This window comes from Dipodomys spectabilis, unplaced genomic scaffold (assembly GCF_019054845.1).
Source record: "Dipodomys spectabilis isolate Male_0828 unplaced genomic scaffold, ASM1905484v1 ptg000030l, whole genome shotgun sequence".
NCBI classification, from domain to species: Eukaryota; Metazoa; Chordata; class Mammalia; order Rodentia; family Heteromyidae; genus Dipodomys; species Dipodomys spectabilis.
The window spans coordinates 12,802,678-13,083,664 of NW_024870707.1; the positions used below are offsets into that span (position 1 = coordinate 12,802,678).

Below are 280,987 nucleotides of genomic sequence, written 5' to 3' on the forward strand. Positions count from 1 at the left end.
TTGAGCTGAAGAGCTGAGGGACAGCGCCCAGGCCCAGAGTACAGGCCCCACGACCAGACCCCCCCCCCAAAAAAAAAAAAAGAAAAAAAAAAGAAGTGTCTATGTAGTGCTGGGCATAGGGACTTTCATTGAACTCTTCTCTCTTCTGCCTACACTTGAAAAATATGTGTGTATGATTAAAAAAAAAACAGTGTAGGCAGATTGAAAAACATTCAACTACGAAAAGATTAGGTGGAAAGGGAGAAGGTGGTAACCCACTAAATCTAGAAGTTTCCAGAACCAGAGGTGCATCTGTGTCAGTCATTCCTTGCTTCTGGATTGGCTGACTTCACTTGGCCCATGGGTTGAGTTTAGACATCTCCTCCTCCAGGAAGACCTCCCTGACTTCTACCTTGACTATAGGAGCTCACCATAATTGGCCACATATGGGGTCTACTCTTTCTGGGCGAGGTGTTATGTCCTTGTATGTAATTACAGCACACATGTCTGGGGCCCGCCTGAGGCAGGGGTGGGAGAGCCTGAAACAGGACAGCAGTCCTTTGAGGATGAAAGAAGAGAAGGATGCAGGATCTGTAGGAGGCTAGTACCTCCTGGGTGGGACTTAGCCCGAGGCTTGACTTCTGACAAGTCCTCCTGGACCTGCCTCGGGCTCTTCCCCCTATCTGCTGCGATTCCTCCCTCTGTCATCCAGTTTCTGCCCCAACCTCTCTCCACCCCTCCCAGTCCTCAGCCTTTCTGTCCCTCTTCCTAATGTCACCCTGACTGTCTGTCCCCCAGTAACTGGGTGGCCTCAGGCAAAGCCTCTGGCTTCTGAGCAGCAGGATCAATTTGGGCCATCTGCCCTCCTCTACTGCCCCCGGTCCCCAGGCACTAGACGGTGGCTGAACTTCGCTGAGAAGACCTGGAAAAAAGCCAGACATGAAGCTGCGGCTCAGGTGGCAGAGTGCCAGTGGAAAAGCTCAGGGACAGCATCTAGGCTCTGAGTTCAAGCCCGAGGACGGGCCACACACACAGAGAGGTCAGAGACCCAAGGCTAGTACTTGGCATTCCAGTGCTCACTGGGCCTCGGTGACCTCATCTGCAAAATGGGGAGGAACCATTCTGAGCTTGGATGAACCGTTTCTAGCCACTGTCTTGGGGGACAGAGAGCCAGCACTCCCAGCTGTCCGCCAGTGGCGAGGCTCAGGCCAGCTGGGACCCCGGCAGAGGTCAGAGGGCGGGGTTCAGGGTGTGAATGCTGAACTTGGGAAGGTGCCACACTTGGCAGGTTCCGCCCAGCACCTAGACCCCTTCCCCAGGAGCCTGGACCGAGCGCGGCCGCGGGACCCGCCGCGGGGTCGCCCACCTCGCCTGCGTCCACCCCGGGGCCCGAGTCCTCCGGGTCCTGCGGGGTGAAGGTCCCCTCCCAGGCCGGCCCGGCCCCTTCCCGGCCTGTGACCTTGGTCACCTGCAGGGGGGGGCGATCCACGCGGGACGTCAGACCTGCCCCGGCCCCGCCGCACGGCTCTCGGGGCAGGTGACCCCTCTGCTCCGAGCGTCCCGGGGCCGTCGGGGGTCCCGAGCTCCGGGGGGGACGGGGGGGGGGGGGCGTTCGGCATTTTGGAAGAAGCTTCCAAAACAACAACAAAAAGAGGACGCTTCCTCCTGGCCCTCTCCGGCAGGCCGGGGGCGACACCCCAGGGGCATCCCCGAAGCGCCCCCTCGGTCTGACCCCGATTCCGCGGCAGCCACGATAACGCGAGCGGGCGAACGAGTGTAAAATTCACCCGTGGAGAATGCGGGCATCGATCCCGCTACCTCTCACATGCTAAGCGAGCGCTCTACCACTTGAGCTAATTCCCCAGCTCGAAAACGCTTCCGCCCCGCCGCGTAATGTGGCTCACGTCACCGCCGGTTCCCCCGCCGCCGGCGCCGCGCCGCCCGCCGCCTTCGCAGCGCCCCTATTGGTTTCCTGGCGGCCCGAGATCCCGGGCCGTGATTGGTTTGGCTCAGCTTAGTTTTAAAATGCATTGGCCACTCTAATTGGTGGTCCCAAGCGTCCATCAAGCAGGGACTCTGTTGTTGCTATGGCGTAGGGAGACCCAGCTAGCCTTCTCCCAGTTTCTGGTTTGTTTCTCAGACTCCGGGTCCTAAAGGTTCCGGATCAGTCAAGTCCCTGGGAAAAGAATGTCCTCCTCGCACTTGACTGACAAGGCCTGAGAGCCTATTGGAGTGGGGGCAAAGGAGTCGCTGGGAGATCCAATAGGTTGCGGGGGGCGGGGAAAAGAGGCCAATGAGCATTCGCTGGGAGGCGGGGACACGCCCGTGATTGGCTAAGAGGCGTCCAGAGGGAGGGCGGGGGGAGACTCAAGGCCTGCTTGATACGTCCGCCATTTTGGGCGCTTCGCTGATGGTGTCGGTGAGCGCGTTTCCCGCCTGAGCGCAGCTAGCGGTGGGTCGTGGGCACCTCCGGGTGGTGGGGCGGGGTGGGGGCGGCGGAGCGGGCCGCGGCGCGGGCTGCGCGGGCCCTCGCGGGCGGGCGGCGGGGCGGCGGGGCGCCGGCCGGGCCTGGGCGGCGCGGGAGGGAGCGTCCCAGCCCCTCTCCCCTCCCCCCCGGAATTCGCTCGCTGGGCGGCCGGGGAGGCGCGGCGGCGCCGAGTCCCCGCGGGCCGCGGCCGCCCGCTCCTGTCAGCCGGGCGGGTCGCCGGGGCCGCCGGCTCCGCGCTGCGGTGGCGTGCGCGGCCTGGCGCGGCGGGCGGCCGGGCTGCCGGCGGGACGGAGGCCGGGCGGGTGGCTGAGCGGGCGGGCGAGGCGCGCCCCGAACCGAGTCCGGCTCCCGGCCAGGCCGGGCGCACGTCGGTTCCGCTTCCCCCACGGCGCCGCCGCCCGCCGCTCGCCGCGGAGGGCCGCCCGGAGGACGCCCCACATTCCTCCTGGGGGGACCCCGGACGCGCGTCCCGCGGAGGCAGAAAGTGGCCTCAAGACTCGAGAAGACAGCGAGGGACTTGGTCCTCCCCGGAGCAAGTTCTGTGGGGTTCTGTTAGTGCGCCGCAGGCTCGTGGAAACGCACAAAAACCGGGTCCGGAGTCGCTCGGCAGCTTCGCCGCGGGCGGCCGTGGACCCCGGGGTCTCCGGGAGCCCGGGGGCGGGGGAAGTGTGGTCCTTTCCCCCGGGGCGGGGGCCGGTCAAGTTCCTCCCTCTTCTGGAAGCCCGGGGGTGGTTCGGTTCTGAGGTCTCCCTCGCTTTGGCCAGAACTTGGACTTTGAGTTGTAGGTGGACCGGGTGAGTCTTCCGATGTGTTTCTCTGCCCTGGCGGCTCAACCCTCTGACTTAAGCGTCGTTTTCCAGGGCTCCTTCCCGTTGGCGACTCTGGGGCTTTGTTTATGTTCTGCACTTGTGGAGGGGCCCGCGCGGTGGTGGTTTATCTCTCAATCCCAGGAGCACTTGTGTAGGTTGATATTGTTTCACTTGGTTAAGTGAAGTTTACTGTGGTGTTTTGTCCTCAAGGTCAAGCCGCTGATCAGCTGCAAGAAAGAAAGGGACTCAGATTTCCAGCCACTGAAATGCCCCTTAGGCAGCAAGCACGAAGATGCCCAGATAGTGGTGGTCCATTGAGCCTTCTTCTAGACTGTCTGGTATCAGATCTCTGCCTGTTCGTTTTCTAGCTTCTCGACCTTGGGCAAGTTACTCAACCTGTGCTTCCTTAATAATATGGGAATGTTGATAGTAATAGTGTCTGTTTCAAGAGCTTGTTCCCACAAATGGCCAAGTTATACAAGTAACAGTGAGTGAGTGAGCAGTGAATGTAAATGAGGTGGTGTAAGGAAAGTAGCCAGACAACATGCCTGGCACATGTAATCAGCTCAGGGATTAGCAATTAGTATTACTAATTGAAGTTTGTATTTCAAGTGTTTAGATACAATTAGGAAAGCTCTGTATTTCAGTTATTTAAATTTTTTTTCCATGGGAGGGATTCTTGAAAATCCATTAAGTTACTGCTTTACTGGAATTAAAGTGGTGGTACTTGAAAGTGTTTTGTTTAAAGCAATGCTTAAACTCAGAACAGCCTTCCCTCCAGAACTTAGGCAGGACTGTTCCTCTCCTGCAGAGTGGGTAGAATTCTGTGGGGTGTGACAGACCCCCCAGATCAGGAACTTCAGGGTTCTTAATATTCTCCTTCATTATGGATAAGCACAAGGCTCCTATATTGATATAGTCTTCAGCTAAGATACAAGTTGAATATCCCTAATCTGAAAATAAAAAATCAGCAAGTTATGCCTCAGAGTTTCAGATTTTGGACCATTTTGAAGTAGGGGTGCTTAATTGGCAGAGTCTGTAAATACTCCAGAATCTGGATAATAACTTATGGTGCCAAGCATTTTGGATAAGGAATGCTCAGTAGTTTGGGGATGGCTGTTGTCTGGATGAGCAGCTATTCTGCACCTCTGGGGGACTGCTCAGGGAGTCTGCAAGATTTAACCATAGGCAATGCACTGGGCCAGTTAGAATAACCTCTCAGTGACCTGCTCTGTGTGTCCTCCATGATACTGGAAACCAGTGCCTTTCTCTTGGCTAGTTACTTGGGTCTTGGCTTACTTGGTTACACTGGTGAATTTAGTAGACTAGTCTTCAGGGGAACATCTTGCTAGTCTAACTTACCTGAAGACAGGAAGAAGACTGTTTTGAGTTTAGAAGACTCTTATCCTCTGTAAAATAACAGCAAACCACACTCTTTCCCTCACCTTCCCCCAAAACATCATTCATAAAAACCAGCTTGCTAGTTTCAGGTGACTAATTGAGAGTTTGAGAATCAGCTGGACAGCAAGAGAATAGTTAAGAAATTAGACTTGATAGGGTGAGGTTTACTTAGCTTCTTCAAGATACATTTTTGCATCAGTTTGGTCCAGAAAATTATGTTTGTTACAAGTAAACTTCTCTTCCTTAAAACTATCTTTGTCAGGTGTTTGTTTTCTGCATTTTAAATATTTGAGGATTCTACAATTTTGTGAATATATGTTGGTTTAAGATGTTACATTTTACCTCAGAAGAGGTGTAGTATTGATAATTAAGATTTCTCAGAGCTCAGCTAAAAGTCAGCATGAGTTTATCTCATAAAAAGCACAAGTCTCATTGGATCCTCAAGATCTAAGCTGTTGAGTCAGTCCAGTGGAGGCCAAGTCATGTTAGCTAAAAAATATAACTAGCCTTTTGGCGTTAGCTTTCATATTTTTGTCTTTCCTCTTTTGGGGACTGGGGTGTGTTGTAAGGTTTGAACTCAGCTCTTTGTATTTACTACCATTGGAGCCAGGCTTCTAGCCCTTTTTCTTGAAGTTATTTTTCAGATAGAGTCTTGCACTTTGCCTGGTGGGCTTTCGATGATGATTCTCTGTCTCATCTTCCCAGTTGCTGGGATTACAGGCATGAGCTACCATGCCTAGCCTTTGTTCTTTCTTAAGACTTTAGGTAAATTTTTCTTTTTTAATTAACACACAACTATATGCATTATACTATGGGTCATAGTATTTCAATATTGCACAATGTGCTGATCAGGGTGATTAGTGTTTCCATTTGTCTTTTTGTACCTTTAAGGGTTTCTATTCTGAAATGATTGATTTGGGGGTTGGGGATATAGCTCAGCAGTAAAGTACAAAGCCCGATGTTCCATCCCCAGCACTGTAAAACAAAGGGAGAAATGAGAATAATAATTAGCTTTTTACTTACTTTTGGTCAGGGTTTCTTAACTGGGGGTAACTTATTTCCCCCAGGGGTCATTTTTGCCTGTCACACCTGTGGTATGCTTCTGGAGGGTAGAGTCCAAGACTAGGGCTAATCATCTCTAGTTCACTGTACAGCCACTCCCCAGCTAGATACCCAGCCCCAGGGATCACTGGTGTTGAGGATGAGAAACTTTCTGGAAGATCCTAGATGAGCCAGCATTAGAATCATTTTAAGACTGGATTCTGGGCTCCACCTTTACAAATTCATGGTGGTATTGAGAATCTTAGATATTTATTATTTATTTTTTGTCAGTTGTGGGACTTGATCTCTGGGCCTGGGTGCTGTCCTTGAGCTCTTCAGCTCAAGGTGAGCTTTCTACCACTTGAGCCACAGCACTACTTCTGGTTTTCTGGTGGTTAATTGGAGATGAGTCTCATGGACTTTCCTTGCCCAGGCTGGCTTTGAACCGTAGTCCTCAGATCTCACCCTCCTGAGTAGTTAGGATTACAGGTGTGAGCCATTGGCATTAGGCTTAGAATCTTTAATTTTAAAAGCTTCCCAAACCTTTTGACAGCTGGGCTTTGGAACTACTGCTTTAGACCTCAGATTTGAGGGACTGTTTGTGAGTTGCTGGGTTCTTTGGGGGAATCAATGAGTTTGGGCTTTGAAGTACCTACATCTTGCCCTGAAGGTTATTTCAGTAGTGTGAAGAATTGGTGTGCGTGCATCCTTTCTTAGTTTTAGGGGCTGGGAAAGTGGCTCAGTGGTAGAATGCTTGCCTTGCATGCATGAGGTCCTGGGTTCGATTCCTCAGCACCACATAAGCAGAAAAAGCTGGAAGTAGGGATGAGGCTCAAGTGGTAGAGCGCTAGTCTACAGCTGAAGAGCTGAGGGACAGGGCCCAGGCCCGGAGTTTAGGCCCCACGACCGACAAAAAAAAGAAAAGTGAGTTTTAAAATAAAATTAAAAGAGCCTCTTGCAGGTGGCTCAGGCCTGTAATTCTGAATACTCAGGAGACTGATATCTAAGGATCACAGTTCATAGGCAGCCAGGGCAGTAAAGTCCATGAGATGCTCTGGTTAACTACCCAACAAAAAGGCCAGAAGTGGAGCTGTGGCTCAAAAAAGGAAAAACATTATTTTTTTTCTGCAATGAACTGATTTAACAGAATAAATTTGAACGGCTTTCTCCTTTATCTCATGGAAGTAAATTACATTGTTCCTGACACTTTCCCGGAAACCCTATCCCCCATCCATTAGGGTTTTGCTCCTGTGGCAGCAGTACTACTGGTATTTTTTTTTTTTTTTTCCTGTTGGTCGTGGGGCTTGAACTCTGGGCCTGGGCGCTGTCCCTCAGCTCTTCAGCTCAAGGCTACGCTCTACCACTTAAGCCCACAGGGCCACTTCCAGTTTTCTGAGTGGTTTATTGAAGATAAAAGTCTCACGGAGTTTTCTGCCTGGGCTGGCTTTGAACCTCGATCCTCAGATCTCAGCTTCCTGAGTAGCTAGAATGACAGGTGTGAGCCACCGACACCCAGCTTACTACTGCTATTTCTTAAATTTTCTAACTTTTGCCATCAGCATGCCAGTCATTTGTCGGTTTTGGTTGTAGATTGTAGCTACCTTCAACTTCCCTCAGAATCCTGGATCAGTTTACTCATTCTGCCCTTTGAGGGCAAGGTAGAGGCATATGGTGTGCTGACTAGGCCTCTAGCAAAGGGAGTCAGTCCTCTGTGCCCTGGACTCTGACCCAGTGGAGGATGGCTGTCTTCCATTTAGGAGGAAATTCAGTTCTCTCTCTTGCTTGCTGAATGGAAGACTGCTAGCATGAAAACTAGCCAAGCTTTTGGCAACTGTGTGTTAATATCTGGACATATAAAAGGCGCAAAGTCATGGAGGCACTTTTCATTTTCATCCTGAAATTAAGCCTAGGATGTGTTGGGAACTGCAGGCAACCTGATCTACTTCTAATCTTCCCTTTTTTGATCAGCAGCTATGTTGTGTCCTTACTCTGCCAGGAATGGGATTCACTGCTGAACAAGCTGGTAAGGACTTGCGTTCTGGGGGCAGAGACTGGCAATTACAAAAACCAGTTAACAAAGCTTGTTAGGATTCAGTAGTCAGTCCTTTGTATTGTATCTATGGGTTCAACTAGCATGGATTGAAAATAGTTTTTAAAAAATTGCAGCAAGTTCCAAAAGGAATTTCCCCTGGGTACCAAGCACTGTACTGAATCCCTCTGAATTAAGTGGTATGTGGGTATACCATGCAACCAGCCATGTCCCAGGTCCTCAGACCCATGTCCTTGTGACTTAGTGCATTTACAGCTAGAGTGCTTACTAGTTGCATCTCTGCTGATCATGTATAGGTAATTTCCTTCCTTGTCATTACCTAAATGATAAAGCATAGCAACTCTTGAATAGCATTACTTTATGTTGGATAATTTAAGTAATCTAGAGAGGATTTAAAGTATACTGGAGGATGTGTGTAGGTTATATAAACACTTAGCATTTTATGGAATGGTTTTGAGCATCTTCAGATTTCAGCATCCACACTGGCAGTGGGAATGTCCTGGAACCAGTTTTCCCCATGAATACTAAGGGGTGAGAATCCTGCATATGGTTTAAGTGAAGAAGTTTTTGCTTTGTAGCCTAGGCTGGTTTCCAGATTGAGATTCTCTGCTCTCAGTCTCTCAAATTCTTGGAGATTTTTTTTGTTTTGGGGAGTGTGTGTACACACATATATATGCTTATGTTTTGGTGTTTTCTTTTTTGGTACTGGGGAATTGAAACCAGGACATTGCACTTGCTAGGTAAGTGCTTTGTCTATATCCCAACCCTCCTGCAGGTTTTTTGTTTTATTTTGTTTTGTTTTTGGTCGGTTGGTGGTAAGACTTAAACTCAGGAACCTGGGCTCTGTCCCTGAGCTTTTTTGCTCAAGGCTAGCACTTGAGCCACAGCTCCAGTTTCAGATTTTTGGTGGTTAATTGGAGATAAGAGCTTCCTGGACTTTCCTGTCCAGGCTGGCTTTGAACCATGATCCTCAGGCCTCTTCCTCCTGAATAGGATTATAGGTGTGAGCCATTGGTACCTTGGCTTTTAACTAAAGTTCTGAACATAAGATTCAGGGAGGTACTGATGTTCTACTTCTGAGTGACTTTGGAAAAGTAAGATATTATTCATTCCAAACAAATTGTTTATATCCCAAAGGTTGCTATGAAGTCTGGTGGCCCAAAGTAAAGATTAAATTTGGGGACATTAGAGAGTGGATCTAAAATGGCTGCTGAAATAAGGGTAGACCTGAGTACCAAGTCAGACTTGGGGTAAACTGTGTGGATTGTAGTTCTGGTTCCTTGAACTCAGTTTAAATCTGAGAAAGAGTACTGGTGGCAAAGATACACTGGAGGGAGGGCTGGGAATGTGACTTAGTGGTAGAGTGGTTGCTTAGCATGCATGAAGCTCTGAGTTCCATTCCTCAGTACCACATAAACAGAAAATGCTGGAAGTGGTACTGTGGCTCAAGTGATAGAGGTTAGCCTTGAACAAAAGAAACCCAGGGATAGTGCTCAGGCCCTGAGTTCAAGCCTAGGACTGGCAAAACACACACACACGTACACACACGTACGTACGTACTGGAGAAGAGTAGAGTAGAAAGGAGAGCTTGCCTGAGAGTGCAGCACTCTGGTACTCTGAGGCAGGTTAGCAAAGTAGATGAGCCTGCACCATGCTTTCCTTCCCCAGATGAGGACAGTGGCAAGCGCAGTGGTGACTTGATTGCCCTTTGGGGTTTTCTGTCATGAGAATCATGATTTTGACTGACATAGAACTTGAAAGGTCATTAATACTTAGAGTAAAATTTAGACCACATTGAAGGATGAACCTAGAGTTGAGGAATCTCAGCTTGTAGAGAATTCCTTATTATAGCAGCCTGGCTGAGCAACAGTGTTTGTTTTTGTCTGTCATGGGGCTTGAACTCCGGGCCTAGTCACTGTCCTTGAGCTCTTTTTTTTGGTTGGTTGTGGGGCTGAATTCTGGTCACTGCCCTCAGCTCTTTAGCTCAAGGCTTGCTACTTACGGCCTTTTCTGTTTATGTGGTGCTGAGGAATCGAACCCAGGGCCTCATGCATGCAAGGCAAGCACTCTACCACTGAACCACCTTAGCCCCTCCTTGAGCCTTTTGCTCAAGGCTAGCACTCTATCACTTTGAATCTACTGCTCCATTTTTGGTTTTCTGGCGGTTAATTGGAGATAAGAGTCTCACAGTTTCCTGCCCAGGCTGGCTTTGAACCCTGACTCTCACATTTTAGCCTCCTGAGTAGCTAGGATTACAGGTGCCAGCCTAGGCTATGGTTTTAAGTGTATTTGTTTCAAGAGGAAATCACAAATGGATCTCAGAATTAACAGTGAATGGTTAACTTTTGATGGGAGTAAATGGCAGTTTTCTGTCATGTAGTAGATGAGGAGACAGTGACTCTAGATTTTCTTTTTTTTTTTTTAATTTTAATTTTTTTTTTGGTCTGCCGTGGGGCTTGAACTCTGGGCCTGGGCGCTGTCCCTCAGCTCTTCAGCTCAAGGTGAGCGCTCTACCACTTGAGCTACAGCGCCACTTCCGGTTTTCTGGTGGTTTATTGGAGATAGGAGTTTCACGGTCTCTCCTGCCTGGGCTGGCTTTGAACCGCGATCCTCAGATCTCAGCCTCCTGAATAGCTAGGATTACAGGCGTGAGCCACCAGCGCCTGGCTAATTTTAATTTTTTTGTGACAGTACCATACAGAGGGGTTACAATTACATGGGCAAGGTAATGAGTGCATTTCTTAGGAAGCATTGTTGCCTCGTCCTTTGTTTCCCCGTCCTATCCCCCCCACCCCATGCCAAAGTTGTAAAAGTTAGTTTTTCGACATAATATCTTGTACATCTCATTGTTGCACCTGTATCCCTATTTAAACAATTTATTTTTTCCCTTCCCCTCCACAAATTATACCAACATCAAATACAGTGAAAACAGGGGCTATACCATGGGGGAGGGACATACAAAGCAACAAAGTAATATCTTATAAATATGTTAGAAACAATCCCAAGAAAGAAAAAAACATTTGAGTCCTTTTCTTGGGGTTCATTTCACTTAACATCAACTTATCTGACCATTTCTGCTTGTCTCAGACATACACTAGTTATTGCAAATAAGGGAAACCATGGGACCTATGTTTCTTTAGGCCTGGCTTACTTCACTTAATAGTTAATTTTTTCTAGATTTTCTTTTATGGACATGGAGCTTCACAGAGTTTCTCTGGTCTTAGAAGGGTGGGCAGGTCTTATGCAAATGAGAATCTTCCCCTTCAGATTTTCTCTCTCTCCCTCTCTCTTTCCCCCTCCTCCCTCCTCTCTGCCTTCCTTTCTTTCTCTCACTCTCCCTCTTCCTCCTTTCCTCCCTTTTTCCCTCCCTCTTTCCTTTCCTCCCTTCCATCCATCCATCCATCTGTCCATTCGTCCATCCCAGAGCTTGAACTCAGGGCTTGGGCACTGTTCCTTAGCTTCTTTTGCTCAATGCTGGTGCTCTGCCACTTGAGCCACAGTGCTACTTCCAGTTTTCTGGTGGTTTTTTATTGAAGAGTCTCAGGGATTTTCTGCCTGGGCTGGCTTTGAACTGCGACCCTCAGGTCTCAGCCTTCTAAGTAGCTAGGATTATAGGCATGAGCCACTAGTGCCGGACTGTTTTTAAATTTTTGATGATACCTGGGTTTGGACTCAGGGCCCACTCCATGCTCAGTTTCTTGCTTGCTTGGTGCTCTGCTGCTAGAGCCACACCTCTAAGCCTGGCTTTTGCTCCATGCCTGGGCTAGCTTCAAACTGATCTTCTAGATCTCAACTCTTGAGTAGCTGTAATTAAAGGGGTGAGTCAGTAGCTCCTGGTTGCACTGTGGGTTTCTGATCTTTGGTTCATGTTATGCATTCATCCTATCATGATCATAGTTGCTGATGTCTGTCCTCTACTGTGGTCAAGAAGTACACTCTTTGTATTTCAGGTTTTGATGAGCTCATATATATTCAAGGATATTAGATAGCATAGTGTGTACAGATGTTGTTAAAACTTGAAACCGACAATGCTAACACTTGTTAACCAGCTTAAGTAGAATTTTGTCATTACTTTTGGTTCCTTGTGGGATCCTTTCCAGATAACCTTCTACCTGAAGGTATTTTATTGCTTTATTTTTATGGTGTTGCCATCTATTTACATAATGTAACTTTCCTTTTGCATGCCATTAAACTGTGTAAATTGAATTATTTTGTTTTATAATTTCTCTTTCAACCTTGTTTGATATATTTATTCAGTGTTTGAGCACTTGCTATTTGTTAAGCACTGCTGTAGTATGGGTGTTAGCAGTGAGCAAAGCAGACTATCAAGTCCCAACCCTAGCGGAGCTTACATTTAGTGGGAGAAGTAAGTAAAAGGTCCCAGAAGTACTAGGTTTGGGAGGACATGCCTGTAATTCCACCTGCTTGAGAGACGTGTCTGACAAGGATTTAAAGGTCAAGGCTAACCTTGCTGCTTATAGCAGTAAGACCCTTTCCTGTTTTGTTTTGTTTTTTTGGTAGGTCATGGGGATTGAACTCTGGGCCTGGGCACTGTCCCTCAGCTTTTCAGCTCAAGGCTAGTGCTCTACCATTTGAGCCACAGCACCACTTCTGGTTTTCTGAGTGGTTTATTGGAGATAAGAGTCTCACAGACTTTCCTGCCCAGGCTGGCTGTGATCCTCAGATCTCAGCCTCCTGGGTAGCTAGGATTATAGGCATGAGCCACTGGTGCCTGGCCAGTAAGACCCTTTCTTAAACAAATACACAATGTTGGAGTGTTGCTTAAGTGGTAGACTGCTTGCCTAGTATACACAAGCTCCAGGGTTCAATCTCCAATTCTCACCCTCCCTCCAAAAAAAGAAAGTTAACATATCCTTATGGCAGCAGGAAAAATGGGTAGATGGGTCTGTTTGCAGGTTTCAGTGTATTGGTCAAGGTAGGTCTTCCTAAGTATGTCCCCTTCTACAGGTGAAGGGGCCATGGGTGAGACGAGCATTCTAGGCAGAGGGTCCAGTGTGCATGAAGTGCAGTATGTATGCCTGCTCTAGGAGGGCAGCGTGGCTGGAAAGAAGAGGGAAGTGGAAAAACAAGTCTGCTGGGCCATTGTTGAGATTTGTTTTTTTTCTGAGTCTTGTTTTGAGCAGGTGTGACATGATCTGGTTTCTAAAGGTCCTCTGAAGCCAGGTTAAGAATAGCTGTCCCTGTGCTCCTAGAAGGAGGCTAGGAGCTGTGGCAGAGAGCAGTCGTGGCAGCTTGAACTGCAGGGAACAGGGGTGGTAGGTGAGAAGTGGTTGGATTCTGGATTCATCTTGAAGAGAGAGCAGGCAGGATTTGCACAGATTGGATGTGGGTGTAAGAGAAGGGAAAGATGGGATGAGGGACTTTTGCTTGTGGTGGGAGGCACCATTTAAGAAGAAAGGGAAGTATCCAGGAAGAGCAGATTGTGATAACTAAATCAGGAGTTGGGCTTGGATCTGTCCAGTTAGGAAAACTAAGCGGATGGAAAGCTATGTAGGGGTAAGATACTTGGAGTTTACAGGAGAGGTCTGGGCTGCCTTGGGACTTGAGGTGGAACTGTAAGAGTTGTTTTTTTTTTTTTTTTTTTTTTTTGGGTCCGGTCGTGGGCCTGAACTCTGGGGCTGGGCGCTGTCCCTCAGCTCTTCGGCTCAAGGCTAGCACTCTACCATTTGAGCCACAGCACCACTTCTGGCTTTTTTCTTTTTGCTTATGTGGTGCTGAGGAATCGAACCCAGGGCCTCATGCATGCAAGGCAAGCGCTCTACCACTGAGCTACCTTCCCAGCCCCGGAACTGTGAGAGTTGTGAGGTTGAGCAAGAGCGCTGGACAAGAAGGACTAGCTCTGAGTCAAGAGCAACCAGGAGAGAGTGGCCAAGGTGAAACTGGACCAGAGGAGGGTGGGAACCTAGTGCTTCCATTCAAGGTCAGATGTGAAGAGCAGCCCCGACAAGGCACAAGGCAGTGTGAGCAGGCAATGTGTCGGGAAGAGAAGATCTCACACCATTAGAGTTCTGCTGAGATAGGAGGAACCACAGCATTATTGTCCTGTTGGTGGGAAATGATTTTGCAGAGGAGACACTTTCTAGAGCCCTAGTCTTGGGAAGAGATCAGGGACCAGGCAGAGGGCCTACTTGGAGATTAGCATTTGTGGGCCTTTTCTTGGTGAGAAGGGAGCAAGCAGATGAGGAGGTTGGATAGAGGAATTATGGGCATTTCTCTCTCTCTGTCTCCTTTTTCTCTTTCTCTCTCTCTTTTCCCCAGTGAGATGAGGGGAGTTGGTTTGGGCAGTGTGAGGAAAGGAGCAGGGAATGGGTGAAATAGGGAAAGATAAATGGTTAAGATGTGGGATGGCCTCTCTGAAGATCGCCTTTCCTGAATTGAAATATAGGCATCTTGATTCTGTTGTTTCACTGGAAGACAAATTGCCAGTGCTTCCTTTAACTGGTATTGTGGGTTTCCAAGCAAGAATGGAAGAAGGCAGCTGAGAACAGGGGTGTGTCTGTGTGTCTGTGTTTAGCAGGGCGGGCAATGGCATTAGAGCTGAGGAGGATGGCCGATGAAGGTCTCTGTCCATGCTGACATGTGTGCCTATAGTGTATTCCTTTTCACTGTATTTCAGAATGAATGAGTCTCATTTATTCTTTGTTCTATCACTGGAGAGCAGTTTTGGTTCCAGTAAGAAAGAAGCCTACTCTCAACAATTGTAAAAGCATTTTCCCAAAGTTTAGACTTTGGAAGGAATTTCAGGGTAGTGATTGTTTCCAGATGTCCAGGACCAGTTGGCCTTGGGATGGCAACTATATTGCTGTTTGGTAGGTGTGATCTTATACCTCAGGGTTTAAAAAAAAAGAACAACTTTATTGAGATATAATTTACATATTGTGTAGTTTACCTATTTAAAGTGTACAATTCAAAGAGTTTTAATATAGGATCATAAAATCATTACCATGATCTCATTAGAACGTTTTCACCATCTCCAAAACCTTGTACCTATTTGCCTGTTTTAGACATTTCATATAAAAAAGGCTTATTTGATTAGTTTTTTTCACTTAGCACATTTATAAGGATCCCCTATGTTTTTAGCATTTCTCTTGCCTTTTTCCTTCTCCTCCCCTCCCCTTTTACTAGCCTCCCCTTGCCTCTTTTCAGGGTTTGCTTATGCAGCACAGGATCATCTCAAACTCTACCTGCTCCATTCTCCTGAGTGTAGTATTATGGGTGTGTGTTACCATGTCTGCCTTTCTATACTTTTTAATATTTTTTGATTTTTCATCGTTCTATGTAATTTCTGGGTGTTTTCTTCAGTTCTGTCTTTGAGATGAACAATTGTCTCTTCGCTTTAGTAGTTTGAATCTTACTCACTGATTGACTTTAGTTTTATTCTTTTTTGAGGAATGCTGGAGATTGAATTTAGGAATTTAAGAATGCTAGGCAAACTCTACTACTGAGCTACACCCCAGCCTCTATCATATTTTCCAATTTTGATAACTTCTATTTAGTTCTTTACCAAGTCTGCTTGTCCTTTATTGGTAGTTTGTTCTTTATGCTTTCTACAATGTATTGTTTCAACAATATTAGCCATGTATTCAGTGGGTAATACCAGTGTTTGCATACTTACCTTTTTGTTTATAGAAGCTCATTTCCTCTTTTGTTTATTTTCAAGTATGTGTGACAATCATGCTGTAGTTTGACAAGAATGGCCCATGCGTATGTAGTCAGTGGTCAACAGATAGTTCATTTAGCTCCTACTGTTGTATAAGATACTCCGGGTGCTTGATATTATACCTTCATGGAGCTTTGCTTCTAGTGCAACCTTCTAAGGTACGGCTATGAGAATATTCTCACTTTTATCAACCAAGTTTTATATTTCAAGGAAAAATTTAGTATCTTGCCCAAGATTTTTAGGTATTCTTGGACTAAAGGGCTCCATATATTGACCAAGCAGAAGTGTTTAGTGTCTGAGGTTTAGGTTGCTGGTACTGTCAGTCTGGGTTACTCTTAAATGTTTTTTGTTTTTTTTTTTCTTTTGTTGGTCATGGGGCTTGAACTCTGGGCCTGACCGCTGTCCCTACGCTCTTCAGCTCAAGGCTAGCGCTCTACCACTTGAGCTGTAGCGCCACTTTCAGCCTTTTCTGCTTATGTGGTGCTGAGGAATTGAACCCAGGGCTTCATGCATGCAAGGCAAGCGCTCTATCACCGAGCCTCCTTCCCAGCCCCATGCTCTACTATTTAGAGCCACAAACCCACTTCCAGTTTTCTGGTGAAGATGAGTCTAACAGACTTTCCTGCTGGGCTGGCTTTGAATCTCGAGGCTCAGATCTCAGCCTCCTGAATAGCTATGATTACAGGCATGAAAAACTAGCATCTGCCTCTTTTTTTGGGGGGGGGGGGTCCAGTTGTGGGGCCTGAACTCTGGGCCTGGGCGCTGTCCCTCAGCTCTTCAGCTCAAGGCAAGCGCTCTACCACTTGAGCCACAGCGCCACTTCCGGCTTTTTTCTTTTTGCTTATGTGGTGCTGAGGAATCGAACCCAGGGCCTCAGGCATGCAAGGCCAGTGCTTTGGGAGGACTCTGAGCCACCTTCCCAGCCCCTCCAGCCTCATTTTTTTTGTGTGTTTTGTGTGTGTGTGTTTTAAGAGCTAAAATTTCCCTTTAACCTGGATTATTCTTTTGTCAGCAATTTCTTAGGTTTTCTACTTCTTCACATTAGTTGGTTCATTTCTATATCTAGACATGGGAAAATTTCAGCATAATAGTTTTTTTGAATTGGTCTCTTTTGATTGCTGGAAAACATTAATGTGATCTTGGTGTGTGTAATTCTAGTCAAGAACACTAAAAAGAGATCTCTGGAAAAATGTGTCAACACAGATTCTGAGGCAAACCCATCCTGAGAAGAGGAGAGACTGTATTACCTCTTTGAGGAACAACAACGTCATTGTGGGGGCCGAGGCTAGTGATGAAGTGGGGTTTGTTTTGTGATACAGTGGTAATAAGCCTTGTGAATTCTGAGCTGGCCCTGCCTCTCCTGCACCTCCTCTTGAGGAAGGCTAGGTACTGGGAGGTGTGGGGAGGAGCTACACTGCAGAAGACAGCAGTAATGTCTTACTGCCCTTGATCCTAGTTTAGTAATTCCCAGTGGAGCCAGAGTGTGGAGCACAGAGGCTGTGTAACTATCGTTTTCATCAAACTTCAGGAAGCAGCTTGATAACATTCCAGGATTGGGAAGAATGAGAAGAGGTTGTAGGGGGCATGGGTTAGAGCTCTAGCTCCTTTAGCAGAAGTGTTGTGAAGATTAAAAAGAAACATTACTGGCTGTGTTTGGGTGTATTCCTAGAAAAAAGTAGGAGTACCCATTCCTGCTGGCTACATTACCATTGGGGCTAACAAATCTCAGTTCCTGGCATCAGTGAGAGGAGGAGGAGGGGGGGTGGGGAAGGAGGGGCTGGTCCTGTGGCTTGAACTCAAGGCCCTCTTAGTTATAACTCAGTTATGTAGCTTGATAACTCATTTCCTTTTTTTTTTTTTGTTAGTTGTGGGGCCTGAACTCTGGGCTGAGGCACTGTCCCTCAGCTCTTCAGCTCAAGGCTAGCATTCTACCATTTGAGTCACAGCACTGCTTCTGGCTTTTTCTGCTTATGTGGTGCTGAGGAATGGAACCCAGGGCCCTATGCATGCATGGCAAGCACTCTACCACTGAGCCACCTTCCCAGCCCCAATAACTCACTTCCTTTTAGTATGGAATATAAGGGTCTATTGTCTAAATGTACCAGAATTTATTCAGTCGTCTACTGAAGGACATTGTGGTTCCTACCAAGTTTTGGCAGTTGTGGATAAAGATGCTATAAATATCTGTGTGCAAGGTTCCAAAGTGACTATCATTTTGTATTACTGCTAGCAAAGAATGAGAGAGAATTCCTGCTATTCCACATAAGAGTTTACTTTTGGGGTTGTGTTTTGTGTTTGGACATTTTTTGGTCAGTCCTAGGTCTTGAACTCAGGGCTTGGGTGCTATTCTAGAGCTTTTTTGCCTAAAGCTAGTGCTCCCCTCTTTGAGCTACAGCTCCATTTCCAGTTTTCTGGTGTTAATTGAAGATGAGTCTCATGGATGTTTCCTGCTCTAACAATGATCTTCAGATCTCAGCTTCCTGAATAGCTGGGATTACAGGTATGAGCCACCAGTGCCCAGCTTTTTATTATTTATTATTATTATTTTTTTTTTTGTTGGTCCTGGGGCTTGAACTCTGGGCTTGGGCGCTGTCCCTCAGCTCTTCATCTTAAGGCAAGTTCTCCATCACTTGCAACTTCCAGTTTTCTGGTGGTTAATTGGAAATGGCTGGCTTGGAATCGTGATCCTCAGATCTCAGCTTCCTGAGTAGCTAGGATTACAGGCGTGAGCCACTGGTCGTCCAGCTTAGTTTTTTGATATCTTTCATGATGGTTATCATCTTTCTCATATTGATCTTGTGCATATTTTCAAATATACTTTTATCATTATTATTAAGGTGTTATACAGAGGATTGCCGTTCTCTTCTGCATTTTATTTTTATTTTATACCACAGTATTTTATGGGAGAAATGCTAGTGTAAAGCCTGGCTGTGTGTATGTTTGTGTGCTGTGTGTTGGTATTAGGGCTTCGAGCCTGTGGACTGTCCTTTAGTGGTTTTTTTTTTTTTTTTTTGTTATCTTCAGGCTAGCACTCTTATCACTAGAACCATAGCTTTACTTCAAGCTTTTTGGTGGTTAATTGAGGATAAGAGTCTGAAGGATTGCTGGGCGCTGGTGGCTCATGCCTGTAATCCTAGCTTACTCTGGAGGCTGAGATCTGAGGATCACGGTTCAAAGCCAGCCTGGGCAGGAAAGTCTGTGAGACTCTTATCTCTAATAAACCACTAGAAAACAGGAAGTGGCTCTGTGGCTCAAAGCGCCCAGGCTCAGAGTTCAAGTCCCATGACCAACCAAAAAAGTTTCATGGGCTTTCCTATCTGGGCTGGCCTTGAAAACTCTGTCTTCAAATCTCAGCCTAGGATTAAAGGCAGGAGTCACCAGCACCTAAAGGCTAAAAATGGGGCCTTTTAACATTAGTACAACTATATTATATAACAGATATTTCTAATTTGTTATCTTCTTTGTTGTTAGCTCAGCAGTTTTCAGATGGTGTTTTGAATTTTGGTTTCTTCTTGAACACTGTTCTTGTTGGGCCATTACTGGGTTTTTCTATTATTGGCTCCCTCTGAACATGGCATTGTCCAAGTGTAAGAATGATCCTCTGGTGTTTTTTTTCTTTTTCTCTCCTTTTCCTTTTCTCCTTTTCTTTTTGGGCCATTACTGGGACTTGAACTCAGGGCCTGAATACTGTCCCTTACCTTTTTTTTTTTTCTGTGCCAGTTCTAAGGCTTGAACTCAGGCCCTCGGTACTGTCCCTGAACTTTGCCCAAGGCTAGCACTTTACCACTTGTCACAGCTCCGCTTCCAGCTTTTTTGGGTGATTAATTAGAGATAAGAATCTCCTAGACTTTTCTGCTTGGGCTGACTTTGAACTGTGATCCTCCGATCTTAACCTGAGTAGCAAGGATTACAGGTGTGAGCCAACAAGTGCCTGGCTGTTTCTTACTTTTTTGCTCAAGATTGATATTCTACACTTGAGTCACAGTTTCACTTTTTGCTTTTTTTTTGTGGTTAATTGGAGATGAGGGTCTCACAGACCCTTTTCTAGATAGCTTTAAACAATGATCCTCAGATCTCAGGTTCGTGAGTAGCTAGGATTACAGTCATAAGCCACTGGAGCCCACTTGTTTTCATTCTTTTGAGATAGTGTCTCTAACCATGTGCTATGTGTAATAGCTAATATACCTAAGTTGGTTATTACATTTGTAACTTATTTGCAAATAGGATATAAATGGTCATGTAAGTTATTAGGTTCAAATAAAAATGTGTAAATACATTATACATTGGTAAAACAAAGTACGGACGCTGAAGTCCTTAAAAAACAATCCTTGTTCAGTGTTTCCCTTTGCAAATCTAGAATGTATCACTATTTTGTATCAACTTTATTGAGATGTAACTCACATATCAGAGTTAACGCATTTAAAGCATACAGCTTGGTGTGTTTTAGTGTATTTATGGAACTTTTCAACTATCACACTCAATTAGAATATTTTCATTGTTCCACCGAGAAACCCAGTACTGTTTAGTACTTCCTATTTATCTCCCATTCCTCAGCCCTCAGCGACCACTAATTGTTTGTTTGTTTGTTTGTTTTTTGTCCTGGGGCTTGAACTATGGGCCTGGGCACTGTCCCTCAGCTGTTCAGCTCAAGGCTAGTGCTCTGCCACTTGAGCCACAGCACCACTTCAGCTTTTTCTGTTTATTTGGCACTGAGGAATCAAACCCAGGGCCTCATGCATGCGAGGCAAGCACTCAACCACTGAGCCACTTCCCTCTTTTCTTTGGTAGTCCTGGGGCTTGAACTCAGGGCCTTGGTACTGTCCCTGAGCTTCCTTGTGCTCAGGGCTAGTGCTCTACTACTTGAGCCGCAGCACCATTTCTGACTTTTTCTGAGTAGTCTATTGGAGATAGATAAGAGTCTGTTGCACTTTTCTGCCTGGACTGGCTTCAAACTGTGATCCTCAGATCTCAGCCTCCTGAGTAGTAGCTAAGATTACAGGCATGAGCCGCTGGTGCCTCACTAATATATTTTTGTAGAGTTGCCTGTTCTGGGTATTTCACTTACATAATGGAATTGTGTCATATGTGGTATTTTGTGATTAGTTTATTACTCTTAGGCATACTTTGAAGACTCATCTTTGTTGTAGCATGTATCATTTCATTTTGTTCTTTTGCCAAATAAAAGCCATTACATTCTTTTGTTTGTTCATTCATCAGTTGGTGACTATTTGGCCTATTGTAAATTTTAGTTCTTATAAATCTTGCTACAATGAACATTTGTGTATATTTGTCTTCTGTTGCCACAGGAATTGAGTGAAATTGTTGTGTCATATGGTAGTATGTTTAACCTTTTGAGAAACTGCTAGCCTTTCGTCCGAAGTGGCCTCACCATTTTCCATTCCCACCTGCAGCGCAGAAGATTCTTCTCCATCTATGTTCATTTGTGTCTGCTTGACTAGAGTAGGTGTGAAGTGGTGTCTTACTGTGGTTTTGGTTTGTATTTCTCTTAGGGCTGTGTGTTCACTTATGTTCTTATTGGCCATTTATTGTCTTTGGAGAAATGTCCTTTTGAATTATTGGCTCATTTTGCTTATCTTTTTATTTTTATTTTTGCAGTGCTAGGGATTGAACGCAGGGCATGCCAGGCAAGTGCTTCCGCACTGAGTTATGTTCCCAGCCCAGTATTCACCCAGTTTTTAGTTGAATTATCTTTGTTACTGACTGGTAAGAGTTTCTCTATATAAGTATTGATCAGCTGTGCAGTTAGTAAATACTTTCCCTCTCTGTGGCTTGCTGCCTTTTCTCTTCTTGATGTCATTGAGGTAAAAACAACTCTCGAGGAATCCAATTTATGATGGTTTTTTGGGGGGGCAGTATCTTTTTTTTTGGGGGGGTGCAGTCGTGGGGCCTGAACTCTGGGCCTGGGCGCTGTCCCTCAGCTCTTCAGCTCAAGGCTAGCGCTCTACCACTTGAGCCACAGCGCCACTTCTGCTTTTTTCTTTTTGCTTATGTGGTGCTGAGGAATCGAACCTAGGGCCTCATGCAAGGCAAGCGCTCTACCACTGAGCCACCTTCCCAGCCCCTGGGGGGCGGTATCTTGTATTTTGGTGTCATAACCTTCTTAAAGGCTTTGCCAAATCCAAACCATCAAGATTTTTTATTCATTGTTATTAAAAAGGTGATGTAGAGAGGGGTTATGGCTTCATAAGTCAGTAATGAGTACATTTCTTTTTGGACAATGTCTTCTCTTGCTCTCTCCTAGTTTTTCTCTCCCATCCCCATCCACAAGTTGTATAGTTCATATTTAATAGTGTCTTGAGTACCATTGCCGCATTTATTCACCCTTTGTCCCTCCGATTCTGTTTCTCCCCTTATACAAGCCATGTTTTCTTCTAAGAATTCCTTCCCCCCCCTCTCCCCCCCCCCCTTCCCCCTCTCCCTTCCCTCCTTTCCTTTTCTTCAGTACTGGAGATTGAACTCAGGGTCTTGTGCTTTCTAAGCAGACACTTTAGCCACTGGAGCCATACCTTGAGCCGTGTGTGTGTGTGTGTGTGTGTGTGTGTGTGTGTGTGTGTGTGTGTGTGTGTGTGTGTGTGTGTGTGTGTGTGTGTGTGTGTGTGTGTGTGTGTGTGTGTGTGTGTGTGTCAGGGCCTTGTGCTTTCTAAGCAGACACTTTAGCCACTGGAGCCATACCTTGAGCCGTGTGTGTGTGTGTCAGGGCCTTGTGCTTTCTAAGCAGACACTTTAGCCACTGGAGCCATACCTTGAGCCGTGTGTGTGTGTGCGCGCGCGCGCGCGCGCGCGTGCGCGCACTACTTCTGGAGTTTGAACTGAGGGCCTAGGAAGCACTGTCCCTGAGCTTTTTTCTCAAGACTAGCTCCACTTCTGCCTTTTGGTGGTAAATTGGCGATGAGAGTCTCATGGACTTCACTGTCCAAGCTCTCTTCAAATTGATCCTCAGATCTCAACCTTCTAAGTAATGACGATTACAGCCATGAGCCACCAATGCCTAGGTAAGCCCTGTTTTTTTTTTTTAAATTATTATTCTTCAGATAAATGAAGGACAAGTTCATACAAAGGCATTGTTATTTATTGAGTTTCAGCCTCAGAACTGTTAAAAAAAATCCTTAAGATAAACTTGAAGAGGTAATTATGTCAAGGCATATGCGGATTTTAATATCTTTGATAGCTATAACTAGAAAACTTATTCCAGTTGCAGTTTTTTACCAGGAGTTCCAGCCAGTTTCACATTAAATTTTAAGACCTTTTTTTTTTATTAGGAGAAATTTGAATATACATACACATAGGAGAATATAATGAAACTTCAATTACCCGTGCCAACAACTACATCCCCTAGGTCAGTTTCATTCTACTTTCTGACATTTCCCACTCCTTTTCTAGGCTAATATTTAAGAACTCTGTGGGAGTAGAAATATAGAAAAGTAGACATGTTCTAAATATGTCTTACAAGCTAAACCCACCTGTGTAATCTGTCTCCTAGATGTCCACCTGTGTTAATTTTCCCCTAGGGCACTCAGTATTTTGACCACAGCACTGGTGACTAGTACCCAGTTTTTCTTCTGTCATTAGAATCTTAGCACGTGTACTCTTATGTCTTGCTTCATTCCCATTGTTTATAAAGTTGTCTGTATTATATAATCCTTCTTTTTTTGGGTGGGGTCCGGTTGTGGGGCCTGAACTCTGGGCCTGGGCACTGTCCCTCAGCTCTTCAGCTCAAGGCTAGCACTCTACCACTTGAGCCACAGCGCCACTTCCGGCTTTTTTCTTTTTGCTTATATGGTGCTGAGGAATTGAACCCAGGGCCTCAGGCATGCAAGGCAAGGGCTCTACCACTGAGCCAACTTCCCAGCCCCTATATAATCCTTCTTGTTACTATATGCAGTTTCATTGTTGCTATATGCAGTTTCATTGTTGCTATATGCAGTTTCATTGTTTGAAGCTATTCTTTTGATAGAGTGATTATACCAAATTCACTCTGCCAGCAGTGTATGGGGTGTGTTTTCCCCTTGTATTCCCTTCTTCTCTCCATTTATCCTGCCCCATTGCCACGAACCCTTTCCCCTGCCTGAACCTTATTGTATGAAAAGGTGGAAATTATTACTACATGTATTCGTCACTTGAGTGTCCTTAAAAAAATTGTTTTTGAGGGGGATGCTGGTTCTGGGGTTTGAACTCAGGGCCTGGATGCTGTCCCTGAACTTTTTTTTTTTTGCCAGTCCTGGGGCATGAACTCAGGGCCCAGGCATTGTCCTTGAGCTTCTTATGCTCAAGGCTAGCACTCTACCACTTGAGCTACAGCGCCATTTCCATTTCTGTTTATGTGGTACTGAAGAATTGAACCCAGGACTTTATGCATGCTGGGCAAGTACTCTACCACTAAGCCACATTTCCAGCCTTCCCTGAACTTTTGTTTTTTGTTGTTGTTGGTGGTGGTTGTGGGGCTTGAACTCTGGGCCTGAACGCTGTCCCTCAGCTCTTCACCTCAAGGCTAGCGCTCTACCACTTGAGCTATAGCACCACTACTGGTTTTCTGGTGGTTTATTGGAGATAAAGAGTTTCATGGACTTTCCTGCCTGGGTTGGCTTTAAACCACGATCCTCAGATCTCAGCCTCCTGAGTAGCTAGGATGACAGGCATGAGCCACTAGTGCCCAACTTCCCTGAATTTTTTTTTGCTCAAGGCTAGCTAGCATTCAACCACTTAAGCCACAGCTCCACTTCTGGCCTTTTTTGTTTATGTGGTGCTGAGGAATCGAACCCAGTGCCTTATGCATGCAAGACAAACACTACCACTGAGCCACCTTCCCAGCCCCATGCTGTTTTTTTTTTTTTAATGAATTATGTGTTTTGTTGCATTAGATCTTTATTGGTGCATAGTAAATGATCCCCGAATGTGACCTATACTAGCAGTAACCACCTGTAGTTTCTCTGGATCAGGAATTTCAGAATGGCTTTGGTTTTGGTTTTGGTGTGGTCAGTCCTGGAAACTTTAGACAGCTGGTATAGAAGCTTCTTATCAAGGTGGCTCACTCACATGCTTGGCAGGTTGATTCTGGCTTTAGTGGGAGGTCTTTTTCACTTGAACCTTTGCCAGGGGTTTCTTAGTGTCTCAGGACATGGTGGCTGACTTGCTCCAAAGACTCAGGAGACAGAACAGCTGAAAGCTGTTATAATTATGACCTAGCCTCACAAGTGACATAGTATCTAATATTGCCATGTTCTGCTTGTTGGAAGAGCCACTCAAAGTTCAACTTACACTGGAGGGGAAGGGACTGTACTCCCTTGAAAGTAGTGGAAGTGTCAAAGAATTTGTGGGTGTATTTCACAACACAGCATTTGGTAGGAGTTTTTTATTCTAAATAGAGATCTTGTGGTAAATAAGCATATTGTGAATAGCTTTGCCCATTTATGTGGGGTTGTTACATCTTTTGAGGAAGACAAGTCCTCTAATCCCTTTTTTCTTCTTTGGCTAGCCCTGTCTATACTGTTTTGAGAAAAATCTCCAAATAGGTATTTTATACACTTCTTTTTTTTTTTTTTGCCGACCATGAGGCCTGAACTCTGGGTCTGGGCGCTGTCCCTTAGCTCTTCAGCTCAAGGCTAGTACTCTACCACTGGAGCCACAGCACCACTTCCGGCTTTTTCTGTTTATGTGGTGCTGAGGAATCGAACCCAGGGCCTCATGCTTGCAAGGCATGCACTCTACTGCTGATCTACCTTCCCAGCCCCTTTATACACTTCTTAAGATGAATATTTAAAATTTTGTTTTAATCATACAGTTACAAAACTATCATCTTTAAAAACAAAACAAAAAGTACACTCAGGTGCCTTCATACCTGTAATGGTAGTAGCTACTTGAAAGTCTAAGATTAGGAGAATTGTAATTCAAGTCCAACTCATCCAGGTGACACCCCTTCTCAACAGTTGAAGCTGGGCTTGGTGGTGTGCACCTGTCATCCCAGCTACTGCAGGAAGCATATAAAGTAGGTCAAGTCATGGGCAAGGTTAAAAAAAAAACTCTCAAAATAACAATTGCAAAGGAAGGAGGGAGGGGGAAAACATTGAATGCATGATTTTGTGGTAGAATATCTGCCTAGCAAATGTGAATTCAAACTTCCATATTTCTCCCCCTCCCCCAGCCCCAAATGCACACAATTGCTTGATACTACAGTGGTCTTAAGTACCGTAGTTTTCTTATTTTGGCAAATTAGGATCCAGATAGTTTACCCACATTTTAAGTATGTGGGTTCTTCATTCTTGCTCCCCTTTATCTAGTTGTGAGAGACATGACTTGTGTGTTTTCAAGGCCATATGACAGTGCATTTTCTCTTCTGTGGTGCTTGGTCATTTTGTGTGAACCACACCCTCCCTGGCAGTTGAAAGTGATTTGGCATGGAATCAGCCTGGTCCCAGGTCTTGATAACTAGACTGTCCCTGTCATCTGCTTTTCTCCTTTTACTGTGTACTAGCTTTCCTTCTCCTGTGGGTGTTTTTTGTTTTTTGTTGGTAGTGGGACTTGAACTCTGGGCCTGGATGCTGTCCCACAGCTCTTCAGCAAGGTGAGCGCTCTATCACTTGAGCCACAACGCCACTTACGGTTTTTTCAGTGGTTTATTGGAGGTTAAGAGTCTCATGGACTTTCCTGCCAGGACGGCTTGGAATCTCAATCCTCAGATCTCAGACTCCTGAGTAGCTGGGATTACAGCGCCAGGTGTGGATGTTTTTTGAGTTGTGATGGTCAATTTTTTTTAAGGGCTGATTACTGAAAAAAATTTTTTTTGTTTTTCAAATTTCACTGAGAACATTTTATTGGCCTTTGGATAGAAACAGGAATTTATTTGCCGGTAGGATAATCCCATGGTACTTTTGCTTGGCCTCCTCTTTACTGATTCTGTGTTTGACGCCAAGGTTGCCTGCCCTGCACTTCTTATCTGTGATGCTGAAACTTAGCCTACCCAGCATCACATAGAAGTCCAGGTTGTAGATACCAATGGTTGAGTCATATTTGATGCCCAGATTGATGTGTTCCTGGATCCCCAAACCAAAGTTTCCTGTATCTGAGAAGTTATTTTTTCTTAATTCATACTTACTCCCACTCCTTCAGATCTTTTCTAGCATTTCTTCTGCCTTAGCCCAGTGGACTGTGCAGTCGACAGCAATCTTCATTTCTTCTGATGCCAAAGGATCTGCCAATGTATCTAGTTTCGGGAAACTCTGGAGTCTGCTCTGTGAGCTATTCCAACACCTGAACTGCCTGGTCAGTCTGTCTCCACTCTCTAACACAGATGTTGAGGCAGAGCTTGTGGATTCGAAGCTCCTGCATGGGGTTCTCTTTTTCACCTTGATCCTGCACCATGATAGAGATAGGAAGCTGAAAATTCTTAAGTTCTTTTTCTTTAGTCTTTCTTGGTCTCTTTTTATTATAACAGAACCTTGTGTGGTAAAAAAATTAGAAACATTAGTGACAAGCTGATTAGCATAAACATTAAAAATCATGTACAGAGATCTAAGGGTTAAAATTTAAAAGCTGTCTTTATAATTCTAATTTTTGTGTGTGTTGGTCCTGGGGCTTGAACTCAGGGCCTGGGCACTGCTCCTTAGGTTTTTGTTCTACCACTTGAGCCACAGCTCCAATTAGAGCTTTTTGGTGGTCAATTAGATTTAAGAGTTTTAGTTGTTTCCTGCCCAGGCTGACTTCAAACAATCCTCAAATCTCAGCTTCCTGAGTAGCTACTAGGATTACAGGTATGAGCCACTAGCACTTCGCCCCTATTTCTAATTTTTAAGACTTCAGCTTCAGTAAAATTAAAATTTTCATGTTTTGTTTTGAGTGAATGTACATAAATGACACCGAGTTTTGGCCAGTAATTCAGCTGCCACATATCTGTACTAGGCCTCAGTACTTTCTGTTTTTATCATACATTGTTAAAGAAGAAAGATACAGTATTGGTACCCTCATTGAAGTGCTCAGCAGTGTCAGTAGAAATACAATGCAAGCCACTTATGTACTCTTATATCTTCCAAAAGCTGAAAAAAGTAGGGGAAAAATAGCAGAGTAAAATACATTTAGATTTTACATCTGTTTTATTTAACTCATCTAAAATAGCACAACATGTAATCAATGTAAACAGTTTTTTTCCCCCTTTATTTTTGTTTTTTTAGTGCCAGTACTGGGGTTTGAACTTAGTATCTTGTGCTCTGGTTAGCTTTTTCACTCATTGAGCCACAGCTCCATTTCTGGCTTATTGCTGGTTAATTGGAGATAAAGAGTTTTTTAGATTTGTCTACCTGGGCTGGCTTTGAATCTCAGTTCTCAGATCTCAGCCTCCTGAGTAGCTAGGGTTACAGGTGTGAGCCGCTGGTACTAGTCTATTTACTTCTTTTATTTATTTTTATTTTTGCTTTTTTTTGTGTTGTTTCTGGGGCTTGAACTCAAGAGTTTTGATTCTGTCCCTGAGCTTTTCCTTAAGGCTACTGCTCTATCACTTGAGTCACAGAGCCACTTCAGCTTTTTGGTGATTAATTGAAGATGAGTCTCATGGACTTTCCTGGCTGGGCTGGTTTCAGACTGTAGTCTTCAGATCTCAGTCTTCTAGTATAACAGGCATGAGCCACCAGTACCAGGCTATTCACTTCTATTTTTCCTATTTAGTCTTTGAATTCCACTGTACATTTCAAATTTTTAGCCCACTCAATTCAAGCTGACCCCATTTACATGCTCAGAATCCTCATGTGGCGTCCACAGTGGCCAGTGTAGATCAGAATTAGCACCATCCTTTCTACTCACAGAAGTAAAAGAAGACTGATGAAGAAACAGCCCTTGGAGAAAAGGGCAAGAGGACACCAGGAAGATTAACTGGGAAGCTGTGTCCATCTTCAGGCAGTGGCAGGAGATGGGAGAAAGTAGATATGAAGAACGTGAAATTGATAAAGTTTAGTGGCTTGGAGTGGAAGGGCCCTGAGGCGCCAGGGCTGGTCGTTCACCGCTAGTACATGTCTTTTATTGGATGGGGAAGACTTGGTGAAGGAAAGTTTTGGTTAGGTGGCCAGTGTGTGATGAAATCAAAGACTTTCAGTTTTGGTAGTAAGTAATGAATATATATGTTTATGAGGCAACCAAGGGAACACGTCTGCTAGATGGATACCTGTTTTGTTTCTTTTTTCTTTTTTGTTGGTCAGGGGGCTTGAACTTGGGGTTTCTGCTCTGTTCTGTCTCTTGTGCTCAAAACTAGCATACTATCACTTGAGCCACAGCTTTTTGCTGGTTAATTGGAGATAATAATTTCCAATTAAGTGGACTTCCTGCCCTGACTGGTCTTGAATGGTGATCTTTAGATCTCAGCCTCCTGAGTAGCTAGGATTACATGTGGTAGCCGCTAGTCCCAGCCTTGTCATTCTACTTTTTACATTTATTTTACTTATTTTACAATATTCCTCAAGTTGCTTTTTGTTTATTTCAATGTCCTGGTTTTATTTATATTTAACTTCTTAGTTTCATAGGAATGAAGAATTCTGGGATTATTGAGGAATTATTTAGGAATGTGAACTTTTTTTAGGTAGGTCATAGGGCTTGAACTCGAGGCCTGGATGCTGTCCCTGAGCTCTTTTGCTCAACGCTAGCACTCTACTACTTTGAGCCACAGCACCACTTCCAGCACAGCTTTCTGGTGGTTAATTGGAGATAAGAGTCTCACAAAAGTTTCCTACCTGGGCTGGCTTTGAACTGTAACCTTAGCTCTCAGCCTCCTAAAGTAGCTAGGATTACAGGTATGAGCTCCTGGTGTCTGGCCAATAGAAATTTTGATGTCTTTCTTACTGTTGTACTTGGGATTATGGATTTCAGCTTTTAGGTCAAGTAAAGCTTGAATGTATAATTCATTTGAGCTACCTGAGTATAGCTTGTTGAATGGAGTTTGTTCCATTGTGTTAATCTTTGCTCATGGTTCTCTTCTTAGCTTTACTTTGGATGCTAATTTTCTCATTTGTGACTTGGCTGTGTTTTTATAGAGATGGGCTTCTTGCATGCCCATGGTGATTTGAGTGCTCATTAGGTACATTGCTAGACAGTGATGTAATCCAATCGGGTGCCAGAGTTTTTACTTGCAGTACAGTACAGTACTTACACGATAGGCTTTTGAAAGTGTTAGTAGGGATTTACCCTGGATGTTTTGTACTTTATACTGTAGTCTTACATTCTTGGTATGATTTTTTTTTTTTTTTTTTTGCCAGTCATGGGGCCTGAACTCTGGGCCTGGGCACTGTCCCTCAGCTCTTCAGCTCAAGGCTAGCACTCTACCACTTGAGCCACAGCACCATTTCTGGCTTTTTCTGCTTATGTGGTGCTGAGGAATCGAACCCAGGGCCTCATGCATGCAAGGCAAGCACTCTACCACTGAGCCACCTTCCCAGCCCATGGTATGGTGATTTTTGATGAATGGTTTAGATGTCTTGGTATTCTTTCATTGGCTTGTGTTAAAATAATTTTCCTGAAATTACCTGATAGAATTATCTATATATTTTCATGGTATACATTTTTTAATGGTATCTCCAAAGACTACCAGATGCATATACTTAATATTGTACCTCATTAAGTAAAAAAATCTTATCAAGCATTGTAGCCTCCTCCTCTGTTTCCCCTTCCCATCCCTTTCCATTTTAAGTGTTTAAAAGGGAAAAAATAATATATTTTCTCAGATGGCTATCACTTGTTCCTTCACCATTCCCAAAGTCCCAGATTACTCCCTAACATCATCATCTCCTATCTGCAGCGTAGTCTCCTGGCATTTCTTCTAGAATAGGTTAGGTATGCTGTCTGTACATACCTTTTGCTTGTCTTCATTTGAAGGTATGTTTACTTTCATTCCTGAAGAGTATCTTCACTGGACATTGAATTCTAGGTTGACAGTTTTTTTATTCAGCAATTTAAAATACTATTTTAATATGAAGTTTTGACATACTCTCTTGACCTCTTTGGTTTGTGCTTAGAAATCCCCTGTATAATGTGTTGTCTACCACTAGCAGATTTCCAGATTTTTTTTTTTGTATGTTTTGTTTTTCTACTTTTTAATCATAATATATCTGACTTGTGGTTTTTATTGGTTTTGTTTTTGTTGTTAATGCTTGTTTGCTGAACTTCTTAAATCTGTCTTAAATTTATAGCTTCTTAAATTTATCTTTTATCAGTATAGCTATTTTAACAATATTTTCTGTTCCAATATTACATGTATTTAAAAAAATTGTTTCTACAAATTATGTGTGCACTCTTTTTTTCTTTCTTTCTTTTTTTTTTTTTTTTTTTTTTGCCAGTCCGGGGGCTTGAACTCATGGCCTGGACACTGTCCCTGAGCTGCTTTTGCTCAAGGCAAGCACTCTACCACTTGAGCCACAGTGCTACTTCAGGCTTCTTCTGTTTATGTGTCACTTCTGGCCTTTTCTGTAATAGTTGATTGCTTTGAACTGTGATCCTCATATGAACCACCTGCACTCTGCTCAATTTTTATTATTTTAGATTTAAAGCTGTGTAGATGATTTTTATTCACATCATCCACATAAAGGCAAATCAAGGCTAGGTCCTTTCTTATTATCCTTAACTGTAATATGAGGGTAGTAGTGAATAATAATAGGCAAACACAAAGGGTAGATACTCATTCTCTTCTTGATTTTTGTGATTAAGCAAAGGCACTTAGGTTGTTTAGTTTAGAAACTACTTTTTTTTAGCCTAAACTGGTTTGTTTTGTGCTAGGGATTAAACGCAGGGCTTTCAGCTTGCAAAAGTACACATTATATTACTAACTTTTTAATTAATATTTTTATGATTATGTGGTACATACATACCCTTTGTTAGTCTGGAGTACAGTAGTGGAGAACAGAGGATAAGCTTTGTCTGGAGTACAGTAGTGGAGAACAGAGGATAAGCTTTGTCATAGGGTTAGAGTACGTGGCTGTTGAGAAAAGTGGCTTTTGGTGGTGGTGGTGGTCATGGGGTTTGCCTGGGCACTGTGTCTGAGCTCTTCAGCTCAAGGCTAATGCTCTAGCACTTGAGCCACAGTGCCACTTCCAGCTTTCTCTGTTTATGTGGTGCTGAAGAATCGAACCCATGACCTCGTGCATGGGAGGCAAGCACTTTACCACTGAGCCACCTTCCCAGCCCCAACTGTGGCTTCTTTAAGGAACTATTGGCAACAATTTGGAGGGAGGGTATTATACAAAAAGAAATAAAAAGTATCAAAAGAAATATAAAGTATAAGCACCTTTCTCAGAGAAAACTACCACTTAAAACAGAAGAATTGCAAAGACAACATAGGACACAGGAACAAGATCTGATGCAGGAAAAAGACAAGAGACTTCCTGGCCTGGGAAGACCTGTGGCATCAGACAAGGCCAGCAGAAAGTCCTCATAAGAGTAGGAAAATAATTCTTCAGAAACACAAAGATAATAGATGAGTCAGTAAAAGCAAAAATTTAAAAAAATGATGTATTTGTAAGGAAAATAAAAATTTGCTTAGAAAGAGAAAATATAATTTACCATTTAGCAGCTGTAAATAGTATGTATGATACCTAGCTAAGCACTCTACTGCTGAGCTGCATTCCCAGCCCTTTCTTCACTCTTAATTGATAATTTGAGTATATATACTGCCAGGACTGAAAATTATTTCTCAGTTTGCACAGACTGAGTGTCTTAACAGAACTTGTATACAGTTTTGGAGTCTGAAAGTCAAGATTTGAGTTTTAGCTCATTTAGTTGCTGGTGAAGGCCCAGTCCTCACATGACTTTGCCTCAGCACAAGTGGGTTCTCTAGTGGTTCTTCTTCTCTTTTGGGGCGTTGGGGGAGAGGCAAGGACAGTACTGGAGTTGGTTTGAGCTCATGGCCTTGTACTGTTTAGGGCTCCACCACTTGAGCTGGGCATTTTTGTTTCTCCCTGGCTTGGCCTCATTCTGAGATCTTCCTACCTCTACCTCCAGATGCATTACAGGTGTTGACTACATCCGGCTTGTTGTTATTGTTGGTGGTGATGGGTTTTTTTGGTCAGTCATGGGGCTTGAACTCTGGGCCTGGGCACAGTCCCTCAGCTCTTCAGCTCAAGGCAAGCGCTCTACCACTTGAGCCACCGTGCCACTTCTGGTTTTCTGGTGGTTTATTGGAGATAGACGTCTCACGGACTTTCCTGCTCAGGCTGGCTTTGAACCCAGATCCTCAGATCTCAGCCTCTGGTCCCTGGCTTTGTTGTTGTTGTTGTTGTTGTTTTTTTTTTTGTCGGTCGTGGGGCTTGAACTCTGGGCCTGGGCGCTGTCCCTCAGCTCTTCAGCTCAAGGCTAGCGCTCTATCACTTGAGCTACAGCGCCACTTCCAGTTTTCTGGTGGTTTATTGGAGATAGGAGTCTCACGGTCTCTCTCTGCCCGGGCTGGCTTTGAACCGTGATCCTCAGATCTCAGCCTCCTGAGTAGCTAGGATTATAGGCGTGAGCCACCAGCGCCCGGCTTTGTTGTTGTTTTTGAGATTGGATCTCACTAACATTTTTCCTGGGCTGACTTCAACTCCATCTTTTGCTGCCTTCTCAGTAGCTAGGGTTATAGTGTCTCTTCTTATACTTTTGAATCCAGCCTTTTCCCACAACCTTACTTAACTGTGACTTAAATCTATAATAGAATGTAAGGACTCAACTGTGCATTTTAAGGGTTCTTCGGACCTACAACTTGAAACTCTTTACAATTCTTTGGATACTGCTTCATTTGTTTGCTTGGGTGTGTGTGTGTGTGTGTGTGTGTGTGTGTGTGTGTGTGTGTGTGTGTGTGTGTGTGTGTGTGTGTGTGTGTGTGTGTGTGTGTGTGTGTGTGTGTGTGTGTGTGTGTGTGTGTGTGTGTGTGTGTGTGTTTTAATTGTTGCTGTTGAGACAGTCTCCCTGTCCTTGTGTGTGTGTGTTTTAATTGTTGTTGCTGTTGAGACAGTCTCCCTGTGTAGGCCAAGCCTGCCTGCTTTAGCTTCTGAAGTACTGGGATTACATACAGGAGTACCACTTACTTAGCCTGGCTCCATTTTTTTTAATTGTGGTAAAATGAATGTAACATAAAATTTACCATCTTAACCTGTTTTTAAGTATATATTTCAGTCCATCTTTGTACCCTTTTCATCTTTCAAAACTGAAACTCCATATCCATTAAAAAATAGCTTTCTATTCCTTCTTGTCTGGCAGTTCCCATTCTCCTTCCTTATCTGTTAGGATATGTTCCAAGACTCCTTGAAATCTCAGGTAGTTCTGATTCCCATAGGTACTGTTTTTTACTTAATAATTCATTTATTTTTGTTGGTTATGGGGCTTGAACTCTGGGCTGTCCCTCAGCTGTCAGCTCAAGGCTAGCGCTCTACCACTTGAGCCACAGTGCCACTTCTAGTTTTTCTGGTGGTTAATTGGAGATAAGAGTCTCATGGACTTTACTGCCCAGGCTGGCTTTGAACTATGATTCTCAGATCTTAGCCTCCTGAGTAGCTAGGATTACAGGTATGAGCCACTGGCCCCCAGCTTAGTATTATTATTATTTACTATTCATAATAATTACTTTATTTTATAAATTGAAACGGTAAGAGATGTGCAACAGTAATGATAGAACAAGCACAATAGTATACTGTAATGAAAGTTACATACATGTGATTTCTCAAGACAATTGTATCACATCCTATAGTTACTCTTGTTGACTGTAGAAGTCACTGACTAAATTGGCCAAGACAGATTTTGTCAAAATACAGTTTCTCTTTATTTGTGGCTCATTTAACATGTCTTTTAAGGTTTGCCACACTGTAGTAGCATATGCCAGAATTTCTTTCCCTTTACATAGAAATGCCCCACATTTCACATGTCTGTTCTGCTTTTGATGGGTGCTTGGTTTACTCTGTGTTTTATCTATGGTGAATAATGCTGTTGTGGACACGAGTATACAAGTGTCTCTTCAGACCCAGCCTAGAGTTCTTTGGAGTAGGACCCCAAAGTACACTTGTTGGTCATATGGTAATTCTTATTTTTTGTTTCTTGTGGAGTTTTATGGTTTGGTATTCTAAATTTTTTGAGGAAACATCATATTTTCCCTTTTATCTGTGTGAGGTTCCTGGGGCTCAAACTCAGGGCCTAGGCACTGTCCTTGAGTTTTTTGCTCAAGGCTAATGCTCTACCACTTGAGCCACAGCCTCTCTTCTGGCTTTTTGGTAGTTTATTGGAAATAAAGAGTCTTATGGACTTTTCCGAGTCTTACGGACTTTCCTTCTCGGGCTGGCTTCAAACAACCACCTTCAGATCTCAGCCTCACGAGTAGCTAGAATTATAGGCACGAGGCACTGGCTCCCAGCTCCCTTTTCCTTCCCTTTCCTTTTCTCCCCCATTTGGTGGTGGGGGGTGGGGGAATATGTATGGTTCTGTTTCATTTTGTTGGAGATAGTCTTGCTGTGTAGTCTTACGTGGCCTTGAACTCATTTAAAGTATTTGTTGAGATCCCAGTATAGTAATGTTTTATTGAAGAAAGGACGATGAACAACATTTTATTTGTGGATGCCTTGTAGACAGCATTCATAGAGGATTTCTAATTAATAGAGCATACACAGTCTTTTTCCTGTAATACTTAGCTATCTGTGTCATGCTTTGGAAAGTTATCTGTATTTTATGGTCAGTATTTGTTTAATTGACAGGAATTTGTCTGCCCCAGGTACTTCTGTGATCTTAATATTCTACTCACAAATTATCATAAAAGTTATAAAAGATGATACCACAAGTAGTAAGATGTTACCTTTGAATTCTGTTGTAGTATTTTAAAGTATGATGTCTTTGTAGCCAACCTTGTAGTTGTTTCATAGAAACAAACAGAAGACTATGTATTTTTCTTCCCTCACTGACTGATTTTATGGCATGTATATTTATTTCTGTGTTAATTGTTTAGCAGGTAAAAGCCTGGTTAAAGGTGTGGCAGTGCTTTTTCCTCCCCTTTTTCACATAGAAAATGTCCTGTGGGGGCTGGGAAGGTGGCTCAGTGGTAGAGCGCTTGCCTTGCATGCCTGAGGCCCTGGGTTCGGTTCCTCAGCACCACATAAGCAAAAAGAAAAAAGCCGGAAGTGGCGCTGTGGCTCAAGTGGTAGAGCGCTAGCCTTGAGCTGAAGAGCTGAGGGACAGCGCCCAGGCCCAGAGTTCAGGCCCCACGACCAGACCCCCCCCCCCCCAAAAAAAAAAAATAAAAAAATAAAAAACACCAAGAAAATGTCCTGTGGGAATCAAGACTTGAACCAGTATCTTTTAATGAAACTATCATCACACCAACAAAGAAACATGTGTGATTATCTGCTTTCTCTCTTTCTCTTTTTAATAGGAGTGCTTCTGTTTCCGACAATACCATATTTTAGTCCGGCTAATCTTCTAATGCGGTAAAGTGGAAGACCGTTACCATCAGGATAACCTGTAATGGGCAAGGAGCCACAGAGAAGAAAACATTTGTTTTAATTTTTAACCTTGGTTTGAAAGGTAAGGTCAATTGAGTTTCCTAACAAGAACTATGTATCAAGAGAAGCAGTGCTCTGAGATACTAGAGCCCAGGGGAACCAGGTCTAGGGCATTCTCTTTGAGGTGGGTACAGTATGAAACTACTACTGTGTTTTTAGGAAGTAACCATTGTGGTAGCCTCTCTAGTCTCTGTGGTCTACTTTAGTATACCTAAGATTCTACAGAACTCAATGGACTCTAGTTTCCAAGAGAGGCTGAGCTGTGCACTGAAGGCTAAGCAGGCATAGCAGGCTGAAATAGCATGTAGAGTAAGAGTGCTAAAAGAGACCTGCAACCCAGGCCTCTGCTTGTGATTCATCTGGCTCTGTGCATATGTGAGATGTTTGTTTTATACTAGCTAAAGACTTGGCTTCCAGCCAGGTCTTGGTCTCCTTTGAGTTCTATTTGCTATCAGTTTGGAACTTTTTATTAAGCATCAGAAACTGACTTTGCAGATTTGACTTTTGTCCCAGTTGGCACCTAATAGAAAGTCACACAGAAGAGCCTTTGGGGCATGTCATACGAGCATAGTTAACATAGTTTCTTTTTCAATGAGGGTAGACAAATGATATCTTTTTGGACTGTTGCTAGCTTCACAACTTGGCATTTTTGGTTACTTTTTACTGTGCTACACTTGCCTTTAATTTCTGATAAGTCAGGTTCTGTCCATTCAGTGACTCTTAGAACTTTTTCTTTTCTACTTCTATTCCTGTGAGTTTAGATCAGGCTCTCTGTACTACTTAGAAGATCCTATCATTGTTTTGTTCTAATAAGTCACTTCTAATACCCAGGTGATCTTTCCTAGGCATCTAGAATACTATGTAGGGGTTGGAGGCATGGCTCAGTTGGCCATGCCTCCATGAATTAAAGCATCAGGTACTGAGTTTGAGCTCCTGTCTCAGACAAAAAACAACTGTGCATATGACCTTCCTAGTACTTCCGATATGGTCCTGAAAACCTTAGGAAGCTCAAATGTCCTCCCTCCCTCCCTCCTGTCTGTCTTGTCTTGTCTTTTCTCCCCCCCCCCCCCCCCCCCCCTTCTTTCTGTCTGTCCTGCGGCTAGGGGCCTGAGCACTATGACTGGGCTTCTTTTTGCTCAAGGCTAACACTCTACCACTTGAGCCACTGTGCCATTTCCAGCCTTTTCTGTTTATGTGGTACTAAGGAATTGAACCCAGGGCTTCATGCATGCTGGGCAAGCACTAAGCCACATTCCCAGCCCCTCAAATGTACTTATGGAGTGACACTCATAAACTCTTTACTCCATAGTCAGGTTCTTACATAAACTTTCTAATTTCTCTAGATGTATTTTGTTATTTTTTTTTCTTGAATCCATCCTTTATGACAATTCCCTCAACATAGTCATTCACCTTTTCTCCTAGTCTTACCTAGTTTCCTAATTCTGTTTATTTTTATTATTCTGTTTTTTAAAATTTTTATTTGTACTGAGATTTGAACTTGAGGCTTCATGCTTGCTTTAAAAAAAAAAAAAAAAAAAGCACTCTGCTGTTGAGCTACAGCTCCAGACCTTTTTTGTACTCTGGGCCTGGGCTCTGACCCTCAGCTCTTCAGCTCAGGACTAGCACTCTACCACTTGAGCCACAGTGCCACTTCAGGTTTTTTGGTGGTTTATTGGAGACAAGAGTCTCACAGACATTCCTGCCCAAGCTGGCTTTGAACCTCAGATCTCAGCCTCTTGCATAGCTAGGATTACAGTCGTGAGCCACTGGTGCCTGGCTCCAGATCTTTTTTGTGCTAGTTATTTTCTTTCTTCTTTTTTTTTGAGTAGTTGAATAAACAAGTTTTAATTCCATATGTTACATTATGATCATTGTCACACCTTCCACTGTTCTCCCCCATCCTTCAAGTTATATAGTTCAGTGTTTTTAGTGTACACTGAATCACTGAATATCATCCTCCCTCCATTCCTGTCCCCCTTTAATTGCCCTCTCTACCCCTTCCTCCCTATAACTCCCCCCCCCCCCCCCCCATCCTATTTCTGCTTCCTGGTATTCATTGTTAGACAGTTCATTAGTTGTTCGGAGGAGTTGTACCATTGGACTCCTCCCCTAAATATGCCATCTTTTAGTCAGCTTGTGTATATATGCATAAGCCCCTGTATTTGTTAATCATGTATGTTTGCAGTTTAGATTAACTTCCACATATGAGAGAGAACATGCACTATTCATCTCTGAGCCTAACTTCACTTAACATAATTTTATTTATTTTTGAGATAAGGTCTAGCTTCCCTGCCCAAGCACATGCCTGAACCATGATCTTCCTATTTTTCTCTTCCCACTTATAGCTGGGGTAGCAGGCTTGCATCATTGTGCCCAGCTATTGGTTGAGAAGGAGTCTCATCAATTTTTCTGCTTGGGCTGGCCTCAAATTGAGATCCTGTGACTTTCAGCCTTTCAAGTAGCTAAGATTACAGGTATGAGCTATCCACACCCAGCTCTACCCCTTGTGTCAAATTCTTTCTTGTTTAAATTTTCTGGATTGTTCAAGGACCTTTATGAAGTCTTAGTAGTTTCTTATTAAATATTCTAGGATTTGTTTCCTCTTTTACTAGATGTTAAGTATTTTGTGATCAGGGAGTTTTGAATCCTACTTTACATTGACAATACTTTCTAAATAATAGGAATCACTAATGGTTTGATGGTAGACTCTAAAAATTTAGAGACATTTTGCAAGGTAATTGAGACTTTCTACTTTTCTTCCTGCCTCAGTTTTATTTCTTTTCTGACAATGGTCCTTGGCTTTGTCAGTTTTTACTGTTTTTTCTTTTGTTCATTTCTACCCATCGTCAAGCTGTCACATTATTAGGGTGAGGGAACTAAAAAACATTACCCAAATATTTTCAGTAGTCCTTAAATAAGTACCCAGTGGTTAATGATTCCTAGAGTGGAACCATACTGGAGACTAAACTTACATTGCAAAGGCTCAGGTAGCAAATTATTTAGGTTTTGCAGACAAACAATGGATAGTAAGAAGTTATTTGTAGAATAGTCTCTTTTCAACTTCTTTACAAATATTCTACCTGTAGTTATTTCATGAAGTTTACTCAGAGCTAAAAAGTCACACAATATCCACAGGTTTGTAACATAAAATAACAGTCCTCTGTGCAGTCTCCATCCCTGACTGACTGGGCGGGTCTGGATCTGCCACCTTCATCTGTTACTCACTTTGACAATTCTAAGTAATAGGTCTTCCTCTACTCCACTGGTGAGGAAGAAAAAGAGGTTTTAGCTCCTTCTATCCTCAATATTTTGCCATACTTAAAACATAATTCTTAGGTAAACTCAGTATTAAAAGTTTGTATAATTTGGTTAATTATCTTTTTTTTTTGCATTTTTTTTGTTACTGTAAAAATACCATACAGAGGGGTCACAATTACATGGGCAAGATAGTGAGTACATTTCTTATCAAGCATTGTTGCCTCCTTTGTTTCCCCATACCATCCCCTCCCCTCTCTACCTCCCCACCCTCCTACCACCACCGCCCCCATCCCCCTAACCCCCACTCCCCACTCCGCCAAAGTTGTAAAGTTTGTTTTTTTGGACATAACGTCTTGCGCATCTCATTGTTGTAATGAGCCCACCTGTAACCCTATTTAAACGATTTGTTTTTTTCCCTTCCCCTCCACAAAGGTTAATTATCTTAAATACCTGACTTACTTGCAAATTTTTTCGGTGCAATCAGACAGCAGCTTCTGTCAGCTCGTGTGGCAAGGACCCTGGCTCATGCTCTGGCCCTCTCATAGCTGCTATGGTCCTTCCCTCTTCCTTTTGATGGCTGCTTTTGCTATTTATAGCCTTGGCTTCATCGATTTTTTTTTTTTTTTTTTTTTTGGCATTTAGTGAAAAACATTCTTAATAGTTTCCCAAGAAATGGGAATGAATTTTTGCAAATTTACTTTCCTGAAAATCGTCTTTTCTAGAATGGGTAAGCCCCTCTCTGGCTCTCACCTGTGCCCAAGAGGATCTTTTGTCTTTCTCACTGCCCTTTGGGATGGCAGGTCCTAAGGAGAGCCACACTGGCAAACTGGAAACATTCCTTTTTACCGCTATAGATTGACCATAAGGGTATGCTCTTCTAAACCATGTTGTGGTAATTCCTATTCTCTGTAATCCTAGCACTCTGGAGGCTGAAGCAGGAAGATGAGTTTAAGGCTAGCCTAATTTATGGAGCCAATAACAAACAACAACAAAACAATGTTACCTAGTGCCAGTGACTTAGGCCTGTAATCCTAACTACTCAGGAGGCAAAGATCCAGAGGGTTGTGGCTCAACACTACCCTGGGCAAAGAAGTCTGTGAGACTTATTTCCAAAATCACCAGCAAAAAGTCAGTCTGTGCAGAAATGGAGGGACAAAGTGTCAACAGCAGTGATACTCCCTAGACACTATGCTGAAAATGAGCTATACAATTTGTGGGTGGGGATGGGAGGGACAACTGTGAGAGAGCAAGGGAAGGCATGATACTGTCCAAAAAGAAGTTTATACTCTCTGCCTCACTGAAGTAATTGTAGCCTCTCTATACATCACCTTTTTTTTTTTATAATGGGGCTTGAACTCGGCCTGGGTGCTGTCCTTGAGCTCTTCATCAAGGCGAGTACGCTAGCACTTGAGCCACAGCGCCACTTCAGGTTTTCTGGTGGTTAATTGGAGATAAGAGTCTCACAGACTTTCCTGCCTGGGCTGGCTTTGAACCATGATCCTCAGATCTCACCCTTCTGGGTAGCTAGGATTATAGACGTGAGCCACCAGCACCCAGCTTATATATCATCTTTATAATAATATTTGAAAAAAAAAATTAAAGCCAAGGTAGAGATGTGGTTCAAGTGATAGAGCATCAACTGAGCAAGCAAACCAAGTAAGTATAAAGTCTCAACTTCAAATCCCAGAACTGCCAAGGAAAAGAAAAATGTGTGTGCTCGCACCAGTACTGGTGCCTATAGCTCAAGGCTGGTGTTCTGCCACTTGAGCTACAGGTCCACATTTGACTTTTTGTTGATCAGTTGGAGATGAAAAGAGTCTTGGGAACTTTTCTTCCCTGGTTGGCTTCTAACCTCGATCCTCAGGTCTGTCTCCTAAGTAGCTAGAATTACAAATGTGAGCCACTGGCACCTTGTCAGGAGCAGTGTTTCAAGGCAACCTGTTCTTCCCTGTGTTCTGTGTTTCTGTCTCTTGTAAAAATTATGTTGTTTCTATGGACACCAAGCTTTGTTATCAGGGGAAGAGTTTATCATTAACAACACTGTGAGGTAGCCTCCTTCACAGTAACTCTGTACTCTGCTATTTATACTTTCCTTCCTGTCCTCTTCGTAATGGTGTCACAGTCTGCACTCCACCAAACTCTCCTTGCGTTTCCCCATTTGCATTTTGTCAGACATTGTCCACTGTGTTTCTCGCATACATGAATCACCTGAGGAGCAGTTATAAGCTTGCAATTATCTCCACTGCTTGGACCAGTGAGAAGAACTCTTTGGAAGCTCAGTTTGCTCAACTCTTTGACAGCTCAGTGTGTCTGCTTGTGAACCACACCAGAGCTCTAGTGTAATTGTATATGCTACTCATGGAATGAGCAAGTTTTTTGGGATGTAAAGAGTACAAAAGAACTCAGGGTTTTCCAGGATCAGTCCTGAGTCCAGTTTTTCCCCCTCCTTTCACATTTAATTAGGTATCCTGTTTCCCAACCTGTTTGAATGAACTAAGTCTTTTTTATATTTGTTACACTTTTGAGTTACCATACAAAACAAAACAAATTCTCAGGATACCCCTATGGCCCTCCTGATTCAAGATAGAGCTTTTTTGTTGTTGGTCTTGGGGCTTGAACTCAGAGCATGAGCACTGTCCCTGAGTGTTTTTCTAAAGGTTAGTGCTCTACCACTTGAGCCATAGTTCCACTTCTGGCTTTTTGGTGCTTAATTGAAAATAAGAGTCTCAGGAACTTTCTTACACAGGCTGGCTTCAAAAACAGTCCTTAGATCTCAGCCTTCTGAGTAGCTAAGATTACAGCCACTGAGGTCTGGCTATTTTATTTTTTTGTGAGGCTGTTGTGCATAGAATTGCTTTTCTGATTTCTCAGCCTTTTTATTGTTGGTATATAGAAAAGCTACTGAGTTTTTTTTAGTGCTGATTTTGTATCTTGTCATCTTTATAAAACTGCTTATTGAATCTACAAGTTTTTTAGTGGAATCTTTGGGATCTTTTACATGTAGAATCAACTCTTATGCAAATAGGGATAATTTGATTTCTGCCTTCCCCTTTTGAATCTTGATAATTGCCATATTGCTTTGGTTAGGAATTAAGTACTGTATTTGTCTTATTTCTGACTTAAGGGGAAATTATTTCAATTTCTCCCTGTTTAATATGATGTTGACTATAAACTTGTTATATGTAGCCTTTATTATGTCCTAGTTTCTTCAGAGCTTTTATCATAAAAAGATGTTGATTTTTGTCAAAAGTCCTTTCTGTGTCAGTTGGAATGGTTATGGGACTTCTGTCCTTGCTTCTGTTATATTCTGCATTCCATTTAGTGGTTTCCATAAGTTGAGCCATCCTTGAATCCCTGGAATGAAACCAATTTAATCAGTGTATGATCTTTTTACTATGTTTAAGTACTTTATTGAGAATTGTTGCATCATGTTTCATCAAAGTGACTTGTTAGGTTCTTGGTTTGGGGATGGGTATAACACTAGCTTTGGATGAATTTGGTAGCGTTCCTTCTATCTAGTGGAAAAGTATGAGGAATATTGGTTTTGGGTCTTTAAAGTTCTGACAGCATCTAATGGTGAACTTACAGTATCTTTGTTTTTCTTGAGCTCCTTTTGGAGAGTAATATAGTATGCTGTGCTTATGTCTTGTTGGAAAGAAACTTAGTGTCCGTCCTGAGGGAGTTTCTGGAATAAAACAGTCACACATTTGTATTAGCATGTTTTTCATGGTTATATAATCATGTGAGTATGCTTAATGCAATTTGTGAAAACATTGACTTAAATGGTCATGTCCTCAATTGTTTCTTTGTGAATTATTTGCTCTATTACTTGAACCACACCTCCATTTCCAGCTTTTTCTTAAGAGACAGGAGTCTTTTACAGACTTTTCTTCTGATTGGCTTCAAAATAGATCCTCAGAACTTAGTCTTCTGCGTAGCTAATGCTTCAGGCATGAGCTACCAGTGCCTAGCTCTTTGTGAATTATGACCAAGCAGCAATGGTTTAAAACTTGTATCAGAAGCATGAGGAAATTTGTTAGCCATGCCGAATCTCAGGGCAAGGCTCTGTTTTGCTAAGTCAAAATCTCTGCCCCTGCTTCTTGATTGCTGGAGTTAAAGTTCAGTTAAAAGTATTTGCAGGGGCTGGGAAGGTGGCTCAGTGGTAGAGTGCTTGCCTTGCATGCATAAGGCCCTAGGTTTGATTCCTTAGCACCACATAAGCAGAAAAAGCTGGAAGTGGTGCTATGGCTCAAGTGGTAGAACCCTGGCCTTGAGCTGAAGAGCTGAGGGACAGTGCCCAGGTCCAGAGTTCAGGCCCCATGACTGACCAAAAAAAAAGTTATTTGCAAGTGAGTGCCTGCCTAGTAAACATAAAGACCTGAATTCAAATCCCCAGTTCCCAAAAAATAAGTTAATAAAGGTTCTTGACTATGTTGTCAGACATGTTTACTGCACAATAGTAGCTTCTGTTTGCTATGTGCCTATAGGTTCTGTTTACTCACCAAATGAGCACACAGCCAGTTAACTCAGAATACCGAGCCTAAAGGAATAGAGGAGTGGCATGACCTGTGCCAGGCCTCTCATGGTGTGCTAGTGATTGAGCTGGTGGTGGAATCCAGGTCTGTTGAGGGTTAGTAGTAATGTTCTGGGGAAAATGTTGTTTATTTGGTGAATGCAAGTGGTTGTAGGTAGTTTTTGTAGGTAGTTTTCAAAAACCACCTTTGGGCCTTGGTGCATGTGCTTGCATTCTCTGAGCAGTGTCTTGGCAGGTGACACAGGTAGACAGATGCTCTTGCAAGTTATTTACCCACATTCTGTGGAATTGTCAGACACTCAGTGCTTGAATGCTTTGAAGAAAGTGACCAGGCCTCAAGTTTCATTCCAGAAAGGTTTGTTATGAAAGTAGTAATAATTTCAATGAACCTTTAATTAAAACTTTGGTCTGAGATTTATTCAGCTGTTTGATACTGTACTTGTACATCCGCAGGAAAAGTTGAGAACAGCAGAGATTGTTTTCTCTGGCATCAAGTGACAGGTGACTCCCTAGGGACCTACGCATTTTAATGTCTAGCCCCTCTGGGGAAAAAAAATGCCACTTTTAAACTTCTTTAATCTTCTTTTGTAAAACAAGTCTTATTGATTATCACTCCTTGTTGATTAATTTATTGTAAGAAATTGTGCATTACTCCTAATTGCTATTTAACTATAGTTGGGAGTGAATTTTAAAGTATACTTACATTTACTAAATATGAATTGTTCTGATGCTAGTTTTTCTGCTAATCTGAGCAGTCAGTTTTTTTTTGTTGTTGTTGTTTTGTTTTGCTGGTTGTGGGGCCTGAACTCTGTCCCTCAGCTCTTCAGCTCAAGGCCAGTGCTCTACCATTTGAGCCACAGCACCACTGCTTATGTGGTGCTGAGGAATAGTACCCAAGACCTCATGCATGCAAGGCAAGCACTCTACCACTGAGCCATCTTCCCAGCCTAGTCAGTGTTTTTAACTACTGTTTTACCTCAGGCCTTGTGGTTTGACTTTGTAATTATTATTTCATATCTAGTTCTTTCTACTTCAAAGGGCACAAATAGAAACAAGGGTCAAGCCTAGTATAACCAATTTACCAGTGCCATGTGTTTCTAGTCAGTTTGTTGTTTGGCTATGAGACATAGTACATAATGTCTGCTTAAGTTTACTTTGCTTAAAGTTTGATTTTCGTTTGGAGGTATTCCCAGTATGAAAGAAATTCCCATGGAAATGTACATTTCAGTGTGTTCTGTTTTGGAGAAAAAATGCTGTTCTAACTTAGGATAGTAGAGAACAAAATGAATTAAAGTCATTTTTACAATACTTGCTAAAAAATTCCTTTTTTCCTGTTTAACTTGTGTTTTAAGTATAGCAAAAACCAGGATTATGAGCTGGGGAGTTGGAGGACCTGGGTCATTAGGGAGCCCACACTGCTGGATGACACAGCCCAATAGATGCTGACAGATTGCTTTGAGTTTATTCAAGCAGCCTGAGCCAGTGCTCTGATTTCTGGACAGTATTCCGCTATGTGGCAGTGTGAGGATGAATACCTTTGCTCTACCATTCTTTAGGGGCTTTGTGGTTCATGGCACATTGGAGATAATATAGGTATCTGGCCATACCTACCTACCTAGGCAGGTGGGAACCTTGACTGGGATGATGCCCAGGAAGGGAGAAGAGAGAACTAGGTGACTGCAAAGCTGCACCACGGCAGAGGATAGGGTTGACTGTAACAGTGGTAATAGAAGATGGCGGAAAGCAAGTGTTAGTGGGAATGTATTTCCTCTGGAGTAAGGGACATTACTTGAAAAAGAAGCAGCTATTAAGTGTTTATAGGCTTCTGGGCCACAGATGGTTACAAGTTCTTTCCTTTTCCTTTCCCCCCACTATCGTTATTATAAAGGCAGTATACAGAGGGGTTAGAGTTACATAAATCAGGTAATAAATACATTTCTTTTGGACAATGTCATTCTTTCCCTTGCTCTCTCCCAGTGTCTTAACCATTCTTGACAGATAAGCTGTGTGGGCTGAATTAGATGTTTGCCAACTTATTATAATTGATGATCAGTCTTTTATAAATCTTATATTTAATAAATTTCCTTTATAAGGCTGAGATCTTTGCAGTTTCTACTTGAAATAGGTGAATTCTAGCATGACTTTTCAATTCTGAGTTAAATTCTGATAGGCATTTTATTTCAGATTTGATTAGGTTTTGTTTTGAGACAGAGTCTCACGGAAGTGCAGGCTAGCTTTAAACTTAACGTTCTTCTGGCTCAGCCGCCTGAGTCCTGAGATTACAGACATGCGCCACCATACAGGCCAGGGTGTGTGTGTGATTTAATTCATAATTTTTTCATTATGTTTTGCTTCTTGTATAGGATTATGAGAAATAAAGGTTTGCTCCGACCTAGTATTTTTTTTTTAAAGGTTTTGTCCTGTATTTCTAACTATGTTCAATTTTCTTACTTCATGTAGAAGGAACATTAGTTTACCAGAAATTGGTTTTCAGACTGTTGCATACTGATGGAAAGGAAGGTCGCTAGGTATTGTGGGAAAGGTTTCTTTTCAGACTGTTACTTTGCTGACATATTTAAATAAATGAACTGAACTGCCAATCCTAACACGTGCTAGGAGCGGCATTTCCACGATCAGCTTTGAAGACAAGATGTACTGATTGAGGGTTTTGCTGTTTTAAATAAGAGCTGTTGTGCTTGTTTATAACCTTGAGGACTAGTACAGGTTAGTATTTACTTTGAATTCATAAACAAACCAGCTTTACATAGTCTCATGTTATAGAACACTACGCTACAACGGCTATTTTAGTTATCTTAAGCATGGGGAAGAATGATAAAAATACACTTTAAAAAGATAACAATTTTTTAAAAAGAATTTGCTAGTAAATAAGCAGCTGTGTTATTCCAGCAGCTATTTTGTGTCCCCTAGCATCATTTTATCTTTTTTCTGGAGGCCCAAATGGCATGGTGATGTTTTTTGGTTTGCCATTTCCCATAAACCTGTCAAGCATAAAATCATTTAGGTCTAAGGTTATTACCACTGACCTTCCCCATGAAATTGTTTTCTTCCTAGAAAGTACTAGCACAGTTGCTCCAGTTCTCACTCCAGTTGCTGCTTACCTCACTAGTAGAGAGGCCTTCAGGTTGTTTGCCAGGCAGGCCTGCAGAGTGCCCTCCTTTTCACCTTAGGCAGAGAGCTTGCCTGCTAGTGTGGCTATTGCTATTTGTGCCATGAGTTGTGTTTGCCTGGCATGTTCTATGATGTCATCTACACAAGATTAGAGGATGTAGCCGGGCACCAGTGGCTTACGCGTGTCATCCTAGCTACTCAGGAGGCTAAGGATCATGGTTCAAAGCCAGCCCCAAGCCAACCCCAACAGGAAAGTCCATGAGACTCTTATCTCCAATAAACCACTAGAAAACCGGAAGTGGTGCTGTGGGCTTAAGCAGTAGAGTGCTCACCTTGAGCTGAAGAGCTGAGGGACAGTGCCCAAGCCCAGAGCTCAAGCCCCACAACTGTCAAAAAAAAAAAAAAAAAATTAGGATGTCATCTACACAAAAAAAGAGGAAAGAGCCATGATTCCCACTATGCCTCCCACTATGAGCCTTGTACCATCCTACGGAACTTCCTATTGAGCAAGCCATCGTAAGTCTGGATTAGGTGAGCTGCAGCTGCTGCTTGGCCCCTTGCTGTAATGATTATAAACATATTGCCATGTTTCATTGAGAGCATTAAAATGTTCTCAAGCAGAAGTGGTTTATAATGTTTTTCACATTTCATAGTATTTTATTTGAAACTTACTAAGGAGCTTTTTTTCTTTTTCTTTTTTTTTTTTTTTATTGCTGGTTGTGGGGCCTGAACTCTAGGCCTGGGTGCTGTCCCTCAGCTCTTCAGCTCAAGGCTAGCGCTCTACCACTTGAGCCACAGCACCACTTCCGGCTTTTTTCTTTTCTTTTTTGCTAATGTGGTGCTGAGGAATCGAACCCAGGGCCTCATGCATGCAAGACAAGCACTCTGCCCCAAGGTTCTTTTTTGAGCTTCCTTAAAATGCTTTTCTTTTTTGTTGTGGGGCATGAACTCAGGGCCTGGGTGGTATCCCTGAGTTTTGTTGCTCAAGGCTAGTACTTTACTACTTTGAGCCACAGCACCACTTCTGGTTTTGTGGAGGTTAATTGCTTTGTTGCTTAAGGCTAGCTAGTGCTTTATCACTTTAAGCCACAACTGTCTTTGAGCCACAATCCTCAGATCTCAACCTCCTGAATAGCTAGGATTATAGGTGTGAGCTGCCCACGTCTGACTACTGCTGCTTTTTTAAATTATTAATCATGTGACTATCAGTATAAATAAAATTTGTCCTGTGTGATCTCTATTTTTTAAAAATTTTGAGGCAGGTTTAAGAGTACATTTCTAATATGGGTGGATTTAGCAAAACACATAGTAAAAACGTGTGCTTTATATAGGTTCCAATCTTCCTTCCTTTAAGCAGGGATTTAGTAAGTAGCATGTGCATGATAACAGTAAGGAGACACTGGGCTGACAGTGAAGCTGTCACTGAAGGAGAGTTTTGATTGGGCATGTCAAAGTATCACTATCTTACCACATTCTAGCTCAGGAATTCTGCAGCAAGCCTCTTTGACAGCTAGAATGACCTGATGGGTTCTGTTCCTACTGAGGACTTACACTTCATGCTGTCATCTTGTCACCATTGGTCAGAGATGGCCTTTGAGATACTCTCATTATGACAGCCTTTAGATGAAACAGTAGGCCTGCTATTCATGCTTATTTTCATTTGGAACATAACTATCTTCTATAGCTCTGTAACTTGTTGAAAGTGGGGAAGATAAAGTTGAGGAAAGAGCATGTATGTCACACTGGGGGGTGATTGCCTTAGATTTGACTGTCAAAATAACCAGGGAGAATATGTTTCTCTAAATTTCAGTGTTAGATTCCAGTTTATAAATACCTTTATTAAGAATGGGACAGGTTGGGCTGGGAAGGTGGCTCAGTGGTAGAGTGCTTGCCTTGCATGCATGAGGCCCTGGGTTCAATTCCTCAGCACCACATACACAAAAAAAAAAAAGCTGGAAGTGGCGCTGTGGCTCAAGTGGTAGAGTTCTAGCCTTGAGCTGAAGAGTTGAGGACAGCACCCAGGCCCAGAGTTCAAGCCCCATGACCGACAAAAAAAAAAAAAAAAAAAAGAATGGGACAGGCTTTACTATTGTATGGTATCAGGCTTTTGAGAATGAAAAACCTAAAAGAGCTAGTTTGAAGTGGCCATTCACTTCCTTCGTATTCCACAAAGAGTTCTAGATAGACCTTATTAGTTGCCAAAGACAGTAATTTTATGAAGAATATGTTCTGGGCCAGGCGTTGGTGGCTTACGCCTACAATCCTAGTTAGGAGGCTGAGATCTGAGGATCACAGTTCAAAGCCAGTCGGAGCAGGAAAGTCCATGAAACTCTTACCTCCAATAAACCACCAGAAAACCGGAAGTGGCGCGCTGTTGCTCTTGTGGTGGAGTGCTAGCCTTGAGCTGAAGAGCTGAGGGACAGCGCCCAGGCACAGAGTTCAAGCCCTATGACCGACCAAAAAAAAAAAAACAAAGAATATGTTCTGTACCCTTCAGAAAAGGGTTATTCTCTGCCTTTTTTTTTTTTCTTCCAGCAATTCTTCAACAAAGCATGGGTCAATTAATTTGGCAAGTTTAAATCATCCTTAATTTTAGCTTTGAACATTTTTGTGTTAACATTTTTTTAACCAATAAAGTATATTTTCTTACAAGTAAAAAATCATGCAATGTTAGTTATTAAAGAGTTTTTATAGGTTTAAGATGGAAGATATTTTACTTTTATGTGAGCCAAGTTGATTTACAATTTGAATTATGGGGAATTAATATGTAAAGTTGAAATTATATGAAATACTCTCTGCATTTTGTTTAGACCAGCATGTTTTGGAAATTTGATCTTCACTCATCATCCCACATAGACACACTTCTAGAAAGAGAAGATGTAACACTGAAGGAGTTAATGGATGAGGAAGATGTTTTACAGGAATGTAAAGCTCAGAACCGCAAACTTATAGAGTTTCTGTTAAAAGCAGAATGTCTCGAAGATTTAGTCTCATTCATTATAGAAGAACCACCTCAAGACATGGATGAAAAGATCAGATACAAGTAAGAAAATTCAATCTTCTCTTTAGGGTGGGGACTAAAGTTGGGATAGAGATAATCAGTCCTGACCAAGAATCCCCTAGAGCCACTGAAGCCATTGACAGAATGTTGAGATGATCAAGAGGGACAAATTTAGTGGGGCACACAGTTCATTCTAGAACTAAACCCATCAGCTCATAGGAATCTGAATTTCAGCCAGAAGATCTCATGGATGGACAGCTTGCTTAGTAAAGTAATGAGCGCTTTCTTAAAATAGCAAGACTACTCAAGTAAGGTAGAAGGCCAGTTGTTATGTGAGGGCCCCAGATTGCCAAGCAGGTCTGAGTTGGAGTGTGGATTGTAAAGAGAGCATTGCTGATACAAAAATAATCTGACCTTTTTTTTTTAACCTGAAAATTAGTGCACAAGTCTTAATGAAATTAGCAAAGCTATATTTAAACAGGAAACGCCACATTAACTAACTATAGTGGATTTTTCTGCTTATCATCAGTTTAACCTGCTTATAATAGAAAACAATGGTACAGTGAGGAGCTTTTATAACTATTGTTTATAACACCTTTTATGCATACCTTTGGAAAGCCTTAGTGAATATTAAGTATATATTATAAAATTTTTATTGTTATAAAGGTGATGTACAGAGGAGTTATTGTTTCATAAGTCAGGTAATGAGTACATTTCTTTTTGGATAATGTCACACTGATATTAGGTATATTTAAATGGAGGTATTAGTTATTTCTCTAAATCTAGCTCTTCAGTTATTTTCCCCATCTGGTCCTCCAGGATACAGCACCTTCAGGAAAACAATTGGTGCCCAAATCAACTTGATGGAGTAGAAAAACCATGGCCTTTCACTAATGCTTATTTCGCCCCTCCTTCCCAATTCTCACCCTCTTCCTTTTCCCAGGGAGCGATGCCTTAAGTTACTGGTAGTTTGGATGTTCAAGGATATCATATTTTTTCTTTGCCAACCATTACATTTTATATCTGCCATTAAGTGAAAGCCTCCACTCAGAGATCAAAAGAAAAACGAAAGCAGTCTGGCACTAGAAATAGTATGCCATTATTCCCTAAAAAGAGATGTACTTTGCTTCTTCCACAGTGAACTAGCATGTGTGGGTGCTGTCTGACCTGGGCACATCACCTGGGAGGTACTGAGCCCAGGAACGCAAGTCTGCAATCAGGCCCTCCTAGAAGTACTGTGGTGCTTCCTTTGCACATGCTCTGAGAACTAGTAGTTCCCTTCTTGGGTCAGATTCTTCACATAACAGATGAAGTTAGTAGTTCTTTACTACAAAGGGCATGTGAGGGGCATGTGAAGTGCTTACTTTATGAAAAGAAATTGTACTCTTCCACCCCATACTAGTTATGACACATGTGGGACCCAAAAACACAGCAATAATATTCCTTCTCTGACCATTTTGTGTTGCCTTTGGCTGTGGGAACAGAAGTCCTTTCTTAGATGCACAACCTCCTCTAGGATGTTGTGGATGGAACCATTTGAAGGAGCATGTCTTGAGCTGGAGGGAAGTACTCCATAGTCAGTCTGACCACTAGCAGTATGAAATGTACCTTGGGAGTTTCAAACACTTACAGTAGTCCAAGGACTTTTCTAGATAGTATGTGAACCTTTTGCTAAATTAATATGGACTATAGTCATCCCAGGAATTTACTAGCATTTTATGCTTTAAAAATGATGTAGTGATTACTGTATATGGGTAAACCAGTCTAAAAACCTGTATTTTGTCAGAGAAATCCTCTGGAGAAAAAACAGGATAAGAGAAGGACTGCTAAAAATGATGGGTACGGAGAAGAGAGTTCAGGGGAAGATCTCATTAAAAAGTGCCTTTGAGCTGAGCAATGATGGCTCACGCCTGTAGTAATAGCTACTTGAGAGGTTGAAACTGGGAGGATCAAGGTTTGAGGTCAGCCAGGACAGAAACATTTGTTAGAACCCTTGTCAACTCAAAGCTGGGTGCAAAGGTGTACACTTGTCATTCTAAACTACATGGGAGGCTGTGGTTGGGAGAATCAAGGCTCCAGGCCAGCCAGGGGAAGACTCATTCCCCACAGTGGGCAATTGAAAGTGGTGACATGTGCCTATTATTCCAGCAACTGCAAGAAGCCTAAAATAGGTGGCAGTGCACCTGTGTAGCAGACACCAGATCCTTGGTTCAAATTGTAATACCCCTTCCTCCTTCACTGAAGAGAGAAAAGTCACCTGTGATGAGAGCTGTTCAGTAATGAGAGGGTTGCTATGCGGAAGGCTTGGCAGGGAACAGCAAGTGCTGAAGCCCTTACATGCACCTGTGCTTGATGGACCCCAAGAGCAGCAGGGCAGCCAGGAAGGGGGACCCTCACAAGTAGAGATGCATGGGAAGAGGACACAGGATGAAGCCAGAGCAGCCCCAGAGGCAGGCCACAGGGGACTGGTGGGCTCTGCAGGACCTTTGCTTCACTTGGACTAAAACAAAAAGCCACCTAAGGGTTTGGGGCAGTAACGTGATGTTAGCTGACTTTGCTTTCTGTGTGCTCTCTGCCTGCTCTAGAGCTTTGAGGCCCTGAGGATAATAGAAAAGGAGTCAGGCACTGCTGGCTCACACTTGTAATCTTAGCTACTCAGGAGATCTGAGGATCACAGTTTGAAGCCAGACTGGGCAGGAAAGGATCTCCAGTTAACCAGCAGAAAACCAGAAATGGTGTTTTGCCTCAAAGTGGTAGAGTTCCAACCAAAAAAAAAATCAACGAAAAGGAAAGAATAGGGGGAAGGTCAGTCAGAAGGCTGCAGTCATCAGCAGAGAAAGAGAAGTTCTCAGTGACCAGACAGGGGAGAATGGTTAGATTCCAGAACTATTAGATGAAGTTAGAACGGAAAGGGCCTCCTGCTGAATGTGAGTGGGAGTGGAAGGGTTAAGGAGCTCTAAGTTTGGCCAGGCATTTAAGGAATGGCACTGAAGGTAGACATCAAGGGACGTTCAAGTGTGTAGCTTCAGTCAGGTTTGAGCTGCCTGTTGGCTCTGGGTGGAGACAAGGAGTGGTACCAGGTAGATGGGGGCCCTCTACTGGCTGAGATCAACTTTGGAGCTGAGGCAGATGAAGAAAGGCTCAGAGATTGGAGATGGAGGCTGGTGGCCGGACCAGTGTTTCATAGGGTACAATTAATGAACAGGCCCAAGAGGAGAGTCAGGAGAGAATGCAGCCTAAAAGCCACCAATGCCAGTCTCAGGAAGAAGAGAGGGATGATGGTCTGGGCTGTTGCCCACAAGAATGAGGGAACATGAATGTGATCAAGCTAACAAGGGCCACTCTACAGTGGAGCTGTTCTGGGGGCGGGGATGGGGGTGGGGAGACCAGCTTGAGAGAGCATGGGTGGCTAAAAGCAGATATGTGGATATTCTTATTTATTTGGTCTGTGAGTATGCCTGTGAGACAGCTGCAGTAGAAAGTGAGTGGCAGTGAAGATGCTACTAGTACTGCCATACAAGTCGCCAGCAGGCACAGGGTGGCCTCAGGCCAGGGTAGGCCATATCAAGTCAGCAGTATGGTTCCTCTGACCTCTGCGTCCTCTGTACAAATAAGTGGGGTCAGAGAGTGCAGGAGCTATTACCTAGGGTTGGAAAGGAGAACACCTTTGGGTGCTGTACAAACATTGAATATTAAAGAGAGGAAAAGAATAGTCCCACAATTCTCACTGTGCATTTCATTGACTAGATGAAGGGGCAGTTGTAAAGGGCCCCGCATCTTGATGTGGATGGAGGTTCTGCATGGAATTGAGTCCACCTGTGCATTTTGCTCACAGGGTTGAGTCTTAACGCTTTGTTGGTGGTGGTGGTCGTGGGGCTTGAACTCTGGGCCTGGGCGTTGTCCCTCAGCTCTTCAGCTCAAGGCAAGTGCTCTACCACTTGAGCCACAGTGCCACTTCCGGTTTTCTGGTGGTTAATTGGAGGTAAGAGTCTCATGTATTTTCCAGCCCAGGCTGGCTTTGAACCTCCATCGTCAGATCTCAGCCTCCTGAGTAACTAAGATGACAGGCATGAGCCACTAGTGCCCTAGCCTTAACTTTATTTACTGCTTTGTGTTGAAATGGTTGAAGCAGTGTGTCTGTTCATCCTCTCAACAGCAATATTTCTGCAGTTGATAGTAAAACAAAAAATAGTAAAGAATGCAGTATTCTTTAAACACAACTTTATCCCAAGTTGTTTTCTGAGCATTTTGAATGTATTACCTCCTGTAATAAGAATTGTTGCCTTAATATATATTAGAAACCTGGAAACAGAGGCACAGAGTGGTTAGGAAGTTGGTTAAGGATATACAGCTTGTAATTGGTGGAGGTAGATTTGAACCAATTAAGTATGAGTCCAGTAACTGCTGCTGTAACTACTACATAATCTTTTCCTTGGCATTACAACAAATGAGGAAGACTTTAATTGAGCCAGAATCCTCCAGAAGACAACTCTTTGATATTGTGATTCTCATGCTCACACCTCTGCCAGATCTCTTCTTGTTTTCCAGTCTTCCTCCTATAAAGGTTTTTTGTTTTTATAATCTAATACTACTCAGACTTCTGACCTAGCCCTAGACCCTCTTACTTAGTGCTGTGGCTTTCTCTGTTGCCAGTGCTGTCTAAGCCAGCTGTTTCCCTTCAGGCAGCCATCTGCTTAGTTTCCAGGTGTGTCACACATGCTAGCCCACAGTGCTGACCCCCTTCTCTTGTCATGCAGCCACTTTGGACTGTTTTATCTCCTTCCTGCTCTGGTCAGCATTTGAGCCACCCCTAATGACTAGCTGTGGCTAAGGTCTCAGGATGCCTGACAAGGAAGGGACTGTGGGATTCTTGGAGTCTTCACTGAGACTGTTGACGGAGAGCTAGTTTGTGGTAACAGGAGGAGTAGAGTATAAAGGATGGATCTGTTGGCTCTTTATCAGTGAATGGTCATTGGCAGTGGGGAGTAGTTGAGGGGCTGCAGGTATTTCTAAAGCTGTGGGATCCCTAAAAGACCAGAGAGCAGATGCTGCCCTGTCCTTGTATGTCTTAGAGTGAGATCACAGTGGTTTCGTGTCTTTACTAATCCCTGGAAGATCCAGGAGGCTGGCTTGGAAAGCACAGGGCTAGTGACCTGATCTCCCCCCTTCAGTATATTAAGAGTATATGTCCTCATGATAGAATACAGACTGTACACTTGATAACTTCATCAAAACAACGTTGTCATATCATTTGCAACCCATCTAAAAATAGCACTGACTGACCCAGGTATGTGCAACGTGCCTGAGTCATTTCTAGATGGGGTGTGTAGTGCAACTTCCTGGAACCCAGCAGCCTTTATATGTGGGGAGCGGGCTGCTGATGGCCATGTCCTCACAGCTTTTACCCTGATCTCTGCTCTCCGTGAGAACTGGGGAGGCCCCACCTCCTGCCATGCAACGGCTCATGGTGTGCTCTAGTTTTATTGGGGGAAATGCATTCTTACTAAAATTTAATTCAAAGATCCTTTTTCTTTAACAAAGTAGAACATTTATTTTAATTGAAAGGTTGGACAGATTGGATTTTCCCCTATAGATGTTACTGTTTTCACAAAATTAATAGGAAGCCTTCCTGATTTGTGTTTTACTTTGTGTAATTAATTTGCTGATGTAATATCCTGTTCTTCTAGGTATCCAAATATATCTTGTGAGTTGCTCACTTCTGATGTCTCCCAGATGAATGATAGACTGGGAGAAGATGAATCCTTGCTAATGAAATTATATAGCTTCCTCCTAAATGACTCCCCCTTGAACCCACTACTTGCCAGTTTCTTCAGCAAGGTGCTAAGTATTCTTATCAGCAGAAAACCAGAACAGGTAAATATGGTTTTCCAAAAGGTAAGTATTAGGACCAGTTGTCCCCAAGGTGATTTCCAGTAATGTTATCACTGTATTGTTCTCAGTTCATCCCATTGCTATAAAAAACGTATTTTAAGTTTTAAACATTCTATGCACTGACTGAACACTGATTTATACCTTAGTGTCATATTCTTTTAATAGCCTTAGAAGCTCACTTAATTTGTCAGCATACGTTGGTCTTTTTCTCTTGACAAGTGATTGGAAGCATGAGACTGTTGAGGACCTGTGTGTGTACCTCAATGGTTGAATATGTGGGAGGGGGGTCCCAGGACTGTGGGTGTTGCTATAGCTGCTTTGCTGGGTTTCCCCCAGTGCTTTTTCCCAAATGTAATTGATGATTGCTTTGTCTACTCAAATATCTTACTACTGTAGCTCTGCAGTTCCTGCTCAGCAATGCTAAACAGAAATTCATATCTCAGTGTTCTGGCACTAACCCCCCCCATTTCTGGCTTTTTGCTCCAAACACCATGTATAGGCGGCTGTTTCCCAAGCATCTCTCTCATTTGTGTAGTTCCCCAAGGTGTCCCTGGACCAGGTCACCTGGGAATTTGTTAGCATCGTAAGTTCTTAGTCCTTAGAACCAGAAACTCTAATGCATAATAAGATTGAGAGCCGCTGTTGTTTCTAGTGGTATCTGGTGGTGGGAAGAATTTGAGATTATGATCCGTTTATGAAAACAGTACAGAGTAGAACCTCAAATGCTCAAGTACAAACTGTGATGGACTCTGCAAAAGTGGAACAAGCATGGTACCAGTGAAAGTGGTCAGGCAAGTCAGACTGGCATTCTTCGTGTTGGAAAGTACTTTCCAGCGACTCAGCCTTGCTATCAGCTCACATGAAGGGACTGGAACTATTTTGGGCTCAGTATGTTCTGTCCTATGGCAAGGTGAAGTGGGTACATGTTTTATTTTAGAAAGACGATATTGTTCTTTCGACCTCATAATTTAAAAAAAAATGTAGGATAACTTTTCTAAGTGAATTGGGGAAAAGATTCCTTTCCTTTTTGTAATAATCTTAAATCATGGTAACTGCAACGCAGATTGTTTCTCATTTAAGTACTGCTGGCTAATTTAGGAGAGTGCAAGCCTTGGTGCTCCCCAGTCAGTTCTCAGATGTGATAGATGCTGTGTTTCAGCACAGTTTTCCTCCTCGGTTCTGTGCTATTAGATCCAAACCTACAGGCCATGATTTCCAGTTGCATCTGATGCAATGGGAGAGTATATGTATATGATACAACGGGAGAGTATATGTGTGTAAGACTTTCTGGACTCTGTGTTTTTGTTAGGCTTTGAACTTGATGTTTTATGTGTGGCTCTTCATGTGACAGTTGAACACTAGGAGAAAGTCCTGTCACTCTGTTACTCCTCACTCTTCTTCATCCAGGATGTTCTAGAGAATAGATTTCTCTTAGTTCAGAGCAGGGTAAAACTTGACACCTCTCTGTCTTTTGAGAGTTATGAGGATTTCATGTCTCACAAGAATATGAGATGCAGACAATGACCAAAAGTTGAGACTTGAGTGACTTTACTACTAAAGATAGTTTTTTTTTGTTTGTTTGTTTGTTTTTGGGGGGAGGCGGGGGATCCGGTTCTGGGGCCTGAACTCTGGGCCTGGGCGCTGTCCCTCAGCTCTTCAGCTCAAGGCTAGCGCTCTACCACCTGAGCCACAGCACCACTTCCGGCTTTTTTCTTTTTGCTTATGTGGTGCTGAGGAATCGAACCCAGGGCCTCATGCATGCAAGGCAAGCGCTCTACCACTGAGCCACCTTCCCAGCCCCCTAAAGATAGTTTTTAACTTAGAGAGAAGGGCATCCAGCTGCCAGGCAGGGTTGTCTGGTACCAGCTGTGGTCCCCTATTATACACAGCATTGCTGAGGTTTGTGTTTGTAGGCTCAAGATCCATTGTTTGTGCCAATAAGTTGTGGAGTGTTCTAGTCACATGGACCTTTTCCTCCTCTTTTATTATCCTTTCAGAAATTATGGGATTCTGTTGTGAGTGGAATAACAATACCATTTCTCAAAGGTTTATGTCAAAATATTTAGCCTTATGATCCAGGAAACAGTGTGTGATGATGGTTAGTCCTGTAATTGTATCTAATTATGTGGAGCAGTTCTGGTTTTCTGGCCGTTAGACATCTTCGTGCAGGTTGATGGAAGACCTCTGGCTTTTGCTGCAGCTAGCTCTGAGTTAAAATCTTGGAGTTAGCCATTCTTGAACTTACCTGAGCCTCGGTTTCAGGTCTGTAACATTGGATTATTCAGCCTTCCCTGCTAGGATGTGACAAGGTGCTGTGGCGGCAGCTGCTACAATAACCGTGTTGTTCTCAGGATACACAGTGGGTTTTGATCGATCATGGGCTCACACAAGCAGAAATCAGGAAAGGCACACAACATTGTAGCCACAAAGGTCAGAGTCCTCCTGCAGCTCTTCCTACTAGCCATCTACCAGTGTGAGGTGATCGCTGGAACAAAAGCCAACTCACCTCCGTGTATGTAGCAGGTGACTTCATTATTTAGAAGTAGAAATTTTTATGTTTTGCATTTTTTCTTTTATTTACTAGAGTATAATTAGGATTTTAAGTATTCTGCATTTTAGTGTTAAGTCTAGCAGAAGTATTTTATGTTTGTAAACTATAAGATAGTATATTCTCTTTGTGTATGTATGTGTTAAATCCTTGATTCCCATTCTTTAAAGTAACAACAAGCCAGATACCAGTGGCTCACCCGTAGCCTGTGATCCTAGCTACTCCGGAGGCTGAGATCTGAGGATCGCAGTTCAAAGCCAGCCCAGGCAGAAAAGTCCCTGTGAGACTCTTACTTCCAACTAACCACTCAAAAACCTAAAGTGGTACTGTGTCTCAAGTGGTAGAGCACTAGCCTTGAGCACAAAGAGAGGCTCAGGGACAGTGCCTAGGCCCTGAATTCCAGTCCCACAGCAGACAAAAAAGAATTAGCAACAAAAATGTATAGAAAGAAAAGACTCAATTTTTTTAAATATTTTTTTATTGTAAAAATACTGTACAGAAGGATTACAGTTACATGAGTAAGGTAATGAGTACATTTCCTATCAAGCATTGTTACGTCTTCCTTTGTTTTTCCCCTACCATCCTTTCCTCCTACCTCCACAACTACACTCTCCAAGCTCCCCCCCAAGACTCAATATTTTCATGTTAAGTGGTGTGTGCTAATTTAGGGTTTTTTGTTTTTTTTGTTTTTTTTTTTTGCTAAGTGGTTTTTGAGCAGGGAGCTTTTAGCTCAGCTCTTGGCTTTTGATCAGCTTAAAGTAGGGACAGGATTTTGGAATGGATAGTAGTCAGGATTTAAAGCATTCAAAAGTTTGTAATTCCCATGTTACATGTCATTCAGTTTGTATTTGTTCTCCTCTAGATTGTGGATTTCTTAAAGAAGAAACGTGATTTTGTAGACCTTATTATAAAGCACATAGGAACGTCTGCTATCATGGATTTGTTGCTCAGACTCCTGACATGTATTGAGCCTCCACAACCCAGGCAAGAAGTACTGAATGTAAGTAGAAATCTGACCTGCTGTTGACTGGGGTTGGAGGTGACAAAGCTGCTGTGTGCTGGGGACCATGTGGGATTATGGTTGGTTCCAGGGAGTTGTCTGGGGCACTTGGAGATAAGGTGAGAGCTTCCCCAATGCAAGAAAAGATTCCAGTTTTGTAGGACTACCTACAGGATGTTGAGAATGGTTCTTTGTCCTGTGCAGGTTGGTTTTTGTGGGGTGGCAAGGTAGACTGGATTGAGTGGGGGTGTACGACATGAGAATGGAAGATTGGAATCTCTTAAGTCTTCATCTGCATGTACATACCTCTGCATGTCAAAACAGAGTTGTACCTACAGGAGTGTAAGGACAATGGGAGTTCGTGGGAAAAGGCAGAGTTTAGGCGATGGTAATTTCAGAATTGATACAGTGAGGCTAGGGTCAAGGAAACTGTTTTTTTCCTGGGTTGTCATTGATGTCTTCCCTTCTTTTCTTCTCCACCCTCCTCTGTCTTCTGAAACCATTCCCTAGTCCATTTTATCTCTAATACTCACCCTAGACCTTAAAACTTCCTTAGTTTGGTGCTGGGAGTGTGGCTTAGTAGAAGAGTGCTTACCTGGCATACATGAAGCCCTGAGTTTGGTTCCTCAGTACTGCATAAACAGAAAAAGCCAGAAGTGGCACGATGGCTCAAGTGGTAGAGCTCTAGTCTTGAGAGCAAAAGAAGCTCAGGGGCAGTGCCCAGGCCCTGAGGTCAAGCCCCAGGACCCGCAAAACAAAACTTGCCTTAGTTGGATGTTGCGGTATACACCTGTAATCCCAGAACTCTACAGACAGGCAGTAGAAAATGAAGTAAGATTGTAGATCAAGGTCAGTCTAGGATACATAGCAATAGTTTGTCTCAGAAAAACAAGATAGGTAAAACCTGAATTCATTGAAAATGAGTTTTGTTGAAAATTTTAATTTTAAAGACCCAAAGGACCAAAGGATACAGGAAAGAACTATGAGAGGAAGAGCTTTGGTTATTGTATAGTGTACCAAGCACACTTTAGAGATGGGCAGGCGTGCATTTGTGGCATGGGATTAAGGCTGTCAAGATGACCCAGGCATTTCTGTGTGCCTGGCAGGTGTCCTGTGACTTACCTATGGCAGAACTGAATTGGGATACTAAGTTCCTTTTAGATGTCCGTGGATCTGGATCTTTGCTTACAAGAGGTTCAAGATTCTTGGAAAGACAAGAGGACAGAGGAGGAATGTCACTGTAATGATTGAGTTAGTGTAGGGGGAAGTTGGTTTATTTCTTTGGTCACTTCTGAGGTGAATTTTAGTGTCCATTTCCAAATAAATGTGCTTTGGAAGGGATAGGGGAGCAGAAAAGGAAGACTTGTAAAGGCACAAGTTGGAGGAAGGTTATTTGCAAATCTTTAGCAGTCTTACTTGATTTGAAGGCTAGTCCAGAACTGGGCTTGGAACATAGTGCTTGTGAATACTGTGGGCAAGGCAGTTTCTTAGCTTCTCCCGTGGTATCAGGAGCTCCCTTCCTTATGCATGGGCATTTATCATCTGTCTGCTCAAAGTGTGACCCCGTCATTTGCGGGTTTTTTAAAAACATCTTTAAAGGACTTATTGAATCAAATTCCACATTTAAGAATTCTGGGGCTGGGAAGGTGGCTCAGTGGTAGAGCGCTAGCCTTGAGCTGAAGAGCTGAGGGACAGCGCCCAGGCCCAGAGTTCAGGCCCCACAACCCGACCAAAAAAAAAAAACTCTGGGATATTTGAAAATATATAAAGTTGGGCCATTCCTTTTGTGATATCTACTTGGTAATTTTTATTTGCACATTTTCCTTTTAATTATTTCCCTTAAAAAGGCAGACCACCTTGGGGGTTCTTCTCTATGCCTTTAGCAAGTTGATTTTCCCCTCCTCCTCCCCTCAATCTTCTTTGATGTTTGTTTTGTTTTGGAGGGGTACTTAATTTTGTTACTATTTTTTTTATGTTCCTGGGACTTGAACTCAAGGCCTGGGCGTTGTCCCTGAGCCTGTTTTTGCTCAAGGCTAGTACTCTACCTACTTGAGCCACAGCACCACTTCTGGCTTATTGGAGAGAAGAGTCTCACAGACTTTTCTGCCCAGGTTGGCTTTGAACCATGATCCTCAGATCTCAGCCTCCTGAGTAGCTAGGATTACAGATGTGAGCCACTGGCACCTGACTTTCACTTAATTTTTTTAATACTATTTTATTATTATTAAGGTATTACACAAATGGGTTACCATTTCTCATGACTCAGGTAATGAGTGCATTTCTTTTTTTGGACAATGTCACTCATTCCTTCACTTTCACCTCATCTCACCTTCCCTGCCAATGATTTACATGGTTCATATTCCACATACTGAACAGCATGATTTTTTTTTAATGGTTCAAACTCAGGGCCTCACACTTGTTAGGCTTGTGCTAACATATGAGCCATGCTTTCCAACCTTTTTGCTGGAAGTAGCGTCTCAAGGACTTTTCTTTCCTTGTTCAAACCGCAATCCTCTAAATCTCATTCTCTTAAATAGAAGAGCATGATCCATAGGCATCAAGCATGGGGTTGTACATTTTTGTTTCTATTTTAGTCAGCTATTTATGGGTTGAAAGTTCTTTGCAGAACTAATATTAAGCCAGCTGGTTTTTTCCTTATTATCTGTCTTTTTTGTCAGTCATAGGGCTTGACCCTCAGGGCCTGGGCACTGACCTTGAGAGTTTTTGCTCAAAGCTAGCACACTATTACTAGTTTGAGCCACAGCGCCACTTACCATTTTGTGGTGATTCATTGGAGATAAGCATCTCACAGACTTTCCTGCCTGAGCTGGATTTGAACTGTGATCCTTAGATCTCAGCCTCCTGAGTAGCTGGGATTACAGGAGTGAGCCACCGGCGCCCAGCTTCCCTATCATGTTTTTATTCACCCTGTTTCAACAAAGGTTAAAAAAAGATTGCTGTGGTCATGACAGTAGCTCTTTAATATAGTTGTAAAATCTAAGTGTCTTTTTTTGTTCATCCTGTGTTTGCTATACCTAGAGGGTTATTTTTTTTTTTTTTTCTGTGCCAGCCCTGGGTCTTGAACTTAGGGCTTGAGTGCTGTCCCTGAGCTTCTTTTGTTCAAGGCTGGTGCTCTACCACTTGAGCCTCAGGTCCACTTCAGGCTTTGTTTTGGTTGTTTATTGGAGCTAAGAGTCTGCAGAGGCTGGCTTTAAACCACAATCTTCAGATCTCAGCTTCCTGATTAACTAGGATTATAGGCGTGAGCCAGTGGTGCCAGGTCAGAGGCTTGATTCTTAAGTACAGCTCTTAATTCTTTTGAGCTCAGGTGACATTCTCTTAGAGAAAAGGGGGGCCTTCTGCCCCCCTTACAGCCCCACCCCCGGAAGCCATAGTATAGACTCTTTCCAGGGCTGACTACCTGGGAGTTTCCTCATGGCTAAGGAACTGATAAGTAGAATTTTGGTATGTGGGCACTGGAATTTGGGGAGTTGTTGATTCTCTTAGTCACTGATAATATATTCATTGGTGTTTTCCTTGGGGGACTTTCAATTTTCTGTAGTGTTCAAAGTCCAGAGAAACCTGTAACATTCTACTTAAGTGTGATGGATATTTCCAAGTATGTTAATCTTCATTGGGGCTTGAACAAGAGCCACTCATTACTATGATTACTTCTACAATGTGTTTTACAGTGGTTAAATGAGGAGAAAATTATCCAGAGGCTTGTGGAAATAGTTCATCCATCGCAAGAAGAAGATGTAAGTTCTCTTGTATGATTCTAAGTTGGATTTTATTTTATTTTTTATTGTGAAAATACTGTACAGAGGGGTTACAATTACATAGGCAAGATAATGTATACATTTCTTATCAAGCATTGTAGCCTCCTCCTTTGTTTCCCCTTCCCATCCCTTCCCGTCCTTCCCCCCCGCCCCCACCCCCACCCCCACCCCCCTGAATTTTCTTTTAACTTTTTATTTGGGCACAGAACGTACCTGAACAGATATGGAGGTGCTAAGAGAAAACTACTGTTCTTCAGTTTGTAGTTTCTCAAACAATACTACATTTTCCTTACACCCAGATTTCTAGAAATGTGAGGTGGCATTATCTCCTTCCCAGAGCCAGGATTTCACGCTGAGCCTACCTTTGTCACAGATTTCCTCTGTGCAGTTGAATTTCTTTTATATGTATATTTATTACATGTGAAGTTGCCACATCTGCATAAGCTTTGTGGGCAGCACAACAGGCTCCTGGTCACCACAAAGCCCCTGTGGCCACTTAGCTGTTTCCTTCTTGGTCCTCACCTTTATGAATGGTGGTATTGAAGCTTGAGTTTATACATTGAGCCCTGTGCTGAGAGGCATTATTTGTCTCTCAGTCTATAGTTGTTACCACTTCAGGTATCAAGTCAAGCCACTTGAGATTTCCAGTAGCTAACTGTTATTGACAAACATTGCCTCATGTCCATAAAGGAGTTGATTTAAGGGTGTCAGGGTGTGACTATTGTTGGGCTTAAGTGCCTCTCCTTATGCTTCTAGATTGCAGTTTAAATTGGATAGCAGGTACCAGGTTTGAGCAGGACAAGGAAGAGGATAGCTAGCAATGTTCATTCTTCAAAAATGTATTTTTTGTGGAGAGGATTTAACCCCTTCTACCCTGTCTACTCTTTTCAAAAACTTAGTGCCTAGAGTAAAATCTAAAGCCGATTTTTAAAGGAGGCCATCACTTCCTCATTGCTCCCTTTGAGACAGAGCAGGAAGTGTTCCCTTGTAACATCTGCTATTGTTGCCAGAGTGTTTGTTTGCTGAGTGCTATGGAAGAAGCCTGGTCTAGAAGGAGCTCCCAAGCTTCTTGGATGGCTAGCCTTCTTGCTGTAGTTCCAAGAGCACTGTTTCCCTATGTGTGGCCAGTGCAGGCTTTGGAGAGCCATCCCTAAGTGGAGCCTGCCCCATGTACAGGGAGTAATTTCTGTGAACAAGCTCATTCTCGATTAAGTTTGTATTATTCAGAACTTGATTGCTATCAAGATAGCATACCCGTCTTTAAAAAGACACACGCACACTACACACACATGCGTGCACACACACAAGCTAATACTCACTGAGGCAGTGTTAAAGTTGGTAGGTGTGGGTTGCTGGCATGTAATGTTCCTGCTACTGGAGTAGAATTGTATCTTTATTAGGAACACTTTGCACTTTAGTGTGTCAGAGGTGAGGCTTTGGGGATTCCACTTCACCAGACTACTATATTTCTGACTCATTGCATCTCCACACACAGCTGTGTGTTGGAGCTTTGATCGCATCTTTACAACTGTGCTGTATGTAGTACAGAGTTGTCATATGCAGCCCTTGGTCTGACAGAGTGGAAGGCTCATGCCTCTCTTTCATTCACTTGTTCCCTGAAGACCATGGACAGTGTTAACTTGTATCATTTCTTAGCAATCCCCCATGCACTTTGCATTATGAGGCTAACATCTAACAAGTGTTACGGCTAAAATTGTTCCTTTTTCCTTTAGCGACATTCAAATGCTTCACAGTCACTTTGTGAAATTGTTCGCCTGAGCAGAGACCAGATGTTACAAGTTCAGAACAGTACAGAACCAGACCCCCTGCTTGCCACTCTAGAAAAGTATGTTTAAAATCAGTTCTTCTTTCTTTCATTGATGCTGTTTGGTGTGTTGCATTGTGACTGACCGGTAAGTTCCATGTTGGTGTGGGCATTGTGTCCTGGAACACTGTGGGTGGCTAGAGGTCAAAGGCAGAGACCTGCTGCTCACAGGATTTTTGTGACTCAGTGGGCACTGAAGGGGAAGAGGGTGAGCAAGTGACTTGTACGTTGGACTTTGAACTTCTCAGATACTCACAAAATAGGATTTTACAGAGCCATTCTAAGATTTGATAGTCACATCCCAAACTGGTCCCCACCTCCAAGGGTCGATGACCTATGAATTGGATCCATTTGAGCTGGCAAGTGTTTCAGATCTTCTGGGTTTGCTGTATCTTTGCAGCTGAACAGTTACCCTATGTTGAGGGGATGGGCTCCGGTGGGCTGCTACTTTTCTCCCAGAGTTGCACATTTCCAGGTTGAGTGTTCACTGTCAACATGGCATATGTTGGGCCTCCATCTGAATAGCTATTTATTTTAATATAGAAACCCCCGACATTCCCTCACGTTGGGTAAGTTTTGGAAGGAGACCGTGTGGGTGTCACTACGCACAAACAGCAGTCTTGCTTCAGTAAGATTTTCTTTTTTATGATTTTTTTTTCCTACTTGAGCCCTCCTATATATACTGAGGCTCTTTTGCTTATTTTGGCTTACTACCCGTAATTTCCTTTGTTGAACCACTGCTGTATGTGATTTCCTGCAAATTAAAGATGAGGTAGCTTGTGTGAAACTGTCTAGTGCAAAGTTATAACTACCATGTAGTTTGGCTACAAGAGATTACCAGCTGCTAAGTACCATTTTATCTCCCATTTCAGTAATTGGTGGTATAGCATAAACAAGATTGCCCACATGTGAATACCAGTTATGATATTAATTAGGTTGAACTTTGTAGAAAAACTTACCATTTAATTGGATTAAAAATATAAAATATCAGTAATATCATGTGGTTTTTACTGCAATTGATACATAATAAAAAGCTATATTTATCTTCAGATCTTGAAATTCAGAATGTGTCAAATTAGATGATGTATACTCTGGGTGTTGGTTGGTGGCCATTGCAGAATCAGACCTACACAACAGTATAAAAACTCTTGAGTTCTTCATGCCACCAAAGCGCTCCATCCAGCGAGCCCCCAGGGGACATGTATATATATACTCGCTCCTAAATGTGAAGCCTTAAGTCCCCTTCTGAAATGAAGATAAGAATATGCTCATTGATGTCATTAAACATTAGGGTACATTTCTTCTAATAAATACATGGGTCATCAATACCTTGATGCCATGAAGTACAGAATTACTCTATTGAATTTAGCAATGGGGAGGACTTCATCATAATAGTGAAACAGTCCTTTCAAGAATGAGGTTCAAGCCCTTATGTCTCTTGCCAGTGTCTGCTGATAAAGCGAATACAATGACAGTTTTCAATGATTTTAGAAGACTTTATTAACCATAGTTACAACTTTACATATTTGATCAATATATAGTCATATGTAATGCCTGTATAATTAGTCCACAGATTGGGCAATACTGTATACACAAGTACCACCTATGTAAAACTAAGTGTAAGTTAGTACCAAAGGAAGACTTTGCAGTGAACTGAGTTCATGGAGTAGTAGAGTCTAGTAGTGGTAAGTAGTTTTAGGATTTGATACTCTTATTTTCTTTTCTGGATACTAAGGAGCTCAGAACCTGTTGGGTTTTATTCCGTTTGAGCCCATTTTACAGAAGTGAGTCTTCCCCATAGCCACACAGAAAAAAGAAAAACCAGAATGAGCTATTGTCCCAAAGACATGAACAAAGACTGTAGATGGAACCTGGGTACCGGTGACTTACAGCTGTAAATCCTATTCAGGAGGCTGAGATCTGAGGATCTTCAAGGCCTGCCTGGTCAGAGAAGTTCTCAAGACTCCACATCTTTACAATCACAAAAAGCTGGGCTGGAGATATGGCTTAAGTTGTAGCACACTAGCCATGCCAGTAGGTGGAGCTAGTGTGAAGTCCTGAGTTCAAACCTTGGTACTGGCATATACAAATGGCTTCAATTCATAAGTAGCTTGTATCACCAGTTTATTGATGCTCATCTAATATCTCCTGGGCTGTTTTTTATTGTTGTTTTAGTAGAAAAGTGAATATTTTATCCAACCTGATGGGCTCTACTTGATTGGAGACCATGTCTGTGTTTGATAATAGGGTTGTATTTAAATAAGACTCAGAATATGACCCAGTTACTGTGCTGTTGAATGCTGATCAGGTTTTGCTGTTTAGTATCTCATTTTTCTCCTTGAGGGGGAGCAGGGAGCCTTTCAGATGGCAGACTTCCAATTTCACATATCCATGAAATGACTCAAGGGAGTTCACTGTTGCTTAAGGAGATTGTAGATTCATACAGGACCTCCTAGGGAAGGTAGATAAGTTACTGCTGGAAAAGTGTCCATTTCCCAGCTCTCAGTTTCACCCTACTGCTTATTCCATAGACGTTTTGGCTAGAGGTCTCACATGAAATTTAAGTGCTGGTTCTTTTAACTTGTCTTTTTAGTCTGTTTTAGATCTTTAGACACCATGCTAGTGCCTCCACACTGGTATATTACAGCTTCTATTTTGCCTTTGTGAACACTTCCCTCTGCGGGAGTGAAAGGGTCTAAGTCTTTATCAACCTCAGCTTTCACCATGGCCAAACCTTGGACTGCAAGCCCCAGTTGTTATGCTGAAAGGATGTAAGTTAGGAAGGTACATGTGTTATCTGAGCAGTCTGTTTTGTTTCTTTGTTTCCCTAGGCAAGAAATTATAGAGCAGCTTCTATCAAATATTTTCCACAAGGAGAAAAATGAATCTGCCATTGTCAGTGCAATCCAGATTTTACTGACTTTACTTGAGACTCGGAGACCAACGTAAGCTTTCATTTTATCTTAAAAATCCATATGGTTTTCCTTTCAGAACTAACAGTTAAGTATGTAAATAGCCAAATTTCTGAACCTAGTGGTACTCAGTTATTCTGCTATTTATGCTTCAAACCTCTTCCAGTTCTTTCTCTGGCCTAAAAATGTCAGGTGGTTCTGTAAGGCTTATGTGGATAGTTCGAGAAAGCATGCATTTTAAATTTTTTTTTTAAATTAGATTCAAATTTTAGCTTTATTTTCATAAAATGTCTGTATCTCAAGAATAAAGGGTGAAGGTCATTTTGTTTTGTTTCTTTTGCCCTCTTCCTCCTTCCTTCTTCCTCTTCTTTTTTTTTGGGGGGGGGGGGCATTGTCCCTGAGATTCTGTATTCATCCATGTGAACCACAGCTCCTTTTAAAACCCTGCCCAAGCTGGCTTTAAACCATGATACTCAGCACATGATTTCAAGGTGTGCTTTTTAATTTGAACTTCATAACTCCAGTTTGACGCTTTCCTTCTGAAGGTAGTGAAAATAGGTGAATTGAGGTTTGTACTGGCCACATGTAAATGTGAGACTTTATTTGAAAAATAAAAGCAAAAGGAGTATGGAACATGGCTCAAGTGATAGTGAACCCACCTGGCAAGAACAAGGCCCTGAGTTCAAACCCCGATAACACACACAAAGAAGTAATAAAAGGCTTTGCTGTACCCTATACTTCAAATGTGTTTTCCAGTATGTATGAGTATTTTGCTCTTTGAGTACATATATTGGATAAAGTTCCTTTGAGTCACCATGTGAATGAGGTTTCTATCCATTGTGAATTCTCTGGTGCTGAATAAGGAACAAGATTTGCTAAAAAGGAGTTGCTACATTTTTGGCATTTGTAGGGCTTTTCTCCAGTACAAATTCTTTCTATTGAGCAAGAAAGGTTTAAGCAAATGTGAGGGGGTGTGTCACATTCTGTGCATCTACAAGGGTGTTTCTCCAGTATGAATTCTCTGGTGTTGAGAATGTAATATAATGTAAAGTAATAATAATCCAGTATAGACCATCTGACTTTAAGATGTAAAGAACAGTTGGTTTTGTATATTCTTCATGTTTGTAAGATTTCTCACCAGTATGAATCTTCTGACATTGAGGATTCAACTTTGAGTAAATAGTCTGCCACATTATTTACTTTACAAAGTTTCTTTCCCATATGAATTCTCTGATGTTGGTGGAGATATGAAGAGCATTTAACAGCTTTGCTTTGCGTTTGTAGGGCTTCTCTCCGGTGTGAATTCGCCTATTGGTGAAGATGGGAAGAACAATGAAAGGCTTTGCCGCATGCTTAGCAATTGTACGGCTTCTCTCCCGTGTGAATTCTCTGATATTGATTCTAGTCTCCTTTTATCCATTCTCTCTGCTTACAGAAATGTTGATGTAGCCATTGTATAACTACATAATGATTAAGTATGTGCCTACATAGTGGATATGGAACATGACAGATGATTATTCAAATATTGTGATGACTTAGATTACCTTACTTTGTTTCCAGATTTGAAGGCCATATAGAGATCTGCCCACCAGGCATGAGTCATTCAGCTTGTTCAGTTAACAAGAGTGTTCTAGAAGCCATTAGAGGAAGACTTGGATCTTTTCATGAACTCCTACTTGAGCCACCCAAGGTAAGGAGCTGTCTGAAGCCTGTTGGCTAGCAGGCGTTTGATTGGTATTGTATGTGTATTTAAACAGGGGAGCCTTGGAGTAACAGAACTGGCTATGATCAATATGTGCCAGTGTGTTCAGAGGTTCACCCTTGTCTTTGATAGTTTTTAATTAGTTGCTTTTTGTTGCTGCTGTTGTTGCTGTTAGGTTTTTTGTTTTGTTTTTGGAACTTGTTTGGGGCTTTGAATTCAGGGCCTCTCAATTTGACTCATAACAGGCAGCCTCCCACTTGAGCCATGCCTCCTTTTCTAATTCCTTTTTGCTTGATTAGAGATGAGTCTCTCAGTTTTTTGTGCCCAGGCTAGCTTTGAATCACAATTCTTTGATCTCATCTTTCTGAGTAGCTAGCATTAACAGGTGTGAGCCACCAGTGCTTAGGTTGAGCTAGATTTTTATTGGCTTTTATCTGTACATATTGTCAAAATAAATGAATGAGGCTAAATTAGAGTTAATCAAAAAACCAGCTTAGGAAACTCAAACTTTTGTTTTTCTTAAAAATTTACTTATAAGTTCTTTTGTACTTATATGCCAGGAAAATAAGCTGCTTTTTGTAGCTTGGTTTCGGATGTGTATGTGTGGTACTAGAGTTTAAAGTCAGGACCTTGCACCTGTTAGACAGGTGTTCTTCTTCTGGAGCCATCCCTCCATCCCTTTCTTTCTTTCCCTCTCTCTCTCTCTCTCTCTTTTTTTTTTTTTAATTTTTTTTCCAGTCCTGGTGCTTGAACATGGCCTGATCACTGTCCCTGAGCTTCTCTTGCTCAAAGATAGTACTCTCCCACTTGAGCCACAGCGCCACTTCCAGCTTTTTCTGTTTATGTGGTGTACTGGGGAATCAAACCCAAGGCTTCATGTATGCTAGGCAAGCAGTCTACCACTAAGCCACATCCTCAGCTGTTTCTCTCATGTTTTGGAGATAGGGTCTCACTTTTTACTTAGGCCTATATATACTTGGGCAGTGATCTTCTATACTTTTGCATTTCTACAATTATGGCACTGATCACTGTCTCCCACTGCGGGGCTGACAGGTACATGTTACCACACCCACCTTCTTCTGTTGAGATGGAGTCTCCTGAACTCTTCTTTACCCAAGCTGGCCTAGAACTGACATCTTGATCTCAGCCTCCTGCGAGACTGGTACATACTGCTGCAAACCCAGCTGTTAGTTGAGGATAGTGTCTGGCTGTTGGTTGAGGCGGTATCTGGCTGTTGGTTGAGGTGGTTGCTTGGCTGACTTGGGCCCTATCCTTGATGATTATAGGTGTGAGCTATAATATCCAGCTTTTTCCTTCGTTTTTTTTGTTTTGTTTTGTCTTGTCTTTTTTTGGTACTGGGATTTGAACTTTGGGCCCGCTTCCATTTGTTTTTGCTTTAAATACTTTCCAGATAGAGTCTCGTGTCTTTCCTTAGGATGGCCTGGACCACAATCCTTTATTTCTTCGCCTGGACCACAATTCTTTTTTATTTTATTTTATTTGTGAACATACTGTACAGAGGAGTTACAATTACATGGGCAGGATAATGCATACATTTCTTACCAAGCATTGCAGCCTCCTCCTTTGTTTACCCTTCACAACCCTTCCCAGCCTCCCCCCTACCCCCCCACCCTGGACCACAATTCTTTATTTCTTCACCTAGCTAGGTTGACAGATGTGTACCACTACATCCCCTCCCTCCCTCCCTCCCTTTCTTTTTTAAGTCAGCTGTGGGGTTTGAACTCAGAGAATGTGCACTGTCCTCGAGCTCTTTTGCTCAAGGCTAGTACTCTACCACTTTGAGCCACAGCTCCACTTCTGGTTTTCTGATGGTTAAGAGTCTGATGGTTAAAATAAGAGTCTCAAATTTTCCCCCAGACTGGCTTTGAACTGTTCCTCAGATCTCAGCCTCCTAAGTAGCTAGGATTACAGGTGTGACCCACCAACACCCAGCTCCCATTTCTCTTTTTAGATCTTTACGGTAAAGTTAATCTCTCAGGGTCTGATCTTTGCAATTTCACTTTCTCATTGAGAAAGGATAGATTGAAGTTTTAGTTACAACCTGGAAAGGACATGATTCTGGGTGATGCTTTTCAGTGGAGGGGTCTGCACAATAGTACTGTGCACAGGATTTAGCAGTGTATGAACAGTGCCCCCCATCCTCCACACTGTCTCATGATACAGGGATTCAGATGAGCAGAAGGCAGGCTCAGGTGGAAGAGTCTGTCTGTGAGAATTTTCCTTCTCCCTGTGCTCTGTAGGGATGGAAATGTAGTATGCTACTTCTCGTTTTTATATTAGACATTTTCTGTTTAACTATTTGGAGCATGCCCGTGTCTAGGTTATCAAAGCTTTCACCACCTTCTTCTTCTTCCTTCTTCTTCCTTCTTCTTCTTCTTCCTCTTCTTCCTCTTCTTCCTCTTCTTCCTCTTCTTCCTCTTCTCCCTCTTCTTCCTCTTCTTCTTCCTCTTCTTCTTCTTCTTCTTTTTCCTCTTCTTCTTCTTCCTCTTCTTCTTCTTCTTCTTTCTTCTTTCTTCTGCCTGAACTCAAGGCTTAGTCACTGTCCATGAGTTTCTTTTTCTCGAGGTTATTTCTCTACCACTTGAGCCACAGCTCTACTGGCTTTTTCTTTCTTTTTTTTTAAAGTGGTTAATTGGAGATAAATGTCCCACAGACTTTCCTGTCTGGGCTGGCTTCAAACCATGTTCCTCAGACTTATCCTCTTGAATAGCTAGGATTACACGTCTGAGCCACCAGTGCCTAGTTCCCACAGAGCTTAGTAGGAAGTAAAACTGAGTCTTACAGTTCCTTGGTTCTCAAGAGAAGGGGAACCGGAAAGTGTGTGGGGCTGGTGTACATGGACCTTCAGGAAGAGCAACCCAACAAGTATGTTGTAATGTGTTTCTCTTTCCTATCAGACTGCTGAAATTCTGCAATGTTCTGCTTCTGTCTTTTGTGATTTCAAATGATAGAAAGTTTCCTGGCCGGGTGCCTGTGGCTCACTCCTGTAATCCTAGCTACTTAAGAGGCTGAGATCTGAAGATCATGGTTCAAAACCAGCCAGGGCAGGAAAGTCCATGAAACGCTTATCTCCAATAAACCACCAAAAAACCAAAAGTGGCACTATGGCTCAAAGTGGTAGAGCACTTGCCTTGAGCTAAAGAGCTGAGGGACAACGCCTAGGCCCAGAGTTCAAGCCCCATGACCAACCAGATAGATAGATAGATAGATAGATAGATAGATAGATAGATAGATAGATAGATAGATAGATAGATAGATAGATAGATAGATAGATAGATAGATAGATAGATAGATAGATAGATAGATAGATAGATAGATAGATAGATAGATAGATAGATAGATAGATAGATAGTTTCTTGTCAGACAGGGATGGGTTTATGCTATGTTATGGGATGTGATGGAGAGGCACATGAATTTGGCAATGACAAAGGACAGCTTCCTAGAACCATTTGTACTTCCATTTCATCTCTTAGGCTTCTAGTCAGAATTTAAGCTGAAGCAGGGTTTCTGTTTATTTTTATTTACCTCTGCCCCACCTGCTCATGGATCTGAGCAGCCTTTTGCTTTCCTAGGGCAGTTGGGAGTCTGCTTCAGTTGTGGGTGTGCTCTACGGTTGTTTCTTCATCTCTTCATGCCCGCCGTGGCAGCGTTGTAGCTGGGTGGCTAGTTCTGTGTCTCAACACTCACACCTTTTACTCATTTGCTCATTTAACTGAATTCAACCGGAATGCCTTTTCTTCCTCAGAAAAGTGTGATGAAGACAACATGGGGTGTACTAGATCCTCCTGTCGGGAACACCCGGTTGAATGTGATTCGGTTGATAGCCAGCCTGCTTCAAACCAACACCAGCAGTATAAACGGGGACCTGATGGAGCTGAACAGCATTGGAGTTATACTGGTGAGATTTTCCTCTTTGGATATTTAATTTGCCTCTGATATTTCATGAATGTGTAGCACAATCTTGCAAGTTTGCAGTAGGTGTTAATGACTTTCTAGTCCTGTCATCCTAGCCAAGCTTAGGAATGGTTCAGTGTACTGAGAAATGAGCCGATGCTTGTCCTGAGCAAGTCCCTCAGTGTTGCTAGCCTGGCATGAGAACAGCTATGAGCTCAGTCTGACCTGACTGCTCACTACTGCTCTCTATGTGTGATAGAGTGGTGCAGGCGTTGGATGATCTCCAGCACTAATGCCTGTTGGTGGCAGACCCAAGTTCAAATTCTGACAATAGTGGGAAAAGTATTTCCCCTTTACACCTCTGCAGCACCCAGCCACAAAGATTGGGAGTTAGGTAATGGATAGCAGGAAAGCGGAAAGGACCGGGACACAACCAAATGGGTCCAGATGCTGCCCACCACTGTCTACGGCCTCATCTGTTACATGTCACTTTGTTGTATGACCTTCCCTGAGCCTTCTGCACTCAGGGGTTTGTCAAAATGAGCGAGGCCTGAGTGAGGCTTAGCTTTAGCCTCCTTTAGATCCTATTTTTGTTCTTTCAAAGTCACTTGGTTTATGGTTTAAATATTGAAAGAAAAGTTTATCGGAAGCCTATTTGTTGAGGAAAAGGTAAATTTTCCTATATCTAGAAGTTATATAATGAAAATTAATGAATATTTACTCAACTTAGTATTTGCATTAGTTTGAAAACAAAGATTTTTTCCTTTCTCTAAGAAACTTAATTGTCTTTTTTAAATGGTTCTTATTGGTTTCTATTAGAGTCTGCAAATTCTGGCATGTTGAATGAAGAGGTATCATATGTTCTTTTCAAAGATTCAAATATGAAGTGGTGTTTCAAACTGTTTCATATTTTATTTTTTGCCAGTCCTGAGGCTTGAACTCAGGGCCTAGGCACTGTCCCTGAGCTTCTCTTACTCAAGGCTAGTGCTTTACCACTTGAACCACAGCTCCACTTCTGGCCTTTTCTGTTTATGTGGTACTCAGGAATCAAACCAAGGGCTTCATGCGTGCTAAGCAAGCACTCAACCACTAAGCCACATTCCCAGCCACTATTTCATATGCATGTGCACATACACACACATGCATGCCAGGGCTTGAACTCAGGGTCTGGGCTCTCTCAGCTTCTTTGTTCATCATTGGCACTCTCCCACTTGAGTCACACCTCTGCTTCCTAAATGAACACTTTACCTGCTTTAATAGTTGTGTTGAGCTGAGAACAAATGGTTTTTACTTTTTAAGTCACCATTTTGGGAAAGCATGAAAATAATGACTTGAATATGGAAGTACTGAGCAGAGAAATGACTTCTTCTTTTATAGGACATGTTCTTCAAGTATACGTGGAATAATTTTTTGCATACACAAGTGGAAATATGTATTGCACTGATTCTTGCTAGTCCTTTTGAGAACACAGAAAATGCTACAATTAGTGACCAGGATTCCGCTGGTGACAACTTCTTGTTGAAACACGTGAGCTTATTTGTCTTGTTTTTCTCATTCCTGCTTACAGTGAAGATTAGACTTCAGGGTCCTAATATTTAACTATTATGTAGATTCATTGTGTTTTGAACCAATGATTCTAGAAATCAAACCCCAGACAAAAAACTGAAATGTTACTAAAAAAAAAAAAGTAGGGAAAATGCCTGGAAAGGCCTGCTTCTTTTGGTAAAATTGTTTGAAAATATGTATAACTTGTGGAGCCTAAAGAAACATCAGATATTTACCAGAGATGATTTTAACAGTTCTATAGCATGTTAGAATTTAATTTCTGATGCTGAGTGCGTGACTGAAAGTTTGAAGCCATGGTCTTTTCTCCGTGTGAAGTCTCTGTTTTTGAGATGGGCAATGTCTCTGTATAGCTGTCCCTGGCTGCCCTGCAGCCGTCATTCTGTGCATCCACTGGGATTAACAGTGGGTGCCACCACACCTGAATTGGGGTCTCTTTTCAGTAAAAATCTGTTTTGTGGAAAAGAGATGATTTCACCAAGTCAGTGGGTTAGAAATTAAGCTTTTACCGAGTTTTTTAATCTTTATTCTGCTCTAATTTTGTTACCTTAGGTGAGTTGCTCACCGGCACTAATTGAAGCAGTGAGTGTCCAGTAGATGGTCTGCAAGGCTCAAGTCCTGACTGCAGTCTCTGTGGTGTCTATACCTACATACTGCTCAGACATTTGCACAGGACTACCCTGTTGAACTAGAGCTCTGTTGCAGTTGAAAGTCTGATGCGTTGACATTTCCGTAAATGTTAACTGATACATTTTTTTCTTACTCAGCTTTTTCAAAAATGTCAATTAATAGAACGAATACTTGAAGCCTGGGAAATGAATGAGAAGAAACAGTAAGTCATTTTTGACAAAAATTGAGTTTGATAAGGCTTGGTTCTTTGTCAACAGGCAGAGCAATTTGTCTGAATGTGAAGAGGGATTGTAGTTGGAAGGATTTGGCTTTGAATGGGGAAAAGGAAGAACTAAGTTTCTCATTCAGAGTGGTCTTATGTCAAGTGCAGGTTCACTGCTGTTCTTTTCTTGGCCAGGTTAAGAATTTCCCACCAATGGTATTTCTTAAGATCAGCTGGGTCTTCGTTTGAGAACTATCTTTGGCAGATAATTATCTCTGACTAAAACCTGGTATATTTTAGGAAGTCAGCAAGATTCTCACTTGTTTACTACAGTCTATATAAAAAGATACAAAAGGAGCCCCGGGCACTGGTGGCTCACGCCTGTAATCCTAGCTACCCTGGAGGCTGAGCTCTGAGGATCATGGTTCAACGCCAGCCTGGGCAGGAAGTCTGTGAGACTCTTATCTCCTATTAACCACCAGAAAACTGGAAGTGGCGCTGTGGCTTAAGTAGAGGTAGAGTGCTCACCTTGAGCTGAAGAGCTCAGGGACAGCGCCCAGGTTCAGAGTTCAAGCCCCACAACCAACAACAACAAAAAAAAGATACAAAGGAAAAGTAGTAACATCAGATATCAGTGAATGTTTAAAATACTGACAATTCATGATAAATTTTTGACATTAGAGTAAATGTGTCCTGTTAAATGAGGTTGCCAGATAATCTCTAAGCAAATCAGACTTTTTGCTCTACTGCTGAGTGATATTCTGGCATCATCTATTTTAGAACAGTTGCTTTAAAATCGACACTATTTACCAACTATCCATCCCATTGGGAATCTGAACATTTGTCCTTTCTCCTTACCAGGGCTGAGGGAGGCAGACGGCATGGGTACATGGGTCATCTCACTAGGATAGCCAACTGTATCGTGCACAGCACTGACAAGGGCCCCAACAGCGCATTGGTACAGCAGCTTATCAAAGGTGAGTTGTTCAAACAATGTTAATAACTTGGGTGTTTTGATGAGGGGATAGATGTGTTTAAGAGTTCTGTAGAGGTACTGGCATTATGCTCAGTCGCTGTTGGTAGAGATTCTTTATATTTTTCCTAGGGTCTAGAGGTCTCAATGCTGGTCTCTTCAGATTTCTGTATCCTTTTAGTAAACACTGGCCAGCTTCAGCATACTAGAGTTACCTGTTGTTATTGTTAAAGAACATTGCTTGCCAGGTACCAGTGCCTCATGCCTGTAATTCTAGCTACTTAAGAGACTGAGATCTGAGGATTGTGGTTTGAAGCCAGCTTGCATAGGAAAGCCTGTAAGATCATTGCTTGCTACAATTATTTTGATCTTGCACTATTTGTATGCTGGCAGTAGAAGAGCCACTATAGAACCAAGTAAAATTGTTTCTGCTTGCTTGCTTGCTTTCTCGCTTGTTTTCTCTTTCTTTCTTTTTCTTTCTCTCTTTCTCTTCTCTTCCTTCTCCTTCCCTCCTTCCTTCTTCCCTTCCCTTCCCTCTCTCCCTCTCCCTCCCCCCCCCCCCCCCTTCTTGCTTTTTCTAGTGCAACTCAGGGCCAGGCATCCACTGCCATTTGAGCATGCCTTTTGGTTTTAGTTAATTTTCAGGTACATCTTGGTTTTTCCCCTCCTAGTCTGGCCTCCGATCATGATTCTCCTGCCTATGCCATCTGTGTAGTTGGGATTAGAGCTGCCTACCACCATGCTCAGCTTGTTAGTTTACATGATTGAGGGGGGAGTGGAGGGTCTTGCTAATTTTTTGCCCAGGTTACCCTCAAACTACAGTTCTTCTACTCTTAATCCTGGGTTACAGGCCTGCACAAAAATACCCTCATTTTCTTATTGAGGAGAAATGGCTGTGTGATACAATTAAGATGGTCAGATCAGTCTTTGCTTCATGGTTGTTACTTGTAAGTGAGTGGGATCAGTCTGGCTGTGTGAACATTCCCACGTGTAGGTATTTAAGCTCAAATGTCAGATAAAAATCTTACAGTAGTTAACTCTCCAAAATTACAGCCATAGTTTTATCTCAGGAAACTAGTTTTCTCTAGCAGGTACTATTTTACTATTTCATGTGTAGAGCCCTGCAGATAGTTTGGAGTCATTATCTTAGAGCAGTTTGGGAAACGAGAGTTTCATGGGACACTGACTGGCCAGGTGCCCATAGGAGTATCTTTCAAAACCTCAGGAGCTGAATTCACAGTATTTCCTAAATTTGACCTTGGTGCCAAGACATTCCCACATTTATTTTCTAATGATACGTTGTTAGAGGCTTGATAAATTATGGCTCCTGGCCCAGTCAGGCAGGGCATGGCTGGCCCTGGTCTGGGCCTGTCCAAGGTTTTCTGATACCCTCCTCTGGCAGCACAGGCACTGGGCTGGTCATTGCCAGCTTCATGGTTAATGGGGCTCCTTTGCCTACCATGGATGGATGAGGTAGGACACTCTGCATCTGTCCTCATGGGCCACTGTGGTGATAATGCTTTTCTCCTCTTCTCACTCTAAAGATCTTCCCGATGAAGTCAGGGAGCGATGGGAGACATTCTGCACGAGCTCCTTAGGAGAGACGAACAAGAGGAACACGGTAGATCTAGTAGGTTTTACAGGTTGCATTTTATTTCTTCTTTCAGACTTCTTAGCCTTTGCCCATGTATTCAGAAACACGTGAAGGATTTTCCACTTGGCCAGTGGGTATAGGCCAAGGATACGCTAGCATCACTGCCTCAGAAGCCGTCACTGTTCATCCTGTGCTTCCCGGTTTATCCAGTCAGCTCCTGGTCACCTGCCTGGGAGTGGTACGAAAAGGCCACTAGTTTCCACTGTGCCTGTCCCACATCCATTTGCATTCCTGTCTGCTGCTTCCTTAGTACCTTAGCAGCCTCGGCCTCCTTCTGCAGCGTTTAGCACCAGCTTAGACCTCGGACAACCCCAAGACTTATTAGTTCTAGATATCCCTCTGGAGAATTTCTAATATCACTGAGTTGAGTTTACTCTCCTTTTATAATTCCCAGCATGAAAGGGGTTGTAGATGACTTTGAAATTTCAGCTATTAAATCCTAAAGAGCCAGGGAATAATGGCATTGATAATTTTTGAAGAATTATATTAGACTTTGGAATGTATTTTTTTTTAATGCATTAAGTTTTAAGGTAAGTATTGGTTTGTTTTTACTTTTTTAAATGAGAAAAGCATTTTATCTTAATAAGCATATAGCAGTTACAGTCATGGTGGTGGCTATAATTTAGTAGGGTTGTCTGGTGTTTAATTATTAGACATTCACTAGGTCTGGTATTGGACTTCTCACATATATTAATACCTTAGTTGTTAACATCAGTTATCTTATGGCCATCTCTGCTCAGAGCACCAGATGAAATGAACGAGAGAAGCAGGCTGCAAATTACACATCAGTCAGTAGACCATTTGGTGTCACCCTAAATAGCCTTCCTAGACCCCTGGGAGTTTGCTTTTCCCAGAGGCAGTGGTGTGAGAGGTCAGAATTTAGACAGACAAGACTATAAAAGGGGCTTTTTTGTTGCTGTTAAAATAGAGCCCTGTAGTTAAAATAAGTATAAAGATCCCACTGTTCATACAGTCCAACAAAGAAGCTGACATTTGTGTCAACAGTGCCAGGTCATCAAGAAAGGCTGAGTTGTTGGGATGAGTAATTAGACATTATATACAGTTCTTTTCAACTTGGTTAAAATAATTTAAGCTAGATTACTTAGCCAGAATATCATCTAATCTGAGTTTCGTAGCTTGAAACTGTCCTCTTCCCTCTCTTGAGATATGTCCATTAATCTTGGAGGCTCCTATATTAATTGCATGTTTAAAATGCTGGCAACTTGGTCTCCTTTAAGATTTTTTTTTTCTTTTCATGTATAAATGAATACTTACTTGGCAATATTCTGATTTTGTTTGGGAAATTAATAAATAACCTGTGATTGACTTTTAAAATTAAAAGGCAAAAATGTCCAATTACACTTTTAATAACTTTTACTCAGTTGGCTTAGCAGGTTTAGCATGGCTCATTTCAGGTATATTCATAGCTTAAGTTCATATGTTGGTATGTTGGCATGGCTTTTTTTTCCTGTCAGAGCAAGAGTACATTGACTTATCCACAGAATGCTTACTTGTCCTGGCTACTAGCTCAAGGACTGCCCACCTGAAGAGGCCAAGCTGTACCAGCTCTGTACTCACTTCTGCTGCAACATTTCAGTTATACTCAGATCTATGAAGCATTTTGACCCCATAATGCCAAAATATGTACATGGTAGATACACACACAACTGTTTCTATATAGAATAATCTTGGTGCTTTAACTACATACAAAACTTCTATGTTTTGACTAATCCTCCAAACCTGGGTAAGTTAGATCATGGGAGATATTTTGCAATAAGGAGACCTGAGTATGTTTCGTTCTCTGCTTTTTTCTCCACTGGAAAAAGTGCATGTTAAAAATCAATGTGAAATTATGTAATTACTTAATCACAATAAAAAAATTTTTCAAAAAATAAAAATCAATGGCCCATGGTTGGGAATTTGGCTTAGTGGTAGAGTGCTTGCCTATCATGCATGAAGCCCTGGGGACCTCAGTACCACATACATAGAAAAGGCCAGAAGTGGCTCTGTGGCTCAGGTGGTAGAGTGCTAGCCTTGAGCAAAAGCAGCTCAGGACAATGCCAGGGCCCTGAGTTCAAACCCCAGGACTGGCCAAAAACAAAAAACAGTGGTCCTTCTTCCTCATCACTGACAGTGCTGGAAGTAGTGTGGAGTAGCAGGGAAGTACGGAGGTAGTAAATCACGGGCTGCATCAATAGCCCTAGATTGGACACAGCTGTGAGCACAGTGGTAACTGGAGCTGGCTCCTGCTTCTAGCTAGTGGGCCCAGAATTTAGTTACAATGCACCTTGGTCTCCCAAGGTAGTGCAGTCACCCGTTTCTGTTCTTTCTACCAACAGTTTGCAAAGCTGAAGTTTTATTATAGAAGAAGGTAATTCCTCAGAAGCTTCTTTTTCACAGTAACATCAACAGTGTACTTTGCTTAAAGCCAGACATGGCAGTACATACCTGTAATTCTAGTGCTTGAGAGGCTGAGGCAGAAAAATCACGTTTGAGGCAACTATAGACTACATAGAAACAAAAGAATGTCTCAAAAAAAAAAATGTTTTTTTTGATGGGCGGGGAGGGGGTGATTCAGTTGTGGGCATTGAACTCAGGTTCTGAGCGCTGTTCTTGAGCTTTTTTGCTCAAGACTAGCACTTTACTACTTTGAGTCATAGCTCTACTTGTGGTTTTCTGATGGTTTAATTGTAGATAACAGTCGCTGGGATTTTCTTGCCCACGTTGGCTTTGAACTACAGTCCTCAGATCTTAGCCTCCCGAGTAGCTAGAATTAAGGTGTTACCTATTGGTACTCGGTGAAAAAGACTTTTTTTTTTTTTTGTCGGTTGTGGGGCTTGAACTCTGGGCCTGGGCGCTGTCCCTCAGCTCTTCAGCTCAAGGCGAGCGCTCTACCACTTGACCTACAGCGCCACTTCCGGTTTTCTGGTGGTTTATTGGTGATAGGAGTCTCATGGTCTCTCCTGCCCGGGCTGGCTTTGAACCGCGATCCTCATATCTCAGCCTCCTGAGTAGCTAGGATTACAGGCGTGAGCCACCAGCGCCCGGCAAGACTTTTTTTTTTTTTTGAAGTATGTTCTTAAAATACATCCATCCTCCGGCAAGACTTTTTTTTTTTTTGAAGTATGTTCTTAAAATACATCCATCCTGGCAAGAGCAGTTTACACTTATCAATTCTGAAGACATTAATTGTCTATGTGCCTGACACAAGGATAGTGGTACCAATGAGGATTGGCAAAAACCCTGGCTTGGTGAAGGTGGAGAGACAAATGAGTGGCACACTGCACAAGTGCATGTTTCAGGTGACAAGGGCAGAGGAGGGCGACAGGGAGCATTTTGGGTAGATAGTATAGCCCTTGGTGGTTCAATGAGGCAGTAGTGTAGACACATGGAGTATATACCACTGTACCGAGCCGGGTCTAATATGGCTATGTCAGCTAGCCAGGAGAAAGGGAGGAAGATGTGAGCCCAAGGCGGCACCGACAGCCTTGCAGTCAACAGTGAGGACCCTGGTTCTTCATCTTAGTGAAATACGAAAGCTCTGGAAAAAGTGACATAGTTTGATGTAGGTCTTGGAAGTGCACTACAGCTACTCACTTGGGAGCAGCTTAGAGGTGAACGGGAGTGAAGAGCAGCAGGAGCCTTCCCAAGCAGCCCTGCTGGCACTAACACAGCAGAGAGCAGGGGCAGCCTGCAACAGCTGGCTGCTCATAGACATGGTGCCAAGTGGTAGAGGAAAGGAAGGCTGGGCAGGTGTGGATGGGCAGAGAAACAGCATGACAGAGGTTTTACTAAAGAGTAAACATAGCACTTCCTCGCAGAGCTGCCTCAGCATAGATCTGGAATTTGTTTTGTACATCTGAATGACAGTGAATTTAGGATTCTGATGAGTATGTCCACCATGGCTTAAGTAATGTTTTAGGCTCATTTTATTAAGCTTTCAGATAGGAATGGAATAGAATCAGAATCACACCCATGGACACAACTGAGGAGATGTATTATTGTGTTGTTGTAGTATTAATAGTAACTAGTGCCAGGTACTGGTGGCTCAGGCCTGTAATCCTAACTACTCATGAGGCTAATATCTGAGGATTGTGGTTCAAAGCTAGCCAGGGCAGGAAGATCCATAAGACCCTAATCTTCAGTTAACTACTGAACAGCCAGAAGTGACACTGTAGCTCAAAGTGGTAGAACACTAGCTTTGAGCATAAATGCTTAGGGACAGTGTCCAGGACAGGCTGTCTACACATACACACAAATATATACATACACACACAACGTAATAATAGTAAAATGAGTATAATCTTTGAGACAGCATTGCTAGTGCCTCCTGGAATTACTTTGCTTGTGAAGAAACCTCCAGAAGCCTGGCATGAAGTTGTTCAACAGTTTCCTCTCAGTCTTAATGAGCTGATAACTCTTAATTCCTAGGAAAAAGTAATGTTATGAGGAACTTTTTTGTACTCACAACACTCCTAGGAGCAGCCAAGTCTCTCTTTAGATGTCTCTCGTTTAGTTCAGCTGGCTTGCTCTCTGAAGAACCCTGTTTGTTTACCTGTTCTAACAACACATGTGCTCACTTGGTGCCTTCTCCTCCACTTGCTGTCCAAACCCACTTGAATGAAGTTACCCATAAGATGCTGGTGCCACAGGCAAGCAGTGTTCCCCACCACAGGCTGGGCATCATCCTGGTGCCCTATTCCGTAGCTTTGATTCGAGCTGGTGCCCCTCATTGCTTACAAACTCCCAGGTTAAGTGATATGAGCGGTGTACCTTAGGTACAATGATGATGATTGTTCCTTAGGAAGGGAAAGGGGGAAGTAGCTTGAGACATTCCATTATTAAAGCTTTAATTTCACTTGGGCCTAGTGACAGATGGTGGGGCCAAGGAAAAAGATTCTCAGGCAGTGATCTGAGACTTTGAAAAGCTGTTTCGCATACAAACATATTTTTTTTTGTGTGTGTACGTGTATGGAGGTCCTGGGTCTTAAACTCGGGGGCCTGGGCACCATTCCTAAGCTTTTTTTTTATTTTTTATGTCGGTCGTGGGGCTTGAACTCTGGCCTGAATGCTGTCCCTCAGCTCTTCAGCTCAAGGAGAGCGCTCTACCACTTGAGCTACAGCGCCACTTCCGGTTTTCTGGTGGTGTATTGGAGATAGAGTCTCAAGGACGTTCCTGCCCGGGCTAGCTTTGAACCTTGATCCTCAGATCTCAGTCTCCTGAGTAGCTAGGATGACAGGCGTGAGCCACCAGTGCTGGCTTCCTAAGCTTTTATACTACTTACTACTTGAGCCACATCTCCACTTCTAGCTTTGAACTGTGTTCCTTAGATGTCAGCTTCCTGAGTAGCTAGGATTATAGGCACAAGCCACCAGCACATATAAACCTATTTTAATTGTACTCTGAACTTCTCAAAGCAGTATTGGGACAACTTCCAAATCAGAGCAGGCTACCATTGGGCACAGCCTCAAGTTGGCAGATGGCAGCTGCTTATGACTTACTCCAAAGATAGTGTCCTCTGCCCAAAACACTTGGATGAGAAGCACAGAATAAACAAATCAGAGAGCGTAGACTAAGTGACTCTCAGAAGTATGGTTATTGAGTTTTACAAGTGAGGCATATTACATACTCTGTAGTAGCTACTAGTGCTATATTTAATAATCAGTTGTACATCTTGATTTCTCGTTAACACATTTTCCTCTAATATTGCATGACATTTATGAATTAATAAAGTTAAACCATGAGTTGGTGAGCAGTTCATATTTGTGTTTTAATTATGGAGAATTGATCCTCAGTTCTGAGGAAGTAGGCCCTTTTCACAAGCAGAGGACTCTGAGCTCAAATCTTATTGAGTGCTGTTGGCAAGTGTTTTTAGTTGTTTTGATTTTTTTTTTTTTTTTAGTGTGGAAAGGAAAGGCAAAAAATGGCATGAAATAGTTCTGTTTAAACCTGACCACTACTGGCACAGTAGTAGCTGGGACTGTTTCTCCCTAGAGGCCTGGCACATGGCCATTTTTTTTTTCATCTAGGCAGTTCCTTTTGCGCCTCCCTCCTTGTCAGCATTTAATTGGTGATCATTGACAAAAATATTAACCTGATGACCTCCATGGAGGAATTACTTTATGATTTCTGAAGTTGCTAGGGCAGGGCAGGCCAGGGCAGGGCAGGCAGCAGATGTGGTGAGGTGTGTGCTCAGTGACTAACGGTGGCTTCTGGGTTTTCTGTTACACGTTGACAAAAAAGTTGAATGTGATTTTTTTTTTTTTCCAGAAAATGCTGATATAAAATGTCCACAACTTTACTATGTTAAATAGTTTTTTACATTTTTATGCATATAGGTTACAACCTGCCATATTCATTCATCCAGTGATGATGAAATTGACTTTAAAGAAACGGGTTTCTCGCAGGACTCCTCTTTGCAGCAAGTGAGTCATGCCTAAGCTTTGCTTTCTTTCTATTGTCAATGCGTAGTTTAGTTATCACTTGTGAATCCACCTTGCAGTCAGATGTTGTGTTAACACAATTTGCAGTTATGTACTAGTTTAGTACACTGGGGGGATTGGGCCCCTGGGAGCTAGGTTTATACTGCTTTCCCCCTAAGGAGTGTTTACGTGGGTTAACAGCGATAACTCAGGTATATCTAGAAGCTAGGTAAGCTGCGTGGGTTTGTGAAATAGAGGCCTGGTAGAAATAGAGAAATAAGACTTCAAAAAAAAATATTTTGGGCTGGGAATGTGGCTTAGTAGTAGAGTGCTTGCCTAGCGTGCATGAAGCCTTGAGTTCAATTCCTTTGTACCTCATAAACAAAAAAGGCCAGAAGTGGCTCTGTGGCCCAAGTGGTAGAGTGCTTGAGCACAGAGCGGCTCAGGGACAGTGCCCAGGCCCTGAGTTCAAGCCCCGGGACTGGCAGAAAAGAAAAAAAATTATATCTTAACCAAGAGGCTTATTAAAATGATCCTTCTATTAATGATGTGTTTCTAATAACTTTCAGTTCTGTTATGGAGATGTCTAAATTAAGTTGTAATTGGACTCCAGCCCTCTTGCCCCCAACTCACTTTGTAGCAGCTTTTAATCTTTGAGGCAAAAACAAACAAGCGAGATCTAAATAATAAGTGTGTAAGCCACCACTGGTAGTTCTAGAAAAAGTAACAAAATGCATGTCTACTGAGTAGCAAGTTTGGGAGTTAAGAGCAGGCACTGTTTTAGCAGGCCATCCACCATTAGCCATTCTGGTCGTGCCATGGCAACTTGGGTGTGACACAGGAATGGGTGAGATGCCTTCTCTGCCACCCTGGATGCTACTTGGCTTTTCTCTCCAACTTCAAACCTCATCCTCCACTGAGGACCCGGTGCTCATATTGGCCCTAGCTTCTGTCTTCCAGATTGCGTGGCTGTTAGATTCCAGACATGGGGAATGTGGAAGCTAGACAGTTTGATAAGTTTAGTATCCACCTTTCCCAGAGAAGTCTAAAGAGTTAAATTGCATCTGACTGGCCTCCTGGGATTGGAGACCGTGCCCTTTGGCAGCAGTTTCCTAAGGTTAGAGTTAGTAGCTGCCCCTCAAGGGTGCTGCTGAGGAACAGTGCCTTCTTGGAGAGTAGACCTTTTGCTCTTCAGGCAGCACTGACTACCCATGTGACCCAACATGGCTAATTGGGAACACTCACGCTGAAAACCCTTTCCCAGAAACCTTACTATCTTGCCCTAAGAAGCACTTAAGCAAACCTCCCCACTGAAGGCCAGCAGTGTTGAAATAAATAGTACAGCAGGCCTGAACCTGCCTAGTATGAAACTTGATAATATCAAATGCAGGAAGTGGTGCTGTGGCTCAAGTGTTAGAGTGCTTGCCTTGAGCTGAAGAGCTGAGGGACAGCACCCAGACCCAGAGTTCAAGACCCATGACCGACAAAAAAAAGTTACAAATGCAAATTATCACCACTGAAGTCTAATAAAGGAATAAAAGTCCTGAACAGTTGTTTGAAATATGCAAGTAAACTCAGAAAGTCCAACCTTTTTATTTCCAGTTAAGTAGATTGCAGCAGGGACTTTGCTCATGTTAGGCAAATGCTATGCCACTGGGCTACATCTCCAGCCCCAAACTCCATCTACTGATTTCATGTAAAATTGTTTAATTTTAGACATTTAGAAGGTAGAGTCCCTTATTTCCCACAGTACCTGATGTATATATATAAAATAATCCCAGTCACAAAATTGATTTACTAACAACCTTCTAATTCCTGAATACAGGAAGAATCATTATCGTACTGCCAGTAAGCTTTCCTTTGTATATTTAAACCATAAATCAAATAATTTAGGAGGAAGAAAACAAGATCCTAAGCATTTTCTTGAGGATACAAATCTAGTGAAAGAGTTTCACTATAGGTTCCATTGTAATCAGAATATTCACCTACAGGTGTTTGAAGCTGGGCTTCACTCAGGCCCTGCTTATTTTGACAAAGCCTCGGAGTGTGGAGAGCTCAGGGCAGGTCAAATAACAAGCTAACCATGTCACAGATGAGGCCAGACTCAGTGGTGCCCATTTCTCCAGATGTATAGAGGGGATGAGTCAGGAGAGTTCAAGTACAGACCACCAGCCCACCCATCTGCACAGATGCCTGCACTAACTCAAGCTGACAGGCAATCTGATCAGGTTGAGCTCACAGCTGACCCTGTGCCAGGGTAGTGATACTGCTAGTGGTTTGCTCAGTAAAGACATTGTCCCATTTCTCTGTGCCTTGAACTCTTCCTGATGTTGGTTGAAGTGACAGGACTGGAAAGTGTGCTTTCTTAATAATTACCACCATCATGTACTGCTTTCCAGATTTGGATTTTCCAAGTTCAAAGCATTTTCAATAAACTCTTAAGTGCTGAGCGCAGGAATAGTCTTCACTTGTGCTTGTTAGTAAATCAGTTTTACTGACAAAATTGCTTTGCTAATACGTATCTTTCCTAGAAGCTATAATAGACCTAGGACTATAGTTGAATCATTTTTCTTTGCATTATTGCATAAAGTTAATATTGTCTGTCAGTTAAATATTTTTGTGTAGATCACTATTAAGGTGCATGCCAACTTGTACACATGTGGGTGTAGGTATGTATATATGTACATGGATGGATGTGGTATATTTACTGTTTGTATTACTTAAAGCCTTAAATATTTTGGGGAACATTCCTTCCACTAACAGTAGGAAAAAAAAATTAAAAGAATCAAACTAAAGTGTCAAGGACCCTCCCCCCATCCCAAGTGGTCACCTTTCTAATTCAGCGCCACCTGTGCTTACCTGCTCAGCAGGACTGCAGGGCTGTTTCTTGCACATACAGACTTGCTTGTTCTAAGCGTCCCTTTTACTTCCTGAGAGATAAAGCTGCAATCCAGAAGAATTGGTTTTTTTCCCCCCTTTTTTGGTTTAAAGAATGGTAAAGGCTGTTTTTGTGTATTCCAAACCCAGCATTCTTCCCTACCCTTCTCTTTTGACCCAAATTCCTACCACTTCACCTTGGTTAGACTCTAGGCCTCACACAGTGTGGTCCCTTCTGCCAGTATATTGTGGATGGCAGACTCAGAAGGTGGCAGCGAGCAGAGGGTGGCAGGTGTGCCATTGTCTGTTTAAGAGGAAAGTGAGGTTCAGGTTCTCTGCATCAAGCCATACTAGATGAAGCTTTTTTTCAGACCTAAGCAATAGATACCTTCCAAAGCCAAATATAAGGTTTTATTTTTTAAATTACCTACAATTTGGATTATCCATGCCATATTCCCTTCCATCAGAATGGGTTGTCAGGACTAAGTTGTAGAGGTATCTTTGCAGCCAGTATCTACAGGGTGGGGTCTGTGGGCTGAAGACTCAGAACTGTCTTCCCAGCAAGTAAGGCAGGGCTGCTGCTGCCCTTATGGGGGGTCATCTGTAGAAAACAGTAGCTCTGTCTATGGGGAGTACCCACAAGGTCATGTGGTCCCATGTAATTTGCCAGGTGAAAAAAAGTAGAGGTGACACTTGTCTTCTTTGCTCTTTCCGATCAGTATGCCAGCTGCATACTCACCAGTTTACTGCTGGTTTAAAATTACACTGTCAGCATTTTTGTAGCGCACACTATACATTTCTTTTTCCTCTAAAGACCTGCCTGAGCCTGGTGCTCACAAGAGTAATAGAAGGGAGCAGAATGGCTCCTCCATGGGCCTCCTAGTGTTCTAGGCTTGTTCTATCCTCTCCTTCAGGTAGGTAGAACTGGAAGCATTCCTTGTGTCAAACACAAAGCCTCAAAGACTTAAGTTTTTTATCTGTAGGATCAGGATTGTGGTTCTAGTCATTCTCTGGAGCTGTCCTGCCGATAGATGGATTGGGGGTGGGGGGGTGACACAGGAGGGAGTGGAGTGGTTGGTGGTCTGGACTTGTTGGCTGTGTCTCAAGGTAACTGATATACCTAATAATTTCAGACTGTTGCATGTTTGTTTTTTTTATCACTTCTTAAATTAGGCTTAACCCAAACATCTCTCTAAAGATGATTTAAATAGTAGAAGACAGTGTGGTCACTTACCGTTTCTTTAACATGTGCATTAGAAAAATTTGTGGGCCAAATTGCAAGTATTTCCTCTTCTTTGACAAAAATGTGTCTGAAATTATTTGATTTTTAAAAGAGAAAAGAAAAACACAGCAACTTTCAAGCTGGGTGCTATGTGAATTAAGATGATTTCTGAGGCACAAATGGGCAAATGGTATGTAGAATGTCATTAGAATCATGATATCACTGTCACTGGTCCTGGGGTTGCCAGGCCTTTTCTGATTATCAGATGCAACAAATGACGTCCAATTTTATTGACCAGTTTGGCTTCAACGATGAGAAGTTTGCAGATCAAGATGACATTGGAAAGTAAGTATGTTTTCAACAATCGTTGAAATGTTTCTACAATGTCTCCTGTACTCCCACTCTTTGTGATTCTATTAGTCTTGGAGCTCTTTACCATTCCTGAGTTAGGAGGAACCTACTCTGCCAGTACTTAAAGCATCACACCCAGGAAAGAAGCACTATAGGCCTGACATTTTGCTTTCCAGTTTTGTTCTTGTTTGTTTCTCTGCTGGGGATTGAACTCAGAGACTTCCGCTCTTCCCCCTTCTAGGCTGGCCCTTCACCACTGGAGCCACACCTACAGTTTCAGCTTTTTGCTGGTAACTGGAGATTAGAATCTTTGACTTAACTGCCCTGTTGGGCTCTGAATGGTGGTTTTCAGAGTGCACCTTCCTGAGTAGGAGTACAGTAGAGTGAGTGAGCCACCAGTGCCCGGCTTGCAGTGACTGCTAATGAAGTAGGGACTCACCTTGTGCCTGGGACATCCTGGACTACTTGTCTTGCCAGGCATGCACCACACCATTGTGCTTCCCCATAGGCAGGTGTGTGCCAACATGCCCGTTCATCATATGAGGCCCAGGCTGGCCTCAAACCATAATCCTTCATCATTAACTCCCCTTAGGTAGGATTATAGGATTGAGCCACTGCACCTGGCTTAGTTTTTTAACCTATACTATTCCTTCTTTCTTCTTCCCTCCTTCCCCTATTGCTTCCCAGGTCTTAATGGTATCAAACTTAATTCAAGTAATCTTCTCAGAACAACTGAAACTATAGACATGTGCCACCATACCTGACATAGATTATTCTTTCCTGAGTAGTGTTAAGTAGCATTACTCAAATGAATCTCTATGTTATGGGCTGCCTGGGCTGAAAGCATGGTAGTTTTAGGAATGCACGATGATACTACATTTCATCAGATGACCAAGTTGGTAGAACATCTCTGCCTGCGTGTATTCTTAGTTCTAAAGAACTCATAGTGGGGGAGACGTGGGTTTTGTCAAGAGCCAAACAGTTGAGTGGAATGTGGAATTATGGATTCTGTACAGAGTTAGTGAATAGAACAGGTATAGGTGCTTTGCAGAAATGGAAACCAGTAGTCTAGCATTAGCCCTAGAGGAAATTGGAGCAGTTAATCTTGGGTGGACACCCCCCCCCCCCATGCTGAGAACACACAGCGTGCTATGCAGCCTTAGCAGCAGCAGTTTCTAGTAACGCCTTGAACTACAGCGAGTACAGGCTGCTGTTTTTAACTAATTTCAGTTTACCTGTATGAGAAGCTAAAATAGGTTTATGGCACACCCTGCCATAAACTGACACAGTGAGCAGCAGCACTGTCAGCTTCCTTAAGAATTAGCTCTTCTTAGTCCATAAAGAACAATACTCCATGGGGCTGGGAAGGAGGCTCAGTCAGTGGTAGAGCGCTTGCCTTGCATGCCTGAGGCCCTGGGTTCCATTCCTCAGCACCACATAAGCAAAAAGAAAAAAGTCAGAAGTGGCGCTGTGGCTCAAGTGGTAGAGCGCTAGCCTTGAGCTGAAGAGCTGAGGGACAGCGCCCAGGCCCAGAGTTCAGGCCCCACGACCAGACCAAAAAAAAAAGAACAATACTCCTATGGCATTCAAGTATCCAGGATTGGATTCCCCACCTCATGCCAACTCCTGCAGGGTCCACACTTGACACATCTCTGTGTCCTCCTGTCTAGATTCTTGTAAGTGTTACAAGCTAAGAATCTAGTCTCTTTAAAACAAGGTGCTAGCTGGGCACTGGTAGCACATGCCTGTAATCCTAGCTGCCCAGGAGATTGAGATCCAAAGATCATGATTCAAAATCAGGTTGTTAGGTAAGCCAAGCTCAGAGAGGCAAACAGTGTATGTTTTCTCTCATATGCAAAAGCTAGATCTAAAATACATTAGGACATGGTAAAATTTTTTTTTTTTTTTTTTTTTGGTCCAGTCATGGGGCCTGAACTCTGGGCCTGGGCACCGTCCCTCAGCTCTTCAGCTCAAGGCTAGCGCTCTACCACTTGAGCCACAGCGCCACTTTTGGCTTTTTTCTTTTTGCTTATGTGGTGCTGAGGAATCGAACCCAGGGCCTCTGGCATGCAAGGCATGCGCTCTACCACTGAGCCACCTTCCCAGCCCCTAGGACATGGTAAATTATATAGGACTCTAGGCCTTCACACACAGTGAGACCAAAGAAGGATATTGGATATTATTAGGAGAGGAATACAGAGCTGCAATGCCTATCTGCATCTAATGATATAAGATAATAGTTATTGAAATGAATTCCAGGAAATAAACAAGAAGTTATTTTTCTTAACAAGAAGTTATATTGCTCTTTTTGTTTTCTTTCTGTCTTGTTTGTTCATTTACCTATCTGTGGGAAGGCAAAGGTAGAGGTCACAGAAATGGAGAGACAAAAGGTGAACAAATGCAATAGTGGCACTCACTAGACATTATGTTGAAAAAGATAGTGGTTCAAAGCCAGTCCAGGAAGGAAAGACTGTGAGACTCTTAATGTCGAGGTATAACCATCAGAAAGCTGGAAGCAGAGCTGGAGCTCAAGTGGCAGAAAAGTATCCTTGAGTGAAAAAAGTCTAAGGGACAGTGCCTGAGTTCAAGCCCCAGACCCATCACAGAGAGAGGGATAGGAGGAACAAGAGGGAGAGAGAAAAAACTAGGTGCCTTGAATGATGGTCAACAGATCTTTTAAGAATTGCAATGTCTTAAGCAGAAGAACTGAGGGATAGTGCCTAGGCCATGAGTTCAAGCTCCACAAGCAACCAAAAACTAAAAAGAATTGTAACATAACCCCACCTACTCAAAGTTAGGTTTCATGGAGTATGCAAGTTAGAGCATAGTTTTAGGGATGCAGGTAAACTTTTTTCTGTTTTATCAGTACAGTCTGTGGAACCATAGTTGCTAACCCAAATGTAAATGTTGTAAATCCTCCATAGAAAGGCTTTCAGGGGAGTGTGTGTGTGTGTGTGTGTGTGTGTGTGTGTGTGTGTGTGTGTGTCTTTTGTACCAGTAGTGGAGGGGTGTGTGTGTGCTTTTGTGTGTGTCTTTTGTACCAGTAGTAGAGGGGTGTGTGTGTGCTTTTGTGTGTATGTGTGTCTTTTGTACCAGTAGTGGAGGGGTGTGTGTGTGCTTTTGTACCAGTAGTGTGTGTGTGTGTGTGTGTGTTTTGTACCAGTCCTAGGGCTTGAATTTAGAGTTGTGGGGAGGCCTGGGCACTGTTCCTGACCCTTTTTGCTCTAGGCTAGTGTTCTACTACTTGAGCCACAGAGCCACTTCTGGCTCTTTGGTGGTTAATTGGAGATTAAGAGTCTCACAGACTTACCTGCCTGGCCTGACTTTGAACTGTAATTCTCAGATCTCAGTAAATTGAGTAGCTAGGACTATAGACGTGAGCCACCCACCAACAACAACTACTAATGGAGATTTTAATGAACCGATAAACATTTTAAATTTAGGATGATTCATAACTACTGTTTCTGAGAGTCTGTGGGTTATTAACTTCTATTTTGTTTACAGTGTTTCTTTCGATCGGGTATCAGACATCAACTTTACTCTCAATACAAATGAAAGTGTAAGTATAAATGCTTCCTGTCATGACCTGTGTCATATTAGATGGGTAGGGGGAGCTGGGATGTGCTTGGAGTTGGGATGGGGTTTCCCTATACCCAAGGACCTCTGCATTGTGGGAATGGAGTCCCATATTGATGATGTATGGTGTCAGCCACTCAGTGCCTGACCGAGCACATGGCATGTGTTTGCAGCGTTGACTAGGCTCACAAAACCAGTGTTGTTTGTGATAGTACTCTGGATACTTGGCACAGAGGGAAATCTTCTATTCCCATGAGGGAAACTTTGGCTGGGTCATTCTCAGCCTTTGGACCTGGCTCCTCTGGCAACACTAAGACAATCATACCTTGATTGGGCACAAACTTAATGATTTTATGCTGATAAGCATGAGAGACCACTGGTTTCTTGCTGACCTGATAAGGTAGAAAGAATTTGTCATCTGGGAAGTTTGTCCTTGATTAGCTCAACTAGTATAGCAGAGGCATGGACTTCTAATTAGATCTAGACTGCTCTTCTGGGGAATAAGCTGACACCTTGATGGGCTAAAAGTGAATTCTCGAGAAGAATACAGTGCAGCCTCTTGTGTACTCATTGTAGCCTAGTTTGGGGTGGTTTGTTTTTGTTTTTTGGGTTTGTTTTGGTCATTGGTGGGGCTTGAACTCAGGCCCTAGGCACTGTCCCTGAGCTCTTTTGTTCAAGGCTAGCATTCTGTCACTTCCAGTCTTTTTAGGGGGACTTTGTGTTATTTACACAGAAGCTAATGTTCAGTGCTCCTTTTTTGATGTTGTTGATGTTGTTGTTGCTGCTGCCGGTATTGGGGTTTGAATTCAGGGCCTCACAATTGCTGTGCATTGGTCCTTACAAATTAAACTGTGCCTCCAACACTAGCCACTGTGATTCTTCAGATCTTAACCTCTCAAGTACTAGGATTGCAGACATAAATCCAGCTACATTGTATTTAGGCATGTGTCAAGCACCACTTTTTAAAGCAAATAGAAAAGGGAAATTAACATTAACAACTAGAGAAAATAACTTGACATTAAGTTTGTTCGGTTTTTCTGTAGGGAAATATTGCCCTCTTTGAAGCATGCTGTAAGGAACGAATACAGCAGTTTGATGATGGTGGCTCCGATGAGGAGGATATCTGGGAGGAAAAGCACATTGCATTTACGCCAGAATCTCAAAGAAGGTCCAGGTAAGAGAGAGATTGTTAAGATTATAAATAAATGTAAGCCTTGTTCAGGCAAGTGATGATCATGAGACATGGAGCTGTGTGTCATCACTAACATACACCTAACCCAGAGACCATGCTTTTGTTCCATCGGAAGACATGCCCTTCATCAATGAGAGAGTGACAGCACAGCATCTGCACGTGTTCAGACTTGTGACATGTGACTCAACATCTTCTCATTGGGAGACGATGCCGACAGATGAACCATACAGCACCTAGGCTAACTAGATGATTACAGATTGTCCCGATTCTTTATTTAGTGTCTTGTTTTTCCTCCTCATATTTCTAAGAGTTAGTCTATCTTGAAAAGTATAGTCTTACCAGTTGCTATCTCTGGGTCAGACCAGTCTATTTTTTTTCTCTTTTAATAAGTAATGCTATTATATGGCATGAAATTGAAAGGAAACGAACAAGTGGTATAAAATAAAGAGTTAAGAGCTGTCCAATCACTGGACTTCCTCAGAGCTGCCTGGTTCCTGCTAGTGCCTGCGCTTACATTGTGTCTCTTAAGATCCTGTCTTACTGCGAGGTACAAAAGATTCAGTAAGAAAAGGTGCATTTCCCATCATCAACAGCTGGTAATGCAATTTGATAAGATTATTAGACCCAGCTCCTTCCAGGCCTGCTCTGTTATCAATTACACAAGGTAGCTGTTGAAGCTCTAGGGCCAGACCACAGGAGACTGATGCCTTCATAGTGACTTTTTAAAAACATCTAGTTGGGCTTATTGTCAACACTTCTGTGACATTTTGCTCCTCAGGCTGAGTATGTTCACTAGATGGCCAAAGCCAGCTGCTATTTTTTCTGTGAAGTCAGACCAGCCTCACACATTATACAGAATTTCATATCCTGTGAAAGCACTTTGTATAGGAAGCACAAAGATTAAGTACGGGAGAAAAATTGTCCTGAGGGAGATAACACTTCCAGAAGGAGTATAGGAAACACATTTTATTTACATAACCCCTCTCCTGAGATATAATTGACTTAAAAGAAACTAAATTGTAGTATGTTAAGTTCTAGTATTTGATCCATGAAAACTATCATTCCACTTTTGATCATAAACTTACCTTTTATAGTCTTCCCTTTTCCTATCCCCCTATTTGCTCTTTTAGGTTAGGTTTTTTGTTTGTTTTTTTGTTTTTTAGCTTAGTTTTGTTGTTGTTGTTTGTTTTTTAGTTTGTTTTGTGCTGGTACTGGGACATGAACTCAGCCTATGACTGACTACATAAGCTAAAGTTTTACACAACATATCACATGTAGTGTCTAGCTATTTTTACTCAGTCTAATTAACTGTTAGAGCCATTGTGTTCTAGTTATGTCTTTTGATGATGGATGTATTATAATTTGGATAGTCATTTCCCTGTTGATGAACTGACTGGTGATTTCTGGTTCAAGGATTGCCTTGTCCCTTGGAAAATCAACTGGGATGGAGCTAAAGATTCTAAAGAGACCACTTAAGCAACAAGATCATCAAAGAACATTATCACAAAATAGGCCAAAAAGAAAATAATCATTTTTTAAAATCCGAATGAAGGGGCTGGGAAGGTGGCTCAGTGGTAGAGCGCTTGCCTTGCATGCGTGAGGCCCTGGGTTCCATTCCTCAGCTCCACATAAGCAAGAAAAGGCTGGAAGTGCTGTGGCTCAAGTGGTAGAGCGCTATCCTTGAGCTGAAGAGTTGAGGGACAGCACCCAGACCCAGAGTTCAGGCCCTACAACTGGCAAACAAACAAAACAAAACAAAATCCCAATGAAATTAGAAAGAACAGAGAGGGGGCAGCTGGGGAAAACAAAACTTACCAGAACTAAGCCTGTGCAGCTTGCTCAGTTAAAATACCATTCCAGATGCCCCCACTGTAGGTCAGAGGGGCTGGGATTGCACACAAAAGAGCACTTATTCAGACCTTGGGTTTAGCACCAAAAATATTAAGTAAAAGGCAGAGCTCATCAAACTGATAGCAAACAAGACCTAGTTTCATGTACTTAGAAGAAATATTTAAATGTATGGACAGAAGCAAGGTTCATAGGAAAAAGCTAAGCTAGAAGATGTGTATTAATATTGAAGTAGATTGCAAAGAAAAGAGATAAAGTGAAATGGTAATGAAGGATTGATTCAGTTCATTTAGAGAAGGTACTAGTCCTAACCATCTACATACTTGGTGACACAGCTTCAAAATACACAGAATAGGAACAATACAACTACCCTTTGGAGCAGCTTTTCTGCCCCTCACAGTAACTGCTGAAGCAGGCAGAGTTATGAAATCTCTCTGCTCAGTTTTTTTTTTTTTTTTAAAAAAAAGGACAGCTGGTGTGGTGGCACCTATCTATAATCCCAGCTGCGTGAGAAGTGGAGATGGGAAAATCACCAATCTGTGGCCATCAGCCTGGGTAAAATTAATGTGAGACCCTACCTGAAAAAGCAAAGGGGCTTGAGTGTTGCAAGATGTTGGCCAAAAAAGTAAAACACCCTGAACTCAATCCCTCGTATGGATAGTTGTTTGTTTATAGTGTAAGCTGCAAGATGACACATAAGTGTATAAGATGTGCAGTGACCTTGATCATTAGCCAAATGCAAATTTTATGCTGAGACTCACACACTATATTGTGGTCTGTACCTCCAGGCAGAGTCCAGTGGGCAGTGGGATGGTGCTGGTTTAGCCTGAGCCAAGCAGCAAATGCTGAACCATCTTTTCTGCATCTCATCCAGATATGGTAGAGTTGAAGTGCAGTGTGGTTTGTGTTATTGGATGGTCTTTAGCCTTCTGTATGTAGCTGGTGGCTGACGAGCAGCATCTTCTCACAGCTCAGGAAGTACGGACAGTGAAGAAAGCACAGATTCCGAAGAAGAAGATGGAGCAAAACAAGACTTGTTTGAGTCCAGTAGTGCTAATACAGAGGATAAAATGGAGGTGGACCTAAATGAGCGTAAGTTGACCCATCTGTGAGTACCGGTGTGCTAGCTGGAATTAAAAACAAGCCTGAGAGCAGCAAGTTGTTGTGTAGGCTTCGGAGGGGACAGGGGCGCTGACACACACACACACACACACACACACACACACACACACACACACACACACACACACACACACACACACACACACACACACACACACACACACACACACACACACACACACACACACACACACACACACACACACACACACACACACACACACGGCTTTGTGAATTACTCCTGTGTGATCCTTTCCAACACCAGGCCTTACGGAAAGAAGGAAGGGCACAGGGGCAGATGTGGATGTCTGTGAGTCTGGCTAAAAGTTCCAGAGGCCAAAGCTCCACCAGAAGGGGAAAAACAGAGATTGGAAAGAAGCCAGAATGGGCTGGTTCGTGAATGAGCACACCAGAGGAAGCAGCTTAAAGCCTAAGCACATTTAAATGGGTCCTTCATACTTTGCTGATGAATTTAAACCCTAAAACCTATACGGCTGTGGTTTGAGTATACCTGCTACTTGCTATTCTTCAGTTTTCTAGCTTTTTTTTTTTTTTTTTTTTGCTGGTCCTAAGGATTGAAATCAGTCTGGGCACTGTCCCTGAGCTCCTTTGGCTCAAGGCTAGCACTCTACCACTTGAACCACAGCACCACTTCCAGCTTTTTAATTGGAGAGAAGAGCCTCATAAACTTTCCTGCTTGGGCTGGCTTCAAACCATGATCCTCATATTTTTAGCTTCCTGAGTAGCGAGGATGATAGGTGTGAGTCCCTGGTGCCCAGCTCAGTTTTCTAGCCATTTAAAATTGTTGCTAGCTGGATGCTGTGGTTCATACCTGTAATCCCAATTACTAAGAAGGCTGAGAAGATTGTGGTCTGAGCCAACCTAGTACCCTGACTCAATAAAAGCTGGGTATGGTGTGAGCACCTGTCATTCCAGCTAAGTGGGATGTATAAATAGGAGGATCGTAGTTCAGGCTGGCCCAGACACAAATGCAAAATCCTATCACCAAAATAATTAAAGCAAAAAAGGCTAGGAGAGAGGGGGGTTAAGTATTAACAGTGCCTATCAAGCATAGGACCCTTGATATCAAATCCCAGTACCACAGCTGCCCCACCCCCCAAAAAAAAAATACTGCTAGCTTGTAAAAGTGCAGGAAGAAAAAGGTCATTTGAAAGAGCCCAATGCATTGATAGGGGACTACTGCCCTGTCTCCAGGAAGGCCTTTATTCCTTTTGTTCTTTGTGGGGCCTCAGCTAGAAAGACACTCAACAACCATTTGCCACAGCCCCACACAGTACACAAACGCCAGCTGGAGTCAGGGAAGAGAGGAATTGCCTTCTAGCTTGCCTCCTTTCCTAGCTCCCTTCCTTCAGGCAGAAAGGGCTGCCTTGCCAAGCCAGCATTCCTTTATCCAGTTATTCCTGTGTGCCAGGTGCCCAGGCATACAACAGTGTCTGTATGCAGGCACTCTTGTGAGCCTGCCACAGAAGTGGAGTGGTGGAAGGGGGCATGCAGTTCCACGGCACCCTGCCTAGGGGGAAATGGAAAGCACTTGCTTGGAGGCCCAGAGCTGTTGAATGTGACTCCAGAGCAGGATGAGACCAGGTAGGGGACAATAGCTAGAGGCCAGATCTAGACTTATATTTCGAAGATTATAAAGGCCCAAAGGGCCTGACAGACATGGCCACAATGGAAAGCTGGGAAGGAAAGCACATACTGGGGACAGGAAAACTGAAACCCTGTGGACACAGAAGACGGGCCCAGGGAGGAATAATAGGGACAGATGCACCTGACCTTCAGGCTCTGGCATCTGTGGGGTTCAGTTTTTCCTCTGAAGTACAGGTTAGTGGTCCCATTCATTCATTGGGATTGCAGTGGAATAGACCACTTAGACCTCCCCACTGTCCAGTGCGAGAATCTCTACCCACTGCAAAACTTGCCTACTGCCTCTGACACTACTTTGAACTCTGGGCCTCATGCTCACCAACCAGGTTCTCTTACACTCACTAGAGCCACACCTCCAGCCTTTTTTTGTGCATTATTTGAGATGAGTTCTCACATCCTGCCCAGGCAAATGAGCATGTGCCTAGGCTAAAATCTGCCTATTGAAGAGTTCCTGCCTTATTCAGCACCCTATTGAGAGAGCTCTTTTGAGCTTTTCTGCTTTGGGCTGGCCTTAATTAAACTGCAGTTCTCCCAATTTCAGGATCACAGGTAGGAGCTACCAGCACCCAGTTACTATCCCAATTTCTGATTATATGAATTTGGGTACTTGAGGTATTTCATGGAAGTAGAATCGTTCAGTATTTCTCATTTGTAACTGTCTTCACTCAACACAGTGTTTTCAAGGTTTACTTATATTGTGTCAGATACAAGGTATTTCACACGAGTGCACTGTAAAGGGACTGGGTGTGTATTACATAACTAGAAGGAAAAGCTCATCTCAGCTTCCTACATGCCACTGCCACTAGAAGTGGGCAGTGGGGATGGAGAGAGAAGGAAAATCCTGTGTGACAGTCAGCATTTATGGACTCCAGCATCAGATCCTAGGCACGGGGGCAGGGGGGAGCCCCTACTTGCCTCCCAGGTATTGGTGTCTGGGGAGTAGGAATGTCGAGAGCACTTCTTGTTTCACTCACTCTGGGGAGCGTATTTGGAAAAGGCTATCCAATTGTCATCACAGAGGAGAGAAGTCCCTTTTTGTAACTTGGTCCAGCTATAAAGTGGTCAGTCCAGTAGAATGGTTCCAAAACTCTGCTTATAATATATGTAAATTTGTACCCTGGTGTAGTTTCTGTGGAAAAAAAATTCTTAGAGCTGGGCACAGTGGCTTATACCTAAATCCTAGCTCCTGAGGAGGCGGCAATCTTGGAGGGTCATTTCTAGCCAAAACAAAAGATTTTTAAAAATTTGCAAGTTTTCCCCCCCCCCCCCCCCCATCTCAACTAATAAAACTCTGAGCACCTGTCCTCACAGCTAGGTGAGAAGCATAAACAGGATCTCATGGCACATGCTGATTGGCAGAAATGGAGACTGTTCAAAAAATAGCAATACCAAAAGGGTAGAATTGTGGCTCAAGTATTAGAGCACCTTCCTGGCAAGCACAAGGCCCTGAGTTCAAACTATAGTACCACACACACTTAGAAGTCATTTTACAATATATGGATGTTGTCACCTGGCCCTTCAAGTGACTTTCCCCCTTCCTTCCCTGGGTAGTATACAGTACTGATTGACTGGTTTGTCTGTTTTTATCATTGCTGGTATGTTCCTGAAAAGTTCCTCCCTCCCTGACTTCCTATTGTTCTTGGGGTCTTGTTGTCTTGCCCAGTCTGACGCTGAACTTATGGACTCACTCAGGTGATCCTCCTGCCTGCCTTAGCTTCCCAAGTAGCTATAACTATAGGGAGGGAGAAATCTTGTATCACGATCAACTTCTGGAATATCTCCAAATGAAATTCTTCCCTCACTCTAGCACCCACCTGGTCAGCCAACTTTGACGTCCCAATGGAGACCACCCATGGCGCTCCATTAGACTCTGTAGGGTCTGACGTCTGGAGCACGGAGGAGCCAGTGCCAACCAAAGAGACAGGCTGGGCTTCTTTTACGGAGTTCACATCCTCCCTGAGGTGAGCGAATGTGTGCAGTCCCTAAACTTCCCGTGGGAAAGCTGACTGGTGGGTGTGGCTGTAGGCATGTCCTTCACCTTCATTGACCTCTAGTTCACTGTTGTGCCTTAGCATAAACATCAACTTCAACCTGGGGCAGTGCCTACACAGCTATGCGGCACAGACAGCTCCGCATCAAGAGCAGAGCCATCTCCAGCTTCCTGAGCTCTACAGTCAAACTGGGATGGGAAAGATTTCCTTTTCTGTTCCCATCCTGGTCCCAGAGCATTTACCAGAAGGAAGTAGAGATGCTTCCCCGCTCCCTGGTTCTAGTCTGCTATGGTGGGTTTGAGAATAGGAATGAACTCCTGGTGAACAGGTCCTGATCCCTAGGTGATAGGAACTTGCAAGTAGACTGAGAGATCCAGTGCTCTGAACTAAGAGTGTGACAGCATTGCTGCTGGTCTTGATACCTATATGGCTCTTGATGACAGAGCCCTGCTGTTGCATAACTGTCCTGTGTAAGACTGTCAGCATCTGAGGTCAGGATCTCCTGTTTGATCCATCTGCCACCTGCGTGCAAAGTCACTCTCAGGCAGAAGACATGCCTGTAATCCTAGCTATTTGGAAGGCTGAGACTCAAGAGAATCGCAGTTCAAGGCCAACCTGGGCAGAAAAATGAGCCCTTCCCCCATCTTGACAGTAGCTGAGCCCAGTGGTAACAAGCCACAAAAGAGGCTAAAATCAGGAGAATCACAGTTTCAGACCATCTCGGGCAAAAAGTTCATAAGAACCTCCCCCCACCCCCACCATTTCAATAGAGAGAATTGGGTGTGGTGGTGTAGGCACATCATACCAGCTGTGGTGGTAAGCTTAAGTAGAAGCATTGTTACCAGGTCAACCCAGGCAAAAAAGGAGACCCTACTTCAAAAGTAACCAGAGCAAAGGATTAGAGGCCAGGCTTAAGCAGTAGAATACCTGTATAGCAAGCACCAAGCCCTGAGTTCAAACCCTAGTACTACCAAATAAAGCCTGAAAAAAATGTCGAAGAAGCTTTCTTCTTGAGTCCATGGCACAGGTCTCTGGGTTTATTGGGGGAGGGATTGTTAAAGAGAAAGTGCTTACCTTCAGTCAGTTGGTGTTTCTTACTATGTTTTCACAGCACCAGTAATGACTGTCATTTAGAGGAACAGTGCCTCCGAGCAGTTTGGCTCAGAGTATAGTGTTTTGTGGCTGAGTCCAACTGGATGCTGTGCCTGCCATGTAGGGCCTGGGCCAAGTGATAACAAGGTGCCTGGGAGTTGCAAGCCCAACATCTTGAAGCTTCCTAGACTCAGTCTCTGTCCTTACCCACTCAACAGAGCTGCTCACACTTGGATCCCTATGTCTCTCCCACACTTGGACTCCCCTGTCCCACAACATACATGGATTCCAATGTTAACATCAGGATATTTTCTTTTCTGAAGCGCAAAAGATTCCTTAAGGAGTAGCTCTCCAGTGGAGATGGAGACCAGCACGGAGCCTGTGGACCCTCTGACTCCCGGGGCAGCTGCACAGCCAGAGGGTGAGTGCTGGGTGGGCTGGTATGCCCTCAGGAGCCAGAGGAGCCAAGAACACAAGACTGTGACTTGCTCTGGTGTCCACAGCACACCTCAGAGCCATAGTGATTGGCGAAGAGGCCCGCCACTGTAGGAAAGGAGCCTGAGGCCCTGGAAGGAAGAAGAACTTAGCCTGCAGAGCTCAGGTGGATAGAACCAGGGCCAGATGCTGGGCCAGGGCTGCTTGTGTTTTCCTCACCTTTACGAACAGACAAAGTGTTCTGGGTGTCTTGAATTCCCGGATCGGTCTTCCTGGAATGTTCACGGGTCCCTGATGAGAGGTGCTTTTGGAGATAAGGGTGTGAGCAAAGGGGATGCCATGCAACTTGACCTGTGTGAGGCTCAGGGCATCAAGAGGAAGGCACAGCCCCAAGTCGTTCACACACACACACACACACAAAAAGTGCCACAAACAAGCTAAGAAAGGAATAAGGCCTGCAGCATGGTCAGGGTTAGTCACTCTCAAATAGGCAACCTCAGTTGGGCCCAGAGCAGTTCTGGCAGGACCTCATGGGCCTGTTTGAATGGTGAAGGGATTAGTGTGCACAAAAAAGAACAATAAAAAAGACTTGGACCCATGTGGATGGGAGGTGGGCTAGAGCTGTGGAATAGGACGAGGCTGAAGGTGAGGGGACACAGCTGGAAAGGTTAAGAGAGCCTGAGACACTTGGTCTCAAATGCACCTTAGTGGCATTTGTAAGAAACCAGTGCCCCTTAATAAAGAGTGTAGCCAGGCAGCAGTAGGCAAACTCTCTCTCTCTGGTCATTGTCCTCGAGCTGTAAGTGGGACTGACCCAGGCAGAGCATGTGTGTAAAGGGAGTGGTAGTTTGTCAGGTGTCAGCTGATGTGTTCTTTTCAGCATCGGGGAGCATGGCCATGGAAGCTGGCTCAGACGGGGAGGAGGATGCAGAAAGTACAGACAAGGTAACTGAGACCGTGATGAATGGCGGCATGAAGGAAACGCTCAGCCTCACTGTAGATGCCAAGACAGAGACTGCCGTCTTCAAAAGGTAACCAGGGCCACGGCCTCCTGCGGCTTCAGGTGAATGGGTACAGCGTGACTCAAAAGGGCCAGTCAGACGGCTTCATGAAGCACAGTCACCTGCACCAGGAGAGGGAGAACGTAGGCCCCTCATCCTGGCACACGTGTGCCAGAGTGAGATTGCACTCTGAATGTAGCAGATTGGCAGAATTAGGAGAATGGACATCTTCTCTCATGGTAGACTTATGTCACACTGTAGACCACTGTCTTCAGACATCCCTCAGTCAGTTTTAACTCACCAGCACCATGACAGTTAAAAACACCAAACTTAGGAAATGAGCAACCTCACTTCTAAACTCCGGGGCCACGAAAAGTATCACAACAGAAATTTGCACTGTCCTGTAATTCATGAAAGGCCTGCTCAGAGCCCCATCCGCCCGATGTCAGGATCCCATAGGAGAACTCTCCCCTCACAAGGAGGCTATCTCAAAACAAAACCATACAAGGATGACAGTGATTGAGGGCTAATATCTGTGGGGTTTGGAAAAGGTTATTGAAGTTTGACCTCAGAGGCTTGTATTTAACTACATAGGCATTCTTCCATTTAAGCCATGTCCAGCCCTTTTGCTTTAGTTATTTTTCTGATAAAGTCTGTTTTTGCCTGGGCTAGCCTAGACTGCCATCCCCTTATTTATGTAGCTGGAGTGGCAGGTATATGCTTCAATGCTCAGCTTATTGGTGGAAATGGAGGGTTCATTAACTTGTCCAGGCTAGCCTTGAACTGCTATCCTTCTGATCTCTACCTACTGAGGAACTGGAATTACAGGTATGAGTCACTATACTAGGATGCTACACTTGGTAAGAGCTAACACACCAAATCTAGCAATTTATTTTGTCATGATGTCAGTGTGAGGATTGATTTGAATGTGGTAATTCTTAACAGTGGGCCATTAGAAGTATTCCCTTTCAGATAAGAGCCAGGCAGGGGACATACAATTACACCCTTAGCAGAGGCTGCAGCATTAAAAATACAAAAGAGGGCTGGGAATGTGGCTTAGTGGTAGAGTGCTTGCCTAGCATGCATGAAGCCGAGGGTTCGATTCCTCAGAAAACACCAGAAGTGGTGGTGTGGCTCAAGTGGTAGAGCACTAGCCTTGAGCGAAAGAAGCTCAGGGGCAGTGCCCAGGCCGATTTCAAGCCCCAAGACTGGCTAAAAAAATAAAATATAGCGGTTGGGAAGTTAGCATAGTGGAAGAGCCCTTGCCTGCAAGTACAAGGCTCTTGAGTTCTGTCCTCAGCTTGGGGGGGGGGGGGGGGGTAATAGTTGAAATAAATAAAATGGTCATTTCTGAATAGGTAAGTTTAGACAGTTTGCTAGATTCATAGAAAGAAATCACTTTTCCTTATAAATCAACAAAGGTATCCCAGAAGTATGCCTCTTTAACAAAAGTACAAAAGCTTGTCTGTGGGAAAGAATGAATGCTGATTTTATTCATGGAAAGATAGCTTTGGCATTTCTCAGCAAATCAGCCTAAAAATTAATGAAATTCTCATCAAAGTAATCCCAGTAGTAAACTTCATGGAAGTTAATGGAAATGATGGCATACCTTTATAAAGAAGAGTCAAGATGATTTTGAAGAAACAAGGCGAGGGTGTCCCCCATCCAATGTTAGATCTCAAGGCTTGTAAGTAAAGCTTTATTACCACTTGATGGGGCATGGAGCTCTCACTAACTCGCCCAGGCTGGCCTCACACTGCAATCTGATTTCTACCTGGCAAAAGTCCACAGAGACTGCTCCGCTCCCTGAACTTGGCACCGGGTCTGTGAGGGAGAGTGGGCTAGTGAATATTGATTCCCACTTGGGCAAAGACTGAAACTGGATCTCTTAGAGCAGTGAAGTATAAAAGGAATAGCCATGTCAGGCTGAGAAGTCATAAGAGAACATTGTGACATTGTGAGGGGAACATAGTTTTAGCCATAGAAAACAAAAGCCATAGCAGGCACCGGTGGTTCACACCTGTAATCCTAGCTGCTCAGGAGCCTGAGAGCTGAGGATTGTGGTTCAAAGCCAATCTGGGCAGGAAAGTCCTTGAGACTCCTACTTCCTTCCAGTTAACTACCAAAAAGCCCAAAGTGGAGCTGTGGCTCAAGTGGTATTGTGCTATGAACACAAAAGCTCAGGGACAATACGCAGGCCTGTGTGTTCAAACCCCAGCACTGGCATACGCACACGCAAAGAGCCATAAAGGAAAATATTAGTAAGCTTGCTTAATTTTCTAGTATCAGAAATGACTCACTAAAACAAGCCACAACCACCAAAGAATCAGTAGCTAGGTTGTTTGAAGAGAGAGATCAATAAGATGACCTGCCTTATAAAGATGAACGAAAGATGCATGCAAGCACATTTCAGTCAAGAGCAAGAAGTGAACGAGTCCCAGGCAATGACGGAGGGAGTGGCTGCCACACTACTGGTCAGTGCGCACTCTCACGCCTATGAGTCTATTGGTGGCAGTCTCGAGGGCTAGCACAGAATAATAGAATCCTCATTCCAAAGCCAGACAAAAGGGTAACTCCAACAAACAATTAGCAGCCTACAAACAGAAGTCCATATGGTGTTTGCTAACTAGATTAAAGTGCTTGACAGTCAACTGGCATTAGTCCTGAAATGCAGTGCCCGCTGGCTCAGTCAGAAAACAGTGTTATCTCCATACACTAGACTGAAAGTCGCTTTTCAGTAAGATTTCCTAATTGTACGTAGTTAAAACTCGAAGCAAAAAAAGTACCAGTAATGACTTAGTAAAAAGTAAATACCCAAATATCACAGCAGAGCTTGAATAAGGAGGAAGTGTTAGATGACCCTTTGAGGTGAAGTTGGGGCAAGGCTGCCTGCCATCACTGCTAGAGGGAGCAGAGGCCAAGGCTGGGGAGAGTAGTGAACTGGTGGCCAGTACATCGGCCGCCACACAGTAGCTGCAAATGCTGTGATCACTTAAGGTTCCACAGATAATCTGAATATGGAGGCTAGCTTTCTTGCGTCACTACTGACAAGTAGATGGTATAAAAGCAGGTCTGTAGAGAAGGCCCCAGGACGACCTGGTGGAGGGCACAGGGAGCTGTGCAGCTGCTGTAAGACAGCATAATGCCCACACAGGCATTGTGGTTCAGTTCAGCCCTAATTAAAATGTGGTGGTGGGGGTCTTAGAAGGAACTCGATAGCCTATTTCAAAACTGGCAGAGAAATAAGACTTCCCACATTGCTAGACGTGCCGTCATGCTGCAGCAGTGCTGGTGTACAGTGGTGCTGGTGTGCACAGGGCAGTGGTCTGAGTGGGAGACCAGTGGGAGAACAGCAGGAGGAGGCTTGGTGCTGGACCACGGGCCTGGCTTCTGTCTACAGTACCTTTTTTCTTTTTTCTTTTTTTTGTCAGTTATGGGGCTTGAACTCTGGGCCTAGTGCTGTCCCTCAGCTCTTCAGCTCAAGGCAAGCGCTCTACCACTTGAGCTAGTTTTCTGAGTGTTTATTGGAGATAAGAGTTTCATGGACTTTCCTGCCCAGGCTGGCTTTGAACCAGGATCCTCAGATCTCAGCCTCCTGAGTAGGTAGGGTTACAGGCATGGGCCACTGGCGCCCTGCTAACAGCACCATTTTTTAAAAGAGATGTGCTAGCTCACATGAGAAGTCAACCCAAGTCCTCCCCTAGAGAGTACCCTAAGAAGAAACTGTAAGAACGAACGGGTGCAGTACCTCTGTATGCCCTATCCACACGCATTTACCCATGGGGAACCTTTCCAGCTGCAGAAACTGAGGCACTAATGTTAAGTGACATAGAATGTATTTCTAGCCTGTGGGAAGAAAAAGCCTTCATTTAAAAAAACAAAAAAACACTACCCTGCCCTGATGCTGTTGGCTCACTCCTATAATCCTTATCTCCAATTAACCACCCAAAATGCAGGAAGTAGAGCTGTGGCTAAAGTGATAGAGTGCTAGCCTTGAGCAACAATGCTCAAGGACAGCACCCAGGCCCTGAGTTGAAGCCCCAAGCCCAGCACCAAAAAGAAACAGATTGGAAAATCAGGGTTCAGTGCCACCCCAGGCAAATAGTTGCAAGACTTATCTAGAAGAAAGGAAGGAAGACAGAAGACAGGCATAGTGGTACATGTCTTAATCCTGAGTACTGGGCAGACAGAGGTGGGAGGCCCATGGCCCAACGCCTAAAAGTTAAAGACCTTACTTAGAGCTAAGTCAGAAATGTGTGGGTGTGGCTGAGTGGTATAGAGCTTGTATAGTAAGTGCAAGACCTTGAGTTATAGGTGAAATTTTCTGTTGGATGAAATACCAGACAAAATTAGGAAGGTAGTAGCCAATCAACATAAACATTTCATTTTCAGCAATGCCTAGAAGCCAATAAGACCAAAAAAAGCCTAAATCAGAAAATGGGTAGAAGATGGCAGTTCCAGACAAGAAACCAAAAGCAGTGTTCCATCTCTAATTATCAGACAAGCATGAGACATTCCTTGTCACTAGACTTACAGAAATTTGAAGAGGGCTTGTGTGCCACAGGGTTTCCAGAGTTCCCTGGGCCTATGAGTGGGAAAGCATAGTGGGTACTCACAGTAGGAAAGAGGGTAGATAAAAATATGGCCCAGATGGGCTGGGAAGGTGGCTCAGTGTAGAGCGCTTGCCTTGCATGCCTGAGGCCCTGGATTTGATTCCTCAGCACCACATAAGAAAGCTGGAAGTGGCGCTGTGGCTCAAATGGTAGAGCACTAGCCTTGAGCTGAAGAGCTGAGGAACAGCGCCCAGGCCCAGAGTTCAGGCCTCATGACCGGACCCAAAAAAAAATATATATATGGCCCAGAATAGTCCTCTTCTGGGGGTGCAGCCATGCCAGATGCCCAAACAGACCCTGCCAGTCAGGGGCATTTCAGGCCGAGCTGGTGGCTCTTTCAGCTATGCTGAATGAAGAAAACATCAGTACAGAAGGGCCTAAGTCAGAATGCACATCTGAGCAGTTGCTTTGGAGTATAGAATGCAGAGGAGTGACAGAGTGCAAGGACTGAGGTGCACCTCAGCACCGCAGTGAGAGGAGGAGGGAGAGATATACTAGCTAACTGGGATTGCCCCCAAGTGGTTACGTTTTATTGTTTTTCTACTTAAGTTGCCTGGGACCATTTGGAAGTCCTGAAACTAGGAACTTAGCAGATCCAAGCCAGACTTGCCCCATAAGAATGATGGCCTTCCCTAAAGTGTGCCAGCGGCGCTGGTTTTGCTGGGTGTGTGCAGGAACCCACAGAGGAAGGAAGTGTCTATGGGGAAACTGTTCCCCTGCTCTATTCCCCAGAGGCCCCAGTACCCAGGGGCTCAGCCCCCCCTGCGCTGTCCCCTGCCCTGGGGCTCAGCCCCCCCTGCGCTGTCCCCTGCCCTGGGGCTCAGCCTCCCCTGCGCTGTCCCCTGCCCTGGGGCTCAGCCCCCCCTGCGCTGTCCCCTGCCCTGGGGCTCAGCCCCCCCTGCGCTGTCCCCTGCCCTGGGGCTCAGCTCCCCTGTGCTGTCCCCTGCCCTGGGGCTCAGCTCCCCTGTGCTGTCTCCTGCCCTGGGGCTCAGCCCCCCCTGCGCTGTCTCCTGCCCTGGGGCTTAGCCCCCCCTGCGCTGTCCCCTACCCTGGGGCTTAGCCCCCCCTGCGCTGTCCCCTGCCCTGGGGCTCAGCTCCCCTGTGCTGTGCTCCTCCCCACCCCTTTTGCCTTCCTGGTGCGTGCACTGGGCAGGGGGTTGCTGAGGCCAGCTCAAGAAGCCCTCTGTTTGCACAGTGGCAGGCCCTGGCCCTGGCAGGCATCAACTAAAGCCTCGTTCCTTCAAACAGGTTCACTTGACACCTCCACCGACTCTGCGGTTTTGCTTAAGTGCAGTCGTGGACATGTTTTCCCCATCCCTCATTTCTAGGAGAATTCTGAAACTCTTGTACATTTCTTTTTCTGTTTTGCACACTTGGCCTCAGAGTGTTGAAATCCTACCGGTATGTACAGTGACGCGGACCATTCCTTCTCAGACCCCAGCCGCATCACATTGTCCCTCAGTTCCCACCTGCTGTGGCCCTTTCCTTCCATGGTCCCCGTGCTGTCCGTATCCCTGTGGTCCTCCACCCTGAGCATGCTCAGCCCCAGGGCGTCCCTCGGCATCTTGACTCCAGAGCCATTTGCATGTGACCTCATTCCCCTGGCCGGGCCCTGTGCTGCTGGTGACGCCCTCTCCCCTCTCTCTCAGTGAGGAAGGAAGACTGTCTACCTCTCAAGATGCTGCTTGTAAAGACACGGAGAGCCCCGAGCCAGCAGAGGCGAAGTGTACAGTCCCCCGGCCTCCCAGCAGCAGTCCCGAGCAGAGGTAACCACCCGGCGGCCTGCGCCCTCCCAGGCCTGCCTGGCCTTTTCCGGGGGGAGGGGCAGGGAGTGTGGAGGTTATCAGCTCTTCAGCAGTGGCCTCTGCCTGTCCTGCTGGCAGCTGAGAGCTAGTATTCTGTCTCCATATCCAGAAGCAGAGCCTTGCCCAAAGGTTCCTGGCAGCACTGGCTCTTTGGGAAGTTTCCAGAAAAGGGAGCCTTGCTCTGAACCTTTGGGTCTTTTGCTGAGGCTGGGTGGGGAATGGTGGTTTGAGGTCCTCAGCCCCACCCTAGGGTACCAGGGCACTTCCTTCTCCAAGGCCTTTCACAGGTGAAATACTCAGCCCAGACAGCACCCCCAGGGGCTGAGCCTGTCCTGTGGCGCCGTCTGCCAGGGCTGGTGACTTGCTATGTGGTGTTTTCTTTCTAGTCACCTTTTGCTCAGACTGAGCCAGTGGTCTGAAGGGATAGGCCAAGCCAAAGCCTCAGCCGAGGGCCGGCGCCCAGGCCCGTACACACGGCCTCGCAGGTAGAGCCAGTGGCCTGGGAGCTCCGGAGCCCACGCCCACGGATGAGTGAGGAGGCGCCTCCCAACACGGGACTGTGCTCAGCACCCCTCAGTTATCTGACGCTGTATATTCCTCCTCAAAGGAATAAAATGACCTTTAAAGCAGTTTCAGAGGCGTTGTATTTTCCCCCGGCCCCCATGTGGGTGTCCTACAGCGCAGGACCAATAGGGGCCTGCCTGTCCTCATCACGCCTGGGGCCCAAAGAGACTGCAGGTTAGCACAAGAAGTGTTGAGCATCTAGACTCGGAGGTGTTGGGAGCAGAAGGCAGGTGTCCATCTGCTCAGCAGGGCTTAGGGAGCGCCCTCACTTTCACTTGCCTTGGGTTCTGGGTATCTGCCTCAGCCAGTCGCATGGAGGTAGCCAGGGAGGCCCCCTGTTGGGAGCCATTGGTCCCAGTGCATCTTGGCCTGTCTTCTCTGACATGATCATGAGAAGAACTCTGGGGGCACCTCCTCTGCAGTACAGAATTGTTTGCCACCGGAGACCCATTTGCCCTGGCTAGAAATGGCCAGCATGAAGAGCCCTGCCCCGCTCACCTGCAGAGCAAGTGGCCGGCAGAAAGGCTGGGGTGAGCCAGAAGAAAAGGAGTCCCAGTCATGCCCCACATGTGCATGGCAAATGGACAGAGGCACAGGGGCCACACCTAGAGCAGCATTTGGGGGCTCTGGACAGGTGGCAGGAGCCTGTTGGATGGCACAAGTTCAGTGGTGCCGTGAGGCCTCGGTATTTGGGGAGCCATCCACGGCAGGGTGGAGAGCGAAGATCCCCCTTGGTTCCCGTGCTCCTGTGGATACCACAGCCTCTCGTTCCACTGCCACTCATCCAGTTGGTCTGCACTGACCAAAGGGCTGGTGCCTCTCACATAGTATACATTTGCAAAGTCCCAGGGGTGAGGGTAAAATGGAGCTAAGAGGAGTTAAAGACCTTGCTTTAGAATCCTAGCCATCACTACAGAGGCAGAGATCTGGAAGATTGTGGTTCCAGGTGAGTCCAGACACAAAAAGTTTGTAAGACCCCGTCTCAACCAACCAGAAGCTGCATGTGGTGGCTAACACCTGTCACCCCAGCATAAATAGAGGAGATCACAGTCATAAAAAGCAAGACCTGTCACCCCAGCATAAATAGAGGAGATCACAGTCATAAAAAGCAAGACCCTATCTTAAAAAAACAAAAACAAAAAAAAACTGGAGGCTGGGCGCTGGTGGCTCACGCCTATAATCGCGGTTCAAAGCCAGCCCGGGCAGTAAAGTCTGTAAAACTCTTATCTCCAATAAACCACCAGAAAACTAGAAGTGCCATGTGGCCCAAGTGGTAGAGCACTAGCCTTGAGATGAAGAGCTGAGGGACACCGCTCAGGCCCAGAGTTCAAGCCCCATGACCAACCGACCAAAAAACAAACTGCGTGTGGTGGCTCACACCCCTCCCAGCTGTTCAGGAGGCTGATACCTGAGGATCATGCATGATTTTTTTTGGGGGGGAGGGGTCCGGTCGTGGGGCCTCAGCTGTCCCTCAGCTCTTCAGCTCAAGGCTAGCGCTCTACCACTTGAGCCACAGCGCCACTTCCGGCTTTTTTCTTTTTGCTTATGTGGTGCTGAGGAATCAAACCCAGGGCCTCGTGCATGCAAGGCAAGTACTCTACCACTGAGCCACCTTCCCAGCCTCTCATGCATGATTTGAAGCCAGCTGGGTCAGGAAAGTCTCTGAGACTTTATCTCTGGTTAACCAGTGAAAATGCCAGAAGGGGAGCAATGGCTCCACTGGTAGAGCAACTAGCCTTGAGCACAAAAGCTAAGGACAGATCCAAGACCTGAGTTCAAGCGCAGTACCATCACATAAAAGGTAAAGGATAGATTGGCCCAAGTGGTAGAACACCTGGTTAACAAACAGGTCCTAGCTGGCACTGGTGGCTCACATCTGTCATCCTAGCTTCTCAGGAGGCTGAGATTCTTACCTCCAAAAACCCACCAGAAAACCAGAAATGGCACTGTAGCTCAAGTGGTAAAGTGCTTGCCTTGAGCTGAAGAGCTGAGGGACAGTACCCAGGCCTGCAACTGACCAAAAAAAAGCAGAGGTCCTGGGTTCAAGCCCCAGGCCTATTGGAGAGGTAGAGGGAAGCTTGCAGCTAATGAGTGGAGAGGGCCAAGTGCACACCCAGTTTTCTCTGACATGCACTGGGATGGGCACATCTGAGGGGGAGGGTGCGTGGGCCTACTAGGTCTTCCATGTCAGGAACAGGGTAAAAGCAGCCTTAGCTGCCACTGGAGCATTCTTTCCCAAGACAACAAGAATGTCTCAGCCAGCGCCAGTGGCTCATGCCTGTCACCCTAGCTACCCAGGAGGCTAAGACCTGAGCATTGTGGTTCAAAGCCATGAAAGTTTGTCAGATTCTTTTTCTTTTTCTTTTCTTTTCTTTTTTTTTTTCCTGTTAATGGGGCTTAAACTCAGGACCTAGGTGTTGTCCCTGAGCAATTTTTGCTCAAGGCTAGTGTTCTACCACTTTGAGCCATAGTGCCACTTTCAGAAATAGGAGTCTCATGGACTTTCCTCCTAAGGCTGGCTTTAAACCTAAATCCTCAAATCTGTTTTCTGAGTAGCTAGGGTTACAGTCGTGAGCCACCAGCGCCCAGAAGTTTATCAGATTCTTGCCTCCAATTAATCAGCAGAAGGCAAGAAGTGGAGCTGTGGCTCAGGTGGTAGAGTGCCAGCTCAGGGATAGCACCCAGCCCCTGAGTTCAAGCTCCAGGACTGGCACCAAAAAAAAAAAAAAGTGACTTGCTCAGGTTATAGTTTTGACAGGAAGTCACCCCATCTTCCATTTCAATTTCAAGTCTGACATTGGCTGTTAGGAGCACAGAAGTTTTGTTTGGTTGCTTTGCCTTGCTTTGCTTTCTGAGTGATAAACCCTTGCTTGCTTTTCAAGTGAATTATGTGGCTCTCACTCTGTGGGACAGATAAAAGTGCTCTCAAGAAGGGAGAACATAATGCTCTTGCAGGCCCTGGGGCACATATTTCAAAGACGTAAGAGACCCGGGTAGCTGGTAGCACATTCATATAATCCTAGCTATTCAGGCTGAGATCTGAGAATCATGGTTCAAAGCCAGCCCTGACAGAAAAGTCCCTGTGAGTCTCTTATCTCCAGTTAACCACCCAAGAAAGCCAGAAGTGGAGCTGTGGCTCAAATGGTAGAGCACTAGCCTTGAGCAAAGAAGCTCAGGGACAGTGCCTAGGCCCTGAGTTCAAGTCCTAGGACCGGCACACGCACACCAGCTAGGCGCTAGTGGCTCATCCTATAATTCTGGCTACTCGGGAGGCTGAGATCTGAGAATCACAGTTCAAAGCCAACCCAGGAAGAAAAGTCCTCTTGAGACTTTTTTTTTTTTTTCCAATTAACGACTCAGAAACCAAAATGGCACTGTGGTGCAAGTGGTGGAGTGCTAGTCTTGAGCACAGGAGCTCAGGGACAGTGCGCAGGCTGAGCTCAAGCCCCATTAACAAAACAACAAAAACGAGAGCTGTGTACACAGACGTGAGAAGTTGTACCCACAGACAGGCAGCACTGAGAAGCTGGAAGGCCAAAACGAGAGCTGTGTACACAGACGTGAGAAGTCGTGCCACAGACAAGCAGCACTGAGAAGCCGGAGGCCTGGCCTCCCAGAGCCCTGCTGCTCTGCTCTCTACTTCAGGTGTCTGTCTCCTCCCTAGGACGGAGCAGCCAAGTGGGCCGGGAGACGCAGCAGTCAATGGCCCTGTATGATGAGTGATGGAGCTGCTGCCGGCTGAGGACTGCAGACCACCGCCCCGGCTCCGGAGGGACGTGCGCCTCCGCGTCGTCACAGCTGCTCTCACTGTGCGAGGGATCAGGACCAGCACCCTTTCTATTCTAGATTCTAAGACACTGTACAGAGAAATCCAGACGTGTAAAAAGACTGCACATTGACAAATACCAAGAATTTTTGCGTATGTTTATATTGTATTGTTCTAAATAACGGGTGGCCTGTGAGCACACGCCTGCCACCGCGTGACGATAGTGTGATGCTGTAGTTAAAATGCTCGTAAGAATAGTTTTATAAAGTGAACACAGATCTATTGTATTTGACCTTTATTAGTGCGACCAAAGTATTAGGCAAGTTTCCTACGTTTTTCACCTTGTACAAAGTTCCGAACTCGTTTCTCCTCCAGGCTGGCAGCGCGCAGCCCTCAGTGCCCTCCACTGCTATTTTGGTTGTTCCAACTTACAACAGTGATTTTGAATAAGAAATATTGGGTGTTCTTTTATAACCAGTTTTTGATTGGTAATTGTTTTCTGTATTGTTTAAAATGGATCAAAACTGTAAGTCTGTTGGTAGAGGTTGAGTATTTATTGCTGCAGCTTAGTTGATAAATGCGTGTTCCTGTAAGCCATACGTTCTGTGGCGGTCTGTGTGCTTGAGCCGTGCTTCGGTGAGGCACTGGAGGGCTGGAGGGTCATGGCGAGGGTTTGGGTTTGGGGGTGGTTCTGTTCCTGTTTTTGTTGTTGTTTGTTTCATTTGGGTAGTTCCTTTGCCTTCTTACCCCATTCTCCCAAACCGGCCTGTCCTTGACCACGTGTCAGCCGTGCCCACAGGAGGCCCCTGTGTCACGCGCGGCAGGTCAGCTGCAAGTTGGATGCCTACGCCGAGGACGGGGGTGGGGCATGCGCATTTCACACGCCGGGGTCTGTGGAGCGGAGAGCACGCTCCGGCACGGAACGAAGCATGTTACCTGTTTCACTGTACCTTGTGAGCTTTCCCTCGTCAACTCTAAACCAGTGCGTTTTTTAGAGCTGGTTTGTGTATATATATAGTGATTATGGATACTAATTCAATGTAATTTATAATTTTCTATGTCAATATCAAATCCATCACCGCCTTCTCCACCAGCTGAAGCAATATATTGTACATTGTATATTGCCACGCCGTCTGGTGAGTGGGCTAGCACTTCACCTCTTGCACTTTTAGATGCAAATCAGTTTTTCATTTCTGTAATAGAAAATTATTCACGTATTTTTACATCGTTTGTTTTTTCCTGATCAGTATTTAAAACCAAAAGGATATTCTGAGAAAAAAAATGGCCAACAAATTTTTTAGAGACAGCATCCCAAGCACCGTGCCTAAACAATACATTGCATATAGAAATAAAGAATCAAACGTCTACGCCTTACTCCTTCTTTACTCCACTCCAGGGAGCGCAGCCTGCGAGGCTTCCACAAAATGGCCTGCCACTCCAGGGGGTGCGGGGAGCCCAGGGCCTAGTGGCAGGCCAAGGGTCCGCTTGGCCTGTCCGTGCCTGCCTGGCGCCGTCTGCCCAGTGCTCCTCCACTGAGACCCTGCGTTCTCCCCGGGGCGCTGGGCTACCAGCGCGGGCTCCTTCCTCTTGTCTCAGGGATCCTGACCTGTGTGGCCGCGACCTCAGACTGACGGGTGCTCTGCTTCTCTCCCCAGGCGAGGAGCCTGCCGGCCACAGTCGAGCCTTGGCCCCATGGCGGCGTGGCCAAGGAGATGATAACTGTCTGGGAAATGGGTGTGTGGGGGCTACCTTTGGGCAGGGTTCTAGTTTGCTCATCTTAGATGGCAGAGAAAGAAAGGATAGAATGGGAGGGGTCAGCCTGCCGGGTCAAAGGGTGCAGGCCCAAGGATGGCAGCGAATGCCCACGTTCTATTTTAGTTGCTGCGTGTTGGCAATATGGATTGCAAGACTAACATGTCTACAAATACCTGTATTTAAAATAAAAAATAAAGCCTGATTCTTTCTTTCTAGAGCTCTCTTGTACCTTTCATGGGCTTTAACAACCAGACCTGACGCCGGCCATCGCCAGTGAACTGCTGTCATTGTAAGGGCCGGCCCTGAGCCGTGTCCGCAGTCCTGTACTCTACTGCCAGCCACACCTCCAGCCTAGCCTTCGTGGGGCCTGAACTCTCGGCCTGGGCGCTGCCACTGAGCTCTTCAGCTCAAGGCTAGCACTCTCCCACTTGAGCCACAGCGCCGCTTCTTTCTGCTTATGTGGTGCTGAGGAATGGAACCCAGGGCCTCATGCATGCAAGCAAGGCAAGCGCTCTACCACTGAGCCACCTTCCCAGCCCCTTGTTAATTGTTTTGAAGATGGAGTCTTGGGGACTTTGCTGTGCAGCCTGTGCTATGGTCCAAGCATCTGTGGAGCTGGGGCAGGTTTCAAGCTAGCCTCAACTTTGTAGCACTCAAAAAAAACAGGGCCAAGAAATTTTTTAGAGCCACCAAGTTGGTAATCCTAGCTACTGAAGAAGCTGAGATCTAAGGATCACAGCTCAAAGACAGCCCAGGCAGGCCAGTCTGTAAAGCTCTTGTTGCAGATAAACAACTGTGAGCTGGAAGTGGTGCTGTGGTTCAAGTGGTAGAGTGCTAGCCTTGAACAAGAGCTCGGGGACAGAGCCAGGCCAAAGTTCAAGCCCCAGGACTAGCAAAATAAGAGTGACATTCAAACTCATTTCTCGACCCTCCCTCCTGGTAGCTTTTGCCCCTTCCTGTACCCTCCTGGGTACAGGCTCAGAATCAGACCTTCTGTCTCCACTCCAGCGGGAATGAAGTGTGGGCCAGGTGAGTTAACTTGGTAGTGGCAGATTGGTGACAGAAAACATGCAATATTAGTAGTGAACTCCACTCACTGTGTCTTCCCCTGCTGGCTCTGCGGAATACGTGCTTAGCTGTCATTTAAAACCTGTACATCAGACAGCCCAGGTCGCCTCGGCACACTCATCGTCCTGCTTCGAGGCCAGCTGCATCCCAAGGGTCAAATCTGGTCCACTACCTGGATTTACAAATAAAACCGGGGGGCGGGGGGAGGGGACTGTGTAAGTTATACAAAAAAAAGGCAAAGTGGATCACAGCTCTAAGACTTAACAAAATACTTTCAAGAAATGTAGAGATGAAAGAAGCTAAGAAAAACAATTTCCACTAGAATGAAAATTCTCTGCTTTCCCAGTGTCTTAGAGGGTTTACCTGTCCTGAGGATCAAAAGGTAGGGATGGCATTGTCCAAAAGGACCTGTACTCATCACCTGACATGTAACTAACCCTCTGCGTGTCACTTTCATAAGATAGAAAAAAAATGGCCCACAAGAATGGAAGTTGTTCCACATCACAGCTCACCTGAGGAACGTGGGCGCTGTTCAGCTAGGCTAGCCTCCCGTCCCAGGGCGGGGCTCGGGTCACAAACCCCAGCATTGCAGTCGGGGGAGCTTTTCCACAGCTTTAGCAGCAGTCTGTCCTCAGGACCACGCTCTCCTTTTGGTTTTGTCAGTCGTGGGGCTTGAACTCAGCCTGAGTTCTGTCCTTCAACTCTTCAGCTCCAAGTGAGTGCTCTACCGTTTGAGCCACAGCGCCACTTCTGGTTTTCTGGCAGTTAATTGGAGATAAGAGTCATGGACTTTCCTGCCGGGGCTGGCTTTGAACCATAACCCTCAGATCTCAACCTCCTGAGTTGGATTACAGACGTGAGGCACCAGGGGCTGGGAAGGTGGCTCAGGGGTAGAGCACTTGCCTTGCAATGCATGAGGCTCTGGGTTCGATTCCTCAGCACCACGTAAGCAAAAAGAAAAAAGCCGGAAATGGCACTGTGGCTCAAGTGGTAGAGCACTAGCCTTGAGCTGAAGAGCTGAGGGACAGTGCCCAGGCCCAGAGTTCAGGCCCCCACAACCGGACCCAAAAAAAACAGACTTGAGGCACCAGTGCCTGGCTTATTTTTTTTTATCTTGTACTGGCATCTTCCCCTCCCTCATCAATAGGTGCCCAGTTGGAGAATTTGTTTACATACACAACCAAAACATAACTAATTGGTATTGAAAATCCAATAAATGAATTTTAAAACATGCTGGACACAGGAGAAGACACGATTTATGACATTAAGGCTGAGGATGGTGGTGCATCCAGTAATCCAGCAGGATGGCGGCAAGTTGGAGGCTCTCCTGGGCACTGTACAGAGTAAGATCCTGTCTCCGTGGATTTTTTTTTTTTTTTTAAGATTTATGAGCTTAGGAGAGAGCAATAGACTATTCAGAAACGCATGAGAGGGAAAGAAAACACGCATAAAGAAAAGAGCAGAAGAGAAATACAGTGCAAATGTAACAGTTCCAGAATGGAAAGGAAAGGACAGAAAGACTGGAATGCAGAACTTCCTAAACCTCAGTTGGTTTCTGAGGAGAGAACGAGGCATCGCCCTCCACTGGTATCAGATGAAGCCGCTAAGATGCCCGGCAGGAGCTGGGGGCAGAGGCAGAGGCCTCGCCCACGGCCCTCAGCTTACTTTTTGATAGAAACGATGAGATCCGGGAGACAGTGGAGTGACTCTTCAGGAGGAAGTCACAGTCTGCTTTAGGTGCTCGATACATCTTTCAAAACTGGATGGTCACAGGGTGGATGGCAAGCACCTGCCATTACCACTCTGACGGGCATCTAGTGATGCTCGAGACTACAGAGGAGGCAGTGCCCTGCGGGCCGCTAGGGGTCTCCAGCGCCACATTTGGGAGGGGAGGGGAGGGGAGGGGAGGGGAGGCGAAGGGAAGGTGCCAGAACAAGGCTGAACAAATGGGACTGAGCACCAGACTGCCCACCGGAGCTGTAGAGAAGCCCACACAATGCGCAGTTTGGAGGTGGTGTGTGGCAGGCTCTGCCCTGAAATGGGGAGGCTAGCCTTGTTGAACGTGAACTCAGAGGACAAAAAGTATGTTGCCATTTTGAGAGAAAGCCTTTTGTTGGGGCTGAGGCCCCATCACAACCAAACACCTGACCCCTTGCCACAGAGCGTTTGAGAGACGTGAACGGCGGGGTCCCGTGGAATAGTTGGAGCTATGGTGAGCCATGCGTCAGCATAGATGCCAGAGGCTGGGGACGGAGGCTCACAGCAGAGGAGGGCGTTTTCTTAGTAGCAGCCACAGCCCGAGCTTGGAGAAGTACTGGGTGGCTCACCGCCTCCGGCAGGGGCTGCCATTCGACACCAGGAGCAGATGCTGCAGAAGCCCAGCGTGGCGAAGGAGCCGGGGTCCCCTGCCAGATCACAGCAGAGACTGGTGGCCTGAGCCAGGGCAGCAGGGGACCGCTGAGGTCTGGGAAGTCCTTACTGCACAGAGCTCTACCCCTGGCTCCACAGGTTGATGGCTGGGGGGGGGGGGGATAGGCAGGGCCCTCCCTCCCAGACCTGAAGAGCACCATTTCCACAGTCCTGTGCACCCCAGCCGGTCTGGGAATATAGAGACACACAAGGGCAGCTAAAAATTCAGCTTTTGTACAAGCTTGTTGCTACTGTATTTTGGTTTGATTATTTTGTTCCTTTATCTAAGGATGGATTTTTTTTTTTTAGTCAGTCACTCATGGGGCTTGAACTCAGCCTGGACGCTGTCCCTCGGCAATTCAGCTCAAGGCTAGCGCTCTACCCTTGAGTCACAGTGCCACTTACGGTTTCCTGGTGGTTACTGGAGATGAGAGTCTCACGGACTTTCCTGCCCCAGCTGGCTTCAAACTGCGGTCCTCAGATCGCAGCCTCCTAAGTAGCTAGGATGACAGCTGGCACACAGCTTCACGATTTTTTTTTTATCCTCTGAATATCCAGTATATGCTATTCACTTTTTAGTTTGACTTTTCTGTAGGTCATTTGCCACTCCCATTTACTTTTTTTTTTTTTTTTTTTTGTGCCAATCCTGGAGCTTGAACTCAAGGCCTGGCGCTGGTCCCTTAGCATTTTGGGTTTTTTTTAGGGGGGGGGGGCATTAATACTCAAGGCTAGTTAGTGTTCTACCATTTGAACAGCTTTTCGGTAGTTAATTGGAGATAAGAGTCTCATAACTTTCCTGGGTGGGCTGGCTTTGAACCTCCATCCTCAGATCTCACCTCCTGAGTAACTAGGATTACAGGCGTGGGCCACCAGCTCCCGGCTTCCTCTCATTTCCTTTTTAGGTGTGCTTTTCCCTTCCTTTTCTCCAAAATCAGCACATCTGCCTTTTAGTGTTTTGTTCATTTTTACTAGTATCCACTGAGGGGGTTCACCGTGACGTCTCCACACACACGTGCGCACCGTGCACCCCGCTCAGCCTCGCCCATGCTGTCCCCCGTCCCTCTCCCCTTAAAGCAATTTCCAGCCGTTTCATTGCTCTGCTTTTATACTGTGCAGATACTCTACATGTATCGCATTTGTCCATTCACCTTCCTCTGCCCTCCCCCACCTGAGCTCAGAATTCCGATTTCTAGCATATCTTTGTCCTGTTCATGTAGCCTTTCCCTACTTACACCTTCCTTTTACCTACAAGTGAAACCGCTGCCCTCCTATTTCTTCCACCTTCCCAATCGATCATTGTCTGCACTTCATAAGTAGATTATCCAGACATTTGTGTGTATTAGTTGTTTTGCATTCTGTTTAGTTTTTGTGCAATTTTTTTTTTTTTTTGCTTTGTGGTGCTGAGGAATCGAACCCAGGGCCTAAGGCATGCAAGGCAAACGCTCTACCACTGAGCCACCTTCCCAGCCCCCCTGTTTAGTTTTTTATGCATGTTTATTCTTCATTTCACTTCCCCTCTTCCCACCCCAATACAATCATTGACTAGATCTTTTCTCTTTAGATGAGAAATACTTCAAGAAAAAAAATAAATAAATTGTATTAAGAAAGAGGGTAGAAGCTGGGCGCCAGTGGCTCACGCCTATAATCCTAGCTACTCAGGAGCCTGAGATCTGAGAATTACAGTTCAAAGCCAGCCCAGAAAGAAAAGTCCATGAGACTTATCTCCAATACAACACTAGAAAACCAGAAGTGGCACTGTGGCTCAAGAGGTAGAGCGCTCACCTTGAGCTGAAGAGCGCAGGGACAGCGCCCAGGCCCAGAGTTCAAGCCCCAGAACCGACAAAAAGAAAAAAGAGGGTGGAAAGTGCCTGTCTTAGAAGAAATTAGAAAAAGAACAGCAAAATATGTCAAAGACAGAAGAAAGACAGATGCTAAAAAGAAAAGCGCCATAAAATGAAGGCTGGACAGGGACACACAGTGCTGTTCCTGGTGGGAAATAAAAAGGTAAAAAATAAAACACGACAAAGGTTCTCATCGCCTGGAAGCGTTCGGTGCCACCAAGTTTTATGTGTCTTTTAAAGAGACGGATTTGATAGTCTGGTCGCTGGCGCAGCCACACATGGCCCTGTCACAAGAAAAACAGCATGTAGACACACAGCCTTCAGCTTCTGGAAGAGACTACTGCACCCCCCTCCAGCCAATTCTGCAGAGGAACAGACCAGGACATGGGGGGGGGGGGGAGCTGGACGTGGGCAGGGACAGCCCAGGACTTGGAGCTGGGGTCACCTTGCTTGCTCACCCAGCAAGCTGAAGAAAGGTCACCAACCTCTGCTCGGGGCTGCCACCCATACACAAGTGAGATACCACAGGCTTGGCGACCATCTAGAATGTTCCTGGGGTTTCCAGAATGCAGTCCAAAGTGCCACTTAGGAAATATGGTTCCATCCATCTGTTGACATGGGTCCTACTGTGAATAGTGAGAAGTCGAGGGAGGAGCTGGACACTCCTAGCTACACAGGGGGCTGAGATCTGACAGTCATGATTCAAAGCCAGCCCAGGCAGGAAAGTCCATAAGACTCTTACTTCTATTTAACCACTGAAAAGCTGGAAATGGAGGGGCTGGGAAGGTGGCTCAGTGGTAGAGTGCTTGCCTCACATGCAGGAAGCCCTGGGTTCATTCCTCAGCACCACATAAACAGAAAAAGCCGGAAGTGGTGCTGTGGCTCAAGTGGTAGAGCACTCGCCTTGAGCTGAAGAGCTTAGGGACAGCGCCCAGGCCAAGTTAAAACCTCAGTACCAACGCAGAAAATACAGAGAAGGAAGGGGAGGAGGAAGAGAAGGAGGAGGAGGAAGAGGAAGGGGGCGGCAGATGATGGTGGTAGCAGCAAGAAAAGAAAGGCAAACAGTCCACACAGACAGGAAGCACACACGGGCCTTTCTAAAATTCTGGCCTTGCTATGGGCCATTGTAGCCCAAAGCCCTTCCCTTGGTGTCCCTGTAGTGCAGCAGCTGGCCAAGGGCTGGACACAGGCCGGCCTGGCCTGTCCGTGTCACCATGCCTGTGTGCTGTCCCCAGCCGGGCCCCCTCCCGAGCAGGAAGAGGACAGCCGGTGCCACTGTAGGGCGCAGGTTGGTAAACGGCAGGAAGGGCAGCAGCAGCAGCTCCTCAGGGTCTCCTCCACCGCCTGCATTGTAAGTCATAGGTCACAGGTCATAGGTCGGCCAGGGCCTGGGGTTTCGCTCCATTCCTCCAGAGACTCACCACCCCTTTCTGCCTGTGCCCCAGCTCATTCTGGTACCTTCCATTTAAACCCAGGAGGTCGAACCTTCAGGCTTTCTGTTAGAAAGCTCCAGCCCTGTGGGGTGGCAGGGGACACCCCAATGAGTTCTTAGGGTGTCCGACTTCCCAGCCTCCAGCTTTTCACTGCTTGATTGGAGCCAAGAGTCTAGTTTGTCTGCCTAAACTGTCTCCAAGCTTTGATCCTCAGATCTCAGCCTCCTGAGTAGCTAGGATGACAGGTGTGAGCCACTGGTATCCAGCTTGTGTTCTTGATCTTTTTTTTTTCTGTTTTTTCTTTTGGCACAGGGTTAATGTTTTTTTGTGTGTGGGGGGTGGGGGGGTTCCGGTTGTGGGGCCTGAACTCTGGGCCTCAGCGCTGTCCCTCAGCTCTTCAGCTCAAGGCTAGCGCTCTACCCCTTAAGCCACAACGCCACTTCCGGCTTTTTTCTTTTTGCTTAAGTGGTGCTGAGGAATCGAACCCAGGGCCTCAGGCATGCAAGGCAAGCACTCTACCACTGAGCTACCTTCCCAGCCCCAGGGTTAATGTTCTTGATCTTAAAAGAACATTCCTAGCCAGGCACCGGTGGCTCACAGCTGTAACCCTAGCTACTCAGGATGCTGAGATCTGAAGATCGTAGTTCAAAGCCAGCCTGAGCAGAAAAGTCCCTGTGAAACTCATCTTCAATTAACCACTCAAAACCTGGAAATGGAACTGTGGCTCAAAGTGGAAGAGCTCTAGCCCTAAGCAAAAAAGAGCTCAGGGACAGTGCCCAGGCCCTGAGTTCAAGCTCCATGACTGACAAGCCCTCATGGAATGTTCTGGTCTCACCTGGCTACTAAGATCCAGGACACAGTGTTACCCCAAACGCACAGCTGAGCATCTGAGTCCCAAAAGCAGCCAGTGGCTCCCAGACAGAGGTGCACCCCCACCCCCACCCCCGTGGGAGAAATCAGAGAGGCTGTTAGGAGCAGATGACTAATGACAGCTAATGTGGGCTGTGTGTTGGCCTCATTAGCACCAGCAATTTGAGTCCTGGATGGAATTACGTTAATTATCAGGAGCAGCTGGGGGGGGGGGAGCCCATCCTCTGCCGGAAATGAATCCGGACCTCCTGTATTGTCAGAGACCTGGGGAAGCGAGAAGAGAAGATTCAAATCAAGACTGGCGAGGAGAGCTGCACGGTAATTTCTACAATTATTTTTCTGCTATTTTATTTTCTCTGCTCAAGTGGACCAGGCCATTGTCCGCTTTTTTTCTTTTTCTTCTGAAATCCAAGCGTGGGAGGTAAAATTACTCGCATTAGAGTTCAGACGAGGCATTAAGCCCATTAAGGAAAGCAATGCAAAAAAGCTTTTATTCAGCTTGTCATGGGGCTGGCGGCGGGGACCGACCTCCCCGCAGCCAGCTGGCGCCCCCCCCACCAGCCTCCCCAGCCCCCCACCCCCGGCTCCCCCAGACTGTAGCCAGGGGCCTCTGCTGGAACACTGGGTGCCATGCCCACAGGATGCTGCCAGGTGACACAGCGGCATCCCCCAGCCCCACTTGACCCTGGGTTCCAGTCTGACCATCTTCGGGAGCCCAGCGCCCTTTGCAGGTGCTGTTTTGGGCCATTTCTGGTCCGTGGCCCAGGTCCCCGGCCCGGTGGCACTTGTGGCTTCCGCGTCAGATTCCTGCTACTGACCTCTTCCTTTCCTGTGGGCAGCTCCTCCTGGGCGACCCCGCAGGCACATTCCTGCCCCGTGCTGGGCTCGGGGCTTCCTGGACCAGGCACACGGGGTAACATAAAATCCCAATGTGCTTTGTTACCAGCCCAGATCAGACTTTGCAATGAAAATGTTCGTCACCTGCCATCCCAGCCAACTGGTTGGCAGGGATGGAGACTGGCACGGTTTGTGGCAAGAACAGTTGCGAGGCCTCATTCCAGCCAGCCAGCAGCGTGCGGTGGCGTGCAGCTGCAGTCCCAGCCACAAGGGGGAGGGGGGTAGACAGGTGGACTGTGATCCACAATCACAGCTTACCTTTGCTCATTCCACGGGCAGAAACAGAGTATTTATCTAAATAAAGTGTTCAGACGGCTCTAGACCTGCAGCCTGATCTCCACCCGCAGACACCCCCACCCCAGACCCCCCACCCCAGACACCACACCCCAGACCCCCCAACTCAGACACCACACCCCACCCCAGACCCCCTCACCCCAGACACCCCACCCCAGACACCACACCCCAGACACCCCACCCCAGACACCCCCACCCGACACCACACCAGACACCCCACCCCAGACACCCCACCCCAGACCCCCTCACCCCAGACACCCCACCCCAGACACCCCACCCCAGACACCCCCACCCGACACCCCCACCCTAGACACCCCCACCCCAGACACCCCACCCCAGACCCCCCAACTCAGACACCACACCCCACCCCAGACCCCCTCACCCCAGACACCCCACCCCAGACACCACACCCCAGACACCCCAACCCCAGACACCCCCACCCCAGACACCCCACCCCAGACACCACACCCCAGACACCCCACCCCAGACACCACACCCCAGACACCCCACCCCAGACACCCCACCCCAGACACCCCACCCCAGACACCACACCCCAGACACCCCAACCCCAGACACCCCACCCCAGACCCCCTCACCCCAGACACCCCACCCCAGACACCCCACCCCAGACACCCCAACCCGACACCCCCACCCAGACACCCCCACCCCAGACACCCCACCCCAGACCCCCCAACTCAGACACCACACCCCACCCCAGACCCCCTCACCCCAGAAACCCCACACCAGACACCCCACCCCAGACACCCCACCCCAGACCTCCTCACCCCAGACACCCCACCCCAGACACCCCACCCCAGACACCCCAACCCGACACCCCCACCCCAGACACCCCCACCCCAGACACCCCACCCCAGACCCCCCAACTCAGACACCACACCCCACCCCAGACCCCCTCACCCCAGACACCCCACCCCAGACACCCCCACCCCAGACACCCCACCCCAGACACCCCACCCCAGACACCCCAACCCGACACCCCCACCCTAGACACCCCCACCCCAGACACCCCACCCCAGACCCCCCAACTCAGACACCACACCCCACCCCAGACCCCCTCACCCCAGACACCACACCCCAGACACCACACCCCAGACACCCCAACCCCAGACACCCCCACCCCAGACACCCCACCCCAGACACCCCACCCCAGACACCACACCCCAGACACCCCACCCCAGACACCACACCCCAGACACCCCACCCCAGACACCCCACCCCAGACACCCCACCCCAGACACCCCAACCCCAGACACCCCACCCCAGACACCCCACCCCCCGACACTCCACCCAACACCCCACCCCAGACACCCCACCCAACACCCCACCCCAGACACCACACCCCAGACACCCCACCCCAGAGAGACCCACCCCAGGCAGATCCACAGACACCCCCAGGGCTCTGTGTTATCCGGGTCCCCTGCCAGTCTCCTGCTCACTCCCGCTCCCCATGGGCTCGCCCTCAGGCTCAGGCTGTGGGGTGAGAGGGCACCAGAGGATCTGGGGACAATCCTTGTGGAGCCAGTGAGTGGCCAGAATGGCCGATGCGACTCAGTAGCTACAGTGCTGCACAGCTGCGGCCTGGGGGGGGGGGGGTTGGAAGCTCCGTGATCCATGAGGTGGGCAGCCAGGGCAGCGGGGGCAGGGGGCAGCGGGGGCAGGGGCAGCGGGGGCAGGGGGCAGCGGGGGCAGGGGGCAGCGGGGGCAGGGGGCAGCGGGAGCACAGGGAAGAAGAGAAAAGTCACAGGAAACAGGAGCAAGGAGAGTAACTTGAGGCCAGTGGCTCTCGCCTGTCATCCTAGCTACTCAGGAGGCTGAGATCTGAGGATCGCAGTTCAAAGCCAGCCCCGGCAGGAAAGCCCATGAGACTCCTGTGTCCAATTAAGCACCAAAAAAAGCCATTAGTGGAGCGGTGGCTCAAGTGTAGAGTGTTAGCCTTGAACAGCACCCAGACCCTGAGTTCAAGTCTTGGTACTCTCATCAAGAAAGAAAGAAGGAAGGAAGGAAGGGAGGAAGGAAGGAAGGGAGGAAGGAAGGGAGGGAGGGAGGGAGGGAGAGAGGGAGGGAGGGAGAGAGGGAAGGAGGGAGGCAGGGAGGGAGGGAGACAGAGGCACAAGACAGCAGGAAAAGCTCCCTGGGTATTTGAGGACCGCCTGCATCTCCTAACAGGACACCGCTCAGCGCAACGCCCGGGCTTGGTCCCCTGAAGCGCGGCCACTTCTGGCTGGCATTTGGCACCGCAGCTGGGCGGCTCACTGGAGCCCCAGGCCGGGGCTGTGCTTAGTCCTGGAGGCCGGGTGGACTTGAACCCCTGCAGCCCTGGCCCAGCAGGCCCTCCCCTCCCCATGGCCGCCTGCCGGAGACAAGGAGCCTCAGGCACATTTTACCAGCCAGGTGCCCACGTGTTTGCTGGAAGCCCCACAGGTCCCCTGCCAGGGCTCCTGGGGGGATACTGAGTCACAGAACGCATCTTGGAGGGATGAGCTCTGAAGATGCAGGCTGCCCCATCCCTGCAGGTGGGACCCGTGCCCGGGGAGGGGTCGTCTGCTCCACTGACCCCTCTGCCTGCTACTGTGTGTGCGTGTCCTGCTGTGATCAGAATCCCGGGATCCTTCAGGGCCCGGCCTGCCCCGCAGTGAGGGGGGGCAGGGGCGTGGTCGCGAGAGTCCCCCCAAAGGGGAAGGGACCCTTTCTTGAAGTGTTTTGGGGGCTTCAGAGCAAGGGCAAGGGGACCCCGAGCTCAGATGCCATAGCTTTGCAGGAGGGGGTGCAGGGCAGAGGCCAGGCACCTCCAAGATGCCTGGGGAGCGCGGCCAGCCCGACCCGCCAGGCCTCCAAGACCATCAGCAGCCCTGCCGTTGCAGGCTGGCACGGGTGCCCCTAGGCACCCCTGAGAACGCCAGCCCAGCGGGAGCCGAGGGGAGGGGGAGAGACAGGGAGGGAGAGAGGGAGGGAGACCACGGGGCTGGGGGGAAAGAAGAGGAAGTGAGGGAGGGAGACCCTCACGAGCATGGGGGGGGGCCTGGACCGGGAGGCGTGGATTTAGGTCAATCAGAACAGAGCACAAGGCTGCGCAGAGCCCGGCCCTCCGCCTGATTTCAATAAATAAGTTTGATTGGCATCAGCCACTCGCTCATTCCCCCTCGGCTGCGTTCGCACACCGAGGGGAGCTGTGACGGAGGCCGGGAGGCCCCCCATCCCGCAGCATCCGCGCTCTGGCCTCCAGCACAAAGCAGTTGCCGGCCTTTGGTTTGGCCCCGGGCGGCTACGGCTGGCAGCTCCGCCCCGCCCTCGGCCTCGCGGGTCCGGATGGAGCCCCGGGGTGGTCCTGCCCTGCCACGCGTGCTGACCCGTGCCCAGCCCTGCTGGGTGCGGGTGCCCAAGCTCACCATCCATTGTGAACTGACCTTGACTCTAAAAGGCCAGTCATCTAGAATGTTCTCAGTTGGATTTCTTGATTCCAGCAAATCATCCTGAAATGTGTTCTTAATAGACTTTCAAATGCAATGCAAATCGCGTTTGGGGAGGCCAAAGTGAAGCAGCTCCATTTGTCTTCCACGGTTTCCAATATTAAAGCTACGCATGGAGACGCAAGTAAAGAAATAAAAATGCAAAAGGCGTGGGCAGAGGCTCTGCCCCCCCATTCACAGGTCCGGGGGGCACATCCCGGTCTCCCTGGCCAGCCCGCCCCCCAGGCCCAGCCCAAACCACGATGCTCAGAGGAGGGAGCTCGTGTCTGCGCAGTGGACAGGTGAAAGGGAAAAAGGAAACACGTGAGAAAACCTGCAAATCCCAAATTCCAGTGTCCACCCCGGCCACGCCGCGTGGAGGAGGGCATTCAGCTGGGTTTAGGAAAAGCCGGCGCCGCGCCCAGGCTCAGTGGCCCAGATCACGGATCATTTCAGCACCAATGAGGCTGCTGTGTGCTGCCGGGGCGCGCTTCCTTGTTGAAAAGCAGACTGGGGCTGGAGGGGGGTGTCTCCGGCTCTCCGAGTCCCTGCACCCCTTTTCACTGGGGGGCCGGCTGGTGCAGCCCCAGGATGACTTCAGGGGTCCTGTGTGATGAGGGTGATGCTCTGGCCCCCACCCGGACAAGATCCACCAGCTCCTGAGCAGGGCATTATCCCTGGGGCCCTGGGTGCTGGGAGGTTCACAGCACCCATGGGAGCCGGTGGAGGGTGGGGGACAGAGGAGGAGGAGCAGAGTGCGGGACAGAATGAATGCACACCCAACCAAGCCCTCCTTGGAAGCCCTACCCCACCACTACACTGATGTGTCGGGGTGGCCGGGTGTCTCCTCAGGATTTTGGGCTATGTGGAGTGGGGCCCAGTGGACGTCAGCTCGGGCCGGAGTGAGGGCCGGGCAGCCCCGCAATGCCCTTCCTCCCCTCTGCAGCCAAGAACAAGTTACCTGAGCTCCTGCCAGCACCTGGGGCTTAGTACCAGTACCTGTGCAGGGCTGAGCAATCGGAGGTGTTAGGGGGCACTAGGTAGCCTTTTTTGGTCTGCACCTGCCCAGCGCTGGGCCACTGCAGGTACTGGCAGCCCCTGGGGTTCACCTCCCCTGCCCTGCCCAGAGGGAGGAGAGGCTTAGCTGCCTCTGAAGCTTCCCTCCTGAAGCCCCCCAGCGCCCTCCCCCAGCGGCCTCCCCCAGCACCCTCCCCCAGCGCCCTCCCCTCTCCCCTCCTCCACAGCCGGGGCTGGGGTGCAGACCAAAAAGGCCACTCGGTGCACCTTAAACATCTCCATGCTTGGCTCTGAGCAGGGGCTGCACATGGGGTACTGGTGTTAAGTCCCTGGTCCTGGCTGGAGAGGGGAGAAGAGTAGGCACTCTCGGCCAGTGTGTGTGTGTGTGTGTGTGTGTGTGTGTGTGCGTGCGCATGTGTGTGCGTGTGTGTGCCAGGCTTGGGCACTCTGACCTGAGCTGGTGTCCACCATTCCCCCCCCCCCCCACACTCCACACAGCCCGGACTGGGAGACGGCCAACTTCCCATACCAAGTGGACAGGACGCCATGAGAACTGGACCCCAGCCTCTGTCCCCGCGTGGCCCCTCCAGCCCGCTGCCAGCACAGTGACCCTGAGCAGCGCAGTCTCTGTTGGCAAATCAGATTTGAGTTATTAGGTTATCTCTGCCCTTTAAAAAAAAAATAAAGTCTCCATCCCCGGTGAGATTCCTAATCGAATGATCAGCACAGATGAACTTCCTTAAAACCAAACCAAACCATCTCACCCCCACCCTGCGAGCGTTGGAGGGAGCCTCTCCTCACCAGAAGGTGCTGGAGCCAGGGCACTGGCAGGGAGAGCTGGGGGACCCCACCCCGCCCTGCCACCCCCTCAGGCCTCCCTGAGCGGAGGGTGTTGCTGCTCAGTGGAGGTCCCCACCCAGCAAGCCAGAGAACCTACACACCATCCTATTGAGTGCTGGTGCTCTACCACTTGACCCGCAGCTCCACTTCCAGCTTTTTGGTGGTTCGTGGGAGATAAGAGTCTCAGGGACTTCCCTGTCTGGGCTGGCTTTGAACCGTGATCCTCGGATCTGAGCCTCCGGAGTAGCCAGGGTTAGGTATTGCTTCTCTTCAGGGCATGAGTCCCATTAGGCCAGGCCCCCCATGCCCTAACCACCCCGAAAGACCTCACCCCCTCAGCCTGGCCCCAGGCACTGGGGTTACAGGTGTGTCACCCGGGAAATGCGGTCAGTGACAGGCAACTTCTTCCTCCCAGGTCCTGCATGCAGTGGGGGAAGGGGTTGCCCTGAGGCCGCTGCTCCCCCTCCCCCATGGGCTTGGGTCGGCACCAGCAGCTCCCTGGGCTGGGCAGCCTCTCTCCCCACACGCCTCCACATCTTTTCCCAAAGCCGCTGTCAGCTCAACAGTGACAGAGGCCACTCAGCCAGCCCGGCCCTCAGCACCCTACAGCCACAGCACCCCCTAGCCCTCACCACCCCATCACAGTGCACAGTACCCCAAGCCCTCAGTACCCCCCACAGTACACAGTACCCCAACCCTCAATACCCAACAATGCACAGTACCCCCAGTTCTCAGTACCCCACCACAGTCACAGTACCCTCAGCCCTCAGCACCCCACACACAGTACACAGTACCCCAACCCTCAGCACCCCACACACAGGGCCCAGTACCCCCAGCCCTCAGTACCCAACAGTGCAAGTACCCCATCCCTCAGTACTCCACAGTACACAGTACCGTCATCCCTCAGTACCCCACCACAGCATACAGTACCCCCAGCCCTCAGTACCCCACCACAGTGCGTAATACCCCCATACCCCCAGCCCTCAGTACCAAACAATGCACAGTACCTCCAGCCCTCAGTACCCCACCACAGCATACAGTACCCCCAGCCCTCAGTACCCCACCACAGTGCATAATACCCCCACACCCTCAGCCCTCAGTACTGAACAATGCACAGTACCTCCAGCCCTCAGTACCCCACCACAGCATACAGTACCCCCAGCCCTCAGCACCCTACCACAGTGTACAGTACCCCCAGCCCTCAGCACCCCCCACACAGGGCCCAGTACCCCCAGCCCTCAGTACCCCATCACAGTGCACAGTACCCTCAGCCCTCAGTACCTCCCACAGTGCACAGTACCCCCAGCCCTCAGTACCCCCCACAATGCACAATACCCCCAGCCCTCTGAACCCCCAGCCTCAGTACCCCACAGCCACTTCTGATTTGATTTCTCTGCCTCTCTCAGGCACCCACTCTAACTTGAAGAACTTTTCCATCTTGATGTTTCACTCCTGGTGTGCCTGTGTTCATGGCTGTGTGTCATGTCTGGGGAAAGGGCGCATTTGGAGGAGGACTCTCTTCTTGTAACGAGGCAGTGGACGGGGCCAGCTCCTAAAGGAGGGAGTGAGGAAGCAAAATGAACAGTCCCCCCCTCCCCGCGGACCCCCCCCCAGCTGCACACATCCATGGCTGCACACATCCATGCCACCAGTGTGGAGGGCCGGCCAAAGGCATGCAGTGGATCTTGGTGGCTGCGGTGGCCACTGTGGACGGACGAGGCCAGCCTCGCCCTGGGCCTCCCTGAGGGACGGTCCTTTGGTGGCTGTCCCCTCCGGCCCAGGTGTGCCCCCTGCCCGGCCCTGCCGCTCCCTTCCCAGTGCCCACAGCAAAGCCAAGGCCCTGCCTCCCTCGAGCCTGGCCAAGGCCACGTGGGGCTGAGGTGGGCCCCAGAAGAAACTGGCTCTGCCTCTGCGTTCTCAGCACCCCCCAGCCTGGGCCTCCCCTCTCTCCCTCCCCTCCCTCCTCCTTGCACTGGTTGCTCCCTGGCCTCGGACCTCACCCCTTGCGGGCAGGGGCAGACAGCCCTCCACAGACCCTGCTTTCCACATCTGAAGCCTGGGTAAGGGGAGAGACGGCTGGTGACCCCTGTGGGGTGCCAACAGGGGAGGGGGTGCTCATCGGCCCTGGAGAACATCACCCCTGCTGGGAAGGGGCTTAGGAGGGGCTGAGGCCGCAGGCCCCGGCAGGCCGGCCACTGTGTGACTGAATCCCCAGATGAAAGGCCTTTATCTGTGAGGTGCCTGGCTGTTGGGGCTCAGCGACATGAAAGCCGCTGGGGGGGGGGGGCCTTTCATCTTCCCCAAAGCTGCTCATTATGGCTGCCCGGCCTCGGGCTGCCTGGCTGGGAGCAGCAGCCCAGGGCCTCTGCACCTCTCTGCACCGCCGCGTGCCAGCTTCGCATGCCAGCCTTGCCAGCCCTTGTCCCGAGACGCTGCGGCCACCCCCTCTCGGAGGGTCTGGGGCAGCCTGCGCGACGCCTCCTCTTGCGCCTGCGACCAAGGCCGCCCCGGCTGCCCGGGCGGGAAGGTGGAGGCAAGGAAAGGCGCCAGCGCCCGCGGCCTGGCTGCAGTCCAGGCCGAGCCAGGGGCCTATATAAAAGGCAGGAGAAGCGTTCGGAGCGGACGGCGCCGCCCGGGCGCTGGTGAGCAAAGGGCAGCGGAGACAGGACGCCGCGGAAGCCTCCCGAGCCGCGTCTGCAAGGACGCGTCCCAGGAGGGCGGCGCCCGACACGAGCTCCTCCCACTTCCCAGGGCTTGGTGCTGATTGGTCGATGCCTCGCGCCTGCATCCCCTGGATCTTTTCATTGGTTGAATAGACACCCAAGGCACTCTGGGACGAAGCATTTGAGCAGGAAGCAAGGCACCATGGGAACAAGAATGTCCTCATGAGCAGTGCGTTTCCTGTCACGTGCTAAGCCCACCATGTTCCCTGTCTACCTAACAGTTCTCCTTGCTTTCCCTCCCTCCTTTAGGCTGGGATAAACACCCGGATTATCCTTGTATCTTCTAGAAACACCCTCGTATGGTTTGGCTAGGACTGACTGACGCCAGCCAGGCCTGGACCTGCCCTCGCTTGCCTTCCTGAGCCGCGCGGGCTGGCTGAGCCCGGGCCGCGGGGCTCCCCGGGCGTGTCGGGGGTAGGCCTCCCCGCCGGGGCCCGGCGGGCCTGGGAGCGAGGGAGGCGCACGGCGCGGACAAAGCCGTTTCCAGGCCACGCGCGCTGCCCTGGAGACGGCCGGTGCAGGGAGAGAGAGGTGAGGGCCAGGCCGAGAGCCCGAAACACCACAGCAGCACACATGGCCTCGATGCTGGAGAACGTGGGGGGCCATGATGGCGTTAAGGTCAGCTAGGCTCCAGGAAGCTCGCGTGGCAGCCCAGCGCCGGCCAAGTCTGTTTCTCCACCTGCTGGGGCCAGGATGAGGAGGTGGCTGTTCTGACTAAGTGATGGTGTACCTCTTAAGAGGCTGTGCGCATTGACCGCCGTCCTGTGAGGAAGCCAAAGCAGGTGTGACCGGGAGAATGAACGACACTGGCCTCCATCCAGCCCTGATCTCCCAGCAGCAGGAGTGACAAGTTAAAGTGACACTGTGTGGGACAGACCCGATCTGTCCCTGCCAGGATGGCAACACCATGGCAACTGAACATAGCTTTTCCAGACCACCAAACTTTGGGGCAAGCTGTTCCATGAAACACTGCACACCAGTGGGATTCCGGGAAGGGAAACATCACCGAGTTCAGTGGTGGAGACTGAGCAGGCCAGGGCAGTGGCCAGGGGAAGCCTGGGGCAGGTCTGACAGCTGTCCCTAAGTGTCATCTCCTGTCAGAACCACAACACCCTCCTCCCCACGCCCATGCCCACTGACAACAGTGTGGTTTCTATGGTGACGAATCAGGTTTAGGGACAGGCAGCTGTTGGGTAGGGGGCAGCTGCCATCTGGGTAGCTTGTAGGACAGCTGTGCTCCCCGGAAAAAGCTGGCCCTGGCAACGGTAATTGGCCATGTCCTTCCTTTGAGAAGTTCGCCTGACCCTTCAAATAGGATAACAGGTTTGAGAATTTAATTTTTCCCCTGGGTCATGTGAAGCCTTCTGTTGACCAGGAATCACAGGGGCCCTGACAACCTGATTTCCTCTTAATGAGTACTTATGTCCATTTCTACCAGATCTATGTCTTTAAAAAATTACAGATTACAACAGGTCCTTTTACTTCCCATGGCTGAGCACTTGGCTCTGAGGGCCCAGCTCCTACCTTCCCTCTGCCCCTCAAAACATGTGTAATGTGGATTCCAGATAATCCACAAAGGGGTGTGTGTGGGGGGCATCCTGGGGCTTGAACTCAGGGCCAGGGTGCTGTTTCCCTGGGCTTTCTAACTCAAAGTTAATGCTCTACCACTTGAGTCACAGCTCCACTTCCAGCTTTTTCTGCTTATGTGCTGCTGAGGAATTGAACCCAGGGCCTCATGCATGCGAGGCAAGCACTCTACCATTGAGCCACCTTCCCAGCCCCAGAACTTAGCCTCTTAAGTAGCTAAGATTACAGGCACGAGCCACAAGTGCCAAGCCAAAAAGTTTTTTGAACTCTGCGCCTGGGCGCTGTCCCTCAGCTCTTCAGCTCAAGGTGAGCGCTCTACCACTTGAGCCACAGCACCATTTCTGGTTTTCTGGTGGTTCATTTGAGATAAGTCTCACAGACTTTCCCGCCTAGGCTGCTTTGAACCCTGATCCTCAGATCTCAGCCTCCTGAGCAGCTAGGATGACAGGCGTGAGCCATGCGGTGCCCAGGGTACAAAATATTCTTTAGTATGTTAGAGTCTGCATATTGCATGGAATATCTACTGGAAATTAACTGCATGTTGTATGTTCATATTTGTCTAATGACACCTGGGGCGTCATTTGGGGTGAGGGAACATGCTGCATAGCAGTGAGGGGCTCAGAGGAAAGGAGGGGCTGAGGTGAGGGAGATGTGGGCTCAGTGGGAGTCTGGACTTGGCCAGACTGCAGTGAAAGCAGTCTTCCAAGGGGAGGAGGCAGACAGCGGCGTGTGAGAACCGGCTGCCTGGACTTCTTGGTTTTTACTCGTTCCTTAAGAAAATGGGGTGGCTGGAACTACGTGGCAAGAATGTTCTAGACAGCAAATAGCCAGCACAAAACCACCAAGGTGCTTTTGCCTCCAGGAAACAGCTGAGGGAAGGGAGTGAGGAAGAGTTCATCGGGAAACGGCCTCAGCAATTCCCAGTAGGTGACACAGAGCCTCCAACAGCCATGAGTCACCTCTGCTCACCACGTCCCAGCTGGGGAAGAGGCCTGGGAGCTGTCCCCCTCCGAGAGCTCGCTGGGACTCAAGGGAGCAGGCAGAGAAGGCTCCCAGAGGAGGTGTGGAGAAAGCAGCAGACAGTTCCCACCAGGCATGATGGAATGGGGGCGGGAGGAGAGCTGGTTATACAGGCTTGTGAGCCCAGCACCCAGGAAGGAGGGGGGGGGGTCTGACCCCTCCTGGGGGGATTCGCCAGTCCTGCGTGGATTGGTCCAGTCCTGGCGCTGACCCTCCTCCTGGGGGTGGATTCGTCCAGTCCTGGCGCTGACCCTCCTCCTGGGGGTGGATTCGTCCAGTCCTGGCGCTGACCCTCCTCCTGGGGGTGGATTCGTCCAGTCCTGGTGCTGACCCTCCTCCTGGGGGGATTCGCTTCGTGCTGGCACTGACCCCTCCTAGGCCACCTGCCCGTCCAGCTCCTGTGTGGCCAGGGTCGCTGCCCGGATCTGACTCAGGGTGGGCGGGAGGCAGGGCACCGTGGGACCTGCCCTGTGACCGGCCCCCCGACCCAGGGGGCCACGCTCTCCGGAGACGCCCGCCCCAGCCAGTCACAGAAAGAGCCAAGTGTCTGGGGTGGGGTTTGGGCGAAAGGGCAGGGTTGCAACCAATCAAGAGTGTGGCTGGGCTCTTCAAGAGATGGGACTTGTGGGATGGGGTGGGGCTTGGGCGAAGGGGTGGGGTTGTAGTCAACCAAGGGGTGTGGCTCTACAAGAGGTGGGACTTGCGGGTGGGCGTGGCTTTGTTGTGGGGCGGGGCTCAGTGGGCTAGGGACGTGGCTTGTGGGTGAGGCAGGGTTGCGCAAGGGTCTGGAGCACTCCCACAGAAAGACACAATTCTACTCGCGCACCCTCGCGCCAGCCAGGTGCTTTGCAAACCGCTGGTTGCTTCTTTACATTGGCAGATGATTATTAATTATAAAGTAAATATGGTTAGATAAATGACATAATAAAGCCCCTAAAGGTCAGTCTGAACAGATTTGGTAAGGTCTTAGGTCTTTTTGGTTGGCACATCTCGGGATTTGTGACAGGCTTCAGCTTAAGCACTAGCTATGTGATTGCTCAAACTTTAGTTTTCTTAATGATCTTTAAGTAGTTGTTTCCTGTCAGCGTGTTTGTTGGTGAGTACAATGAGTAGTTTCGGGGGCTCTCTTCCATGACCACCGTGTTGGCCGGTGGGTGGGATGTGGTCAGCAGACAACCATGGGTCCAGGGCTCTGATTTTTCCATTCACCTAAAGGGCAAGGTTTGCACCAACCAGGCAGTTCCTGGCTCTGAGCCCACGCGGCACCAGCAGAGTGCACAACCACCCTGCCCTCTTCCTGGCCCCTCGCTTTGTCAGCCCATCACCAGTACTGGCGTTGGTGTAGCCTTCCATTGAGACAGCGAGCAGAGCAGTTCCAAAATACAAAACCCCAAAGAACACTGGCTCAAAGCAGAAAGAGTGTCTTTCTCTGTTGTACAGGGCAGGCTCCTTCATGAGCGCTGTCACCTGAAGTTCACCTGTGGTTCAAAGGGGTTGCTTGCCTCCAGCCCTCACATTCACGCAGGGACCAGGAAGAAGGATCAGAAAGAGCCTGTCCATGTGAGACCCTCTGCTTGTCAGAGGGTCACCCTAGAATATTATGTGAGAACTGGGCTCGTAGGGGAGCTGCATTGGGGGTGGCCGGGGGCCTGGGTGGCTTCCAAATGGGTTGGTGGTGTCGTGACAGTCAGGTTTTATTTGTATAACTGTTGCCGCTCTGGGCTTCCACGAGACAGGAATCACCACGAGGGCAGAGCCCCCGCAGCCTGGGCAGGGCAGGCAGGGACTGTGCTTCTGTGTGGAGCACCCTCTGGGTGTCCTGGGCCCCAGCTCTTTGCGGTTGCGTTTTCTCTGTGATGAGTGAGCCTGAGGGGCGGACGGGCCGGTCACAGGCAGGAGAAAATGAGGCTCTCAGCTTCGTGTCCATTACGCTAATGGTGACCCACTTTGTCTGCCTCACACTGCGCTGCCTTGAAGATGACAAGCTGACAATGACTCCCTTTGGGTCACCGCTGAGCGAGGAGCCCATTAGAACATGGGGTGTGGGCTCCAGCACGGCTTGTACCGGGAAACTGTCTGTCATCCTAAATGTCCTCATTTGTCTGGACAAACCTGGATGTGGGAACAGGAAAGCCCAGCAGGCCCTGGCCCAGCCCAGCCCAGTCCCCCCCTTACCAGTCCCTGGGCCATGGGTGCTGTCACATTCCAGGATCTGAACAGAATCCCCTCCACCTGTGTAAAACGGGGAGCAGTGATGGGGGACCCTGCTGGAGGAAGGGGGGGCAGGGGCATAGTTGTGGAGTCTGGGTATTTTGGGTGCCTTTCTTCCTTCTTCCTCCCTCCTTTCTCTCTTCCCTCCCTTCCTTCCTCCCTTTCTCTCTCTCTTTTTCCTTCTCTCTTTCTCCCTCCCTCTCTCGCTTTTCCTTTTCTGTTGTACTAGTACTAGGCTTGGTATTGTCTCTCACCGCTGGCACTCTGCCACTTAAATTATACCAGTCTCATGGACTTTCCTACCTGTATTGACTTGAACCATCATCTTCAGATCTCAGCCTCTTGAGTAACTAGGGCCACTCACGCCCAGCTCTCTATTTTGAGACGGCTACTCACTACTTGAAGCAGCTCCTGAAATCCTGGGCACAAGCACTTCTCCTGTCTCTGTCTTCCCAGCAGCTGAACTACAGTGCCTGCCACTGTGATGGCTTTGGCTTTGTTGTTGTTTTCATGCTCTTCTTCTTCATCCTTTCTAAACCCTACGCCTCCTCAGGGTTCACCCTCACTGCCCAACACCGCTGCTCCTGAACCTGGGACAAGGCACAGCTCAGATCCCCAGGAGCGAATTCCATGGTCTCAGGTGAAGCAGGTGTTCATCTGGTTTGTCTGCAGTGACACCTTCTTTCCAGTCCGAGACCAAAACCTGGGGCCTCCACGTCCCAGTTCAAAGACAAAGTGTGTTTGTCACAAGGACACTCCCACCCCATAAACCACCTAAAGTTTCTTTTGAAGCATAAAAAGAAGACAGAAAGAGTAGCTGAAAGATACAAGTCTTACTTTCTTTCCTTTTGTCCTTCAGTCCTGAGGATCTGAACTCAGTCTCTGGCTTTCAGGCTGGTGACCTACGGCTGAGCCATGCCTCCAGCCCTGCTTTTCACGGGTTCCTTTTGGGACGGGGGTTCCCAGCCTCTGGGCTTGCTGGGCCACCCTCTGCCTACTTTCAGGCGTGGCATGTCGCTGGGACCATGGGTGTGCGCCACGGCATCCAGCTGCGCTCCACGGAGACGGGTCCGGCGGGCTTCTCCCGTCCCCAAGCCCATGCTGCCATCCAGCGACCTCAGCCCCAGGTGACATCTGCGCCCCCCCAGTCCCCCCCCCCCCCCCGTGGCCCACGGGCTGCGCTGCGCTCACCCCACTAAGCAGCTGGGACTGCAGGGGACCCCCGTGCCCAGCTTTGGTCTGGTTTGGTTTTTCCGTTTCTGGAGGTGACTCAGAGAGGTTGTCTTAGAGGCTCGCGGCCTCGCGGCTTCGTGCTCCTCCCAAAGTCTGTTTTGTGCTTTCTTTAAAAACAAAACAACAACAAAAGTTCGTCCCAACTTTAGATTTAACATTTCTTTCTTCAAACCAACTAAGCGCCTCCTGGAGGAGGGGGATGGTGCACGGAGCTGCGCGGCTGGAGGGGGGGCGCCCCAAGGCTCATCTCCAACAGGGCTGTCCCAGCTGTGATCTCCGCTGCCCAGCTGCCCAGGGCACGGGTGAGGCCCCGCCGGGAGGATGTGGGGAGCTGAGCTCCCCCTCACCCCAGTCCGCCTCCGCCCTTCCCATCCAGGCGGCTGAAGCCCGGGCCGCGGCGGAGCGCGCCATTCCCCTCGGGACGCAGTGCCCAGCCCCTCTCCAAAGTCCCGACGTGCCTCCCCACGGGCGCCCAGCCTGAGCCCTCGGGGCCTGGAGTCCTTCCTCACCGGGCGTGCGTGCATGTGTGTGCACAGTGCATGCGTGTGCATGTGCGTATGTGTGTATAAGTGTGTGAGCATATGTATGTATGTGCGCACGTGCGCGCGTCCCCAAGTCCCCAGCGCGGGGGCCGATGCATCCCCACCGGTGACCGGGTCCTGTGACCCGGGGCCCCGAGCCGGGGAGGGCGGAGGCCGCCACCCGTTCCGGGCCAGGCGCCTTCCCCTGGGCGGCACAGGGCGCTCTGACCGCGGAGAGGCTCTTGTGGGGGTCCGGGTCCCCACCCCCCCGCCATCCTCGGGGTCTCCCCCGCCATCCTCGGGGGCCTGGGTCTCCCTCCCCCCCCCCCCCCGCCATCCTCGGGGACCGCGGGGACCCACGCCGGGCCAGGCTCTGCCCTGCAGGACGGCTACGTCCGGCGCTGGTGGCGTCCGGGCCCCGCGGGCCGAGGCGGCGGGGGGGGGGGGGGGGGATGGGGGGAGGCGGCGCGGGCGGGGGCGGTGACGCGGACTCCGCACCGATAAATAGCGGCGGCGGTGGCTTGGCCGCGGACGCTCGGGACCCGCACCTCGCCCGCCGGCCATGTGCTGAGCGCCGCCTGCCCGCCCGGCCACCGACGCCTGCTCCGCCACCGCCCCCGGCCCCGCCGCGCTCCGCCCCGCGCCGCTCACGGTACCCGTGCCCCGGCCCCACCGCCGCGCCCGCATCGCCCCGCATCGCCCCGGCCCCACCGCCGCGCCCGCATCGCCCCGCGCCCCGGCCCCACCGCCGCGCCCGCATCGCCCCGCATCGCCCCGGCCCCACCGCCGCGCCCCGCATCGCCCCGCATCGCCCCGGCCCCACCGCCGCGCCCGCATCGCCCCGCGCCCCGGCCCCACCGCCGCGCCCCACCCCGCCCCGCATCGCCCCGCGTTACCCCATGCCCCGTGCCCCGCAGATGGCCCGGGTCCGCGCGCTCCTGCTCGCCGCGCTTCTGCTCGCCGCCGCCCTGTCGACCACTACGGGGCTCGGGACAGCGGTGAGTGCGGGGCGCGCGGAGCGCACGGACGGCCACGGACGGCCGCACCTCGGGAGAAGGCGGCGGGAGAAAGGGTCCCCGCGCCGCCGGAGCGCACGGCGGGTCCGGGAGGGACGGGGGCCGACGGCGGGACGGGGCCGGGAGCGCGCGGGGGGCGGAGCACGCGGGGCAGAGCACGCGGGGCGCGGAGCGCGCGGGGCCGACGGGGCCCGGGGCTGGCGGGCTGGGCCCCACCGAGGGGAGCGCGCTGCGCGTCCGCCTCGGCCGCCCCGCCGCCCCGCCGACCCCTTCCTTGTTCCCCGCCCAGGCCAAGGAGAAGCGGGGCTGGACCCTCAACAGCGCCGGCTACCTCCTGGGCCCCCGTGAGTGCCGCGGGCCCCTCGCCCCCCTCTTCCTCAGCTTCCCAGGGGCCCGGGGCCTCCCGGCTGCTGCCCACCAGGATGTCCGCACGCTGCGCTGCACATTTGACCCGAGCACCTGTTCCAGAAGCTTCCCCGCCTCTTAGTGGGGTCCCTCCAGGCTTTGCTTCAGCCTCCCCCGCCCAACACCGGGGCCACGCTGCTCCCCGAGCCCCCCGAGCGCCCCGGAGCCCATCGAGTGACCCGAGACCAGACCGGGCCCCTCCCGAGCCCCGGGCCGACCGGCCTCTGCGCTCCCCCAGGGTCTCCGCTTCGTTAGGTGGAGCAGGACCTAGGCGTGGAGGGAACCAGGGCAGAGGGCAGAGGGCAGGGCAGGGGACAGAGGGCAGAGGGCAGAGGGCGGGGCCGCGGTCCGTGTCCAGTGGGGCCCGCGTCTGGCTGGCCTGGGCAGTGGTGTTTGATGGTAACTGTCCCGAAGTAGCCGGCTCTCCACGGTGGACGGGTGCATTCAGGTCTGGACGGCCACCCCTAAAATTGCCCCTGCCTCCATGCGCCCAGCGCACAGTCTCCCTCCTCCTCACCCCCCAGCAGAGGGGCCGCTCAGTGGTGTGGAGGTGACCCAGAGCGGCAGCAGGGCCCTGCTGTCCTGCTGTCCTGCTGTCCTGCTGCCCTTGCAGGTGGCCTGAGGTCCACACACTGTCCCCAGGCCCCACAGGAAGAAAAGAGCGCCCCCCAATCCTGACCCCGAGACGTTGTGGCGTCCGGGCCTTGCCCTCTGCCCGCACCCCCCCATCGCCATTGCTGTTCTCTGGGCGCGCATTCTGGCTCTTTGTTCCCTTGTTTTGTGAACTCCACTTGGCTTTCCCTCTCAAGGCTACCACAGCCCCCCAGGGGTGTCTGTCCCTGTTTGCACACAGCCCCCTCCCTCCCCTCCCTCCTTCCTCCCTCCCTCTTCCTCTGACTCCAGTCCACCTGTTCTTTGGGGGGAAAAAAAAAGTCTAGTTCCATCACAGTTCACAGTTTTTGAGCTCCTGCTTGTTTTCGGGGTTGCGGGTCCCCACCCTGTGGTGGTTCTGGGTGGTCCGGCCCGCGGGCTCGGCTGGGGTCTCCACAGGGGCAGAGCCAGTGGCAGCAGCCAGACTCCACCCTCTCCGCAGATGCCGTGGACAGCCACCGGTCATTCAGTGACAAGCAGGGCGTCACCGGCAAGAGGGAGCTGCAGGCGGAGGCCGGGGCGGCAGCGGAGGCCGGGGCGGCAGCGAAGCCCGGTGAGGCCCAAGCTACGGCCGCCTCACCACACCTGCGGCCAGGGTGGAAGCAGCGAGCCCGGGGGGCGAGGGCCAGGGAGCGGACCACGGTGCTCCCCTCCTCCGCAGGCTGTGACAGGCGATCTTTCTGTCCCCCAGGGGGCTACGACCGCGCTCTGCCTGAGAACAATATCGTGCGCACCCTGGTCGACTTTCTGACTTTCTTGCATCTCAAAGGTTCGTGGAAGGGTCTGGCATGGGGGGTGCTGGGGCGGAGGGGACCCACGGCAGAGCGTGGTGGCACCCAGCGCCGCTGCAGAACGGGGGCGGGGGAGGGATGAGATTTTATTTTTTAATGGAAGGGTTGCAGAAGACCCTCGGGGAGGAGCAGACCCCTGCCGCCGCCCTGCGTGCCAGCCACACCTCCTTCCCAGGGGAGGGAGCTCTGGGACAGGGCTCTCTCCTGGCCCACATTTGGGCCTGGTGACCCCACTGCCCAGCCAGGTTCTTTGGTGGCCGTGTGGAACTGCGTTCTCTACCTGGCCACCCACGGGCTGGATCTCAGCGCACAGGGGCTTTTCCAGAAGCTTCGGGCAGCCTTTGAGCCCCAGTGAGCAGGCTCTGGTCCTGGACAGTCTTTGACCCCCACAGTCAGCGCCTGTGGTGGAGGGATCCCTGAGACAGGGCAGCAGCCAGCACTTGGAGGCCGGGCCCGGCCCGGGAACCCCGCTGGCATGGAATTGCCACTGTCCCTCCAGCAGGCATTGGCTGACAATGTGTGCCGGTCAGTTTTCTGGTGGTTTGGCAAAGTCCTGCTGGCTCTTGGCATCTCTCTCTCGGGTGGCTCTCATCAGCGGCCAGCGGGCACCACAGCTCTCCCTGACTTGGCTGAAGGACTTGGGTGCATGTAGGGGAGGGGCTTAGGGGCCCCCTTGGGGGGGCCCAGCGCGGGGGGAGTGGAGTGCTCCTGCAGCGGCAGGCTGCTCCGTTTGTCATCGTGTGAGGTGGAAGTCTTTCCGCCAGGAGACGTGGTCATTACTCAAGCAGGTGCTTTGTCAAAGCGCCACTGAGGACTGAGGCTCAGCTGTGTCAAGCAGGATTGAGTCATTTGAACTGGGGGTGGAGGGTGCTGAGCTAAGTTAGGACAGAATCCTGGGCTCTGGAGAGGAGATCCCCTGGATTCCAGCATGGGGTGCTGGGTGCGGGGTGCTGGGTGCAGGGTGCGGGGTGCGTAGTGCGGGGTGCTGGGTACAGGGTGCGTAGTGCGGGGTGCTGGGTACAAGGTGCATAGTGCGGAGTGCTGGGTGTGGGGTGCTGGGTGCGGGGTGCTGGGTGCTGGGTGCGGGGTGCTGGGTCCAGGGTGTGGGGTGCGGGGTGTAGGGTGGGTGGCATGTAGCTCTGTGGAACTTGCCACCTACGTGCGCTCCTTTGCTCTCCAGAGGCTGGGGCCCTCGACAGCCTGCCTGGCCTGCCCTGGGCCGCGTCCTTAGAAGACCCCGAAGACCCTGAATAGCCCCAAGCTGCGGCTGCCGCCCTGGCCACGCCCACCTGTGTGGCGTTCAGAGCCACGCTTGAAGATGACACTCGCCCGTCCATCCCTCTCCTCTGCTTTGTTTTTGGTTTGGGTTTTGAGTGATAAATAAAAACCAGCAGCTATTTGAGTGGTCTGGCTCTTGCAGCAGCAGCAGCAGCAGCAGCAGCAGCAGCAGCACAATGTGTGGAAGAGACACACCTTGTTGAGGGTTATAAATCATTTTCTGTGATTATGTTTATTTTTTGTTGGTTGTGGGGCTTGAACTCAGAGCCTGGGCGCTGTCCCTGAGTTTCTTTTGCTCGGGGCTGGCATGGCGCCACTTCCGGCTTTTTCTGCATAGCTGATTGCAGGTGGGACTGTCACGGACTGTCTTGTCCTTGCTGGCTTCCAGCAGGGTCGCCTGCAGGTCAGCCGAGCTCACCATGCGCTATCTTCCTAACAGAAGACTAGTGTGTGGCCGCCACGAACAAAGCACACAGGCGAACGGTGCCTGGAGGTGCAGGTGCTCTGGGGTGTGGGGGACAGAGGAGAGGGTGAGCCGAGCGGCGGGGCTTGAGAAAAGGCCAGGCAGGGCCATGCGGTGCGCAGGGGTGAGGGGAGTGGGGACAGTCCACAGACGGGCCAGTGCTGAGGAAAGCCAAACAGCTCCACTAAGTTAGCGAGGCCTGGCTCGCTTGCCTGGGGAGCAGTGCCCGGCCTTTTCTCCGTTGTCCTCGGGGCAGAGGACTGGCTGTGTCTGCAGGCAACACTTCCTAGAGCAGAGTGGGGAAGACGCCAGGCCAGGTGACCCAGCACAGCACCCCCCCATCCCCCGCGACGGAGCAGCCCACGCGCACAGTAGATCCCCATCCTGCCCAGCCCTTGCCTCTGCATAGTGAGGCTTGCGGGCTCCAGACCTGCCTTCCTCCTCTCATGGCCTAGGAGCTCCGCCCCATGTCAGGAGACTGCTTCCTCTGCCAGCCCAGGCCAGCAGCAGCTGCTTCCCCGGCCCAAGCTGTACCGCGCCGTGTCCTTCCTGCCTCATTCCTGTCCCTGCTCAGCCCTAGCTCCGGATCCTCCAGACCTGCCCCTGCCCGGCCTCCAGCCTGTGCACGCCTCTCCAGGGCTGGCAAACTCCAGTACACCCCACAGGGCCCAGGCCAGTGCCGCATGCGAGGGTCCCCCTCCTGCCCCCTGCCCCAGCGCGTGGGGCGCCACCCTAAGTAGGCGCTCAGTACCTTAGTGGCTGCCAGTCTGCCTCTCTTTACCTCGCCCCCAAGGAGCTGCCCTGGGGATCCCCCTGATCATGCCGTCACCTCTCCTCCAGACTTTCCCTCAAGGACTGGGTGAAGAAGGGGAGGTGGCAGCATCTACAAGGGGGGGAAGGCGCGAGGGGGAGGGGGCTGCCAGCAAAGGGACGGAGGAGGGGATGATTCTCAGGAGAGGGTGGAAGGTGGTCCTCGGCTTCCACGCTGACTGCAGCCCAATGGACAGGTCGGGTTCTGATGAGGCCATGCCACAGGCCCGCCATCAGCTTCCAACCTCAGACTCAACCCAGAGTGGACTGAAAATATCCAGGGGAAAAATGCATACCTGGCATGGTGGTACATGCATGTAATCCCAGCACTCAGAAGACTGAAGCAGGGATGTCAAGTTCAAGTCCTGCCTGGGCTTTGTTTCAAAAGTCCAAAGGTGTAATAATAATAATACATGGTCTGTATTTCCAACTACGTGGGAGGCTGAGATTGGTTGGGTGAGATTTGAGGTCAGCTCACACAAAAAGTTAGTGAGACCCCATTTCAACTGATAGTGGGCAGAGTAGCACATGCCTGCCATCCTAGCTACTTAACAGGCATAAATAGGATGGTAGTCCAGGCCAGCTCAGGCTTAAACATGAAACCCTATTCCAAAAATAACTAAAGGAAAAGGTCTGGCCAAACCTAGTTAACAGGAGAGGCATGTGGCTCAAGTAGTAGAGTGCCTGCCTAGCAAGCACTAGGCCCTGAGTTCGACTCTCAATATAAACCAACAAAAATAAGTAGAAAAGTACAAGTGTGTAAAACTGCTCATGTAGCACGTACCTTATGCTAGCACTGGAAAATATCTGGAGATGAGTGGAGTCCCGGCAGGATGTGCCTCTGTCTCAGGCAGCACCATGCTGTTTTCTAGAAGGCACCGGGGCAGCTTGGATTCTGGTGCTGCTGGGGGGAGGAGTCCCGGGCTGCCCTCACGTCTTTTGAGCGACAGCTGCATCTGTCTTCACCTAGGCTTCTGCTCAGAACCTGTTTTCCAACGGGCTGAAGAGGGACTGCAAGCGCAGGGGCCGGGCTGCAAGTGCAGGGACCGGGGTGCAAGCGCAGGGACCGGGGTGCAAGCGCAGGGGCCGGGCTGCAAGCGCAGGGACCGGGGTGCAAGTGCAGGGGCCGGGCTGCAAGCGCAGGGACCGGGGTGCCGCTCCTGCTCAGCAGCAGGCTGTTCCAAATCGGCTCTGCGAGGCCAGCTTCCCCACACGCCCGCACCTGCGGCCGCGGCCGCGGCGTCTCCTTCCTCTGGCCTCTCTGTGCCCCAAGCAGCCGACATTATTTTAATCAACACAGAGACATGGCAGAACACTATGTCAATATATTTCAGGGGAGCTATAAGATAAATACATTCTCAGTCACCAAGTTAATTACATATTCACTTAGCATAGAACCAAAAAAGTCAACATAATACGTAACCTTTCCTGCTGTCTCTACGAGCTAGTTTAACCATATTTTACAAGTACTAAGAATATCGGAACAATAATTATGGAGCTTTCCCACAATTCATGTACAAACATGCAAGAAACTAGACACAATCTGAAGCCCCAAAACGCTGCACTCCTGATGAGAGCCTCCCTCCCCCCCCCCACTCCAGGCCCCAGGGAGCCTGACAATCCCGTGACTTGGCGGGAGACATCTCTACTGCAGAAATTTCTTGGGGTGCTCCCTAGAGGTTTCAAGTTGTATCATAACACCCATCTGGAGAGTTTATTTCTAACCAATCTGAAAAACAAAGGTCAACAAAAACAAAGAAACCAGCCCAGTTTGCGAGCTGGCAGGCCGTGCGAGGCTGGCTCCAGCCTGACTTGCTCCCCGCTCACGGGCCACGTCCAGCCTCCACCATGACAGGAGTTCCCTCCCCTAGCTGTCCGTGGACTTCACCCCCGGCCTGGACCTGAGGGAGCACTAAGTAGCCTCTCTAGGCTGCCCAGAAGAACTTGGTCCTAACTGTGGCTAAGCCCTGGCCCCGGCTCCTCCAGGCCGCCATGCCCATGCTGAGGCAGAGCCTGCAAGCATTCACACTCCCCCCTGTGCATTCTACTCCATTTTCAAGCCCTTGGATTTGAACTCGATGTGGAGAATCTGGGACAAGCACCTTCCGAACTCCTCCAGGATCTTCTGCTCGGCCAGGCACTCGGAGCAGTGCTCCTTCTCCGCCTCCTCGCCTTGAGCCAGCAGGCAGGCGCACGTGGCCTCCACCACCTCCCAGGAGATGCAGGAGGAGGGCCGCCTGTGGGAGAGACGGCCACCGTCCTTACTGTCCGTGGGACACACGGCTCCCGGGGGTAGGGGACCGCAGAGCCTCAGGCAGCTGAGCCTCAGTGTGTCTCATGTTCCAATACACGGAAATGCATTCATTAATGACAGCTGGCGCTTCAATACGACCCATGACAAGGACCTCCAAGAAACTGTTTAAATCAAGTCTAATACCAAGGAAAAATACCACTCAACCTTCAGGACCTGCCTGGGTTATAACACAGCTTCAAAACCAGGAGGGGACCTGTGTCAGGGCACTGTGGCTGCACTCGGTGAACCAGGCTGGGCAGTTGCTGCCTGAGCCAGAGACGCTCTGCTCGCTCCATTTGGTCTGCACCAATGGGCGTCTCCAACAGAGGATCGCAGGTCAAAGCAGCTCCCCAGTGACCCCCTGAGCAACCCGAGTGTGGCCAGGATCACTGGAGCGAGACGCGGCTTCCTGCGCACACCCACAGCCCTCGCGTGCGGCTGCTGCTTCTCACTCCCCTCCCACTCACTCCGTGGACCTACCTATCTTTTCTGAATTTTGGTAGTCCTGAAAATTTGCCAGGTAACAAAGGATGGTGCCCCTCAAGATCTCCAGTCTCTGTGCAGTTTGGCAGGTTCAGCAGTGATTTTCGTTCTGGACTTTCTTCATAGTTTTTGCAGCCAATGCATTTGCAGATAGAGGAGCACATAATTTTGGCCTGGTAATAGAAAGTGCATCAACAGAGTTAGGCTGTCCTATGAAGCTTTGAAGACTCTTTTTTATTTATTTTTATTTTTATTTTTTTTGGGTCCAGTCATGGGGCCTGAACTCTGGGCCTGGGCGCTGTCCCTCAGCTCTTCAGGTCAAGGCTAGAGCTCTACCACTTGAGCCACAGCGCCACCTCCAGCTTTTTACTTTTTGCTTATGTGGTGCTGAGGAATCGAACCCAGGGCCTCATGCATGCAAGGCAAGCGCTCTACCACTGAGCCACCTTCCCAGACCAAGACTCTTTTTTAATCTTAATATTGGCTTGCATTTCTCCCTTGTATGTGTGTGCAGTTGGTAAAGTTCATGTCAAAAACCCAAGAAGAAGGGCTGGGAAGGTGGCTCAGTGGCAGAGGGCTTGCCTTGCATGCTCGAGGCCCTGGGTTCGATTCCTCAGCACCACATAAGCAAAAAGAAAAAAACTGGAAGTGGCGCTGTGGCTCAAGTGGTAGAGCGCTAGCCTTGAGCTGAAGAGCTGAGGGACAGCGCCCAGGACCAGAGTTCAGGCCCCACGACCGGACCCAAAAACAAACAAACAAACAAAAAACCCAAGAAGAGCAGAGGTGGCGACATGGGGAGAGCAAGGTGCACCCCGCATCCTGCTGCAGGGACACGGTGGTGCTGCAGGCGAAAGCGGGGTGAGTCCCGGGGGCTCTGTCTCCTCACTGGGGAAGCAAAGCACCCACCCGACGATGCCTGACGGAGCTCCCCATGCCACGGGAGGGGGGAGGTGTGCTGGACAGTCCCGCCGCCTCAGGGAATGCTGTGGAGCTTGCTGGACACCTTGCTGGACATCCTCCTGCTCCCTCCCAGCAGGTGGACTCTGACTCCGTCCCTCCCAACGCTGCAGTGCAGCTGCGGTGCTCGGGGCAGGGCCTGGACCAGCTGTGCCCACCTCCCTCTTATCCATCAGGCCACTGGGGACAGTGGGTCCCGCTCTGCTGAGCATGGAGCTCCCCTCTGTCCTCCCCGGTATCCAGGCCCACTGTGTGGTAATGAGACCATCTCTAAGCGTGTCTGAGGTCTCTCGGAGGCATTTCTGGGCTTCTCTCTTCTTGTGGTATGGAGTTTGGACTTAACAAGCTAGGCAGCTATTCCAACACTTCATCAAGCCCCAGTTCTTTTTTCCCTAGTTGCTGTTGAGATGGGATCTCGCTTTTTGTCCAAGCAGGCTTGAACCTTGATCCTACCATTTACATTTCTTTTGTGCAGTCCTGGGGCTTGAACTCAGGGCCTGGGGGCTGTCTCTGAGTTTCTTTTGCTCAAGGCTAGTGCTCTACAACTTAAGTCACTGCTCTACTTCTGGCTTTTTGTGATTCATTAGTGTCTCAGGGATGTTTCTGCCCAGGCTGGCTTCAAACCAAGATTCTCCGATCTCAGCCTCTGGGTAAGTAGGATTACAGGCATGAGCCACCCGTGTCAGGCTTTACTCGGCTGTTTTTTTGTTGTTTTTTTCTTTAGGGGTGGGGGGGATCTGGTCGTGGGGCCTGAACTCTGGGCCTGGGCACTGTCCTCAGCTCTTCAGCTCAAGGCTAGCGCTCTACCACTTGAGCCACAGCACCACTTCCGGCTTTTTTCTTTTTGCTTATGTGGTGCTGAGGAATGGAACCCAGGGCTTCAGGCATGCAAGGCAGGTGCTCTTCCACTGAGCCACCTTCCCAGCCCCTTACCCAGCTTTTTCTGATGACATGTGGTCTTGGAATCTTTTCAGGTTGGGCTGGCGGGAACAGAGACTCCCCTGATCTCAGTCTCTGAAGCAGCTGGGATAATGGGCTCACACCCCTGCCCAGCTGTCCTCAAGCCTTTGTGAACAATTCTCAGAACTGTTCAACCTCTGCCCTTTGCCTTCATGCCTCCTTCAGAAAGTACTGGGTACCGCCTGGAGGCTGGGCGAGGGTGCTGTGCTGCCCTCACTCCCCTGATGCCAAGGTACTCACTGCTTCAAGTCTCACTTCAGCAATGTGTTTTCTGTTTTCTCAGAAGCTTTGTGTACTCAGATCACTTAAGAGTGTGTATAGTACTGACAAGACTTCATCCCTGAAGTGTCCTCAGCCTTCTTAAGTCTCTTGTCAAGTCAAGAGCACAGTGAATGTGGGCCAAGATCCAGATGCTGGAGTCAGGGCTTCCTGGAGGGCCACTTTCCCGCCCAGGTGCAGCTGAGAAGCGGAGCACAGTGGCCTCTGGAAGAGTCTCTCCCCATGCTGAGCCAGCTTCCCCGGAGGGGAGGGGGAGGGGATGGGGAGGGGAGGGGAGGGGGAGGGGAGGGGGAGGGGAGGGGGAGGGTCAGGGCTGCCACGGCAGGTGCAGTCGACCCTGTCCTCTCCCTACACTAGGGAAAGGACAAGTGCTCTTGGTCAGCTGCCATCAGTGGGCTCAGGGAGCGCTCCTTGAGGGCATGCTGAGCAGCCCTGGGTGCTGGGTGCTCCTCAGGGCCTCTTCCTAGTCCAGTCAGGGAACATCTGCCTTGCTAGTAAGCCATTTCCGGCTGTGAGCTTCAATAACCTGTGCCTCACACGCTACCTCCATGTGTTTTGTCCGGTCGCTTACAAACCCTTCCTCTGTCTTCACACAGCAGGCTGCGGTGTCACAGCCTGTGTCTCCAGAATGGCCAAGACCCTTCTTCAGCATGATTGTGTGAAACATCTTTTTCCTTCAGAGACAGGGTCCTGCCTTGAACTTGATCATTGTCCTGCCTCAGCTGCCAAGCATTATAGAGGATTATGGCAGTATCACAGAGACACCTACTGCACGTGGTTCTAGAACAACTTTAGAAAAGCCACAGATCCCTAAAGATGTCTGGCAAAACAGGTAGCTCCTTACTGCTTTCCTATAGGGCCTAAGGTCCCCTCGTTTTTTCTTTCTAGAAGAGGGAGATAAAAGAGGAAAGCAAGTGAGTCTACCACCATGAAATTCTGGATTAAAAAAAAAAGCTCTGGGTTTGGATGTGTGGCTCAGTTGGTAGAGCACCAGCCAGTGAGCAATAGCATCAGGTTCTAGACCTAAAAAACAATAAAGAAAAAGGGAAAAAAAGTCTCTGTCCAAGAACAGGTGCTGGCTTTGCTTGCTAGTCCTCCACTCTGGCTTCTGAGACAATGGTGAGACACGCTGGAGTTACCCTGGAAAACGGAGGATGAGGATGCCCTGGCCCACACTCGGAGTGTTCTGTCCCTGCTCAGGATGGAGGGGGCACAGCCACCTCCAGAAGCCACCCGTGGTGGATGGCGGCACAGGCCAGCGTGTGCTGGGCAGCTGCGGGCGCGCGGGCCTCCCACTGAACACACAGGGGCGCTCTGGGAACAGCACAGACTGCAGAGGACTTTCAGCTCGTGTTCTCAACACACAGCTCAGCTCCTAGTTGAGAAATTAATTTGAACTAGTGCGAGAAGCCTTTCAGAAAGCCTGTAAAGAAGAAAGGGATTGGGTTTCTTTCTAGATGTGGTGACGTTTTTCTGACCACAAAATGGACTTAGGCCCAAGTGTGTGCTTGTGCGCTCAGGACCCTGCGGGCGCTGGCCCACCTCATAGCACTCGCAGTAGTTCTTCAGGCAGCCCGACCGCTTGCAGTTGCAGCCCTTGTTGTGCCGTGGCTTGACATCACCCAACTTGCCTTTCCCAATTTTGGGTTGGAAAGCTTCTGGATTTCTATCAAGGCACGCCTAAGAGAGAAAATGGGAAACACTGTAAGACTGTTATTCATAGATGGGTGCAGTGGCCTATGACTGTAACTCAGCTCATGGAGGAGCATCACGAGGTCAAAGCTAGCCTAGACTACATAGTGATGCCTTGTCTTAAAAAAATTATAAACATAAGCTGGGCACTCGTGGCTCAGGGCTGTAATCCTAGCTTCTCAGGAGGCTGAGGTCTGAGGATCACGGTTCAAAGCTAGCCTGGGCAGGAAAGTCTGTGAAACTCTTATTTCCAATTAACCACCTAAAAGCTGGAAATGAAGCTGTGGCTCAAATGGTAGAGCGCTAACCTTGAGCAAAAGAAACTCAGGGATAGTTCCCAGACCCTGAGTTCAAGCCCTAGGACCAGCACACTCACACACATGCACACACACATACACATGCACGCACACACGCACACACGCACAAAGATTGAAAAAGAAAATAAAGCAGTGTTTTATGATTCAGACTCAGCTGAACCAGCTGCTGTTTTATGAGGAGCAGACGGGGAGAAGGAGCCCCTGGCGCAGCTAGGACGCGCATGCTCCCTGTCTCTGCCATCCATTTCCACACAGAGCCTGATGCAGCCACGGTTTCTTCACAAATACCTTTTTCTGAGCTTCAAACTCTTGCATATTTACCATAGAAAATAAAGATGCAGACAGTAAGGAGCAGATCACTGCTCACATGAGGGAGTTCTCCAAAAGACATCTTGTACCATCTTCCTAAGGCCACTGAGACCAGCACCAATGGGCCATGACTGAATGGGCCATGTTCCAGGCACCATGACTGAACACGCCTTGTCCCAGCACCTTTCTCCGTGACTGGTATTTCTCATTGAGCTTTGGCAGCAATCTTGGAAGGTAAAAGGTGCTACACTTATCACGCTTACAGATAAGGAAACTGAGTCACCCACAGGCCAGCTAACCCCCAGAGAGCAGCACAGCCTAGTGTCCAAGTTCCCCTGCAGACTCCAGAGCACAGGCTAAAATCACAGGGCCACGCCCGTGTAGTGCACACCACCGATCAGGTTGGGTTTGTTTCCCTAGGGTTCTAGGAATGGTTTCTAGGGCCTAGGGCTCACCACTGAGCTACCCGAGTCTTGTGAGCATGACATTTCATCCTGGTTTATCCTTGTTGGCCTGTCTTTCCCTTTCCCTTTCCCTCCTTCCTTCTTCCCTTGCTTCCTTCCTTCCTTTCTTTCTTTCCTTCTTTCTTTCTTTTTCCTTTTCTTTTCCTTTCTTTCCTTCCTTCCTACTTTCCTTTCTTCTTTTCTTTTCTTTTTTTTTCCTTCCTTCCTTCCTTCCTTCCTTCCTTCCTTCCTTCCTTCCTTCCTTCCTTCCTTCCTTCCTTCCTCCCTCCTCTCTCTTTTCTGACATAGGGTGTGAACTTAAGACCTTGCACTTGATAGACTTGTGCTCTGCCACTTGAGCCACAGCTCCAATTTTTTTCCCACAGCATTTAGGTGGTTAATTGCAAATAAAATCTTCACAGACTCTCCCTGCCCAGGCTGGCTTCAAATCTTTTTTTTTTTTTTTTGCTAGTCATGGGGCCTGAACTCTGGGTCTGGGCACTGTCCCTCAGCTCTTCAGCTCAAGGCTAGCGCTCTACCACTGGAGCCACAGTGCCACTTTCGGCTTTTTCTGTTTATGTGGTGCTGAGGAATCGAACCCAGGGTCTCATGCTTGCAAGGCATACACTCTACCACTGAGCTACCTTCCCAGCCCCGTGGCTTCAAATCTTGATCCTTAGATCTCAGCCTCCTGAGTAGTTCAGATTATAAGCATGAGCTGCTGACCCCTGGCTCCTGGCTATAACTTCAGGAAAGCAAGTGCTGGGTCATAGTCTAGACAAAGATTTACCTGTTACTAGCTATTTGCCAAACATGTTTCCAAGTAGCCATACCAATATATAGTCCTATCAGCAATGCATAGAAATTCTAACTTCCAAAATAAAACTTTTGCTCTATATTTTACCTCAAAATAAATTGTGACTCTTCTGAAGTCACTTAGATGCAGCCTAAGTTTCCTCTGTCATATGGGTCTGGCTAAAGCAAAATCAATATCCTGAGCGATTATCCCATAACTCAAGAGAGAAATTACTTTAGGGAAAATAAACAAACCAGCAATGGCACACCATTGGTCCCATTTGCATGGGCGGGGCTCGGGCCCTCAATTTCCCCTGACAGCTCCTGGCTGTCACCCCCTCCCCATGGAGGTCTTCCTGTTCCCGGAAAGGAGGATGGGCAGGCTCCAGTGGCTTGAGCCTCCAGCAGGGAGGTCTTGAGCACACGGAAGTCCGTTGTGCTTCAGGATAGTCCATTCCTGTCTCCACCCTCGGCTGCTCACATGTGAGGCTGAGTGTGTCGTGTTGAGGAAAATGAGGCCTGGTAAGGGAACTCAGAAACGCGCATTTAGAAACGCAGAAGCACTATCTCTGCTTCAAAGAGAGACAACATGACGTACTCCTTCCTGAGAGCTATTTGGTGGGGTATATGCCTTCCTGACAGAAATGCTCCCCAAACGCCAAGCAACCCAACGGCAAACAAGAGCCAAGAACTTAGAAATAACACCAAGAGTGACTGAGAACAAAGACTTCCCCCGCTTTACCACATAAACACTCCTGACAGCCAAAGAGCTGTGTGTCTCTCCCTTGGAGAGCACTACTGTCAGAGTGTGTCCCTGCCTTCCTGCCTGTCCGTCTGCTTGCCTGCTTGCTTACGTACTCACTAACGCTCTGCCAAGTTTTCATACCATTGTGACTTGTCCAGAAATTCTTATTCTGCAATCAAGGTCAAGGACCCTAAGTGAAGTCTCTACTTTTTGTTCTTGTTCTTGTTGGTTTTGGTTGTGGGGCTTGAACTCAGGGCCTGGGCACTGTCCTTGAGCCTCTTTGTGATCAAGGTTATTAGTGCTCTACTATTTGAGCCACAGCACCACTTCCAGTTTGGGAGTGGTTAATTGGACTGAGTCTCTACTTTTAAAGGGAAACGTTACTAACCTTCACCTGCTTCTAGTGACACTATCTTTGTGGAGGATCGTCTCTCTTTCCCATATTACCACTACCACTCAAGCTACTCAGCCCAAGTCACCAAACCCCAAACCAAACTAAGCAGACTTGTACGTGTTTCTGAATGAGAATCCTGAAACTACCCAGTGCTGGCAGGGGATAAAGATCTTTGCCTGTTCCTTGTAATGGTACCACATGTCAATAACAGGACCAGAATCAATGTATGTGCTCTTCAACACTTTGGCTTTTCCCAGTAATGAAATGAGGGATCTCTGGAGATCATTTTATGAACATCACTTTTTTTTTTTTTTTTTTGTCAGTCGTGGGACTTGAACTCAGGGCCTGGGCGCTGTCCCTCGGCTTTCACTCAAGGATAGTGCTCTATCACTTTGAGCCACAGCGCCACTTCTGGTTTTAGGGATTTGTTGTTGTTGTTTTTTGGAGTTTTTTTTTGGGTGGTTAATTGGACATAAAAGAGTCTTATGGATGTTCCTGCCCAGGCTGGCTTTGAACTGTGATCCTCAGAGCTCAGCCTCCTGAGTAGCTAGGATTCCAGGCTTAAGCTACCAGCCCTTGGCTTGAACATCTCACACATTTTAAAATGCTTTTAAAATTGATTACCTTAATGGCTTTAAACCGTTCGATTTCATGGCGCAAATTGTTGCAACAATTATTACAATTGCAGTTGTTGCAAAAGTCTCCACTGGCAAAGCAGTCGCAGTACCTGTGAAGAGAACAGCAGCGTGAGTTCCAGGCCTGGCGGCTGGAGGTCAGGGAGGAGGCACACAGGCAGGAAAGGGACCGCACCACGCCGCCGGCACAGCAACTTCACTCAGGGGCTGCCTTCTGGCTTCTTGTTTATATGAAAAGTAGGTCAGTAGGGATACTGTCTTGCTGTGTCTAAGCCAGAAAAAGAGAAACTAGCTAAACTGTGGTGTACAACACAGGATTTTGCAAAACTTAAACCAACATCCTGGAAGATGTCCACGGCTTCCAGCCCCAGTGTCCTGTCATTTCCCCTGAAGCACATAAGCTAGTGAGTAGGGTTTATCAAAGAATAACTGAAGGGGAAGAGTAGACACACAGGATCCCCGAGCGAGTGGGAGAGGAGGAGGAGAGGCCTGGGTGAGGCATGGTGTCCTGCAAGGGCTGCTCACCCTTGGAGACCCTCATAACAGCTCTGTGACTGCAACGCTGTGAGGAGGTCCACGGGCCCTGTGGCTCCTCTCCCACTTACTGCTCCCCTCCCCCATCAGACGCCCATGCTGCGCACAGAGGTATCCACAAGCTGGGCTTACTTTTCTCAATGTGGGAAAACACCCAACGTCAGCTTTGAGATAGGGACTCCTGAGACCCTGCCTACACCTGCACTGCCAGCAGTGCCAGGAAGCCCACCAGCCACTCCACGGCTTCCGTCTGTGGGGAGGAAGGGAAGAGTGTGAGGAATCGACCTTCTAGCTCTGCCACTGCTCCCCACGTTGTCTGGTACAGGTGATCACCTGGGAAGAAGGAACCTGCCTTTAGCCTGCCAGTGTGGGGGAAACACAGATGGTGAACTGAGTGAACCGATGTCCTCACCACAGTGGATACAGGAAGACCCTGTGCCTGGCACTCGGGGGACAAGATGTCTGCAGAACCCTCGGTGGGGGTCTTGGGCACAATTCATAGTGTTCCGTAATATTGGTTAAACGCGTGTCAAGGCAGCAGGAGAACCTTGATCAGGAGAGGCCCGCAGAGAGGCCAGCAGAGAGGCCAGCAGAGGGGCCCGCAGAGAGACCTGCAGAGAGACCAGTAGAGAGGCCAGCAGAGAGGCCAGCAGAGAGGCCCGCAGAGAGGCCCACAGAGAGGCCCGCAGAGAGGCCAACAGAGAGGCCAGCAGAGAGGCCCACAGAGAGGCCAGCAGAGAGGCCCACAGAGAGGCCCGCAGAGAGGCCAGCCTGTAGCCTAGGTAGTCCTGGCACCTAGCTCCCCGGAGACTCAGAGCTTGCCTACACACAAGCTGTTTAGACAGGAGAAAGGGGACAAAGTTTGGGCTATGAAAGGTGAGTTAGGCCAGAGTACCCCCATCTAAATGACGATGCCTGAAGGGGGCTACCTGCTGGGGGACTGGAAACAGGCAAGGGAAGAATGGAGCCGCTGAGAGTGGCTCAGGTGGTAGAGCACCAGCCAATAAGCGAAAGCATTAGCTACTGAGTTTGAGTCCCAGTTTCAGAAACTTAAAAAAAAAAAAAGGCAAGAATAGAAACAGTTGGCTGGGGAGATGGCTCAGTGGTAGAGCACGTGCCTTGCATGCATGAGGCCCTGAGTTCGATTCCTCAGCACCACATAAGCAGAAAAAAACAGTCAGAAGTGGCGCTGTGGCTCAAGTGGTGAAGAACTGAGGGACAGCGCCCAGGCCCAGAGTTCAGGCCCCACAACTGGACCAAAAAAAAAAAAAAAAAAGAATAGAAACAGTTGATCTTTGGGGCACCACACAGGTCTTTCATGGGCTGCCAGGATGGAAAGAAGGGAGGAGATAGTGACAGGAGGTGTAACGGTGGGAAGTGGGCATGGGACTGGGGTGCTGTAGTGCGCGAAGGGCAGAGGAGAAGCCCTGCATCAGCAGGAAGAGCCGAGAGGCAGCTTTGGGCACTGATGGGGCAGGTGAGGGGTACACCTGAAGGGCTCAGAGGAGCCAGGGTTGCCCCTTTGTGCAGCAGGCCCCGAGTCCACAGCCCTCTCTGTACCTGGCACTGGTGATTCCTACCACCACGTGGCAAAGCTTAGCAAGCATCTCTGGGTACAATGATGGAAGAGTGGGGTGCTGCAATATGAAAAAGGCAGGAGGCGAGGCCCTCAGTTTCTTTTCCTATTCAGCTTCTGAAATTCCGGCAAGAGGTAGGTGAAGCCAGCCCAAGAGAAAATACCTAGAGAGGCTGACGCTGGGTTCCCAGCATGGCTGCAGCCCCTCACCCTGAAGCCTCTGTGAGCCCAGCCAGCCCACGCCTCACCCGCCACATGAGCAGAATCACCCCCCAAAGCCAGCAGACAAGCAAGGGACCTCCCATGTGACGGACAGGCTACAGAAGCACTGGCTGTTGAGGGGATGGGAGGGAAGAAAGCTAGGAGGGAGACACGCCTGCGGCCTGAGGAGATCAAACCAGGGCTGAATTCCTCATAAGAACAAGACACAGGAAACACAGCCTCTGAAGAAGATATTCTAGAAAATAACTGATCACAGAGATGAACATTTTTTAAGATTTACATAAACTAGAATCAATAAAACATAAAAATTGATAGACGGCAGCAGCAGGTCAGACCAGAAGCCCCACCATATAAAAAACAAAGACTTCCAGAAAGAGAGCTCTAGGAAAGAAGGGGAAAGGTAATGTAAGCTCATACCTAGCACTGAACACAGTAGTGAGCTCAACCTAGATGTCGCATCTTTATATTTGGGTGCCAGGGGGAGTTCAGGCCCATTACTTAGGGTTATTGAGGCAAATGTTAAAAGAACTGAAGGTTTTGAAGGAGAGGAAATGAAGAAACACTGCCAGAGAAATACTTTTGGTCATAAAAACTGTACAATAAATGGGTTTTTTAAACTGTATATGTGATCTACATACACCTAGGTAAACTAAGAAAGAGAGAATAAAATTAATTAGAGATAAGAGTTCCACAGACTTTAGTGTCTAGGCTTGGCTTCAAATCATGATCCTCAAATCTTAGAGTTCTGAGTCCTCGGATTACAGGTGAGCCACTGGTGCCCAGCTTTAATGTGTTTTCGATCTATGATAGTTTCAACTTGCGCCAGGTTTCCTGGGACACAATGGGGAGCATCATGTAAATAGTGAACAGAACCGCTGCCTTTCTGGTCTGAGGTCCAGCTACCCTACTCTCTCTCTCTGTCACAGGGAAGGTTTTGCACTGCTGTCTCCCTGCTTGGAACCTTCTGGGCAGCTCTTCCCACTCACCTTGACCTAATGAACTGTCTTGGCAAAGCCCTTCACTGCCACACTTTCTCAACACACCTGCCAAGTACTTGGACGCAGTTGTGCGACCGGCTCACTGGTGCTCTCCCTGTGCCTACAATCATGGCTGTTCCAAAGAATTTGTGCCATGAACAGATCTGTGGGTAAAAAACTGCTAGCACACGCTTCCCTCGTGCCACCAGCCCTGCCTGAGCAGGCCCCCTCCTGTCTGACCCACGCCTAGGGAAGGAAGCAAGCCGCTGGACTGACCTCACCTCAGTTCCCCTGCTTCACCATCAGTGCAGATTCCCCAAACCACTTGTGAGGCAAAAAGAAGCCAAGAGAAAAGCAAGGCGGACCATGCGCTCCAGGCAGCAGTGCAAGTCGTGCCCCTGCTGTGGAAGACAACGCGGTTCTTCAAAATGTTCTGCATGGACTGATCCAGCGATCACGCCTGGGTGTACCCCAAACAACTGAAGGCAGGCTAGGCAGACACGTACCCCAATGTTCACAGCAGCACTGGAGACAACCCGTGTCCACCAACAGAACATATTGTAAAATGTAGTGTGAACAATGGAAAAATTAGTGAAGCACTGCCGCGTGCTGCAACACGATGGTAGCTTGGAAACAGAAGCCACAAAAGAGCAGACCCAGGGGATCCCACTCATGTGCGGTTGCTGGAAGAGACAATTCAGAGACAGACAGTAGAACAGAGGCGCCAGGAGCCAGGGAAAGGGACTGGGCTGGTGCAAACTCCTGGGAGTGGATGGCGGTGGGCGCTGTCAGCATCCAGCGCGTCTTTATTTATTCAGTTTGAGGCAGGGTCTCACTATACAGCCAAGGCTGTCCTTGAGCGTTCAGCCCTCTCACCTCGGCCCTGAGCGTTTAGGATGACAGGCGTGAGCCACCAGACAGCTGTGCACGTCTTAGTAACACTTAATCACACACTTACAAAGGGTTACAACAGTCGATTTTATGTAATAACTTATTTTACCACAATTTTTAAAAGCAGGGAGCAGAGAAGAATAAATGGAAGGCTGCCATTTACATGAAAAAACTTAAATGGTTAAAATTTAAAACTTGAAAAATAAGATGGCACAAAACAAGTCCAGCTATACCAATAATTACATGAAAATGCCAACAGGTGAAAGAAAACCATTAAAATGGATTATTTGCTTTTTAAAATCCAGCTATGTTTAATGTAAAGGAGACACACCTGTAACCAACACATAAAAAGGGCATCTGAGTGGCAGTGGGCAGTGTTGGCTGAAAACCACTCATGTTAGACAAAGAGCCTAAGGCAGAAGCATTGGGGTACAAGGCATAACGATGAACACTGGTGGGAGGGTCATCAAAAAGACATTAACAAACAGCTGTGCCCCTCCATTTGACAGACTCAAAATAAACACCCCAAACTGGTATTGGAAATGGAATGTAAGAAACAAACAAGCTTACAACTTTAAGTAAAAGATCTTAACACTTATCAAAAATAGAAAGAACACATATATTTAACAATCATTTACTATATTTAAACAATAAAATTAACAGATGAGCTAAGGGATAGATAACTGTACCCCAATGAATAGAGAATATATATTTTAATTAACAAATATTTCCAAAATAGATTAAGGATTATAGAGGAAATCTTCATTAACTTCAAAGAACTGTAACATACAAGATAACACTATCTGACTAGTATAATTTAATTTAAAAATTAACAATAAGTATGTAGTTTTAAAGTACATAAAGGGGTGACATTGTCCAAAAAAGAAATGTGCTCATTACTTCACTTATAAAATGGTAACCCCTCTACACAAAACCTTGATAACAATAAAATTATACTTAAAATACATAAATAATACACATATATGCATTTATATACATTTGAATACTTTGAAGAGTATATCTAAGTAATTCATAAGGTAAAAAGAGCATTACAACAAAGATTACAAAATTATTTTGAGTGAATGACAATGAACGCCCTTTATTCACTCTTGTAGGATTCAGCAAAGCTGTACATAGGAGTAATTCGTAGCTTTAAATACATGTTAAAAATAATAAAAAGATTGAAAATAAGAAGGTAACACAAAATTCTGGCAAAACATGAATGTGAAATAATAAAGTCAGAAGGGAGAGAATAGTTAAGAGGGAAAAATGAACGTACTTCATGTAACTGGGAACAAATGCAAGCAAGAGAAACAATAAAACCAAAAACTGGGGCTCTGAGAAGATGTACAAAGTAGATATGTCATGAGGCTGGTCCAAAAAAAGCACGAGTAATCAATAGCAGAATAAAATGAGAAAATTAAAAGGGCTACAACTACAGAGGCAGAGGTAGTTTTATTTTGCTTTTGTTTTGTGCTGGTCCTGATAAGAACTCAGGGCTGGGCACTGTCCTTGAGCTTTTTTGCCCAAGGCTAGTGCTCTACTACTTGAATCACAGCTCCACTTTTGGCTTTTTTTTTTTTTTGGTGCTTAATTGAAAATAAGAGTCTTGTGGACTTCCCTGCCCTAGCTGGCTTCTGAGATCTCAGCCTCCTGAGTAGCTAGGATTACAGGTGTGAGCAACCAGGGCCCAGCCAGAGAAGTTTTTGAATAAAAGGCTACATAATTCATTTGAAAATGTAAAGAATTCAATACTTTTCAAGAAAAATATAAAAACTCAAGAAGAAATACAAAGTTTTAAGAAAACAGAAAATGAACAGGTAATCCATCTTTCCCACTCTAATCCCAAGATACCTGAGAGTTGTGCAGGCAAGGTTTTATCAACAAGCAAGCAAGCCCCACCTTAAGGATACTTTGAGAGCTATATAAAAAGGGAGAAGTCTGTGTATGAGGGGTAGGTAATGTACTTTATTAAGCAGTACAACACCAACAACATAAACAAACAAAGAAATATCTTGTGTAGGGGCTGGGAAGGTGGCTCAGTGGTAGAGCACTTGACTTGCATGCCTGAGGGCCTGGGTTCCATTCCTCAGCACCACATAAGCAAAAAGAAAAAAGCCGGAAGTGGCGCTGTGGCTCAAGTGGTAGAGCACTAGCCTTGAGCTGAAGAGCTGAGGGACAGCGCCTAGGCCCAGAGTTCAGGCCCCACGACCGGACTCAAAAAAAAAAAGAACTATCTTGTGTAAAAACGCCTCGACTGGGTGTGGTGCCGACAATATAGGACACAGCATGCTCTAAAAGCCCCACAGGTACATTCACCAGCCTGCAGCACTGAGGACACACAGCCAGACCAGTGCACATCAGCTACAGCGGCTAACAATGAGCTATCCATTCACAAAATTTTGCTCTGCAGTTGTGTTGATTCATTAACAAAAACAAACTTGTAACATCTTTAGAAGAACTCTAATGGTGCATGTCTCTAACCTGGGGATTGTCAGGATTTTGGATTTTCTGGATTTGAACTCAGGGCTGTAACAGTGTGTCCAGTATCAGATTTCTTGATTTTTTGGGGACAACAATAAAGGAGCAGTAAACAAGAGCCAGTCCATCTTCATGAGGCTTAGTCTGGCATAGGTGCCCATCTGTGAGGATAGGTTGCTAACTAGGTAAAACCTACTCAGGCAGGCTGGAGACCTGACCCCCAGCCAAGCCCCTGCTTCCTTCTCCTTCCCATGTGGACTCCTTCCCAAGTAGTAATGCCCCCCTTTGTAGGCAGCCCAACTGGGAGCAGCAGCAGGGCTGGCAGCAAAGAGAGCGGGGCTGGCCAGCTCAGCTTGAGCTCTAATCTTCCGCCTGTGGCTGATGAGTGCATGCAGGCCTTCCTGTGCCATCAGCACCACACAGTCTACACACTCTTGTACAAGGCATTTGCCTTGTCTGCCTCATCAGTCTACTGGCACTGCTGCCCAGGAGACCACATCCACAGCCATCCCTTGTGGTTGAATGTGGCATCTCGGTGCAGCACTGAATGAGCTCTGCCTGAATGCAGATGCCCCTTCATGACCACTGTTCTAGGGTGGGCAGACTGGCAATTCTGCAGTACCTTAGCAGGGCTCTTGCTGTGTGTCCAGAGTGATAATACTGTTCAAGGAAATGCCTGAGGCCCTGTGTGCCCTGTGCTAGGTTCCCTGCCACAGGCACATTCCATCCTACAGCGGAGCCCCATGAGGACACATGTTCTTCATATTTTCTTTTCCTTCCTTCCTTCCTTCCTTCCTTCCTTCCTCCCTCCCTTCCTTCCCTCCCTTCCTCCTGTCTTTCCTCCCTCCCCTCCTTTCCCCCCTCCCTCCCTTCCTTCCTTCTTTCTCTTTTCTTCTGTCACTTCTAGGGCTCCTAGGACTTGAATTCAGGGCCTGGGTGCTGCTCTTGAGTTTTTTTTTTTTTTTTTTTAGTGGGTCGTGGTCTTGAACTCTGGGCTGGGCACTGTCCCTCAGCTCTTCAGCACACGGCTAGTGCCCTACCACTTGAGCCACAGCGCCACTTCTGGCTTTTTTTCTGTCTATGTGGTGCTGAGGAATCGACCCCAGGGCCTCATGCATACGAGGTAAGCACTCTGCCACTCAGCCACCTTCCCAGCCTGCCCTTGAAGTTTTTTATTTGTTTGGTTTTTCTCAAAGCTAGCACTCTACCACTGAATCACAGCTTCACTTTTGACTTTTTGGTGGTTAATTGGAGAAAGTCTCATGGACTTTCCCGCCCAGGCTGGCTTCAAACAGCCATCCTCAGATCTCAGCCTCCTGAGTAGCTAGGATTACAGATGTGAGCCACCAGTGCCTGCCAATTCTTAATTCATTGACCATTCTGACAAATCGTCTACTATAACAGTTGTCAAAATATTCAAATAGTTAAAATAGTTAAATAAAATAGTTATTTAAAATACCACTGGATGTGGGAGTGCACACCTGTAATCCTAGCGGGTGAGGCAGGAGGGGTTACATAATGAGACCTTGTCTCAATCAATCAATCAATCAATATTTTAAACATTCTAGATATATCTTTGAGCTGGTAAAAAAAGGAGGGGGAACAACTTAGAATTTGTCAGTCCCGAGGCTTGGGTCCGTCCCTCGCGCTTGCCAGGCAGGCGCTCTACCACTTGTGCCGCTCTTCCAACCCCTTTTGCTTTCTAAACAGTCTTGTGGGTTTTGTTAAATCCCAGGTCACCTTGAGTCATGATCCTCTTATTCGTGCCACCCACATAAGGTGAGCTCTCACGTGCATCCTTTTTTGTTGAAATGGGGTTTTGCTAAATTTTCCACTGGCCTCGCCTCAAACCTTGACCCTTCCTTCCTCTACCGCCTCCCAAGTAGCAGGGATTACAGGCATGCGACACAGGGCCTTGCAAGCCCTGAACAGTTTTCTTCGTTGTGTGTGTGTGTGTGTGTGTGTGTGTGTGTGTGTGTGTGTGTGTGTGTGTGTGTGTGTGTGTGTGTGTGTGTGTGTGTTTATAATTAAGGAAATTTCTTGGAGAATAAAAAATAAAAACAGAAGCAGAGATTCTGAAGGCAAGCTAAACTGAAGGCTACAGCTTCATGATGGTGTCTACTGGTCCCAACAGTCAGAGGCTTTAGTTTTACTGAAGGAAAGGGGACAACAGTTATAAGAGCAAACAGACACCAGTACATCACAGACTGTTCCCTATAACCCAAAGGCTGGGGCACACTCAGAGCGGGGAGTCTGCTCCCTGAACCTGTATATGGGTATGTTATGTGCCTATGTGCATATGTGCGTGTGTGCGTGTGTGTGTGTGTGCGTGTGTGTGTGTGTAGGGGCTCAATGCCCTGCTGACAAATAGCGAAGACAAGTGTCCCTTGGGTGTTGGCTGGGGGAGGGAGGACTCACTTGATATTTACAGTCATACTGTGTTGCCGAAAAAAAATCTTAGCCAAAATTTTACAATGTCCAAGTTAGCACCAGGTAAAAGCAAACACACACACACTCTCTCTCTGTCTCTCTCTCTGTCTCTCTGTCTCTCTCTCTCTCTCTCTCTCTCACACACACACACACACACACACAAGAACAATCAGTAAAACCCAATAAATAGCAGATGGAGAGAAGCAGGGACTTGAAATATGAGGATTGTAAGCTATAAGGTACAAATTATCTAGTATCGTAACTATGTAACCAAACAAATAAGCAAGCAACAGAAGACTATAAAAATACCATTCTGACTTGACTTTGTATTCCACAGGATTCTGGTGTCAATAGTTAATCTAGTTAGAGACAAAAGACCACAGGAAAGCAGCAATATGGAAGACTGCTTAAGCAATAACTGAAATCTTAGGGTTAAAAAAAAAGTTCAGAAAGGATCTAGGCATGGTGATATACACTGTGATGCCAGCACATGGGAAACTGAGGCAGGAGGCTTGTGAGTTCTAAGCCAGCCTGGGCTACAACACAGAGACCTTGTCTCAAAAAAGCCAAGATAATAAGACATAGACAAATAGTAGAACAACAGCTCCCAACTAGACCTATCCAACATGTCAGCAAAAACTGGAATGGAAGATACTTTAAAAGCCGAGTTTGGATCTGTTCAAACAAAGCTAATATAAACGGGTCAATTAAACCTGTCCTGAAAAACATCTGGTCCATGGTATGTAGCCACCTCCTACTTCCTGAAGTCCTAGGCGAGGAAGAACACCCCTTCCTCGCCAGGGGAGAGTCTCTCTTGCTCTATGAAATTACTGTGCAAAGCCTTAGAATTTAACATTACATTGCGGCCTCTCTGATCTTTCACGAAAATACATTTTACAGTGGACACATTGAAAAGCTAATTATGAAACAAATCATTGTTTCAAATACATTCAAATTAAGAAAAGCCTAGTTACAGTTTGCACCAGTGCTGACCTACCAGTCCCCCAACCTGGCCGGCAGCAGAGCAGCTCTGTCCACACGAGACCCTGCCCTGCCGCTTTGCCCTCTGCTCTCCCACCTCCTCTCTCCTCACCCACAGCTGCACTTCTACGGTTTCCTGATCAGCTGCCTCCTGGAGCTTCCAGTGTCCCGAGAGGCACGTGGCGAGGCACGTGGCTCACATTCACAGGTTAACCCAGTGGCAACTCAATAGTTTCAGTCAACCTCAGATTTCAGCATTAATTTTTAAACAATCAATGTTTGTCTTTTCAGTTTTGTTTTGTGGACAAGTTTCAGACTTCCTTCTGGGTTTTACCCGTGGGCACCCACATCACTGTCCCATCAATGGAGCTCTCAGCGACCGCGGCGGAGCTCTGCAATGGAGAAATTGTGTGGAGACTATGGTTAGGGTTGTCAGACATTGCACTAGGACACGCTCTCCCCTTCCAACATGGAACTAAAGCTAGGCAGGCATTAGGGTGAGAAAGCAGCCCCGGCAAGAGCTGAGCGCAGAGCAGGCAGCACATTACAGATCCTGACAGGCTTGAAAGGAGCTGGCGCTCACAGTGCGGCCTCCAATTTTGGCCATACTGTCTTCTTCCACCCAAGATTCTGAAGGACAGCCTTCCCTGCCGCCCCCTGAACTGAGCCTCCTGGGACCCTAGGGGCAGACCTTTCTGATAAAATTTCAATAGAGAATAAACCAATTCTCAGGCTTTTTAGAAAGTAGGGTGTGGAAATGTTACAGTTAATGCTCAACAAGATCCAATTAGCACTTGCCAGAGTAGACTGATGGTGTTGCAATCCACAACCAAGAAAATGACATCTACCTCCTCCCCCCACCCCACCCCAAGAGTACGAGCAGTGCCATTCTTGGTTTGAACTGGCTAAGGGATTGGAAACAGGTTCAAGCTAGTGTGACTCCTCCCTGCTCAGATTTAAATGTGCGATCTGCGTTAGGGAACTGCCGCTGAGAACTACAGCATTCACACGGCTTGCCATTCCAATTCGTCTACACTGCACTCTACTTACTGACTTCTAAACACCTTATTCATATTTAATAATGAAGGATTTGTGATTACTTACAATTTCAGACACTGGGATTTGGTACAGTTACATGGCTTTCTAGACTTTGTGTCCCATGAACTAAGAGTTACTCTATAAAGATTAAAAAAGAAAATGTATTCAGATGGTTACCCTTTAATAAGAAGATTAGCTAAAAACTGGTGTTTTTGAACAAACACTAAGAATCTCACACCAGCCAATTATAGGTATTATCTACAGGCGCCTAATTACGAAAATGGCATGCCATTATGTGCCTGCTGACCTGGGCAGGGGGAGGGGGTGTTACTATCACTTTCACACTTCTAGAATGCTCCCTGGAGTTTCTCCCCTATTTAAATCCTTGTTCTGTATGCCTCCCATAAACAGCCTCCCCCCACCAAATCAGAACACTGGGAAGTATGCCTCAGAGAACAGCAGATAAGCCTAGGTCACTGCTGTTTATCAGTGGTAAAGCTGCTGCACTGTAGCTTAGTATCAAAGTGTGTGAGTGTTTGAGTAGTCTTGGTAACCGCTCTCATTTTAGGAAGGGATTTCTATAACTGCCCCCTAACTGCAATGTGGGTGGGTAGACCAGCCTGGCAGTGGTCTTCAGGGATGAGGGGAAACAATGCCTCCTCTGGTGTCTCTGGATACTGCTAACTACAGCCATGGCAGCTTCCTAAGCACTATGCAGAAGTACTGCTCGCTTGGGAACAGAAACAGTGATGCTCTGGGGGAGGGGAGGAGTTGTAATGAAAAGGAGGTCACAGGAAGAGAAGCCCAGGTGGTGCCGGGCAAAGTGCCCCTAAGAGTATGCCACAGGCTTCACCTATGCAGGGCCTGGCCACCTCCGGACATGGACTCCTTAGGTCTGAGGATCCTACAAGAACTAGACCAGCACCTGGCACATGAATGCCATGCTGTTTGCTGTGCGGTTGTAATTCCTGCAAATGCCCAAAGACAAGCAAAGCCTTTGCCTGTCTTCCATCCTTGGGCCCCTGCATTCCACGCTGGTCTCCATGAAGCCTCCCACTCTCCTCCTCGCTGCTCCGCCCCGCCATGGACTCCACCTGTGCAAGCCTTTCGTCTTCCATCCCTGTCTCAGTCTGTGCCTGTTCAGTCTGTCTCTGTCTCTTTCACATGGCGTGCATGCGCCTGCACACACATATCCACCCAGATGTAAACAGTGAGGCACTTGATCCATGAGCAGACTTGTTAGTGGTTACTTCTGGGGATAATTCCCATTTTCAAGATCATGTCTGTAAATGCTGCATTGCATTTACAATAGACGGATCCCTCTGAATTGGTTCTATGTCCTCATGGGTGCTGGAGGCAGCGGGCCTGCATTTGCACATGTGAGGCAGACCTGGGCCTGTTCCAGACAGGCTCTGAAACTGCCCTCAGCCCTCTCAGACCTGTCCTAAGCTGGGCACAGCTCAGCCTGGTGCTTCCGATGCAAAGGAAGCAAAGCCCTTCCTTGAGAATACAGGTCTAGCTATGGGGAGGCTCTGCGCACTGCTGACAGGGAGGACCCTGGGAGCATCTGCAGGGGCAGGAGAACCAGGATTCTTTGACTAAGAGACAACTTGTGGCCAGGATGTGATAAATGCTTCAGAGGACACCAGAAATAATATCTTCTTCACTCAGAGCATCTATCTTGAAAGAGGCTCTTAATAATGGGGGCATGAGACATATACAATTGAAAAGTAGGAGAACATAATGTAGGATATGATCCACTGTCAAACTGGTTTCTGAGAACTATAACTGAAATGATGTTCAGAGGCAGGAAGTTTGACACGATGAAAGTGGTTAAAGAGAACTGCTGTGGTAAGAGGTGGACTTCGACGCTAATGACTACAGTTGTGGGCCTTGCTGCTGGTAGTTACAAGGACGTCTGAACAGAGAGGTAACATGAAGAAGGAACCGAGAACACGAAGCTCGGGCAGGGGACCTGTGGGCTGCGGTGGAAATTAGGTGGCAAAAACTTGCATGCTCTAAATAACTTGATTATCCTGTAAGCTAAAAATTAAAGAGTAGAAGGATTAATCAAGACCTTGAAAGGGGCCGGGAAGGTGGCTCAGTGGTAGAGTGCTTGCCTTGCATGCATGAGGCCCTGGGTTCGATTCCTCAGCACCACATAAGCAAAAAGAAAAAAGCTGAAAGTGGCGCTGTGGTTCAAGTGGTAGAGTGCTAGCCTTGAGCTGAAGAGCTGAGGGACAGCGCCCAGGCCCAGAGTTCAGGCCCCACGACTGGACCCGAAAAAAAAAAAAAAGACCTTGAAAACCCTGCCTCAGAGCAGTATTATAAATAAATTATACTAAGGCAAGATATAAGTTCATCTTTAAAGAAAAAACAATCCAGAGACTTGGGCTCGTCTTCTTTATTATGATATTCAGTATGTTACCCAAAGTAATAGTATCAACCACACATCATGATTCATACTCATTATCTGACTGATAATCAGAGCAATAGGAAATGAATTTTTATTCCAAGAGGTTTTAGTAAAATGATGATAAATGGTTAATAACTTAGTCAGTGGCCACGCAACTCTGAGAATGAGTGGGTCAACCCATACGGTTCACCATAAGGCCCAACCAAGCTGCTTCTGTGTTATCTAATAGCTTAGATATGCTGGATCCATTCCTGATTGATAGTTTCCTTTCTGGTAGATGTAGTTTGACCCTGTTATCTTGCAGAAGTCTCACAAGGGCTAAAGAAGCATTATGAAAAGGAGGTCATTTATTAAGTACTCCTGATTAGAAACTCCTAGGGAATGAAACAAAGCCACTCAACATTCTCTGGCTGCCTCTTCTTATGGGTCACATATGGTTCTAGCATGCTATCAGTATTAGGGATGTTGAGATTCAGTAGTGGGATGGTGACTCAAGTATTTGGTCCCAGCAAAATTATACAAATATAAAACTATGTTGTTCCTGACACATTTTGTAAAAGGCCCAGAACTACTTAAAAATAAAAATATGTGAAAAGTGGACAGGGATAAAAGAAACAATATGCTGCCAAGGAAAGAGTTCCTTTGTGGAAATGCACATTAACTGCGATATGGCTAAGCTTCAGCGGGCACAGCGTGAGAGCACTAAGTTCTCTTGAATGTTCTAGACACGATGAAGCGCGTGGCGGTACGGCACAGATGACCACATGGCCCAGATTACAAGGAAGTCACAAGGAGCATCGCGCGGTCCTGACACCTCAGACCACTCTGCAGCCAGACACACAGCACCACCAGCGGGGTGCTTAGGACGCCATCGGTTTAGGACACCCTTGTCTCACCCAGAAACGCTAACAAGCACAGTGAGATGACATCTATGATGACCTCATAGCAACTATAGCGTCCCCGTCGTGACGCTGAAGTGAAGCAAGTGTGGCTCTGCATTCTCATCCCAGCTCATTCACTCAAAGTCCTCAGACACAGCACTGTGCCAGCTGAAAGAACCACTCCTAAAACTCACGTAGCAGCAGGTCCCCGCGATACCAGAGGCCATAGTGTGGACTCAACTCCTGTCTGTCTCCAGAGCCCTAGAGCCCCAGAGTCCTGTGGATGACTGTTGGCTCACTTGTTCCAGCCCCTGATGCGTCTAGCCTCACACCGAACATGGCCAGGACAGGGTACTAGGGGCCCTCATGTCACATTTCACAAGAGCTTGCCTGGTGTCTCTCTTCACACCAGCATCGACTGTGGCCCAACTCATCTCTAGAGGCCAACACTGTACATGAACATGAACACAGCAGTGCTCCAACCAGTGTGGTTAGTTTAATTAGTTACATAAAGTTATCAATACAACTTTGAAATGGCAAGGCAAGGTCCTGGCTGAGTGCAGCCCATGTTCACCTGGAGCTACGAGAACAGGCCGAGCAGCGACCCTGCCACAAGCAGGGGCTGGCTCTCCGCACAGAAGGGATTGGGCAGAAGCAGCTCTGGAGACTCCACATTAAGCAGCTGGTGCTGCATAACTTGCATTGATGACCACAAAAAATGGAACAGACCAGCACTGCTGGAATCCACATGAAACCAAGACACAGCTACAAGTGGTCACCAGCCCTGAACCACCGGCCCAGGACAGCAGGTACAGATTGGCCTTTCAGCTGCCAACATACAGGCATGTAGCTTGCCAGCAACACTGCTCAGGGGAAATTAACCTTTCTGGATCAAGGAAGATTTACAGGTGAGGCTAATTCTACAGTACAGAAAGAAATCCCAAGTACACAAAAGCAACTTAGCCTCTTTAAAAAAAGTTACAATTGATTGCATTTAATCCTTACCCAGCCAAAGTTATTTTGGGTGGTCCTGGCAGGGTTGGTCCTGAGGGGAAAGCAGGCCCATTGACTGCTGATGGAAGGGCTCCGTTATCAAGCTGTACAAAGTCAAAGGCAAACATGTTTTCTATTAGCATGCTTACTTAAAGTGCCAGCCAATCCCAATGTAGAGTTAAAATGATTCTTTTTCATCTAGAGGTTTATGCCATAATCCTTTATAGCCAGCTCAGTTCTTGCTGGCACTACAAATGCACTAACGTGTGAGCACACAACCCCAGATGGTTTCACAGACCTTTCTGGCTACAGGCCTCAGGAACTGCAGTCGCCTGCCCTCCTCCACTCCAGGCCCTCCCTATGTACCATACAATTTGTCAACTGCACTAAAATGTAAGCTCTGCAGGTCAAGGGCATTCTGTTTCCTTTGGGGGTCACTTGGCTTACTGATACCTCAGACAGGCCTGCCCTGTGGCAGAGTGTCGGAATGCCCTATGTGCCAAGGGCTTGCACCAAGTGTAGCTTACAGAGGTAGGAAAGACCTACCTAAAGAGGTAGGAAGTGCAGAAACTGCACTTCCACACAGTCTGGCGTTCTTTTTTTTTTTTTTTTTTTTTTTTGGTCCGGTCGTGGGGCCTGAACTCTGGGCCTAGGCGCTGTCCCTCAGCTCTTCAGCTCAAGGCTAGCGCTCTACCACTTGAGCCACAGCGCCACTTCCCACTTTTTCTGCTTATGTGGTGCAGAGGAATTGAACCCAGGGCCTCATGCATGCAAGGCAAGCGCTCTACCACTGAGACACCTTCCCAGCTCACAGCCTGCATTCTTGTTTTTGTTTTTTTTGTTGGTCGTGGGGCTTGAACTCTGGGCCTGAATGCAGTCCCTCAGCTCTTCAGCTCGAGGCTAGTGCTCTACCACTTGAGCTACAGTGCCACTCCCGGTTTTCTGGTGGTTTATTGGAGATTAGAGTTTCATGGACTTTCCTGCCCGGGCCTGGCTTTGAACCGAGATCCTCAGATCTCAGCCTCCTGAGTAGCTAGGATTACAGGCGTGAGCCACCAGCCCTTGGCACAGCCTGCATTCTTATGGGTAGATGCAGACAAATCAACCAAAAAACTAAGGTACCAACAGCGCATGGTAAACTTGAGGCAGGTGCCATGACAGTAATTGGCTGTCACACTTTCTTAGAGAGGTGACATGGCATATTCATCTTCTAGTGGAACATACTGTAGGCCTACAATGATGTAATGATAAAAGCAAACTTTAAAAACACATGTCCAGCCAGGCACTCGTGGTTCATGCCTGCAATCCTAGCTATTCAGGAGGCTGAGATCTGAGGATTGCAGTTCAAAGCCAGTCTGGGCAGAAAAATCACTGTGAGACTCTTATTTCCAATTAGCCACTCAAAAACTCAGAAGTGTCACTGTGGCTCAAAGTGGTAGAGCACTAGCCTTGAGCACAGAGGCTCAGGGACAGTTCCCAGGCCCTGAGTTCAAGCCCCATGACCAATAAAAACAAACAATCAAACAGATGCTCAGGTTAGGCACTGGTGTCTCCCACCTGTAATCTTAGCTATTCAGGAGGCTGAGATCTGAGGACCATATCAAAGACATCCTAGGCAGGAAATTCCAAGAGTCTCTTATCTCTAAACACCAGAAAACTGGAAGTGGAGCTGTGGCTCAAATGGTAGAGTGCCAGCCTTGAGTGAAAAAGCTACGAGACAGTAAGTTCAAACCTCAGTACTGGTGTGTGCACACAAAAATGCATGTGCATAACCCTGAGGAGGTGACTGTAGCACAAGCACAAGCACAAGGCCAGCAGCAGGCAGGCAGAGACCTGCAGACCAAAGGAAAGGTAACGTGGACCATAGTGTGGCCAAGATACACAGCTACAATGACTCCCTTGCCCAGAGTCTAGCACAGGGATGAAAGAACCCAGTACAGGATAAATTTTTTACTGTTGACTTTTTTTTTTTGGTCAGTCTTGGAGGCTGAACTCTGGGCCTGGGCGCTGTCCCTCAGCTCTTCAGTTCAAGGCTAGCGCTCTACCACTTGAGCCATAGCTCCACTTCTGGCTTTTTTCTGCTTATGTGGTGCTGAGGAATGGAACCCAAGGCCTCATGCATATGAGGCAAGCACTCTACCACTGAGCCACTTTCCCAGCCCCTACCGTTGACTTTTAGCTAGAGGATGAAGAATGTTCTTGAGTTATTTCAACTGCAACAATTGAAATTTCAAGAAACACTATATAGTTTTATATTTAAACAATGACTCACTTGTTGTGTAATGAGATTTAATTTTGCTGGTAGTGGCAAAAATCTTCCTACCAAAGCAGTCATTGGCTTAGGGACATCTGTAAGGAAGACAGTTAAAGTTATTGATAGCATATATTCCTTCTCTTCCATACACATGTGAAAGAAAGTATAGCAGCTTATTATAGATTTATCATGTACAAAGGTATTCAAGCATTATAGTTCTATTTTTTGTATTTTTTTTTTTGGGGGTCCGGTTGTGGGGCCTGAACTCTGGGCCTGGGCGCTGTCCCTCAGCTCTTCAGCTCAAGGCTAGCACTCTACCACTTGAGCCACAGCGCCACTTCTGGCTTTTTCTGCTTATGTGGTGCTGAGGAATGGAACCCAGGGCCTCATGCATGCAAGGCAAGCGCTCTACCACTGAGACACCTTCCCAGCCCTCAGGTCAGTGTGTTTTTATGTTGTTCTTTCAGCATAAACCTATTTGACCTGAGCTTCCACAGGAGTCTGCTATGCTAAAAAATGCTATTAGTACCTATATTTCCAAACTGAATACTAAGGTGCCCTTTGAAGGCTACAAAAATTTACCAAGACCCTAGTGGGTCCTGGGCATTTTATATTTTTAAAGAAAGCCCAGTGACAGCTGTTGGACACTATGTGCACTACTTTCAACTCATGTGCCTGCTTTTCTTGGAATGGATTCTAAGTTGTGGGCATATACTTACTAAACTTCTTGGACCAAACTATGGGCTCTGTGAAGTCCTGAGATGCTAACAGTGCTATAGACCTCATGCTCCTGAGTCCATGAAGAAAGAAAGGCGTTCTCCTCTCTTTTACTTTCATTCTAAGCAAAAGCCAAACATATTCACTCACCGATTACCACATGATAAATGATAACTTTCATTCATTACTCCATACCTGACTGTAGATAATTATTTTGATCTTGATACTGAGGAACCAGATGAAGTGCTTTTAGCTCTCTGGCGCCAGAGTTGTCAATACACAGCATTTGGGTGCCCCCTTTCAGCTGACAAATCACCTAAAATGAAATCAACCATCAGTTTTCGTCAGTCAAGAAATGCAAACTTACATAAACGAATGCCTGAGAAACAAGTTCTCATGCAGGACTTACGTCTGAGGGTAAGAAAGAAAACTACAGCTTTGTTCTTGATTTCTTCTTCTGTAATAACATTAACTGCTCCCTAAAAATCCTCCAGCAGTGTTTCCTTCCACAGGCGAACAGAAGTTCCTTCTCCTGTCTTCCTCCACAGTGATCTGACTACTGAGACTTAGTTCAAGGACCAGCTGGCATTCAAGAGCTTCTCTGTCCTGTCCTTCACTCCACTGCTCACATTAACAGACAACCCAAATTTAGGAGGGAGAGCTCATTTCAAGAACTTCCTGAGTATCACCTCTGCCTTAGAGCCAGGATCTCATTCTCTAAATGAAGAAGTGTGGGAGGGTTAGATAATGATGGCTCCAACTTGTAATCTTAGCTATTCAGGAGGTTGAGATCTGAGGACTGCAGTTCAAAACCAGCCTGGGCAGGGAAGTCTTGAGCCTCTTATCTTTTAAGTAACCAGCAAAAGCCAGAAGTGGAGCTGTGGCTGAAGTGGTAGAGTGCTAGTCTTGAGCCAAAAGCTCAAGGACAGTGCCCAGATCCAAGACTGAAACAAAGAAAGGGAGTGAGAGGAAAGGTGCTCACTGGCGTGTGGACTTCTAACAATTTGCTACAGGAGTATGGAGGGGGTTCCCTGACAGTTCAGGCCTAGACCTCACTGCAGTGACTCTGGTGCTCTGGACACACCACTTAGAACGAAGACAAACGCAGGCAAGGTCACATTTCTGTTGCTTTGGCTCATGAAATGGGGATAAAAATTAATGCCTGCCCGCTAGGAGGATGAAATGACGTACCACAGTTGTAAACATATATACGCTCAGAGGTACCTATATGAGCTACTGGTAGAAGAACTCCAGAGGCATGAAGGGAGAATGGGGCTTCTGTCCAGAAGCCAGCAAACCACACAATGTAGACTAATATGACTTGTGGTTACTCTCCTTATGTTCAGTAGAGCTCTAAACCTCTCCCAACTTGCTACGGCTGAGTGGAAATAGAACCTTAGGGGTGAAAAGCACCAGATGACAACCCAAGTGTGACCCAACAAGGAAGCCAATGAGAGGCAGCAAGTGGCTACTGGCAGGCTTAGTTACCATCGGGCTGGAATCCTTCTTGCGAGAGCAGCTGGAGGTGTCCTCTGCTTCCTGGGATGAAGGGAACTTGCAGCAGGATTCCTGAGCCAGAGGGTTCTGAAAAGCTGCCTCCTCTGGGTTGTTACTTGCAACAGTGCCACCAGCTTCCTTTATTTCAACCTGAAAGGCACAAAGCAGTGATTGTTTCAGAGGATACCTAGACATTGTCTTTTGCAGCTGCATAGCCCAGAAAATTCAAATTTGAGTGTTGTGTCCAAATTTTAAAAAAGTGGAGCTATGGCTCAAGTGGTAGACTGCCAACCTTGAGCAAAAACTCTCAGGGATAGTGACCAGGCTCTGAGTTCAAGTCCTCTGCCCTGGGATGAGGTTGGAGGTTCTATGGACAAACTGAGGTTGGAGGAGGCGCACCTTTGTCCAACTTTCCCAGTACACTAAGAAGTAGTGATTGGGATTTTAGGAGGTGCAAAAGTCCCAATCTCTCAGCTTTTCTGGTTTTCAAGCCCCAAGCCTCTAAGCACCAACTCAAAAATTTCCCACAAAGTCTTACGCCAAGAGCTTATGGAAACACTTGAATGGATGAAGAATCTAAATTTCCATCTTTCTGGGGATCCTAAATTTAGGAGGACCAATTTACATTGTTCTTTTTGCTTTCCTTTCAGTGGGGCTAACTGGAAAGCAGGAAGTGCTTGGTGGCTACCCAAGGCGACCATGTATCCAGCTGACCACTATCCCATACGCACCTGTCACCAGCAGCCAGGACCCCAACACTGCCATACCAGGGCAGGGGCAAATCCCACGACTCGGAGCCCCATCAGGGCAGGGCAGGGCAGGGTGCTTGCCTGGTATGCCTGAGGCCCAGGTCCTCCCCCCCTTCCTCCCTGCCCCCAGCATGGGATGGAAGGCACCAGAATCCAAACCTCTGACACACATCTGACCTCCAGCAGGGCCAGCTCTGCGCCTGAGCCCCGTGGCTCGCAGGGGGCAGGGGTGGACGAGGCCGCCCTGCCGTCTAGGGCGTCCCCGCACCCCTGTGTGGGAGGCGGCTCTTACCGGGATCACGCGCACGCCGGCGGCCAACGGCAGCAGCGCGGGGCCGCGCGCCGCGGGCAGCAGCGACGACAGCACGTGCACGCTGTAGGCGGGCGGCGGCGCCGCCTCGTCCGGGGCGCGGAGCTCGGGGAGCCCCGCCAGGTCCCCGAGGAGCGCGGCCGGTAGGTCCGCCGAGCCGTCGGCGCCCGGGGGGGGGCTGAGCGCGCGCAGCAGCGGATCCCCGGGGTCGGCGGCGCCCAGGTAGGCGTCGGCCAGCACGGGCAGCTCGTCCTGCTCCGACTTCACCACCACGGCCGGGCTCAGCGCCAGGCCGTCGGGCGCGAACGGCCGCTCGGCGCTGAAGAGCTCCGTCACCATCTCATCGTCGGGGCCCGGCATGGCGCCCAGCAGGGACGTCTCCTCCATGGCCACGCATCGCCCCGCGCCCAGCTCCCTGGCGAGGGCGGGCGGCGCACCTGCGCGGGAGAGCGGGCGGCCGTGAGCCGGGCGACCACTCCACACCGAGGGCCGCCGCGGGGCGGGCGCCTCCGGGCCCGGGCGGGGACGGGGGTGGGGTGGGGTGGGGGGGAGGAGCGCCTCCGGGCTCAGGGCCGGGCCGGGCCGTGGGTGGGGTGGGGGCGCCTCCTAGCGCCGGGCCTGGGAAGGGGGGCCGCCTCTGGGCCCCGGGCTGGGACTGGGGTGGGGGGCCGCCTCCGGGCCCCGGGCTGGGACTGGGGTGGGGGGCCGCCTCCGGGCCCCGGGCTGGGACTGGGGTGGGGGGCCGCCTCCGGGCCCCGAGCTGGGACTGGGGTGGGGGGCCGCCTCCGGGCTCCGGACCTGGGACGGGCCAGGCCGGGCCGGGGGTGGGGGCGCCTCCTAGCGCCGGGCCTGGGACGGGCCGGGCCGGGCCGGGGGTGGGGGGCCGCCTCCGGGCTCCGGACCTGGGACGGGGGCCGCCTCCGGGCTCCGGGGCCCCGAGCGGACACCTGGGTCTCCTCAAGGCACTCGGGCTAGGACAGCGGGCCGCCTCAGGGAATGGCCGGGCCCTGGGTCGCTCAGGGGACTCCGGGGCCGCCTCAGAGCCACACCTGGGCCGCCCGGGCCGCTGCAGGGACGCACCTGGCCGACCGGCTGCAGCTGCGTCCACGCTGTGGCCAGGCAAGGCAGCCCGACTGGACGACCGACCGTCGACGGTTGGAAGGGGCGGGGCCTTGGCACGGGATGGGGGCGGGGACAGAGAATCGGTGGCGGAGGGGCCTGGAGAAGGGAAGGGGCGGAGCCTGTGTCAGAACAGGGGCGGAGTCTATGTCAGAACAGGGAACCATTGGTGAGAGGAATCTGGAGAAGGGGCGGAGTCTTCCAGGATAGAGGCAGGGCCAGGGAATCTGGTGGGAGGAGCCTGGAAAAGGGAAGAGGCGGGTCAGGAAGCAGTGGAGGGAGGAGCCTGATGAAGGGGCGGAGTCTTCCAGGGTAGAGGCAGGGCCAGGGAGTCTGGTGGGAGGAGCCTGGAGGAGGGAAGAGACAGGGGCAGGGAATCATTGGTGGGAGGAGCCTGGAGAAGGGAAGAGGCGGGGCAGGGAATCATTGGTGGGAGGAGCCTGGAGAAGGGAAGAGGCGGGGCAGGGAATCATTGGTGGGAGGAGCCTGGAGAAGGGAAGAGGCAGGGCAGGGAATCATTGGTAGGAGGAGCTTGGAGAAGGGAAGAGGCAGGTCAGGAAGCAGTGGCGGGAGGAGCCTGGTGAAGGGGCGGAGTCTTCCAGGGTAGAGGCAGGGCCAGGGAGTCTGGCGGGTGGAGCCTGGAAAAGGGAAGAGGCAGTGGCAGGGAATCATTGGTGGGAGGAGCCGGGAGGAGGGACAGGGCAGAAGTTCGGAGGCAGGGCCAGGATTCGTGAGTGGGGATGTGTATAAGCGGCTATGCTCATGGGGCGGGGCTGGAGGAAGGGGTGTAGCCTTACAGGGTGAAGATGAAGAACTCTGCTCCTGCTTAGGGTGGGGAAACTGAAGCCCCCAGAGACGAAAGCAGGACTAGACAAACCCTTCCTTGACCTTTGAGCTTTTCTCTTAGGGTTTTGTTTTGTGGTGATAAGGATAGACTCAAGGCCACTTGAGCCATACTCCTAGCCGTTCTCTATTGTTTTTGAGACAGGGTCTTCAAACTTTGCCTGGTCTAGCCTTGAACTCTTTTGAGACTAGCCTAGACAAATAAAAAAGTTAAGGATCCTATCTCCATCTATAGCTGGAGGAGGGTGGTATACACTTGTTATAGCAGCTGGATGGGAGGCTGAGATTGGGAGGATCACAATTCAAGACCAGCTGGGGCATAAACATTCATTTCTGCTGGGTACCAGTGACTCACATCTGTAACCCTAGCTACTCAGGAGGCTGAGATCTGAGAATCAAGGTTCAAAGCTAGCCCAAAGCAGTAACATCCATGAGACTCTGATCTCCAACTAACCACTAACAAGCCAGAAGTGGAACTGTGGCTCAAGTGGTAGAGTGCTAGCCTTGAGCAGAAAGGCTCAGAGACAGTTGCCCAGGCCCTGAGTTCAAGCCCCAGGACTAGCACCAAGGAAAAAGAAAAAAAAAGTCCATTTCCATGGAAGAAACTGAGAGTAGTGCTGCATGCCTGTTATCCCAGCGATGGTAGATGGTGGGGAGCAAAGAATAGGAGAATCACAGTCCAGGCTGGACTGGGTAGGACATGCGACCCTATCAAATAGCTAGCACAAGGCAGACAATGATGGCTCACACCTGTAATCTTAGATACTCAGGAGGCTGATATCTGAGGATTGGAAGTGGAGCTGTGGCTCAAGTGGTAAAACACTAACCTTGAGCAAAACTCAGAGACAGCACCTAGGCCTTGAGTTTAAGACAGAATGTGCGCGCGCGCGCGCGCGCGCACACACACACACACACACACGGGCTGGAGGCATGGCTCCAAGTCAGAGTGCACACATGCACACACACACACACACACACACACACACACGGGCTGGAGGCATGGCTCCGAGTCAGAGTGCGCACACACACACACACACACACACACACACACACACACACACACACACACACACACACACACACACACACACACACGGGCTGGAGGCATGGCTCCGAGTCAGAGTGCTTTCTTAACCAGCCTGAAGCCTGGGGGTGGGGAAGGAGGCAGACTAAGTAAGTCAAATGACTAAGATACAGCAGCACTGTTTATTAGGCACCTACTATGTGCCAGGCACTGGAGAAAGGAAGGTGAGTGATACAAGTTAACAGTCCACAGGCTCCCTCCTCCTTTTAATAGTTCTCCTCCTGATTGGAGGCTGGTCCCTGACAAAGGCACCCAGAACAATAACATAGTAGACAGACAGTGCTTTATTAAGGGTTGCCTACTCACAGTGTGCGTTTCTAAGACTTATACCAGAAGAGCACATGGTATTTACATGCGATGGACCGACTAAGGTAGTGAATTCTAGCCATGGCTGCAGTAAGACTAGTTTGTTCCAAATTAAAATACATGATACTCTTACCTCCCCCTTCCCACATATACAATAAAAACCCACTCTCCCTCTTAAGGAATAGAAAATTGCATTGATAACTGCGGGATGAGCCACGGAGACGCTGGGGACATGAGACCTGAGCGAAGCGCAGCCTCGCCTGCACACGCGGGCAGATCGGCCACTGGCCACCAGCGCCTGACTTGTGGCTCTGATGAGGTGTCCCGCTGGCTGGCACCTCTCTCCCGGGGCACAGGGGGGTCATTTCCCCCACACCCTGCCTGGACGTCCACCACACAGGACCAGGCGTGGGAGCGTCGCTGCTGCCGGGGTTTCTCGGTTTTGCCTTTTGATTTCATCCTTGCTTTTGAGAGCAAAAGGATCTTTGGGCCTCTGGGGCTGGGTTTTACCACACTGCTGTCCCCAAGACACACGCATCTCTCACTTCCTGCAGCTGTGGGAGCAACAAGGGACGAAGCCGGCGAGGACCAGGCCAGGGCTGGGAAAAATAAATACACCACTTACGAAGAGGCCAGCGAAGCGTGTCACCACGGGCCGGGGCGTGGGGATGTCCCTGTGATGGGAGCTGCGGGGCGACATGGAATACTGAAGGGAACTCAGTGCGTGGCTTGCCCTGTGGCCACTCAGGCCTGCTGGCGAAAGGCACTCCTGGGACAGGGAGCTGCGGGCCTAGCACCAGTCACTGCGACCAGGGACATGTCACTACCATGTTACCGCCACTGGCCCCGCCATGGAGACATGAGGGCGGCCGCCATGGACCAGGTGTGATGTCAGGGTGCCCTGCGCCCTCAAGTTCTTGGCCATCGTCACGCCAGCCCCGCGGCATGCACCCATGGCACCAATCCCATAGCCAGGTCCCCAGCCTGTGTGTCCTGGACGCCGGACACACATCTGTCCTGTGTCTGGCTGCCAGCAGCGCGGTCCCCACGAGGGACCTGGCCCTCTAGGGTGGGAGAAAGGAGCAGGACTCCCTCCCGCCCCCACCAAAGACCTCACGCCACGCCGCCTCAGTCTTTAAGGCACTGGGTTCTGAAAATGTGCAGGGTCAGTAACTGGACAGACATGGCCACCGCTTGTTCCAAACATGGCAAAGGCGGACGGATGGTGGCACGGGCCGGGAAGGACGGATCTCGCGAGCGCCCCGCCGTGGGCAGCGCTGAGAGCACCGCCGACACCAGCAGCGTCTGCTCCCTCCGTGTGCGAAGCTGCAGCCCTACTAAGGACGAGCCCATGCCGGCCTCGGGATGCCCCTGAAGCAGGAGGGCTGCGCTTCGCACAGTGGGGCTCCCACGCGAGGGAGAGACGGCCAACGCTTTCTGGAAGGAGAAGTTTTTGTTTTTTTCATCCCGAGCTAGGATCAGGATGATGCCTACTCTTCATTTGGTGGAGGCCACGCAGTTTCCCCTCGCCGTGGCCTAGTGGGATTACTTTGTGGAATTAGGTGTGAGCCCAAACAAGTTGAGGATGTCTGTCATGGCTTCTCCCAGGTGCTTTGCAAAGCGGTGAGAATCCTGGTTTAAACACAGAAAGCAAAAACACATCAAGATGTAGAAATCCAGGCCGGCGCGGTGCTGCACACCTGTAATCTGGGAAGGTGGAGACAGGAGGATTGCAGACCGAGGCTAGTGCTGGCAAAGTTGTGTGAGACCCTATGGGGGGAGGGGGAGTGAGACCTCACAGGTGACCTGTGGTTTGAACCCCCAGATTCCATGTGCTCTGTCACCTGTGAACTTGGCCCTGTCTGAGCTGCCCATGATGCACGGAGGTACCCGCCTTGTACCTGACCTTGACCTCTGTGACTACCCAGGCCGCCCCACGTGAACCTAAACCTCCAAGCTGCCAGCAACGCCCGACTAGCAGTTTCTTACGCACATGCTCCAGAACCTGGCCTGCAGATTCAAGAGCGAGAAGTAACGGAGGGAACAGGGGATGCCGATGGAGGGGGCGGGCAGCCCTGACTTTCTCCTGGGGAAGGGTTGGGGCCATCTCTAGAACCCTGGCTGCCCACGTGCGCAGAGCTCCCGCGCAGGTCACTGCAGCTCTCACCCCTCAACAGATCCAAGCCGCCAGCCCCCTGCATACCTGGCGGCTCCTGTGGCTACAACGTGGGCACTGTCCGCTCTGAAAGCAGCAAGCCACAGGCAGATCCTGGGTTCTCAGGAGTCTGGGTGCTCCGGTCCCCACTAAGATGAGCAGTCGGGGTCAGTTCCTGCCTGAGGACCCAGGAGGACCCTGGCCTGACACCAGGAGAGGGACTTGTCCCTCAGAGCGGGCTGAGCTGGCCACAGGTACGCGGCATGTCACTCAATCAACAACTAGTTTTTGTGTTGGACTTTTTTGTGGTTGCATGGTTTTGATGTGTAGCCGAGGCTCCAATTTGCAATCCTCCCACCTCAGCCTCCCAAGGACCAGAAGTGTTTCTTTAGGAATGTTGCCTGCCTGTGTTTAGCGGTGAGCTCCTCCCCTCCACCCGTTCTCTAAGCCCCTCCCACAAAATTCTGCATCTAGGATAAATCCCATTCTCTTTTTGGAGGAAATGGGGTTGGATCTCCGGGCCTTATGCTCGCTAGGCAGGAACTAGAGAACACTTATGCTGCACCTCCAGCCCCTTTTGCTGCAGGGTTTATTTAGTTATCCTTAAATGTACAAGGGGTTTCAATTTCAGAATCTGGGTCTTATTGTTGTTTTGTTGGTCATGGAGCTTGAACTCGGGGCCTGGGTGCTGTCCATGAATTCTTTTGCTCAAGGCTAGTGCTCTATCACTTTGAGACACAGTGCCACTTCCTGTTTTCTGGTGGTTACTTTGAGGTAAGAGTCTCACAGACTTTCCTGCCTGGGCTGGTTTTGAACTGCGATCCTCAGCACTCAGCCTTCTGAGAAGCTATGGTTATAGGTGTGAGCCACCAATGCCCGGCTTTTTGTTTTTATAACAAGGCCTCACATTTATGCTCAGGCCAGGCTGAGCCAAAGTTCTCTATTTACTCTGTGTCCACGGTGGCAGGGAAGACTGGCACTCGGTACCTGCCGCGGCTGTCAACCACTTGAGGTAGGGTTTCACTAACTCTTTGCCCTGGCTGCCCAATATCATGAACTCCCCCAATCTCAGCTTCTCAAGTAGGACGGCAGGCATGAGCCACAGCATACAGAATTGGTGTGTGTGTGTGTGTGTGTGTGTGTGTGTGTGTGTGTGTGTGTGTGTGTGTGTGTGTGTGTGTGTGTGTCACCAAGAGTTGAACTCAAAGTCTTGCACTCACTAGGGAGGCATTCTACTACATGAACCACGTAGCCAGCCTAAACTATTCTTTTTGTAAAACAAAAAACTGGGTGGAGGATAGACAGGGGAGCGGAAGTAGGAGAAAATGAGGGGTAACAATGTTCCACAAGAAATGTACTCGTTACCTTACCTATGTAACCACGCTAATATCGCCTTTACAATAAAATACAATCCAGTAAAATAAAATTGAAAAAAAACCCTGCAAACTTTGGCATTACTTGTCACAAGATGGACAATGTGGGAAGAAGAAGAAAAGATAGGCCCATAAATAAAGTATGAATTAAATGTGCTTGCAAGGCGGGAGGCCACCTGCTCCGTCACGAGGTCCAGGGTCTGTCTTCCCAATGTCACATGTTTAGAAAGCCATGGATGCATGTGCGCATTTAGGTTTAAAACTGCTGCTACAGCAAAGGCAGCCATATGGAACTAAATCTACGTCTTTAAAGCCAAGTGAAAGCCAGCTGCCAGCGGCTCCCGCCTGTCATCCTGACTACTCAGGAGGCTGAGATCTGAGGATGGTAGTTTGAAGCCAACCCGGGCAGAAAAGTCCATGAGACTCTAATCTCCAATTAACTTGCAAAAAGTTGCAAGCGCAGTTGTGTTTCAAGTGATAGAGCACCAGCTTTGAATGAAAAAGCCAAGCAAAAATGCAAGGGCCCTGAGTTCAAGCCCTGGTACCGGCACAACATAAAACACAAGAAGAGAAGGGATTTCCTCCTCCCTCACCGTCTCGGGGCTGGACAGCTTGGAGGAGATGTGGAAGTGGATGTAGTTATCGCCCATTATGATGTAGGACACACCGTAGCCGTCATCAGCAACCTGCAGGCAGACAAGAGACAGCCTGGCTGACCCGGAGGGACAGAAGGCAACCGGCACCGCCACGCATGCCAGCAGCAATGCCTCAGGACCCAGCGGCCCTCAGAGCCCGGCCGGCACCCTACCACTCACCGGCCCGAAGCCCCCACCGCCAGACACGTAGTGCGGGTTGTTCACCAGGTCAAACAGCTCCACCTGCTGGTGAGGGGTCTGGCTGGTCGACAGCCTCCAAGGCTCAGACAGCACCTGGACCGGAAGGAGGTGAGGTTCAAGTGGCTCTTCTCCCCACCCCGTCTTCCAGGCTGCACCTGAGGGTGCTGCTTTGGACACCCTGAGTCTTTGTCCCTGAGGACAACACTGGCTCTGAGAAGGAGCAGGCAGGAAAGGGGCTCCAAGATGAGTGTGCCACCAGATAGAGCATGCGGCGAGCCGGGGAATGGCGCCACCCCTGTGCCACATCCTGTGATCTCAGCCTCCTGAGTAGCTAGGATCACAGTCTAATTGCTGAATGAGGTTGAGTGTGGTAGTGTATGCCTACAGTCTCAGCCCCTTGGAAGGCAGAAGGAGGAAGGCTTGAGCAATCTAACACACGTCCATTCATAAAAATAAAGTCTGTAAACTCCCCATTGAAATCATTTAAAACAAAGGTAGGCTGAGCTCTGGTGGCCCACCTTGTAACCCTAGCTACACAAGAGGCTGAGTGCCCAGGATGACAGTTCAAAGTCAGTCTTGACAGAGAGGCTCAATTAAAAACCAGCAACAAGCCAAAATGGCGCTATGGCTCAAGTGGTAGAGTGCCAGCCTTGAGGAGAAAAAGCCAAGTGAGAGTTTGTGGTCTTGAGTAGTTCAAGCCCCAGTACCGGCACATACACAGCAAAATGAGATGTGGGTGTCTGTGCGCATTGGAGCGCTGCCTAAGTGCTCGTGCCCGGTAGGTCGGGAGGTTAGTCCTCCAGCACTGCCTCCCACGCCACAGCCACGCCGGATGCCCACTGGGACTGGCAGGGCAGGAGCAACGCACGGAGACCCCTGCCCACTGGGCGAGGGCCACGTACTTCCTTCAGGAAGGGGGAGTCCACGGCCAGGTATTTGGACACGACGTAAAGGCAGAAGAGATGGCGGTCGATGCCCGCGCCCGTCATGGCCAGACGGTACAGCTGCTGATGTTTCTCGGACGCCAGCTTGAACAGCCTGAGCCTCTGCTCCACCTGCCGCACGGGGGGAAGAAGTTGGAGGGAAGAGAAGGGGGGGGAGAAGCCGAGGGGAGAAGGCGGGTGAGGAAACCGCACAGGCCCCGTGTCGCCCGCGGGCTCCCCGCGTGAGGCCGCACAGCATGCGGCTCGGCTGGTGGCACCATACCGTCTGCGTGGGGTCTGCCATGGCCAGCACGAAGCTGCAGGACTCCATGGTGCAGGAGCGCACGGTCTCGGTCCTCCCCTCCCGGAACAGCCGGGTCATGGAGGCCTCGTAGGTGAGGCAGAACTTGCCCATGTCCTGAGGAAGCAGAGAGGCTCCGTGAGGGCGGCCAGGCCTGTGGCGGGACGTGGACTTCACCATGGACTCAGGCCCTCGGGCAGAGGGGGGGGGGAATGAGAGGGGGGAAGGGAGTGACCCTGGGGTCATACCAATGCTCCACGCTCCCCAGGCGTGGCCCTGAGCAGGTAGGGTGGCACTTGGGAGGGGTGGGGGCACAGGACCCCCCATGAAACAGTCAGAAGGGCGCAGGGGTGTCGGGCAGCAGAGCCGTGGGAGGGGAGGGAGCGGGAGGGTGGATGAGGGAGGGAGGGAGTCCGGGGAGGGTGTGCAGAGGGAAGCCCAGACAGAGCCCCCACAGAAGGGGCAGAGCAGCCTGGGGGCCGAGAGGCAGAGGGAGAGGGGGACGAGGTGGTGTCTGGGAGGCTTCCTAAGAGCCCCAAGAGGGAGATGGAATGCAGGGCAGGGGCGGGCAGAGGGAGAGCCGCTGCAGGGCTGAGTTGGACCAAGGAGGCCGGTGTCTGGGAAAGAGCCCTGGAGAGGCCTCAACAACATGCAGCCGGGGCTCCAGGAGGGAGCAGCAGAGGCAGGAAGGCTACCACCGCTGCTCGGCAGCTGCCGCCGCTCGGCTTCTACCCCCCACGTCCCTGCCCCAGGTGCCCCACTCCCATCATACACTGATCCAGGAGAGCCCCTCGCTCCCCACGCTGGGGCCACTGCTCAATCTCTGGTCTTCCAGATCTCTCTACACTTCGCCTGTAAAGCCTGGTATAAAGTGTCTCCCTGGGAGCGAAGCTAGGAGGCAGCCTGGATGTGGGGCCCCTGGGTGGCCACTGGCACTGAGCCACAGCCCCCAAAGACTGCCAGACACTGCATGTGTGTACACCACTCACACTGGCTGGGCATGGTGATGGTTCACACCTGTAATCCCAGGGCCCAGAAGAAAGAGGATCTCAAGTTTGAGGCCGGCTCACCACAGAGACCCTGTCTCACAAAAGCAAACAACAGCAGCAGCAAGCCTAGGTCAGCGCCTCGGTCACCACCAGGACATCTCCCCCAGCAGCCCTGGCCTCCTGCAGGCACGGCTGCTCCTGGGACCGGAGCAGAAGTCAGAGTCACAATGGCACCATGGCGGGAATGCTGCCAGCCAGGTGGGGGCCCATGGAGACTCGGAGGGCTGGGCTTCAGGGCCAGCGCCCTCTCCCGGACGCCAGCGGGGATACGGCCAGGCCACGTCAGCCCGGAAGTGCTCAGGATGGACCCCACTGCTGGCCCACCTTGTAATGCGCCAGCTGCAGGGCCATCTGGATGAACGCGTCGGGGCTCGTCCGGCATTTCTTGATTAAGCCTTTGCCAAACGCGTTGAATGAGAACGAGTGGATGTCCACGTCGTCGGCCAGGAGACTGGCACTGTTCAGGGAGGTCTCGATGACCGCCTGGCACTGCGGGAGAGACAACACATCCTCAGTGGGCACGCTGGCACAGCGGGGGACACCCAGCCAGCTCCCCGGCTCGCCCTACGCGCGCTGCGCTCGTTTCCTCTTGCTCCTTCCAGAACCCCTTCTCCCCTCAGAAGTGGAGGAGAGCAGAAAGGGGCCCGCAGGTGAGGGCCAGCTCCTGTGACACCCCAAAGGGAACTTCAAACAACCCCGCCTACAGGAAGTCTGAGCAGCTAGATGATGAGGGAAGAAGAGACAAACATGCAGTAAAGAAACAGAACAACTGTAGGGCCACAACAGACCTGGGAGGAGCTGGGCACTAGCGGCTCATGCCTGTAGTCCAAGCTACTTGGGAGACTGAGATCAGGAGGATGGCAGTTCAAAGCCAGCCTGGGCTTATACAAGCGAGACCCTCCTCCATACATAGTCGGGCATGGTGTATGCCTGTCGTCCTGGGGGGCTGGGATTGGAAGATCTCCATTCCAGACCAGCCTGGGCAGAAAGTCTGCCCTGATGGCAGGAGCTGGGCATTGTGGGACACGTCTGTGACCCCAGTGACACAGGTTAGCCTGACATAAGCCGATCTCCCCCTAGGTGTGTGCCTGATACCATCACAAACATAACCAGCATAGCTGGGCACTGCTGGCTCACGCCTGTAATCCTAGCTACTCAAGAGGTTAAGTTCTAAGGATCACAGTTCCAAGCCAGCCCAGGCAGGGAAAGTCCATGAGACTTTTATCTCCAAGGAGCTGTGGCTCAAGTGGTACAGTGCTGGCCTTGAGCAAAAAGAAGCTCAGGGACAGCACCCAGGCCCTGAGTTCAAACCCCAGGGCTGGCACAAAAGAAAAGCACAAAGTAGGGAGGGGCTGGAGGCATGGCTTAGCCTTAGAGAACCTGCCCTGAGTTCAAATCCCATTATTACCAAAAAAAAAAATCAAAGGCAGAGAGATGGAGGGACCTGAGAGTCAATCGCAGAAGTCTGGCTGAAAGGACTCCTGTAAGATCCCAACTCTGATGTCCTGGGAAGGGGGAAACTGTGAAAGATGAACTGTGGCCCAGGAGGGGAGGGAAGGAGAGGGGAGGGGCTGGCAGGAGGAGGGGCGGCAGCAGATGATGCTGAGAGGTGGGGCCAGGACATCACCCAGGTCCCATCCCATACACCCCACCCACCACCATGGGCCCCCAAGTTGACCATGGCCTGGCAAGTGTCACGGGGGCGCATGAATTTATCCAGTGAACCACTGGGGGGCAGTTCTGAGCAACAGGTTGGGCGGGCGGGGGTGTGGTGGGGAGGAAGAGCCTGAGTCCTCTGCAGAGGTGGCATCTCTTGGTAGTGCCTGGGTTACGGGGTACCAGCAATGGAACTGTACGCTGTGAAAATGTCTCCCACTATTCCTGCCAGGTGCTTGCTCCCTGCACTAACCTTCCTTCCCCAGAAGGCTCCTACTTGATGGGCTGCATCTAAGAGTCTTTGAGACAGTCTAGCCATATGCCCAGGCTGGCCTCAAACGTACAATCCTCCTGCCTCAGCCTCCTGAGTGCTGGCGTTTACAGGCATGTACCACCCACACCCAGTTATCAGTCTAAGAATCTTTTTTTGTTTTGTTTTTTTTTTGTGCCTGACCTGGGGCTTGAACTCAGGGCCTGGGTGCTATACCTGAGCTTTTTTTCACTCAAGGCTGATGCTTTACTGCTAGAGCCACAGCTCCACTTCCAGCTCTTTTGGTAGTTACTTGGAGATGAATCTTATAAGCTTTCCTGCCCAGGCTGGCTTCAAACCTCAAACCTCAGTTCTTAGCCTCCTGAGTAGCTAGGATTATAAGTATGAGCCACTGGTGCTTGGCCTAAGAGGAACAAAATGTATTTTAAGTTTTGAAAATTTTAAGTTAGCCATTTAAGAGTATTTCAACTCAATAGATTGGGGCTAGAGCACTTTCGCCAGCAAGGATGAGATCCTGAATCCAATCCTGAGAGAGAGAGAGAGAGACAGACAGACCAAGTGAAGAGTAATGTGAGTCGACGTGCTGGGTTTTGCACTCTGCTGTGAAGCATGTGTGGTCTCGAGGCTGCTGGGGAGCAGCTCTCTGGGTGCCCCCCCCCCAGCCCGGGCGGCCTTGCTCACTTCCTCCGGGATGTCCCACTGCAGCCGAGTCGGGTGGGGGATGCTGGAGTTGGTCTCTCCTCGGCAGTGCCCGTCCTCCTCGTAGCCCAGGTGAAAGACGTCCGTGGCCATGACAAACTGAAACACAAGAGGCAGAGACTGAACAAAACCCCCACCCAGTGCCCCTCGGCCCCTCTCGGCAGAGCTCTGGGACAGAATACGGGTCCCCTACCCCAGCAACCAGTCCAACCACAGACCCCCCGCCGGTGCCTCCTAATTCATGTCTGACACAGCTGGCTGGACCAAAGTGGCCCCCCCCCCCCCCCCCCCCCGCTAACAGTGCCAAGCCAAGCCCAGGTGTAGGATCTTTCCTGCTGACCCAGAAATTCCCCTCCAACTCGATAATATGTGAGGGTAGCTCAAGGCTCTGAGATCAAATCCCAGAACCATAAAAAATAAAATAGCCGATAGGAGTCAGGTACCAGTGGCTCACGCCTGTCATCCTAGCTTCTCAGGAAGCTGAGATCTGAGGAGCACAGTTCAAAGCCAGACCAGCAAGAAAATCCATGAGCTTTTTTTTTTTTTGGTCGATTGTGGGGCTTGAACTCTGGGCCTGGGCACTGTCCCTCAGCTCTTCAGCTCTAGGTGATTACTCTAAGCTTGAGCCACAGCGTCACTTATAGTTTCTAGTGGTTCATTGGAGATAATGTCATGGACTTTCCTGCCTGGGATGGCTTTGAACCACAATCCACAAATGAGAGCCTCCGGTGCCTGGCTCCATGAGATTTTTATCTCCAATTAACCACCAAAAATCTGGAGGTGGAGCTGTGACTCAAGTGGTAGAGGGGCAGCTTTGAACAAGAAAGCTTAACAGCAGCATCCAGGCCCTGAGTTTAAACCCCAGGACCGCCACCAAAATAAATGAATGAATGAATGAATGAATGAATGAATAAATAAATAAATGGAAAAAAAAAGCTGGGTTGGGAGATAAAGTTTTTTTTTTTTTTTTTTTTTTTTTTAATATTCTGATCATTTTAAGAACTTCAACATTTGGGCTGGGAAGGTGGCTGTGGTAGAGCGCTTGCCTTGCATGCATGAAGGCCCTGGGTTCCATTCCTCAGCACCACATAAGCAAAAAGGAAAAAGCCGGAAGTGGCGCTGTAGCTCAAGTGGTAGAGTGCTAGCCTTGAGCTGAAGAGCTGAGGGACAGCGCCCCGGCCCAGAGTTCAGGCCCCATGACCGGACACCCCCCCCCCCCCAAAAAAAAAAAAAACTTCAACCTTTTTCACAGCGTAAAGAGCCTCAGTGAAAGCTGCTGATCAGCAGTGGGTGGGTGGGGGCTGGCGGAGGGGTTGGGCTAACAAGGCTGGAATATTTGCAAGTGTGAGAAGAGAACAAGGAAGCTGTGGGGAGCGGGAGACCGGCTGGGGCACAACACTGAACCCCCCACTCTACGACCTGGGCCTTCCCCCTTCAGTGCCAGACCGCATGCGCAGTACTGACCCGCTCAGGACTCTGACTACTCCACAAGTGAAGCATCCTGGGGTTCAAGTGCAGCCTGGACTGGCCTTGATCCCCCGCCACGACTCACCTCCCACATGTGGGCCACGATGGGTGCGTCCGCCCACGAGTGCTCGGCGTTCATGCCCATCTTGCCGTTTTTGAAGGTGATGAAGGTGATGGACTTGTCGAACCACCTGTAGGGACACCGGCGGTGATGGCACCTCGGTGCTGGGAAACGCCCAGCCCAGGGCACGGCTGCCAGGCGTGGGGACACCAGGGCCGCAGGCCAGCACCGTACCTGTCATAACATTTGCCGTGCAGGAGCGACTTGGCGTAACTCCTCATGGACGCCACGGGGTCCTCCTTCCTGTACCCCTGCTCTGTCTCGTCCAGCGTCACGAAGAACGCCGCCTTCTCCACCGCGTCCAGGGACTGCTTGTTCTTGCCCCGTCTGAAGTACGCCTGGCGACACTTGGCCCACGGCACCCTGGGTAACGATCGAGCGTCGTGAGAGGAACCTCGGGACCACCTTTGTACTTCCAGCTTTTTGGTGGTTCACTGGAGAGAGGAATCTCTGGTCCTTTCCTCCCCGGGGCTGGCTCTAAACCTCGGTCCTCAGCTCTCAGCGCTCTGAGCAGCCGGGATTACAGGTGTGAGCCGCTGGGTGCCTGGCTGAATTTCTCTTCCCAAAGCAAGTCATCCTCTCCTTTCTACCTTGGAGCTGGCCGTGAAGAACCTTCTCTGCAGATTGGGCTTGCCTTAACTGCACTAGGCCCTCAGTATCATCCCCTGCACCCCAGAAAGAAAGAACTCCCCTGACTGCCTTATCTGACAACAGGTCATCATCTGCGGGAGTCACCTGCCCATCCCCAGGAGGATGAGGACCAGGAGAAGCGCCCAGGACCCCATGGCCAGCCCCGGAAGCCCAGGCGCCACCGCCCACCCCTCCCCCCTCCCCCCTGCCCAGGACCGCGTGGGGTCCCTCGGCCGTGGGCAGAGTATGGAGAGACAGGTGACACAGGGGAAGCAGGATTGTGCACTCAGCCGCCCGGCCTCGCCCGGCCTGGGCTCCTCTCATGCGAGGCTTCTGCTTGAATCGCACATCCCTTCTGCTGAGGCTGCCCCCGTCATCAACAGGCCTGGCCCCACACCCCAGCACAGGCCAGAAGGAGCCTGTACCTGTCGCCGGCGGTGAGGGCAGCCAGCTTGGCCTCCCCGGGCTGCGGCTCCGAGGGGTCGTCCAGGATGCGCTGCATCTGCTGCTCCAGCTCGCGGGGCCGCAGCAGCCGCCCGCTGTGGTACAGCGACACCCGGAAGTAGCGGCCCCGGTGGTACACCACCACGTGCTTGCTGTCCTTCAGGTGCTGGATGGTGTCTACGGACAGGCAGGAGAGTCACTCCGCTCTGGGGAGCACGCCACCCCAGCGCCTGCGTCCCTTGGGGAAATTTCCCAAGATGATTTTTTTCTTTGGCAGAACTGGGGCTTGAACTCGGGGCCCTGGACTTGCTAAGTAACAGGCATTCTACCACTGAGCCCTGCGTCCAGCCTGGAATCATGATCCAGTCTCATGGACTTTTCTGCCTACTGGCCTGGAACCTTGATCCTCCTGATTCCAGGCTCCCGTGTAGTGAGGTGTGCACAAATGCACCTAGCTACTGATTGAGAAAGGGTCTAGGGAACTTCCCTGCCTACACTGGCTTTGAACTGTGATCCTCCTGATCTCAGCCTTCTGAGTAGCTAGGATTACAGGCATGATCACACCACTGTACCAGGCAAATATAGCATTTTTTTTTATTACAATGATCTTTCTAAAGAAAGAGCTCAGAAGGACAGAGAACTAAACCATGACACTGGACAGCTGGACCGGCTGTCAGAATGGCAGCCTGCCCCGCCTCCTTATGCCAAGGCAGGCTAACCTACCCCAAGTGGAAGAGGAAAGCGCCAGGGACGCTTGCCTTGGCACATGCTGGAATTTCCTACTTAGTCTCATACTAGGACAAACAACTGAGGCGGGAATGCTTAGAAGTGAGAAGGGCCCTCCCTGCGCCCACGGCGTAAATCCAGATCTGTATCTCACAGGAAACAGAAAAATCAAGTCCAGGGAGATCAATTATTGCTAAGTAGCAGACGCCAGTGGCTCTCACCTGTCATCCCAGCTACTCAGGAGGCCGAGATCTGAGGATCGTGGCTCTAGCACAGGCAGGAAAGTTCCTGAGACTCTTATTTCCTGTTAACCAGCAAGTGTTGGATGTGGAATTCTGGCAGAACACTAACCTTGAGTCAAAAAAGCTAAGGGACAGTGCCTAGGCCTTGAGTTCAAGCGCTAGAACTGGCGCGCACACACAACACAAAGTGCATAAATAAAACAAGCTTATTTACCTATCACGAAAAAGGGAATGTCTTGTTAAGACACAAAGCCTGGAAGAAAAAGTGATAGAACTCCATGTTTTGGGGTTTTGTTGTTGTTCTGGGATTTGAATTCAGGACTTCCCAATTACTAGACAGGCATACTACCACTGAGCCACACATCCAGCCCTTTTTGGCACTCGTTATTTCTGAAAAGGTCTTACTTTTTGCCTTGGCCAAAAAGTAAGGATGGACTACCATCCTCTTATTTACACTTCTTGCTTAGCTGGGATCATAGCGCATGCCAGTGCCTGGCTGTTGGTTTAGAAGGGGCCCTCTTGTGCATGTCTGGGCCGACCTCAAACCAGGATCCTCTCGCTCTCAGCCTCTTGAGTAACTAGGATTCCAACCCTAACCCTGTCACTCATTCACTTTTTCTAAGTCAGGCTTACTGAGGTGGGCTTGAACTCTGGGCCTGGGAGCTGTCCCTGAGCTCTTCAGCTCAAGGTGAGCTCTACTGCTTTAGCCACAGTGCCACTTCCAGTTTCTGAGTGGTTTATTGGAGATAAGAGTCTCACAGACTTTCTTGCCCGGGCTGGCTTTGAACCAAGATCCTCAGATCTCAGCCTCCTCAGTAGCTAGGATGACAGGCGTGAGCCACCGGCGCCTGGCTTGAGCAACTTCTTAAATGTTAACTGGACATCTGGATCTCATTGAGACCTCTGGGTACTGTAACTTGTGTACTTTTTGTAAGAAAATAGATGGGCAGTGTGGTATTTTGTTTTTTTCCTGAATGCAGGTCTTTCAGATAGATACTCAGTGTTCCACACCAGGCAGACTGCTGTTTGAAGCCAGCGGAGGTAAAAGTGAGATATTGACAAAATTAGGCCGGGGCATGGTAGCACCTACCTTTAATCCCAGCTACTAATAAGGAAGCAAAGGAAGGAGGAGAATCACAGCTCCAGAAAGTTAGCATGGGACCCTATCTGAAAAACGAACGACTCTGGGGGGAGGGGAACTGCTTGAGGGTACACTGGAAAAAAATCACTCGAGCGTCCACGGCAGTGGTCTTGAGCAACGCCCACTGTGACCCCCAGAGGCTGCGCCCAGGGCCCCTCCCGCTGCATGATGAGTGTGCTTGGGGCAAGGCCGCGGCATCCTGGGGCCACAGACAAAGTCTCACAGGAGGCCAGGAGAGCCCTGTGGCCCGCAACTGTAAGACGGGCAGTGGGATTAATTGATCTTCTTTCTAGAGCTTCTGAACTTTGGCAGTGATCCCCTCACACAGTGACACAGTGCTGTCAGTCTGCGAGGCTAGCCCTTGGGATCACAGGGGACCGGCTCTCCAAGACCCAGTGTGCACTGAGACCTCCCTTCAGCAGAATGGCAGCCGGGTACGGTGGCTCACGCCTGTCATCCTAGCTACTCAGGAGGCTGAGATCTGAGGATCATGGCCCAAAGCCAGCCCAGCAGGGAAGCCAGTGAGTCTCCATCTCCAAAATAACTGGCAAAAAGCAGGGCTGGAGGTGGGCTCAAGTGATAGAGCATCTTCTGAGCAAGCAGGCTTAACAAGCACAAGGCCCTGAGTTCAAATCCCATACTAGCTTGATTTACTAACCCACAAGGGAGGAGAAATGGAAGTCTGGAAACAAGCCCACCATCCCGGGCCCCAAAGAAGGGCCTGACGACCACTCTGGGCCTTGGCCTCCTCCTGAGCAGGACAGAGAGGGCGTGGCCCCAGGGAGCCCCGCCCCGTGCGCCCCACTCACCAGTCTCCTCCCCTGGGATCCGGCACGTGTTAAACAGCCGCTCCCACTGCGCGGAGCACAGCGGGACTGTGGACCCCAACACGCGAATCTGCAATGGAAACAAGGGTCACACCAACAAGCCACACCCCGCAGGACACGGCTGGCCATGCCTGGGGACACGCCTGACGGCCGTGGCCAGGTTTTGAGCATGCGGCCCATCGCGCTGCTCCCTGGGATCCGACGCTGCCAAGCAGCTGAGCCAGGCCAGCGCCCGCCCTCTGCATCTGCTTCTGGAAAAACCCATTCAGACAAATTATGTTTTTGTTTGTTTTTGTCGGTCATGGGGCCTGAACTCACTCTGAGCCTGGTACTGTCCCTCAACTCTTCAGCTCAAGGTTAGCACTCTACCACTGAGCCACAGCACCACTTCCAACCTTTTCTGCTTATGTGGTACTGAGGAATCGAACCCAGGGTCTCTTGCATCCAAGGCAACCACTCTAGCACTGAGCCACCTTCCCAGCCCGAAACAGATCATGTTTAAACCGACACCAAAACCCAAAGATGAATGTTTTGTCTTGTAAGCCAGGCTTTATTTCAACAAATCACAAGGCCAATTGCAGAACTGAAGCACAACAGAAGCCAGAGCCCAGCTACAAGCTTACATCTGTAATCCTCGCTACACAGGAGGCTGAGAGGCGAGGATCACAGTTCAGAGGCAGCCTGGGCAAGAAAATCCATGAGACTCTAACCTCTGATTAACCACCAAAAAGCCAGGAATGGAGCTGTGGCTCTGGTGGGAGAGCACCAGCTTTGAGCAGAAAAGCGAAGGTGTAATAATAGATGCTTGAGTTCAAGTTCCTGGACCAGCACAAACATTAAACAAAACATTTTTAAAGTACAATAGACATATATATTCATTTAGAATACCTAAAACTCAATCTCAAAATAATATGAATGAAAAAACTATCACACCTGTAATCCTAGCTACTCAGGAGACTGAGATCTGAGGATCGTGGTTCAAAGCCAGTCTGGGCAGAAAAGCCGTGAGACTCTTATCTCCAATAAACCACTAGAAAACCAGAAGTGGCGCTGTGGCTCAAAGCGGTGGAGCGCTCTCCTTGGTCTGAAGAGCTATGGGACAGCACCCAGGCCCAGCGTTCAAGCCCCAAAACTGACAAAAAAAAAAAAAAAAAAGAGAAAAAACTAGACAACCCTCCCCCGCCCCCGAAAGAAATAGAGGCCATTTAAATTACTATTATCTTAGCAATTTAAGAGCATAAGATCAGAGGACAGTGGTTCAGAGCAAGCCCGGGGACACAAATCCGCAAGTCTTTTATCTCCAATTAGTCAGCAAAAAGCCAGAACTGGAGGTGTGACTCAAACAGAATACCAGTCTTGAGGGGAAAAGGCTAAGCCAGAGCAGGAGGCCTGAGTTCAAGCCCCAGTATCTACAGAAAAGAATTCCATGAGCTAGTGCTGGAAGTCAGTGTAGAGTACTACCCTAGCATGCCCAGCCCCGTGGGGCCCATCCCCAGTACCAGCAAAAAAAGAAAAAAAAATTTTTTTGGTTGGTCGTGAGGCTTGAACTCTGGGCCTGGGCGCTGTCCTTGTGCTTTTCAGCTCAAGGCGAGCGCTCTACCAGTTGAGCCACAGCGCCACTTCTGGTTTTCTAGTGGTTTATTAGAGATAAGAGTCTCACGGACTTTGCTGCCCTGGCTGGCTTTGAATCATGATCTTCAGATCTCGACCTCCTGAGTAGCTAGGATTACAGGTGTGAGCCACCGGTGGCTAGAAAAAAAAAATTTTAAGTTGAGTTTCTAGATTAATAAACACTTAAATTCCGCTTCTTGCTGAGTATGGTGGCTCACGCCTGTAATCCCAGACACTCAAGAGGTAAAGATCTGGAAGGTGGGATGTGCCTATCACCCCATCTGTGTGAGGAAGCATAAATAGGAGGATCAAAGTCCAGTCAGCAAAACTGCAAGCATCTATTAAAAAAATAACAAGCAGAACAGGGCCAGAGTGCATCTCAAGCTCTGTCTGGCAAGCACAAGGCCCTGAGTTCAAACCTCAGGACCAGCAAGATAAATCCAGGAGCGTTTCACCAAAAGCACTGTGTTCACATACCGGTTTGATTTCCTCCCGATCCACCTTGCGTCGGTAAAGCAGCATGGCGTGGATGGCGTTCCCAGCCCTGGCTGCCTGGATGTGTGTGGATTTGACGAACAGCAGGTCCTGGGGAAGGGAGGGGCGACCACACAGAGCAGGTTCACGGGAGAAGCTGCGAGAATGTACACACTCCAGCTCTCACACCCGCCCCGGAAGAAAACAAATGGCCGGTTCATCTACACGCGCTACTGTGTCCTGAGGTATTCCCTAGCCATGAGGCGTTGATGATATTAAAACAACAACAGTACTCTCCCCCAAACAGCCTCCTGAAGGGAACAAGAAACGATGGACTGGGAAGTTCTCTGGATAACTGCAGTCTAAAACAATCATTTGCCCCCCCGCCAGGCCTGCAACAAGGCCAGCGGGCAGCTGCTCAGCTGCTCAGCAGTCTCGCTCTCTGCAGCTGGAGGGAAGGCCGTGGAAGAGGCAGACACAGGATGCCTGTAATCCCAGCACCGGGGAGACTGGGGCAGGAAGGAGCATGGTCCACCCCAGGCCTAGCTTGGCCCATGTAGTCAGACCTGTCTCCAAAAACAACGAAATAAAGAACTGGGGGAATGGCTGCAAGGTACCGCAAGGGCCTGGACCGTCACCCCGCATGCCCAGCCCGGCTCGGAGAGCCAGGAACAGCGAGGGTGCTGTGATCTGGATGGCGCTATGCCCAGAGCCGGCGCTGGGGACGGCTCCCACACTCAAGGGCCTCCATCCTACCCCACCTCCACCCTACTCCCACCAGCCACCGAGCACCATGGGGAGGACCGCACGCCACAGAGGAGAGGGAGGACTCACCATGGGGGGAGAGGACTCATTATGAGGGGAACCCACCCCCATTGGGGGAAGATAATTCACCACAGTGGGAGAAGGACTCACCACATGGGGGAAGACTCACAGGGGAGGAAGACTCACCAGGGAGGAAGACTCGCCACAGGGGAGAGGGAGGACTCGCCACAGGGGAGAGGGAAGACTCACCCAATGGGGGAGGACTTACAGGGGGTTGGACTCACCACAGAGGGGGAGAGGACCCACTCACCATGGCATAGTAGTTGCTGTTCACCATGATCGGCCCTCGGCCCCGGAGGTAGATGTACTCCTCCCACCAGTCGCTCACCTGTGGGGCAAACAGCCCCGCTCAGCTGGAGCACTGCACCAGCCCTCAACAGCCCCGTCCAGCTGGAGCACTGCACCAGCCCTCGACAGCCCCGCCCAGCTGGAGCACTGCACCAGCCCTCTTGCTTCGCGCATCTTTGCAGAGAGGTCTCTTATTCATTTCACCCCTGGTTGAGCCTCAGACAATGACCCTCCGGCCTAAGGCCTCCAGTGTGGCTGGAGTGAAAGATATATACCACCATGCCCAGGCTCACAAGTTGAAATGGAATCTCGCTAACTTTTTACCTGGACTGGCTTTGAGCCACAGTCCTCCTGATCTCCATGTCCCAAGCAGCTGGGGTTACAGGTGTGAGCCACTGGACCCAGCATCTGGGTTATTTTTAATATGTTCTCTTCCACCTTCCCTCCCCTGCCGCTGGCATCACATGTGAAACTCAGCTGGGGCCTGGCACAAACTGTCTACACCATCCATAGTCTGGAGCCCTGACCGGACATCGGATCTGATACTCTTGGACTCAGAAGGAACCCGACACAGGCTGGAGGTGTGGCTCAAATGGTAGAGCACCTGCCTGGAAAGCACAAGGTTCTGAGTTCAAATCCCAGCACCACCAAAACACCAAAGAAATAACCCACAAAAAAAGGGACCAAACCAGAGGGGAGGAGTGGCAGCACCTAACTTCCCTCCAGATGAAACACTAGGAGCTCACCCACCAGCAGCACCATGCCCCGTGGGCACAGATGCCCCAGGAGAGCCTCCTGCCCCCAGGGAAAACCACTGACTCTGTCCCCGGGTCTACGCTGCAGTTCCCGCCGTGACCCCGGCCCCCACGTCAGTATTTATACAGAAGAATTTCATGAGGAAAAATTGCACGCAGGCCGCGAAATTCAAGACCAGTCTCAACAACACGTAAGACCACATCTCAACAAGCAAGCCAGGAATGAGGGTCCTTGGCTGCCACCACAGCTCTGCGAGAGGCACAGGTGGGATTAGGTACGGGTTGGTGGTAAAAGACAAGGAAATGAAAAATGCAAAAGGGCTAGGGCACTGGCTTAAGGGGTAGAGCACCTGCCTAGCGAGTGCAAGGAACTGAATTCCCCAGTACCATCCGCAAACACTGCTACTGCACATAAATACCCCCCAAATGTCTCCACACAGAAAAACTCCACCGTGGGAGGTCACACGCAACAGCACTCACGTAGTTTGTGGCCCACCAGGATTTCAGCTTCAGGTACCATTGCAGTTTGGGTCCAAGGTTGGCAGCGAAGTCCTGGGCCAGCACCGTCATCCGCTGGAACTCCTCCTCCTTCATCAGCGGCCTCACGGACTCCAGGTACTGCGGCCAATGCACAGCAGTCGCCAAGTCAGGCCCTTCACCCGGGCTCCCTGACTCACGTGGGGCCCCAAAGCCCACCACATCCACGTTCCCAAGGCCGTAAACCTTCTCATTCACGGAGATGGTAACTTCATATTTGTGCTGGCCCTGGGGCTTGAAATCAGGGACTAGGCGCTGTCCCTGAGCTTTTTCCCTCAAGGCTGGTGCTCTACCCCTTAAGCCACAGCTCCACTTTCAGATTTATGGGTGATTAATTGGATAACAGACTTGTGGACTTGCCTGCCTTGGATGGCTTTGAACCACAATCCTCAGATCTTTAGCTTCCTGAGTAGCTAGGATTACAATTGTGAGCCTCAGTTTGAAGTTGTAATTTGTGTGTGTGTGTGTACACGCGCGCGCGTGCATGCACATGCCAGTCCTGGGCTTGAAATCAGGGCCTTGTGCTTTTGCTTGGCTTCCTAGGCTGGCTTTGAACTGCGATCCTCAGCTCTCAGCCTCCCGAGTAGTTAGGATGACAGGCGTGAGTCACCAGCGCCCAGACACTGTTCATTAAATATGAATGAACAGAGAGAAATTGCCCCATCTCCTCACCACAAGATAAACCAAGAAACTTACAGGATCAAGGTCACTGCTAAAGCCTGGGGCTGACAGCTTATACCTGTAATCCTAGCTACTTAGGAGGCTACATCTGAGGATCATGGTTCAAAGCCAGCCTGGGCAGGAAAGTCCAAGAGATTTTTATCTCCAATTAACCACCCCATCAAATGGGGTACTGTGGCTCAAAGTGGTAGAACATCAGCCTTAAGGCTGGGGTGCTGGTGGCTCGCACCTGTAATCCTAGCTTCTCAGGAGGCTGAGATCTGAGGATTGATGTTCAAAGCCAGCCCAAAACAGGAAAGTCTGTGAGACTCTTATCTCCAATTAATCACAGAAAAAGCCAGAAGTGGCGCTGTACTACAAGTGGTAGAGTGCTAGCCTTGAGCAAAAGGATCCTAGAGACAATCCCCCCCACCCCCCAACTCCCACCCCTGTCTCCCCCCCACCCCCGTCCTGACTCCAAGCCCCAGGATGGGGGGTGGGCCGGGTATCACTGCTAAGGGATCCTCTTATCTCTAGATGACCTTGGATAAAAGACCTGTTTCTAGCTATACTGCCGCTTCTTGGAGGGAGCTGAGCTGGACGGGACGGGGCACGGAGCCCAGGCCGCTGAGGTGCCAGCTGCCCTGTGTCTTCAGGCTGTGTTCAGAATACACGTGTGCACACGCTTAGCACCAACACTGAGGTGGGAGACGTGTTGAGCTCTGAGCCTAGGCCACCCCCAGTCACCTGGCCCGCTGGGAAGCGGCCACGCAGGCAGGGCCCGGACCCCAGCCCCCAGGCTGAGACTCCTCTGCCCGCAGTTCCGGAAGGTGGAATGTGTTCAGAGAGGACTGGCTGCCCCCTGGTGGCACACACCCCACATCCTAGCTACTCAGGAGGCCCTGGGGTCAAGCGGGGCAGAGCACCAGCCTTGAGGGGGAAAAAACAAGTGGGAGCGCAAGGCTCTGCCGAGTTCAAGTCCCAGTAGAGGTTAAAAAAAATTTAACATGGGAGTTAGAGGTGTGGCAAGAGCTCCTGCCCAGCACGTGCAAGGCTGTGAGTTCAAACCCTGGCAGCACCAGCCCAGAAGTGATTCAAATGGTACTTTTTACGTTGTGGCAAAATTTCCCATAATTTACAACAGAAACACGACAACCCCCCTCCCCGCCGCCAGGCCCGCACCTACCCTGCTGATGGTGTCTCTGACGGCGGGGACGGGCTGGCGGGGCAGGGACGTCTGGAAGCTGTACAGCATGGGCTTCCGGCCTGAGAAGACCTTGACCATGGCCTGGAGGAGAAAGTCAGTGACAGAGGCATGGTTCAAGGGGTAGAGGGCCTAGCTCCCACGCTCAGGGCCCTGAGTTCAATCCCCAGGAGCGCTAGAAAACAAAATGAAACCAGGCTAAGCCAGGTGCCGGTGGCTCACACCTGTAATCCCAGCTACTGAGGAGGCTGAGATCTGAGCATCACGCTTCAAACCAGCCTGGGCAGGAAAGTCTGTGAGACTCTTATCTCTGGCTAATCAACAAGAAAGTCAGAAATGAAGGTGTGACTCAAGTGGTAGAGTGCCAGCCTTGAGCACCAAACAAAGCTCAAGGACAGCGCCCAGCCCTGAGCCCTGAGTTCAGGCCCCAGGACCTCCAGAAAACAACCAAAACCTGGCCAAATAAAAGCCAACTCTCATGGAGTCTTTGAGACACCTAAGTCCCTGACCAAGAGCCCCTGGGTGAGTAACCTCTCAAGCTTGGGGGGTTTTGTCCTCCTAGAGACCACGGGCTCGGGGACCTAGGAATGAAGTCAGCTGAGGTGCCCGGTCCTCAAGCCCACCCCAGGGGGGCCTCGTGGAGCCTGTGAAGCCTCCCGGGCCCTGGCTTAGACTGGGCAGTGAAGGCCCAGCATCCTCGCTGCTCAGGAGGCTGAGATCTGAGGATCATGATTTGATCAGGGCACATAAGTCTGAGGACTCTTATTTTTAGTTAACCAGCAAAAGGCTGGTAGGGGAACTATGGTTCAAGCGGTAGAGTGCCAGCTTGGTTGGGGGGGTAGTAAGAGCATGAAGCCCTTATTTAAGCCCCAGTATTGGCACAAAAGAAAAAAAACACTTTTTTTAAAAAGTCAAAATAACATTACAGTTCTTCTAGAAAGAAACTTCCGTGACCCCGTGAAGCACAGGCAGGGGCTCCCGGCTGAGCAGCGTGGGGCCCACGCCACTGCTCCTTACAGCAGAGGCCAGAGTCGAGGCCTACCGAGCTGTGGGGGATGCAGTCCCCGCTCACGCATGCGCCCGTCACACACAGGGACGGTGCCCGGCCCGGGGGAAGGGGGGGCACCCCGTCCTCACCATCCAGATCCTGGTGGAGCGGCTCAGTTTGCCGTGCTCCACGAACATCCAGCCGTGGTAGGAGAGGAGCACCTTGAGGGAGTAGCGCATGGTGATGATGAGCGCCACCCACAGGCCGGTGCCGAACAGCACACTGCTCACCACCTTCTTGGTCTGGCAGGACAGGCGGCCACTGCGGGGAGACAAGCAGAGGCCAGGGCGTTAGTGGAGAGCCGGGGAGACAAGCACAAAGAAAAAAGGGAAAAGAACAAAAGGCTGCCACTTTGTTTTTGTGGGTTGTGGGGTTTGAGCTCAGGGCCTGGGCGCTGTCCTGAGCTTTTTCTGCTAAGGCAGGTGCTCTGCTACTCTGATCCACAGCCCCATTTCCCGGTCTTCTGGTGGCTCACTGAAGAGTCTCATAGACGCTCCTGCCCAAGTTGGCTTCAAACCACGATCCTCAGATCTCAGCCTCCTGAGTAGCTGGGATTACAGGCGGGAGCCACCTGTGGCGGAGAAGGCTGAGAGCATGCCAACTCTGTGTATATCTACACAGACCTGCGAACTCTCACCACCAGACTTCAAATGATTGAAAACGCAACCACAGATCACTGAAGAAAAAAGGAGACAAAACACAAAAGTTGAGGAGGGGTCTTAGGCCTAGGAGTCTTGGAAATCTCAACATACTGACTGACAAAAACAGAGTGACAGCTTTAAGTTCCAGCCCCAATGGCACAACACAAATACAAACAACACAACACGCTGAGATGCCTCCCAGGCAGCCATTTCCCACAGCTGACACCAGTCGCCCTGCCCCTGGGAACACCTGAGTGACCAGGTGGCCGAATGACTATCTCCCAGGGGAGAAGACTTCGGCCGCAAGCCCATTTTTCTGTAACTGGTCTTCATCTACATTCCACTGTCATCTCCAAATCTAATTTCAGATCTGAGGATTTAAACAGCTATCTTGCTGATCAGCTACACTTGACACAACACCACAGACCCCGGTTCACAAAAGCTGGGCAGGACTTTCACAAACACAGGTAAGAAGACAGGTGCAGGACCTTTGAGCATGCTCCCTTGCTCTGGGACAGGAAAGTTCTTCTTTTACAGAGCAATCGCTTTAGGTGGCTGCAGGATGAAGCAACAGGGCTCAGGCTTCCCAAAGCACAACACTCTGAAAACAGCAGCCCTGGCCCGGGGATATTGTTCAGCAGTGCAAGAGGCCTTGGGATCTGTCCCCAGCATCAGAAAATGCAAAACAAGGGCTGGGAAGGTGGCTCAGAGGTAGAGTGCTTGCCTTGCATGCATGGAGCCCTGGGTTCGACTCCTCAGCATCCCATAAACAGAAAAAGCTGGAAGTGGCACTGTGGCTCAAGTGGTAGAACGCTAGCCTTGAGCTGAAGAGCTGAGGGACAGCGCCCAGGCCCAGAGTTCAGGCCCCACAACTGACAAAAGAAAAAAAAAAAGCAAAACAAGCTGAGCATGGTGGCTTCCACCTGTAATACTAGCTACTCAGGAGGTGGGTACTAGGACTTTCACAATTTGAGGTGGAGGGTTGAAAGACCACCCCCCACCCCAACAATATCTGGGCACAGTAACATGTTCTTCTCATCCCAGCTGCTACAGAAAACCACATCAAAAAGGTCTGGAGGCACGGCTTAAGTGGTAGAGTGCCTGCCTAGCAAGCTCCGGCTTTGAGTTCAGTACCTCCAAAACAAGCAAACAAAGCAGGCACAGTAGCCCAGGGACAGGCACACCTTCCTTCCCAGAAGACAGGTCTGAAGGAGCCCTGGAGGCTCGAGCCACTGACCTTTCGCCTGGCCTTTCTAAATCTGGGCCACAGATGGCCCAGTTTACCGAAATAGGCCCAGAGGGACAAGGAAGCCTTATAAAGGCCCTGGGCTGCCTGGGGAAATCTTGAGGCAGCCAGGCCGCCCCACACCCCACACCAGCGGTCCCAGGGGAGCAGAGCCTGTGGGTGACCAAGACTGGTGACCGCCTGGCCTGGGGTACCGAGTTTGCTGACCAGAGTGGCGATGGAGCTGGCAGTGGCGATGGAGCTGGCACAACAGAACGCCGGGATGCGCCTGGAACAGGCCCCCTTCCACAACGGTCAGGGATGTGACTTGGGCGCGCTTGTCTGTGTGTGCATGCGTGTGTGTGCCCATGCATGTTTGTGTGCCAGTCCTGGGGCTTGGCATAGGCACTTCCTCTCAAGTTTTTGTGCTGGAGCTCTACCACCTGAGCCTCAGCTCCATTTCTAGCTTTTTGGTGGTTTATTGGAGATAAGAGTCTCGGGCTTGGGAAGGTGGCTCAGTGGTAGAGCGCTTGCCTTGCATGCATGAGGCCCTGGGTTCGATTCCTCAGCACCACATAAGCAAAAAGAAAAAAGCCGGAAGTGGCGTTATGGCTCAAGTGGTAGAGTGCTCACCTTGAGCTGAAAAGCTGAGGGACAGCGCCCAGGCCTAGAGTTCAAGCTCTACGACCAGACCCCCCCCCCAAAAAAAAAAAGCCAAGCAAGAGTCTGGGGACCTGGGCTCAATCTCTAACGCCCCACAAAACAGAAGACATTTTAAAATGTGACTCCATCAGCAGCCATCGGCCCTGGCAGCCAGGCTCCTTCTGGCAGTGCGGCGCCCAGGGCCCTGGTCACTCTCTCTGTCCAGACTCCAGGGGGAAGTCTGGGGCCACAAATTCCGGGGGGAGGGCAGGACTTAACACCAGGCCAGGAGAGGAAAGCGCAGAGAGGGGAAGGAGGGCCGAAGCCTCAAATCAAATACACAGCACGCACAGGGGCTGTGAGTGACCAGACTGCAGCCAGCAGGAAAGCCACGGACAGCCAGATGCACACTGACAGCGACAGCTGGACGCACACCGACAGGACAGCTAGACACGCACCGACAGGACAGCTAGACACGCACCGACAGGACAGCTAGACACGCACCGACAGGACAGCTAGACACGCACCGACAGGCATGGCTAGATACACACCGACAGGGAAAGCCACGGCCCAGACTGATGGACCGGGGACGGGATTCAGGCTCACTCACGTGGCGACCGTGTCCAGGGACCGGTTGATCCTCGCGATCAGCCCCAAAGAGGGGTCCACCTTGGTATAAGTGGACGAGACCACGCCAACCACCACGATGAGCCAGCTGGAGGGGCTGGCTGGAAACACGCCGGTAAGGATGCCATTCTGTAACAAGAGGCCCACGGTGAGCAGCCCTCCCCACGCTGCCCTTCCCCACGGCAGTGTGTCCACAATGTGGGGAAGACCCTCTCACTGGATGGGACTCTCCCCCAGGGGCCGTGGTCACAGCGGTTCCAACCATTGGAACTGGCACTGGGCCCCAGGACATGAGCACAACCCAAGCAGGAGATCACCATATACACACCCAGCCTTTGCCTAACCTGGCCCTGGCACCTGCGAAGGACAGACATCCCTGCGCCTGTCTGAAGTCCCCACCTCAGCCACCCATTGCTCAGGACGCTTGAGACCCCAGCTCCAAACTACCTGTGCTGCTCCTGGGCCAAGACACCGCTTGGCCCTCTAACCTCTAATTTACTGGAAGAACTCTCCAGTGATAAAAGAGGGAGGACAGGGAGAGGACATGCAACAACTGGCAAGGTGCTGGTAACTGCGCAAAGTGGGAGGAGAGCCATGGGGACCGCTGCTCAGCAGGGTACAGTAGTGCACTCCTGCAATCCTGGCACTCGGGAGGGCGACGTAGGAAGATCAAGACTTGGAAACCTGGGCGTCAAATAAAACTTGATCTTGAAAGCATAAAACTTCATGCCAGGCATGGTGGCTCAATCCTGTAATCCTGGCTACTTGGGAGGTGGAGATGGGGAGTTGCGGCTGGAAACTAGCCTGGGTGTAAAAGTTCTAAGACACCATCTCCAACCGTGTTTGAGTGTGGCTGCATGAGCCTGTCATCCCAGCCACAGAGAAACAGTGTCTGGGTGCAGTGAGGTGTGCCTGAGATTCTCCAGAGACAGAGAAGCAAATGCAAGAGGATCACAGACAGCATAAAAGGGAGATGCTATGTCAAAAATAACCAAGCCGGGGGCTGGGAAGGTGGCTCAGTGGTAAAGTGTTTGCTTCGCATGCAGGAGGCCCTGAGTTCGATTCCTCAGCACCACATAAACAGAAAAAGCTGGAAGTGGCACTGTGCTCAAGTGGTAGAGCGCTAGCCTTGAACTCTGGGCCTGGGCACTGTTCCTCAGCTCTTCAGCTCAAGACTAGTGCTCTACCATTTGAGCCACAGTGCCAATTCCGGTTTTCTAGTGGTTTACTGGAGATGAGTCTCACGGACTTTCCTGCCTGGGCTGGCTTTGAACCGAGATCCTCAGATCTCAGCCTCCTGAGTAGCTAGGATTACAGATGTGAGCCATGGGTACCTGGCTGTTGGGGTTTTTCTTATCGAAGTGCTGGGGTTTGACCTCAGGGCCTTGTGTTAGCTAGCTAGGCAGGTGCTCTAGCACTTGAGCCACATTTGTGCTATGGTCATTATTTGTGTGTGTGTGCTGGTCCTGGAACTTGAACTCGGGGCCTAGGTGCTGTCCCTGAACTTTTTTTTTTCTCTCAAGTCTAGTAATCTACCACCTGAACCACAGTTCTATTTCTGGATTTTTGGTGGCTCATTGGAGATAAGGGTCTGAATAACTTTCTTGCCAGCTGGCTTTGAACCATGATCCTCAAATCTCAGCCTCCAGAGTAGCTAGGAAGACAGGCATGAACCACCAGCTCTCATCTTGCTACCGTTATTTCTGAAATAGGGTCTTCACTTTTAGGAGGCCAGGCCCACGATCGTACTATTTTTAGAGACAAAAACGTTATTTTAAAATAAACTAATTCAATAAAGCTAAAGAGAAAGGAAGAAAATACATCCCTCACATCTCCCTGTCACAAGTCCACACACCTGCCGCAGCCTGGCCGCCCTGCTGGCCCCCCTCCCTCTGGTGACACCTCACACTGCCTGTTCTGTGTGTGATCAGCTCTTAAACTTACTCCACCCATAGGTGGCGCCCGCCCCCCTGCCAGCTGCACAGAACTCCACCTGGTCACCTTCAGGCCACACCTAAAGCCAGCAACTTGGCCCCAGGGATGCCGAGCCATGGCCGGGGAAGTAGCTCCTTGGTAGAGCACTAGCCTCACACAGCTAGAGAGGGAGGCAGGGAAGGAAGAAAGGAGGGAGGGAGGGAGAAAGGATTGTAAGGAGGGAAAAATGGAAATCTGAAAACAACTAAAATCAACCAAGGAAGATGTTTACTTTAAAAAAGGGTAGATAATTGAGAACACATGTGTTCTGGAATTCCGGTGGACCAATTTTAGTGTTTGAATACTTTATCAGCAAATCAGTCAGTGCACAACCGCACGCAAGTTTTGAAACCCTCCCTTCCTTCCTTCCTTCTCTCTCTCTTTTTTTTCTTTCTTTTTTTTTTTTTTTTTGGGGGGGGGGATCTGGTCGTGGGGCCTGAACTCTAGGCCTGGGCGCTGTCCCTCAGCTCTTCAGCTCAAGGCTAGCACTCTACCACTTGAGCCACAGCACCACTTCTGGCTTTTTCTGCTTATATGGTGCTGAGGAATTGAACCCAGGGCCTCATGCATGCAAGGCAAGCACTCTGCCACTGAGCCACCTTCCCAGCCCTCTTTTTTCTTTTTTTGTGCAGGGCTTGGGATCTGTCCTTCAGCTTTTCTGCTCAAGGCTAGCATTCCGCCATGTGGGCCACATCTCTACTTGTAACTTTTTGATGATGAATTGGAGGTTGAGAGTGTCCTGGGCTTCTCTGCCTGGGCAACCTTCAAACCTCCATCCTTAGCTCTCAGCTTCCGGAGTAGCTAGTGGGTTACGATCTGAGCCACAGGTACCCAGCAAAGCGCTTCCTTTTCCACACAATGGAAAGGAGTCAGCTGGGCAGAGACGCAGCTGCACTCTGGTCTTGTCCGCTTCCAGCAGGGCAAGTCCTTCCCCTGATCACAGCAGGCTGTGGGCTCCACCAGCCTCACAGGACCAAGACAAGAGCCCAGTGAGCCAACCGGGCATGGAAGTACACGCCTGTAACCCCGGCCACTCAGGAGACAGAGGTGGGAAGATGGCGAGTTAAAGGCCTACCTGGAAGACCATGTCACAAAAGCAGAATTAAAATTGTTTAAAAAAGGCTGGAGGGGCCGGGAAGGTGGCTCAGTGGTAGAGCGCTTGCCTTGCATGCATGAGGCCCTGAGTTCGATTCGTTAGCACCACATAACCAGAAGAAAAAAAAAGCCGGAAGTGGCTCTGTGGCTCAAGTGGTAGAGTGCTAGCCTTGAGCTGAAGAACTGAGGGACAGCGCCCAGGCCCAGAGTTCAGGCCCATGACCGGACCCCAAAAAAAAAAAGGCTGGAGGCATAGGCCAAGTGGTAGAGCACCTGCCTTGCAAGCATGAATCTTGGGTTTGAGCGCCAGTACTGCCAGAAAAGAGTACTAGTAAACTGTGGGCCACTGCGTGCGTGAGAGCCGGGCTGCTGTGGGGCGGAGGCTGTCAGCAGCCGTGGGGAAACCCTCCTCTTCTCAGGGTGACATGGCAGAGACTGAGACAAAGATGGGAAAACCTTGAAGCGGATGAACTTCTTTTTCCAGGAGTGGAGTCCCGAGAGGCAGATCTGTTTCAGGGCCTCGTGGCTCAGCCGGAGGTCGATGCCATCGGGGGTGACGGTGAACTGGAAGGCCACGGCCTGGTGAGCCTCTGCCATCCTGAGGTTAGCTGTACAGAGGGGAGATGCAGAGACGGGGTTCAGGAGTCGCGTACCGGATCCCAGGGCCTTCCTCCCCACCGCGGAGCTCCCGTTTTCATCCATGACGGGTCCTGTCCCTGTGAACCTCGCCCCTCGCTGCCCCCGACCTCTACATTTCCGCCAGGATGCCCCAGGGCATCACAGGGTCCTATCCACAGAACCCCTGAACCCCCAAATCCCCCACCATCCCACAGGTCCGCACAAAACACACAGGACGCCAGTGGCTGTAATGACTGGCCCTGGGGGACAAGCGTGGTCCTTGGCACGCAGGAGACCCTGAGCGGCTGCAAAGCCCCAGGGCTGAGGCCTCCAGCAGGGAAGGCCTGGCCTCGGCCACTCGCTCGGCAGGGTCCCTGGGCAGAGCTGGGTCCTCAGAGCCTGGCTGCAGCCAAGCTGGCCTCTGCCCTTTTAGGGCATCCCGTGGGGGAGGCCGCGGGAAACCTGTGTAGGAGGGAGGCAGAGGGGACCCCAGCACCAGAAACGAAGATGCCCCAGGCATGGAAGGTCCCCTCCGCCCGCCTCGCCTCCTCTCCGCAGGCAGCGTCCGCAAAGTACACTGCAGCCAAAAAAAGATAAAAGGGGGCCCGGCGCTGGTGATCACACCTGTAATCCTAGCTACCTCTGGAGGCTAAGATGGGAGGATCACAGTTTGAAGCCAGCCAGGGCAGGAAAGTCTGTAAGAGTCTTATCCCCAAGAAACTGCCAAAAATAACTTAATTAATGGGGTCAGGAGCCAGCAATGCACCCTGTATTTTGAGATCTGAAACTCATAGTTCAAAGCTAGCTTGGAGAAAGAAAACTGTGAGACTCTTATCTCTGATTAACAGGCAAAAAGCCAGAAGTGGAACAGTGGCTCACCTGGTAAAGCACCAGCCTTGAGCACAAAAGCTCAGGGACAGCGCCCAGGCCCTGAGTTCAACCGGAACGACAAAAACAAAAGGAAAAACTAGTGGTGCTGTGGTTCCAGCGATAGAGCGCTCGCCTTGAGCTGAAGAGCTGGGGGTCAGCGCCCAGGCCCTGAGTTCAAGCCCCACGACCAACCAAAACAAAAACCACCTGCCCAGCAGCACACGGCAGTGTGCATGGTGCAGGGGTTGTGTTTTCTGACCACAGCGTTCCTGTCTGCCACGGAGAGGGCCACTGGAAGCCAGGATGGCTCTACCTTGGGGGCACGGGGGCGGGGGGAGCCATTCAACCCCAGAGGTCCTCATGTGTTCACTCAACAAATATTTACTGGCTGCTCCCCAGGTGCCAACAGGGGGAGGACCTGGACCCGCACGTGGAACCCTCCCCACAGACCGGGCAAAGGCACAGCACTCGGGTGAGGCGGGGTCAGCGTGGGGGAGCAGGCGGGCCCCTCCGGCCCCCCGTCAGGGCTGGGCCCCCAGTGGCAAGTGTGCCGCTGTGCCAGGAGCTGGGCTGCATGCTGGTGCAGGCCCAAAAGGGTTGGGTTCTGGGTGGAAGGGACGGCAGCCAGGCCGGGCCATGCTGGCAGGCCTGGGGACAATGTCCAGGGAGGAACTGGGGACAGTCATGGCTCTGGACGCCGAGGCCCTTGCTGACAGCTCCCCAGGCCTCTGCTGGGCCAGCTGCCTCCTCTGGTGGAAGAGGCCAGGTGGGGTGGAGGCAGGTTGGGGCTGGGAGCGGAGAGTGCCCACCTAGGACCTGTGAACGAGGGTGAGGCTGGGGTGGGCGGTGCACCTGGGAATTCGCACTCAGACCCTCACGGCAGCCTCAGCCACTAGCAATGTGCCAGGCATTCCACAGCATGTGACCGACCACAGGAGGGGCAGGGGCGGCGATGGTGCCTGCGGCTCACGCCTGTAATCCCTGCTAGCGACCAGGAGGTGGAGGGACCACAGCTTGAAGCCAGCTCGGCAGGAAAGACTGTAAGATTCTTTATCTCCAGTTAACTACCAAAAAGCTGGGAATGGAGCCGTGGTTCAGGTGGGAGAACGCTAGCCTCAAATGAAAAATCTCAGGGACAACACCCAGGCCCTGAGTTCAAGCCCCAGGACTGGTATGCACGCATGCACGCGCGCGCACACACACACACACACAGCAAAACCAGCAAAGCCCAGATGCCCAGGCCCTGAGTTCAATCCCCAGGACTGGTACACACACACACACACACACACACACACACACACACACACACACACACACAGCAAAACCAGCAAAGCCCAGATGCCCAGGCCCTGAGTTCAATCCCCAGGACTGGTACACATACACACACACACACACACACACACACACAGCAAAACCAGCAAAGCCCAGATGCCCAGGCCCTGAGTTCAATCCCCAGGACTGGTACACACACACACACACACACACACACACACACACACACACACACACACACACACACACACACAGCAAAACCAGCAAAGCCCAGATGCCCAGGCCCTGAGTTCAATCCCCAGGACTGGTACACACACACACACACACACACACAGCAAAACCAGCAAAGCCCAGATGCCCAGGCCCTGAGTTCAATCCCCAGGACTGGTACACACACACACACACACACACACACACACACACACACACAGCAAAACCAGCAAAGCCCAGATGCCCAGGCCCTGAGTTCAATCCCCAGGACTGGTACACACGTACACACACACACACACACACACACACACACACACACACACACACACAGCAAAACCAGCAAAGCCCAGATGCCCAGGCCCTGAGTTCAATCCCCAGGACTGGTACACACACACACACACACACACACACACACACACACACACACACACACAGCAAAACCAGCAAAGCCCAGATGCCCAGGCCCTGAGTTCAATCCCCAGGACTGGTACACACACACACACACACACACACACACACACACACACACACACAGCAAAACCAGCAAAGCCCAGATGCCCAGGCCCTGAGTTCAAGCCCCAGAACTGGTATGCACGCATGCACACACACACACACACACACACACACACACACACACACAGCAAAACCAGCAAAGCCCAGATGCCCAGGCCCTGAGTTCAAGCCCCAGGACTGGTATGCACGCATGCACACACACACACACACACACACAGCAAAACCAGCAAAGCCCAGATGCCCAGGCCCTGAGTTCAAGCCCCAGAACTGGTACACACACACACACACACACACACACACACACACAGCAAAACCAGCAAAGCCCAGATGCCCAGGCCCTGAGTTCAAGCCCCAGGACTGGTACACACACACACACACACACACAGCAAAACCAGCAAAGCCCAGATGCCCAGGCCCTGAGTTCAAGCCCCAGGACTGGTATGCATGCATGCGCGCGCACACACACACACACACACACACACACACACACACAGAGCAAAACCAGCAAAGCCCAGATGCCCAGGCCCTGAGTTCAAGCCCCAGGACTGGTACACACACACAGAGCAAAACCAGCAAAGCCCAGATGCCCAGGACCCCGGTTCTGCAGCCAATACCATGCTAGAGAGGCTGACGCCTCCAACACTGACGTGGGAGCCAGACAGACTTGGGAGTGTTAGCGGTGTTCACTCCAGAGGCAAAATATCTTCCCCAGAATGATCCTGCTGCTGGTGACCTGGGGCTGGAGGCGCATGTCTGAAACCCCAACTATTCAGGAGCCAAAGACTGGGAGGAGTGTGGTCTGATGCCAGCCTTGGCAAAATATAAGCTAGAGCCCATTCTTAACCAGCAAGTTGGACAAGGTAGTGCACATTTGTCATCTAAGTTCTCCTGGAGGAGGATCAAAGACTGAGGTTGGCCCGAGGCAAAAATTCTAGACCCTATCCAAAAAAAAAAAAGGTGAGCGTGGGGGTCTAAATGATAAAGCGCTTGCATAGCGAGCTCCAGGTCCTGAGTTCGAATCCCAGTCCCAAGGAGACAAGTACTGCAGAGGATGTAGTCAGAATCCTCACCACAGCTGGCAGGGACATGGAACAGTCATTGTACAGAGCAGCCAACTGATCCCTTACCCCCGCCCCGCCCCTCGACCCCCACCCCACCCCGCGTCCACCATCCAGTTTCTCCCAGGCACCTGTCCACAAGTGTTCACTGCCCTGGTATTCGTGGCAGACAAAATGCAGAACCAACTCAGATGTTCATGCAGCAGTGAGTAAATACAGTGCAGCCTCCCTGCTCAACGTGAGGAGGGATGACTCACGGACACACTATGTGGAACACAGGTGACCCTTGAAAACACAGTGCCGAGCCAAAGAAGCCGGCACAGGACACACAAAATGTCCAAAATAGGCAAATCTAGAGGTAGATTGGCCAACCTGGGCACCAAGAAGTTGGAAGTGGCACTGTGGCTCACGTGGTAGAGTGCTAGCCTTGAGCATAAAACCTCAGGGACAGCACCCAGACCCTAAGTTCAAGACCTACCCCCCCCCACACACACACTTCCTAAAACTATGGTGAGAGCAGAACAGGTAAGTATAGTAAACAACAAAAACAGAGAGCAAGGGAAGGAGTGACATTATGCAGAAAGAAATGTGCCGTGTGCATCACTTTCACAGTAACAACTTAAAATTAAATTAAAAATAAATTATCTTAAAACTAAGGAAAAAGGGCTGGGAAGGTGGCTCAGCGGTAGAGCGCTTGCCTTGCATGCATGAGGCCCTGGGTTCGATTCCTCAGCACCACATAAGCAAAAAAAGCCAGAAGTGGCACTGTGGCTCAAGTGGTAGAGCACTGGCCTTTAGCTGAAGCGCTGAGGGACAGCGCCCAGGCCCAGAGTTCAGACCCCACCACCGACAAAAAAAAAGCCTAAGGAAAAACATGGCGCAGAAGCACACGCATTAGAAGAGGACACAAGGCCGCTCCTGAGCAGAAGCGCTGCCCATTCACAGGGAGCAGCTGGACACCTGGCCTCGGGGCAGGGAGGAGGGCCATTATCTCTGACACAGATATGGCCCAAGCTGTGTTATCTGTCTATCCCTTTTACTAAATTATCCTGATTAAATTCCCCGACTAAATACTCACAAGTATGGGTTTTACGGTGGGGACGGGCAGGTTCCCAGAAGCCAGGTGGGGAATAAAGGCCGTGGGTGTGCTGAGCTGTCCGGAACACATACAAGACCTAGAACACACTGACGGTAGCAAAACACCTGCCGGCTATCATTACTGCTAGATCCCTCAGGTGTGGAAGGACTCTGGGAACTAGGCCTCTTCCAACACACACACACACACAAACATAATACATGCACAATACATATAACACATATATAACATACAACACACAGCACGTATATACAACACACACAACATAAACCATTCAAGACACACCATACAACAAAGACTCGTGCAACACAATGCATGTATACACACAACACAATACAGAACGCACAATACAAAACACAAGCATGTGCACACATGCACGCACACACACACACACACAGTGGTCCCGGGTGTTAGGCTGCCCTCCCCTCCTCCCTCCTTGACCCCCAGAAACAGGAAGGGAGAGTGAGGCAGCCAGGGCCAGTGGAAGTGGCTGACGAGGGGGAGACGCTACCTTCACCCACAGCCTCGGCCGTGGCATCTGACCAGCCACAAGGGACCTGCGTGCCAGGCACGGCCACCTTCCCCCTGGGCAGGAAGCCCCCACCCCCCGCAGCAGGGACTTCCGCCTGCCACCGGCCTCCACCTGTCACCAGGTGGCTATGAACACAGCCTGGGCACCTGGCCCCTCCCAGAAACCGAAGCAGGAAGATCCTAAGTTCTAGGCCAGCGGTGCTCAGAAGGAAGCCGCGGCTCAGATGCTGCCATCTTCTCCCGTGACACTGGAACACCACAGGCTGTGGACCCGCGGCCCCACGCCCACACGCGGCCTCTGTCCCCAGACCCCGCCCCACAACCCTGCATGGGAGACCGCAAGGGATGTCGGGGGTGTCTTCCCCTTCCTCCTGTCACACACCAGGACCTGTACCCCCTGAATCAGCCAGCACCCCTCTCCAAGGCCCTGCTCGGGACCTCAGCTTACACACTCCTGGCCCTGGGCACACCTCACCCTCCCCACCAGCTTCTCTGCCCACTTGGCATCAGCCCCGGCCACACCTGCCCTGGGGCTGTCACCGTCACCGTCACCGGTGCGACCAGCACCTGCCGCCAGGCCTCCAGCCCCGCCTTCCCCAGGGCCCCATGGCGCTCTGCTGAGTTTAATCGCAGGGGGGGGCGGTCATCTACAACCCTTCTGGGACCCACCCTGCAGCGCGGGGGGGGGGGGGCCCCCAGAGACTGCTCTGCCGCAGGGCCCCATCTGCACAGCGGCGTGTGCACCTGCGCCCCACGCTCACCACGCCCCAGGAACGAGCACAGGAAGGCGAGCGGAAGAGAGCAAGACCCAGAAGGGAGCAGCACACAGGTGCGCAGAGAGAGAACCTGCCTCCCCCTCCCCCACAGAGGGGACATTCTAGAACGCTTCCAGCCTCCAGCCTCCCTCCCTCCGGGCTGCAATTCAGGACCAGAGGAAGAGTGCCCACGTCCCACTCCCCATAAGGCCACTCTGCCCTGTGCCCCCAGACAGGCTCGGGGCAAAAGCTCCAGGTGCGGGGCAGATATCTCTAGCTCCCATTACTCATACCAGGAAACACATGTAATCTGGACTGGCCCTGGGGGGAGGGGGGGCAGACGGTGCTGCCACCCCTTTAGGAAGAGAACTAGTTCTGAGGGGTTTGCCCACCAAGCCCACAGGGAGCTCACCCACACCGCCTTGCTGGAAGCCCACATGGGTGCCCGTCTCCCGCCAGGCTGGGCGTGGGCACCCCTCTGTGCTACAGTGACTGTCCAGGGACAGGCTCAGCTCAAGGTCTGTGGCCGGGCACTAAGCACCTTACAGTAATCCGCTCTCCAACAGCACCGAGATGCAGGCTAAGGTGCCCGAGCTGGGAACCACGACCTATTTTTGTGTGTAGGGAGGAGAGCCGCCCTGGGCAAGGCAGTGCGTGCCCGGGGGCCCTGGGAAGCCGGAGCCAACCGTTCCCTATCGCACTTCTTACTGCACCGGGCCTCACCCTCTGTGACCTGCCCCCCCCCCCCGCCCCCCGTGGGGCTGCCCCCTGCTCAAAGCTCCCTCTCCTGGGCCTGGCTCTGCCAGCCACGGAGCCCACATTTCCAAGCTCAGGAATTCTCCAAGGTGGGCGCCACGGTGTTATTGACGCTTGCTGCTCAACTGTGTTGAATCCTGCAGACCACCTCCCGTTCAGGGCTTTTGCTTTTTTCCTTCTTCTTCTTGTGCCAGTAGTAGGGCTTGAACTCAGGTCTTTGCATGCTCACTCAGCTTTACCCTGCAAAGCTGGCACTCCACCACTTGAACCACAGATCCACTCCAGTTAGCTCTGGTAAAACCCTGTGAAGTATTTTGTTCGAGGTCCCCCCTAAATCCTTGGTGAGGAGCTCTGTACAGCCCTGCTGGGGGCAGTTCCTTCCCCTATCATCAACCACTCTGGACCAAAAACCTCTCACCTCAGAGATCAGCAGCCTGAATCCTACCAGCCAGGCAAGGAGCAGCCAGCACAAGACAGTCCCACTTCCCCCAGGAGCCAGTTCCCCCAGGAGCCAGGGCCTCGCCGGGTCTCTGCCCTCTGGGCAGGAGCTGGGCTGCTGCGGAGTGAAGCAGGCAGCCAGCGGGGAAGGGAGGGGACGGGGCAGGGGCAGGGGCAGGCCTTCCCTCCTTGTTGCTAGAACACAGAACCTGCCCAGAGCAAACAAGTGATGAGGAAAGCATCTCCTGCATAAATACCGCACACTAAAACTAGCCTAGAGGACAGAGCTCCCACGAGCATGTCTTTATAGCACCAGAATCATGTAAATAAATTCCGTGCTGGAGGACAGATTTCAACATCGCCTAGCAGTCACAGGGATAGGCGGAAATGGCAGGTAAGTAGGTGGCGGCCTGGAAAACAGTAGAAGAGGTGCCAGCAGGGCGGCTCACTCTGTAATCCCACCTCCTCAGGAGGCTGAGATCTGAGGATCACACTTCCAAAGCCAGGCTGGGCTGAGACTCTAATCTCCAATTAACCACCCAAATAAATGGAAGTGGAGCTGTGGCTCAAGTGTTACAGAGCCAGCTCAGCGGTGGCATGTGTTCAAACCCTAGTACCGAGGGGGGGGAGATAGACAGCGAGAGATAGAGAGCGAGCGAGCGAGAGAGAGAGCGAGAGAGAGCGCGAGAGAGAGAGAGAGCGAGAGAGAGAGAGAGAGAGAGAGAGAGAGAGAGAGAGGGAGGATTCCTGAAGTTTCAACACATAAAATTAGGTCACCAGAGTAAGCAAAATGCAGTGGCGGCCAGCAGGAAAGCTACAGCTGCCACACACACGATCTGTGCCAACTGGAGATTCTTCACATGCTCCGTCTTCCAGAAGAACTGCCTTGCTCCCCTGCCTGGGCAGCGCCGCCTTCCATGAATGCCCACAGCCACGCGGGGAATCCCGCGAGAACAGGGTAGCCACAGAAGTGACAGCCGTGTGGAATGCCTGGCAGGGTCCCCGAGGAGGAGGCGGGTGGCAAGTGGGGCTGCGGCGGGAAGCCAAGGACACTGCAGGTGAGGACCCAACCAAGCCGTGCTGTGCCAGCCCCGCCTTCCAACACTGGCTCCAGTTTGGGGAACCACCTTCCCAGCCAGAGGGTGTGATTTCCAAGGCAGGAACTCAAACACCTACAAGGGGAGTCCCAGGAAGGTGTGATTTGACTTTTTCTACTCAAAGCTGGTGCTTTATTACTTGAGCCACACCTTCACTCCCCTCCCCCATCCCTGCCACTGGAGGATATATCCTAGCTGGGCGTGATTGTACAAGCCTGTAATCAGGTACTTGGTGGTACAGGCCAGAGGATTGGGTCACCTGGGGACAAAGACAATAAAAAAAACAAAAGAGGCTGAGATCTAAAGATCAGAGTTCAAAGCCATTCTGGGCAGGAAAGTCTGTGAGACTCACATCTAACCAGCACAAAGCTGGAAGTGGAAATGTGGCTCAGTAGCAGAGCATCAGCCTTGACTGGGAAAGGCCCTGAGTTCAAGACCCAGAACCGGCACTCAAAAAAAAAATGAGATCCCAGATTTACTCTTGTTTGGAATGCTGTGCCCATAAAAGTCCTAAAGTCATGGGCTGGGAAGGTGGCTCAGTAGTAGAGCGCTTGCCTTGCATGCTTGAGGCCCTGGGTTCGATTCCTCAGCACCACATAAGCCAAAAAAAAAGTCCTCAAGTCACAGCAGGGGTGTTCTGCCTGCTCTGTGGGGGCTCCTCTCCCCACCCACCCCCTGCACCCAGAGTGGCCTAAGCTTGTCAGACACTGGATTGCAACTGGAGCAACACACATACAACTGCACACACAAAACCCACTCATAAGCCAGGCGCAGTGGCTCCTGCCTATAATCCTAGCTACTCGGGAGGCTGAGATCTGAGGATCACGGTTCAAAACCAGCCTGGGCAGGAAAGTCTGTGAGACTCTTATCTCCAATAAAAAACCACTAGAAAACCAGAAGTGGTGCTGTGGGTCAAATGGTAGAGCGCTAGTCTTGAGCTGAAGAGCACAGGGACAGTGCTCAGGCCCAGAGCCCAAGCCCCACAATCAACAACAACAACAACAACAAAAAACTACTCCCCAACCCTGAACTTACAGATGTGCTGACAAGTCGGCACACACACCACACCATGCAAGAGAAAATTTCGTGCAAGGACAGGCAATGGACCCACCTGACCCTGTGCAAACCACAGGGCACCACCAGCGCCAGGACCCCCGCCGCCACCTGTCAGAGGCCCGCAGCCGACCACGGTCAACGCTGTCAGGGCCACTTCCACGAAATGCAGAACATCTCACTCCAGCTCCATCCGGATGGCAGCAGTGCTAAGTTGGGGATCATGTGTTTTTACACGCTCAAAACTACTGTCACAGCCAGGCGCTGGTGGCTCACGCCTGTAACCCCAGCTACTCAGAAGGCTGAGATGGAGGTTTGACAAATACGAGCCTCTCATCTCCAGTGAACAGCAAAAAGCCAGAACTAGAGGTATGGCTCAAGTGGCAGAATGCCAGCTTTGAGCAAATAAGCTGAGAGAATCCAGGACCTGAGTTCAAGCCCAGTAGAGGCATGCACACACATATGCGCACACACAACTATCTTCACATCCTGCTTCTCAGATCCTCATAAACTCCTATGACACAGGACTCAGGTGCTGAGCCGCCATCCTACAGGAGGAAATGAAAACCAGAAATGCTCTGGTCCAATGCTTTGTCACATCCAATCTGACCCCACGAGGGGACAGGGTGCAGGCGGGGAGTGAGGGGCCCTCTGCCTGCTGGGTAATGGAGGAGCAGCTGCTCCAAGGGTTCGAACTTGAGCTCCATTGGCGCTGGACCTGGAAGACATGTTAGCTGCCCTCTCCTCTCACTGACCACTGACCCTGAGAGCCATGCACCACAGGGGCCCAGGCCCCCCCACATCTTGTCTTTGACTGAAGGACACACTCCATACGGGTCCTCCAAGAATGTGACAGCACCTCCTGCCCCGCCCCGCCCCGCCCCGCTCCAGGCCAGGCCAGCCTGTTTTCCTTGGCCCCTCTTCTGCCTTTCACACAGGCATGGGGCTCCGGATGCACACCATGTGTACACCACAAAGAAGAGAGAAAGCAAGCCTGGCAGGATGGCGCTGAGCCCTTCTGGGGTGTGGAGGAACCCACTTTGAACGTCAGGGCTTTTCATAAATGAAGCAGCAGGTCACCCATGAGTCACCAGGGACTTACACCGCGTGACAACTCCTTAATGCTATGTGTGTGCACTTTTACACAAACAGGTATTTTCATGGGATTGGGGGAGGATTTGTAATGGCCAATTTGAGCCAGGCATGAATGGCTCACACCTATAATCCTAGCTAGTCAGAGGGCTGAATCTGAGAGACTATCTCCAATAAACCAGCAAAAAGCTGGACGTGGAGGTGTGGCTCAAGAGTTAGCCCCAGTATGAGAGAGAGGAAGAGAAGGGAGGAGAGAGAGAATGAATTTGCCCAATGCCCTGTCCTCAGGGCTCACTCCCCATTCAGGTTGAAGCTGACTGCCTATGACTGTGCCCAAGAACCAGGGGACAATCCCCTGGGAGGAGGAGGGGTCAGTGCAGATAGCTGGTGCCTTTGACTGGAGCAGGAACCAGCAGCGGGGCTCAGGTGTGCCAGTTCTGAGCATCCACCATGGCCCCACCAGCTCCCTCTACTCCCAGCTTTCTTCTGAGGCACCCACTAAACTAACGATGCCTGCGAAGGACCCTGTGATATCAGGAGCCCACAGCAATCCCGAGGAGGGGCATGCCCACATTCTGTCCTTCCTTCAGGCAGTATGCCAGTCCTGGAAACTGAGGAAAGCAAATGTGGAGGTGACTCAGGCAGAGGCAGGTGGCAAGACCTAGCCCTGCCTGCATTAGAGGGGGTTGGCAGTGGAGCCAGGGGACCCCCAAGTCCGCAGGACAAGCCATTGGGACACAGGGACGGCCCTTTCCTGTCTACGATCCTCAGGAAGAGAGCTGGTGCCCTTGTGAACTTTCCCGAGGCCATTGCCCCATCAGGGCCACCACTTGGGACAGCGGCCTCTTTATTAACTCCCATCAACGTGGATGTCAGAGCAACCACACAGGAAGGGCAAAGGTGGACTCTTCTCAGAAGCACACTGCCACGTTACCCACACAAGGCAAGCTGGCTTCAGGTCAGAGCCTGCAGGCACCCTGTGCCCACCGCCTATCTGCTAAGCGGGTTGAAGTTGAAGGCTACGAAAGATAAATATGTGAAATCGGCCAGAGTGCATGCTCCTTGTGTCAGACAGGAGATTCAAACCAACAACAACAACAAAAGTACACATCCTGCACAACTCAGCCTATCATTTCAAAATCAAAGGCTGCGAGGAGCTGCAGCAGCCTCAGGAAAGTGAACAGGCGAAGGCCATTTAACCCGCGGGCCGCACTGCTTCCATGACAGTGAAGTCCTCAGAGGAAAGGCTCGGGCCTGGCCCGGGCTGCCCGGGGACGGTGCCAAATGCCACGGTTCCTCCTGGGATTATTTTCCTGTAGGCCCTGCTGGGCAGGCCTGCTGCGGAGCTGCACTTGGGCCCCCCACACCGCTTATCAAAGTGAAGATGGGGTCCCTGAACCCTTGAGACCCCCCCAGCCTCGGGCTCCGGGGTCGGGGGAGCCTCTTCATCATGCTCAATGAGCAATCCACCTTGAGCCACCCCTTTACGCCTAACCCACCGAATCTTCCGGAATTCAGGCTGGGACTTCCACGGGCCGCCACCAGTAGCCACGCAGTGACTAAACACTTTTCCCCAACACAAGAGAGGAGAAAGAACAAGTACCCCCAGCGCAAGAAGCGGGCCTGGGTCTGAGCGGACGCCGCCCCCGGGCTGCCCCGCCCGCGGATCGGATCCGGGAGCGCTTGGCCCGCGGCCGGGGACGCCGCGGCCCGGCCTCGCAGCTGCGGCCTCCGCGCCCCGCCCCTTCCCCCCCAACAACCCGCGGCGTCACGTGACGGCGGAGAAAAGTAGGGGAAAGGTTACCGGGAGCCCCGCCCCCGCCGGCGCGGCGCGGGCGCGCAGATCCTGTTCCCCGGGCTGTGCCCACGGAGCCCTTCCGGAGCCAGGCCGCCAGCGACCGCGGGCCCCGGGGCGGCCACGCTTCCCGTGGGGGGGCCGCGCGCGCCCGGGGCGCCGGCCCTCGCGGACGGGCCGGGGGTGCGCGGCCGGCGAAGCCCGTCGCGGTTTTATGAATGGGCCCGGGATTGGCTAAGCACGGGCGGGGAGCCCCGAGCCTCCCGGGAGACCCAGGCCGACTCCGGGTGAAGCCGCGGGTTTCCAGGGCAAACACGCCGGGCGGTCCCGGCCCGCGCTGGCCGGCCTCCCCGCACACGGGAGCGTGCGCCCCGGCACCTGCCCCCCCGCCGTTCCTGCGACGCAGGAGATGGGGTTCGGGTGGAAGGTCGCGACCGGCGACGCCTCGTGGGAAGGAAACCAGCCATTTACATGAGAAAAGGAGCCCGCAGGCTCCCGGCCGGCCCGACCCACTCGGAATGCTAATGGTGCCCAACTTACGGCCGTGCGGGCGGGCCGCGGCGCCCTCCCCGCAGCGCCGGCCTCGCGCGCCCGGCCCTCGGTCCCCAGCGCCGCCCGAAGTGGGGGGGGGGGGGGCAGGGCTGCCCAGCCCTTTTTTAATCCATGGAAGCTTGTGGCCTCGCAGAATAAACATGCCTGCAGATCTGGACGGCCCAGAAACCAGACTCCGCGGCGAGGAGCCCCGGTAACAGAATACGCGGTTCAAAGCCCACTTTCCCTTCACCCGGTGACCGGGTCCCCACTACGCCCTGGCACGCCTCCACGCATGCGTGCCAAGCCCGCCCCGGCTGCGAATATGAATAATAAGTTCGTTCTGTGTGGGCAATCTGGTCATTAGTTGTCATTCTTAACTCCTGAAAAGTACATGGAGGCCTCGTCTTCGTTTCCGGAAACCAGACTCGGGTTTCCAGCAGAGAAGCCACACGGATCGGTGGCCTTCCCCGAGGCACAGGAGAGACACCGGCGACTGGCCGGTCCCGGGGGCGGCGGGGGAGGGGGGGACCCCTGGGGCCACCCCGGCGCGCCCACGGCTGCACGGCCAAGTTCGCCCGGCCTCGTCACGTGACACCCCCACCCTCCCGGGCCGGCCTGGCGCGACCTTGCGCTCCGCACCCACCTGCCCTTGACCCCGCGCCGCACCGGGGAGGGCGGGGGCGCACACAAGGCCGGGGTGCGTCCGGTTCCCGCCGGCGCTCGCCCCGCGCCCAGGGCGTGTCCCGACGGCTGCACTGCGGGGGGCGGGCGAGGACAGGTCCCCGGCCGGACAGCCGGATACCGCCGTACCCGCCCGCGGGGTGGCACGCCCTCGGGCGGACCCCCGGACCTTCGCCGCGAGGAACGGAGCCAGGAAAGGAATCGGTGGCCCCGCCGGCTCCGTCCGCGACCGGGGCGTCCCGACAAGTTCCCGCCCTGAGCGGCAGCCCGACCCTCGCGCGGACCCCAGACCCCACACAGCCGCGCCCCGGAGGCACCGGGGACGGGAAGACCGGAGCCCGCAGCCCCGCGGGTCCCCGGCCGCAGGTGTCCCGCCACGTCCCGAAGGCCGAGCATCCCTCCCGGGGCCCCGGTCTCCGCAGTCCTCGCGCGCCCCCCGCCCAGGCCCCCCGGGCAGCCCCGCCACGCTCCGCACCCACGGCGCGACCGGTCTTACCGAGCCGGCGGACAGCGGCGCGGCGGCGGCGGAATGAGCGAGCGGCGCGCGGGCGCCGTGGGCGGGAGGCCGCGGGTGAGGCCGAGCGCACCGACGCCGGCCGCCGCGGATTGGCTGCGCGGAGCCGGGCTGCGGCACGGGCGGGCGGGAGGCTCCCGGCGCGCGCGGGAGGGGCGGGGCGTCGGGGGCGGGACTCCGGAGGGGGGCGCCGCGCCTCCGACGCCCGCGGGAACACACCCCCCCCGCGCCCCGCCGGCGGGCCTTTGCCCGCCCGGGTCTGAGGCCAGAAACCTGTCCAGTGAGCCTCAGTTTCCTCATCCATCAAATGGGCCACCTCATTTTGCCCAGGCCCATGAAAGCCCGGAGCGCTGCGCCCGGAGGGTTACGCGCCAGGTTTATGGGCACCGCCGCCCCAGGCCCCTCGGCGTCCCCGCGGGCTGATGCTGTGTACCCCGCCACCACCCCACCGGAAGCAGCCCAAGGCGCGCCCCAAGTCGGATCCCTCTCCCCCAGTGGCAGTGGCGCCGCGTGAGGCGCGGGGCCGCGGGGGGGGCCGCACCCCAATGCGCTTCTCCTCACCCAGCTGCGCCCCTCGCTGGACCTCGGGGAGACTTGGTAGAATGTGCTCAGCATGAGCTTAATTTCTCGTCCCCCCCCCCCAAAAAAAAATAACTTTCCTGGCGTCAAGAACATGGTACTTCAGCAGGAACAGGGTGCTCGGGCTGAGAACCCGGTGATCGCTCGGATCCGGGCGGGGGGTCCGGCGGATCCCGATGATCCGGCGCCAGAGGCCGGGCTCCCCGTGCTTGCCCTGCCCCCCCTCCCCCGCCACGGCTCCCAGGGCAGCGCGAGGTCGGGCGCCCGGGGCTCGGCTCGCGTACGCCCCCATCCGTCTCGGTCCCTCGGTCCTACCACCGAGGACAGGAAAGGAAAATGGAAGTGTCGGGGCAGCTTGTTCGCCGTCCCGCGCGCTCCCCCAAGGCCGGGCCGCGGGGACCCCGCCACGGCCTGCGCCCGTTTTCTGACAGTCTGCCGTCGCGCATCCAGCCGCGCCCCAAAGGCTGGGTTGAGGGGGCCCCCCCCGCACGACTACAGCGGCGGCCGGGGCGTCGACGGCCCTGCCGAGCGCCGGTTACCCCGGGGTGCACCGGTCCCCGGGTGCACGCGCGACCTTTCCAGGGCACCGGAGGAGCCCCTGAACCCCGCTCCCCCGCCGCGCGCACCCGTCCCCGAGGCTCGGCCACGCCCGACGCGGGCGAGGCGGGCAGGGTCTTGGGTCCTGAGGTTGGAGGTCCGCTCCCCCCACCGCCCCGCGTGCATTTCGGATCCCAAGAAGGCCGGGGTAGGGGGCGGGGGTCCGGGACCTCGCCGGACTCGTGGGCCTGCGGGCCACGCTCCCCTCGGACGCCCTCCCCGCCCTTCCCAGAACCCCGGCGCTGCAGGCCCCGGCCCCCAAGGCCTCGTGCTCCTCCTCTCCTCGGACCCCACTTTGTGTCCAGCTCCGATTGGCCCCGCGCCCTGTCTGTGGGGAAGGCTCGGCCTCGCCCGCGCGCCCCTCCCCGGTGCACTGCATCTGGGCCACCTGCCGGCGGGGCGGGGCCGGCGGCGCCGGAGCCCAGGTTCACCTGTTGAGACGCCCCCCCCCCCACACACCTGGCCGGGGTCGCCTGGGTCCCCTCCCTCCCAACCCACCCCCACCGGCCGGGGTCCCCTGGGTTCCCCGTCCCGCGCCCCCACGCTGCAGCTCCCCGGGGCCTCTGGGGAACCAAGCTCCAAGCTCCATCTTAAGTTCCAGGCCGGCCAAAAAGGTCTCAGCATCCCACTGAGAAGCTAGGATCATCTGTCTGGCCGCGCTGGCATTTCAGATCCCCTCCCAGGTTTGATCATATATACTGCAGCGTCTGCCCGCGGGGAACCCGCTTCTTGTTCATTATTTTATTGTTTTGGGGACACTTTTTCAAGAATGAAGAAAGGTTTGTTTAGGATTTCGGGGGAGGGGGGAAGTGGTACTGAAGTTAGCACCCGGGGCTTTCTGTTTGCTAAGCAGGTATGGATCACTTAATCCAGGCTTCTGGCCCATTAAAACCTGTGTGTGTGTGTGTGTGTGTGTGTGTGTGTGTGTGAGAGAGAGAGAGAGAGAGAGAGAGACAGAGACAGAGACAGAGACAGAGAGACAGAGAGAGACAGAGAGAGAGACAGAGAGACAGAGAGACAGAAAGAGAGGGAGGGAGGAGAACTTAGGACCTGATACTGTTTCCTCCCTCAAGCCTGGCATTCTACCACTTGAGTCACAGCTCCACTTCCAGCTTTTTGCTGGTTAATTGAGATAGGAGTCTCACAGGCTTTCCTGCCTGGGCTGGCTTCAACTGCAATCCTCAGATCTCAGCCTCTTGAATAGCTGCTCAGGTTACAGGCATGAGCCACTGGCACCCAGCCTGCTCAACCATTTTTTATAATATGCAGTATTTTTACACATCAATACATTTGTCCCCTGTTTAAATCTAAGAATTAAAAAAATAAACTTACAGCCAGTGGCTCACACCTATAATCCTAGCTACACCGGAAGCTGAGATCTGAGGCTCCTGGGTTCTAAGCCAGCCTGGGCAGAAAAGTCCATGAGACTCTGATCTCCAATTAAATACCAAAATGCTGCACATCGAGCTGTGGTTCAAGTCTTGAGCACCAAAGCTCAGGGACAGCAGCCCTGAGTTCAAACCCCAGGACTGGCACAAAACACACACACACAAAGAGGCTTATAAAACTGAAACTTGGGTTGAGCTTGGGCTAAGGATGTTTGTGTATGCTTCGCCCACTTTTTTTTTAATCTTATCTTTTTTTTTTTCTTTTTCTAGACAGAAGCTCTCTCCATATTATCCAGGCGGGCCTCAAACTCTGGAGTCCAGCAGCCTCCAGCCTCAGCCTGTCCAGTGTGTGCCTCCGCACCTGGCTTAATGCAAATCCAGATACTCACACACGTGCACACACATACACATGCATGCACGTTCTAGAAGCCAGAGACTCATGCTGCTAGGCAAGCCCTCTAAGGCTGAGTTGCAAACCCCCTCCCCCCCCCCCGCCCCTCCTAGCCTTTTTGCTACCTCCCTCCACCTGGCTCAGCTGTGCCCCAGCGGTTTCCCCAGCCTCCTTGGCTGACACTTTCCAGCAGGTTCTCATCCAAAAGTGTGTAAGAGACTTTGGAACTGGGCTCTGGGTCCCCGGGGAAGCAGTGTTGAAACTTCAGAGTGCTGACTCTCCCCCCCATCCCCCTCCTCCCGCTCCCAAAGCCTCACGTGCACCTGAACTTGAACCATGAGCTCCTGTAGGCCTGAGTACACATCAGCCACAACATCTGCTCAGCCAGCGACAGCAGGGTTCCGTGAGGATAAACTAGGTTGCCCAAGCCAGGTGAGCAAAGGCCCTGAGGCCGTGTGTCAGGAGGGCTTTTGCCTTGTCACCTGGTGGGCCCGCAGCTGGGGCGCACTGAGGGACACTAGTGTCTTCAAGTCTCCCTCAGGGAAGGACTCTGCTTGTACCCACGGAAGAGAAGGCCAGTAGTGGGGTCACCTTCCTGGGCTGGTGGCTCTCAGAGCACAGGTCAGGAGAGGCCACGTGGTCCTTCACTGACCCCTCTGAGCCTCTGTTCCTTCATTTTTAAAAATGAGAGCCTTAGGTTGGGCACTAGTGACTCATGCCTATAAGCCCAGCTACTCAGGAGGCTGAGGCTCAGAAGACCTCGGTTTGAAGCCAGCCTGGCCAGGAAAGCCTATGAGACTCTTATCTCTAATTAACCACCAAAAAAGCTCGAGTAGTTGGAGCTCTAGCCTTGAGCCAAAAAAGCTAAGGGACAGTGCCTAGGCTCTGAGCTCAAATCCCACCACTACCAAAGTAGATAAAATATTAAGCAATTTGCCTTGGACAAAGCCACTAATGGACGCCCTTCTTATGATGGTTTTCTTTTCCTTTTAGTTTATTGACTTCGAGAAGTAGTCATGGCTGTACTTGGGAGTGTGAACTCCAGAGCCACTTAGTCTGGGTTCAAGTTCTGACTCTTCAGGTCCTAGTCCAGTGGTCGTAAGGGCTCTGTGTGCCTCGGGTCCCTCATCTATAAGGCAGGAAAGCCGTCAGAGCTGCCTGGCAGGGAGGAAGGTTCACGAAGCTAGAACCCGCTGGTGGAAGTGATGTAGGAATCCCATCCCCCGTCCACTACCATGGCTGCCACTCTCCCTCCATGATGCCCATGTTCCAAAACCTTTGGTCTGGCAGGATATGGTGGTACAAGCCTATAATCCCAGCTACTCAGAAGTCTTAAGTAAGTGGACTTTGATCTGAGGCTGGCTCCAGGCAAAAACAGAACAACCTACCTGAAAAAAATATAAAATAAAAACTAACGGAGGTGTGAGTGTAGAGGGGGAGCTGGAGGAGGCCTGAGAAGGGGGGTGTTGCTCCCTCCTTCCTGCTTTCCCTCCCATCTCAATACAGTGCTTAGCTTTGCTCTACCATGAACTAATCCCAGACACAAACCCACAGGACACTTGATTTCATGTCAGGCCTGAAAATACAGCGCCGTATAACCATGGAAAGAAATCTGTGCAATCACAAGTCCAAATAAACCTTTAAGCTGGGCACTGGTGGCTCACACTTGTAATCCTAGCTACTCAGGAGGCTGAGATCTAAAGGATCTTAATCCAAAGCCAGCCCAGGCAGGAAAGGCCAGGAGACTCTTATCTCCAATTAACTACCAGAAAACTGAAGGTGGAGTTGTGGTTCAAAGTGGTAGAGCACTAGCCTGAGCAAAAAAGAGCTCAGGAACAGTGTCCAGGCCCAGAGTTTAAGCCCCAAAACCAACACCACCACCAAAAACAAAACAAAACATAATACCTTTTTGTGTCAGTACTGTGATTAAACTCGGAGTCTGGGTGCTGTCCCTAAGCTTTTGTGCTCAAGGCTAAAATCCTACCACTTGAGCCAAACCTCCATTTCTGGCTTTTTGCTGTTTAATTAGAGGAGATAAGAATCTTACTGACTTTCCTGACCTGGGTGGCTTCAAACCTTAATCCTCAAATGTCAACCTCCTGATTAGCTAGGATTACAGAAGTGAGCTACCTCCCTCTGCACTTTGGAAAGCTTTAGAAAGCTGCTAACAGCCATAAATCTCTTCCTCAGAAGAATGCGCACATTCACAAACAGGAGTAAATAGCCTCAGCCTTAGGCCTCCCAGATGCTCCTGTATACACTTGTGTCTCAAAGGTTAAAAAAGGAAAATAATCCAGGTCCATAGCCCATGGAGTCAGGAGGGAGCTGGTAGACTTTGCTCCAACAAATGCCAATGATTTATGGTCTACAGAGAACCAGACACCCAGAGCTGGGGCTTTATTGTTCTGTTGGGCATGAACTGCTTCTTGGCCCATTGCATCTCAGCTTGCATGTTCCATGTTTTTGGTTGTTTGTGGGGCTTGAACTCTGGGCCTGAGGGTTATACCTGAGCTCTTCAACTTAAGAATAACACTCTAGGGGCTAGGAAGGTGGCTCAGAGCGCTTGCCTTGCATGCTCAAGGCTCTGGGTTCGATTCCTCAGCACCACATAAGCAAAAAGAAAAAAGCCGGAAGTGGCACTGTGGCTCAAGTGGTAGAGCACTAGCCTTGAGCTGAAGAGGTGAGGGACAGCGCCCAGGCCCAGAGTTCAGGCCCCACAACCGGACCCAAAAACAAAACAAAACAAAACAAAAATGAATAGCACTCTACCTTGAGCCACTGTGTCACTTCTAGTTTTCTGGTGGTTGATTGGAAATAAGACTCACAGGCTGCCCAGGCTGGCCTTGAACCATGATCCTCAGATCTCAGCCTCCTGACTAACTAGAATGGCAGGCACGAGCCACTGATGCCCAGGACTATCTTTTTTTTTTTTTTTTTTTTTTAATACCAAGGGCCCTGAATGCCCCAAACCCACTGTGGTTTTATCTGCATCCATTCCCTTGATCTCATTCATGCAACCTTTCAGTAAGGATGTGTTGCGCACTCCAGTGATCAGGGAGGAAGACATAACCAGACTCGCGTGAAGAGCGAATCAGAGAGCAGGACAGAATGTGGGTGGTGTGGGCGGTACAGTTGCCAGCGCTGGGACCCCCAGAGCGCTGGGACCCCCAGAGCGCTGGGACCCCCAGAGCGCTGGGACCCCCAGAGCGCTGGGACCCCAGGCACAGAAGAAATGTGGGTGGTGTGGGCAGCACAGTTGCCAGCGCTGGGACTCCCAGAGCACGGCACAGAAGAAAGCCTCTGAAGTATTAACTGAGCAAAGACGGCTGGATAGGTGGAGTGACAGCTGCATGGGGGATGGATGGGTGGGTGGGTGGGTGATGGGTGAATGGCTGATGGATGGATGGTGGATGGATGGGTGGTGGGTGGATGATGGGTGAATGGCTGATGGATGGATGGATGATGGATGGGTGGTGGGTGGGTGATGGGTGAATGGCTGATGGATGGATGGTGGATGGATGGGTGGGTGGGTGATGGATGGATGGTGGATGGATGGGTGGTGGGTGGATGGGTGGTGGGTGGATGGGTGGTGGGTGGATGGGTGGTGGGTGGATGGGTGGTGGGTGGATGGGTGGTGGGTGGATGATGGGTGAATGGCTGATGGATGGATGGTGGATGGATGGGTGGGTGGGTGGATGATGGATGGATGGGTGAATGATGGATAGATGTTGGTGGGTCGATGGACAGATGGATGGGTGGGTGGGAGGATTGGCAGGTGGGTAGAATGATTAATGGGTGGATAGATGAATGTACAGATGGATGGATGAATGGATGAGTGGGGGAGGTAGATGGCTGGATGATGGATGGATGGCAGATGGTGAATGGATAGATGATTGGATGGATGGACAGATAGATGAGTGGGTGGGTGGATGGATGCTGGATGGGTGGATTGATGTTGGTGAATGGATGATGGATGGTGGATGGATGGATGGGTGGTGGGTGGATGATGGGTGGATGGATGATGGATGGATGCTGGATGGGTGGATTGATGTTGGTGAATGGATGATGGATGGTGGATGGATGGATTGATGGTGGGTGGATAGCTGGATGGTGGATGGATGGTGGATGGGTGGATTGATGGTGGGTGGATGGATGGATGGTATATGGGTGGATGAATGGTAGATGGATGAATGGATAATTGGATAGATGAATGGGTGGACAGGTAGGTGAGTGGTTGGATGGGTGGGTGGGTGGATGGAAGGATGGAGGGTGGATGGATGGGTGAGTGAATGAGTGGATGGGTGGGTAGATGAGTGAGTGAGTGGACAGATGGATGGGTGGACAGGTGGGTGGGTGGATGGGTGGGTGAGCGGATGGATGGATGATGGATGGTGGATGGGTGGATGGATGGTAGATGGATGGATGGATGGATGGATGAGCGGGTAGATGAATGGGTGGACAGGTGGGTGAGTGGATGGATGGGTGGGTGGATAGATGGAAGGATGGAGGGTGGGTGGATGGGTGAGTGGGTGGTCAGATGGATGGTGGATAGGTAGGTGGGTGGATGGATGGGAGGTGGGCTCTTCAGGCTTAGCTCTCTGGTGCCCTCCTCCTAGCATCTCCAGCTGTCCCTCCCTCAGGACTCTCTAAGCTGTGCTCTGAGTGCCCTTCCCCACGGCTGACCAGTGGTCACACATTGGGTGCACCCTGGGGCCTCCAGGGTGAAAGATGGAGAAGTGTGAAGACTTGTTGAGAAATTAAGAATTTCAAAACAGTGGCACAGACCACCAAACAAGCATGGAAGTCCCTTTTGGCTCTTGTCTTAGTGACTGATTGCTCGGTGTCTGCGTGCCTGCTCGCAAAGCTGGCCCTACCTGGGGTGCAGCTGGCTGGACTGCCCAGGATCTGCGCTCTAGACCATGGCAGGCTGGGCTGCCCAGCCTCACTGACATCGGTGCTGCTGGCACCCGGACCTCACTCCACTTCCTGCCCCAGGGCCTCCATTCTCTCTGGACCCTCTGCTCCCAGAGCTTCTCCCTGAACATTCTCCTGCCTTTGTGCTCAGCCTTGGGCCAGCGGAAGAGCCGAGAGCCCTGAATCTCCAGAAAAGAAATGTTCAGAGAGCCCAGGGGGCTAGGTGTCAAGGGGTCGCACCTGTAGTTCTGGCTACTCAGGAGGCTGAGATCTGGAGGATCACAGTTCGAAGCCAGCCTGGGGCAAAAAGAGTCCATGACATTCTGTCTCCAAAATAACCAACACTTAGGTTGGAGGTATGGCTCAAGTGGTATAGCATCAATTGAGCAAGCAAGCACAGTGAGCTTAAGGTCCTGAGTTCAAAACCTGACATTGCCAAAAAAATGAAAGAGAGGCTGGACACTAGGTGGCTCACGCATGTAATCCTAGCTACTTAGGAGGCTGAGATCTGAGGATCACAGTTCAAAGCCAGCCTGGGCAGGAAAGTCCGAGAGATTCTTTTTTTTTTTTTGGTCGGTCGTGGGGCTTGAACTCTGGGCCTGGGCGCTGTCCCTCAGCTCTTCAGCTCAAGGCGAGCGCTCTACCACTTGAGCTACAGTGCCACTTCTGGTTTTCTGGTGGTTTATTGGAGATAGGAGTCTCATGGTCTCTCCTGCCTGGGCTGGCTTTGAACCGCGATCCTCAGATCTCAGCCTCCTGAGTAGCTAGGGTTACAGGTGTGACCCACCAGCGCCCGGCTCGAGAGAGTCTTATCTCCAATTAACTAGCAAAAAGCCAGAAGTAGAGCTGTGGCTCAAGTGGTAGAACACTTGCCTTGAGCACAAAAGCTTGGGAACAGTACCCAGCCCTAAGTTCAAACTCCCAAATGGGCAAATTATATATCTCCCGAGAGCAGAGGATTCCAGAGCAGAAATACCAGTAGGACCCCAATAGGAGGCCCCAGTACAAGTGGCAAAACAGGGCTACCCTGGCACTGACAGTGCCGATACAGGCACAGTGCAGGCCCCAGACAACTTGGCCTGCTTTTTTTTTTTTTTTTTTTTTTTTTCAAATCTGCTAGGATATGACTGATGTACCATAAAATCTGTATATTTTATAAATTATTACTGGTGTTGGGGAACTTTAGTTCAGGGCTGAAGCTAGCTAGCTCTGCTTTCTTGCTCATGGCTGGCACTCAACTACTCGAGCCATCCTTGCATTCCGGCTTTTTGCTGATTAATTGGGGATGCAGCCTCGGGGATGTGTCTGCCCAGGCTGGCTTCGACTCTTGACCCAGTGGACCTCAGGATTGTGACAGGCATAAGCAACCGACACTGGACCAAAATCAATCATTTAAAAACATACAACTCCCAAGGCTGTGCCACCAGCTTCTCGATGTAATTCCAGAACATTCTCCCTAAACCTTCTCCCCTGAAAGGGACCCCAGAAGCTGTGAGCAGTCATACTTTCATAACCCTGGTCCCTAGCAACTTCTACTTTGCTTTCTTCCTATCTCCAGTAGGTGTTTGCACATGCTCACTGTCTCATTGGGATGGAATCTGAGTGTGGTCATTTGACCTGCTTTTTGTGTGTGTATGTGGATCATGGGGCTTGAACTCTGGGCTTGGGCGCTGTCCCTCAGCTCTTCTGCTCAAGGCGGCTCTACTGCTTAAGCTACAGCGCCACTTCTGTTTTTCTAGTGTTTTATTGGAGATAAGAGTCTCACGGCCTTTCCTGCTCAGGCTGGCTTTGAACTGTGATCCTCAGATCTCAGCCTCCTGAGTGGCTAGGATGACAGGCGTGAGCCACTGGCGTCCAGCTTTGAACTGCTTCTTTCGCAGAGCTTTTTCTGAGGTTTGTGTGTGGCAGCCTGTGTTGGTACTTCCTGGGTTTTGTGTGGATGTGTTTTGCATTGCTGCTCTTCAGGCCACGCCTCTACAGCTTCTCCTCTCCCCCATCAGCCTGGTGTGGGGGCTGCCAGTAGGGACCCAGCTGCGCTGGGCCTGGGCCCTGGAGTGAAGCTCACCGCCCTGACCTTCTCCATGGGGGTCACCACTCAGCCTCCTCCCCCGCTGCTGAGAGGTCATCTGAGCCAAGAAGCACCCGGATTACCCCAGGGCGGTAATCCCTTCCCAGCTCTCCAGGGCCCAGGGCACCCAGCCCATCCCATAGACTCCTTTCTCAGGTGGGGGCTCCTCACAGCCAGGGACCCCTCCCATCTTGAGGACCTCTCCCATCTTGGGGACCCTTCCCATCTTGGGGACCTCTCCCCAGCCCTGGAACACACCCCCCCCCCCAGTAGCTCACACCTGTCATCCTAGCTACTCAGGAGGCTGAGATTTGAGGATCCCGGTTCAAAGCCAGCCCGGGCAGGAAAGTCCAATAAACCATTAGGAAACCGGAAGTGGCGCTGTGGCTCAAGCAGTAGAGTGCTCTCCTTGAGCTGAAGAGCGCAGTAACAGTGTCCAGGCCCAGAGTTTAAGCCCCATGACCGACAAAAAATTCCAGGGGGCTGGTAGCGTGGTCCAGTGACAGAGGTTTCATCCCAGCACCCTAAAAAGATTAAAAAATTCAGAGAAAAATCTTCTTCCCTATAGCCGGGCACCTGTGGCAGTGGCTCATACCTGTAATCTAACCTACTCAGGAGGCTGAGGTCGAAGGATCACAGTTCAAAGCCAGCTGGGGCAAGAAAGCCTGTGAGACTCTTATCTCCAATTAACTACAAAAAAAACCCCAAAATACAAAAAACAAAACCAGTGGCTTACACCTGTCATCCTAGCTACTCAGGAGGCTGAGATCTGAGGATCACAGTTCAAAGCCAGCCCAGGCAGGAAAGTCCATGAGACTCTTATCTCCAATGAACCACCAGAAAACTGGAAGTAATGCGGTGGCTCAAGTGGTAGAGCACTTCTTGGAGCAGAAGGAGCTGAGGGATATCATCCAGGCCCTGAGTTCAAGTCCTACAATGGATTTAGAAAAAAGAAAAAGACTGGAAGTGCAGCTGTGACTCCAAATGGTAGAGTGCTAGCCTTGAGCACAAAAACTTAGGGACAATGCCCAGACCCTGATTTCAAGACACACACACACACACACAACACACACACACACACACACACACACACACACACACACACACACACACACACACACACACACACACATCTTCCAGCCTTGTCTATCTGGCTGTCTCCTGTGTGTCATGGGGAATGTGCTAGTAATCCTAGCTTCTCAGGAGGCTGAGATCTGAAGATCGGGGTCTGAAGCCAGCCTGGGCAGGAAAGTCTGTGAGACTTGTATCTCTAACCACCAAAAAGCTGGAAACGGAGCTGTGACTCAAGTGGTAGAGTGCCAGTCATGAGCAGAAAAAGCTAAGGGACAGTGCCACACCCTAAGTTCAAGTCCCAGCAGGCACAATCCCCCATCCCTGAAAAAAAAAAAAAGACACCTACAAGAGCCTTTGTTATGTTTATTTCTATGCTTCAGAGCCATTTCCCCTTTAATGGGCACTTCCTTCCCTTTAACTCTGATGTGTGTTTTATATGACATTTTATATGTTCCTTGAAGCATTCCAGCCTGTGGTTTTATTTGACTGTAGTTACTTTGTCCCTGGTGACAGGACAGAGGTTGTTTCCGGTCTCTTCCTCCCAGAAACATTGTTGCAGTGGCTAAGTGTGTACAAAGGTCGGCCTGGCACCTGCCCTGGGCCTGGGGTGGGTTCCGGGAATGCTGGCTGCCCGGTCAAGGCCACTGCTTTAGTCAGGGCAGACTGCCAAGTCCTGGGGCTTCAGGCTGCAGCTGGACGCGCTGCCCTGTGCTCGAAGGTCGGGCGGAGGGGGACAGGGGTGGGGAGTGGAGAGGTGGCTTCAGAGATTCACTTCCAAGGCTTCTTGTGTGGGGAAAGGCCAGCCTTTCCCTTCCCTTCCCCTCCTCCTCTCCCTCCCCTCCCCTCCTCCTCTCCCCTCCCCTCTACTTACCTCTCCCTCTTTCCCCAGTCCTTCCGGGTCATTGGGTACCTGCTTGGTGATAGGATCCTCCTATTCTTTTCTTCCTCCCCTGTCCACACCCTCTCCCCATCCTGGGGCTTGAACTCAGGGCTAGGGCACTGTCCCTGAGCTTCATTTGCTCAAGGCTAGAGCTCTACCACATGAGCCACAGCGCCACCTCTGGCTTCTTCTGTGTATGTGGTACTGAGGATGGAACCCAGGCCTCATGCATGCTAGGCAAGTGCTCCACCATTGAGCCACCTTCCCAGCCTCTTTTTCTTTTCTCTTTTTCTTTCTCTCCAACCTTTTTCTACCAGTAATAGGATTTGAACTCTGGTTCTGGGCTCTGTTCTTTGGCTTTTTTCCTTAGGGCTAGCACTCGACCACACGAGCCACAGTTCTACTTTCTGCTTTTTGGTGGTTCATTGATGATAAGAGTTTCAAGGACTTTCCTGCCCAGGCTGACTTTGAACCGTGATCCTCCGATCTCAGCCTCCTGAGTAGCCAGGATGACAGGTGTGAGTCATGGCACCCAGCAGTGACTCCTGCCTCCCTATTACTGGACACCCAGGGGGACCCCATCATTCCAGTTCCCCGATATCGTCAGCACGAGCAGCTGCACACACGTTGTTTTCCCATGGAGCAGATTATGTTCTTTAGATAAATCCCAAGTACTGTCCTTGGAACACAGCTCGGCACGCTGAGACTCTGCACCAGGCTGGTGATCAGGCTTGGGAGCTCATGCTCATTTTTTACTGCACTCCTTTCCCAAAAGGTCTATAGATTCTACCACTGCGGTGGCTCCTTGGAGCTAAGACTCTCAAAAGTCTTTCCTGGCTGGCTGGCTTCGAGCTGCGATCCTCAGATCTCTGCCTCCTGAATAGCTAGGATTGCAGGGCTGGGCCAACGGCGCCTGGCTCTGCCGGGTTGTCAAAGGACACAGGATCATCCGTGGCCCAGCGACAAGGTGAGACTCCTGTGGCCAGGCTGCGAGGAACTTGAACTTCGGGGCGTTCTCTGTGTCTCTACCTTGCTCGCTTGTCACCGAGGCTCTGGTTCTGTAGCCTTGCTCTGCTGGAATGATTACAGTCTGTGGCGGCAGGGATGAGCGCCGGACCTGGGACCTGTGCCCAGGCTTAGAAAATGCCCTGTCGGGAGCTGGGAAGGTGGCTCAGTGGTAGAGCGCATGCCTTGCATGCCTGAGGCCCTGGGTTCGATTCCTCAGCACCACATAAGCAAAAAGCCGGAAGTGGCGCTGTGGCTCAAGTGGTAGAGCACCAACCATGAGCAAAATGCTGAGAAGAAATGCCTGATTTCAAGCCTCAGGACTGCCCCTCTGCACCCCCCTGCTGAGGGAGCGGGGACGGGAAGCCAGGCTGGCAGCTGGTTGGTGAAGGCCACAAGGCCACCCACGGGACCTGGGCATGGAGCAGTGCACGGGAAATCCACACGTAATTGAAGGCCGCTGTCCCACAATTCCACAGTTGTCTTCAGAGCTTTTGGAGGTTCTGGTAGTAGGGGGTAAGCCTGCTTTTACACTGCGTGTGTGAGTGCGTGTGTGTACTCTTACACTGTGTGTGTGTGTGCTTGTGTATATGCTCCTACACTGCATGGGCGGGGGAGCCTTGGCTCTGTCCCTGAGCATTTTTCTGTTTTATTATTATATATAGTGGGGTTGGAACTCCGGGACCTCCAGCTTCCTAAGTGGTCGCTCTTACCACTGAGTCACGCCTCCAGTCCAGGTTTTTGCCTGTAATTTTAGGTAGAGTCTCACTTCTGACCTTGGCAGGCACCCGGGTGCCATCGCCAATGCTCGGCTACCTGTTGTAGCTGGAAGAGCGGAAGTGCACTGTTGCATCCAGCTCTTCACTAAGATGGGGTTTCCGGAACTTTTCTGCCCAGGCTGGCCTTGAGCATTGAGCCTCCCAAGTAGCTAGGATTCCAGGCGTGAGCCACGGGTCCTGGCTTCTTTAGTTAGGTCTTGGGAAGGCTGTGAATCCCGGGGCCCAGAGGATTTCCTGGGCCACACCCGCAGCCACAGTGCATCTTGGTTCCGACTCCTCAGGCTTCCCTCTGCCCCCTGAACTGAAGCAGTTCCTGGGGTTTGCAGTTCCTTGGTGCTCAGAGCTCTTCAATGTGCTTCTTTCTGCTGTCCTGGCCTACGTGTCCCCTTGGGGCTGCTCCCAGGCCCATGAGTGAAGCCATTTTTGTGGTTTAGGGTTGGTCGGCTTTGTAGCACTGGAGCCGCACCTCCATGCAGCTCTTCGCTGGTTGTTTTGGAGATGGTGTCTCCCGGACTTTCCTGTCTTGGTGGGCTTTGAGCCGTGATCCTCTAGATCGCAGCCTCCGGTCCTGGGTCCTCCCCAGGGACAGGCTCCCTCTGGCTGCCTTCACCTCCACTGCTGACCTCGGCAGCCGTTCCCTCACAGGGTGGCCACGTGGCCGCCCAGGAATCAAAGCTTTGCCCTCCCCCCTCCCCCCTTTGTCCCTCTTTGACCGGTTTTTGCCAGCCAGGCTGTTCCCGGGGGCTCCGGCCGGGGCTGGCGCTGGTCCTGAGCTCTTCACTCAAGGCGGCCTAGCGCTCTACCACTTGTTTTTACATTTTGGATCTTTTCTTCTTTCAATATGTATTTTATTGTAAAGATACTTACCGTTGCATGAGCAAGGTCATGAGTCCATTTCCTATCAAGCATTGCTACCCCCTCCTTTGTTTTTCCCCTACCATCCCCACCCTTCCCACCTCCCAACTCCTTGCCCCCCCCCCAAGCTGTAAAGTTCGTTTTCAACAGTGTCGTGTACATCTCATGGTTACAATGGGGCATCCTGTATCCTTATTTCAGCATTTTGTTATTTCCTTTCCCCTCCCCAAATTAGAAAAACGTCTCTTCAAGATGCAGGGCACTGGAATCAAATCCAGTGACAACAGGGGTTGTACCATGGGGCAAGAACATACAAAAGAAAAAAAAAAATCACACAGTACATTGTAAGTACATTAAAAACAACAGCATCAAAGATAAAACCTCTCGTGTCCCTGTCCTGGGGTTCATTTCATTTGGCATCACCGTATCTGGTCATATGTACATAGCTTCTGACCTCTTCGGCTTGTCCTAGATGTATACTAGTTATTGCAGATGAGGGAGACCACGGACCTGCTTCTTTGGGCTTGGCTTACTTCACTTAATACGCTTTTTTCCAAGCCTTTCCATTTCCTAACAAATGGAGCGATGTCACTCTTTCTGATGGAGGCATCGCTCTACATCTTGAGCCATAGCTCCACTTCTCGTTTTCTGGTGGTTCACTGGAGACAACAGTCTCATGGACTTTCGTGCCTGTGCTGGCTTTGAACCTCGATCCTCAGATCTCAGCCTCCTGAGTAGCTGGGATGACAGGCTCATGTGAGCGCCTGGCTTTTGGTTTCTTCTTTGGTGTGCAAGGGCAACTCCTGTAAGATGGGATCTTACTTTAAAAATCAACCGTTGGCGCAGTGACCTTTGTCCATGTGAGGGCGCTGAGGGTGGGAGCTGGGAGCACGCTGGGGCACGCCTTCGCCCCCCATGTGGACTGAGTCGGTCCGAGGACTGTCATGCTCTTGGCTGGCAAGCCTCTGGGTCCCAGCCCAGCATCGAATGGCAACAAGGCTTATCAATGCAGAGTGGTAGGCCGCTGGGCTCTGCCCCTAGCTGGGCCCCAGCTGCCAAGCCATCATGGGACAAGAGATGTGTGTGTCAAAGGGCATCCAGCCTTCCGAGTGCTTCTCTTATCCCTGTGGGCGGCTGCAGGTCTGGGACTCCCCGAAGCTGAGGCCCGGGGGTGACAAGCTGGACGGAAATACAGTAGCAATTTTCCTGACTTCACATTTCCAAAATCCTGTGCAAAGGTCCTGTGGCCTCTGCCCTTGGCCCATCCTTTAGACAGTACGGAGCGCATCTGTCAGCTGCATAACCTATGTAGCAGCTTCGAGGGTCTGGCCTGGCAGGCCTGTGACTGTCCAGGAATCCGTCTCTACCTCGGTGCTGCCAGCCTTGCTTGATACCACCCCTCCTCGCCCGGGACCCCAGCCTCGGCCCGGCTGTGCGGCCACAGAGCTGCTCAGGCCCCTCACCAGGTCCCAGTCGGGGGAGCTGTCCACTGGGTCAGTGCTGAGCAGAGCCTGGCGTGCATCACAGTGGACTTGTGGCAGGGGTGTGCAGCTGTGTCCCCAGCACGAAGACCCCAGACAACCCTAAAGACACAAGCGGGCCAGGTGTAGTACTGAAGCCCTACCTTAAAACTTACCCACACCCGAGGGCTGCAAGCACAGCTCAAATGCCAGTGCACTTGCCTAGCAAGGGTGAGGCCCTGGGTTCAAGTCCTGGTACTACCAAAAAAAACCAAAGTGTACTGGTGCTGTCTGCTCCCAGGGAGAGGGTCAAGGGGCATGCGTCCACACACACAGGAACCACGGGTGCCAGCCGGCACTGGGCACCCACCTCTTACCCCAGTAAGACAGAGCACCGAGCCGCACCCACGACGAGCACCAGGCGCCGCCCCCCCCCCCCCCCCCCCCGCCGCGGCCCGTGTGCCGTGCTCCAGGACACAGAAAAGCAGGTGACAGGGGCAGGTGGCGGCCACCTGACCTGCAGCCCGTGAAGCTGTACAGTCACGAGGCGCTGCTGGCACGGGGCCAGGGGCCGGGGCCGCGGCTTAGCGCAGTGCCCGGCGGCCTGGGAAGGCGTGCGGGGCTCTCCCCACGAGGGCCCGGGAGCACGCGGACCATCCTGCACGGCCCCGGGAGCCCGAGGGCCCGGTGCCGGCTGGCCCTCAGAGGACGGTGCTCCTGTCCAGCGTGCCTCTCTGTGCTGGGGGGTTTAGGGGTGCGGGGGCTTCAGCGGAGGCTGAGTGGCACAGCCGGGGCACTGCGCAGGGAGAGGCAGGGCCGGGGTGCCGCGCAGGGAGAGGCAGGGCCGGGGTGCCGCGCAGGGAGAGGCAGGGCCTGGGAGCTGTACAGGGCAGGAGCGCCACGCAGGGAGAGGCGGGGCCACGCTCGGTTTGACAGCCATGCACGGGTGGAAGTGGGGAGCCACGGGCTGCAGCCCCAGACATGGGCTAGCGGAGGAGCCCGGAGCGTAGCCTGGGCATGAAGGGTGAGGGATGGGGAGGGGGTGGCGGCCCCTCAGATCTGGAGACAGACTCCCCAGTAGACGGCCACAGACATCGTCACAGCTTTGTGCCCGTGGACTTGTGGCAGAGGTGGCAGTTGTATCTCTACCACTCAACCCCAAACAACCCCAAACAAATGAGTGGGCCAGGTATAGCTGCTCATGCCTGTAAGACAGACGTTCACGAGACCCCATCTCAACCAGTGGTGGAGCGCAGGAGCACCCCACGCCCCAGGCTCCTGCCCCATCTGTGCACCGCCCTGAGCCCGCGGCCTGGCCTCGTCAGGCAGGCACTGCAGGGGTGTCCTGCAGGGCACTGGCCTTCGAGTGCCCATCTCCGCCTCTGGAGAGGGCATGGACTGCTGGGCAGCAGGAGGAAGTGTTTCCGCGTCACTTGGGGTGGACACTGAGTCCTCCCTGGGTCCTCCCGGCTGCAGCCTGGCCTTGCGAGCAGCCTAGTCTCGCTGGCCGTCCTGCCCCGCCCTCCCTGACTGCGGAGGCCCCCAGGGTGGAGGGCGGGGCAGGGACAGAGCAGGAGCAGGTGCATTCAGACTGGGCTAGAGTTCACCCCGTGGGTCTGCTCCCAGGGCCAGCTATGAAACCCAAGCTGCTCCCCTGGACTCTGCCACCTGGGGGGGGGGGGCTGAGGGTGGAAAATGTCCTCAGTGCGGGATTCATACCCCACCACAGGCTCTGCCTTCACCAAGGACACGTTTATTTTCACTTTTTTCATTTTTTTGTGTGCGGGTCCTGGGCTTGAACGCGGCGGGGGCGCTGTCCCTGAGCTCTGGTGCTCTAGGCTAGTGCTCTACCACTTGAGCCACAGCCTCATGCCTGGTTTTTGGTGGTTCCTTGGAGATGAGTCTCGTGGGCCTTCCTGCCTGGGCGGCCTCCACACTGCTGTCCTCAGACCTCAGCCTCCTGCCTTCACACTCATAAACGTCAGTGGGGCGGTCACAGCAGGCGCGGGGCGATCTGGATGCTGTTAATGCGGAGGATGGTCTGTGGGTTCACGTTAACTGGGGGAGAGAGCAAGGTCATGGGTAGCTGGGTCCCGCCCATCGCAGCTAGCCACGGGCCGGGGAGGCCCAGCACCCAGCTGCCCCGTGGCTCTGGTGCTCCTGCCTGGAGGCAGGTAAGCCCCAGTGTGGCCAGTGGGGCTGCCATGAGGGTGCTGGCAGTGCCCCAGGGCTGGCAGGACAGGCCTCCGCTGCCCACCTATTAGACATGAGCCGTGTGCGCCCCCTCCAGGATTGGAGGGGAAAGGCAGCCGCCGCTGGCACCCACTGGCTTCCCTGGCTGAGCCCTGGCGGAGAAAATGGATCTGCCAGTGGGAAGCAGCGCGGCCTCCCCCCAGGCAGGAAGCTGGCACCGGCCGTCCAGCCCCCTCGGGCTGACACACACACGCCACACCACAGGTCTGGTGCGTCCCCCCCCCCCCCCCCCGGGAGATTTCCAACCCACCTGCTCCCCTCTGGGTCCCCTCTCACATCCTGTCACGCCTGCGCCCCCTGCAGAGTGACCCCACACCCTCTAGCCAGGAGACGCTGGCGCCTCCCCGTGGCTGAACTCTGTCCTGTCCCGGCTGTGCCCCAACTCCTGCCTGATGCCTGCCTGCTAGACCATCTCACCCCCTGCCGGGCCTACCCGCACTCCCAACGCGCTCTCCAGGCCACCACTCTGGCTGTGGCCCCCTACACCATCTTTTTTTTTTTTTTTTGGTCGGTCGTGGGGCTTGAACTCTGGGCCTGGGCGCTGTCCCTCAGCTCTTCAGCTCAAGGCGAGCGCTCTACCACCTGAGCCACAGCGCCACTTCCTCCCCTCCACCATCTTAAACCCTGCCAGCCCTGGCCTCGGCCCTTGGCACGGCCTTGGCAGGCCGCTGCACCGCGGCTCATTTAAAGGACTTAATGCAATGCCCGTCAGATCCCTGCGGGCTGCCCGGCTCACCTGAGGAGGGCGCTGCCACGGCGGCCCTGCCTGTGCCCCAGCCGTGGTCCCCACAGGATACCATCCTCCTTGGCGTGAGCTCTGAGACGCAGGCCTGCCCTGCCCCGTCCCATTCTGGCTCCAGATGGCAGCCGCACAGCACTCCACTGCCCAGCCCTCCCTGCGTCCTGGCTCCATGGCCAATGTGGGAATGCCCGCCACGCTGCTAGCGCCACCAAGATGTCAACACGGCTCTCACGTGTCTCGTGCTGAGTCCTGGTGGGGTCAGGGTTCACGGCTACTCTGGAACTGCCCTAATCTTGGCCAATAGTGTGAGCAACCCCAGGAGACCTGGTCCACACAGCTCTGGTAACTGTTACTAGGGGCGGCCTCCGCCAGGACACAGCAGGGCGGCTCAGGGCCGGCCTCGGCAGGGACACAGCCCCACAGCGCCGGCGGTGGCTCAGGGCGGCTCAGGGCCAGCCTCCACCGGGACACAGCCCCGCGGCGCTGGCGGTGGCTCAGGGCGGCTCAGGGCCGGCCTCCGTGGGCGCCCGAGACACAGCGCTCTGACTTACTGTGCTTCTTCCTGAAGTTTTTCCTTTTCCTAAATTTCATGTTGACTTTTGGCCATGATTCTGTCTTCTCGATGACCGTGGCTTCCACCTGAACGAGATCCTTACTGGAAGGAAAGACATGGGAGAGCAGACCCCCTCCTGATCAGCCTGGCTCTCGAGTGCCAGTCCACAGTGAAGCTGCCTCCTTCTTGGGCTGCAGGAGTTGCGGGTCTGCACTGCAGGTTCCCTGAAAAATCCTGAGTGCTGCGAGGGATGAGCTGATGACTGGGGTCCGCTGGGGGTCCCTGTGGGACAACAGGTCCCCCCCACCCCTGAGCACACGGACACACACTGTAGTCGGGGTGGCCGCCAGTGCCCTGGACACCACCTGGGCAGCCACACCATGTCCACCCACACACCTAGCCCTCGCCCGCAGCCCCTCACCTGAGCAGTGGCTTGCCCAGCAGGGTGAAGTCGTGTGCTCCGACCAGCAGAACCTGAGAAAGTGATGCGGGAGTTCAGTGCTGCTCCAAAGACAGCCCATGTGCACAGAGCAAGGTGAGCCTCAAAGCTGCCATGCCCCAGCCACTGCCTCCTGAGTGCTGGGACTGCAGGCATGAGCCCCCATGCCCAGCAAAGGAGCAACATGCATTTTCATAGGACAGTCATCAGATGACGCACCTTAAGGTAGTAAAAGGAGTGTCCTCCTTCTTTGTTCCCAGGGTCTGGGGCTGGTGATGGACCCGAACACAGAGCATGCAGTGTGTGCTCTGTCCCAAGCTCCACCCCAGCCCCAGTGCTCATGTGAGAGGCTGTGACGGGGTGCTCGGATAGGGTTAGGGCCGGCAGAGCACACAGGTGGCCTGTGCCAGGCTCTGGTCCACGCCCTGCACCTCAAGAAAAATGTGTCCACAGCACTCAGCTCTGCCAGCTGCCGGCTTGTTTTAGGTTCTGAGACCCACTCTGGACCAGAGACACGGGCTCTGTGATACAAATACACAAAGCTCCAATGGCAAAGCAGAGTTCTAACGAGTAAAGGAAATCCTCTTCTTCCTGTTAAGCATACCCTCACAAGTCCACTGCAGAGCTGTGACTGCGTAAAGAGCAAGCGGCAAGCGGCTCACAGGACAGAGCTGCTGCACACACTCAGCTCTGCAGGTCAACGGTGGCTGGGAAGCTGCCCTGGGGAGCCAGGGGGCCAGCTGGACCCAGAGGTGGGGAAGGGCGTCTCCATGGGGGGCCAGGAGACCCCGCCCTACACTTCCCTGGACCTCACCCCTGAAATCCAGCACTCCTGGGCCAGGGAGCGAGGGACGTGGATTGTGATGATGGTATGCAGACAGCAGGGCAAAGCGATCAGGCCTTTGTCCCCTTAGAGTGAGTCTACAGGGCCAGGGCAAGCTGGGAGCTGCGGCCGGCTCCGTCCCGGCCTCCTGCCCCGCACCCCAGTGGGGAGGCCACATGGGGTGGCCAGCCCCAGCCCCACCTTCTCACCCCCCCCCCCCCCGCCTCACCTTCTCCAGGCAAATCCTGTCTCCGCACTGGATGTCCAGCTCGTTTTCAATTAAAATCAGGTCCTCTGAGGTCACCTTCCACTGGTGGCCAGCAAAGTGTACCACAGCGAAGAGCCGGCCGTACTGGCCCGCGGAGATCAGCCCGTTCACCTTCCTCACCACCTCTGGGGGGGAGGAACAGGAAGGGGCAGCTGCCCTGGCCGGTATTCCACCCAACATGGAGTGCCAGGTGCAAGGCCCTGGGTAGATGTGCAGACTGACCCTGCCCGAGCCCCCGCAGTGCTGAGCCTACCCCCCCCCCCGAAGTTCTGGTGTGGTGGCACGTGATCCTGTGCAGCTCTAGGGCCCAGGCACTCCTGCGAACCTCTGGCTGGGTGTCAGCAAGCCTGACTCACTCCTACAGCTGTGGGAAAACTGGGGAGAGTGCGGCCTGAGAAAGGAAAGGGGAGGTCTTGCTGGAGGGGCACCCAGTGTAACCGCAAAGCTGGCAGGTTCCGTGCCAGTCCCCACGTGGCTCCTGCCCCTGCCGAGTGGGGATCACAGGTGAGCCCACCGCACCTGCCTCAGTCACTTATATTTTTAGGTGCTGATGCTGGGGCTTGAACTCAGAGCTTGGGTGCTGTTCCTGAGCCCTTTTTGCTCAAGGCTGGCACTTTACCACTTGAGCCACAGCTCTACTTCCAGCCTCTTGCTGGTTAACCGGAGATATGAGTCTCAGGGACTCTGCAGCCCAGGCTGGCTTTGAACTGCAATCCTTAGATCTCAGCTTCCTGAGTAGCTAGGATTGCAGGTGTGAGACCCCGCGCCAGCTTTGGGTGTGGGGACCCAGGCATCCACCACGAGAGGTCGCCATCCCCGTTATCTGCTAGGACCCAGGCAGCTGCTGGGTGGCTGTTTGGCTGTGAATGAGCGTCTTAAACTTGGGCATTTCACATGGAAACCAAACCAGGCTATGGCTAGGCCCACGGGGACACCTGGACTCCGGCCCTGAGGCATGACCACTGCCGAATGACGGATGTCTTTACCTGTGTGGTACCTGGTCTCCTCCACGGGGTCTGGCAAGACAACTTCCGGCCATGGAGGGGAACTCAGGGAGGTTTTGGGAACGTACCTGTAACACATTTCATATAACCACGTCACGCGTGACAGGAAGCTTTGAGTCCCCAAGCAAGGCCGCCAGGTCACGTGTTGGGAGGGGAAGGACCTGTGTCCTCAGAGCCCTCGGGAGGGGTGCCGAGGGGTGCTGGGAGTGTGAATTATGGAGAGGTTGAGGGGTTCCACAACACCGGTGCGCTAGGGCCTCGGTGTACCCTGAGGGATCTGCACGCCCCTCAGGACTGCGTGTACCCTACAGCAGCAGCTTACCAGTCCCCAGGGTCCTGCTCCACAGGACACACACAGACAGACCTGAGACCAGGGTGGCCTGTCGTGACCACATGCCCCGTGGGCTGTGTGCAGTCTGTGCTCTGAATGGCGCATTCCCACCCTGCTGAGCCCTGGGACACCAATGCCAGGGACTGAGGCCTGGCAGTGACCTTGACAGGCCAGGATGTTCTTTGATGTGTGTGTGTGTGTGTGTGCGCGCGCGCGCACCGGTACTGGGGCTAGAACTCAGGGTCTGCGCGCTGACCCTAAGCTTTTTTGCTCAAGGCTGGAGCTCTACTACCTGATATACTGTTCTACTTGTGGCTTTTTTTTTTTTTTTGGTCATGGGGATTGAACTCTGGGCTTGGGAACTGTCCCTCAGCTCTTCAACTCAAGGCGAGCACTCTAACGCTTGAGTCATAGCACCACTTCCGGTTTTCTACTGGTTTACAGGAGGTAAGAGTCTCACGGACTTTCCTGCCCGGGCTGGCTTTGAACCATGATCCTCAGATCTCAGCCTCTTTAGTAGTTAGGATTACAGGCGTGAGCCACCAGCGCCTGGCTTACTTGTAGCTTTTTTGCTGATTAACTGGAGATGAGAGTCTCACAAACTTTTCCTGCTCTGATTGATTTCCAACTTAGATCCTCAGATCTCAGCCTCCTGAGCAGCTAGGATTACAGGTGTGAGGTACTGCAATTGGCTCAGAAGCTTTTTTTTTTTGGTTGGTTGTGGGGCTTGAACTCTGGGCCTGGGCACTGTCCCTAAGCTCTTCAGCTCAAGGAGAAGTGTTCTATCAATTGAGCCACAGCGCCACTTCTGGTTTTCTGGTAGTCAACTGGAGATAAGCGTCTCGTGGACTTTCCTGCTTGGGCTGGCTTTGAACTGCGATCCTCAGATCTCAGCCTCCTGAGAAGCTAGGATGACAGGCGTGAGCCACCAGCGCCTGGCTTCAGAAGCTGTTCTTTAGAAGTCTTCCCTGTTCAGCCTCCTGGACTGGGGGGTCCAGGGCCAGATGAAGACCATGAGCAGAGAGAGCTTTGCAGAAATGTCAGGAAAACAGGCCCTGGTAACATCAGCACTAACTTCTCCTTTTGAGAGCTGAGACACCGGGTTCCATCAGAAGCCTGTGCCAGTGCTGCAGAGCCATGTGTCTATTCTTTTTTTTTTTTTTTTGGTCGGTCGTGGGGCTTGAACTCTGGGCTTGGGAGCTGTCCTTCAGCTCAAGGTGAACACTCTACTGCTTGAGCTACAACGCCATTTCTGGTTTTCTAGAGGTTTATCGGCGATAAGAGTTTCACGGACTTTTCTGCCTGGGCTGGCTTTGAACCATGATCCTCAGATCTCAGCCTCCTGAGTAGCTAGGATTACAGGTGTGAGCCACCAGTGCCTGGCCTGTGTGTTCATTCTGTAGCTCTGCATGGGAACTGGGGCCTCCCAGCCCCACCGTAGCACTGTGAACTATTTAAACATTCTCCTTTGCTGGACGTTCAAGCCCCATTGGATCGGTACCTATGGCCTCCACCAGGAGCAGGTGAGGGCCAGTGACTCGGTGTCCCTGGCTGCAGACATTGGCCGGCCCGGTGGCACCCGTGGCTGTGAGGCCACAGCAGAGCACCACAGCCCCCTGCGCTTCCGGCCTGTCCCTACCCCTGGCTGTGACCTGCTCCAATTCTGTTACATTAACCTTTTCTAAGCCTGGCATCTTAACGAGGGATATGCTTTCTCTGTCTAGAAACCCTGAGTGGCTAGGCTTCCCGTTGGTGATGTGGCCTGGGCACCGCGGCCTGCGCCTCCACAGCCTCCACTCTACGGAGGGCTCAGAAAACTATGGCCCAAAAAGCTGAAGTGAAAAGCTCAAACCCAGACCCCACCATAGGAAGCCCAATGTTGAGAAAGTTCTCGAGAGGAAGGGGATCAGCAAACCCACATTTGGTATTACCCAGGTGGAAACGGGGCGCTCTGCGAGCTGTTCCTTCGTGTGGCAGACCAGAGGGAGCCTGAGGGACAAGAAAACACGTCCATCACCGTGAGACGCACAGGCCAGACCCAGGGCCGCACCAACCCCGCTCTTCACCCACCACCGCCTGAAAGCTCAGGCATGCGCCAGAAGGAACCTCACCAGGGACCCCAACGAACAGCACGGGGGGCTTTGGGCTTCTATAACATCAGTCAGGGCTGGACTCTGGTGGCTCACACCTATAATCCTAGCTACTCAGGAGGCTGAGATCTGAGGATCTCAGTTCAAAGCCAGCCCAGGCAGGAAAGGCTTTGAGACTCTTTTTTTTTGGGGGGGGGGGAGGGGGGGGTGAGGGAGGTCCAGTTGTGGGGCCTGAACTCTGGGCCTGGGCGCTGTCCTCAGCTCTTTAGCTCAAGGCTAGGGCTCTACCACCTGAGCCACAGTACCACTTCCAGCTTCTTTCTTTTTGCTTATGTAGTACTGAGGAATCGAACCCAGGGCCTCAGGCATGCAAGGCAAGCTCTCTACCACTGAGCCACCTTTCCAGCCCCCTGTGAGACTCTTATCTCCAATAAACCACCAGAAAACTGGAAGTGGAGCTGTGGCTCAAGTGGTAGAGTGCTTACCTTGAGCTGAAGAGCTCACAGACAGTGCCCAAGCCCAGAGTTCAAGCCCCATGACTGACAAAAACAAACAACAACAACAAAATCAGCTCACATCCTGCTGTGGCCAGAACCTTCCAGCAGCTTCCACCTCACTCAGTGAAAATGCCAAGTCCTCTAACACCAGTGGCTCCATCTCTCCATCTGTTTGGTTCACCTGCCCCTGTCCCTCTGACTTCCTGGTCATGGTGGGGCCTGCAGGGCCTCTCCCTGGGCTGGAACATTGCCTCCCTCTGCCTCACCAGGTCCCCAAAAACTCGTCCCCTCATTTCCTTTGGGTGTCCACCAAGTACCACCGCAGGATAGAGGTCTTCCCCAGACATAAAAGTTGAATCCCACTGAATGTGGTGGTGTACGCCTATAATACCCATCTTCCTGCCTCTGCATTCCAGTATTTAGAAGTTAGAGGAAGGAAGATTATGAGTTCCAGGCCAACCTGGACTATAGAGGGAGACACTGTCACAAAAAACTAACAGCTGAAGGAGGTGGCTCACACCCATAAATCATCCATCAAGCTAAGACCCACATTCAAAGTCTACCTGCTAACCCACTAACCAAACAAGCCAAACCCTTCCCACCCCAATTCATGCTTTCTTACTCTCCATAAGCCCTATTAGTTTTCAAATACACCAAGTGTGTTATTTTACAAAACTGCCTGACTCTCTCCCCCATCAGCTCCATCAAAGCACAAGCAGCAGTGACAGGTGACAGGGGCAGTAATGGTTTTGAGACAAAGGCTCTGCCAGGCCATCACTCCAGGGATCAGGGATTTGGAACCTGTCCTGACAGCCCTGTGCTGGTGAGGGCTTAGGGAGAAAGTTCTTGCAACCAATTTGCTCTTCCTGTAACCCAAACCTAGGGCCTTCGCTTTGCCCAGGCTCCACGGAGAGCGCATCACCCTTTGGGCTCCTGGGAGCCTGTGGACTGTTTGTCCACCCTGGGTCCTTTACCCCTCTTCACTTTTTGGTCACCATTTCTGTCCTCACTCCGCCTTTCCCTGGGCATCTGGGACTTAACCCAGCATCTGATTTATGCCAGAACAAGGAAAGTCCCACAGCTTCTAGAAAAATGTCCCTGTCTACTAAAACTTAAGTTTTATTACCAAAAGTGTCAAGTATCAAAAGTACACAGAATATGGCGGGATAAGGTGGTGAACACCCCTAGGATCTCAGCTACTTGAGAGGCCAAGTACAGAATGGAGGTCGAAGGCCTGCCCTGGGGAAAAAGCTGGAAACCCTTACTGAGAATATATAACTAAAGCAAAAAAGAGGGGCAGGCATGGTTCAGCAGTAGAACACCTGCCTACCAAGTGGGAGGCTTTGAGTTCAAACCTCAGTGCTGCTGAGAATGCAGGGTGGGGTGTGGAGTAAATTCTCTTTCAACTCAACAGTTACTGACACCTGGCTCAATTCTGTGCTTATGCTTTTTTGTTTTTTTGTTGGTTGTGGGGCCTTAACTCTGGGTCTGGGTGCTGGCCCTCAGCTCTTCAGCTCAAGGCGAGTGCTCTGCCACTTGAGCCACAGTGCCACTTCTGGTTTTCTGAGTGGTTTAGAGTCTCACCGACTTTCCCTGCCCAGGTTGGCTTTGAAAGGTGATCCTCAGATCTCAGCCTCCAGAGTAGCTAGGATGACAGGCGTGAGCCACCAGCGCCTGGCATTTTAAGTGTATAATTTTTATTAAGGTGTGTAGAGAGGGATTATAATTGCATAATTCAGGTAGTGTGTAATTTCTCTTTTGGACAATGTTACCCCCGATTATGGTTATTTCTAAAATACTTTATCAGCCCTTCACTAACAACGTCCCCTTCCCTGAGCGGTGCGCCTAGCAGTCCAGAGTCTACCTCAGGGCTCTCTAGGGCTGTGTGGACTATGGATCTGTCAATGACGGGCACCGACCACTGCGGTCCCGGAGGAAACTTCACAGCCCTACAAGTCCTCTGTGCTCTGCCTACTTACCCTCCCTCCCTGTCCGCGACTCCGCGGCATTGCCGTGGCTGCTGGTGGGTTTGAACTCGGAGCCTAGCCCCCGTGCGCCGCCCCCGAGCCGCCCCCCAGCCCGGCGGCCGAGGCGGGCAGAATGCGGACCCTCCTCGGCAGCCTCGGAGTCCGGCTCGCCGGAGTCCCCCAGCCCGGCGGCCTCGGAGTCCGGCTCGCCGGAGTCCCCCAGCCCGGCGGCCTCGGAGTCCGGCTCGCCGGAGTCCCCCAGCCCGGCGGCCTCGGAGTCCGGCTCGCCGGAGTCCGGCGCGCGCGAGGCCTCGGCTCGGGGGAGGCCTCCGCCTTCGGGGGAGGCGGGCCGGGGCCCGCTCAGGCTGCGCCCGGCCCCGCTGCGTGGCCGCCTGACCGCTCCGGGCCTCCGGGACGTGGGGACGCGGCGGGGGCCGGGGGCCGACTCCCGCCCGCCGCACCCCGCCCTCCCCCCCGCCCGGGGCGCCCGGGTCTCACCGGCCCCGGGCCGCGAAGGAGCCCGGACGCTGCGGCCGCCCGCGCGCGCCAGCCGCCCCAGGGTGCCCGCCAGCGCCGAAGCCACCGCCGCCGCCGCCATCTTGCCCGCCGCCTGACCCGGAAGCGGAAGAGGCGGGAGCCGCGTGCGTCGACGCACGGGGCCGGCGGGGATACGGCCCGCGGCGTGCAGGCGGGCCGGGCCCGCGGCGGCGATGGCCTCGGCGGCGGTGGAGGACTTCGTGGCCAAGCAGTTGTCCCTGCTGAGCCTCGAGAGGGACGCGGAGCTGCAGGAGCGCAGGTGCGAGCGGCGCGGGCTCCAGACCGGCCCGGCGCGGGGGCCGCTGGAGACCGGGTGACTCCCGCAGGACGGGGCCTGAGCGCGGCCCGGGGAGGGGCGGGGGCCGGCGGGGCCCGGGGCACGGACGGGGGAGCCGGCGGGGGCCGGCGGGGCCCGGCACGGGGGAGCCGGCGGGGCCCGGGGCGGCCCGGGGAGGGGCCCGGGCACGGGGGAGCCGGCGGGGCCCGGAGCGGCCCGGGGAGCGGCCCGGGCACGGGGGAGCCGGCGGGGCCCGGGCACGGGGGAGCCGGCGGGGCCCGGGGCGGCCCGGGGAGGGGCCCGGGCACGGGGGAGCCGGCGGCGCCCGGGCTCGCTTCTGGGGGTGGGCATTCGCCTCAGCCAGGTCCACGGTCCACAGCCCCGAGCCGCCTCTGGCCCTGTCATTTCAGAGATGGAGAGGTTTGAGTAAGGGTCCCCAGGGGCCCCGGCGGAGTCGGGACTTGGGGTCAGGTGTGGGTTGGTCGTGGGCGATGGGTTTCCGCCTTGTCTTACTTCATCTGTGGAATGGGCCCCCCCCCCCCATTTTGCTTTGAGAATAAACGTCTGGCTCTGAGTCAAGCGCTGAGTGCCGTTGCTAGTGGAGTTAGCAGCCAGGATGGTGGCTGTGCCTCACCTCGCGGAGGAGACCTGCCAGGCCCCGCTGTGCTGTGGGCCCACGTGCTGTGCTGTGGGCACAGCCAGGCCCCGGCCAAGCAGGCCAGGGAAGTGATCAGCATCTGGGGACTGCCTGGCTGCTGGTACTGGTGGCTGGCTGGGGAAACCCAGCGACAAAGATCTGGGGTAACAGGTGGAGGAGCCCTAGGGGCAGCAGGAGGAGCTGGTTTGGGAGGGAGCAGGTTCTGAGTTCCCGTGGGGCCTATTTAGCACACGGATCTTTGTTTTCCTTTGCCTTTGTGGGCAGAGGGAGAAACTGGTGAGGATTTGAGCACTGGAGTGTGGGTACCGGATGTCTTGCAGGGCCTGGCAGGAGAACAGCTCTCTGAAGGAGCTCCAGAGCAGGGGCGTGTGTCTGCTAAAGCTGCAGCTGGCCAGCCAGCGCACGGGGCTGTATGGACAGCTTCTGGTCACCTTCGAGCCGGGGCGAGGCGGGTCTGCCACAGGCCTTCCCAGCAACAGCTTCTCTTCCGGTATGTGTAGACCAGAAACAGTACCTGCACGGGTTCTCCCAAAGACTGGACAGCGGCTGGGCTGGGAAGGTAGTTTAGTGGTAGAGTGCTTGCCTAGCATGCTTGAGATCATGGGTTCAATTCGTTGGTACCACATACACAAAAATAAAATTAAGTAAATGAAAACTAAAAAAAAAACAACCAAAAATTGACTGGATGGAGGGCCCAGCCAGAGTGCAAAGCATTCTTCTCTTACCCAGGAGTCCCACAATTTATCTAGCCCTAGTGGTTTGAGAACATGACCTGCAGCCAGCTGTTGCTGCAAATGTAACATATACACCAGGTCTCCAGACTCACGTATCGTGCGTGGGAGCAACCAAAGAGTCATTGTGTTGAACATTGACAGCAAGCCCAAATGATGTTGTGCATATATTAGGTTATGTGCAGTGATTATTAAAAGCAAATTGAGTGGAAGGTTCATATGCCTTGTCCTCCAACGTGCACAGCTCCCGCATCAGTGTCCCTAACCCAAGTAGTGCCTTCCTTACAGCCTGTGAACCCTCAGTGACATCATTGTCACCTAAGTCCATAGTTTACCAGGGCCTCAATCAGGGCTGTGTATTCTGGGTTTTTGTTTGGTTTTGTGTTGATACTGGGGCTTGAACCCAACCTGGTGTTATCTTTTAGCTTTTTCTCCCAAGACTGGTGCTCTACCACTTGAGTTATAGCTCTACTTCTGGCCTTTTGGCAGTTAATTAGGGATAAGAATCTGATAGATTTTTCTGCCTGGGCTGGTTTAGAACCTCAATCCTAGACCTCAGCTTTCTGCCTAGTTAAGATTATAGGCGTGAGCCACTGGAGCCTGGCTGTATATTCTGTTTCCTTTAAATGGTTTCATATGGCTACCAGAAAGCTTAAAATTAAACGACCTTGTACCTCTGTAGAGTTGACAGCCTGCTGTGTGTAGATTGCTGGATGTGAGGTCTGTACAGTTTTGTATTATAGATACGTTTCTGCCAAGCCTGCTTTGGCTCAGCTCCTGCTGGCCCTGCTGGAAAAGAAAGGCAGTTTAGCTTTTGCAGTGCCAGGGATCAAACCCAGGGCTCTGAGCATTTTGGTCAAGCCCTTTACCCCAGGCCAGAGGAAGCTTCTGGACCACACATGGGGGCTGCTGTTTCGACACCCTCAGCCCTGGAAACCCAGACAGCAATGTTGCTGGTGCGTGCTTCTACCCTCAGCGGCTCTGCCTTATTTAGGTGGTTACAGTGTTTCCAGGGTTTTTGTGCTCTGCCTTATTTAGGTGGTTACAGTGTTTCGAGGGTTTTTGTGCGGGTCCTGGGGCTTGAACTTGGCGTAGGCACTGTTCCTGAGCTTTTTGTACTGAAGGCTAGCACTCTACCACTGAGCCACAGAGCCATTTCCAGTTTTCTGGTGGTTAATTGGAGATAAGAGTCTCATGGAGTGGCTGGGAAGTTGGCTCAGTGGTAGAGCGCTTGTCTTGCATGCATGAGGCTCTGGGTTTGATTCTTCAACACCACATAAGCAGAAAAAAGCTGGAAGTGGTGCTATAGCTCAAGTGGTAGGGCTCTAGCCTTGAGCTGAAGAGCTGAGGGGCAGCACCCAGGCCCAGAGTTCAGGCCCCACAATCAACAAAAAAAAGTCTCATGGACTTTCCCCGCCCATGCTGGCTTTGAACCGCGATCCTCAGATCTCAGCCTCCTGAGTAGCTAGGATTACAGGCGTGAGCCACCAGTGCCGGGCTGGTGTTGTAGTTTGATTTATCCACCCTCGTCCCTGCAATGGTTGGAATCCTGGCTGGAGGAGATGAGATGAGAGGAGCAAGGAAGAGCACGCGGGAGACTGCTGGAGGGATGATGGGAGCGGGCGTGCTTGCGGCTTTTCCATCAGGAGGAAGGGAGCAAGACTGAGTGAATGCAGGGCTGGTGAGCACCGAAAACTGAGGTGAAGCTCCAGATCTGTTCTGAAAGCGTGTGGAGACAGACCGGAGGTCAGTGAGGGCCCGCTGGCTGGATGCCAGAGGCAGCCTGTGGGTGGGAAGGCAGGCAGCGGAGACAGCGCCAGGAGCAGATCAGAGGTGTGGCCACGGGCTCATCTGGGCAGTTTCCAGTCTCCGTGACTCACAATCACAAAGCCTGAAATGTGAAGTCCTGGACAGGGCAGGGTCGGGGGAGGGTTCAGGAGGTACGGGGTCCTCTGCTCCGCTGGTGATGGGCCTGGCTCCTCCCACAGAACCTTCCTCTGACCCCCAGGCTAAGGCTCCAGGTGTAGATGCAGGTGAGGGCTCAGGGTGTGAACAGAGTTGGGTGGTCTAGCTTTTGTCTCACAGTGGATTCTGCTTCCATGGGAATGGCCTCTGCTCCAGGTGATGGAAACTTGGACAGACTGGCCTGAGCTAGTCACACTGGGGCCATTGCAACTCACACTCCGGCCCAAGCTAGTCACACCGGCCATTGTAACGCACACTCCAGCCCGAGCTAGTCACACCGGCCATTGTAATGCACACTCCAGCCCGAGCTAGTCACACTGGCCATTGTAACGCACACACTGGCTTCGGTGGGCACCAGGACAGTTCTCTCTATTTCTCGGCTCTGCCTTCTGGGCTGCTTACTCAGTGCCGTTGTAGCCCCGTGCCCTCTGAGATGTCTTGTCTAGCTGGAGAGAGTCAAGGGCTCTGCACAAGGCCCACTGGGCTGCACCTCTGCTGAGGTGCAGTCCTTGTGTCCATGAGATCTTCTGTGTCCATGTACACCATCTTAAGGATCGGATTGGCTGTAGTGCTTGTTTGTAATAGTTCATCCTCAACTATATTCCCACACATGGGGGACTTAGGTGTTAGGTCAGCATTTATTTTGACTTGTTTTTTTTGTTGTTATTGGTCGTGGGGCTTAAACTTGGCCTGGGAGCTGTCCCTGAGCTTTTGTGCTCAAGACTAGCACTCTACTACTGTTTTGAGCCACAGCGCCACTTGCGGTTTTTTGGTGGTTATTTGGAGATAAGAGTCTCAAAGCCTTTCCTGCCTGGGCTGGCTTTAAACTGTGATCATCAGACCTCAGCCTCTTGAGTAGCTAGGATTACAGGTGTGAGATACAGGTGCCCAGCTTGTTTTTATTTATTTTTAATATTTTTTTCTCTTTGAATTTTTTAAAAATTTATTTTCTGTGTATGTGGTACTGAGGAATCGAACCCAAGGCTTCATGCATGCTAGGCAAGCACTCTACCACTGAGCCACCTTCCCAGCCCTTCCTGGCTTTTTTCTACTTCTTTTTTTAACTTCTGAGGTCAAGAGAGAGGAATAGCTCAAGTGGTAGTGCTCGCCTAGCCTTCGGAAACCCTGGGTTCTGTCCCCAGCATTGCAAAGAAAGAAAGACAGAGAAAGTAATGTGCATCTGAAATGTGCCAGGACTTACCACACTATAATAACGTTTAGCGTTTCTCAGTGTTGTGTGCAGCTGAGTTTTTGCTTTTTGCAGGCGATATCGTGGGCCTGTACGGTTCTGGGAACCAGGATGGTCAGCTTGCCACCGGGGTCCTGACTCGAGTCACCCAGAGGTCAGTCACGGTGGCCTTTGATGAGTCTCATGACTTCCAGTTGAACCTGGACCCTGAAGCTTCCTACAGGTTGCTAAAGCTTGCCAACGACGTCACTTACAAGCGACTCAAGAAGTACGTGGGAGTCCCACGGGGTGTTTTCCGTGCTTGTGCTGACCCCTTCTGGTCAGGGGTGGTTGTGCGCCCTCGGGGGAGAGCCTGGCCCCGGTCCCGCCCCGCCCCTCACCTGGGCTCTCCTCTCTTGCAGTGCGCTGCTCTTCCTGAAGAAGTACCACTCCGGGCCCGCGTCCTCGCTCATAGAGGTCCTGTTCGGTGGAGCTGCTCCCAGTCCTGCCAGTGAAACATGTGAGCAATGGCTTCCGAAATGATCAAGGGCACCGTGACCTTGGGCTGCCTCAGCAGAGACTTGAGAGTGTGCAGTTTCACACCTTTGCTTTCAAGTCTGAATTCCTGGTGTGAACAAGTCTGTCTCCCTGTGTGAACATCTAGCCTGAAGAGACAGCTCAGCTCATCTTCCGACCCTCTCCTTCCTTCCTGTCCTCTCTCCTCCCTTCCCCTCTCTCTTCCTGTCTGCTTTCTCCTTCTTTTCTTTTTTCTCTTTCTCACTCTGTTTTTTTTCTCCATCTTGTTTTCTCCTGTGCTGGACGTTGAACCCAGGGCCTTGCACACGAAGGGTCTGTCACTTGAGCTGCGCTCCCGGCCATTTGATTTTTATTTTGCTTTTGAGAAAGGGCCTCACAAGGCCTTTTCTAGGGCTGGCCTCAGAGTTGTGGGCGTCCTGTCCCTGCTGCCCAAGTAGCTGGGATTACAGGCAGGCACCACCATGTCTGACCAATGATGTCCTTTCTAATGCGGAGACTAAAAAAATTAATATTCGTTGGTTGTACAAGGGGGATTCATTGTGACATTTCCATACATGCACACAGTCCATCCAGCCCAGCCTTGCCTCCATCCCGTTCCCCCTTACGGCAATTGGCAATTTCCAGAGGTTTCAGTTTTGTTCTCGCACAGCTGAGTGCACTTCCTCATGTGTCCTCTTGGGGCGCTCTCTCCACTTCCTCCCCTCCCCCTCTCTTCTCCGTGTCCCTCCCCCTTGCCATGCCCCTCCCCCTTCTTGCTGAGCTCTCTCTCCACACCTGAGCTGGTTTTACTTTTTTTTATTTACATTTTTTGAATTATTATTATCTTGAAGTAGCTGTACAAAGAAGTTCCCACTCTACAAAACAGTCTACGAATACAAGGTGTCTGGCAACATTGTCACCCATCGCTCCTAACCCATCCCTTCTCCCACTTTTTTTAAAATTGAGATTAGGTGATTACATAAATTTCACATATTTCACAGTATTGTGGAATAGTGATACTTAGTGAAAGTCACAAACACATTTTAACCTTCACAAGGCCAGTTGTCAGTATCATGGTCTATACAGTTTGTGAATTCTGTGAGCTTTGACAATACAGTATTTCTTCCATATCAGGTGATGTTTACATTTCTTTCCTTTTGCTTAGTGTCAGCTGTTCCCTGCCCCTCCCCCCTTCCTGCTGCGCTCTCTCCACACCTGAGCTGGTTTTACTTTGTTCTCTAGATGTATTTCAAGTGTATATTAATTACGCCATGGCTTTCAGATGTGCCTCTGCTGCTCTCGCTCCACTTCCTCCCCTCCCCCCCTCTGGGTGTTCCTCCCCCCTCTCCATGCCCCTCCCCCCTTCCTGCTGAGCTCTCTCCCCTTCCCAGCCATCTGGCCCGCGGCTTTCCCTGAAGTTCCCGATGCCATCTTCATGCGTAGTTGTGATATATTTACACATTATCCCCTCCATCTTCCTTTTCCCTCTCTTCTTCAACCTCCCCACCAAGCCCCATATTACATCTATTACATCTATGTTACGTATACACACAAATCACAGATATACACATTTCTGTATACTAGCATATACACATATATACATGTCTACTCCCCAGCAAACTTGTGTGCACGCAGCAGGTGCACACTTGGTCCTGTTTTAGAGGGAGTCTTTTTGTTGTTCTTGTTGGTCATGGGGCTTGAACTCAAGGCAAACGCTCTACCACTTGAGCCAGAACCCCACTTCTGGTTTTCTGGTGGTTTATTAGATAAGAGTCTCATGGACTTTCCTGCCCAGGCTGGCTTTGAACTGTGATCCTCAGAGCTCAGCCTCCTGAGTAGCTAGGATATCAGGTATGAGCCACCGGTGCCTGGCTTGGGGGGGGGGTCTTTTGGCAGTGTACAGATTGTTTCCGAGTTGCTTGGCCTGCCCCGGGAGCCCTGGATACTCCTGATACAGGCTGTTCCTGTCCCCCTGGGCAGGTGGCCTCACTCTGACCCTCTCCTGCAGCCCCGCTGACGTTCTACAACCCCGCCCTGGACGCCTCCCAGAAGGAAGCTGTGTCCTTTGCCTTGGCCCAGAAAGAACTCGCCATCATCCACGGACCTCCTGGCACTGGGAAAACCACAACCGTGGTGGAAATAATCCTCCAAGTGGTGAAGCAGGGGTCGAAGGTGGGCAGCCTACGGCTTCCTCGTGCCTGTGGGCGGCTGGTCTGGCCTGTAGACCAGTGCTCAACAGGGTCCCAGCCTTTCCTGATTTCCCCTGGCCCCTTGAGCAGGGGGCACGCTGGGGCCACGGCCTAGCCCACGCACACACTCCCCGGCAGGCCCACACTGCGGGTGCAGAGGTGCCAGGGCTGGCGAAGGGCCTTGTGCAGCCCCAGTACTCCGTGCATGCAGTGAACTGATCAAGCGTGCACACACCTGGAAAGGGCGTTGCACACTGTCCATGTCACTGCTCATGGCCAGGAGAGAACCTTGTCCGTGGCAGTATTGTTACCAGCAGGAGCGGGCCGTAGGGATGTGGGCGGTGAACCCCTGCAGTAATCCTCACAACCCCACTGGGTGGGGACTCTTGGTGGCCCCAGAAACAGGGTCAGGGTCAGGGGCTCTGTGGCCTAGCGAGGAGCAGCAGAAACCAGGAGTGGATGGGTGGAGGTCAGGGAAAGCTGCCTCTCCGTTCCCACCGGCCTCCTCCGCCTTTCCTATTGGCTGAGTCTGTGGGTTTACTCATGGGACGTGGGTTTCCTGGCTGGCTTCTGTTTTGGTGTACCACATGAGCCCATGGTCACCTGCTGTGCAGGCCACCTGTGGCCCGCAGCGGGGGAAGGAAGGGCAGCACCGGGCATGGGGAGGCGGGCCACCCACTGCCCACTGCTGCTCCCGGGTCTCTGTGGGGTGATGAGCTGGTGTGCGTGGGTCCTGCCCCGGAGCCCAGCTGAGCATGCGTTCCGCAGGTACTATGCTGTGCACCCTCCAACATCGCCGTGGACAACCTGGTGGAGAGGCTGGCCGGCCGCAGGCTGCGTGTCCTGCGCCTCGGCCACCCCGCCCGCCTGCTGGAGTCCGTGCAGCAGCACTGTCTGGACGCCGTGCTGGCGCGCAGTGACAGTGCCCAGGTTGTCGCCGACATCAGGAGGGACATGGACCAGATCTTCGTACGTACGCGGGTGTCGCCCGGGGGCCTCAGGAGCACCCGCTGCCCTGCCCCTCACGCTCCTGTCCCCTCTGTCCGCTCGGTCAGGAATCGAAAAGTTGGACTTCTCTTCCTGTTTTTGGATGGCTGTTTTATTTGGTCTTGTTTTGTTTTGCATCTTTTATTTTAGGTGTTGGGATTGAACCAGGTCCTTGTCTGTGCTAAGCAGATGCTACCACTTGAATCACACCTCTAGCCCCTCACCCCCTTTGCTTTTTGTGGTAGCGGGATTTGAGTGTGTTTTTTTTTTCCTCCTTTTTGTCAGTCATGGGGTTTGAACTCAGGACCTGGGTGCTGTCCCTGAGCTCTTTTTGCTCAAGGCTAGTACTCTATCACTTTGAACCACAGCACCACTTCTGGTTTTCTGGTAGTAAATTAGAGGTAAGGGTCTTACCAAGACTTTCCTGTGTGGGCTGGCTTTGAACCATGATCCTCGGATCTTAGCCTCCTGAGTAGCTGGGATTTGGTGCCTGGCTGTGTTTTGTCTGTGGGAAAGGGCCTTTTCTAGCCTTCCCAGGCTGTTCCTCTGCCTCCTGCATAGCTGGGCTGTAGGCTTGCACCCTGGTGTGGACTTCTCATTTGAGATGCTCGTTTAGTGGGAATTCAGGTGCTCAGGTACTTGAGGGTAGATAACAAATTGTCTTACAGAAAACATTTTCCAGGTGTCTCCTGTAGCCAGGCGTGTGGTCTAGCTGATACTGGCACGGTAGAAGAATAGCCTGAAAATACAGATTTGCAAATCCAGCCTCTTCCCGAGTCTTTCTGTCCTCCCCTGCTCCCACAGAGCGGGTGGGAGGTTCAGGGTCAGGCGGTGGTCCTCGGGTTTGTGTGTCTGCCCTCTCGTCCACTTTTACAATGACCCGGCCTGCGTCTGCCCTTGGCCGTTGTCCCGCTGCCCAGATGTGCATCCTCCTTGGCCTTGCTGAGGCAGAGGAAGAGGGGCGGGAGTCTAGGCAGTCCCGTGAGCAGAGGCCGGCCTGAGCAGACAGCCCGCTCTGGGTCCTGTGGGTGGGTTGCTCGGCATCAAGGTTGCCGTCTAGGTGTGGAGCCGGCCATGATTCCATTCATGTGCACTGCTCTGTTTTCTTGTTTGTGTGTAAGTCCCTCTTGTCAGGACTGGTTCTCTGTGAATTAGACGCCGAACCGCCTTCTCTCCCCGCTGCCAAGCTCTAGTCCGCAAAACAGACAAGTAAGGACTGGGCTGTGGGCGTCTTGAGGTGTCAAAGTAAATTGGGGAATTGGGCGTCTGTAACCCCAACTGCTCAAGATGCTGACATCTGAGGATCGCAGTTCAAAACCAGCCCAGGCAAGAATGTCCAGGAGACTTACCTGCAATTAACGACTAAAAAGGTGCTGTGGCTTAAATGGTAGAGTGCTAGCCTTGAGTGAAAAAGTCTAGGGACAGCACCCAGGCCCTGAGTTCAAGCCCCAGTAACCCCCAAAAAGTAAGAGCACAAGGTCCTGTTGAAATGAATGTATTTTCTTCATCATTACAGCTGAAAAACAAAAAGGCACATGATAAGAGAGAGAAAAGTAATTTCCGCAATGAAATGAAGTTACTAAGAAAAGAGCTGAAGGAAAGGGAAGAAGCGGCCATGGTGGAAGGCCTCGCAGCGGCTGACGTGGTGCTGGCAACCAACACGGGTGAGCGACCGGCCTGCGGGGGGAGGGGGGGGGCCCAGCCGGGAGGCGGCTCCCAGGGAAGCTGTCCCCACCTGCAGTTTTCCCTGTCGTGAGGCGAGGCTGTAACTCCAGATTTCTCAGGGCCTGGGCACTTCTCTGAGCTCTCTTGCTCAAGGCTAGCACTCTACTACTTGGAGCCATAGCGCCACTTCCGGTTTTCTGGTGGTTACTTGGAGATAAGTCTCACAACACAAAATCTGTGTATAAATGTGAGTGTATTATAAAGTGTAAGATGTTGATTTAAAAAAAAAAAAAAAAGAGCCTCACAGACTTTGCTGCCCAGGCTGGCTTTGAACTATGATCTTCAGATCTCAGCTAGGATGACAAGGTGTGAACCACTGGCTGGCGCCTGGCTTCAGATTTCCTTTCTTTGACAAACATCAGGCTATTTGGGTTTGTTTCTCTCAAGAAGTTGTTGGTTTAATATAAACCCTCAAATTTAGAGGAGTGTTGTCCAGAACATTCCCTTGCTCCCTGCAGATGCCCCAGTGGCCTGGCCTCTTTGTTTTGCTCATCTGGTTTTTATGTTCTTCCTCCGGCTCTGCTGAGGACCAGCTCTGACTTTCCTGTTTTCTGTCTCCCTGGATCTGACCCTGTCTCTGCTATTCGCTGTTTCTCTGGGCTGGGTCTCGCTTGCCCAGGCTGGTTTAGTGAGGCCGAAACTGAGTTCTTGCTCATGAGGGATTGTATTCCAATCCTTGTCTCTTAGTCTAAAATACTGTGTTTTCATTGTCATTCATTTCCTGACAACTTTGCTTTTCCTCCTCCTGAAATCTTGGCTTCTTTTTTTCACCTATGTTGGTTGAGAAGTGTGTCATAGTTTCCAAGTAGTTGAAGATTTCCCAGATGTCTTCCTTTTTTTGTTGTTGTTCCTGGGTCTTGAATTCAGGTCCTGGTGCTGTCCTTGAGCTCTCATTCAAAGGTTAGCAATCTACCACTTTGAGCCACAGCTTCCACTTCTGGTTTCTGAGTGGTTAGTTGGAGATAAGAGTCTCACAGACTTCACTTTCTGGGCTGGCTTTGAACCATGATCCTCAGATCTTAGCCTCCTGAGTAGGGAGGGTTACAGATGTGAGCCACCAGCATCAGGCTTCCCAGATGTCTTTTTTTTTTTTTTTTTAATTTTTTTTTTGCTGGTCGTGGGGCCTGAACTCTGGGTCTGGGCACTGTCCCTCACCTCTTCAGCTCAAGGGCTAGCGCTCTACCACTTGAGCCACAGCACCACTTCCAGCTTTTTCTGCTTATGTGGTGCTGAGGAATCGAACCCAGGGCCTCATGCATGCAAGGCAAGCACTCTACTACTGAGCCACCTTCCCAGCCCCCAGATGTCTTTCTGATGCTTTTAATTTAGTTCTGTGTGGTTCTGAGCAAGTCTCGATGTCCAGTGGGTGCTCTTTCCCTAGTCTGGAACTCGGGGGCTCTTGTGAAAGTCTGGGACAGCTGACGAGAACCTGTGTCTGGCACTAGTATGCTCTGTGCGAATCTGTGGGATCAGGGTGGGGGGGACTGCTGGTTGCTGCCTCCTCCCTCCGTCCCCCCTCTGTCAGGGCGTAGTGTCTGTCCGTTGACTGTACATAGGGTTCCCTCCAGGTCTGTATCAGCTCCGGGACCCGAACGCGCTGGTGTCTGCCCCAGTGCTGACTGCACACAGCATTAGTGCAGGCGTTCGGGGAGCCGCTGAGTATCACGTTCTGTTGGCGTGATTGCAGCTGGCGCCTGCACTCCTGTTTCCTCTCCGACCAGGTGCCTCTCCCGACGGCCCCCTGAAGCTGCTGCCCGAGGGCCACTTTGACGTGGTGGTCATTGACGAGTGTGCCCAGGCCCTGGAGGCCAGCTGCTGGATCCCTCTGCTGAAGGCCAGGAGGTGCATCCTGGCCGGAGACCACAGGCAGCTGCCGCCCACCACGGCCTCTCACAAGTAAGGCCCCGCCTGCAGAGCTTCTCCTCCCCATCCGCCCCGCCTGTGCTCCAGGGCCCAGGCTGGTGCCCTGGGCGTCCCTGGTGCCTCATGTACCACGTCCCCCGACAAGGCCACAAGTATGACGGTGGCTCTGTGAGAGCCACCTCGGCCACGTAGCTCAGCTGGCGCGGGCTGTGCAGTGCCATCAGTGGGGACCCTGGATAGAAGACGGATGCAGGAGACGCTGCGCCCCACGGGCCTGGTGGGGCCTCCTCCTTCGTTGTGTGTGGCGGAGGAGTCGTTAGGCCGCCGAGGGGAGGCTGGCGTGAGGCTGGGAGTACTGCCTGTGCCAGTGGTGCGTATGCGTGGCCGTCAGCCACTACGGGCTGCTCACCGCTACCACGTGTGAGAGGTTCCCCCATTCATTCATTCATTCACTCGTGTACGTGCATGCTGACATTAGGCTTCTTGAACACAGTTTCTTAGCTTTCCTTGCCCTCAACCATTTAAACTGCAGCTCTGGATTTTTTTGCTGGTTAATTGGAGATAAGTCTCACGGACTTTGCTGCCTGCGACGGCTTTGATCCACAGTCCTCCCTTCCCCCTCCCTCCTGACTAGCTAGGATTATAGGCGTGAGCCACCAGCACCCGGCTGAAATCGTCCTTACAAACTTCCCAGTCAGCATGGTGTTTGTGGTGTGTTACTGCTTCAGACCACACGGACGGGAAGCACAGTGTGCAGTCAGGCTGCGGAGGGGAATCTGCTTCCTGGTACTTTCCAGGTCTTGGAGGTCACTGCATTATATGTTGGCTCTCAGCTTCTTCCCCCTCCTCCAAGCCAGCAGCCAACCTCCCTCAAGTCTTCTCTCAGGGGCTCCTCCTACTCCGACCCCACCTCTCATTTGGTCCCTGTGGTTGGGGGGCGGGGTCTTGGGTCCTCTTGGTCACGTGAGGGGCAGGGCCTCGGTGATCAGGGTACAGGTGACCCAGGTACACTGAATCAGGCTTGCAGACAGCTTTCCCCACTCACCCCGTGTCACATGCACACTGCGACCTGGACGCTCCTCCTGTTCCCCGTGCAGGGCAGCGCTGGCGGGGCTGTCGCTCAGCTTGATGGAGCGCCTGGCCCAGGAGCGTGGCCCCGATGTGGTGCGGATGCTCACGGTGCAGTACCGCATGCACCAGGCCATCATGCGCTGGGCCTCCGAGGCCATGTACCATGGGCAGCTCACAGCCCACTCCTCCGTGGCGGGACATCTCCTGAGGTGAGTGGCCTGTGGCCCCGGCCTGCCCCGACCTCCCCTCCTCTGAGCAGTGGTGTCCTGGGTGAGGAGCCCCGGCCTGCCCCGGCCTCCCCTCCTCTGAGCAGCGGTGTCCTGGGTGAGGGAACCGGGCAGCAGGTAGCCTGTCCGTTCTCTTTTCCTTTCTGATTTGGTCTTTTGAGACAAAGTCTCCTTATGACACACCCAGGCTGGCCTAGAATTCTTGATTGTCCTGTCTCAGCTTCCCCAGTACTGGAACTATAGGCTGTGCTACCACACCCGTCCCGGCCCCTCCGATGTTGTGACGGGAAGGGCAAGTGCCGTTGTGTAGGAGTTCAGTGCTGCCCTCTGTCCGCCTGCGTGCCAGGGACCTCCCCGGCGTGGCTGACACGGAGGAGACCAGCATCCCCCTGCTGCTCGTGGACACGGCCGGCTGTGGCCTATTTGAACTGGAGGAAGATGACAACCAGTCCAGGGGGAACCCAGGTGAGCTCCCCAGCCCGAGTGTCCTACTCTCAAAATAGGGTGCCAAGGTCCGCCAGCCCAGGGAGGCGCAAGGGGAGGGCGGAAGAGAGCAAGCGCTGACGAGCTGCCGTGGAAGGTTGAGGATGGGCACTCGTGGGCAGGAAATGGCCCAAGGGCCCCAAAGAAGCCCATCGAGGACTGTCAGCATTGTGTACTCTCAAAGGGCCTGAGTCTGGCCTGGTGCCAGTGAGGGGTGTGTGTGTGCACGCGCTTGCGTGGGTGCACACCTGGGCTAGTCCTGGTGCTTGAATTCAGCCTGGGTGCTGTCCGTGAGCTTTTTTTTTTTTGCCAGTCCTAAGGCTTGAGCCCTCGGCCTGGGCATTGCCCCCAAGATCCTTTTCCCCAAAGCTAGCACTCAGCCCCTTGAACTATAGTGCCACCTGCAGCTTTTTCTGTGATTACTTGGAGATACGAGTCACACTTTCTTGCCGGGGCAGGCTTTCTACCGCCATCCTCAGATCTCAGCCACCGAGTAGCTGGGATGACGGGCTGGCGGTGAGACCGTGCAGCCATTGGCACTGCCTCCATGGCACATCAGGGCTGCTGGGCATCACCGCGCGGGTGGAATGCAGTGGCTCGTTTGTGAGAGTGGAGTCCCTGGCGCGGGCTCAGCTCCCAGCATGCCCCTGCCTCAGGCCGGCACAGGTCAGCCAGGACGTCCCGGCGGCCCGCAGAGCGCGTCCTCTGCTGAAGCCCGCTCTCTCCCTCCAGGCGAAGTCCGCCTTGTCACTTTGCACATCCAGGCTCTGGTGGCCGCTGGTGTCCACGCAGGAGACATCGCTGTCATCGCGCCCTACAACCTTCAGGTACAAAGGGCCCCCTTCTGTCTATGTCTCTATTCCCCCAGGCAGGGAGGGGGCTATGGGAGCAGCGGCCTCATCCTGGCACGGACAGCAGCTTGCATGGTGCCTGAGGCAGGGTGGATCAGGTGCCGAGGTCCCGGGTGAGGCCGGGCGTGCAGTGATGCACCGTGGCCTTCCCATCTCAGGTGGAGCTGCTCCGACAGAGCCTGGCGCACCAGTACCCCGAGCTGGAAATCAAGTCCGTGGACGGCTTCCAGGGCCGAGAGAAGGAGGCTGTGATCCTCTCCTTCGTCAGGTCCAACCGGAGAGGTAGGAAGCCCCAAGGGCCCGTTGGGGACAGGCGGCAGGGAGGCAGCCGGTTCCGGGTGAGGTGGGTCCTGCCTGTCCTGGGCTGCAGTGGCCGAGCCCAGCATTGTCCTCGCCTGAGGGGAGGGCAGTAGCGAGGGCTCTGCCCACCCACCAGGGGCCAGCAGGGCCTGGGCAGGCACGAGGTGTCCTGGACTGAGTGCTCAAGTAGAGCGACCCAGAATAAGCTCTTGTCACCCGTGGACGGGGGCACGGAGGGGACAGTGGGGAGCAGAGGGGCGTGGTATCCCAGGGAGTGGAGGCTCCATGGTACAGGAAGCAGGTGGTTGAGCTGGGGGTGTAGGGAGGGTGGGAAAGGTCTGGATGTCTCCTGAAGAAGATGGAGCCCCTTGAGAGCCTGGTGCTTGTCTGTGGGCCTCAGGGTGTGTGTGGTTTCCGTGCTGCTGGTTTGTTGTCTGATCCCCATAATACCAGCTACTCAGGACTCTGTGAGCCAGCTAAAAACCAATACTGGAGGTGTGGCCTGAATGATAAAGCCCCAGCCTCGAGGGAAAAAGCCAAGCGAGAGCATGAGGCCCTGAGTTCAAGTCCCAGCATTGGCACGCACACACGCACAAGCATGCGTGCACACACAAGGAACATTGTGTGTAGAAAGTTTTTGTTGGTGGGCGTGTGCACGCTCAGGAGAGGCTGGACAGGACGGCACGGTGGAAGGAGGCTGTGTCTTCCCAGTGAGCGCCGCCGCGGGGGAAGCTCCGCCCGTGGGGGGTGGGTACAGGCTCCCAGGCTGCACAGTGCCCAGGCCGTCCCTGGCCGCCCGTCCAGCTTCTTGGTCTCTGACCCCTGGCCCTTTGCTAGGCGAAGTTGGTTTTCTGGCTGAGGACCGGCGGATCAATGTCGCGGTCACCCGTGCACGGCGCCATGTGGCGATTGTCTGTGACTCCCGCACCGTGAACAACCACGCTTTTCTAAAGACACTGGTGGAGTATTTCACAGAGCACGGGGAAGTGCGCACCGCCTTCGAGTACCTGGAGGACATCATCCCTGAGAACTATGCCCACGAGGGCTCCCAGGGTCCCCGCCGAGCCGCTGCCCGGCCCCGGGGCCCTGCGTTCCTCAGCATGCCTGCGAGTACGCAGGCCCCGCGCGGCCCGGAGGCCAAGGCCGTGCCCCAGGGGGAGCCCAGGAAGCCCCGCACGAGGCCCCCGCAGCCACGCAGCGACGGGGGGCGCCCGGGTGGCACGGAGCACCTGCGGGCCAAGATCACAGAGTTCCTGGACAGCAAGGAGACGCAGTTGCAGTTCCCCACATCCCTCAGCTCCCATGACAGGCTGCGCGTCCACCAGATCGCCGAGGAGCTGGGGCTGTGCCATGACAGCGCTGGGGAGGGGGCGGCGCGGTACGTCACCGTGAGCAAGAGGGGCGCCCCAGCCCCCACCCCAGTGCCCGTGGGCGAGCCCCGGGGGGAGCAGGGCAGACAGGACCAGCCAGCCAAGGAACAGCAGCCAGACAAGAAGGAGAAGCCAGACAAGCAGCAGCCAGACAAGAAGGAGCAGCCAGACAAGAAGGAGAAGCCAGACAAGCGACAGCCAGACAAGAAGGAGAAGCCAGACAAGCAGCAGCCAGACAAGAAGGAGCAGCCAGACAAGGAGCAGCCAGACAAGAAGCCCCAGAAGCTGCCCCAGAACAAGAAGAAGAAGACGAGGGAAGCAAAGGGTGAGTGGCGTCAGTGCCACCCGCAGCCCCCGTGCGCGTGCGCACACCCATCATCTCCTGCTCAGAGCCCCGCTCAGGGGGCGCTTCTCCCCAGAGGCTTCTCCCTGGTCCTTTGGCCATCCCCTGGGGACGGGGCAGCCACGGCTCCCACACCGCAGTCCCGGACCTGGCAGGGCCTGGGCCACACCAGTGGCAGCTGCCTTGGGCCCGGGCTCTGGGCCGCTGCCTGCCACTCTCGTGGAAGGCTGTGCCAGCCCCAGGGTAGCTCGGTCCTGAGTTCTGCCCACTGTGTCCCCTTGCTGGGGTCTTCACCGCCCAGTCTCTGCCATTGTGGGGCTCCCGTGGTCAGGGCCGCGGAAGCGGGGCGCAGGGGCATTTGGTGACCCTGAGCAGAGCACTTGGGTGTTCTCCATGGGTTCAGACGCTTACCGAGCAGCTGCACCGGCTCCGGCTGGTGACCACAGGACCTTGTCTCCTGGAAGAAGCTGTACTTTCTGGGCTTTGAGGTTGCTAGGACCTGGCCGTCAGGGGATCTGCCCCATATTGGGGCTGCTGGTGTCACCCCCTCGGGGCGGGGGGCTTCTGGGTGGAGAGGATGCACTGCCAGAGGCCCTCTTGTGCCCTCTCTTTGCGCTCTGCCCTTGGTGCCGGCCACGCCGTGGGCAGCCCTCGCTTGCTTGGCTTGCTGTGGATTAGGGTGAAAAGGGCTCTGGCAGCCTGGGGGAGCCGTGAGTTCCATGGGGAGCGCATTGGGGTGCTCTGGGCAGCCTGGGACAGGAGCTGGGCATGCTCACAGCGGGGACACAGCCTGGTGCCCGGCAGAAGCGCCCTGGTCCTGCACACCATGCCTGACGCTTCTCCCCAGGACCCGCGGCCTCCGCTCTGCCCGCCGAGGAGGATCTTGACGCCCTGCTGTCGGCCGTGACCAAGGCCGACAACACCTGCAGCTTCGCCAAGTGCGCGGCCAGCATCGTGACCCTGGGCCAGCTCTGCCAGCTCTGCGGCCACCGCTACTGCCTCAGCCACCACCTGCCCGAGGTGGGTGACCGGAGGGAACCGGCGGAGCCGCTTCGGGTGGGGCAGCTGGCAGTGGCCGAGGGACAGCCGTGCCAGAGGAGTTTGGGGCAGGGCATTGCTTCAGGCAGCCCGCGAGTGTCTGAGAGGGAGTTTGGGGCAGGGCATCGCTGCAGGCGGCCCGCGAGTGTCTGAGACACTTGCGCGGAGATGGCAGCGGGCGGCTTTCTCGTTCGTTCCTCCGGTGGACAATCGAGGGGAGCTCCATCCCCTGTGGCCAGGCTCACAGGTCTTTGTGGAACTGGGGCTGGAACGGGTGTCTCTGTGTGAGGGAATCTTGGCCTGGTGGGGGACAGTGGGGATGCCAAGGAGGGGGTGCCTGGGAGCCAGGAGAGCAGCGGCAGGCCTGTATGAGCAGCGGCAGGCCTGTATGAGCAGCGGCAGGCCTGTATGAGCAGCGGCAGGCCTGTATGAGCAGCGGCAGGCCTGTATGAGCAGCGGCAGGCCTGTATGAGCAGCGGCAGGCCTGTATGAGCAGCGGCAGGCCTGTATGGCATGGCAGTCGGCACTGAGACCCCACGGGTGGAGGGGAAGACCAGGGGCCTCGGGTGACGGCTGAGGGCAGGCCGCCCTTTAGGCACTTGGACCCTGGATGCGGTGGGAGAGCTGGGGGCTAGGGAGGGTTGTGACTTCACCCTGCTCCAGCCTGGAGAGGCTAGGGCCCCAGGTACCGGAAAGAGCCCCAGGCCGGCGTGGTCAGTGGGGTTACTCCCTCTCCTACTCAACAGAGGCTCGAGCCCTGTTCCCCCTGGGATCCTGCCGGGGAAAGATGGACGCGGGGAGGAAGGTCCTGTCTCCGGACCTGCACTGGCTCCCAGCTCCACATCCTTTTGACGCCTGATCCTTGTCCTCTCCCCCGTGTCCTGCCCTGACTCGTGTCCTCCACAGGTCCACGGCTGCGGCGAGAAGGCCCGCGCACACGCCCGCCAGAAACTCCGCCGGGAAGGGGTCCCCAGTGCAGGCAGCGGGGCCAGGGACAGGCCCCTGGACCCCGCCAGGAGGGCCCAGCTGCAGCGAAGGCTGGACCTGAGGCTGGGCGAGCTCAGCGGCCAGAGGACCAGTAAGAAGAAGGAGAAGGACAGGGGGACGTGAGCCGGCGTGTGCCCCGGAGGGCCACGGCCCAGGGCAGCGCCTGCAGCCAGCCCCCGGCCCAGATGTGGGCAGCGCGGGCGCTGGGGTCTGTGGCCATGGGGGACTGTGTGTCCAGTCCTGGGTCCTTCCCAGTACTGGCCAAGTTCCCTTGGAGCCATGCCTGACCTCTCACTGCCAGAGTGACCACCCAACGCTGAGGATGCAAGACCAGGAGCACCAGCCCCGCGCCGCTGTGGCCCCGGGCTGCTGTGGCCCCGCACTGCTGTAGCCGGCTGTCCGGCCAGGGCTGGCCTCTGTGCCGAGGCCAGGATGCCAGAGAGCCACCAGAGCCACACATCACCCACAGAGCCGGACCTCCAAAGTTTATTTAAGAGAACCTCAAGGAAATAAGTTATTTGGAAATGAAGTGTGAACACACGCCCACCGTGCCCGGGTCCGCTGTGTGCTCTTTCCCTCCGCTCACACGTTGTTGGGTGGCATGGCTGCCACGCAGAACGGCAGACTGCGGCCTCGTGCATGGTGGGTGTTGGTGCAGGTGACTCTCGACAGGCTGCTGGTTGGGTGTGCAGGGCCGCTGCTGGGCCACTCTAGTCCTGTCGGGAGGAGTGGAGGCTTGAACACTGTGGGCCAGGACTCGGGAGGCACCGCCTGCGGGAGACATTCTTCAGGGGCCTCCGAGGAGAAGAGGAGGGTGGGCTTCCCCTGCACCCCCAAAGCCCCTCTCCCCACACCCACTGCAGGCCCTCCTCCAACCCTCCTTGCTCTCCTTAAATGCTACACGTTTTTTTTTTTTTGTGCTAGTCCTGGGACTTGAACTCAGGGTCTGGGTGCCGTTCCTGAGCCTTACTTTACCCAACGCTGCTGTTCTGCCATTTGAGCCACAGTGCCATTTCTGGCTTTTTGGTGATTAATTGGAGATAAGAGGAGTCTCGCACACTTTCATACCTGGGCTGGCTTTGAGCCATGATCCTCTAACCTCAGCCTCCCCAGGATCACAGCTGTGAGTTGTCAGCACCCGGCTGAGAGTCCCTGATTTTGGCCTCAGCTCCCCCAGGAGCCTGTCCTCCTGCCCCTGCCCCCGACTGCCCTTCCCAGCCCTTCCCCCAGCCCCTGGCCCTTCCTCCCTGCCCCTGGGTAGCTTTGGAGCTGAGTTGTTTGGGACAGGGAAGGGACGGGGACCTGGCCATAGGTACTGAGGTGCACCAGAGCATGGGGTGCAGCGGTGGTTCCGTGGGGGGCGGGGGGGGGGGGGCTGCAGGACCTGGGGCCCAGGCTGTCTCCTGATTCTGGGTGGTCAGCTGCAGCCTTGGACCTCCCCTGGCTCCTACAGGGTCAGACCCAGCGCAGGCTGGAGTCCGCTTTGCCAGTCAGAGCTCTGCCCTGGGGTCAGCGTGGGCGCTGGCCCTTCCCCGCTGCCCTTCCCCTCCTGGAGAAGGCCTGACTGCTGGAGGAGAGGAAGGCAGCAGCACCTGACAGCGTCAGTGGGGAAGTGTGTGCTGACTGGATTCAGCCATCCCAGCTCCCTCCCCCAGCCTTCCCACAGTTCCGAGCTAGAAAACCCCCACCCTTATTTTAATTTTCCTCTTAATTTCCTTGGCTTGATCAATGGTGTCGCCGGTCTGCTACTTGCAGCCAAAGGGTTTTGCAGGCGCGGCCTTGCGCCACCTCTGCGGCTTCGGTGTGTTTGGAAGCAGGGCCGAAGGCTGTCTCCCGGCTCCGGCTCTGGCTCTGGCTCCTCCCGGTGGCCAGGAGGATTTCCAGGGAGGAAGGGAGCCAGCATGGCTGCGGGAGACGCCTCCAGAATTGGCAGCTGGGGTCCGGCACGACCCCCCACGAGCGCGTGGCTTCACGATCTCTTGTTTGCCTGTCTGGAAAGCCCGTACCTTGCCAGCTGTGCCAGGCAGCCATGGTGGGATGCCCGGGGAGCCACCCTGCCCGCCTTCCCCGTGTCCCCACATGGCGCCTCCCCTAGCTCTCGGGCACTCGTGGTGACATGGCAGAGTCGGAGTTGGCAACCGTAGGTGTCCATTTCTCCTGCTAGAGACACCTGGGTGGGGAAATGCCCGTGCCTGCGTCTGGAAAAGACAGACTAGCAGCGCCCTCCGCCGTGGCTGGACACGTTAGTCCAGAGTAGAAGATCCGCCGAGGCCAAATGTCTCCCCGGCCAGAGGGCAGACTGCCGCTCTTCTGAAAGGGACCCCAGGATTGGGGTGTCAGCAGTCAGGGCCCCAGGAGCCACTCAGCCACCCCTGTGTGAGCGCCTGGCTTGCTTTCAAGTGACACAGCCCACCCTGCAGGGCGGCCGGCCCTGGGTTCTGTTTACCCTGCTTTGTTTGGGGCGCTACCCAGAGGGACAGATGGCCCGAGGGGGGTGCTGGGCACCGGCTGCTCTGGGAAGCTTTGGGCCCAAGTTACAGTCTTGGCATTTAGCAGGAATTTTGGTCTGTGCCAGGAGTTGGGCAAAAGCTGCAGCCTTATTTGGTGTGGAAACTTATTGCTGGAGGAAGAGAGGAGCGAGCAGCAAGCGGGCTTCGCGGGCGGGCGGACAGCAGCTTGGCCATCCCCACTGCCCAGGACCCGCTTCAGGGGCTGCTGAAGGCCGCCTGCAGCTTCTCCCCTGGTTTTGGCCAGCTGCTTGCCTTTCCTCATCAAAGGAGCAGCGGTCCTGCCGTCCCCGGGTGCTCGGGGATGGCCCTGTAGTCTGCTGAGGTGTAGTTACTGTCACTTCAAACACATCGCCCCCAAAGCAATCCCCAGGGTAATCCCCACATCCGCTGGCCCAGGACCCCTGGGCGTCTTGTGATCTGTCCTGGAAACATGAGCATGTGGTTGGTTGTGTCTGGGTTGGCCAGGCGCTGGGTTGCGCTTGCCCGGCAGTGGCCAGTGCCTTGCTCCCCCGGGGGCTGGCAGGAGCTAGGGCTGTGAGAATGTTGGTGTTCAGGTCTTTGTGAAAATGTTCTCTTTTTTTTTTTTCTGTTGATCATGGGGCTTGAACTCTGGGCCTGGGCGCTGTCCCTGCGCTCTTCAGCTCAAGGCGAGTGCTCTACCGCTTGATCCACAGTGCCACTTTCAGTTTTCTAGTGGTTTATTGGAGTCTCACAGACTTTCCTGCCCAGGCTGGCTTTGATCTCAGCCTCCTCAGCCTCCTGCGTAGCTAGGATTAGAGGCGTGAGCCACCGGCCCCTAGCTGAAGTTCTTGGTTTGCTTGTGTAGTTCTTAGGGAGTTGTTGGGTCGCGTGGAGAATTCTGGTTGTCTCCCGTACGGTTTGCCTTCGTGCCCGCCGTGGGTGACACTCGGCACGTTTCTCTCCGTGAGGGTGGAGTGCTGGTGGGTGGGGATGTCTTGGCGGACGGAGTGTCCCTTGCGTTTCCTCGTCTGACAGGGACGCCTGTGCACGTGCAGGTAAGACAGTCCGAGTCTCTGTCAGTAACGAGTTCATCCACACCGTTTACCTTCAGCTCAGAGCTTCACGCTCACGCTCACTCAGCTCTTTTGCTCACAGCTGGTGTGCTACCACTTGAGCCATGTCTCCGGCAGTGCTTTTGTGCTAGCTAATTGGAGATGGCGTCTTGACAATTTTTCTGCCTAGGCTGGCTTTGAAACCTTGGTCTTCAGATCTCAGCCTCCCGAGGAGTTAGGATTACAGGCGTGACCCCGCTGGTGGTTTTGTTTTGTGCTGGAAATCAGACCCAGGGCCCTGCACGTGCTGGGGAAATGCTGCGTACCACTGAGGCCACCCGCCTTTGCCTGGTGTTACAGTGTTGGTTGTCATTGGGATTTGAGATTCTAGCTGTCTCTAGTCTGCGTGGAGGCTGTTCTGTGTGGGATAAATGATGGATACCTCCCAGGCTTGGCCTGCCTGCCTGCCTGCCTGCCTTCTTTCCCTCTCCTCTTCATCTTCCTCTTTTTCCTCCTCCTCTTCCTGATCCTTCTCTTCTTTTTCTTTCTCCTTCTCTTCCTCTCCTCCTCCTTTTTGTGTTTTCATTATTTTTATGCTGTCTTTAAAAGTATAAAAAGTTTTTGTGGTTTTTTTGGCTTGTCCTGGGTCTTGAACTCTGGGCCTGGGCGCTGTCCCTCAGCTCTTCAGCTCAAGGTGAGTACTTACCACTTGAGCCACAGCAGCCAGTCTTCTGGTGTGCACGCGCATGTGTGCGTGTGTGTATGCTGGTCGTGGGGCTTGAACTCAGGGCTTTGCACTTTACCTTAGCTTTTTCACTCAAGGCTAACAGCCACTTGAGCCGCAGCTCCACTTATGGTTGTTTTACTTGTTAATTGGAGGAATCTCTTGGACTTGTCAGCAGGGCTGGCTTCAAACCTCCACCCTCCTCCCGGGGGGGGGGGGGGGGGGAAGGACCTTGCTGTTACCATGGAAACATAACATCCTTCCCCAAACTCCGGGGACCAGCCTCCATTCATCATGCTCATGGGACCTGTGGCTCAGAATGTGGGCAGAGCTCCGCAGGACAGGAGCTTGGAAAGGCCAGCAGCTTGCTTCAAGAAGGGACTAACTCTGGGGGGAAATTTGCCCCCTGGCCTGCCCAGGGGTGTTGAGCTCAGACCACCGAGCCTTTGCTAAGCATAGCTAGTGACCCCACCGTCCGGCTCCACCTCGGGACACCAGCCCTGAGTTGAATGCCCAGCTTCTTGGCTGTGGGTGGCAGTGATTTACTGATGACTAGAAAATTATCCTGTCATAGGTTCCAGATCCAGTGACAAGGGTCCTTGTAAGAGGGGACACCTACAAGAAGGGCAGAGGTCGGGGATGCTGGCACAGCCAGCGTGCACAGAGCTGCCAGGTGTGCGGCATCTGAGAGGAGAAGGCAGCACATGTCCTGGGCCGCACCGGGCAGGGCTGGGCCGGCCTCCAGTCCGAGCGTCCTCTGCCCTGCATTTCAAGTCACTGGGTGTCTGTTGGGGTCTCCTCACCGGCTGCTGCCACTCTGGGGGCTTGTCTCCTCCCCCCACCTAATGCTGGGGTGTGTGTGTGGGTGGGTGTGCGTGTGTGTGTGATGCTGAAGTCTGAACTCAGAGTCTAGGTAAAGATTTTTCTTTTTTGTGCTGGCTCTGGGGCTTGAACTCAGGGCCTGGGCATTATCTCTGAGCTTTTTTGCTGATGCTCTACCACTTGAGCCACAGGCTCCATTTCTGGCCTTTTGGTTGTTAATTGGCAATTAAAGTCTCATAGACTTTCCTGCCTGGGCTAGCTTTGGGCTAACTTAGAATTGCAATTTTCAACTCTCAGCCTCCAAAGTACCTGGGATTACAGACGTCAGCCAGCACTCCCCCCCCCCCCGCCCCCCAAATTCCTCCCCCCCCGCCCCGTCCTGGACCTGGGCCCTGTCCCTGAGCTTCTTTTGCTCAAGGCTAGCGCTCTACCACTTGGGCCTCAGTGCTACTTTAGGCTTTTTCTGTGTATATGATACTGAGGAATTGAACCCGGGGCTTCATGCATGCTAGGCAAGCACTCTACCACTGAGCCACCTTCCCAGCCCCTTCTGAAAGCCTTGTGAGAAGACGTGGGAAAGAGCTGGCCAGGAACACAGGCTGGGGAGCTTGCCTTTTCTTCTTAATGTTTTCCCCGGTAGGGCCTTGGGGCCTGGGTTTGAACGTGGGGCCTTGTGCTGGCCAGGCAGGTGCTTTCCCTCTGAGCCACACCTGCAGCTCAGCTTTGATTCTGTAATCACGTGGAACTGCTGCTGCTGGCTCTGCGGGGCAGGGGGCAGGGCAGGTTCCAGCTGCTTTGGGTTTGTGGCGAGCGCTGAGGCGAGGCCAGACTGGCCTGGAGGGGTTGTGCCTCCAGGTCCTTCCCCACCTTGGGCCCCGTGTCTCCCAGGCACAGCCGGCCGGGTGGGCATGGCCCTCACAGTGGGAGGCGGGCAGTGAGGGGGGGTGGCAGGCGCCCTGTGTGCATAAGAAAATCCGCCTGGGGAAGCCATGTCTGAGGTGGACAGTCCTCACCTAGGAAGACCTGGCAGGGGCCATTAGCAAGAGCGGGGCAAGGTAGCCTGGCCCAGGGCCGTGAAGGACCTCATTGGTTGTGTTCCTCTACCTGGGATCTGTGGACATGTGGTGTGTGGGGCCTTGCGGGATCTTGTGTCCATGAATATGCCTGTGAACAAAACTCAGCTCCTAGATGTGGAAGGGGCCAATTCTTGATGTCACCCTCCCCACCAGCTCCCTTTGAGCTTTGTGTTTTATTGATTTGAGATAAAAAAAAGAGTTGAGGGGCTGGGAAGATGGCTCAGTGGTAGAGTGCTTGCCTAGCATGCATAAAGCCCTGGGTTCGATTCCTCAGCATCACATACACAGAAAAAGACGAAGTGGTGCTGTGCTCAAGTGGTAGAATGCTAGCCTTGAGCAAATGAAGCTCAGGGACAGCGCCCAGGCCCTGAGTTCAAGCCACAGGACTAGCAAAAAAAAAAAAAAAAAGTTGAAAGGAGAGAGCCAGGTGCCAGTGGCTCACGCCTCTAATCCTAGCCACTCAGGAGGCTGAGAGCTGAGGATCGAGGTTCAAAGCCAGCCCGGGCAGGAAAGTCTGTGAGACTTTATCTCCAATGAATTACTCAGAAAACTAGAAGTGGTGCTGTGGCTCACGTGGTAGAGCACTCACCTTGAGCTGAAGAGCTCAGGGCAGTGTTCAGGCCCAGAGTTCAAGCCCCATAACTGGCAAAAAGCAAACAGGAGTGGGTGCCAAAGCCCTGGACACGGGGGTGGGGGGTGGGGGGTGGCCAGGGGAGGCGAGTTAGGAGTGAGGGGAGGGGGCTGGGGTCCTTTTGTGCATGGCTGTCCTGCAGGAGGGTGCCTGGCAGCCAAGGCTTTAGGGGAGCAGGGGGAGTGGGGAGCTGCAGGTGGGCAGGGAATGCTGCGTGGAACAGGTATGCGGGGCCGGGACCTGGCACATCTGTAAGAGGCCGTGGGCAGTGTGGGCAGTGTAGGAGTGTGGTTGTAATGACCTGGATGAAGCAGACGGGGACAGGGCAGGGGCAGGGGTTGGAGCTCAGTAGAGCAAGGACTCCGCCACCGGGGAAAGATGCAGCAGTTGCTCGGGGCTTGGACACCCCAGCAGGTGGCGGGCAGGGGAGGATGGGGCAGGGGTGAGGGGGGCTGGCTCCTTCCAGGCTGGCGTTGGAGGAGCTGTGTGGTTTGCTGGGGCGGGGCAGGGTCAGGCCAGAAGTGCAGCACACAGCCTTCCTTCCTTCTTCCTGGAGTTGACAGTTGCCTCCTCCTGCTCTTTGCTGTCATGAAACGGGAAAACCTCTGGTGGTTTTGGTCTTGGTTTTACCGTCACGGTGATGTCTGGAGGGGTGGCAGTTACATACCTAAGGTGGTGAGGACCTTGCTTGTGGAACATGGTTACCCTCCTTTTCCTCCCACTTTCCCTCCCCCACCTCTGTCCCTTTTGGCCTCTGCTTTCCCTCCCGGGGTACTTGGATTGATCCAGGTGGAAAGAATGTTCTCCCTGGAGCGGAGGCCCCTGCAACCTGCCCGGCCTGTCTCTCCTCTTGGTTTTGGCATCCTGTCATTGCTGTTTCAACTCTTCCGGCGTGACTTAGTGAAGAGCTGATGGGAAGTCGGGGTGGGGGAGGTGGGGCCCTTCACTTCGTATGGAGAGTGACCCTGGTCTTTTGGGGGGCCCCTGCGGCTCCTCCCGCTGTGGTGAGAGCCGAGAAGCTGGTCTTGGTCCAGGCAGCCATGGGGAGACAGCACCCAGTACCTCTGCAGCCTCTTAGGGTGCGGACATGAGTTTAGGTTTATAGACAAGGAACTGGGGGCAGGGGGAGTCCAGCATGACCCAGCCCACCGTGCGGCCAGGCTGACCGCGGTCGCAGTGTTTGGAGAGAGGTTTCCGGGTGGGGACACAGAGGGCAGCTTGCCTGGCCCGTGGCCTGCCCTGAGCAGGTGCTTGTACCCCTCAGGGGTAGCTCCAGTCCCCAGAAAGATGTCATTGGGCAGCGATTTGTCCTAACCTTCCTAGATTCCAAGGTGACTGCAAAGGGAAGACAGGGAGAGCGGCCTATAGCCTAGACACACAGCATGGGGGCGGGGACTCGCAGCATGGGGGCGGAGACTCGCAACATGGGGGCGGAGACTCGCAGCATGGGGCCGGAGACTCGCAGCATGGGGGCGGAGACTCGCAGCATGGGGGCGGAGACTCGCAGCATGGGGGCGGAGACTCACAGCATGGGGGCGGAGACTCGCAGCATGGGGGCGGAGACTCGCAGCATGGGGGCGGATACATATAGCATGGGGGGGGTGGATGCTCAGCATGGGGGCAGAGACTGTTTTCAGTTAATTCATGCCCCCCCCCTCCCCCGCAAAAGGCCGGTGCAGGGCTCTGTGTTCAAACCCCCAAGACTGAGGAGGGGCCAGTGGCCAAAGTCTGCAGGCTACATCTAGAAGCTAGAAAGGCAAAATAATAATAATGAAATAAGATGCTCCTCCCTCCCCACACACAGCTCACTGTGAGTCATCACTGAAGACAGATGAGCGGGTGTCGCCTTGGGCCACCTAGCTGCTGTGCATTTCCTGTCGTGGGTGGGCCTCTGGGGGCTCTGGCCCTCAGCGGGGTGGGCTGGCTTTCCAGTGCTAAGTTCGGACACCTGTTCACCAGGCTCCTGGTGAGGAGTTCGCGAAGCTTACAGAGTTGCGCCCCTCCAGCCCCCAGGGGCTCCGGGACAAGTCACTGGAGCCTTCCACGCTTCGTGGCGGCGTGGGCACAGCATCGTGAAGGGGGATTCCCGGGATGCCCGGCCCCGTCCGTCCTTCCTGTGCTAACCGCATCCGCAGCGTGCGCCCCCCACCCCCGTGCCAGCCTGGGGGTTGCACCAGGGAAACCCTCCTGGGCAGGCCTGCCGGGAGCCCGAGTCCCAGGTCGGCTTTAGACGGGGGCTGTAGTGAGCGGTGTCTGTGGTCTGGGGCCCGTGGCTCAGCCTGTCCCCGGGCAAGCTGGTGAGGCCACGCTGAGACCGGTGAAATAGACCGAGGGACAGTCGCGTGCCGGGGACTGACGGGCTCCCAGAGAGCCCCGGCCCGGCACGCCTGGTACCGTCTGCAGACGAGGAGCCAACTGACGCTGTTAAAGACACCTGGCGCCCACCTTCACGCACGGTCCTGCGTGCGAGCGTGTGTGCGAGCGTGTGTGCGTGCCCATGGTGACACACGGTCCTGCGTGCGAGCGTGCGTGCCCGCGGCGACACGGTCCTGCGTGTGAGCGTGCATGCGTGCCCATGGCGACACGGTCCTGCGTGTGTGCGTGTGTGCCCATGGCGACACACGGTCCTGCGTGCGTGCGAGCGTGTGTGCCCACGGTGACACGGTCCTGCGTGCGAGCGTGCGTGCCCACGGCCACACACGGTCCTGCGTGCGAGCGTGCGTGCCCATGGCCACACACGGTCCTGTGTGCGAGCGTGCGTGCCCATGGCCACACACGGTCCTGCGTGCGAGCGTGCGTGCGTGCCCACAGCCACACACGGTCCTGCGTGCGAGCGTGCGTGCCCACGGCCACACACGGTCCTGCGTGCGAGCATGCGTGCGTGCCCACGGCCACACACGGTCCTGCGAGCAAGCGAGCGTGCCCACGGCCACACATGGTCCTGCGTGCGAGCGTGTGTGCCCATGGTGACACACGGTCCTGCGTGCGAGCGTGCGTGCGTGCCCACGGCCACACACGGTCCTGCGAGCAAGCGAGCGTGCCCACGGCCACACATGGTCCTGCGTGCGAGCGTGTGTGCCCATGGTGACACACGGTCCTGCGTGCGAGCGTGCGTGCGTGCCCACGGCCACACACGGTCCTGCGTGCAAGCGAGCGTGCCCACGGCCACACATGGTCCTGCGTGCGAGCGTGTGTGCCCATGGTGACACACGGTCCTGCGTGCGAGCGTGCGAGCGTGTGTGCCCACGGCGACACGGTCCTGCGTGCGAGCGTGCGTGCGTGCCCACGGCCACACACGGTCCTGCGTGCGAGCGTGCGTGCCCACGGCGACACGGTCCTGTGTGCGAGCGTGCGTGTGTGTCCACGGCCACACACGGTCCTGCGTGCGAGCGTGCGTGCCCACGGCCACACACGGTCCTGCGTGCGTGCGTGCGTGCCCACGGCCACACACGGTCCTGCGTGCGAGCGTGCGTGCCCACGGCGACACACGGTCCTGCGTGCGAGCGTGCGTGCCCACGGCGACACACGGTCCTGCGTGCGTGCGTGCGTGCCCACGGCGACACACGGTCCTGCGTGCGAGCGTGCGTGCCCACGGCGACACACGGTCCTGCGTGCGTGCGTGCGTGCCCACGGCCACACACGGTCCTGCGTGCGAGCGTGTGTGCCCACGGCGACACATGGTCCTGCGTGCGAGCGTGTGTGCCCACGGCGACACACGGTCCTGCGTGCGAGCGTGCGTGCCCACGGCCACACATGGTCCTGCGTGCGAGCGTGTGTGCCCACGGCGACACACGGTCCTGCGTGCGAGCGTGCGTGCCCACGGCGACACACGGTCCTGCGTGCGAGCGTGCGTGCGTGCCCACAGCGACACGGTCCTGCGTGCGAGCGTGCGTGCCCACGGCCACACACGGTCCTGCATGTGAGCGTGCGTGCCCACGGCGACACACGGTCCTGCATGTGAGCGTGCGTGCCCATGGCGACACGGTCCTGCGTGCAAGCGTGCGTGCGTGCCCACGGCCACACCGGGGTCTCCCTTCTCCCCACGAAGCCGCGCTGCTCCAGGAGGCATCTTGGAGGGAGACGAGTGCCGCCCTGCTGCCCGTCCTCCCGGCACCAGGTGGGCTGTGCCAGAGCAGAATTTCATGGTGCGTCGTCAGAAAAGGCCTCTCTGAGGCAGTGAGACTGGCCGCTGAGGGATAAAGCTGCGTACACAGGGGAGGGAAATGGCAGGGGCCAAGGCCCTGCGGCATAGTGGGCAGGGAATGAGCAACCATGCAGGCAGGGCCACTGGTGCCCAGGAGTGCATGTAGAAGGGGCAGAGAGGGGTCCTGTCCCATGTGCAATTGTGCAGTGAGTGGCCGGGCCGACACAAGCGTAATCAAGCATGTATTAGATGCCTGCTGTATGCATGGTTGGTACAGGTGATGGCTTTGCACTAGTGACTGTGTATCTTCCGGGGGTTACTGACCCAGGGCAGCGGTTGTAACTTGTTGGGCCCTGAGTTTCCCTCTTGGTCATCCTATGCCCTGGCCAAGTTTCTGGAAGCTTCCCCAGGTCCTGCCTGTCTTCATTGCCATCCAAGTGGGAGAAGTGGCTAGTGCAGCCTTGCTCCAGGCTGCGGCTCCCTCTCGGCCCCTCCTGGTCCCCGCTGTCCCCGGGCAGGCCATCTGTGCAGTTCAGATGGCTTTGTACACGCTGCCAGCTCCCGGCCGCCCACCCTGCTGGCATTCAGCTGCAACACGCGCAGACAGGCCCCAGGCTGCTGGTAAATGGCCCAGCTCTGCGGGGCTGGGCAGGGCAAGCCCAGGAGCCCCAGCCCCGGTGCCCGACCCCCCCCCCCGGTACCCGACCCCCCCCCAGGACGCCCAGGCCTCTCAGTGACCCAGTGGCTGCCGCTGGCAGCTCGGGGCTGGGTGCCACCTCCTCGTGAGGGGTCTCTCTCCCCCACTCAGGTCCCCAGGGGCTCTGCCCGCCCCAAGTGCCCACCGGGCGGTAGGAGGGGTTTGGCACTGCCTCAGTCTGGGGACGTGGCTGTATACCATCCCCGTGCCCACTAGTGGAGGACAAGCCCGGTGATGCCCAGAGCCAGGGGACAGGCAGGACTGTGGGGACGGCCGCCAGGATGGGCGCGTCACGTCCTACGGGCGCCGCTGCTGAGGCTGGGGACCCCACGGGAGCTGGGTGAGGGGTCACGCTGGCCGGGGCTGCCAGTATGGGGGCAGGGGCGGAGCCTCAGGGGAAGGATGTGGCGGACAGCGGGCGGCAGGTGGGCCCTGTGCTCTGGCCTGGGTGGGTGGACGGCGCCCGCTGCCAGCAGGCCCGGGCTGGAGGTGTACCAAAGCGCCCCATGCTCTCCTGGCGTGGGGGGACAGTCCTGCAGGGTCCCAGCATCTGTATTGCAGAGGGTCTGGGA

At 51.1% G+C, this 280,987-nt stretch overlaps 6 protein-coding genes, 1 non-coding gene and 1 pseudogene across 21 annotated transcripts; 3 read left to right on the forward strand and 5 right to left on the reverse strand.

The window, feature by feature from the left end:
* Window positions 1-1,769: 1,769 nt before the first annotated feature.
* Trnaa-agc lies at window positions 1,770-1,842 on the reverse strand. Its single transcript has one exon. It is a non-coding gene; the product is annotated as a tRNA-Ala (tRNA).
* A 500-nt stretch (window positions 1,843-2,342) lies between these two features.
* Window positions 2,343-115,369, forward strand: Ppp6r3 (protein phosphatase 6 regulatory subunit 3). Of its 13 annotated transcripts, none has more exons than XM_042675577.1 (24): window positions 2,343-2,431; window positions 35,815-35,966; window positions 49,676-49,908; window positions 55,554-55,740; window positions 59,169-59,306; window positions 62,999-63,064; window positions 64,819-64,931; window positions 67,742-67,855; window positions 69,383-69,512; window positions 73,291-73,443; window positions 74,817-74,966; window positions 75,770-75,834; window positions 76,696-76,811; window positions 78,352-78,437; window positions 84,801-84,887; window positions 89,231-89,328; window positions 92,839-92,893; window positions 93,954-94,084; window positions 96,921-97,042; window positions 100,545-100,698; window positions 102,144-102,241; window positions 103,136-103,286; window positions 109,519-109,635; window positions 113,903-115,369. In XM_042675577.1, exons 3-24 carry the CDS (start codon window positions 49,682-49,684, stop codon window positions 113,952-113,954), a joined length of 2,610 nt encoding a protein of 869 aa, XP_042531511.1. In that variant the 5' UTR covers window positions 2,343-2,431; window positions 35,815-35,966; window positions 49,676-49,681; the 3' UTR covers window positions 113,955-115,369. The 13 variants fall into 13 exon arrangements, with proteins under 13 accessions (XP_042531511.1, XP_042531520.1, XP_042531522.1 ...); XM_042675586.1 differs by having other exon boundaries at window positions 89,249-89,328; XM_042675588.1 differs by having other exon boundaries at window positions 89,282-89,328.
* Window positions 26,260-26,831, reverse strand: LOC122104658 (annotated as a pseudogene).
* A 24,444-nt stretch (window positions 115,370-139,813) lies between the features above and the next one.
* Window positions 139,814-143,384, forward strand: Gal (galanin and GMAP prepropeptide). The gene is made up of 6 exons (XM_042676636.1): window positions 139,814-139,842; window positions 140,108-140,188; window positions 140,496-140,550; window positions 141,705-141,815; window positions 141,954-142,031; window positions 143,234-143,384. The coding sequence occupies exons 2-6, from the start codon at window positions 140,108-140,110 to the stop codon at window positions 143,305-143,307; spliced, it is 399 nt and encodes a 132-aa protein (XP_042532570.1). The 5' UTR covers window positions 139,814-139,842; the 3' UTR covers window positions 143,308-143,384.
* Window positions 143,385-146,648: 3,264 nt separating this feature from the next.
* Tesmin (testis expressed metallothionein like protein) lies at window positions 146,649-176,240 on the reverse strand. Its single transcript, XM_042676442.1, has 9 exons — window positions 175,836-176,240; window positions 174,786-174,944; window positions 173,493-173,613; window positions 172,599-172,675; window positions 170,339-170,430; window positions 154,896-154,998; window positions 151,119-151,256; window positions 147,378-147,553; window positions 146,649-146,841 (listed from the first exon to the last, which is right to left on the reverse strand). Exons 1-9 carry the CDS (start codon window positions 176,238-176,240, stop codon window positions 146,649-146,651), a joined length of 1,464 nt encoding a protein of 487 aa, XP_042532376.1.
* Window positions 176,241-179,165: 2,925 nt separating this feature from the next.
* On the reverse strand, window positions 179,166-222,581 carry Cpt1a (carnitine palmitoyltransferase 1A). The gene is made up of 19 exons (XM_042675987.1): window positions 222,538-222,581; window positions 208,129-208,280; window positions 204,587-204,732; window positions 201,558-201,729; window positions 200,403-200,504; window positions 198,500-198,637; window positions 197,227-197,304; window positions 196,155-196,262; window positions 194,049-194,136; window positions 191,112-191,307; window positions 190,231-190,419; window positions 190,021-190,126; window positions 188,451-188,567; window positions 186,167-186,331; window positions 184,776-184,910; window positions 184,472-184,624; window positions 183,549-183,662; window positions 183,327-183,419; window positions 179,166-180,837 (listed from the first exon to the last, which is right to left on the reverse strand). Exons 2-19 carry the CDS (start codon window positions 208,267-208,269, stop codon window positions 180,751-180,753), a joined length of 2,328 nt encoding a protein of 775 aa, XP_042531921.1. The 5' UTR covers window positions 208,270-208,280; window positions 222,538-222,581; the 3' UTR covers window positions 179,166-180,750.
* A 17,794-nt stretch (window positions 222,582-240,375) lies between these two features.
* On the reverse strand, window positions 240,376-250,110 carry Mrpl21 (mitochondrial ribosomal protein L21). Of its 2 annotated transcripts, XM_042676068.1 has the most exons (7): window positions 250,011-250,110; window positions 246,890-246,947; window positions 244,610-244,695; window positions 243,585-243,748; window positions 242,515-242,567; window positions 242,092-242,195; window positions 240,376-240,603 (listed from the first exon to the last, which is right to left on the reverse strand). In XM_042676068.1, exons 1-7 carry the CDS (start codon window positions 250,108-250,110, stop codon window positions 240,539-240,541), a joined length of 630 nt encoding a protein of 209 aa, XP_042532002.1. In that variant the 3' UTR covers window positions 240,376-240,538. The 2 variants fall into 2 exon arrangements, with proteins under 2 accessions (XP_042532002.1, XP_042532003.1); XM_042676069.1 differs by lacking the exon at window positions 250,011-250,110 and having other exon boundaries at window positions 246,878-246,947.
* Window positions 250,111-250,196: 86 nt separating this feature from the next.
* On the forward strand, window positions 250,197-269,313 carry Ighmbp2 (immunoglobulin mu DNA binding protein 2). Of its 2 annotated transcripts, none has more exons than XM_042676554.1 (15): window positions 250,197-250,308; window positions 251,305-251,474; window positions 254,945-255,137; window positions 255,271-255,368; window positions 257,373-257,536; window positions 258,322-258,522; window positions 260,057-260,204; window positions 261,987-262,161; window positions 263,226-263,408; window positions 263,773-263,891; window positions 264,642-264,736; window positions 264,919-265,042; window positions 265,898-266,755; window positions 267,621-267,829; window positions 268,718-269,313. In XM_042676554.1, exons 1-15 carry the CDS (start codon window positions 250,223-250,225, stop codon window positions 268,919-268,921), a joined length of 3,027 nt encoding a protein of 1,008 aa, XP_042532488.1. In that variant the 5' UTR covers window positions 250,197-250,222; the 3' UTR covers window positions 268,922-269,313. The 2 variants fall into 2 exon arrangements, with proteins under 2 accessions (XP_042532488.1, XP_042532489.1); XM_042676555.1 differs by having other exon boundaries at window positions 267,621-267,793.
* Window positions 269,314-280,987: the final 11,674 nt, after the last annotated feature.

Excerpts from the sequence above, each read along its gene's own strand:
- Mrpl21 (XM_042676068.1), bottom strand. The coding sequence starts at position 250,110 with ATGGCGGCGGCGGCGGTGGCTTCGGCGCTGGCGGGCACCCTGGGGCGG. Across the intron at positions 244,696-246,889 it reads AGCGCCCCGTTTCCACCTGG|GTACGTTCCCAAAACCTCCC; the intron begins GTAATACCAAAT and ends AATGTGTTACAG. Across the intron at positions 242,568-243,584 it reads ACAGGATTTGCCTGGAGAAG|GTTCTGCTGGTCGGAGCACA; the intron begins GTGAGGCGGGGG and ends TCACTTTCTCAG.
- Cpt1a (XM_042675987.1), bottom strand. The coding sequence starts at position 208,269 with ATGGCAGAGGCTCACCAGGCCGTGGCCTTCCAGTTCACCGTCACCCCC. Across the intron at positions 184,911-186,166 it reads TGCAGCTGGCGCATTACAAG|GACATGGGCAAGTTCTGCCT; the intron begins GTGGGCCAGCAG and ends CTGCTTCCTCAG. Across the intron at positions 183,663-184,471 it reads ACTCCCCCTTCCTGAAGGAA|GTGCTGTCTGAGCCTTGGAG; the intron begins GTACGTGGCCCT and ends CTTCCGGTCCAG.
- Gal (XM_042676636.1), top strand. The coding sequence starts at position 140,108 with ATGGCCCGGGTCCGCGCGCTCCTGCTCGCCGCGCTTCTGCTCGCCGCC. Across the intron at positions 140,189-140,495 it reads CTACGGGGCTCGGGACAGCG|GCCAAGGAGAAGCGGGGCTG; the intron begins GTGAGTGCGGGG and ends TTCCCCGCCCAG. Across the intron at positions 142,032-143,233 it reads GACTTTCTTGCATCTCAAAG|AGGCTGGGGCCCTCGACAGC; the intron begins GTTCGTGGAAGG and ends TTTGCTCTCCAG.
- Ppp6r3 (XM_042675573.1), top strand. The coding sequence starts at position 49,682 with ATGTTTTGGAAATTTGATCTTCACTCATCATCCCACATAGACACACTT. Across the intron at positions 74,967-75,769 it reads ACAACTTCTTGTTGAAACAC|CTTTTTCAAAAATGTCAATT; the intron begins GTGAGCTTATTT and ends TTTCTTACTCAG. Across the intron at positions 94,085-96,920 it reads GAATCTCAAAGAAGGTCCAG|CTCAGGAAGTACGGACAGTG; the intron begins GTAAGAGAGAGA and ends ATCTTCTCACAG.
- Tesmin (XM_042676442.1), bottom strand. The coding sequence starts at position 176,240 with ATGGAGGAGACGTCCCTGCTGGGCGCCATGCCGGGCCCCGACGATGAG. Across the intron at positions 174,945-175,835 it reads CCGGCGTGCGCGTGATCCCG|GTTGAAATAAAGGAAGCTGG; the intron begins GTAAGAGCCGCC and ends TGTGCCTTTCAG. Across the intron at positions 146,842-147,377 it reads CCAAAATTCAGAAAAGATAG|GCGGCCCTCCTCCTGCATCT; the intron begins GTAGGTCCACGG and ends TCTCTCCCACAG.
- Ighmbp2 (XM_042676554.1), top strand. The coding sequence starts at position 250,223 with ATGGCCTCGGCGGCGGTGGAGGACTTCGTGGCCAAGCAGTTGTCCCTG. Across the intron at positions 251,475-254,944 it reads CAGCAACAGCTTCTCTTCCG|GCGATATCGTGGGCCTGTAC; the intron begins GTATGTGTAGAC and ends TGCTTTTTGCAG. Across the intron at positions 267,830-268,717 it reads AACCGGCGGAGCCGCTTCGG|GTCCACGGCTGCGGCGAGAA; the intron begins GTGGGGCAGCTG and ends TGTCCTCCACAG.